At 29.7% G+C, this 243,793-nt stretch overlaps 13 protein-coding genes and 1 long non-coding RNA gene across 45 annotated transcripts; 7 read left to right on the forward strand and 7 right to left on the reverse strand.

Annotated features, from left to right (window-relative positions):
- The first annotated feature begins 11,813 nt into the window (after nt 1–11,813).
- On the forward strand, nt 11,814–62,501 carry sNPF (short neuropeptide F precursor). The gene is made up of 6 exons (XM_088205609.1): nt 11,814–11,977; nt 33,530–33,663; nt 61,308–61,450; nt 61,706–61,831; nt 61,981–62,076; nt 62,141–62,501. The coding sequence occupies exons 2-6, from the start codon at nt 33,537–33,539 to the stop codon at nt 62,198–62,200; spliced, it is 552 nt and encodes a 183-aa protein (XP_088061735.1). The 5' UTR covers nt 11,814–11,977; nt 33,530–33,536; the 3' UTR covers nt 62,201–62,501.
- A 7,754-nt stretch (nt 62,502–70,255) lies between these two features.
- LOC148237912 (uncharacterized) lies at nt 70,256–100,551 on the forward strand. Of its 17 annotated transcripts, none has more exons than XM_088181487.1 (9): nt 70,256–70,308; nt 76,801–76,947; nt 89,774–89,883; nt 90,281–90,433; nt 93,814–93,887; nt 96,992–97,447; nt 99,037–99,142; nt 99,879–100,009; nt 100,172–100,551. In XM_088181487.1, exons 2-9 carry the CDS (start codon nt 76,826–76,828, stop codon nt 100,286–100,288), a joined length of 1,269 nt encoding a protein of 422 aa, XP_088037613.1. In that variant the 5' UTR covers nt 70,256–70,308; nt 76,801–76,825; the 3' UTR covers nt 100,289–100,551. The 17 variants fall into 17 exon arrangements, with proteins under 17 accessions (XP_088037613.1, XP_088037614.1, XP_088037624.1 ...); XM_088181488.1 differs by having other exon boundaries at nt 99,879–99,997; XM_088181497.1 differs by lacking the exons at nt 70,256–70,308; nt 76,801–76,947; nt 90,281–90,433 and adding exons at nt 84,033–84,291; nt 84,357–84,500; nt 84,564–84,671 and having other exon boundaries at nt 99,879–99,997.
- Nucleotides 100,552–102,725: 2,174 nt separating this feature from the next.
- Herc4 (HECT and RLD domain containing E3 ubiquitin ligase 4) lies at nt 102,726–109,495 on the reverse strand. Of its 2 annotated transcripts, none has more exons than XM_088181484.1 (17): nt 109,389–109,495; nt 109,116–109,278; nt 108,816–109,052; nt 108,554–108,719; nt 106,565–106,673; nt 106,363–106,494; nt 106,125–106,301; nt 105,866–106,057; nt 105,472–105,645; nt 105,124–105,408; nt 104,885–105,061; nt 104,274–104,531; nt 103,859–104,036; nt 103,621–103,799; nt 103,369–103,560; nt 103,051–103,302; nt 102,726–102,977 (listed from the first exon to the last, which is right to left on the reverse strand). In XM_088181484.1, the coding sequence occupies exons 1-17, from the start codon at nt 109,449–109,451 to the stop codon at nt 102,825–102,827; spliced, it is 3,087 nt and encodes a 1,028-aa protein (XP_088037610.1). In that variant the 5' UTR covers nt 109,452–109,495; the 3' UTR covers nt 102,726–102,824. The 2 variants fall into 2 exon arrangements, 1 of the variants encoding a protein (XP_088037610.1); XR_015808896.1 differs by lacking the exon at nt 102,726–102,977 and adding an exon at nt 104,763–104,801 and having other exon boundaries at nt 103,118–103,302.
- Nucleotides 109,496–114,604: 5,109 nt separating this feature from the next.
- On the reverse strand, nt 114,605–125,122 carry Sam-S (S-adenosylmethionine Synthetase). Of its 2 annotated transcripts, none has more exons than XM_088181411.1 (10): nt 124,962–125,122; nt 119,902–119,979; nt 119,656–119,778; nt 117,720–117,832; nt 117,111–117,254; nt 116,961–117,047; nt 116,757–116,888; nt 116,507–116,689; nt 116,297–116,430; nt 114,605–115,604 (listed from the first exon to the last, which is right to left on the reverse strand). In XM_088181411.1, the coding sequence occupies exons 1-10, from the start codon at nt 125,071–125,073 to the stop codon at nt 115,502–115,504; spliced, it is 1,209 nt and encodes a 402-aa protein (XP_088037537.1). In that variant the 5' UTR covers nt 125,074–125,122; the 3' UTR covers nt 114,605–115,501. The 2 variants fall into 2 exon arrangements, with proteins under 2 accessions (XP_088037537.1, XP_088037538.1); XM_088181412.1 differs by lacking the exon at nt 117,720–117,832 and adding an exon at nt 119,364–119,476.
- A 4,334-nt stretch (nt 125,123–129,456) lies between these two features.
- LOC148237915 (calcitonin gene-related peptide type 1 receptor-like) lies at nt 129,457–164,982 on the forward strand. Of its 6 annotated transcripts, XM_088181406.1 has the most exons (12): nt 129,457–129,916; nt 130,173–132,501; nt 133,375–133,494; nt 138,341–138,553; nt 141,390–141,561; nt 142,000–142,122; nt 142,669–142,928; nt 148,176–148,380; nt 149,105–149,312; nt 149,383–149,563; nt 151,601–152,130; nt 164,851–164,982. In XM_088181406.1, exons 2-11 carry the CDS (start codon nt 132,451–132,453, stop codon nt 151,934–151,936), a joined length of 1,869 nt encoding a protein of 622 aa, XP_088037532.1. In that variant the 5' UTR covers nt 129,457–129,916; nt 130,173–132,450; the 3' UTR covers nt 151,937–152,130; nt 164,851–164,982. The 6 variants fall into 6 exon arrangements, with proteins under 6 accessions (XP_088037532.1, XP_088037530.1, XP_088037534.1 ...); XM_088181404.1 differs by having other exon boundaries at nt 129,457–132,501; XM_088181408.1 differs by lacking the exon at nt 130,173–132,501.
- On the forward strand, nt 164,881–167,626 carry LOC148237916 (phospholipase B1, membrane-associated-like). 2 transcript variants are annotated; one of them, XR_015808881.1, is made up of 7 exons: nt 164,881–165,015; nt 165,076–165,346; nt 165,411–165,637; nt 165,713–165,875; nt 166,595–166,746; nt 167,071–167,226; nt 167,300–167,436. XR_015808881.1 is itself a non-coding variant. In XM_088181413.1 (7 exons), exons 2-7 carry the CDS (start codon nt 165,091–165,093, stop codon nt 167,506–167,508), a joined length of 1,167 nt encoding a protein of 388 aa, XP_088037539.1. In that variant the 5' UTR covers nt 164,881–165,015; nt 165,076–165,090; the 3' UTR covers nt 167,509–167,626. The 2 variants fall into 2 exon arrangements, 1 of the variants encoding a protein (XP_088037539.1); XM_088181413.1 differs by having other exon boundaries at nt 167,067–167,226; nt 167,300–167,626.
- A 2,895-nt stretch (nt 167,627–170,521) lies between these two features.
- Nucleotides 170,522–173,454, forward strand: CycK (cyclin K). Its single transcript, XM_088205553.1, has 3 exons — nt 170,522–171,141; nt 171,204–171,390; nt 172,257–173,454. Exons 1-3 carry the CDS (start codon nt 170,588–170,590, stop codon nt 172,746–172,748), a joined length of 1,233 nt encoding a protein of 410 aa, XP_088061679.1. The 5' UTR covers nt 170,522–170,587; the 3' UTR covers nt 172,749–173,454.
- Nucleotides 173,218–183,417, reverse strand: Pez (protein tyrosine phosphatase non-receptor pez). Its single transcript, XM_088205552.1, has 10 exons — nt 182,701–183,417; nt 181,470–181,636; nt 181,058–181,289; nt 180,694–180,944; nt 178,924–180,625; nt 178,632–178,856; nt 178,368–178,565; nt 174,912–175,098; nt 174,689–174,852; nt 173,218–174,620 (listed from the first exon to the last, which is right to left on the reverse strand). The coding sequence occupies exons 1-10, from the start codon at nt 183,328–183,330 to the stop codon at nt 174,492–174,494; spliced, it is 3,885 nt and encodes a 1,294-aa protein (XP_088061678.1). The 5' UTR covers nt 183,331–183,417; the 3' UTR covers nt 173,218–174,491.
- A 480-nt stretch (nt 183,418–183,897) lies between these two features.
- LOC148237919 (uncharacterized) lies at nt 183,898–186,287 on the forward strand. The gene is made up of 4 exons (XR_015812647.1): nt 183,898–184,143; nt 184,224–184,368; nt 184,643–184,948; nt 185,019–186,287. It is a non-coding gene; the product is annotated as an uncharacterized LOC148237919 (long non-coding RNA).
- Nucleotides 186,288–188,844: 2,557 nt separating this feature from the next.
- On the reverse strand, nt 188,845–192,571 carry BckdhA (Branched chain keto acid dehydrogenase E1 subunit alpha). Its single transcript, XM_088181389.1, has 6 exons — nt 192,414–192,571; nt 190,728–191,259; nt 190,501–190,666; nt 190,230–190,433; nt 189,828–190,094; nt 188,845–189,066 (listed from the first exon to the last, which is right to left on the reverse strand). The coding sequence occupies exons 1-6, from the start codon at nt 192,474–192,476 to the stop codon at nt 188,982–188,984; spliced, it is 1,317 nt and encodes a 438-aa protein (XP_088037515.1). The 5' UTR covers nt 192,477–192,571; the 3' UTR covers nt 188,845–188,981.
- Nucleotides 192,572–193,230: 659 nt separating this feature from the next.
- Nucleotides 193,231–200,753, forward strand: LOC148237921 (regucalcin-like). Of its 2 annotated transcripts, none has more exons than XM_088205581.1 (4): nt 193,231–193,336; nt 199,342–199,498; nt 199,564–199,989; nt 200,234–200,753. In XM_088205581.1, exons 2-4 carry the CDS (start codon nt 199,342–199,344, stop codon nt 200,566–200,568), a joined length of 918 nt encoding a protein of 305 aa, XP_088061707.1. In that variant the 5' UTR covers nt 193,231–193,336; the 3' UTR covers nt 200,569–200,753. The 2 variants fall into 2 exon arrangements, with proteins under 2 accessions (XP_088061707.1, XP_088061706.1); XM_088205580.1 differs by lacking the exon at nt 193,231–193,336 and adding an exon at nt 198,256–198,396.
- A 622-nt stretch (nt 200,754–201,375) lies between these two features.
- Nucleotides 201,376–206,258, reverse strand: LOC148237922 (deubiquitinase otu-like). 2 transcript variants are annotated; one of them, XM_088205579.1, is made up of 12 exons: nt 206,119–206,258; nt 205,473–205,697; nt 205,314–205,411; nt 205,098–205,252; nt 203,755–204,054; nt 203,443–203,679; nt 203,141–203,382; nt 202,966–203,070; nt 202,763–202,844; nt 202,424–202,618; nt 202,206–202,360; nt 201,376–202,140 (listed from the first exon to the last, which is right to left on the reverse strand). In XM_088205579.1, the coding sequence occupies exons 2-12, from the start codon at nt 205,686–205,688 to the stop codon at nt 201,517–201,519; spliced, it is 2,409 nt and encodes an 802-aa protein (XP_088061705.1). In that variant the 5' UTR covers nt 205,689–205,697; nt 206,119–206,258; the 3' UTR covers nt 201,376–201,516. The 2 variants fall into 2 exon arrangements, with proteins under 2 accessions (XP_088061705.1, XP_088061704.1); XM_088205578.1 differs by having other exon boundaries at nt 202,912–203,070.
- A 3,447-nt stretch (nt 206,259–209,705) lies between these two features.
- cib (thymosin beta cib) lies at nt 209,706–222,793 on the reverse strand. Of its 6 annotated transcripts, none has more exons than XM_088205583.1 (6): nt 222,719–222,793; nt 212,227–212,370; nt 211,300–211,413; nt 210,639–210,752; nt 210,363–210,476; nt 209,706–210,221 (listed from the first exon to the last, which is right to left on the reverse strand). In XM_088205583.1, the coding sequence occupies exons 2-6, from the start codon at nt 212,363–212,365 to the stop codon at nt 210,082–210,084; spliced, it is 621 nt and encodes a 206-aa protein (XP_088061709.1). In that variant the 5' UTR covers nt 212,366–212,370; nt 222,719–222,793; the 3' UTR covers nt 209,706–210,081. The 6 variants fall into 6 exon arrangements, with proteins under 6 accessions (XP_088061709.1, XP_088061711.1, XP_088061713.1 ...); XM_088205585.1 differs by lacking the exon at nt 222,719–222,793 and adding an exon at nt 222,500–222,615; XM_088205587.1 differs by lacking the exon at nt 211,300–211,413.
- Nucleotides 222,794–237,954: 15,161 nt separating this feature from the next.
- LOC148237924 (uncharacterized) lies at nt 237,955–243,536 on the reverse strand. Its single transcript, XM_088205582.1, has 5 exons — nt 243,321–243,536; nt 241,658–241,798; nt 240,736–240,887; nt 240,470–240,658; nt 237,955–240,007 (listed from the first exon to the last, which is right to left on the reverse strand). The coding sequence occupies exons 1-5, from the start codon at nt 243,445–243,447 to the stop codon at nt 239,246–239,248; spliced, it is 1,371 nt and encodes a 456-aa protein (XP_088061708.1). The 5' UTR covers nt 243,448–243,536; the 3' UTR covers nt 237,955–239,245.
- Nucleotides 243,537–243,793: the final 257 nt, after the last annotated feature.

The following is a 243,793-nucleotide window of genomic DNA, read 5'->3' on the forward strand; positions in this document are numbered from 1 at the left end:
GTTATTATATTTTTTTCATATAAAATGAAATAAATAAAAAATAATTAGTTGTACTTGATTTTGTTAAAAAAATCTTTTCCAATATCCTTATGTATTTTCTTAGTTCGGTTTATATAAATGTCACATCATAACAATTCTTATTTAAAATCGATGGCGACAAATGTGGTGTCCGTATTCTGAAGTATCATTTTTATGCCTTATGGCATTTTGCAAAAGCCGACAAAGATTTTGCGTAAATTGAATATCTACGACCGAAAAGTTTTCATTGATATTGTATTGGTGAGTGCCCACACAAACTTTTTTAATTATCAATAGCGTAATTTTAATAATATGACAAATTAAAAATTGCGATTATTTGGCACTTTCTTCGATCGCACGCAAATATGCCGGCTGTACGTGACAGCAGCCGCCGTCCGAACGTCATTCACGCCGCGAAGCGCGCGGGCATATGAGATCCGCCACAGTGTGGGCACTTACTCGGTCGTAGATCTCGGCCGACTTCAGTGTAATTTCGGTTCGGACAACTTCCAGAGTGTGTAGTGGAGGCATAAAAAATATTACGTGAGGCCATATTGACCTACCAATCTTCAGAATCGGCGAATACGACAAGACCAAACTTAAATTTAAATACTCATCTTGTACCAGAAGCATATATATATTTTTAATAGCTCTAGATCCTCGTTTAAGTAAATAGTTACAAATAGTCTTAATTGAATGTATGTATTTTCCTGCATTTTGACAAAACATATCTTGGAAATTTTGGCAGACCGATTTCTTACACAAAACATATTTTAAAAGCTTTGGAAAACCAATTAATTAACTATGTTTATTGCTTATATATCACAACTATATATATAATAAAGAAAAGTATATAAATAATATTAAAAAAATGTGCTACATGCTAACAATATATTATTAAAATAAATTATATCAAGGTTATAAAATATTTATTAATATAACAAAGTACATTATAAATATTTATTTAAAAATAGCATAGGAATAAAGCACTTATAAATATTTTTTTTATAATTGAAGATTTTCAAGTGGGCACTAAATTAATTTACCAAATCGTATCAATTAAATTGAGAAATATTTATTTAGAAGTCTCTTACACTTTATTTATATATGATAATACTATTTTGTGATAAAATACATATTCTCGAAAGCAAATTGAGTAAAAATATTAGTTTTAGGTTGTAATTTAATAGGAACATTATATATTACATTATATTATAATAAAATATTCATGTCGCTTTATACTTTCTAAGATATGAAAAATATCTATTGTAGATTTTTGTTGCATATTGTACATCCAACTTATTGAGAATCATGAATAAATAAAATTAAAATAACAAGTAATGGTCGATCATCTGACTAAACTTCTCTGATATGTATTTTCTTAAAAATAAGCTGCATTTTTGGCATTTTTTTAAGATAATCTATTTTTATTTCATTTTTAAAGACTTAAGTATTAGAGTTTACATGTCAGATATATTTTTTTTTATATTTTATGTCAGTATAAAATACAAAATATTAACTTATTTTTCTGTATATTTATCCTAATACGAATTTTAAAGTAGACAAACCATGGCACCGAGAAATGACGGAAATAAATATTTTCTTAAATAAACATGCCGGAAGTTGATGAGAAGGAGCGCAGATGATGAAAAGTTGCTTTTTTCCACGAAAAATATCCTTTGAGGTGGAAAAAAATAATACCACTTTTACAAATCCTTATGCAACGCACCGCGAAAATCGTCGATTGAAATGCCCAGAGGTATTCTGAAAATCCACGTAAAAGATCAACGCTTGTATAATAAGGAAACAAAAAAAAAGCAAAGGTAAAACAGAGATAAAATTAACATTTTAAACGAGAAATCGTTATGATTTCCGTTGCCTTGTTATACCTTTTTGATCCCTATAACGCAATAAACTTATGACACTCAAGTTACCTCTCGGAGCAATACCCATTTCTATAAAGTAACAACTTTACAACTAATCCCGATACTATAAACGTAACGTACCGATACGAAACGACGTACACAACTAAAGCAAACCTTTGTTTTCATTAAACGACGCTGCACACTTTATTTTATTATTCCATAAAAAGCTTCTCAAATTGACGTCGTTACTGTACCTTAAATCGCAAGATACACTCTTAAAGTAGGGTTCGGTTTAGAAATTTGGTTATTGCGACAGATTCGTATACTTTTAATGTTTGCACAGAGATTGTGGTGCACAATAAATATTTCTCATAGAGCAATATTCAATGAGAAATCCTACGGAGCACTATTATGAAAGCTTTTCGCAAAGAATCGCAACAATGGCCGTATATATAATGCAAAATTATTTGTTTTTATTTATATAATATTTTTATATTTTATTACGTATATTTCACTATGAAAGGAACGAGACATATTCATGCAATAAGTTCGACCATTGTTAAAAATAATTACGTTCTACCCAGAGCATTTGACTGTAGACAATCTTTTCTAATGCTTCTTCATTAAAGTTTAGGTTTAATTAAATATATGTAGATGGGAATTAAGAAGCAATCGCTTCTTTAAAAAAATAATCTAAATAGCTACAACATATTAAATCTAACTAATAATACTAAAATTGAGTTATTGACGTATTTTAGGCTGAGTGGTGACCATAAATAGAAAACATATATTTATATGTAAAATTATTCACAAATTTTTTTAATAAGCTCACATATTCCAAATTTCAGAGTTTTGTGTTTGAGATTATATTTATGAATTTTTGAAAAAGTTTAACTGAAAAGTGAAAATTTATTAATATAATCAATGTTTTATTATATCTTTAAATATACATATATAGAGCTTGTTTTATAAATATAAAAAATATTCTAATAGCTTTACTTTCTAAATACTGTAAGATAAATTATGTAAAAATAGGTTATTAGGTATATATTTTTATACTAGGTTACATATGTATATATTTTTAATATATGTATGTATATTTAAATAACAAATATTATAATTCGGTATACTGTATTTTTATTAGGACTTCTATATATTAAGTAACATTGAGGGAAACCCTTCTAGTCAATCAAAGCGAGCTTGTTTTCACAAGCTATTATTATAACGACTTTAGTGAGCTTTGCAACAAAAAACAAAAACGTACTATTGCTTTCCTGCTTAAAATATCTAATCATTTAAAACGTTGAGAATGTTTTGAAAATGTGAATATAAATAATAAGCCTAGTGTTTCGGGTCAAAAAATTATCGAAAAAATTGCTAAAATGAGAATTTTCATTTCTCGAAAAAATTACTAAAAAAATTTTAAGTGCGTAATACAGGCAAACATGCGTTGGATTATGTATACATATATTTAAAAGCATATGTTGTACTTTATATGTTTTAATATATAAGTATAAATAAATTTCTAATAAATAACAAAATTAATTAAACATTTTTTTTGTATATTCCTCTTAAGGAATAATTGCGTTATGTAGCTCAAAACTTTTGTTAAAAAAAATGTATGAGTATTCACATTGTTTGACAAAGTATTTCCACCGTGAACCACTTTAACGCGAATGAATGGTTACAGCGTAAGGAGAATATTGCGATTTTCCCGACGGCGTCTATCCATCCGTGCGCATCGGAAAATTATGTGTGTATCTTAGCTTCCGGCGCTTGCTTCGACCACAAATGACTTTATTATCCATCAGGTAGGTAGTAGTTGCCAGGTCTTCTCACCTGCGGTCTTATATACCCACGCTTCTCGAGTGTGAAGTCTCTTCGGGCTGATCGCATTATACGTACAAACTACTGAAAGTTTCCACCCGGCCGGAAAAACTACGTCAGTGAAAAGTTCGTTTCACATGCACCGCGTTATACGGGTATGCAATATAGTCAACGCAATATTGTAAAAGTTTTGAGGATTCTCTTTACATTTATACTCATCCATTAGTGTCTATGTTATAATTTATTACTGTATAATGTTAAACGATACACTCTTAACATTACACAGTAATAAATTATAGAGTTTAGAACCATTCACAAGTAGTTTAAACATATATGAAATTGGACTAGCTCAAACTAGAATTTTTATTAAATTTTATTGTGCAGTACAAAAGATTACGTTTTTCGAAGTGTTTGTTTTTACTTCAACAGTTTATGTTTTTTGCTTTTAAGCTTAGCTATCAAAAATACAGTAGCTAGCTGCGTTAAAAAACAGTTTTATTAAGAATGACAGTTTAAAGTTAAACAATTTAAAATTTTGCATTATTTGATTTAATATTCTTTAATAATTTATTGTATATTAAAATTTAACAACATTTTTAGTCCAAGCCCCTATGTATAAATGGATTTATTTCCACGAAAATGCATGAGTGTAATTAGTCTGCATTTGCATGACATTTTTTTGCTCCAAGGATCTGAAAATTTGCTCTGCTGTCTACTTTTAAATTTCAGTTTATATAAATGTAAGTTATTAAAAATTAGTTGGTTTATCCGCGATAATGTTGAGAACAAATTATAAGTGACTTTCTCACTGTATTGTGTGCTATATTGCTACAGTTTATTTCTGTGCGACATTAGAATGACATTTTAGTTAGCCGCAGGTGAAGCTGAGTGTTACAGCTCATATTATATATAATATATATAAATAAAATGTCTTATATTTTAATTAACAATTAAACAATTTTTTTTGTTAGTTGTAAAAAAAGATTGCACATGAATTGTAATATTTTTTTCTAAATATACATTATGTTTTTTTTTTTTTTATATATATATTTTAAAATTTAAATTTATTTTTTCGCGATTTTTTTTTAATAGCATTCTGTTTTTCTATATCTGTATTAAATTAACTTATATTTTTTTTTATATAAATTTAATAATATTTTTATATTTTGTAATGTGACAACCCTAAAAAATAATGTTTTTTTTTTGTAAATGCCACATTGTATATTTATTTTGTACATCATTATCGACACATTTTCGAAAAAAATATTTCAATAGATTTTGTTTTTACTAAAAAATTTCCGGTCTTTAGTGCACGGCCGTACTAATAGTTTGCGGCGTTTAAAAGGTTAAGTGCTCTTGAATGACCGAAATGCTAGTCATAGCGACGATTACTATTTATGTAACTCGAGGAGAAGCTAGCAAGTTGCTTAATTTCTTAAGAAGAAGTTCATTAACCTGTATTTTAGAATCAAGGGACTTCACTGCCTTCGAAAGGCATTCAAGCTCAGTGATCATGGAACAGCGTGGACGAAAACTATGGAATTGGTCCACTAGCGCCTACCGACAGTGATTATCAATTTTTGTAAATAATTATATTAAACAAATTGCAGATGCAGATGCCATCCTTATATCACGCAACATAGAAGGTGCCATTATCATTTAAAAGTTTTAATGCAATTGCTTTTTTTAATAAAATTAATTTATTTACACAATTAAATTATAATAATGATATATATAGAGATTTTAATTTGTACAATATATCATTTTTAGAATATATGTAATGTTTTGTGATAAAACGCTTCAATCAATTGCATATGCATTTTTATACTTTAGCACACAATCGACTATACTATGCTATACACATATATATTGTAGTGTTTTATACTTAAAAAATTACTAAAATATTATAAGAAAATCTATTATGTGTGTCAATTACACAGTTATTAATAATACAAAATTACGCGCTATAGTTTACCACGCAAAATTGAAAGCGCTGTTAAATACGCATCAATGGTTATAAACATTAAACTACAGATCAATAGAGTTTATTATATCATTCACTATTTATACAAATTATCATATATGCTTATGACAATAACACGTATCAAAATTAAATTTCATAATTCATATTCATGAAATGATTATGTATAATGGATAGATTTTACTCATTTTCTTCAGATCAATTTTTTTTTTATTTAGTGTGATATTTTATTATGTTTAATTAAATATGGTTACACGCATAGTAGCTTTCTCGAACTCTCTAAAGCCATAAGAATGTACAAGTATAGTACAAAATACGGAATTCAGAAATCATACTGAATTGTGTTTAATCAATAATACAAGTATTTATGGAATAATTTAAGACCTAACCTCGTGGGATTTATCCGCAACTATCTATAAAATCTTTATGACTCCACCCGCTTTAGCGTGATGTATTACATACAGGAGAACAGCGTTTCAGACAAGCCATGTATCTATATTCATTCGTAATATTATTTTATATTAATGAATATGAATATAGTAATTATTATAATTTTAAGTACATATTTGTATCGACTAATTCTGTTTTACATCCATCTATCAACACATCTCTCACAAATTCGCATAAATAATTGACTTTAATTTATTCTCTTTCAGTCAATAACCGACTATATCTAATTTATATTCCTTTCACTACTTGTATACTGTCACCTACATAATAAATTAGTATATTCTGTAAATAAATGGATTAAACAATATTGATATTTACAATGTTTTTTTTATATATACATATTTTTATATTTTTATACATACATATATATATATACAATGTTTTTTTTATATATACGAATTTTTTACTATATAAGCATCCTAATGACGTACTGTAAAAAATAAATGACCAAAAGCCGCATTAAAATCGGTTAAGCCGATCTCAATGTTAAACGTTGAAGATCGACATAAAATATTTTAATTAGTCTTTAATATAAGTAAAGATGATCACCTTTAAAATTAATATAAAATTAAGGTGTAAAAAACTTAAATAAAATATTATGTGTCAAGAAATAAAACATTTTGTTTAAGATAATAGGAATTTGTACGTTTTTTTTACTTTTGCTTTTTTAATAACGAATAATAATTCCTATTTAATGAAGCATTTTACAGTTTTCTTATTATCTTAAAATATCAAAGAAATCCAATTTACTTCATTTATAGCAAATAATGAAAGTGTTTTGTAGTGCAATTAAATTAAACTTTTATTATTTTGTATATAAAAATATTATTTTCAGTACTACATTTAAATAGTTTTATTCGTATTCTACATAAAAAAAATAACATAAAAATATAAGTTAACGTTATAATTTATTTTTAAATAAAAATATTACAGTGAAGCACAAGCATTGTATAATTTAATTACATTTTCTAAAACTGCTCTACAACAAAGAAAACTCTTGTTTTGTTAAAAAATTGTTTACGTTAATTAATATACACATAATACGCTACTGTTTATTAATAACCTAAAGCTTAATTTCTGGAAACAATTTGCGTTACACTAAACACATTTCGCTCTGTTATTCGAGTTGCAAATTCAATTACTCTCTCGTGATTTTTCTCCCTTTTTATTTAACGTTAACCATCGACACTTATTCTCAGCCGGGGAAATCTAATAACGCAAACATGACTGCAAACTGTACTTGACTTGTAATCGAAATGTATAATACAATATATCAACAACAACAGTGCGGCGATATGTTTCGTATAAAACGTCGAAGATTAAATGAAAGCGTGTTTTGAACATGAAGTATGAAAGCGAAGATGAATATTTAATCCGCCGTGGGTTTGTTCATACTTTGACCTGAAGAGGCGTTGACCACTGATTGAAAACATAGTTTAATTCATATGTGATTAGCTTCGTTATTAACTATGATCGACACATGAAAGTTTGATATTTATAACCTATCGACAAAGCAAAACAAAGAACAACTTATATTTAATAACATTGTTCTCGTTAAATATTTTTTTAATAATTAACATCTAGATGATTTTCCGTTTGTTACAAATTAATTTCAATATTTTATATTAAAAAATAATTGAAATTAATAGGCTTTCTAAGATTCACCAATCTCACGGTTAAACAATAAAAATAAATTTGAGCTTAGCTATGTTTAATTAAAAAATATGTCACTGATTCATAGATTTTTAGTCTAATCTATTACTACTTATAAAAATAATGTGGATTGCATCCCGTTATAATGCATTAGGTTAACGCCTGCTATGTTACAAGGGAATATTACAATGGATGTAGAATAATTATATTCGGTGTTTTAAGAAGGCGTGTGAAAATTTTTTTTAAATTGTAATACTCTACTTATATATAGCTCATATAACTTGCTTTTTTAATTTTTTTTTTTATAATTAATTAGGTTTTAGCGCTTTGGTTCGATGTACATATATATTTATATTAAATATATCTAATATGCATATCAGAAAGTTTATAATAATAATATACCTAATCTCTATATCAGCATGTACAGATTAATAAACATAATAAACGTAAAAGGGAAGGATATGCTATTAATTCTCTAATCTAAGCAATTACCTTAATCAAAACAGCTTCTTTTATAATTACTTTGTTAAAATTCGTGTGTTTTAAAAGAGAAAAAATATCATAAATTATTTATTAAAACATATACACAAAAATTCTTGAAAAACTTGTAATGAAATTTTTCTTTGAAAAAATATTGAAAGTTTATTGTTTTAATTTCCTTTTTATTTAATATGTATTTTTTTACAAAATAAAATATTTTATTATTTATGGATCAATATATATAGAAATAAATTTAAATAGGCAATAATATTATTCGGTTAAATCGACATTGATCGATAAATCTTATAGTTTAAATAAAATACAGAGCTCAATTTTTATTTTATTATCGTGCGTAACTGGAGATTATCTTATCTGTTAATATACTACCCAAAATCAGACTTTCAGGAAAGGAGTCGGTAATTTCGACAAATTACTAGTAATTACGTGAGTAGGTAATTTCAAAAGAAAATGTGTCAATGACATAAAACTAAATAAAGTACTCAAGTTAGAATAAAACTAAATATATCTAACATATTTATTTTAAACGTATAAAAATTACTTGAAAATATTTATTTTTATCTAAAAAATATTATAATCAATCCCTTGTAGATATTAAAATAAAATATATAAGAAAATATAGCTGTGGGGATTCCAAACACCTGCACAATTAATTAAAAGGGCATTCTAACGATTATTTCGAAAATGAAGACAAATACTATCTCGAAAATAAGGCAAGAAGTCAAGAAGAGAGATCTTGGGACTAAACAATTGTTTATATTTCATGTACCACATATTAGCACATCCGTCTCGAGGCGTAAGCACACGGAAAAATACCCTTTGTTTGGAAAAGATGTGCGATAGACAATGCGTTGCACTCTGTGTAAAAACACTATTGTTATCTTTTCTGGCGATTTTGATTTTAAGGCAAAAACACTTTTTATGTGTGTCTATGAAGCGATACAATTGCCCCGCCAAGATTCCATCTGCGATATAAAGCAATATAAAATATGTGCCCATTGCTTACAGAGAGATAAACGAGTAGGTAGCAAGAGTAACGCAGACGGAGGAAGTCGTTCCAACGGCATCACAGCCGACAATAATTCAACTTGACACTCCAGCTAAGTCTCTCCGACTTTCCAGACCAACTATTTAAACTTTACCACATGATAACGGCAGCTATGTGTAGTATTTTATAAATACTTAATAAAATAAACTGCTACCAGCTTTTTCGACGTTTATTTTGTTTGCAAAAGGAAACACAAACTAATTTTCGAACAGTAGAAAAAAAGGTTAAGCAGTGATGAAAAAATAAATTATTTTTAAAACAGGTTCACATTTGATTTTCATACATGTCCTGTGTTATTCTCACGTAATATTTAGTAAATAATATTTATAATGACTTAATATAAATTTTATTTATAATTATTAAATAGCTATTTTATTAAACATATAATGATTAAATTTGTTGCGTAGCGCGATCCTATTCTTTTATTAAGCTACTTAATTGTCTTCAAAAGGTTCGTAGAATTTTAGACATCATTCCTTTTTGGCATAATAAATAAAACATCCTTAAATACAGTCTACTAAATGCTAAAAAATAATATTAAGTAATATAACAAACTCTTAGTACATGTGAGTGGTATATCCACCCCCGATATATATTGAGGTATTTATATTTTAATAAAAAATATGTATTTTATTTAAATATAATACTTATTTAGCTAATAAACAAATATAGAAAGTTATTATCCTTTTATAGAAAAATTAATACGGGAATCATTATTAAAAATAGCTCATGTTTATATTTATTATTGTCATTTGCTTTTAGTTATTCATTGAATGCATCAAAAATAAAAATAATACAGCAAATTTGATTTGAGTTTTTCATATCGTTTCTCTTGACTGTGTAAATATTATGACACAAGTATTGATAATATCGACATTTCATTAATTATATGTACTATTATTTCAGATTAAAAGAACTGCAGTTAGAGCCGGTTTTAATAATAAAAAGTCTAGTTTTACAGATTACGCTATTTTCCTGAATGTATAGCAATTTAAAATAAATATTTAGAGAGGTGATGAATAATAATACAACTTAATTATATTTACGAAGCTTTACAACTACCATTAAAAAATGAACTGGGCAAAAGTAGAGAATGAAAATCGAGCTATAAATATGTTGATGTACATCTGGACTCTGAGCTCATAGTTTGTAAGCATATTTCATTCTAACGGGCTTGGCGTCATTGCGCACCTCAGACCAATACTGAATAGAAATAGAGAAAGAAGTAACACAATTAACGCTTTTTTTAAACAAAAAATAATTATAATATACCTTTTACAACAATTTAAAAAAAACTAAATAATCATAATTAGCAACATATAACAATAAATAAAAAAACAAATTCGTATTCACACGTTACAATACTATTATACTATTTTAGGTAATGGCAATAATCTATAATACTAATCTCAAGTATCGGAGATAAAAACAACCAGCAATTTAAATATAAGCTCATAATACCAAACCATATATTGCTTTTGAGGCAGAAACACATTTCAATAGTTCCAGATTTAAGGCTAAATATTTTTTTAATAATTTATAGTCCTTGATTTATTTATCTATTATTCAAATATGTTTTTTTTACTCTTTATTATATTGTATATTATAAAAACATTACAATTGTAAATGTGAAAGTAGTTAGAAACATGTGAATATATTTTATTTAAATATATATTAAAAAAAATATTATATAGTTCAAAACTAGTTTTATAAAAACAAAATATGTTATATAATAACAACACTTCTTTGTTTATTATTTTATTGTAAATGTAAACCTTCCGTTGCAACACGACGAACATAACAAATCTTGCAATGCAATACAAGATAAACACAATCAACCACTACTAAGTAAGTAGCCAGACACCAGATTTAGATCAGTCTATAGTTGGTATTACAACTTACAATCAATAGATGTAGTATAGTTAAAAACATACATGATTCTAATCCATGTTTTTCAGGCATTGCTCACCACTGGTCTACTGTGCTGAATAGTTAGTTAAATATATATAGAACTACAAACGATTTTTAAAGAAGATGACTACCTGCAACGTTATTTTCAGTACATTTTTATCACTGACTACATCCTTAAAACAATAGTATTTTTATAAAAATGACTCAAGAGATTGTGTATATAAATATTAATGTATAGTTTGAAATTTACCACGCGTTTGGCGAGAATCGCTAAAATTATATTAGACATTTGTCGTATTTCATACATATTGCGGAATAATGTTTTTGTTGTCAAATCAAATTGAAAATAGTCATTCTTGTTTTTAAAAGCAATTTTGTGAGAGCATTTCCAATCCATTACCTCGCAAACGTGTAAGTTTCGCACTGTAATATTCCCGACGGTTCTTTCATAATAAATTTTCACAGTATTATTAGGCGAGAAGAAAACGAAAAGCGCATCGGTGCATCAGACCCTCGCGAAAGTTGACAAGACAACTTTCCTTCACCCCTCCGCTTTTTGGCCAATCGCCACCCACGATTTCACCCCCACCGCCCGACGCGCCGCCTCCGCCCCCTGCACGACTATATAAACGACAACCTGGCTCTGCAGCGCCCTGTTGATTCTGCCCTTCGCCGGTGACCAGCATCCACTGACAGCAAGAGAACCATCAGGACCAACGCCGTAAGGTTAGCCCGATTTATTTACTTAATTATTTTATCGTATTTAATGAGTAATGAATTCATTAGGGGGAAAAGGTTACTATACACGGTTTTTACGCGTTTTTTCATACCCATGTGAACTACGCTTGTATAATATTAATAAGAAAAGTTGAGCTCGTCTTATTTATTTATTTATTACGTAGCTTTAAAAGTTGCGAATAAGTTAAAATATGTGGCAGATAAAATAAGTAATTTAATAATTATTAATAAAGCACTATAAATTACAAAGAAAATTATGCGATACATTTTTATTTATTATTATTTAAAATATATTGTTGATCATATCATTATAAATTTTGCTTAAATTAAAAGTAACACGTATTATGGTTCTAATAACTTATTTATCGATTAAATATTTAGATTTAAAAATATAATATAATAACTGTGGATTACTTGTAAAAAGTTGTTGATGGTAATTTTGGTATTATTTATTGAAAGTATGTTTGAAATTAACAATGGCGCACTTTAATTATTATTATCTAGACCTTTACAAACTTTTACTAAAATCGTGTTTTACTATTTTTAATTAAATACGTCATTCATAAGTACATATTTTTCGATTTGAGGTAAAAATATTACTATTTCACATTTATTTATTTAATATTAAAATAATTTATATTTTACTAATTATACTCTTAAGTAGTTTAAATATCGGCTTATATTAATTTAAAAAAACAGTTTAAACCAAAAAATATAATTTAGTTTTTATTATATATAAAATATGAATAATATAATGTTATAATATTCTTAACTGAAAATTGCACATTTTATTACTAGTTTTTTTTTTAATATTTTTATATCATAGCTAGTTTTTATTTTATATAAATTATTTATGAAATATTAGTTATTTAATTAAATAACTTTATTTGTAATAAATTTTATTATAAATAAAATACTTTTTAAAATATTTTAAAAACTATAAATTGCAAATTTAATTATGACATTTTTCTATAATATATACATTTTGTATTCAGACTATATATTGTACATAAAATATTATTTTTTAACGTTATTACTTAAAAACAATATTTAACAGTTTTTTTCATAAAGAAAACATTCTTTATAATTGCACGTTTTTCAACAAATTTACAAAAATTTATTTAAAATGTATTTAAATTAGATAAAAATATTTTAATATTGAGTTACACTAATTGAAAACCAATATTTAAGAAAATATTTTTTATGATTTAAACTAAATTTTTAGTTCACATAATTTTTTTTTAACTATATTAATCAGAAAACAATATTTTATAATAAATATTAAAATAAATTTATTGTTTATAATAGTTTAAAAATATTAGTCAAAAAATGCACATTTTATTGGCACCTTTTTAATTTTTTTATTTAAGCTAATTATTATTGTATTTAAATTATGTATATTATAATATTTGCAAATATTTAGTAAAATAAAAAAAATATGTTCAGTTTAAAATCATATATTAATACCACTGATACTATGAAAATCGCACATTCTAAAAATTATTTCTCGGGAAAATTTGACAACTCCATTATCACTGGAAACAACGCTTCAAAACATTTTTTCACCATGTTTTTATTTGCGCAACTGTCACAAATGTGCTTGTCTTGGATTAACTTAAAAAATGAAAATGTGTGAAAATAAATTGAGATAAAATATAAGCAAATTAATGTAGAGGATCTTACTAAAATAAATAAAATTATTTAACTATGTTTCTTATTCTTCTTTCAAAGAACAAAATTTCATTGATTTAAGGTCGTTGATAGATTAATTTTATAATGGTGATTTGAATAACTTATTTATTCCTGATAATTAAATATCAAATACAATATTTATAGAAGTAAATTAAAGTAAATATTTCACTATGTTTTTTTTCATTTAATGTTGAGAGGTCAAGTTAAGTAAAATTGAACTTCGATTGTATAAAAAATACAACTCTTTGCCTATCTTTCTAGGGTGAAATAAACCGTATGGGATAATGATATGATAACAAAGCGGACAAATATTCACATTGTGAAAAAAATCTATAAATCACACATTTTTCTACAAAATATATTATACTTATTTAATGGTTAAGTTTTACAAAAAAGCCATTATTAAAAACTTACTTTAAGACAATCATAAATATACTCAAGATGTTCTTTATCTATATGCCCCGAATATTTATTACTTAATTATAAGTATAAAGTTCATAAATTATTTAATTGTTGACAATTGAAAAAGCGAAATAGAATTTCATACAAAAACATAAATAATAAGTAGTATTCAAGTTCAATTTATAACTTTGTCATATAAATAAATTAATAACATACAGTGCAATAATTTATAATTTATAGTATTAGTTCGTTTTACTTTTTAAAAAATTAAATAAAACAATTCTATGACCCATAAAATTTATTGTTATGTAATACTTGGTAGCCATAGTTTTAAATTATAAATAGGAATATACAATGTGACACATGTACATGTTCAATGACTTTACAACTAACCGCTTTATAGTGCACAGTATTAGTGGATCAAAAATTTTTAGTAGTATAATAGGACTACAAAAAATAATATTTATACTTATTTATAAAAAAATCAATTATAAATCATTAATATATTTACCAAAAAAATATTATTACACATTTGATTTATTAGACGTTTAACATGCATTTAAATATTCGTGCTAAACCCTTATCAGATTGATTCAATATCATTATTAATTTACATTATAATCAATGTTGGAAATAGTATATATTGGTGAAATTAATACTCAATTATAGTACCTGTACGTTTTCTATAGGATGAGATAAGCTAAATCTATTCATTCAGAGAATTAGGTACCATAGAAAAGTATCTTTTCAAAAGAAGTCCATGACTTTTTCATAGTTGATAATTACTAATTTAATATATCAAATATATATTTTACATCTACATGTAAAAAATAAATAGTACTTGATTAAACATAATACAATACACATTTGTATATATTATTTATATACAATTATGCTTTATGAGTGACATTAAATTACTGTTCTATTACCATAGTATGACATACTAAATCTATTATTAATCAATTATCGATTTTTTTCATATGAAAATGCGTTTGCAATCCCGAATTTTCAAAATATCCATAAAAAATAATAATTATATGTTGGATTATGAAAAATATATATTAAAAGCTATTTAGGAATTAATTAATATATGTTTACGTAAGCTTGCACATTCAAGTTATATTTAATAATATGTTATACTATATTCTAAATACTATAACGAAACTAATATTATATCATAAATAATGAGATATCCGATACTAGGGTTTCGAACATTTAGGTTCTTATAATTAAGGGATTCTTTTCCTATAGAATTTATATAGGTGCGATGCTTAACAAGAACATGTGTATAAGCAGAATTAATTTGATTAAAAACGTAGAATTCTTACGTAGGTAATATGCGAAGCATTGATGCTTTTTATATTGAAGTGATCGGATTAATCTCGAATTTTACATTGAAATCTGACGAATGTTTTACTATAAAAAACGTATTGCGTGATTATTTTCTCTCTTGACTCTATCTGAATATATATTTTTGATATTGTGAGATTTCCGAGAAAACGATATGTCAAGTCAAAACAACAGATAAGATGTAGTGATTTCTTGTTGCCCTTTATACCGATTTGGTAGATAAATTAAAGACGTTAGTGAATCCATCAGTAAGATTAAAACAAAGTTACGCATCTTACTTTCAGTGTTTGTGCTGATTTATTGACATTTATAAATCTGATTTACATCAATCTATGTATATACATATATATATATAAAATATTTTATATTATAATTATTTTATATTTCAATCTCAATTTGCTTCCATTTTAAATTATTTTAAAGCCTTTTTATATATATAATTTAAAATGTTCCATGTAGAATTTTACATGCTTACGTTGTAATATTTCATTACAATATTTTAACACAAATAGCAACCCAATGAACAATATGTAAGATTAAATTGTGTGAAAACACATGTTTCCTGCCAGGACTTATGCATAAGCTGTTCCTTTATAAAAGCATAAGGATCAGAATATTATCAAGGCAAAACCGGCATATTTTCTCTGTACATGAGTATACATACACAAACATCGATTTGCATTCATTCGTCGACCGAACGAGAGTGTGAGGATTTTATGATTTATGTTGCTATTTGCATTCTATGTTAACATTAGATTATGTTAATTATGATTAGAAATCAAAGGAGTTCTATCTTAAAGGAGTATGTATATAATTTATTACGAGTAATTCGTGATCATGGCCAGAAAATCACGGCCGAAATATAGAATCGCGATGATTTCCAAGAAAACTAATCTTAGTTTGCTATAGTATAATACACTAAGGAACATATATCACTAGTTTATGTTTCACTAATTTGGTTTAATGTTACTGCTTTGTTTTGCTCCAAAAATTTAAGCCTGAGCCATTATCACACGAATGTTAAGCTAAGGCATTTCCGGTTACATTATAGACGGAAATTTGCGACTATTTGATATATTGACTAAAGCCATAGGTAAATGGTGAAGACGATACGAAATTTATATAACAAAGATGTTGATGTGTTTCATTGTAATATTTGTAGAGATATACATATATACTATATATATATTGATTTATATATACTAAATACTACGTACGCACATAAATTCATATTATCTCAGAAAACTGAAACCATATTTTATTTCGCGTATAACTGTATTTTAAATTCAATTAATTTTATATAAAAAATTGTAATATAACAAACTTTATTTCAATTAAAAATGTTATGTAACCGAATATCAAACGAAAGCCAAACATATTTCACAATATACACAAAACATTTATTGTTTCATTGTTTGAAAATCATTTTTGACAATTTTAGTTTCAATTAATTGTGATTAAGAAATGTAAACTCTTTGTCGGTTCTTTCTCGTAATGACAATTTTAGATTAAATTATTTTATTTAGTAGAATTGGTTCACCATAAGGTAATAAGAGTATATTTTTATATCTAACTACGGGATTTTCATGTTTATATTATAAATACATCATTATAAAAAATCTAGTATACAGGCATATATGACAAGCACCTGATTTTTCTTAATTTCTGTCGTTTAGTCGATTTTAAATTTATGAACCTCCTATATTTTTATTAATTATAAATATTTAACGTTCAAGTGTCAAGTCCTTTTTGCTTCATATTATTAAAGTTTCAAACCTTTAAATGAATAGTTAAACTATAATTAAATTACTATGTAAAAGGAATATATCTAAAAATATACTAATCTTTTTCTAGACAATGTTCTTTGTTAAATAAGATAACATAATTCAATTTGTAGTTTATATTTTAGATATATGTATAACCTATAGAACTACTGTATTTCCGTGTAATTATTACTGAAAGTGGCGATGAATGTCGTGCAATGATTTTATTTTAATCAAGGGTGATGTCACTATTAAAAATAAGTGTTCACGGGTAATATACACTACACATCTATTTAATTTATATATTTATCTATACTTTTATATTTATTATGCTACGTAAAATTAAACATTAAAATTGCTTATTAAATCTCATATATTTATTATTAAAGACAAAATTGGTCAAAAATTTGCCTTATAATATAAGCCATAAAGTTTTCTAATTTTTAAATGGTGTTTCACATTAAAAATCTATCAAGCTGTTTGGAGTATTATTTATGAGAATATACTCTAACTAAAATTTCTTGGGAGGAATATATTTAATTTTTTTTTATTTTACTTTTGAAGATTTTTATCATCTAATTATATACTTTTAATATAAATATTAAAAGAAAAGTATTTTAAAGTCAGAATTTCAAGCACGTAGAATTCTTAAGAATGATTTTAATTTGTCAATACTGTTTTTATTATTTGTAAATTATTTTCAATATCAGTATAAATTATTAAGATTTTTTCTATATATTCACATTAAAAATATATTGTATCACATTAAAATTTAAAAAAAACTGTCTCGAATCCAGCCCGAAAATATTTTTTAAAATATGTCATTTCAGTAAAATCATATCGGAATATATTTTCACCAGTAGATATATATTTTTACCAGTGATAATATGTATTACCTGTCAGGTGTTAGTAAAATTATATGATTTTAACTTTTCTATATATATATATATAATATATATATATATATATATATATATATAGTAATATTTTATACATATGTATATACTTACATACTTATCAGTATTTATATACATTTGATGTATAAATGTTACAGTGAATGTGATTTATTTGGTAAAGTTACATGTTCACTAGTAAAGTCCATTTTTATCAGTAGATATATATTTCAATTAACGAAAAAATAATTTAACTGACCATTTGACAGCTACGAAATTATCAGTAACAATTATCACTTCTCAAAAGGCAAACATCCGCGTCAAAAGCAATTAAATAGTGCCGTCGCCGTCGCAGTGCGAACGCTCGGTAACATGGGCTACCTCAGGGGAGAGGGTAGCCCTCTGAGCTTAACTCAGCTTACTGCACGATCTCCGAGGATGCCTCAAAAAAATAAATAAGCAGCTTCAGAAAAGTATATTCCCACCAATTAACCTATATGGCAAAACTCCGTGTCTCTAATGTACGTACTAAGAAATACCCTAATGAAGCGTGAGTAATTTTCGGAGTATAATACGTTGGCTATTGGTGACCAATAAAAATTATTATTTACGATCCCAATAAAAATATTTTCACATACATATCTATATGTATATAAAAAAATTAAAGAAAGAATTAATAAATCGAACTTAATTCAAATCCATTATTAATATTTCACCTGCGGCTAACTTTACTGTGCTACCCATCAATCTGGGTGCTTTATTTATTAGTAATTTCAAAAACATATTATTTCTACAACCGATAACTATACTGATATCGTAATAATAAATGGGCTTAAAGGCCGGTTATCAGCTAATATGTTATTACACAGGCACTATTATATTTACCATTATTCTGAAAAGGTATTGTAACGTATTGTTAATGTTTTCAAAACCCTTAAAATTAAACGTGTATCGAAATATACAACGAATATCAAACATGAATAAGTAATTCATTCGTAAGTCTAATATTTAGTCATTTAACCCTTCGAAGTATGTTCGACGTTAACTAAGCAAGCAGATCGTTTTTAATCTTTGCCATAATGACTACGTCACGGATTCGCTAATCTGGCCCATTAACAACGCGTTTTCAAACATAACGTTACGCAGCGAGCGTAACCGGAGTTATTTATTGCCGCACAGAGTAACGGTTCTCATTTCGTGATGCGAAAAATCCGAAGAGATCCTCATGCATTAGTGATATAGTAGGAAACAGATTTTAAGCCCAGTTTGCTACTAAGGTTTTGGATTATTTTATCTGGCTGTCAATATATATCAGTTTTCATGCACTGTTCGTGACATTGCGACATAAAATTTAACACGAAAAAAGCATACATATCTCATGTTATTTTTCGTGATTTATTTATTTGCATGGCGAAGCAAGACAGATTAAAAATTAAAGCCACTTAAATCGTTAGAAATATTTTTTTAATTGCTTCAATCATATATGAATAATTTACGATATTGATAAAATAATATTAAAATCAATCTAATATATTATACATACATTTACTCAAGATGTTCTTAATCTCTATCCTCTGAATATTTATTACTTAATTATTAGTATAAAGTTTATAAATTATTTAATTGTTGACAACTGAAAATGCGAAGCAAACATTGAATTTTATACAAAAACATAAATAATAAGTTGTATTAAAGTAAAATTTCAATCTAAACCATACAAATAAATTAATAACATGCAGTTCAATAATTCGGAATTCATAGTATTAGTTTACGTTTTACTAGTTTAAAATTACATAAAAAAATACTATGATCCAGAAAATTGATTATTATGTAATAGTAAGAAGTCATAGTTTTGAATTGTAAATAGGAATATTCAGTGTGACATATGTACATGTCCAATTACTGCGTTATATTGCACAGTATTGGTGGATCAATGGTTCTCAATAGCATAATGGGACTACCATCTTTGTAGGATGGTTTGTGTTATAAATTAATTAATTCAAGTAAATTTAAAACTCAAATTTTTCATCGACTTGTATATTAATCGATGCAAGAATTTTTCGTTTTTTGAGCCATTCGTTGTATGTAGATACTTCATTTAAATCTATATAAAAAGGTGTTTAACTACATAGTTAACATGTTCTTATGATACATGAATTATGATACCAAAATTTTTAGGATGAGAAGTAATCTTATTTGACTAATAAATCTGTGCAAGAATTTGTTTAAGTATTTTATCAATTTTATTCGCATAAAGCATTTTTAGTAAAGAAATTTATCATATGCTCTCCGGGTCATTATCACAGAGTGAAAGTTCTCATAATATGCTTGAACAACAAGGCTTAATGTTTACCAGTCTTTTGATGAGTACTGAAACGTTGAATCATAACCTATTGTTTTAACTCTAGATATATGTGTTCATTTTGTATTTGTATGTTAAAATTTGAATGTCAAACATACAAAATGTATCAAGGATAAATCTGCTTAAAACATAACTATCTTTGTGTTATTTACCGAACTGTAAATATTTTTAAGGGCTTTCATTTAAATATCTTACGTTTCATTTAATTTTTCTTGCTCCTTTTTTCGCCAAACTTGACATTTTTCACTGGGGTTTGTATCTAATTAAAACTAATTGACCGAGGCTTCTGGTCGACCGGCGATAGCCGCCCAATCGGTTTCCGAGGTTGAAAATCGGCTATTACACACTCACACCCCTGTGCCCCAAAAGGGATGCTGGATACATATTTACGCCTTCCCGTTATGACACTGCTTAAAATCGACACCAAAGTCAGCACTTGCAAGTTATTTTTATAACCAAGGTTCAGAAAAGGTGTTGTTGATTTAGTCAATGACGCGTGAGCTTCTCTTCTTTATTGTGGAGTGATTTTTTTATTATGTATTATAAAAAAAATACTTACAAATTTATGGTTATTGGTGCAAATAAACGATAAACGTTCTTCTTCACCTAAATATATTATCAACATATATTCAATATGTTTTTTTATTAAATTGTCTGTTTAGAATGACTCTGTCAATTTATATTCACAGCATAAATTGCTTCTAAGATTATTGCTTTTTTTTTACATGTATGTAAAAATATTAGTTATCATGTATTTGATACAATCAGTTTTACTTTGTTTCAAATGCAGACATGTGCTAAGAAGTTATATCATATAAATACAGAAGAATCATAACTTTCAATATAAGAACCACTTTCGTACAGCAATTACTTGATGGTGTTAGCTTGTTAACTTAACTTATTATCATTTTCAGACACACATAGATTATTATCGAATTAAGATTGAACTAAAATTAGAATAATTACATAGCACTATTTAATGATTTTTAATTAAATTTATTATCAAGTTAATAATATTTATTATTACTGTCAATTGCAACATCTCTTATATTGTATGATATCGTAGTTCTCTCTATTGTTGTTCAGTAAACAGATTTACAATTACTTAAATATAACTTATAATGAAGTTTTCCTCCCTAGATAGCGCATAATAAAGTACGAATTGAACCACAGTAAGATACCCCTACTATTTGGTGTAACAGTGAAACATATACAATAAAATATATGTATTCATTAAAACAATTTTTTTTAACAATTTTATTAATATGTATTTAAAACACTACTTGTTAATTTATTTATAGGATATTAAATTTTTCTTTTAAACATAAATCATGTTGTTATGCAATTGAAAAAGGAATAGGGTATGTTAATAAATAAAAATAATTAATTCAATACAATTTTATAATACATTTCAATGAAAATCCTACTAATTAAGCGAGAAAGAAAACTTTATTCATCAATGCAAAGATTTCGTGGAATTTTTTTACCCGGTAACTTTATAAATATTCTAGTATATACAGTCAGTTCTCGAGTTACGACGGGATACCGTTCCACCACCTTGGTCGTAACTCGAAAAGGTCGTAAGTCGAAAATCATACAAAAAATAATTAAAAACAATGCATACATGCGAAATACAAAAAAACACTTTTATTGCTGACTTCAAGTTGTTAACTAAATACTTTTTAGCAAATATCTACATAAATAATTTATTTATAAGAATTGATCTAGAGTATTTTTATCATCTGTGCTACTGATATCCATTGTTAATTCTTGAGATTTTTCAGCGAGTGCAGTGATAGTGCTTGTTTTTCTTAAAAAAACGTCCACGTTTGTTTGTACAGTTTGTTGTTTCTTTTCTCTATAAATTTCATAATAACACGCAAGTGCTTGCTGAGTAAGGCCGTGTACCCTCGAAGATCTATCAATGTCTTTGTCCATATTTTCAAATTTTTTAATAGCAGCATTGATTTGGCTAAAAGCTGCAGCCATGTCTTTTAACACAAATTTTTTTGGTGGTTCTTCGAGTTCATCTAATTCTTTTAGCTCCATTACATTTTTTTCTGCAACTCGTTGTTCCTCAATCTCAATCAAATCTTGGTTTGTGAGTTCCTCAACATCATTTTCCAAAAGATGAATTACATCTTCATTATCAACTTCCAGATTAAGTTGTTGAGCACATTTTACAATAATATTTGCTATCTCATCTATTTCCCCTTCTTTATTAAAATACATATTGTCATTATATCTTTTTAAGAGTTTGTTCCATATGCCATTCATACAATTCGTCGTTACTTTGGACCATCCTTTTGCGATATTGTTTATTGCATGAAAGATGTTGTAATTTTTCCAAAATTCTCTCAATGTCTGATGTTTGTCTGTTCCTGCAATTGCTTGGGCAAAAGTGATTCTTAAATAATGGGCTTTGAAGTTAGCAATACCTCCTTGATCCATCGGCTGTAGAATGCTGTTGGTGTTTAGAGGTAAATAAACCACTTTTATATTTGGATGTGATTCCCCTAAGTGTGGAGGATGGCCTGGAGCATTGTCAAGAATCAATACAATTTTAAAGGCTATGTCGTTTTCATCACAGTTCTTCTTTACTTCTGGAATGAAACAGTTATCAAACCAGTCTTGAAATTATGTATATGACATAAAAAAAAATTTTTTTTTACAACTTTTTTTTTCGTCGTTACTCCGAATGGTCGTAAGTCGAGGTGGTCGTAACTCGAGAACTGCCTGTATAGTGCAAATCATTTTTTTTAAATAATCTCTCTGAATTATTTAGATTTTTATCATCAATTGTGGAATATACATATTTATATAATAGTATAAAGATAAAATATATTTTTGTCTTAATTGTATTCGGTAAGAGAAATACATTTCATCTATCAATCAATTGGTAAAACATGTTTTAATAATAGCTTATCGGTTACTTTACTCAGCTGAATAATTTATTTGCACGCTTAGGCATATTTTAGAAAAGGTTTCGTATAGATTGATTCTCAAAGGATCTCTTAAATTGCTTAATTAATAAGGAATGCTACTGTGTATCACAAACTTAATGATATTTTCGAGAATATAATTACAACAAATTGATACTATTGCATATATCATCAAATTACTGATATTTTTTCATTATTATATTATATGAATCTTTATAATACCAACATATGCTACACGTTTCCTTCTAATGGTATATTAATGTCATTAGGATATGTTTTATGAGGGTCTCATCATAAATACGTATAATGTCTGGGCTCTTAAAAGGCGTTTAGGAAAAAATATATGTGCATTGTCGTTCGAGTTTAATTATGTCTAGAAAAATACAATAATTATTTAGGTTATTTTACAGATTAATTCGTAAAATAAGCTTATTTGAATATTGCTTTTACATTGGCTATTCGGTGGACTTGTGGGCGTTAAGAATTCGTGGATAAAGCATACCAAAATAATCCGCTGTGAATATTCACGGAGTATTCTTTTTTGCAAAATTAACAGTAAACATCGCGTTTGTCAGTTATGAATGTATTTGTATTTATACTTATAGTGATACGTGTAAATATTAATTTGAGTCGTAATGAATTTTTTTAATTACATCCTAGAAATGTCGTTTTCATATTTGCCTTAAATACAAATATTGTAGATAGTACTGAGATAGCAGATTAAAAATTGTGTAATTAATTTTTCCTTTGCCAGGATCACCGACAAAAGTAAATATTGTATCTTTACAATATTTTTGTGTTAATTAATATTTTATATTAATATGTTTAAAGCACAAAAGTAGTATTGTTATAATATATATATTTTTTAAACTGACATGTATTTTATAATATTATAAATTATAATGAACGTTAACTGACGCATTAAACCCAAAAAATCTCAGTTACGCCGCGCAGTGACGGGTTAATCTTAATCCGGCCTTTGTTTCGTCGAAAAATATCCTTTTAAAATTCACATCAAGGATGGTGTTCGTTCAAAGCCAATGACCAACTCAGCATAAAGTCAACGAAACTAAACTAATTAATAAAATGTTTGAATACGCAATTAATTTGATATTATAAAAATATAAATAAGTTCATCGAAAGTCTCGGCACTCTAAATAATTTCGCCTTGTTTATTATGCTCGTCGGAAGGTGAAACCTTTTGATTTGCGATCTTTAAGATGCCGAGCTTTGCTTTCACTGGACGGCCTTTACAAAAGTTTTTCCTTTCAAAATCGCGCGCTCGTGACCGGAAAACTTCAACATTTCACGAGTAACCTATAGCGTGTTTGCGTGGTTAAAATTTCAGTTATCGATGACCGGCCGGCGCTGAATGAAAAGCGAAACTTTTCACACTTTTCCTACTTCTTATTCTACCCCCTAACCTTCGGCACTAAGGAGATAAAAGTGCTGCGAAATGAGACAGCTAACAAACATCCTACGCCACTTGAAAATATCTCATTTCTTGAAGCACCGTCCAGGAGTGCAGCTAGATGATGTTTGTAAAAATAAAGATGTGTACTTCTTGTTACAAAAGTTATTTCGCACGAGGCAATAACGTTCTGGACTACATGATATATATTTGTTATAAAAAGTAGCATTATAAATTAAATACTAACTGAAACTGCCTAGCATACGCACTTCAATATATAATACATAAGTAACAACTTATAGTTATTTCTTTCTCACAAGCAGCTCCCTTAATATCATAAGGTGTCATAGTTTGAGTGAAATACTCTTAACCAACATTTATACCAACTTTACAGTAATAACAATTATGATCGTTCCAAATAATATTAATTTACGTAGATTGATTTTAAAACCAAAATAATGTTAAAGCGTTAACAGTACTAATTTAATAAATATTTATCAATATCTATAAAAAAATATTTAATCACCCTTTTACGTACAGTAAATTTTATATATTTTGCTATGAAATGACTTTTTGTTGGAAGAAAATATCAAGGCAAGATTAGCTGTAATTTACACCTATTTTTTTAGATTAAGTTTTAATGAAAAAATATTATATATTTTTTTTTATATCGATTTTTCAGTTTTAGGTTCGGAACGTCTTTGAAAACTACGATCGCGTCATTTTTATAAGAGTTCCGTTATATGTTTATACTTTGCTATACTTATTTTAAACTACTAGTGAATCATGGAAATTTTCATCTTATTTAAAATATGGTTCAATTGGTTAAGCTATTAATCTTTTTCGTTAATTAAAAGTTCTATTTATAATATAATTAAAAAACAATACAATTAAACACGCTATAAAACGACTAATCCCCTTTGATGTTTACAAAAGGCACATACATATATATATACACTATATATTTGGTATTGAAGTTCCCTAAATAAATAATGTAGATCTTTTCTATATAATAAATAAAGAAAAAGTAAAAAACATAACTTCAACTTCAAACATGTTGCATAATGAAGTACTAAATTAATTAATTTAGTCGTATATCATATACATTTAACTTTTTAAAAATTATACGTTAAACTAAACTATTATTAAAGTATTGCAACTTGAAATAACTTTTATTTTAAAACTGATATAGATTATAATTTACTAATCTTATTAATGTGGTCATAGTATTATCTTTTATAATATATATTATAAGAAAAAGTACGTAAAACTGATCTTTAAGATACATTACATTTTCAGAAATAACAAACGGTATTTTCAGCAATATTAATTTACCTATTGTAATTTAATTACTCGAAACCTGTCGAGTATTAGTATCTGCATAACGTACAGTATATATTAATAAAATCTAAATTAAGTTGGTGTAAATTTATCCATAGAGCTATTGAATTTTATAAATTTAGCATGATTAATATAGCAATTATTTGGCTAAATTTTTATATTTTATGGAATAGATATTTTGAAGTTTATTAATATGTTTTACTCGTTAACGTACGTGAAGCTTTTTTAACAAATTATAAAACATGCATATTATTTTTTAATCAAACTGTCTAGCATTTAATTTGTTCGAGCTAAAAAAAGCGCCTCTCAAAATGCAGAGTCAGCATATGTACATATATAGTGTTAGCATTTTTTTAATTAGTCTCCGGTTGAATATTTTTAACAAACATTGCAGAGTATGTTCGTAGTTGTAATAGTAATATGGAAAAAACACCTGAAATGAATGTTAAACTTGCAATACTCGGTTCGTTCGTGGTAAAAACACTTTCTAAATCTACGTGAAGGTAACACCAAATGCAACAAATTAATAACATATATTTCCAGTGAAAATAAATTATTATTCAATTACCTAAAAATCTATAAAATGATACATTTATTTTATTTAAACTTTTTTAATGCCTAATTAAATATTTATTTTGTATTTTGTTTTAATTTTTCATTGTAACCCAATGCGTTACATTGGGGTAAATCTGTGTGAACTGGGTAAGGCATCAGACATAATTAATATAATAAGTATTTTACCATAAGACTGAAACTATTTTATTAATTATAAATTATTATATTTGATAAAATTTATAATTAATAGATGTCACTTTTTGCAACCGGGGTTGTTTTTTTTTCATATCAGCGCATTTTTTTATAAATAAAAATTTGATTGGCATTGCTGGAGCTCGAACCGGCAACCTTAGAGTTACTAGTCTGAGGCGTTATGGACTGCGCTATTCCATTAGTCAATTGCCATTATTATGCATTGGGAAAATCTGTTAAGTAATGATGGTCAGATAAAAAAATAAAATGTTTTATTCTGTATTCCTAATGCTAATTATAAAATAAGAAAAACAAATATATGCCTTTTAATTAACGCACAGAATTATTTCATATACAATGACTTACCCATATTCAAACTTTTATAATTTAATACCATGTTACGAAATATACATACATACCTCTGATATAACAATTTACTTTTTTAATAAGTAAAAATCTTTGTATATTGACACATACGTGCATATATTTTCTAATTCTTTTGACGAAGAAATGCGCACGAAAACCGTGAGATTTAATGTATCAAAGAAACTCGACTCGAGATCTTACCGTTTCCGACCGAATCCCTTTGGATCATTAAGGGTTTACGACGAAAATAAAATTTAAGGGGTATTTTAAATTTTTTAGATGCAAAGTCTATGGCTTCTGGAAAATACAAGATTTATACATAAATATACACATAAAATACCATTGTGGTGCCTAATAGCGTTCATCAAAGTTATAAATATAGATACATATACTATGTGTTATTTAAAGATTTTGCTTATTAAAAAATGTTCACACAAAGCAACTTTTTATAAAATAACTATACGTTCTTTTTTGTCAACTTTTATCTTCAAGACACAAACTTTCATATTAAAAAAATTCAAGGATCTTCTTATATGAAATATTTTTAATATTAAATGAGTGAAACATATCGTACCTAGCATTTTATAATAGTAACACAAAATGCATTTCCTAATGGGGCATAATAAAAAATATATCGTTTTAGTCCAAATTAAAATTTCGCTTAATTATATGAAAAAGTTTTTATATAATTTTTTACTATTTCTAAATAATCTATCAATCCGAAAACTCTGGATCCATTTATGTACGAGTACATAATATTGATTGTATATAATGTATACTCGCTTAGCTTGCAATCGTAAAACACAAGTGAGCTGTGAAGGGTATCTAAGTTTAGGTTCAGGTTTTAATTAGTCGCTCCGTAGATCAAAGGTTTCCCTGATGCAGAGCTCCGACGACAACGAAACAGTGCCCCCATGTTTCGATTCTTTTAATTATATTTATTTTATTACTTTATTGTGAATTAGCTCACTGCAAATTAATTTAGCACTGAAAGTTTAATAGTTTACTTCAAAATCATATCTGTAATTTTATATCATATCAAATAATAAAAGTCTGTAACATATGTAATATTTTTTGCATTTGATATTTATATTTTCTTTAAAAATTTTTTTATTAAAAATATTTAATACACTGTATTTAGTATTGTCTGTAACATATTTTTGATAATAAAAGCATTAAAATAAATTATGTCAATAAATGACAAAAATGTGTAACTCTTTCTTATATTTATTACATTATAATATATAAATTACATAAATATTTAATGATCAAATAGTTTAGTAATCAACTTCCTCCAATATATAATTATATATATTTAAGCAAAATTATTGATTAAGGGTCAACTATTTGGCAATTAATTAAAAATATGCGGTTCGTCGCATACGCAAAATTCGAATATGATACCGTTCATTTTTCGTTATCGATCCTATCTATATTTTAACACTCACGAGCGTGTATTCTAACCAATATCTGAGACACACTTTGATCTAGCTCAGCCTGGGGATATACTCGTTCGTCTGATCATTCCCGATCAAAATATATTAGTAGCTAAAAGGTCAGAACACGACTGACCTTTGTGCGAAAATTTTATGCCACGTTATGAATCCATAAAATTATCATATTTGGAACGATTGCGTATAAACCGCTTATGGCTTAAACGAGTAAAGCTATTTATCATTTTGTTTGAATTTGTTATGTTGACACCTGGCAACGTTCGACTGTATCTCTTCGTTCCGCGCGATTTGCCTTTCCCAAAACGGTGGTCATCAGTTATGGTAATAATTTATAAGGTATTTAAAAAAGGGATTTTAATCCCGCATTTAATGGATATACGCAGAAAAAGAAATTTGTACAGGAGTAATATATTAATTTGATAAAACTTATTTTATTAAAAATTTACGTTCGCAAATTTGTTAACAAAAGCTATATCGACGTTAGAAGGGTCCTTTACTCTATTCGTACGCAAGAGAACCCTTTTCATCATGTTTGATAATATATATTAAATTAAATTTTTGGTTGTGGTGTTGACTTTTAATTATTTTATATTTGTGAATTTTAAATTTCGCCTTATCCAGTTTTTTATTTACTTGAACCAAATTTGGTTAGTAATATTATATATTTATTACATTGTAAAGGAAATTCAATCGTAATATAAAAGGATTGATTTATGTTAAAGGGCATGGACTAAATTTAATAATTACCAAATTTAATCAAAATATAAATGTACTGTGTATATTTTCATTACAATAATATTATTGTACTAATACATACAGCTTATGTAATTAATTGTTATATATTCATATATTTTTATTATTTATCTAATGAATTAATATAGGAACTTATAGTTAAATTACATTATGTCGGACCTTTTACATATTAATTTGTTTACCTCGTGTTATCGCCCCAACACAGTAAATTCGGCGATAAAGTAGTGACGTAATAATTTGTTTGTATAGCGGAAAATCCCCTTTAAATTACTATGGAATGTCAATAAGTGTTAGAATTATGGAATATTTCTTTTGAGTAAAATATCTATTGTTATATTATAACTTTTGGTTTCCGATTTAATTTTGAAGAGTTGTGAAGTCATTTTCGCTGCTCCTCTAAAACGAATATGATTTTCAAAACGTCATCATTTATTGACCTTTGAAAATGTAGTTCAAATGTAATCACTCCTACGCTTAAAAAAGGGAGACAAATTGTGCATAAAGAACTATATTGTATAAAGGTAAATTGGACATAAAGAACATTGTAATTAATCTATTATTTTACAAAAATGGTGACAAAATCTTTTGATGCGTGAATTCAAATAGATGCCGTAAGGCGTTTGTAAAGGTTTGTCATGAGTTATTATTAAAAAAATTGTCGAGCCTCGATTGTCAGGATGATTTAACTCGGTTATTCTCGTTATTTGAGCCATCGTAGAATTTTTTCGAAAGAGTATTTCAACCCTTCAGGGATTTCTCAAGCGTCCAACTTAAGCCTCTCCGCATTATTTATTAGTGACATAAATACGGCTTTTACAAATTTAAGTTTTCTTCTGTATGCAGATGATTTAAAATTGTTTAAATGCGTTCGATCTATTATGGATTCTATAAATCTTTCAAGATGCTCGGCATTGTTATGAATAACGCATTTTACTTTAACGATCTGTCAGTTATTCGCGTCCTCTATAACACTTCAGTTGGAAGCATTATTGAATCTAGATCTATAATTTGAAATCTCCGATTAACCAAAAACTCTTAATTTAAAAAGTTCAGAAACGGTTCTTGAGATACATTTATATGAAAATATTTGGTTATTATCCGTTTTTATATCTCAGCGCCTTTCTTTTAAGAACGTTTCACTGAGCTCTCGCAGAAAGTTGTAGGTTGCTAATATTTCTTTGAGCTGCTAAGGGTGCTTGTGAAAAGCAAGCTGTTCTCGAAGAATTCTAATTTTGGGTTCCTTAACGTATTCGATGACCCGTTAGAGCCATGCTCCTCCGTAATACGCTGGCATTGCATTAACCTGTTTAATGTCAGCTACAAGGAGCTGCTGCTGAAAGATGCCGGAAACTGGTATTAATTTATTTTCGTATTACATATATATTGCAACGAACTATTGTGGGCGAGTATTGTTTATCTCCGGAAGCGCTGGTGAAGAAGCTGGCGAAGGGATGATGTCCAGTGGATGGTTTTCTGAGGTTTCGTAGTCAGGCGATGTGATACGTCCCTCTTGCTGTCTGCCGATGTCCCTCGATCATCTGTCGTCTCTGGCCGTTTGTCCTTCGTCCCTTTGAGTCTAGCCTAAATTATCATAGATATGAATAACTCTCTAGCTAATCATAACCATGTAGCGATCATTCAGCCAATTGTTGCACTCTTTTATTCGACCAATGAAATATGTCCACGCCTCTAGAAAGTGACATTTGCTTGATGGATTTTAGTCTCCAAGTCATTTCCAAAGATCGGGTTAAACTCTTGGGATTCCAGTGACTTCTTAGTTCGACAGTGTGCGAAAAGTAGTTGCTTGTTGGTATTTAAACGGTCATCTCGGTTGATTCGGTGTAGCTCCACTTAATGCAAATTCATTTAAACTCTCGTTTATTTAAACGCGCATTTTATTTTTTATTCTGTGAAAAATTTATTAAATAAAGTAATTAGTTTTATTGGACTTTAGCAAGTCCTTGCGACAGATATTGTCGCGCGATCAAGAGTTTTCCCGACAGGAAATATAACAAAAATGTATTTATTTAAAAAAAAAAACAGCTAATAAGAATGGCTGTCACTTGAAAGACTTATTTATTATATTATTTAAAAAATATTATTATTTTTATTACTGTCCTACTATCTCTATATTCTCTTATTCAGTAAAATAATATTTTCTACAACCATCATAGAAAACATTCGTGTAATTTAAAACATATACTTTTAATCTGGAGCACAATGAATGTTAAACATGTTCGAAAATTTCACATCTATTTTTTTCCAATTTCGCATTTTTCATTTAAGAATTTCGTCTTTTGTAGCAAATAACATATTACATTTTAGCGTTTATTTCGTATTTATATATATTGTACAAAATTCTTAAACGTATGTAACGTTTACTTTTATTGACATTTACTTATTATAAATTCAATTTAAAAAAATAAACCATAATATAAAATATAGCATTATTACCGTTGTAGAGTTAGCAAACAGCAAAACGAAATAAAAGTACATTAATATTAGTAAATTGAGAAGTAATAAAAATTTAATTAATTGCTTAAAGTAAATAAATATATTACTACATAAACTATTTATACAAATAAAAATAAAATGGCAATTAAAATGTATTTAATAAAAAATAATGCTTTACATTCAGATCACAATACATATTTACTCACTAAAAATAAATTATAAGTAGAAAATTAAAATAATATACATTGTATTTGCACTGCAAGTAAATTTTTAATAAGCAACTATATTAAATTATTCAATGTCTTGAAAATATATTATAGCATTTCAATTTATAATACATTTTTTGAATACTAATACAAAAATTATTTTTTTTTATTACATTTTTAATGCAGATTCAGAGTAGCAATTAGGAAAAAACCGTTCATATAAATTTCAATATTCACTCCATCACATAATCGATGGGTAAAAAATAAGAGGATCCTTCTAATAAATTAGTCACAAATTTTTCAATAAGATTCCAAATCATATTATTATATATACTTTTCCTCGTTCTATTTTTATCAAATGTTTATTTTATGGTACACAAATTAATGTGTATCCTAAGAATATTTACAGATCAAATTCATATATTATATATACATAAATAATACAGATAGAAATATTTGAGAAATATAAACCACAATTTTCATAGAATAATAATTGGACTCTGAAATAGTATTACTGTTAGATGTAAAATACTATGAAAATATTCCTAATCTCTCGAAAACAAATTCTGGAATATAAGATTTATTTGATTATAAATATTTTTCATTTATAAAAACTTTTCTTATTTGGCACTGAAAGAACAACACATCACAAGTTTTTAGATTATTGTAACATGAAAGACCTGGGTATGAATCTCATATGTACGTATAAAATACTTCTGAGCTATTATGCACCCTAATTAAAAAATATATTGTGAAAAATAAAAGTTTTATACGTACAGAAACCTATTTCAGAGATGATATTGTAAAAAAAATATTCACCATAATACTATAATCATACATAATTTACTTTCAATACTGAAACAAATTTAGCAAGATTTTTATCGTCAAACATATATTTTGACATTTCCTTTAGACATTTTTCATTATATGTTACGTTGAAAATATTTACGAAATGATACATATTTTAGTGTAATATATTATTAATAATTAAAATATTCAATTCAATATTTAAAACATCGTTATCAAACTTATAACTTTTTTTAATTTTGTATGAAATTTAAAATATACGTTTCTATTTTTATAAAGTATAACAATCTTTTCGAGCAGTTCATATATATTTAGTATTAAATTAATAATTTTAGAACTGAATATGTATAATGAATAAATTATATTATCTACATATTTTCTTGAGCAGTTCATATATATTTCGTATTAAAATAATAATTCTAAAATTGAATAATGTTGAATAAGTAAATCAAAAACTTTCAATGATTTTTGAATTGTTTTAATTTGTATTTCCTTCAATTTATCGAAATTGATTTTTGTATAAATTATGCTAATTTCTATATATTCTTAGAGTTATTATGTGTTTATAAAATAATATAGTATATTTTTACCTTCTAGCATCAGCATGTCACACGGGCTGATTGTTCTGGGGGCACTCGTGGTGGTGGCGGCGCGCTTGGCAGCTTCTCCTGCTCCGGCCCCTGCTCCGGCCCTGGACCAACAGGCAAACCCTGCATCAGCATACTTGCATAGTAAGTACCCATGTATCATCTGAAGGGTCGTAAAACCCTGAAACGCGCAAATCGCACTCAAATCGCCCGAAATCATTCGAGTACCGAGCTACATATACGACCGCTATCGGCATTGTTTATGGATAATGGAGAACGTAAATCTTTTCATTATTGAAAATGCTCTCCTTTCAAATATTGACGCATCTATATATTAATTCTAATCAATATAATTATAATTAGCATTAAAGCTACAATGATTTTTTTACACTAAATAGTTCTTTCTATTTTTTAAAATATTTATCAACCTTCCGGTAGCAAGGGAAAATAATAAAATATGATTGCTTTAATGAAAGATAAATCAAATAATAATTAATTAGCATAAGTATTCGCATTCAAAGTATCACAGAATTATATTTTTGCCATGGAAAACCAAGTAGAAAATGTGTTATTTTGCTAGGGGACTGAGGGTCAGTTAAATATGACTGGTGTACTGATTTAAAGTAAATTGATATGTTGTCAACATAATTTTATTTCGTGGAAAAGTATTCTTGTTTAACATAAAAGTAAGCAGACATACAAAATTTATATATTATGATCATTAATAATAGTAAGTCCCTAGCATAATAACAGAGCTTAGATAATGCCTGCACTACACTCTCTGTAAGTTGGCCAAGGTTGGCCAAGGACGGAGAATATAGTGGGTTACTTTGGTCGAGTTCGGTTCTGCCTGCTCTAAAATCTCTCGGAAGTTATCCGAGGTTACCGAGAACGGGAGGTAAAGTGGAGATAATTGAGTTAACTTGGCCAGCTTCGAGCGCTTCCGAACGTTGTCGGCATATTTTCCGAGTCAAGGGGACCGAAGTCGGAGCTGCTCTTTCGAGCGCGAGCGGTAAGATACTTCCCCTTCCGCTCTCGCGTGCTAAGTGACGAGAGTGAGAGAGATAATAATATGGTGTTTCGCAAACTGAGATAGAATGAGTACCTCGGTTCAATTTCAGTATGCGCGTAGGCGTCCTATGGTTAACACGCATGTCGAGTGCTGCATCGTAGTCATTTGGTCAAGTTATAATACCACATACTTATCGGGGACTTCAACACACTCTTACTGACATCTTTGAATATTTTATGGCACCAAAAGGGATTAATTATATTTTTTATAGTATATTCTTCTAACAGATATCGTTATTATATTTTTTTTCATATAAAATTAAATAATTAAAAAATAATTAGTTGTACTTGATTTTGTTAAAAAAAAACTTTTTGATTATCCTTATGTATTTTCCTATATCGGTTTATATACATAAATGTCACACCATAACGAATTCTTATTTAGAAACGATAGCGACAAATTCTAGGATAGTCTCACATGCGGTGATCGTTTTCTTAAGTATCATTTTTATGCCTTATGGCATTTTGCAAAAGCCCACAATAATTTTGCGTAAGTTGAATATTTACGACCGAAAAGTTTTCATTGATATTGTATTGGTGAGTGCCCACGCAAACTTTTATAATTATCAGTAGCATAATTTTATTAATATGACAATTTAAAAATTGCGATTATTTGGCACTTTTTTCGATCGCGCGCAAATATGCCGGCTGTGCGTGACAGAAGCCGCCGTCCGGACGCCATTTACATATGAAATCCGCGACAGTGTGGACGCTTACTCGAAGTCGTAGATCTCGTCTGACTTCAGTTGTAGCTTCGGTTCGGACAACTTCCAGAGAGTGTAGTGGAGGTATAATAATCAGAGAAAACAAATGATAGATCATTCGTATACGCCCAATTAGAAATATCTATGCTAGGTTTTACAGTATCTAAAATAGGGCAACACTTGTATTTGGCGGAAATGGCTGTTGTTTACTTCCAAATCAAACTATTTATAGTTTACCACAGAAATTACCAAAGGATATATCCTTAGTTCATGGATTACTAAATATTTTTTTGAAGATAGGTTTTGAAATCATTTCATGCAGATGTTAGAAACATATTGCCAATATAATAACCTATCATTTAATTTTTGATTGCTGGCTTATAATGAACTAGGTCATGTGACTATATATAACATTAAAATAATTATTCTTCTTCTGATTAAAATCTCTAGTACACCACCAATAGATCAAAGGGTGTGAGATATAAATTTAAAAAGTATTACTTACGGACTATATTTAGGCAGGAAGTTAATGGTATTGATGGATAAAACAAAAAATGTTAACGCGATTCTGATGAGAGTGAACTTTTAAAAGGCTGTTCAAATATTAGTAATACCTTGAGTGAGATTTCAATATTTATAATGAGTAACATATAAAATAGCTCACTTCTTAGTTGATTAGGAGTAGTATTAAAAGTAAAGAAATTGAGGATGTCAATAGCGAACTAGTCATTATAACCAAATAGCTGGATCTAAATCTAGAATAAAAAAAAACTTGTTTTTAGAATTGGAAATATAAATTATTTTTAATTATAAAGATTGCTAAATATTTAAGTATTATTGAGATTGATTTGAAAAAGTGGCAAAAGTAATTAATTTGTTATACATAAATTATTTTATGAATAGTATAAAAGTTCGTCTAGGAAAATACTACATATAATACATTTATACTTACTGTTTTTATGAATAGTCATCTAGTAAATTTATCCACTTTATTTTTGTTATAAATAAATATTATATATATTATATTATATAAATTTAATTGGTTACCTTTAAAAGTAACTAATATTTGATATATGATTTTTTATATACAACCATTCAAAATTGTAATATTTATAATTAAACCATAAAATGCCCAATTAACTATAGGACGTTGTAATTTTATAGAAAACAATAAAATAACAATCGAAAAGTAGTGTATTTTTCAATGCAAGTAATTTTTAATAAATTACGTATTTCATAAAAAATATTTTTATAAATATAAAAAATGATTAGTTGATTTTGATTGAATTTTTTAACCCTTTCACCGTAATTGTGCGAGGCTTAAAATTTACGATTTCATGAATTCATAATTAAAAGTACCATATCCACAAATTTAATATTATTTGTGTCCATTTGTAGCTTCATTCAGTGGAATAAATCGTTGTAAAGGATCCGTCACACGCAAATAAATTATATTCACTGATCTGTCTAATTAATTTAGAACAAGGTGGCAAAACGTCCGCTCGGCGAGAAATAAAATTAAAAAAACAAGACGGATATTTCTAGGAAAATTAACGGAAATTCTGCAAAAGCCGACTTTGACACGACAACCGAACTGTTAAAAATGTGATAAGCAACTTAACAAGCCGAGTTTGTCTGCGTCATCCTTTGCATAACAAATTAACTGAGCTGCCTAATTGTTAATATTTTATAAAAGTTTTAGAAAATTAATTAATCAACGTTTTGAATAGTCTTTGAAAGGGATACACTCAAACGAGCCTAATAAAAATACATAGCATTAACGATAAAAAACATATTTATGAATAAAATAAGTTGTATAAATTATATACATATATCATGTATCAAAAATGTTTTCCAATCAACGGCCAGCCTACTTTGGGGCAAAGTTCATATAGGTTTCGTGTATCAAATATTAATTTTCATATCTCTTGACAATCAATGGTTATATGATACGGTAACATTTTAATATAAACTCAATTCTCAATTAATAAAATTGTATTTCTTCTTTGAATAATAAAAGTATGTAAATGGTATTTAAAACATGCAAATCAGTAGGTAAAACATCGAAATGGCCATTTACAATAATAATATTTACAGTATTTATATATTATATGCATATAGTAATATATTATTCAATTTATACATATATTCACCTTTATATATGTTGTCAAAGAGCCAGTTAATATTTGAAGATACTTTTGTCTGCGATGTAGCGGACATCTTCGCGTACTGGTCTACTGTTTTTGCAACATATTTTCTCCATCTTGTAAAAATGAAATATATGTACATACATACATGTGTTATTTAAATATCGGGATTCATCAATATCAAAACCAACAATTTGATATTGTGTTAGTGAAACGAATTTTCAGAAAAGTGAAACTTTTTTTTTCTGAAAATTCGGAACCATGTCTCACTGCCAAAAGTCTTAATCGCGATGAATCCTGGCACTTCAATACAATAATAAAAATATTCGCAAATATTTAAAGAAATATGTGTATGTATTTATATATATTTAATATGTAAGAGGTTAAAACGGATGCCGAATGATAATTCTACACTATTAAAACGAAAAATATGATAAGATGCTCTCTCGTGTGCTCATACAAGGCCTCAGTGATGATGCCAAAGGTTAATACCGTAATATCACCACCACCACAACACGTGCGACCGCACCATGAGCACACCGTTAATTTTCGTTTTAATAATATATGAAATTAAAGCAATATTTATCTTACTACTGTAAAGCTTTCAACTAAATAATCTCTTGCATTGTTATAGCTAAGTGTATGACGATAAATTACCGTAAGGAGCACACGACCACATATTCACAACGTTAATCTCGCAATCGAAATTTAATCTCAGATTATTCGTATACCAAATCATAAGGTGAAGTTCAAGTAAAGAGCTTTTTGTATATTTACGAGGAATGTATTATATAATCATTTCTAGTAGTTTTAGTAAGTTATAATAAATAAAATGGCAATTATTTATTATAAAAATTTATTAAGTACTACTTATTTTGTGATACAACAGTTTTTATTTCCATTAAATTTTATTAAGATATATCTTCATCGTATTTTATTAAATAAAATTTCGATTTGGCTACAATATAATAATTTATTTTTTTAAATATTATTATTGCTTAGCTGATTTTTCCAGATTATAAGGCAGAGTTTTGAATAAACCAATGTTGAAAAATTGCGATCTTCGATTTATTTTAACTTAAAATAAAACGTTGGAATAAGTGTTCCTCGAATGTACACTTAAGACATTTTCATCTATATGTGCGTTTTTGTCAGGCGCTCTTTTGTACTGCGCACTTTTGTCGGTTCGTTATTTTTACCGCGCGCTTTTGATAGCATGGTTTTGTCCTACGCGTTTTTACCAGGTCACCGTAAGGATTATAATAAAATTAGCATTTTATTTATTAACTTATTAAAAACGTATATTTTCACAATAATTAAATTCGTAATTTTACATAAATGTAACATTTTTTGATAACGTGTTACAGCTGCATTGTTTAAAAAAATATTTTTTTTTCAATTCTAAAAAATAAAACAAAGAGTAATGAATAAACCGATGTTAAACAATTGCAATTCTTGATTTATTTCAACTTAAAACCAAACATTGTAATAAGTTTTCCTCGAAAATACACTTACTCGGTGCATTTTTGTCAGACGCGCTTTTGTCTGTTCTTTATTTTGCCTTCGTGCTTTTGAGACTACGGTTTTGTCCTACGCGTTTTTGTCTGGTCACCATAAAGATATCTTTTAATAAAATTCATATTCTAATTATGAATTTATTAAATACACTAATTTTTACAATAATTGATTTTACATATATGTAACATTTTTTGATTACGTGTTACAGCTGTATTTTTTGAAAAAATTATAAATAATATTTTTTTTTTTAATTTTAAAAATAAAACAAAGAATTCTGAATAAACTAATGTTAAACAGTTGCAAACCTTGCTTAATTTAATATAAAATCAAACTTTGGAATAAGTTTTTCTCGAAAATATACTTAAAGCACTTTTAACTCTGTGCGTTGCTGTCAGGAGCTCTTTTGTCATGCACGCTTTTTTCGGCTCATTATTTTGACCGCGCGCTTTTGATAGCATGGTTTTGTCCTACGCATTTTTATCTGGTCACTATAAAGATATCTTATAATAAAATTACGATTTAATTTATGAATTTATTAAAAACTTTATTTCACAATAAATGATTTTTTGCTTTTACATAAATGTGACATTTTTTGATAGCGTTTTACAGATTTTTTTAAAAAAAAGATTTATATAAAAAGTACCTATTTTCTCATTTAAAAAATATATTTTTTCTTGACATTAATTTTTTTGTAAGGCACGCGTTATATACAAAATCAAAAAATCACATAAATAAAATTTATTGTTTAATTACTAACAATATAAATATGATTAAAATCAAATCAAGTCCTAATGAATGCAAAAGTGTTTTTATAAATTATTAAAATTTTAAAAACGTATTTTCTTAGCAAATAATATATGATTTACCAAAATATTGTAAACTATTCTCTTTAACCATTTTTTATGAGAAGATGGAGAATATATAATAAAAATATTGAGAATACAAATATAAAAGCAGTGATTGCTATTTTTATTATGTTGATAAAATGTTTTATTTATTGAAGAAAATACCATGACTCAATTTGAAAAGCACAACGCAATGTTTTACCTACTAAACTGATATTTCTTTAAAGAAAGTGAAAATAATCTTTTTTTCTTTAAATTTTATTTTTTTTATTACAAATCATGATTTGACTGGTTTCCCCAATGTGTCAAGATGGCATTTAAAAATCAATAAACCATTCCAGCTCCTCATTAAGGCTATCACTAAAAACATTATTGTGTCTGGCAAGCTCGTTGAAAAGCAAGAGGAGCGTTTTTAATCGCTGACTTTTTGGCTAGAATAATGGACGCGATCGCGACTCCCTAGGTCAGTGTTACTCAAATGCTCAAAAGACTCCAGGTCTTTCTTTGACGAATCTTAATCTGTGCCAATATTTTGAAACACTTTCAGATCATCAGCATATTATGTCGTTGATAAAGAGCAAAAAGAGTAAAGGACTCAGATTGGATCCCTGTCGTACTCCAGAATGAGCGAAATAATCATTGGATCGACGATTGCCATAGCTCACATACTGACAGCGGCAAGTTAAGTCTCTCGAAAAAGACTAACAAGACCATTCGAAAAAAATTGCTGAACTTTCGATAAAGTAGCGCATGACAAACCTTGTCAAATGCTTTCTGAAAGTCGGTATAGTCTACATCGACCTGGATTTTTTAAGCGCAATTTATTTTTTGCCATATTTTTCTTACTAGTTGTTACTTTATTAGTCGCGCGGTGAGATTTTTATTGTAGGTAATACATAATGAGTGGTAGGCAATCCTCTCTAATAAATTACTACAATACTTTTAATGCTTATTAAACCATAATATAATGCAAATGTTTAATGACATTTATATGAAAACAGTTATCATATACCAATCACAAAAATTAGGTTTACACGTTTTCTTCGTAATATAGCTTTGTTCAGGTTTTTGTCATATATTTATATATAATGATCTATAATACTCTATAGAGAGACTGTTAAATTAGATATTTAACACATTTTTTCAACTGAACTTCAGACTTTCTTCAAGTTCCCTCGAATATTACTCAAAACATTAAAATTTTAGCACACTTAAGAACCTCGCATCTCTTTATTTCTCTCGGTTTGGCCCTTAAAGCGCTTTAATACAATACTTCAAAACGTAAATATGCGAACCGCGTTATTTCACGTGCACGTTTCACCAAATAAAATAAAATTATAACATTACATTTCGCACGTCGTCGTGCGAACGCGTGCGCGTGTGCGCATTAGTTGCTTGGAAAATTCAAATTGCTGAAAATTTTTCAAGTGGGAGGCACTTTTTACGAGCTCGTGAACAAAACCGACGAAAGTTTTGATGGGCTCCGATACATTCATAGCGCGCTATGTGTTAAAACTTGCCCCGTATAAGCACAGAAGCTCGTTTCAGGTAAGGACGCCTTTGCTGGCAGTCGGATGCGTGAGGGTAGCTAGCTGTTTACCCCGTGTTTCATCAAAGCAGATTTAGAATTTCGGTGTGGCGGTTTATCATAATTGAATCTGACTTCTTTGTCGCGTGGGTTAACTTGCCTTCTCTCTTTCTCTCGGCCAAAGAAACTTCGATATTTTTAAGATATTTTCTAAGGAAACTTAATCCTGAAAAATAAAGGTAGGCAGAGAAGACGGTAATCTCGTTTTGACTTTTCTTTGTTCGACGCTTGTATGTGCTTGTAATCAAAATGTCGATCTCGAAGCAAATTGCTTAACTCGACGATTAAGTACGTTGATTTTTTTTATTTTAACGTTCCACAAAAACGTTGTTCGTAGCAGGAATGAGATTTGCGTCACAGTTTTTTTCGTGTGTATGTATGTTACAATGAATGTGTATTACCAATGAAGTAACATTTTCACTAGTATAAATATAATTTTATTAACGCAACCGGTTAATATATATTAAACAATTAATTTGAAATTTTAATTCTTAGTATCAGTAAAGGTGTATTTGTTCACAAATATTTCCACATGATTCACAGAATTGTGCCACAAATATTTCTACATGATTCACAGCCTGCGAAGTTAAAATCTTATATAGTATCTAATAATATGAATTTCATCCATGCATCACCTTTTTTTTTAAATTGGTATGTTAGTACATTAAACTATTAAATAATAAAACAATCAATCAACTGTTTAATTAACTAAGTTTGCTATTAATTTGTTGCTGTGAGATTTAGGTGTTTTCTTTTGTTCCAAATTAGATTTATCCAGGTCAATCTTCTGTCAAGATGAATTCCAAAATATTACTCCCGTCATAAGATACCAACGGACAAGTATCTTTGTTGAGCGTAAATGTAACATGGATTAATTTAGTTTCATTAGCTTTGATTTGCCATTTAGTAGAGAGCCAAGCTTGGACGTTTGAGAAATGCTCTTGCAGTCTGTTTGATGTTTTTTGTGTCAGTATCAAACGAGTAGTGTGATCGGCAAATGTTGCAATTCTTGTTAAGTTTGTCAGTAAAAGGTCTATTGTTTATAACAAATTCAGCATCGATCCAAGAACGCCGTCATGAGGCACACCCGATAATATTTAGTACTGTTTTCTGCTTACTTCTGAGAGTAAGCTGAGCAATATTTTTAATTTTTTGAATCTTCATTGATATATTTTTCCAACCTTGCTCAATTGTATATAGATGTAAATGTTTCAATAATTATTAAAACATGTTTATATTTCAGTAATATATATATTAAAAACTTATATATATTATATATTCTCATACACAATAAATACAATTGAAAAGACCATTAATTAAAATAAATTATATAAATACAATTAAACATAAGTAAATATATAAATTTATATTGTAATTTTCCTTGTTTTTGTTAAATATATTTGTTTTAAGTAACCTTTGATTTAAAATTAACATCTTCCTAATTGTACAACTAATTATCAAAAAGCCTTGGTAAATGTATTTTAAAATGTTGATTTGTATTGCTGTCTATTTAAATTTATATATACTATAATATATATAATATCAATAATAAAATAATGATCATTAAATTAAATAAGTAATATTAAAGGTTTAAAGCTTATCTTAAGCCAAGAATAATGAAAAATTTATATAGCATCAATACGAGACATCGTTGTGAGACATTGAAACCTTTGCATTGCTTTTCTCGGATGAAGCCATATCGGAACATTGCGAATAAAATTTTGCAAATGTCGACAGTGCTTTCCATAAATATATACAAAAGAGATATGTTTCGTTTTCAGTTTGAAACTTACACTGTGAGAAACGAAACCGTTCTTTGAAAACCTGTTCAGATTTAGTACGTTTCATAGAAACCATTTTATCGATGTTCTATGCATAAGCTAGACACGAATGTAGAAATTGTAAAGGAATGCAAGAATGTGTATAATAAATTTATATTAATTTAAGTTTTAATTGAGTAATATTTTACAATTTGTTCTATTTTAAAACTTTATTTTTTGTATGTAAATTATGACTAAAGAAACATAATTAGGTTTAGCGTAAATTTTAACTAACTGGTTTGCGAAATGAAATCGACTTGAAGAATACAAATTAGACTTTAATAGTCAAACAAACATAAAACACTATATTTGTTTTTAAATATTTGCGCTTTACTATAAAGAATAAAGATTTTTTTAAGTTGAGAAATTAAAAAATACGTAAATTTAATTGATGGCGAAAAGCGTTTTTCTTGGGTATATAAAAATATTGGTCTTATAAACAATATAGTAATGTCAGTACGAACGTTTGATGGTTGAGTATAAACAGTGCTTAAAAAATCATAAAAAGTTTACGATAGCAGAAGATGTAAAGTTTTTGCTTCTTATATATTATATGTATACTTTTCGCACATCTCTCCCTCTTGTTGAATATTATATTAACGTTTTGTTAAAATTTGTACATTAACTATATATAAAAATAGCACGTGATTGAATAATTAATTATATACATAGATAAAAAAAGTTAGGTTTAATACAAGTTCTTTACTATTGATTTCTTCCAATGTGCATGAGGGATCGTTTCTTCTCTGAGATCAAAAGACTTTTACTTTGTGATATCCTTTAACCAGAAAATCATTGAAAATTTCCTTTGATGCTACGACTACGTGCTCACATTTCATCATGTGAAATATACGTATGATATACGTGTGTGCGTATTTATTATAATAAACTATGAAGGTAGAATTTTCATTCATATAATTTAATACAAAACTAGTATATCAATATCATGCTTTATCGAATGACATTTCCTTTTCAAAATGATATACGCTATTGCGATAGATAGCCAATCTGAACGATCAATTTAATGGAAACAAATTGTGCTAATCTAATAAAAACTACACCTGCCAAAATCGATATAGTTCAACTCATAATAGAACTGTTACTCGTGTTTTATAATTTAATATAAATCACAACTTTTCTTTCACATTTTTATAAATATAATTTCTATGTTTAGACATAGTTCAAAATACTTCACATAAATAATTGAGGTTTTACTAAATATAGAGCAGAGCTTTCGGTTGTATTGTTTAACCTTACCTTTGAACTTAGTACAAACACTTTTTCAGTACACTTAAACACACAAAGCAAAGCTCTTTATATGTATATTCTAACTTTTGATTATTTGAATTCCTGAAATATATCTGTATCGAGGGATAACTAAGCACTTTTTTTACAAAAAGCTCAATGTGTATCTAAGATAAATAAAATCCATTATTAAGCAACTAAATAGGAATCAGTTAATATTTGGAGCAAGCGGTATACCTCATTAAACTTAAATCTTATACTCTATTATAAGTACTAGTTTAATTCCACGAAACTTCGGCATTCGTTAGGTTCTACATTACCTACTTTACGTGTCGACATGATTATTTCAGATGTATCAAATGCAAATATGACGATCGTATTGAATTATCCGGCGATGATAAGCTGTCAAATTTGGCGAACGATAGCGAAAATCGTTTCGGACGTCCGATCGACCACTGTGTCATCGCGGCATCGAATTTTCCCTGGAAAATTTTGGGTAAAATTTTCCCGAAGTTGACTGTGCGGAATGTCGCCGTCGTAATTGATTTCCGAATCTATTAGGGTTCGCTAGTGGGGTTGTACTTCAACAGCGAAAAATGAAAATTGGCGAAATAATGCGAGTGCGCTAACGACCTTAGCGTCAATTTTTTGCACCGGTAATTAGAAAATAGCTCTTAATTTCGACGCTTCCAATTTCACTGTCTCTTTTTTTACAAAGCTTTTCATCAACTTCAATTTGCTTCTAATTGAAAAATAATAGTTTATTACTGAACCATTTAAATGCTAATATGATGATCGACGCGTGTATTTAATACTGGACACATTATTGTATTTTAACGATATGATTCAGCAAACTGAATAACTCAAGTTTTTAACGATATAAAAAATATCTATCTATAAATAAAAACAGTCGATATTATCAGGAAATTTTTTATAGTATATCTTTGATCGATCTCTAAATTTTGTCACATTAAAATTTTGCAAATAAATAATATTTATTTTAACGTTTCAATATTTAGATTTGCTTTGAAAAGCTCGGTCGACTAAGAGAGGAATTATCTGCGTATTTACACTGAGACCGGAGTAAACGGAAGACAAAAATATGGTTCGTGGGTAAATTACCTTGGACGGGTTTACAGCACGTATATAAATAATTAAAACGTGTTTCATATTTTATATAAACGTACTGAGCAATGCATTTTTAACTGAGTTATAAAAAAAACCTTTTCATAAGTAAAAATAAGATCACAATATGAATTTAATCTTGAAAGCTAATATCAAAATAGTATTAACAGCCATTAAAAAAAACTTTTTTTTTAAAAAAAAAATTCGATATAAATACTTACTATATAATATTGTCACTTCTGAAATAATTTAATACAGTTTCTTAGACCATTAAATAAGGGCTGCAGACCCTAAGTCAAAATCTATAAATATATACGTATGTTTGTATTATATAATATATAATACATATATGAAATTTACAGGATTTTGAAACATATAGCATATCAACTTAAAAATATATTTTCTTAACCTTCTGATATTTTATGGATCCCTTTGCCAGTAAAATAAATACATATAAGTATTTTTCTCTACCTGTACCTGTGGAACATTTAATTACAAAAGTATAGCCGTTGTGTAGTGTTTTTAAACGATTCAATGTTGGACACTAAAAAGATTATGAACAGCTGTTTTGGATAGCCATTACAAATGCACGTGCTATCTTTTCTGATTCACGGTAGATACTTTGCCATAATATGCAAAATGATTTTCTCATGGTGTCCCATTTTAACAAAGAATTCGGCTTCATATGCCACATGCCGATACTGGCGTTTATACCGGACTTTTTAGGATAATATTTCTATTTTCACGCCTGTTAATTTGCTTAAAAGCTTTTCGACTGTTTTTATTGGGTGGTACAATTTATAAATGAAAGAGTTCAATTAATAAGCCCGATAATTTATAATGTTTCTGATTCTGATGTTGAAGAGACATCTACTACAGAGAACTCTACAGACAGGCGTAGTGTTTCTTCTCGAGAAAAATCGAGAATTCTCATTTCAGCTTTTTTTATTATTTAAAATTAAATTTGTACGAATATTTTTAAAATGTTTACGACCACTGCCTTTTTTATAACACTGCATAGATAAAGGCAGTTGCATGCTTAATATGCATTCTTCTTGTAAGGCTCAAACCAGCCGGCGGCTTTATCTTTGTTTTGGTAATCTAAGAACCCGTTCCGATAAAAATAGATTACGCATAAATACGCATAGATAAAATATTAACAATTTTCATCCAGCGAAAAACTAAGCCGGTAGAAACAATGGAATATCAAAGTATTCTAAATTGCCTCGAATACTAAGGCGCAGTCTCACAATATATTCTCTGTGTAAGGTATACCTTTGAGTATACACGAAGCTAAAAGGAATGTTGCTCGTCTTGATTGATAACCTTAAGACTATTCAAAGCAGAGGAATACATTTTCAATTTGATTTTATAAAATTCTTAAAATATTGTGAAGCGACTGTAAAAATTATAAATATAAAAATAGTTAAAATCTTTATCTCAATCTTAATTTTGAATAAGTATTTGATAAAAGATACAAATACCAACAAAATAATTTTTAAGCCTTTATCAAGTCAAATAAGCATCTGACTGTTTACAGTTCTATACAATAAGATCAGTTTTAGTTTAATATTTATATTAATTTTAATATAAATAATAAACTGAAACTGTTTCTCCTTATGTTTGTACTTAAAAAGTATTTTTTTTTCTCTCTATTGTAAAATTTATATTTAGTAACATTTGCGCTCTTAACAAATCAAAGATTTGTAGAATACTTTAAAATCGAAAAAATCATTACACAAATAATGCGCACATCAAGTTTGAATATTTAAAAGTCATACAAATGATATGATAGAATAACAAAATTACTCCAGCACTCAATCATACTATTGTAACGCAAACAATCAATCAAAAACGAATATTTATGCGACAAACACACTCCACTTAATATGCTTAAAATTCAATATGGCAACACCGTAAATAAAACAGTTGGTGCCATTGTAATACTCTATTTGGATATTTTGTTGTCGTAACCATGTAATATTAAAATAGCTTTCACATAATCGATACTGTAATGGTACGCTCAATTAAGTGTATGTGACTATTAAAAAAAAACAGTGTTCGATATAACCCCACTTTAATTAGCTTTTTTTTTAATTTAAAATAATGCAAATCGTATTTATTGTACATACTAAGTACATAAACAACACCCGCTTGCATCTATAAGTGAAATAGTAATTTCGAAACGTTGACATATCGTTTGTATTCCTTGTAATAATAACACTCACACATAGCAGGATATTAATTAGGCGCACAATACGCGTTCATAGTAAAACTTGCCAATTGAATTGTTTTCATCATTTGAATTTATCGAACGAGCGCGGGGCACGTACGTTTGTATTATTCAATAGATACTATACGCTTTAATCAACGCAATTGCGCTTAATTGTTTGGCAGTTTTATTCGATTACGGACTGGTTGGCAACACTGCGCGTCTGCTTTAAAATCATCTACGAATTCGCTATTCAGCCTACTGACGGCTTGCAGAATTGTCTAATAATTGTGGAAACGTGTGCTGCCATCGGTGGCCATTGTCGGCACGAATTAGGACCAACCGCGTTGTAATGTCTAATAAAATTACACTGCAGCTTTTGAATTTCAATGGTAAACGCGACCGCGTTTTCAAATTTCAACGCGATAAATTTTGGCCGAAACTGCGAGAACTATGATCATATATATTATATAGTTGATTTGTATACGAAAAAAAATATTATTTTTAAAAATCAATAAACATCAATGATTAATCTGAATGAAGCCATTTTAAGTGACTTGATTAAATTGCAAATATTTTATTTCATTTGTTTCTCAGAGATATAGATCAATTTATTACGGTAAAATGATTATTTTTACATTTATATACATAATTTCTTTAAATAAATTAAATTGCTATTTTTAATTCAACTTAATATTCAGACAATATATTTTGCGAGCATTAAATTCCGAGATGCTGACAAATCAATTGTCATATATTTATTAGTTTGCGCCCTATACGAATAATTAGGTCCTTCGGTTGTACAATAGATTTTTACGATATATTGTTCATGCTGAAGGATATCATATATAAAGAATGATTATTATTATAAAATAAATGCATTGCTACATTATATTTAACAATTGAGTTTTACAAATTGCATATCATGTACTGTTGAAGTATGCTTTAGTTATTAACTGAGAAATGTTTATTGATTGGATATGTATAATATATAACAATTATGCGATAAAGATTTTTATTTTAAACAGCAGTCCTCTCAGATTTCAATAAATAATAATAGCTAATCAACACAACAACTTATGAAATACAACAATGACAGCTGCCAATAAAATACTATTTTACACAGCTAATTTATGGGTAGCGTCTTACGTTGATGACACTTTAAGTTGTGTTTAACGTCTTCGACAGAAGGTCTATTAATCCAATATAATATTATCAATGTTTTTACTTTTATAGATGTTATCTTTGTCGATACTTTTTCAATGGCAGCACACGCCAGTGAAACAAATCATGTGTTCTAATTTATTAAAATCGATCGGGTCTGTGAGACTATAAAAATAGTTCCTGTACGCTTTGTCCCGTGCTGCTTTGAAGATCCTTTATGCTTTATAAATAATGTACCCGCAAAGGATAATAACGCAAAAGCAAATATTAGTCCAATTGCAAACGTTGACTCAGCTCAAATATTATATCGATGTCTTACAATAAATAATAATAATAAAACTGTTGAATATAAATTTTAAAATAAGGCAAATAAAATAGAAGCTTTATTATTTTCATTAATGACAATAATTATTTGTATAAAATACTTTATTTATTCTATAAATGTTTTCTTTGCATTTCACATCACGACAATTATATTGTATGTTTACTTAAATTTGACTTGAAATTATGTTTATTTATAGAAACGCAAGTTTAATTCGTGGAATTTCAATAAAAATACACGCAGTGGGAACGCTCGGTAACGAGCGTACCCACTGCGACGGCGACGGCTCGATTTTATTGCTTTTGACGTGGATATTTGACTTCTGATAAAGGATAATTGTTTTTTGCGCTCTCTTATTGGTCCAAATTCGGTTTAGATGTGCTACACTTGATTCTTAGTCTTAATATAAATGCTAGATAACTGCGTATTTCTACTGCGACGGCACGATTTTATTGCTTTTGACGTGGATTCTTGACGGGATAATTCTTTTTTGCACTGTTCTATTGATCAAAATTCGGTTTAGATGTACTTTATTCGGTTCTCACTCGTAACATTGTTATAAAAAGTCTTAATATAAACGCTTGATATTCAAGTGTTTTTGCCGTGATGGCACGATTTTATTTCTTTTGCCCTGAACTGGAAATTCACTATATGGCAACACTAAGCAGCAAAGAAAACACGATTAATTATCAAGTAAATATTTTTATATATTTTTTTAATGCCTAATTAAAATATTTCGCCTAAAATATGATTTCAGAAAATATGTCGCAACATATTTTACAACTTTACTCTTTTGTAAAGGTAATTTCCGAATATTTCTCATATATATTACATTTATACCGAAATTTTGTTCTTTACACATCAATCTGATTCAGAATGTACATATTTTTTTTTTGACACCCCCAATATAGTCTTTCCCTGACAATTTGCACGGAAATGGTCACATTCGAAATCGATCTCGAGCCTCGTACAACTAAAGTCGGCTGCTCGGGAATGATGTCGCATGTGGTCGAAAACACCTCTTTCGACCAATTCCATCTATTCGGCGAGTTTACATCGGAATTGGTAATATGGCGAGACCACACCCCAAGGCGACACAGCCCGCTGACGAGCCAAATTTTTCGGGAGAAAAATAAAAATCTCGTTATGTCGGCAGAAAAAATGTCAGAAATGCCATATTTTCGACCGCTCTTGTATGTATACGTCTTCGTATAAAAATCCAATTTATATTAAAACGTTGTAAGAAGTTGTATGATGCATAATTCATTCCAAAAATAGCGTAATACGTTATAATTTCAGGATGAAGATGTATTATTTGAAAAGCATTGGATATCAAATTGTTCTGATATAAAATTAAAGGTATTACATGAAAGGCTATGAATATTAAAGACTAAGGACTAACCATAAACATATAAAATGTTTAAAACCCTAACAAATAATCTTAGTATAGAAAGTCAATAGAAAACAATCTGACGCACTCCTTCGTGTTCAATGTATTATAGTAAATTTATCGGTCAGTTGCAAACTATAAATACATAGGCCACCATTTAGCATAAAAGCTTGTTTATATTAATAAATTAATAAATTCGCCTCACAATCTGAGACAATGCTGCTAATATAGCGCTACAGATATTGCTGATTTCATTGCTATGGGTTGTGTGGCACATACATTTTAACTGAAAATGGCGCTTTTTATGTTTAAAAAATATCGAGTAAAATAATTTAAAAAAATATTGCGCTTAATCTAATCATTTAGTAGTTTAAAATATTTTTAAAAAGTATCTGTTTCCTGCTAGAATATATTTTAGAACTTATACATGATTGAAATTTATTATATAATTCGCATAAAATCAAACTTTTTAATATTTCACTCTTTAAGATTTGAGAAATATTATTATAGAATAAAAATAAATTTTGCTAACTGCTTATTATTATTGAAATATTTTTTATAATAAATATTAAGAGCAATAAATCACTTCTTATATATTTTAATAAATTGATAATGTTATGTTTTGATTAATATAATATTCTATTGAAATAATAATAAAAAAAGTATATTGAAGTAGTATAAATTAACCCAAATTTATTACGCATGAAAAATTAAATTTATTCATATTACATATATATGTTAGTATTAATGTAATTCTGAATATTCATAAACTGTTCGAAAATATTGTTGTATTTTATAAAAACAAAATTATAAATGCGCATAATGAATTTTCACACATAATTAAAATAAGTTTTTCATTATGAAAATTTAGCAATAGTGCGAATATATTTATTATTATTATTAGTATTAAGACATACAGTGTTTTTTATTTCAGGATTTTTTCATTTCTCGAAAAATAAGTAATTGATATATTAAAAAACGTGAAAGATACAGTATGTATTTATATTATTACAGTATCTTTGTATATAGAAAAATATACATTTGTATATGATTAATCTATACACTAATTTCATTTGCAAAATTTGCATCAATATTTATGCATGTAAATTATATTATTGTTATTTAATAAAATATAAACGAACGCTAAGAATTGTATTAAAACATACTAGTACAGTATTATTATAATTTTGACTTAAGTATTTCTTGCATGTTTTATTAAATGCTCCTTTTTTAATAAATAATAACAATATTTTATCTTATAACATTTACATTAAAACATTGACTCCTGTTTTAATTTACCGCCGAATCCTTGCCAAATAATTATCATTCTTAAGCCATTCTTAATTTTTTTAATAATCGGTAAATGTTTTGAGGTAGTCGGAACAAAATATATACATCTTATAATTCGATCCACTGCGTCAATCGTAAAACTTATATTATCAAAAAAAAAAATTAGAGTGTAATCGGGAATCCATGTCCCTTGTTTTACTACCTACTATGAATGCAGCTGTAAATTTAGCGCATTTAAACTTGCAGCGGTTATGCATCACGTAAAATATTCGTGTTAATTATATTTATAACAAAGAAATATGATAATTTTCGAGAAACCTTTCTAGAAAAAAAATGATTAATAATGCTTATTATGAGTGCTTTTGAAGGCTATGTTCCACTTCTTTTATTTATCTTAATATGCATAAAAAATACAAAAGAAACTTATACCTTAAAAACATTAATCGCAAACAACTAGTTTAGTTCGGATTCGATATTTGATTTCAGTTTATAGTTTTTTTTAATAATATATTCTTGAACCCAGGAATTTGTCCCCCAGTAAACCATTGGCTAACCACTACATCTATCTGCTTTCTAAGAAAACTTAGATACTTAGTGTTTTAGTGAGCATTCTCTGTAAGTGAGTAAGATGATTTTAGAGATTTACATAGCATTATTACTTATTATAAGATTTTTATTAATGAAGATTATAATGTTAAATTTAATAGTACATAATCTGCGAAATAAGCACTTGAATCAATATATAAAACACATATTTATTATTGAATTTTCATCCAAACTCAATCCGCTCATGTACGATTTCTAAATTTGTATTAACTATAGGCTATGTATAATATATTATCATAATACGCCTGTTTATCGCGTATAATTATTGCAATACCATTGAATAGTGAAAGCTTCTCGTCAAATTTTCCCATTATTGGTATTAATAAAAGGACTAGGACTGTTCTTACATTATACGCATTGTAGTATTTATGACTGAGATAGGTTTGCCCGACTCACGTTCTTAGTATACAAAAGAAGTACTTTTACGGCAATTTGATTCGAATTGAAGAAAAATGTTGTATACGGTACATATAAGCTTTTACGGTTTACGCATCTCAATGGGTATGCTTAAAAATAATTTAAAGAGAGGCTATAAAATAACTTTGTTTCGATTGAATAAAAGTACTAAGAAGAATCGACTATTAGGCGATTTAAAAAAATACAATGAGATTAATAAATTGTTCTATCGTTTAAGAAATATTAGCTTTATTAAATATTTCTGATATTTAAAAAATTAGATGTGTATTGAAGTACGCATTTTTTATTAATTTAAAACCATCCCTAATAAATCTGCAAAATAAAAAAACATATAAAACATTTCCTAACTGTAAAGCATCAGGAAATGAATCAATGCTTAATAAAGCATTTAAATTTCAACTACCGATTGGTATCAGCTTTTTTTAATAATATCATAAATTCAATCGCCTCTACGTAAACCAGATACTGATCGAAACTCTTCATGCAATAAATCGGTCGATTTACCTTGTACCCGTTGCGAGTAAAATTTTCGAAAGACTAATTCAATTCAGACTATTACGTAAACACGTAATCGATAATAATATTTTACCTTAAGAGCTTTTTATTTAGAACAGCGAATACAGCTACGCAACAGCTTCATCGAGTTTCGGAATACATAATATACAAATTGGCTTCGATAAAAATGTAAACAGGAGCAGTATTTCTGGATATAGCTAAAGCGTTTGATAGATACATTTAAAAACAGAACAATCCGTAGTAAATGGAAAAAAAATTGATCTAATCCAATATCTATTTTGCCAGATATAGTGCCCTTTAAATAATATAATTTTAATGTTATTATGAATTCCGCTTGACATTATTGTTAAATAAATTAAATAAATTATTTACGTTAAAAATAAACATATTAACTAGCTATCGGATGGTTGTGTTATATTGCTTTAAACGAATCTAATTATCAATCAGATCATTGTAGACTATGTTTGTTTGTGCACGTGATTGAGAGACAAAACGATAATTTTCCATTTATATAAGTTCATTTGGAAAGGACAAACAACGAATTATGTAGTTATGTAAACTAAAAGGTTATTGTGAGCCTTGTCAAGAGCAGTCGTTCCCACCGATCGAGTGCAATTTAATATGCATCACTTGCAACCGATGCGGCGTCTTTTCCTCCAGACGTTACGTAGCTGTAGACGGCAATGTAGACTAACCACATTTTATGCTTTACAAGAGACGACTGTATTCTCAAATCTTTAAATATACAATTTTCTGAGAAGATTTTCTAAATAGAACTATCGATTTTTTTTAATACTTGCTTGTATCTTTATTTTTCCTTCTACATTAACAGTGAGTGTAAATAGCTTTTCCCAGCTCTTTGTTATGAATACAACGATTTTCATTTTTTTTTGTAACGCCAGTAATTTGCGTAATATTTACATCTAAAAATCTCAAACATAATTATAGTTATTATTTAAAATCATGTGCTTTTTATATATCGTTTTTTTAAACACTTCTGCTCTTACAAAAAACTTAAAAACGTTTACATGAAAATATTTACTCTCATTTTAATTAGCTGCCGAATATTTCACAGTCACTCTTAGGTCGTTGATTTTTATATTCTTATTTTTTTGATCGGAAAATGTTTGAGGAATTACCTGAAAGGTAGTTGTATAATGCTCTAGTCCGCAGCATACTATAAACTAGCTCTATTATTTAGATTCCAGACGTAATTTAATGAATTGAAGCTGAAAAAAGTACAGCGTAAATTTCTGCGATATTTATACTTAGGAATACGGTTATTATCCGTTCTTGTTTCTCAGTGCTTTTATTTAGGTAGTGCTGGGATACGTTTCGTTGTCAACTCGCAGAAATGTTTACATAATTAAACACTTCTGAAAATTGCTCAAAGGCATCATAAACAACCCTTCAGTGCTCGAGCAGCTCCAAACGTGGGCTCCGGAAGGTGGTTATAGTTCTCGATTGCGTCCACTGTTCCTTCCTATAAAGTCTAGAATTAGAGCATTGGCCAACTCTTCTTTGGCAAAGGCCGTTCGTCTGCTCAATACTGTACATCGAGATATTGACATTTTCTCGTGCACATATGGGGTTTTGTTCAATTCGTGTGGCACAATGCACACCTGTTGAGGTGATTTGAGGTTTTCGTGTTTTTACTTACATGTATTTGTATGTATGTATACGTATATATGTATATATTTTAAAATTGTAATATATTTTATACTTTTGGTCTCGTGACGATAGTCATAATTTTAATAAATAAATAAATAACAACGTGATTAAAAATATGTGTTGTAAGCTTATAATTAATATCTCATATTTTTATTTCAGGTTTAATTTTTGACTGTACATTCTAAACGCGAACATTTCAGATATAAAAAATATTTTATATATTACAGTATTTTTATTGGTTTTATTTTTATTAGTCTTATTGTCTTAATTGTTGTTAGCAATATTTATTCTTTTGTTGTGTTAGTTTTTATCATTTTTAAAGTAAATTATGATGATTGTGATAAAATTATGAAAGTCAACATTATAAAAGATCAGTCTTAAATAATGTTTTATATTAGGAAAAATATTTGAAATTTATAAAGCTATTAAAGTTTAAATTAACGTGACATTTCATATACATAACAGACAGAATAGCGTAGTCCGTAACGTATCAGACTAGTAACTCTGAGGTTGCGGGTTCGAGACCTGGCAGCGGCACTTATAAGAAAATGCGCTATTAATAAAAAAAATTGCCAGACTTTCAGTCTAGTGGTTTATACTTACTTGTCGGTATTTATTATGTCTGATTGACTTACTCAGTTGGTACAGATTTGCCCCTTGTAACCTGACAGTAGAGTCTCCAATTCGAGTAATCGAGTACTCGATACTCGAGTATACTTGTCTATTTTTCAAGTACTTGATAATCGAGTATTTTGAAAATTACTCGATTAATACTCGAAATTAAAAAAATTTGAAATATTTTAGAAACAAAATTAACTTTAATTCGGTCCGGTAAAGGTTAACGTCTTGCTTTTATTTGGCGTGTATGCCCGAAGTCCCGAGTTAGAGCGGTTACTATCAGGTATAATTTTTTCATAGTTCCATAGTTGCATAGTTCCGGTCGTCGGCTATGTTAGTGGGTACGACGGAGAAATTTATTTTGTGTTTTCTGTTCGACAGTCCCGACTTATCTAATTTATGGCAATGAACAATATGAAATATCAACAAAATTTTTTTTAGGTTTTATGACTATGCAGTTGTAGCGTAAAGTGTTGTAAATTGTTTATACTGATCCCTCAGCTTTAAATATAAATCAAAACAATTGTGTGTTTTAAAGGCATTTAAAGTAAAGTCAGTTCTTTGCGAACCGTTTAGCTCTAGAGTGAAAGGGATTCACCCAAATACATCTTCGAAGGATATAGATTTAAATTCTTCGCATTAATCAGAAGGAGTAGAATATTGTATATTGTTAAGAAAAAAAATCTATTCAAGAAGAATTACAAAATGCTATTTTGTCAATAGTCGAAGGAAATAAGAGAAAAGAAGAGAACATAAAAAGAGAGTTCAAAAAATTTTATATCTATAAAAAGCGAACAGATATAAATTAGAAGCCTTATCCAACGCGTTAATGACAATAAGACCAACATCAACAGCAACGGAAAGGGTTTTTTCCATAACGGGAATAATAAAACCAATGGTTAGCAGTAATATTAAATTCGAGACACTTTTTGCATTATTGTTTTTAAAAAGTATGTTCGTGAAGTTAAAATAATTGTAAAAATTAACATACTAAGTATTTTATTCATTTATTTATATGTGCACGAATTTGAATAATAGCTATTTTGGTACATTTGGTAAATACTCGAAAGTACTCGAGTACTCGAGTATTTTAAAATTTTAATATTCAATACTCGAGTAGTTGATGGTTTGAGTAATTGGAGACTCTACCTGACAGGTGTAAGCCCAATGCGTTACAACCGGCAAATAATAATAAAAATAAAAATAAATATAATTTAAGCTATTTTATCTTTGTGGCAATTTTTTTATACACTGAATTTTCATCTTGAAAACTAATAATGTTTTTTTTATCTGGTATGGTATTACATCTCATATATTATAGTAGTCCTCTTCATGCGTCATTTTAAGAGTTAATTCAATTTTACAATGTGCTTTAATTTTTCTAGAATAAGAGCTGCAACTCATTTTGTAGCACTTTTGATTAAATGGATTTTCATGATACTATTTTATTGATTAAAAAAAATATTTTCACCCCAAAGAAAATATGGAAAATTACCGTTTTTATCCAAAATAATGATTTTTTTTATAGAAATCGTCGAAAAAACGACAGATAGCTAAATTGAGTGAATATACAGGGAGTTCTTGACTGCAAAGTTGACTTATAATGCATTAAATATTATGTTAATTTTATTTTTAACTGTATAATTGATTAATTACGTGACTTTAGCACTTGATTTTTTTTTTGAGCGTGGGATAAATCCGAATTTTGCACTTAAGAGCCGTACATAGTGTCTAAGATTTATCCGCACCTAGCATATAAAGGGTTAAGATATTTTGAGTAGAATAAAAAATAACTCTCTTTTTCATAAGCTCAGAAAATATGATGAGTTAACATTTAAATATTTGCGAACAGCTTGAGAACAATTTGCGAAAGTGTCAAAAGCAATGAATTATGATCATTTGAAACTAACGAAATAATATCAAAAATTGCTCAAATTTACATCATATTTAGACTTACTCGATAACCTTTAGAACAAATTAATAAGTCGAGATCTTTATGTATGTATATGATAAGAAAATACAGATTGTGTTAATAAAAGACGGTTTCATATTTTTCACATTACCAAATGATCAGAAAATATTCCATTTTGGTCTTGGTAAATCATGTGTATCCTACTCCGATGCAATTTTCATAATATTTTGCACACCTGTCTGGTTGAACGCTACGCCCAGGATGTGCACGAGGTGTGCCTAAGTGTCACGCGCGTCTTAATTGATTTATCACCTGCGATACAGGATAATTCCGAAAGTTTTCCAATATGAAGGCAGACGGACGCTGTGTATAAACAAACTTTGGCTGCATATTGCAAATTGGTATACCGTGCTCTACTGACGCGCAATAAATATCTAAAATGTAATTATTATGCATCAAACAATATACAATAGCTACTCTATTACTACCGAGTATTGGACAGCAATAAATTTTCCATGACAACTTTAGGTACACATTAGTGTCTCTAGAGAGCTACCGTTCGTTTTCCCGATATACAACTTTCCATAACTATCTACCATTAACTTTAAACAATGCTGGTAAACATGGTTCGGCGAAAAAATTAATTTGGAACTGGTATACGATTTAATTATTAGATAATATAAGTGAACAATATTAGATTAAAAACTCACCCTAACATACTGCTAAGTAATCTGATAAAACACAATGTTATATTTACTAAACATTGATTTAAGCATATAAATATGTTAAGATTAACAAATAATATCATGACCATTGACAAAAGCACTACCGACTTACTTATAATAAGATAGATTAAGACGATAATTTAACTTAATTGAACACACTATAATTTTTATTATTTAAAGCTTCAATGGGAGATTTCTTACGTGTTATTTTTATTTTTATTTTCGTAAGTACGTAGTAGCTGGGAGGAATGAGAAGGTAGAAAATATACATATATATTATATAAATTGCTTATTGTCCAAATAGACAGCATTTTAATAAAAAAAATATGTACATTCATATATACAAGAGACAGTAAAAAAATCTTATAAAGAAATACACGTTTTCTGTGTTAATAAAAAAAATATGTTGAAATATTAGATAAAAATAATTATAATAATAAAATACTAATAATATGTAATAAAAATATTTATACCATAAAATTTATTGTCATTGTCTGCTTAATGGCCTTGTTAAATGAAATACTTAATCTACTTATGATAAGCATATGTCACAACTATCTACGCCATAATTCTTTAATACGAATATATTTTTCATTTTTCATTTTACAAAAATAAATTTACGAAATTAGACACCAGTGGCGCCACGTGTATGTAATATTAATATTCTGCTCCATTACTATTTACATGTGTTTAAATCGACAATGCGTGTAAATCGCAATGGAGTGTAACGAGACGATGCCGACATCTCTGTATAAACAGTTCATGTTTTATAGTATTTTTAATTTAATATTTAAATACACATACTATATGAACTATTTATATTCAATAGTGATATTAACTTTCAGTTATTCTCATAATATAACGTGATATTTGCATTACTTGGAGTATGTTAAAATTAACGTATACATTTCAATGAAATGTGAAAAATGTCTGGTTTTAAATAACATTTTCCTAGTACATACATATATCGTTACAGCAGAGGAAAAACAATTTGTATTTCATCGCAACGTTTAGTCTCGATAGAAGTTATTTATGTTATATTAAACAGTACAGCAAATTAGCACCATTCTAATATAAAACGTAACATGTAAAATTACATGTTGGCTTAGAAGCTTATGATATCTTTGTAGCAAAATTTACCCTGAGCTTAGTACATAAAACAATGTGTTATCCACCAGTAAAATAACACATATTACATTTAAGATCTTAAACTTGCCTATATGAATTTAATATGTACTATTTTTTTTAATTACTTATGAAAATATACATAAAAATAATATAAATAAAATATTTCTTTATTCTCCGTTATTGCACTACTATATATAGTAATCTAGCAAGCATATAGACATTGTAGCATGCAACTTAATACTGTTTAAACTCGCACCGAGCCATCTATATTATGGTCAATATACTGCAATCACCTGTGTAGCTCGTCCACCTGTCATCTTCGTTGCTGTGGTTAAATTGAATGTGTCGTACAAAGCATAGTAGATCAAATAATTTCATTAACTTAACGACAACCATGTTGGTTAATTATCACAACATCCGAGCGTAGCAAAAGTCATTAACTTTGGCGGTATTAGATTAAACTTTGTAAAACGTCTACAAAAATATTGCTGACATCTGCTCACACTAAACAATTTGGCATATTTACCTTTTAATCTCTCGCATCAAAGTATACATACATAAACGCATAGACTGTCAAATAAGCCTAAAAAGTTGGAAATAATATTTTAAAAAATATGCATAAAATGAATTTTTATATTTATAAATGAACACAAACAGTTAGTTACTAGTTTGTTAAAACATGGAAAATGCTTACTTGTCTACTTTAAAAAAGGTTATTTAATAAGCTTTCTTTTTGCAATAGTATTAAAAAAATGGCATACATAAAAATCATCTTATATAATAACCCCAAGCCGTCACGTTTTTATTCCACACAATACAGATGTGAAGGCTCATTATAAAGACTCGGATGTTTCACGCTGATGTCATAAGTCAAATTACGGATATGCGCTGACTCTCGGGGTCAATCAGCAAAGTGATTCTCGCCGACCGACCTGTTGTAAATTTTCGTATTTTGTCAATCTTAGACTGTATTTACCTCACAATTATGAAGGTCTTCAAAGCGCTTATGAAATGCCATCTGTTCTTACTGTTGCTGCGAATTTTTATTTGGATTATAAATGTTTTCGATATGATACATTAATAATGTGATTTTATTTCCTTGTGGCATGATAATAAGTTCAGTTATATTTATTTTTTCTATTCAGGAATACATTAATCTTTATTACCCCATACCCATGAACCTCTCTCAATTCAGCTCATTTATATCTTCCTTCAATCACGGATAAGCATGCAGCTGCGCACGTAGATGATGAATCGATTTGTTCCATTCCCTTATTTAAAGCTTATATACTTATATATTATTTCAGTGGTGGCTAATCGTTAGCACTTACGTGAAAAAATCAAATTTTAGTGATAATTAGTTTTCATGGCGGTACTTTAAAATTATTAGACTAGACTAATCTGCAAAAGCTTATAATGAATTGGATTTTTAAAATATTTTTTACAGTAAAAATAACGCTTGCAGGTGGTCCCGAACGTAGGTTGTTATGCTTTTGTCTGACGCTTATGACGCTTTTAACGCGGTCAAAATAGCCGCGAGTACTCAACACAGTGATGATTGTGTTATTGTCTGATTTATCTTCGCTACAGTGATACATCTTCTACTAAGTTATCCTTGCGATCTCGAATTAAGTAAAAAAATAAGCGAAACTATATGCTTATTCGTACTTTATTCTATATAACGCCATATTACATCTGTTACCATTGTCAAAATAAATAAAAAAATTAATTATGTTCATTATTTTTTGTTTTAGGTAATTTGCCTGAACTTTGGGAAGTGCTGGCGAGACACGACGCTTTGGAAGCTGCCCACCAGATGGCACGCAAGTCTGTTCGGTCACCTTCTCGCCGTTTGCGCTTTGGCCGTAGATCTGACCCACTCATGGCGCCATCTGCTGTAAATTGCACACATTATATTATAATTTAACATATGATTACGCCATAATGCCAAAACTTTGCCAAATTGTAAAAATAGCTACACAAATTTATGCCTCTGAAAAAAAGGTCTGCCTCACTTAAAAACCTCTATTAAATTTAAAATATTTTGTTACATTATATCTAACGTGTAGTTTTCATTTGTTTTCATTTCTCAATTTTGAATAAGAATTATTTTGAATAAGTGTCTCACATATTACTTTAAATTAATTAACAGCCTATCCAGGAATTCTTATCTATGGAAGAAGAAATTATGCCATCTCGTGCTGCAAGAGCTCCAGTGCGCATGCGTTTTGGACGCAGATCTCTAGAGACCGCTGTACCACACATTTTACCCCCAATGGTAAAAATATTTATTTGTATTCTAATTATAAACTAAAAAGAAGCATCTGGATTTTTCCGACCTTTTTCGATACTCGTTATTTACGTGTATCGGACCGGAAAACAGATACATGCTACGCTTTGTAACCTAACACAATTACACCATTGTAGAATCAAATGGAAGACAACGTGAGGAAAGAAATTAGAGCGCCATCAATGAGACTCCGTTTTGGAAGGCGATCTGACATTTTCATGTTACCTTACGAGGTAATTATATATAATAATATACATCTATTCTATTTAATAAATATGTTTTTATTTATTTTTATAGCAAGAAGAAAGGGAATACCGAACGAACCAAGAGCTTGCCGAAAATGAAGAGGAAGAATAAACGTGTGATTTTTAATTTAATCTGATATTGTGTAAAAAATATTTATTTAAAACCAAAATATCAGTCTAAAATCGACTTGGACTGTTTTCGCTTATCGCTGTATAAAAAAATATATCTATTATATCAAAGTATTATATATTATAAAGTATCGTATAAGTTGAAATATATTTTTGTTTATATTAGTGTGTATATATAAATATAAAAAATATACACATTAATATTGATAAATAAAAGTTTAACGTTTGTGATGAATTTCCCTTGTAAAGGATATTGTAAAACAGAAAAATGTAAAATATTATATTATTATTAAAACTTTTTTTATTATACATAATTTTAAATAAAACATTCCTTGATTTAATTATTAGACAGTGAAAGTTGTAGTTTTAATGTATTATTTATGAATTATATTGATTAAAATAGATAACATATCATCACTCAATTTCAATATCGTTTACTCATGTTATTCTATCTAAAAAAAACGCTTCAGTATAAATATTGTTAAATGAAATTGTTATTAAATAAAATTGTGTCCATTATTAATTCGCATTTAATCAATATTTTTTTATACACCTAGAGAATCTCCTTATATTTAATCCTTATTGATTGTAGTTATGATTATATTATAATAGTTGTATTGTAGAACTATATAAGTATAGAGTTATAACCATCAATTGGATTTTTATTTAACTAATAAAAATGTATAAATTCAAAGGCGTATTTGTGTTTAAATATATTATAGCTACAGAAACTAATCATTTAGCGCAAATAGATCATAACTTGATTTCCCATTAGGAGGAGCAAAATAAATGTCAGATTTGAGTGATTAGAATTCAGATACTATAATTATTATATTTTATATTACTTCGCACAAATATACACCGATAAATATTAACCAAAGAACGTAAAGGTTTTGCTTTAATCATTTTTCGGTGAAAGCTGAAGATACAGATTAAACATTCCATTTTTTTTTAAATTATATCGGCGATTTTCTGAACTAGTGCTCAATTATAATTTGATGAAATATTATTAAAATCGTGTAATTTAACATAGAAATTACAGAAATCTTGTTATTTATATATTTAAAAGTTTATATTATTTTAAATATCTGGGTACTTTGAAATGCTTGCAACCTATAACATTTCAGTACATATGTATGTCTTAGAAGATAAAATGGTAAGTATATCACAGCAATCTTTATTGCTGTAAAAAAATATTTAAAAAATTACATTTCCTAAAAATGATTTTATAATAATTACTATTTTAATGAGGTAAAGAACGGGAACTTGAAAAAATGAAATGCGTAGATTTATATAGACAAGATTTAATAATAATTGAAATTAACGCAAATAAATTTAGATTTCTCTGGACCTTTTGCAGCAGCCGATCATTCAATGACTTTTTCATACATTTTGGGCGGCATCTCGGCTATAACTTGGCGGATGCTGCTTTTTAAGTGCTCCAACGGCGCTAAATGGCATGATCTTGACAACCAGTCGCCTACCCTTGAATTTGCCCAAAAAATGCATGTCATTTAATGTAATACTATGAATCTTAATATAAAAAAACACTGACTTGCAAACTTTTGCCTCACCCCCCCCCCCCCTTTAAAAAGCTAAAATGATATCCCAAATTTTAAACCAGAAATTCTCAGGTAATCTCTCAAAAAATCTAAAATATCTACCCCGAAAATATTTTTTTAAATATGTAATTTTAGTGAAATTAAATCGGAATACATTTTCACCAGTAGATATATAATTTTATCAGTGCAAATATAATATATACAGTATAGTATATACATTTACGTACTAATAATTTATTCACATGCGATGTATAAATATTACAGTGAATATGTAATTTTCAGTATATTTTCTCGAGTGAAGTTCAAATACATTTTCACCAGTCGATATTTAGCGAAAATATAATTTAACTGATAAGCTTTAGTAAAATTATATGCTGCTCAAAAATGTATACAAAACTCTATTTGACAGTTATTAAACATTTATTTTCTGTTCAAACCCAAACCTAACATACATTTAATAAAAGTTCTAAAACTAATTATGGTTTTAGAGCTTTCATTAGGTCAAATCTAAAATATTTCTCACTCTTTCGGGATGAAATCTAAGCAATAGATTATTGCTGAATACAGTACGTTTAAGTTGAGCAGTAATATATTATGTATTAAAAATAATATATTCTTACAATATTAGTTCCTAAACTTTTCAAATGACCCGCGTACATATTTTATTATAGGTACGATACTAGTATGCAAATATTTGTAATGTTTATACATAACATCCGCATTTAACCGCGAGCTTTACGATAAGAAATAATCTGAAAAGTTATGGTTGGACGCAGATACAAAAGAATGTGGTGTTAGATCGAAAATAGCTGTGTTCGGTGCCGCCCACGATGATCAGCTCCACCTTGCTCTAAACTCACCTATCCTGGGCGCGACCCACTCAACTTGACGAAATTCCTGGAATAGAGTATGATATACTCGAAATTTCTTAATCAATTCTATGTTAAGCAAGGTGAACAATCGCTGAATCTAAGCTGGGGCGGGGCATATATCATAATGCTCTTAAAACCACTGGTGTATTGTAAATGAAAAGATGTGAGATTGTAAGAAGCAGCTTGCTGTATAGAGATTAAAATGCTTAATCGTTGATAATACCGAACCATATAATGTAAATCAATCAACGTATAATACAATAAAAATATATTTATTACCGAAAATATTTAAAAAGAAAAGATAGAAGACTTAAAAAAATGGAAGCATTTTTCTTACTTGGTTGGCAGCACTGCCATTTTTACTGGGATCATGTTCAATTGGCAGTAAATTTCGCGTAATGAACCTGTGAATTGTATGATTTAACACCTTTGAATTATTTTCTGTGGGGATATGTAAAATCGATAAATCAGAGACGATGCACGATATGGAAGCGAACATTCGCCGCGTGTTTTCAGATAATTACTCGCATAATATTGTTTACATAAGCTCATTATTGCCTTGATTTTATATGCATAGTATGCTAGTCTATAAATTTGTGTATATATATTGAAGCATGGAAGATAAAGCAGAGTAATCTAACAATCAATGAGCTTAATGATACGCGTTACAGTAATATCATTTGTATAATAGTTTAAATAGTTTATTTGTCCTATTAAAAACTCACGATTGAATAATATAGCTTTAGAGTTTACAAAACGTACTACTGCAAATTTCAATGCAAATTAAACATTGTCTTATACTTAAAATTACAACAATAATTTATAGATTCAGCTTTGGGTTTTAAATGAATGATGAGGAAATGAAAGGAAATGGATTTAAAAGCATTTATATATAGCTATAATCGCTTTATTACCCTGCTTCGCCCGGGATAGATTCAAACTCATTATTTATTCAATATAATTAATTTAGTTCTCTGTTATTACAAATTAATATCAATATTAAGCAATATACAATCTTTTTGGTCTCTCGTTTTCACTATTTCAGTAACACGTTGCTATTCAGCTAAACATTTAACTTTCAACTCTGAAAGTTTAAATAGCACAGTTTATCTAGAAATGGCAAGCAGAATGACATGTGCAAATGTCACGTCGCTACTGTTTACCAATTAGGAGGAGTTCTTGTGACAGACAGTCAGATACGATTTTTTATAGTATAAATTACAATCGTTATCTAGTAACACTTATTTTAATAGTTACCTAAAACAATTTTATTATGATCCGAAAATTATATATTAAATCTGAAATTAAGTTGTACCAAAATATTTAAATACCTAAATATCTACAACAAATGATTTCAACCCCATTTTGCCTGTTTGTATCAAGCGGTTTTGATTCATTTCGATTGCATTGCCTTCACCGTGACAATAAATAAGTCACAAGAACAATCACTCAATGTAACATGAATTGATTTGAGAGATTAAAATTCTATTGATAAATTTTATGCTCTGGCAGATCAACAAAAATATCAAATACGAAATAGCATTGATTATGTTGCAGGATAGATACATCAAAAACATGACAACGATTTGTATCGACACATTACCAAAAGAAATTTTAATTACATCCTTACGACACAAAAAAAATCCTTGACGTTCAGATTGACACAAAACCAACGCTCATCCAATTCTATCGATGTCCTCTTTATCACTTCTCAACTTCGTCTTGAATGCTTAGATTGAAGCGTAGATTGAACCGTCATTAAAGGGAAAGGTATTTAACGAACTTCTATAAAGTACCGCGGAGAATTCCGTTCATAATATCTGCCAAATGACTGACCTCAAGATAATAAACAGGAATTTTCAAAATTGTCAAAAGCGAAACTCACATAACTTATTATTAAAGATCTTTATAACTCGAAATATTTATTTATTGAGAAAATATTTGTGTCGAACCCTCCTCTCATCTTATCGTTATGACAAGTATATAGGCTAGTAAATTATATGTTTTTTGCCTACTCGCCACTATCATTTAAACTTATATTACCTACTCTTGTTATTAAATTATCCATTTATTGTCCATAAAATACTGGGGCGCCATTTTAAACGTATTACATTCAAATGTTTTTTCACATTATTTATTTAAAACATAAGTAGGATTTTTTATTACAATAATAATTAACGAGTAGCAGATTTATGGCGCAGCTTAACTTGTGATTTGAAGAACCTTATTATTCTTAAATATACCACATATACTATAGTGTATTTAAGTTTGAGGACTGAACAAGCTAATTAATTACCTTCGACTCCTTTGACGCAAAATTACGAAAATTAATGAAGAAGCGCCATCTCGCCATCAATGAATACGGATGGTCGCATATTATTTAGCAGTATTAGGGAGTCCGACCCCCTACTACTACTGCTAGCATTTTACTTCGGACCATTACTTTGGTTTTTCAGCGGTTTCTAAGGGACTTTAAGCAATGCAACTGCCTTCCATGGTAGTAGTCATTTGTTTTATTTACAACCTAGTACGAATTATATATGGCAAACCCAACATGCTCCCAGATTTTTTTTATGTATTTTAAAATATTAAGGGCCAACTAAACTCATAAATATATAAAGGAAAAATACGTAATTCGTGTTGAATATGTCACTTTTTTGCTTTTTGAGTTTTGGCAAAATTTCTGTAACCATCCGATGAAGTGTAGAATTATTTATATAAAAACCCTCAAATATTCTAGAATCGATTTTTGGACTATGTCACACCTCGAGATTTTAATATACTATGAATGCATTTTAGACAGCGTGGCGCGAAGAAATATGAATTTTACTGATGCTGTTCTGATTCATTCCTCATGAATCTTGAATAATAACTGAAATCGTTGTTTTTCAGTAGTTGTGAAATGTTTTTATTGCACTATTTGAAATAAATTATTATTATAAACATTAATTAATAGGAAATAAAAATACAATCGCAGCTAAACAGGACGATCGCTTCTCAAGACTAAATAGTAAGAATACGACTCATTTTAATTGAACATAAGTAAACAAGCGACAAATCCTTGAATTGTATTTAAATACTAATAATTAAAACTATCTACTAAAATAGATTGCTTAGATTACGCACTTATAAATAATTAGTAAACAAGCTACAAATCACGACAATTTAAAACTAAAAAAGAATTAATCTACGTAGATATTTTTGCTATCAATCTTAAACAATAAGCAGAAAGTTTAATACGAAGAAATATGATGTATACATCCGATTTGCATTATAAATAACAGTTGCAAAGCAGCACAAGCGATAAAAATAATATTTATATATTTATTTTAGTCGCTCTATATTTATTGTCTACGTAACTTGTCTGCGCAGTCAAACAGCTAAGAAAAACCGACAAATTTTTCGCTATCACCATTCGACCAGTTGAAATTTTTATTTTTTAACCATGATTTATTAGCATACCTTTCACCGTACCCCATTAACCTGGTTCTCACGATTGACCCAATTATAAAGTTAGCCAATGTAGTATAACTTCTGACGCATGACAAAATACATATCGGCCACCAGGACAGCTTAGCTTTTGGCGTTGCGACAAAAAGGAGATTTCGTTGTTTGCTAAATTAAACTTGTAAATAACCTTGCCTGTAAGGACTTGCCTTGAACCATTTTCTTCATTAAACACACCTCGTTTATTCAGATGATAATATTTATTATTATTAGTAAGTAAAAATCTTATCCGTTTGTTTTCGCTTGGTACTGGAGTCCATCCAAAATGACTTTCTTAAAAATCTAAGGATTATTTTAGGGTGCATAAATTTATTATCGTAATCCTTTAATTAAAAATAAATACGAATATTATTTATAAATATATATTTGAGTCATTTCAACGTAGGTACTTTATTTTTAAAGCTATTCATCTTCGCAAAAGTTTTGCCAAGCACGTAGGTGTTAATTAAATAGTATACAATAGTATCACAGAAACGATCTGTAGAAATGTTTTGAATAATACTAATTATGATTAGGTCGCAACATTTTTATGTATCTATATTTTTTTTAAGCACATAGATCTGTTCGCGTTTAATCTCAAAAGTCAAAATTATTTTTCAACAAGTGCTTTTTTCAATGCTCTTATTTTGTGTATTGCTATACAGTATACATGATATGATAATATAGAATACGTTCCATATTTATGGTCCATTTTGTGAATGTAAGCATACGTGATCATAAAAAATATAAGTAATCATAAAAAACCTTCTTAACGTAATTTGGTCAGTATAATTTTCAATCACTTTAGTTTTTTGCTCTTATTCTTTTAAACGTTATAGTTTAATTATATTTTTTAACTAAAAATAAATATTGAAAAATGTTAGCTAACTGTTTATATAACTTTTATTTATTTTGTTCCTTTTTAACTATCACGTTATTAAACAATTAGAGAAATAAGCTGTATTCAACATTTTACACGAGATGTAAATCAGTGCTTACAATAATACACTCTGAAGTAACTTAATTGTAAATGTGGACTTATCATAACATTTAAAGCAATAATTGTATATTATATTTAAAGTTCAGTGAGAATTATTTTAGGTAATGTAGCAGTGAAGTCCGAGAGGGTAAAGATTAAAGTTAACAAAATAAAGGGATGATGTGAAGTGATAAATTATGGCTAAAAGTTTATGATGCAAGTGAATTCAGTACGCTTTATTTTGCGCTTCTTAAGAGTCCTTTGCCTATCCTGTTCTAGATCGCCTGGCCAATGCGACGATTCGGGGCGGAAACAGACTTTTTGTTATTGTCTAAGAAATGTATATTTAGACTATATTTTGCATATTAGCGAATATTAAAAAAACAGTGGACTTGGCAATGTTATAATTTTATTTTATGTATGTCTGAGTACCGCATTCCCTTAACGTAAAAATAGTTGAAAATAATTAAAGAATACAAAAGTATTATTAAAATAAAAAATAGATTGAAAAGTATGAGAGCAGCGGCTATTTTCACTATGTATAGCTATCAAAAATCTACGCGATGTGTATCTTTATAAATCAAAAATGAAAAAATAAACTATTTTATGTTATATAATAATAAATATGTTCATCTGTCTAATTAATTTTTTAGTGTTTTATTATACATATAAATAAACCCTGTCGTAGACTAAATCCGCAACGATCCTTTCTGTTACAAATATCAGCTGATTTTAATATATAAAAATAAAAAACCTGCTTCAAACTTTCTGTTTGTAGTCTAAGTCTAGACAACGTCGGGAGATTGCTGTTTATTGTAGAAATTTGAATTTAATAATATTTATTATTAGAAATAAAATACAATATGATTCACCAGTGTTGCCAACAATATAAATAAAAGTTGACAACTCCTGCCGCTCGCATATTTTTATACCGTCGCGTACGCAATAAATAAAAATAATGCACGTCCTATCACATTGACTAATTAACTCATCGTACATCGTACAATTAGTCATATTTTGGAAGCGTCATCAGGGCTGGCACGAAGGGCGACTCGCGGTGACGTGATGGAGGTGAGCGGCCGTTCGACGTTGGTGGCGCTGGCGTCGCTGAGAAAACTTCTAAACGAGAAAAAGTGTTCACAGTTACCGCCCGCCCGCCCTGTGCCGCACGCGCGCCACTGTTCACACGCAGGTCAGCCAACGATGCATGAGAAAAATGTACAATAACAAAATCATTGCAGCTAACCTAAAAACGAAGGGCACTACTAATAATGTTTTATGTATTTATAATGGGCGAAAAATGGTGTTAAGATCAATAGAATGCGTAATTAGTTTTTATTACATCTAAAAATTACCATTTAAAAATAAATATCGAACTAAACTAAAAAAATATATAAAATCTTAAATAAAATTACGGAATTGGAATAAAGAACTGTACCATATTGAAATGGTCTTTTTCATAATTAGTATGCGGCTTAAAATATAAATTGACTAACTCCACTTTTAGATGATAATACATAATGTACTCAAGTAATCATAAAACCCCATTTTAGCTAAATTGTAACTAAAAACAACACTGAAAACTGTGATTTTACCTATGAAAAGGAAAAGGCAATCTTAGTTAGGGTTTTTACTCCAAATATTTATAATAGTTTTTTATATACACCTTGGATTTAAATTTTAAAAATGAACGTATAATTACATTTAATTAGTTGATTACGCTAGACTATGATACATAGTACATATTGAAATAACAATCTAAATCTCTGTATTTCTAAATTTTCTTTATGAAAATCGCTAAAAACGCTTCATATTTTTCTACAAATCTACTAATCAGTGACTTTTTCAGTAATTTGTTACATTTTGATGTTTTGATTAGAGTTCATTCTATCAATTTCGTTACTGCTATATCGAATTCATATAATTCTGATTTACATGTTTTTATTTTGTTGTGTTATTTTTTTAAATATTATTTAATGGTTGATTCGATAATAAAATCTAATAAAAAAAATTTAAAAGTGTAATCGATAAAGTCGATTATATAATTTAAAAAAAATGTAGCACATTCGCACTTATTTTATCAGGACTATAAATTTTATTTTTAGATGTTTAATCTAGTGCGATAGATCAATAATGTAAGTCGATAACTAACACATGAAACATATCAGGTTCTTTTCCCATTTTAAGCTATGTGTTTTTTAATTTATTATAATTTTTATCTATCATTAATAATCAAAAAAGCTAAGTATGAATTCCATATGAACTCTAGCGTTTTTAAATTTCTATCGGAATTAATAAATATTGTTAAAATAATTCTGATCGATTATCACAAATCTTGTTAGTTTGGTTCCAATCCCATGTTTTTTCAATATCTATAGTATATATGGGCAACCTCCGGCCCGAGGGACGGATCCGGCCCTCTACTTCTTTTGATCCGGCCCTGATTCATTTCCGCAAAGTGGGAGAAAACATGGTATGTTTACTAACTATTACATTAAGCTGAATTGCGCAAAACACGCCATGGTTTTTTCGTTTATTTTCATAATTCAATGAAATATTTTTTTTTTTTTTCATTTATTTACAATATGTTTAAACATAAAAATCTAGTATTTTTTTATTATGAAATTGGTATGTAAAAAAAACATCCCATTAGATGCCTTTGCATATTTATTTTATGTAATACTAATTTATTTGTTTATACTGATTTACTTTTTTTCATTGATTATTTGTCATGTCTGTCAAGTATGTTAAATGGTCTTAATAGTCTGGTTTTGTCATATCTACAGCTAAGTAGTTCAATGGAATATGGAATAGCAACTTGTTTTAACTTGATTATTAATAATTTATATTATTAATAAATTTGATCCGGTCCTTAACTTCCCCCACAATAGTAAAGGTTGTCTATGCCTGATCTATGGTATCCGGAAGATTAGAATTAGCGATTAGTATAGTTATAATTTCAATTGAACATCACAGCTGGGTTTAAATCCCATATGTTTTTCAATTTATATAGTGTCCATAAACATTAAATTTGTGATTAATATATAATTATAATTATAATCAAATTAAAAGTGCATTAAATTTTTAAAACTGAACATTTATTATAATTTGAAAAATATTTGAAAATAATAACGTATTTTTAAATGCTTCTTAACTTTGTCTTGATTGTTCCTGCTATTGAAAACACCCGCTCGGTAGTGGTTGATTTTAAATAATTGTTATGCGTATCTTAAGCAATACAGTTATATGTTTTTTTTTAGAAATCATCCAAATATTTTTTTAAAAAACAGATTATTTTGACAAATAGCATTTTTGGTATCCACAAGAGATTAAATCTTACTTTGCATTTCGAATTGCAATATGGAAGTTGATGGATCATTTGTAAAATGAAGATCACTAATTGGAACTGACGCCCTACGCAATAAATAGTATTTCTATTGAAATATACTCACAATAAGTAAACTAAAAATAGCAAAAAATATAAATATATATATTTTTCTCTTTAGAAATTCAAAATAAATCTTTAGAACTCAATGCATAGTTTTGAATAAGTTGGAAATGTAGAATGTGCACAGTCTTTTATAATCAGTTTTGGACATTTTTAAAACAGAGATAAACAAAATACACTATAAATTAACCTAATAATAAGTTACCATCAATATCTATAAAGAACTTAATACAAACAATCTGTCTTTTGCAAAACTTTTTCATCAGTTTTATGACACTTTTACGTTGAAGAAACTCTTTTAAAATTATTTTTAGACTTATTATGTGCGTCTAAAAAAATTAGAAATAAGGAAAATATTATGTAGCAATTAATACAATAATAATTTGGCTAGTTTATTTTTTTTAGAATGTGTTTTCTTGAATAATAATACATGTATGATACATACAATGTTATTCGTTGTGAGCATCGAGTTTTATTCCTAAAATAAATTTAGCATAATGGTTACCTGGCGCGATATATCAACAGGTGCGCGTTTCACATAAAGTCACATTCAGATGACATAAAAATCTTAGGAAACGTTCACAATTTCGTCTGCCTGTACTGTTTCGTAAAAGAAACTTTATTGTTAATTTAAAAAATCAGTTGTTCGTATGAACTATTAAATTTGATAATTAAAATATGATTTCATAATAAATTCATTCCTGAAGCGTTTCATTCGAATTCATATATGACCCGTGTAATGCTAGCCATCCGCGACACACACGGTAGACGAGAGAAAATATAATTTTAGAAAATTTCCGCGTGTAGGTGGACGACGGAATTATTTTTCGTGTGTCTCACCTTACCTTGCGCGTTTCTGTGAAATCGACGAAAAACAACGAAACGCGCCCAGAAAACAGGCAAAGTCATTGTTTTTCGACGTCGTTGGCATTCTAGATAATTGTTTGCCAAATCGACGTGATGGAGCTTTTTCTAGCTTAAAAAAACATTAATAAACTAAAAAGAAAAACTTATAATAACTAACGTAGATACATCGCGCTGACTTCGCCGCGGTTTGGTATTACAAAAATAGTAAAGATGGAATTAAAAAAATATGCTTAAGAAAATAACTAGACAAACAATAATAACATTATCAATTAATGTGATTCATCGTCAATTAAAAAAATATAAAATAACACAGATGCCTAAAATATATACACAATTAAAATTCACGCCTATTTCTTTTGACTGTTAGCTTCGCCAACAATTCATATTATCCATGTACATGACTAGTTTTTTATATAAATAGATTGCGTTAAAATATCATGGAAATATTAACTAAAAACGCGTGTACATATCTCATAGAATTATCTCAATTTCAGTTCACTGATTTAGTTGCTTATTCTATTTGCGATGTCTTAAAAAAAAACTAGTGATATAATGCATGTTTCATGATTATTGACCTCAAAGTTATTTAAATATTCGGAGCCAACTAAACTACCGAGAATATGAAAGATTTCGATCAAAATTAGTCGTTTTTTTGACTAATTGCGATCGATTCAAACATTCAAAATTGTTGTATATGTTTAAGCATCAACTGTAAAATAATTCAATGAGTACAACTTAAATAAAATAATTCCATAATATACATGTATAAGACATGTTTTTTTTTACTAAAATATGCCATATAATATACCATAAATATATAAGACAATAATGATGCAAATAAGAGTAATTCAAGCAATGTGTTTCATTTTTTTTAAAAACTAAAAAAATTATTTTACATTAATGAAACTGAAATTTATTTTTAAAATATATATTTTTGTGTATTGTATATTATTTTAATGTGTACTTCTAAATGGATCATCCTATACTTAACCTAGTTAACTAATATTTCACCTAAGCTTGTTTTTTAACATAAATATATATTCTAGTAGCCTATTATTAAATTTCATCACATGATTCTCAAAATATACAATTGCCATTGAGACTATAATATAATAAATCACAATATACCGACTATCTCCATGATACATTTATAAAATATTTCATATTTCACAAAAATACAATGACTCAAATATAGATATACGCAATCATCAACACGTAATATCGTTGGAACATAAAACATTTTTCTCCATTACAACATTAAAATAAAAGCGTAAGTGCCAAGAGTGCTAGAGATCGTATTCAGGTGATTAGCGTTTTACCCGGCTCTTCTTCATCAGCTCATCGGCTGTGAAAAAATATGAGTGGAATTCGGACGATCAGAAATAGACCACTCTACCAAAACACGCAAGCAACAGAAATGTTAGTCGACTGGAAGCAGTTTTCACTTTCTGCCGTTTCATTATGATTCCAATGCATTTCTGAGATTCAATCGTTTGATCGGAAATACATTTACTTTAGCGTTCAATGAATATTTTTTAATTTTAGTACAATAAAAAACCAAGAACGCCTTTGAAGCTATTTGTAAAAAAAAACTCGTTTTGTTTATAAAGATATTGATATAGGATAATCTAATGTAATGTAAAATTAGTATTCAAGTTCTCTGAATTACTATTTCACAAGAAGCCTATATTAAAGCTCTAGAATTTTTTTTTCTAGTTTCTTAATTTATATCAATAAACTTAAAAAAAACTCCAAAATTTCCTTCATATAAAAATAAATGATGATATTTTGTATTAGTATATGTTTTATCACTATCTTTATTAAATAAGGTTAAATATAAATATTTTATACAACTCGTCAGTAAAAACTAATTTGTGTACTATATTGATATCAGCATAAAAAAATATTTATAAAATTAATTTAATTAGTAAATTTTTTTTTTTTAAATCTTATTGAATTATTTAACGGCAAAAATATATTTTCACTGAAAACCTCAAAATATTGAAATATATCGCGTAGAAAAACAACAAAGGTATATCTAAATATATGGAAATATTTGACTCGTTTCTTTTTAGTAGAAATGGAGGATTAGAAACAATTTATAATTCAAAAAAAGTCGTAACAATTGAATATATCAAGAAAACCACATAATTAAGTTTAAATTTTCATTACAAAATAATGCGCTTTACTGGCCATTAAAAAATCTATAAATCGAGAGCTAACGACCTCGCCCAATGATCGGGAGTGGGGCGCTCGCATAAACGATCACAAAATTAATTATATTATACTTATTTTAGCCATAAAATTGAGCAATGCATATATTTTTTATTGAACAAATAAGTATGTCAGTTTTATAATGATGTGTGTGTAAACTAATAGTATATTTTGAGTCTCACTCTCTTCATAATATATAGCTGTTTTATTATTGTTTGTTTTAAATTTGTGGCGGTGCCTTAAGTCCAATTTAAACAAATATATTCACTAAATTTCCATTGTATTTTTTGTAATTAAATTAGAATAAACTTAACTCTAATTTATTTTTTTAAATCTTAAATTTCGTGGTTTTATTCCTATTTTTTATATATAATTTAATTATATTATAATACTAATATTCATGATACAACAAACACACTTCATTGACATAAAATAATAAGTTGATGACTTCACACACAACTCACTAATCAAAATAACGGTATTATTTTATTTGTATATATATTACTTTCCCAAAACACTAAAAATTAATCACAAATATGGCAATGCAAATTATATTCAACCTGTGTGATAGAGAGAGACCAATTGTTTATAGTAAAACAAATATAAATTAAAAGGTTCATGATTTTCCGTCAAGTGTTGTGTTGTCTATATTCATTATACCTGTACATAACCTAAAATTAACAGTACCTCTGATGAATTACCAATGTATATAGACGTTTGAGTAAATATTGAGGCTATGCTATGATATCCGCAGTTTTTACTAAGTCACAATGCTAATTGTTTATTCAGTGCGATGATCGTTATCACTCAACACTAAAAAATAAATAATATCTATCATAGTGTGTATCATTTTTGGCTAGAAGTGTAGTGTTAAGCGAATCAAAACAGATTGCGTCAGAGCCAGCGCGACCCATCGCTAACGAGTACTATACTTATTCATATAAATACGTTAAACTAAATGTCATAACGTTTTTAATAATATTTCGCACAAATGAGTAGGCGACTTTTATTTTTTCGGGGAATTAATTTAGCCAAAATGGACTTAATGCACAATAAGGACCTTTAATGGCTTCGGGGTTCCCAGAAGGGATACTTTTACTTCATTGATAATTTCCGGTATAAAAATCTAATAATATTATATCTTTCTTTTCAAAGGTTGCTGGCAAACGATACTACCGAGATGGCCACTTTGCCGAGAATGGTGAATAAGCAATTCAACTCGCCGATAGGACTTTATTCACGGCAAAACATCGACGAAACCCTCACGAAGCAGAGTCAAATTCTACAAAATGGTGCTGTCGGGTGAGTACCTTTATAATTTTAGTTTATTAAAACATAAGCATAACGCAGAACGATTCATCATGAGATTATTATATTTTAATTCTGTCGCACCAGTAGATGCGGGCTGTAATTAAAAAGATAAGGCTTGAAAAGGTTAATTAAATATATTTATATAAAGTAGTCCAAACGTCGCTTAACCATTTAAAAATATCGCATATTTCAACATATACCTATAGACAATATTATTTGTTAAATTACTTTCATATGTAAACACTCAACACATACATATATGTATGCAACTCTATAGATGTCTCGCTCGTTTTATTGTGATATAAAATTTAACACGAGAGAAGCAATAATCTCTATAGCATCGAGCGACTGTCCTGTATTGTGTTTACTGTCATGAGGAATTTGAAAAGCGAAAAGAGATAAATGGTATTTTTGGAATGAAAATATTATCGCCTTATACGTGACAGTCTGGATCGTTGCCTCAGTTACATAAACAAGGCAAGAACAAATTAACTGACATTTTGTCGTAAATGAGTTTCATTCAAGTATTTGTCTTTCTAAATTTTAATAAAATGGATAACTGTAACCTTCTTCTTTGTATATCATTTTAACTAAAATTTTAAGTTAAAAAAAAATGTTGTATCTGATATTATATATTAAATCAAGCATTCGATTTCATTGAATTGCATTAACTTGTCCTAGTATTACACTCCTTATTTGCCGAAGACAAAATAATATAATTTTTGTGTGCTAGTGAATCTATGCTATATTGCTATAATTTAAGCAATTAATATCTAAACATCTACCTAAATAATACATATATAATTCGCAGCAAAAAAATGTATTCAGCATTTATAAAAATAAACAAATTAACAGTCTGATATCAGATATTTTAAAAGCTTTATATGTAAAGAAACAAATTAAATGTCTTTAATTTGGCATTAATAAATCAGTAGCGATCAAAATGGACGTCCAAATTATAAGATCTCTGATATCAATTAGCTCAGATTTTTATGACCCAAAAACAATTACTCATCAGTGCAACGGGCGTGACTCAACGAATCGCATCTGCCCTGTCACTCATCCCCTGACTAAGACCACTCATAAAAATATTTATACACTCGCAATGCAGAGTATTGCCAAAATGCACGCCGGGTTGCGTTGTTTACGACCGCGAGAGCAAGAATGAAACGTTCGAGAAAAGCTCCTTTGTTCTATAAAAAGCTCCATTGTAAACAAGTTCAACGAGTGAGTTCCACCGCACCCTTGAGTCACGAACTAAATATATTGGTGATTTATAAAAATCAAGCAATAGTTCTTGTCTTTTGAGTCATGACGTCGAGCACAAATTAGTCATTCATTCCGTGAGCTTTCAGATCGTAAAGCTTAGAATTAATTTATGGTTTATTTCTGCCAAAATAAATCGACGGCGCTATTGTGTTAAGAGAGTGAAACAATGCTGTTTAATGTTTATAATAATAATAATAAACAGATTGAGGCAGGGCAGACTACAATAATATATCAAGCGATACATTTATAGCATATTCTGTCTGAAATTAAATTACACCAGCAGATGTGGATTAAGAATGTGACAATGAAGTAATAATTATTTATTCTTTTAAGTTGTTGGAACATCAAAGTGTGGTGTTAAAATGTTTCTTTAAATTGTTATTACCTTTATATACGATAATAATTTATGTTAGGTAAGGAAACCTTGCTTTAAATATTGCATAGAAGCTTTATTTTCAATTTTAATTAGGGCTTATTAACACAAACGTGTTTCCCGTGTTTCAGTTGAGTTCACTTGAGCCCTAGTTTTGTATTCTGTTAAATTTATAAGTTGATTGAGATTGATTTTGAAAGCACCCGTCAAGTGAATTTGTTTATGGTGATTTTTAAAATATACCTTTATGAACCAGGATAATTTTTTTAGGATATTCATTAAAAATATTAAAAATACTTTGCTATTATAAAAATATTTTAATATTTAAATATTTATAATAGAGCCACCTATTTTAAAGATAGATAATAATATAATTCAGTGTGATGCGATTTACTAAAAACAAAAAGCTGTATATTTTAAAGATACAACTTTTTATGAAAAGTGATTTTTTTATCGTAGAGTACACTTTTTTTTACATCGCGCAGGGAAGAATTTTTTATTAGCACTATTTTTATTGGTTTTAATGTTTAAAACACGTTAGTTTAAATATTATTACCCTCACTGCTCCGCGGATAAGAGCATACTCTATGTATGCTATAAGTATGCGAACAAAAAATCCTTCTCTGCGCGATGTAAAGCAGAGGATGCTGAGACAATCTCAGGCGAAATATAGAGACTCGCGGAAAAAAACACGTAAACAATTTTTTTTAATATATATATATATATATATATATATATATATATATATATATATATATATATATATATATATATATATATATATATATATATATATATATATATATATATATATATATATATATATATATATACATATTTATATATTTATATATATATATATTTATATTTATATATATATATATATATATATATATATATATATATATATATATGTGTGTGTGTGTGTGTGTGTGTGTGTGTGTGTGTGTGTGTGTGTGTGTGTGTGTGTGTGTGTGTGTGTGTGTGTGTGTGTGTGGTTGAATGCGTTTTCGCGGAGAAATATTTGGCTAATATTTCTAGGAGTCGGATTACTCCGCATTAGGGACCATGATTCCGCACGGAATCAAAAAAGTACGCGGAGTAATCCGACTCCTAGAAATATATATCCATATATATATATATATATATATATATATATATATATATATATATATATATATATATATATATATATATATATATATATATATATTTATCGCGATTTCCACTTACTTGTATTCTATATTTCGGCCGTGGTGTTCCGGCCACGATCACGAATTATCCGCAACTCGCGAAAATCTGAAATTCCATATGTATATATATATATATATATATATATATATATATATATATATATATATATTAATTTAATATTGATAACAGAGCTATATATTCCTCGTGGGCGTGAATGAGTTGATATGTTAAAAAAAATATTTTTTCGTGGCAGACATTTTATGTAGAATACTTTTATTTATTTTATGATTTTTTAATAAAAATTTTGTTTACGAATCTTTTAGATCTGCGCAAATATTTTTACTTTAAGTATTAATGGAGTTAGGAACATTTTTATTATTAGTACAGTAAAACCTCGCCTAACGAGAATAAGTTATGTGAAACAATTTTTCCCATATGTATTAACGTAAAATACGATAATACTCTAGCAGGAGGTATAGTTTGACAGCTAAATATTTTACACTCGCAAGCCTTATTACATAACGGTTTTGGCACAATCCGGGATTTTCCGGTATTTTCCTCGTCAAGTGACCCATTTTTTACAATTTGTTTTGCTCGTTAAGCGAGGTTTTGTTATTGTAGATTTTTTGTAAAAAATAAAATCACCTTTAAATTAACAATATCTGAGTTTTAAATTACATACCCTTTTATTTCGCCCCCAAGATGATAGCAAAAGAAAAAAAATGCCCAAAAGCTGAATACGTTAAAAAATAGAAGTTTTAAATTTATCGAAACAATTATTTATTTACAACATTAATATATAATTTTTATTAGCAAAAAATATTTAATTTCTATGCAAATCAAGTTGTTAACTTACTCACGCTCACCACGATTAAAACAACACACTCTCTTATTTTATAAAGTACAACAATAATATTATTACGATACATAATCGATTCAACGTTTATTAAAATAAATCAGTGACTAATGCCTGAAAGACATGTTTTCCAATTTTTAACGTGACTGGGAATTACTAATTATAATTTTGATCGATCATCACAGATTAGGTTTTCATATATTTTTCAAATTGCACGGTTAAATTTTGTAATGAATAATTAAAATAAAATTAAGCTTAATCGTGAATTGTGACATCTATTGATTGTAAGCTATTAGTTTATAATGAAAAAAACAGGCTGGTGTCCCACTTCTTACTTGGCAGTTGTTGATTGTGTTTACACTGTTGTAATTTGCCTGTCATGTTTCAACGAAAGATTTAAAATATAAACAATTTAAATACCATATTTGTGCAATTCATTATTTTATATTATCAATGATTTACTTTAATTTCAACAACTCAATAATATAATTGAAATTTAATTATAAATATGATAAATTTATAAATATAACGTAAATTTTATTTTAAATAGATGTGATAAATGACACCGATTGTAAATAGATGTCGGTAAACCTAATTAATTTATTAATATAATAATTTATTAAAACTGTATTTTAAATAAAAGCATTGGTAGATTGTATCAGAAGTTGATAAGATCAAAAATATTCATGGTCATTTAAATCAAGTTCATATGGTCACAGTGTAACTGGACATTGTGCCTTATTCAACCGGTTTAAAACGGTTCACTATTCTTAGTACTTTTAAACATTAAACTAACACAACAGTCGTTGTATCGTACATATGGCATAAAAAACATTTTATACAATTTAATATAGAATATATCGAGTTCAAGTCTCAATTTAAAAGAAGCATATTAACACAAAGTTTATTAATTATAATAAACAATAAGTATTAAATTGTATTATAAACTTGAAACTAAATCTAGATTTAAATATATTTGATTTTCTATATGGGACTTTCTGAGCTTGAGGAAACGCTCAAAGCTCCAATCTCGTTTATTTGTCAGTATTTTGGCAGCAAGTGAAATTTGAACCTCGTATCATGTGTGACCTCATTTCGTGACGCTCGTATGTGTGTGCATCAAGGTATGCGATTTTGCACGGGATGTAAGGTGCGCGATAATTAATCTTTCGAATAATTGAGGTGCGTGGAAGTCAGGTTATTCTGGTGCTGGATGCTGATCAGAATGGCGGACCAGCCGACGGACAGAAATAACCGCTATTCATATACCATTGGACAAATTTACATGGCGATATAGTCGTCCTGGAACGCAGGCGCCTTCCGCGAGAGATATTCTAAGAAAAAAATCTAAAACATTCCTACTATATGAAATCAAGCGTTGTATTACTCTTTAACGTATAATAGAAATACTTAAAATACACATACATACACCTAATAGCAGACTTATTTATGACAGTAACAGTTATGTACTGTTACGCACTAAAAAAAGACACCGAAGCAAGATCTTGTAAACCGACATTGTTTATCGAAAATGAATTATTATATCGACTACAAAAAAATAAGTAAATGATACAATAACTGTACTTTTCTTAATAATCCGAATATATTATTGTATATATCATACAGCACTAATACTGATCTCCCAGCTATGATAAAAATTGAAAAATTATAGGGTTCGTACGAGATTTAAACCCAGGTTTTTTAAGTATTAGTCACTGGCCACTGGGCTGTTGTTTATATTAAGTATAACAATTACCTTTAGAGGACTTCCTAGCTTCTTACTAATAAATTATTATGATTTGTATTTTGTAATTTTTTCTTCACACTAATCCTGTATCATAGCAACCTAAAAATATTTATTTATTCAAATTAAATTGCCTACTTAAAGAAAAGAATGTATAATAAAACAAAACGATCGATATTATTCTATAAGATGTTGAAGATTCTTGGCTCATTGCGTCTTTCCAGTAAGTATTCTTTAATATTATTATATATCATTGTTATATTGTGATAGCTAGCTCAAAATATGTACATAAATAATATGGCAATTGCCTATTTTTATTCTATAAAAATCCTTTTAAAATAATTTTAATAATTGCCCAGATCCGTATATAAAGCATGAGTTAAATAATCTTTTTAATTCGGTTTAATTTATTTGCTAATTATGTGTTAAGATAATAACTTATATTTTATTGCTAGTTAATCCATAATTTCACAAATTTGTGGGTTTCATCATTTCAACGTTATACTAAAGAACTGCGTATTTATTTAGCCCTCTAGGTGAAAATGTCACTTTTATCAAAGTAACTAAAATAGATAAATTAATGGATATTTCATGTCTCTGTGTAATAAACACTTTTAGAGTCCTTTGTTTATTACTCACATCTCATCACCGACTATCGGCCTCATGAATATATTAATCCCTCATTTAACTTAAAGGTCTTCTGAATTGCCGCTAATATTAACCGTTCTGAAATGAAGGTAGTTTCCAACTAAAAAAAAACATTTTTATTTTTTTGATACGTATACGAATACAAAAAAAAAACATTTTATTTTAAGACGTTGACTTTTAATTATTCTAAAAAATTCGCGGTGTTCAATATGTTAAATTTTCTTTATTTTGTAATCAATGAACTGTTTCTATTTTTATTGAATATATTTTTAGATTATATCAAAATAATAATTTATATTTTATTTTTTATAAATTGCAATTATTAAAATTATTTTTATTAGGTTCTCGGTGAAAACCATATATAAATAAATTTAGTTTAAATAATAGCTAATTAACCATTGATTATTGTAATGAAGAAGAGCGATTGAATCAATATAATTAATTTGCTGTTAGAGATAAAAAATTGAAACGCTGCCATTGTTGATTATTTCACTCGAATATGAAAAAGAATAACAAAGCGATCATTCAATGTTAATTCGCATTTTTCGATATTTGCATTTTGGTTCCCAGTCATTATAGATTGCGTGAGCAACTTATTACTATAAAATCAGTGGCGTTAATTTATTTATAATTTAAATAACGATTCAGAATCGTTGTTCTGATTGACTTTATCGAAACTGTAAATCGAGTTCTATATTATATTTACAGTAAATCCAATTGTATTTTATTGCAGATATTTAATTATAGGTATATATAGTAACTGTGTTTTTAATTGTATGAAAATTTTATTCAAATAAACCATTTGCAAAATTACACGTACATATATTTTATGAATATGTTTGTGAGTGTATTAAACATTAAATATGTATATATTAAAGCATCTAAACTATCTCAAGAGAAAACATAAATCAACCGTGCAAAAAAGTATTTTAACACTTTGACCCAAAAAACTTGACAAGGAAACATGTTAAACGTCAAACGTTTCTTTCGTCATATTTCAAGAGATAAACATCGTATTCCCTATATACTGAGAATTTAATTTTAAAACTGAACATTACCATTTTGCTCAGTACACGAACGTCAACACATTGTCTCCATCAGAACAATGGCGCAATTTATTTCTCTTCATATTTTATCTGAAACGTGACACTCTTATCAACGTGCATATTTGTTCTGCACTAGCTAGATTGCATGAAATTTATATGCACTATGAACGACGGGCGATTACTGAACAGACTGTGGCTCTTTATTGTATGTGAATATTAACCTTAACTAATTTTTCAAAAAATATAATAATTCAATAAATTTTATAATAGACGTTATTCATGCGCCGCCACTGTTACTCATCTCTTATTTCTGCGTACCTCGACATTTCAAGTTTTTGCTTTGCAAACTCGCAAAGGTCTTCTACTTCTCAATCTGTTCGTTGCAGTTAGCAAAATCGCACGTGTCGCGAAAAGGTCATATAGATATATATTTGAGTATAATATCATTAAAAACATACTACAATATATAAATTACAGGATAAATCTGTGTTGTGTATTAGTGATTGTTTTAACCTGAACCTTTTTTTTCGATAATCGTGTTTCGATAAAGTTTTTAAAAATGGCCAGCATATATATGAATCAATGGTAAGAATTATTAAAATATTTATTATTATTATTATTAAAAAATATATATTTTATAATAATGGTTTTATATAAATTGTATTGAATTAGCAATAGTACTTTTACTAATGCTGATTCAATACTATGGAAATATATACTCAAAAATATTGACTGTAATATAACTTTAAAGTTTATTAACCTTTTCCTTGCACTTCCCGATATATGACGGTGTCTAGCTCTAAAAATAAATAAATAACTTCGTACAGTTGGAAATAGTAAAAATAGAAATATATATTTTCATTAAATACAAATTTACAGTTAAAATATTGTAAATATGCATTTATTGCTAATTGTAAAATTGATTATAACGTTTATTATCAGCTCCTCAATAAATTAGGATTATTGGGACTATTTATTATTATTATTTTATACTTCTTAATTAAATACGACTTAAAATATTTATTTCTTAAAACAGCAATACTATTATAATAATGGTTCTTCTTTATTATTAGAAAATAATAATATTTTTTATAGCCATTTTTTATTTAGTTTGGAATTTTTTTTTTTTAAATACCTATTTATAAGAAAAATATTAAGTAACCTAGACCAAAAATATAAAAAAAAATTGCTTGTGATAACAAAAAAAAAGCAAAAGTATAATAATTAACTATTTAATATTTTTTTCGGTAATATATAACGGGTTTCTTTTTGCACACAATTTTAAACACAATCATACATTAATGAGAACTAAAGACTCAGATCCAAATATTCGTATATTCGAATTTGTCCAAATATTCGTAAAGTAATTGTTTATATTTTTAGTAGAATATTTCTCTTTTCTTTGATTAATATTTCTACTATAAAAATAAGTTGTGTATTAACAACGCAAGTAGTAATTTTTTCACTACAACCAATTGTTGTGTTATTTATAACCGTTATTAATTAAGAGCTTAAAGCTTACAATAAAACAAAGAAAAAATAAATAAAGAAGAAGTACCAGAAAATAAATAGTCTTTATAAAGTATTTTTTTTTTCAATATCACCAACATTTACAATAACTAAATGTGTATTTTTGTATGTATATGTAGTCATTGTTCAAACTGTATTTTTTGATTCCTCATAACTTTACGAATATTTTATCGTTTACTATTCGATATTCGACTAGTTAAAAACAACGAATATTTGAAAACACACATGAGAATTTGTCAAGTATCTTTTAATTGTGGTAAATATGTAAACTTGCAGTTAAGTTTATAAAAATCCAACATACATGTATCTAAAGACTTTTGACTTAGATTTTTTTAAGAAAATAATAGCTCAAGTTCATTTATGGCAAACCTTTCTAATAACATTTGCGTTTCTAAATCGTTTATATTGTTATCTCGTACTTTTCACTTGTACTGTTACAATGTATAATTGTACACCTATTTACATTATGGACTTACTTGATTTTCTCTTAATTTATTGACAAGTAACAAACACAAATTTCTCTCTTACTATTAAGTATTTTTATTTTTTATTTTATACATTAATGATGCTGTAGTAGCTTATTATTAGAGTTTTTTATACTGTATATGTACGACGATTTGAATTTATCATCATTATATTCATCCGTGAGATTAGGAAAATCTATGCATACCTAATAAATTATAATCAATCGGAATTATTATTATGTAAAATTCACCAATTATAATTTTCCATACGCGATAAAAATGAAAGTCATATTAGTTTATATGTGATTAAAACCCAGGACTTTTTACCGACTATACAACTGCTCTATTTTTTTGCATTCAACCAAATATACTAGACTTTAAAACTTAAAAAATATTAGATATCAAATAATACTAGTAGTTAATACATAAATTGAAACATACGACAAAATATAGGCTCATATTTATAATACTACTATTAAAATTTTCGTTAAATTTGTATAATTAAAAAAATATAATTAATATATTTAAGCAACATTTTTATTTTATATATTTTTTCGACGTATGTAATAAATATAATAAAAAATCATAAATTCATATATGAAAATATTTTTTATATTAATTTTAATTTTGTCTTATTTTGCTAAAAAAAATCTTATTAACAACCGGTGGCTTTATTAAAATAATATTAAAGTAATGTATGGTACTATTTAAATGTACAATTGTGACACGATTATTAAAATTTGTAATATTTTAACAGACTGACAGTCTTGATTTAACAGACTTAACAGTCTTGATTTATTTGTAATATTTTAACAGACTTAACAGTCTTGATTTATTTCTTACTTTACATATGTTACATTTTTAGTGTAGCAGCATGATATATCAGTGGTGGATTATACCTAAAAAAATCTGGGTTGAAATCTCATATAAACTTCAGTGTTTTACAATAATTTCGTTTTTTAATGTAGCAAAAATTGTATTTTAATGTTAAAATTTTTATTTTATTTTAAAGGTATAACCTTCTCCCACTTCTCAGCCATTTTTAAAATTATATTAGCATAAACTGTTGGAAGCCTTGATGTAAAATATTCCGATTGGCACCTTTTCCCATTGTTTGCATTTTGATTTGTTCTCATTTAGAGAGTGTTGCATCGATCGAAATAAATGGTCTGGAGAATAAGATGGTTGGGATAAAACCTTCCAGCCATGTTCCTTGATGTTATCGAGAGTCAATTTCGCCATATGGGACGAGTATCTTCGAGTTCTGTTGGCAAGTGAGGACCTTTATCACTTCCTTATACACAACAATCTAGCTGAACATAATAAAACATGCTGTTATTGTTTGGCTTACTTTAAGAGTTTAATAATACACAATCCCACCATATACACAATATTACTTTTTTACAGCGAGTCCGAGCTTCGAGGTAGGTTTTGCTACAACGACGATTGTTGTTGTACAGCACCAATTTCTCATCTCCGGTTTGCAAATGATCGAGAAAAGGCGACCAGTTTCAAGATCCAGAATCACTTGGAACATACTGATACACGCCGACTTGTTTTTTCGTTCAATTCGTGTGAAACCCATACGGCATACACCATGTCTCCAAGCCTTCCCAATCTTATTTATGCGCGGTTAAATCGGACTGGTTTTGTTTCTCAGTTTTAATAAAATTTGCTTTCATTTCTGCAGCCATGACATCATCGTCTATCTTTGCTAGTCTCTCACATCCAGGACTTACATTTTAGTAGTAATCGGTTCGTTTGAAAACACTTGTCTTGTAAAACTACTAAATACTAATTTTGGATATGCTTATTTTTCCAATATTTCTATATATAAAGCAAAAATCTGATGTTGATTTTATAAATCACATATTAATCCTATCCATTGGGCAATTAATTTTAATTATTTAGTTCTTAAAATATATCATTGTAATAGAAAAATATAATGGTAAAATTATAAAGATCACATCAAATTAGATATGATTTTTTCAGCTAAGAAATATATTCATTTAAGTGGTGTAAGTCACTGACTTTTGACCTAAAAGACCTGGGTTCAAATTCCATATAGACCTTAGTATGCTTCAATTTCAATTGTGTCTGGGAGATCAGAATTTGTGATTATTATATTATTATAATTCCAACCGACTACGGCAGATAAGTTTATCTAGAATTTTCTAATATTACGGATGATGGTAAATATTGATTAAAATATAACTAAGTTGTACATATTAGATATCGAAATTTCTCTAATAATGAGGTACTTAAACTTAAAAAAAAGTATCTAATTGAAAAAGAAAATAGTTTATTAATAAATTTATATCAATAATTATTGTTTAATGTAATGGTAACATTTTGTCTTATGGTTTTATTGTACACAAGTTATCGCTTCTTCCTGCACAGCTTTAAGAGCCTTTGCAGCTCTTGACGTCCAAAAATTATTCATGAATTCAATACATGATTAATTGTTACAACGAAGTACAGAAAAGCGTTTGTCTATCCTTCAGGCGCCTCTGGCACATCAACCAAAATAAAATATTGCAAAAAATAATACAAATATTTATACATTTTCTTTTTTGCCTTTCATTGCCCCAAATTTTGCGATTGATTATTTTTTATTAAAAAATATTATTTATTAATATGTATATGTATATACTTATTATATTATGTACGAGATCAACTGAATGCGACCTTGCAACTATACCGGTTTGCGAAAATAAGTTCAAGGCGTTAACTTTTGCCTTATAGGGGAGAAATGACACAGATTTCATTTCACTGCCGTTTATATCCACGATACTTTTTTTAATGTCATTAATAAAATGATAAACAACCATCTGCGATTGTTGCCAACTCGCAGCCAGTCAATCACCGATGTCCATGTAACATATTTTTAGATGATTCATCTCGACTTGTCCTTTCGGACAACAATCAAAACCGGAGCGCTGATGAGCGAAAAGATATTTTGTATAAACCACTCAATCTTTATGCGCATTTGGATTGTGGTAAATTTGGCAAGCACCTGTGTTAATATTTCATTTTCATCCCATAACTTTCATCGGTCATGAAGGAGAGTCGAAAATACTTGAACACTGGCACGGTTACAATATTGAGTCACGCAAAATTGCTTAAGTTAAACGTGGGGCAACGCCTTTGGACATTTAATGAAATCGTTTAAGAAACGCTGGGATTTTTTCAGCAAAGACTAGTCGCTGCGGCGCGAAAGTATCTTTGAAAAGTGACAACTTGGAAAAGTTTTGAGTTGTCACTTTTCAACTGGTTCACTTTCATATTGTGTATATGAAGTTACTAGTGATAAAATGAAAGCGTGTACTATCAAGATATTAAATTTCTATGTCTTTGATAGAAAACGCTTAATAAATGTCAGTGTCACTTAAATAAAATAAGCTGAACTAACTTTATTAATAAGGTACAAGAAAGTTGCAGTATATATTGTCGATTGTTTTAAGTAATAACAGTTATAGAGTATCCAATTGTCGGTTCTGTCAGCTGTTGTGTTATATTACTTCTGCAAACATGGTTTATTGCCGGTTTGCTTAACTAGCCGTTGATTATTCAACAGGTACGGTGCTAAATATTTAATATCACGAGTAATAGTGGAAAACTTGCATTGTGTTATAATATTCTATCGTTGTGTTTAGTTCGCGTAATTAATAAATCTGTTTATTTTATTTTTAGCATCGATTTCAACAACCCTCTCACTACAAAACCAGCAAACTTAGCTAACTCTGCTGTTTTGAGAATGCTAGAAGAAGAGGAACAAAGACAGAGAAGTGGTCAACAAGGAAGTAAGTCCAAATTATTATAATATTCATATTATACACAAAAAATACGTAAACTAATAGCATAAAAAATCAAAATGCTTATGGCTGAATTAGTTTTAAAAAAATGCTGCATTGGCTGACACACTTTTAACAAGTAAAAAGCACGCTATATACTAGGCTACTAGGCACAATGTCATAATATACTATTATATTTATATAAAAAGCATATTTTAAAAATACACAAATGTAATTTTAACATCATTTTATATTTTTAACTATGTTATTATATTAATGTGTAGTATATACTTTTTGTTAAATTGTAACTAAATGAACCCATTTTGAATCAAATTCTTTCGTAAGATATGTTTTAATCAATTATAAAATTAAATAATAATATATTTTGTTAATCAATTTTTTGAAGAGTATCTCGGTGGCAGGCGGGATAATGACCGGCACGGTAAACGAATCGACCGATTGATAGAATGGCCTCCGAAGACCTCAGCCAACAACGGCAATGGTCTATTAAATATGAATAATACATATTCTGCTAGATTCTTTGCACCTGTCACTTCAGGTATTCAACGAACAAAATCCTAATACAGGTGACGCGCATTTAAGAAATTTAACAAAATTCTTGTCCCTTAAAATGATTACCAGACCTTAGTTAATTTTTGTAACGAATATAATCAACTCTTGAAAGCTAAATAGTAAGGAAATGTTATTAACATATCAAATTATCAATAAGAAAATGTTTGGAGATTTTTTTTATAAAAAAATATCTTTTAGAGCAGTAGCCCTGGAATATAATTTTTATTCTTTACACAATTACTTTTTCTCTTCTATCAAAGCGCAAAATCGTATGAAATTAACAATTTATTTAACAGTGAACGAAGTTTGTCAATACATGACAATGTCGCGCAGGACAATCCCGCACCGACTAAGCCGCGCCGTCATAGCCGCGCAAAGTCAAAACAAAATTAATTTTATAAAATGGTTTTTATTTATTAATAATTACAAATATATATAGGAAAAGGGAGGTGTCTCGCTACCGCTCGCGCCGACTTTCACTGTAGAACCAAACAACCTAACCTTTTTTTAATGATATTGTATTGATTTATTTTCGGTATATTTTGTAACTGTCCAGCATCATCCAATCTATGACTAACTGTTCAAAAAGCGAATCACTAGTGATAGAGCTGTCCACAAAACAAAATAATTAGAAATAAAAAAATCATTTTCTTTCATTTTATTCAATTTTATAATTTTGATTTTCGTGGCAATGTCGGGGTTGTATTGCGCGGCTATGTCGGGGCGGCTTAGTCGGCGCGGGATTGTCCGGCGCGGCTTTGTCGGGTCCCCCAATGTATCACCACATACAAAGCTCTAAATCCATTTTTTTTCTCAGCGTGAAAGGTGCATCGTGGATATGAAACCTTATTTTGATCTTTTATGTTCATATTTTGAAAATAGTTCGCATATTAGTTAGAATACATTGGCAGCTTTCTAAATGATAAGTCATGCTTCACATAAAACTTTTATTACCCAATTTGCTTTGATTCACATATTACTTATTGGCTGCATTGATTTCATTTGTACTTTTCTTCAATTGCAATCTAAAAAAGACACCCTATTTAGTTTCTCCATAAGATATTATAGCATATATATGTACAGCAATTGTTTACGGAGTATTTTTAGTATTTTTACAATTGTATGGTGTAGGCCAAAAGTCGTTTTAACATTTAAAAATTAAATAAGTAATAATAAATAATTTTAAAAATTATTTAAGGGGGAGTCAATAACATAAATAGAACGCATCAACATATTAGGGTGTGAATAAATATTTTTGGCCTATTCAATAAAATCTTATTTACGTATTCTTGAGTATAAATAAAATTACTGTATATGTTTAAAAACCATATAAATAAATTTTGTATATGATTTTTATAATAAAATCAAAACATAATTCTGAACGAAAAGTATTGAGTTTATAAAACATTGATATAAAATTGAGAGAATAAACAATGTTTTTTTATATTTTTTAAATAATATAAAAATAGTAATAGTGCTTATTGTACAAAACTATTTTGCCACATCTTCTATGTTTCATTGCCATAAACAAGAACGATGAATTACAGCAGTTTCCTCTTTTGCACAGAATGAACGAATCAGTACCAAGTAAAAAATTACGCTTCCATTATTACTAGCCTTGTATCTTGACATTCAGAATGTGTGTCCTTTGTGTTGTAAAATGCACGCCAACTTATTAAATTAATACAATTATAACTGCATATGATTCTTGGCACTAATATAAATATGTATGCACTAATACATATTGCAATTTCCGATAGTTTAATTCAGTCTGTTTGAACTACATATTTGATACAGTAATGTGGCGGAGTTGGCAATGTATTCTACACGCAGGACATTTCTGAAACATCAAAGTGAAACATCAGTAATCCGATAATTTATGATCATAATCAATGCGTTATTTAAAAAGATGGAATAATTCTTTCCTCTACAATAATATTATATTTTTTTAAAACATTTCTTTTCAGTGTAATATAAATTATCTTTGACTAAAAAATAAATTTTGCTTGTGCAAAAGAGATTTTTATCAGAATTAATTAACTTTTTAATGAAAGATGTGTATTTGAGTATACGGGGTAAATGAATTACGTGGGAACGAATTGTGATAATTTAATCAGGGATTTTTTTTTATTTTTACAACAATGAAACTGGGAATCGGTTGGATTAATTTATTAATTGTAAACTAAAATGGATATTTTAAAAATAAAAATAAAAGCTTTTTTTTATGGGGATGTATATATATTTTCCAATTTAACGTGAGTGTGAATTTACATGACATCATGCTTGTAATATGTGTTTAAAATGGCTGTGTCAATTCTAAATTTCATAAAGCTCGAGTTTATGCTTATGAATATATATAAAGTAGTAAGTAGTGACTTTAATTATTGATTAAAAAATGGATCGTAATCACTGATGAACTCATTCACAACTTTAAAAAAAATCGTTCAGATAATGCCGATTAACAATCTATAAATTTATGTATAACATTCATAAACAATTGGATTAGATTGATATATAAAGTAGTATTTTTACTATTTATTATCATGATTTTTCATTCTGACCCTTGAAAATCTGGTAACATAAAAATTATTTTATATTAAAAATATTGGTTATCGAGCGTCACCTGTATAAATAGTTACATAGTACATACATGTTCAAATGTGAATAATCATACATTTATTATAAAATATTATATAAATCTTAAATTTATAATAAGATTATTTTTGTCATATCTATAACTAATCTGCATTTTTTTGTATAATAATAATAATATAACTAATGCTTTTATTCATATAATATTTTGCTATAAATTTATTTTTTTCTTGTAAATCCTAGTTGCATCTATTTCTAATGCACCTCTCGCCGCACGATATTATTCCGAACGTTGGCAGCCAACTATGAGAAATTTGTCTTGTTCCACCTCCGCCACTGTCTTCCAGTGGTGGTGGGGGCTCAGATATTCCCGAAATGCTCATGCAAAAGTTAATACGGATCTCATCGTCATGTTTATTTTGATTTCGCCTCACCTTCGGCCACCTGACCATTGTAACGGAACCCGGGACACACAGTCGCCTTACCGCCCCGCTATACACCTCAAACTTTAAAGCTCTGGTGTGTACTCTATAAAAAGTGCTATCCCGATCGAATCGATAATTTAAAATATGTGCATTATTAATAAACTGTGACGAAAATATTTTTTCATCTAAAAATAATTTCGCTGCGCATAATCCTACATTGCTTTGTTTCAACACTTTACGCTTTTGATACTAATATCATCATATAAATAGTGTTTTATTTTTTCGTTAAAAAAAATTAAGTGTTACAAATTCAGTGTATGTGTGTGTAATTTATAATGATTATTTTTAGGTTTAAAACGAGTGGCTTGGCCACCACCGCCAGAGGAAAACGGAGAGCCAATAGAAGAAGCTCCAGTTAGACAGGTATGATATTTTATTTTAATTATTTATTTTAATGTGATATATATTTTTATATTATTATATATTATGAAAATGCTTCTCTCTAATTATTATATTTTTTATATTTCGATGATGTGCAATAGGATATATTTTTAATATAATGCTATCTCAGAAAAATATAAATCAATTCTGTAAGTCATTAATTGATGACAAAAAATTATTGTTAGAGTTCATGTTCTAAATTAAAAAATAAAAATATTTATTTTTATAAATTTTATTTGTTATTTCATAAATAAAAACAAGTATTCCTATCTAGGAAATTATTTACATCAATTTTTACAACAATTTTTACAAATCAATTCTGTTCAATTCAATTACATATTTTTCTTTAAAATCGAATTTATTTGGTTTAGTTTTAATATTGATATTATTTTACAAGATACATTATTTAAAAACACATTTTATGCACATCATTTAAATCGCAGAATATTAGTTATAAATAGCGACTAATTTTATACAAATGTACATATATATTGAATTATTATATTATATATTATACTCGTTCACAATTTTTCATACTAATTAAAACCAGAGTCGTGTCTTAATGTATTGTCGGCTAAGTTCTAACTCCACGTAAGTCGTAAAATTTTTCATAAATATTACAATAAATTTAGTTTGGTAGAAAATCTATATTTTAATAACTTTAAGGAAGCGATTATTTTTAACTATATATGAATTTATGGACTAGTAAGATAGACCAGAAAATATATACATACATTCCTATTCTCAAAAACGAATATTGAGATTGAAGAACTAAAAATATGGTCGCTATGGTACACGATTAGTGCATAGCAAAAATATATAAATCGCTACAGTCATTTAATAATAAAAAGTTGGCAAGTCATTTCAAGATTTCTATCATTATTATATTTTAATTAACAATATATACCGGTGATATAAGTCGGTGACTAAAACTTGAAAGACCCGAGCTAGAATCCCATACGAACTAGTTTCTTAAAATTTGTATTGTGTCTGAAAGATCAGAATTACTGATTATTATATGAATATAATTTGATTGAAATCACAGATTTGATTTTCATAGATCTTCCTAATCCTACAGATGAATTTCGTGATTAAAAATAAATTACATTAAGTTATGTCTTCCATGGTGATTATAAGCTATAATAATAACTTATTGTAAGTAAAATATATACATATTAAAAAAATAATGATTAAGTGGAGTTAGAAAAAAATGTAAATATTGTAGATAAAAATGTTTTTTATTATTATATATTTTTATCGTTGGACTTGCAATATTTGATTTGCGCACGAAACTTATTTTTTGAGAGATTAAAAACATGAGTATTTCAGGCAAATTGAAATAAAAATATGCTATACTTTCAAAGTTAATATAAACTCTAAAATTATATAATTTTTACGATTATTTATGCCTTGAAGTAACGATAATGCGAATACTATCAGACCGATTTCAATTAAATTTTGTAATTAAATTTATAGATATCTTACTAAAACAAATAATAAAAAAATATTCAGTAATAGTGTACCTTTCTTAATAATAATGTTAAATTTAAAAATATAGTGATATAAGTAGCACGAAGACCAGTGGTAATGTCTGGGAAATGCCTGGGCTAGAATCCTATATGAGCCTTTGCGTTTTTCTTTTTCTCTCGTATTTGCGAGATCGGAATTCGTAATTATTGTATAAATATAATTCTGATTGATCATTACAGCTTTCCTATATTTACCTAATCTCACGGATTTATATCGTGATGGTCGTAAAATTCAAATCGAATTAGGTCATAAATATTAGGTACAAAAAATTATCTAAATTGTCTAATATTATATGTAAATACATTCAAGAGTTTTGGTTCCTTTCTGAAAGACGATCCTTAGTACCAAAAGTTCAACATTTCATTTGCTATTATTTTTTTGTAACATGATCATGACCAGTATAATAGTCGGTTAATAATACTTGAAACACCTGGGTTTGAATCCTATATGAGCTTTTTTGCTTGTCAATTTCTAACGTGTCTTAGTGATTTTTATATATTATGCATAATTCCGATCAATCATCACAGATTAGGTTTGCCTAGATTGTCCTAATTTCACGGAGTAATATCGTGAATAATAATTTTATACCTTATGGTATAAAAAAAATCTAATAATGAGCTACTTCAACTATTAGATCATATAATAGATGTTCAAAAAAATAAAAAGTAAACATAATGGATATATAACAATATATATTACATGCATCGATATATTTAAGTGTTAATTTTAATGTTTAGGTGGAAACTATTACTTTTTCTGTAACTTTCTGAAACATAATGATGACATGAAAATTTCTCACCTCAAAAATAGCAAGTAATCTTTTAAAAAAACGCCGCAAGAAAATGTGATAATTTCATTGTCACTGAAAAAATACTGTGAAATAAAAATAGCTTAGCTATTTATTCGCGGACCTGTCAGAAAAAAGTTTATGTAGACGAACTAATGAAAATTCTACCTGAGCAAATATATAATAATATAATATATTTCACTGTTTAATGGTATTAGAATAAACCACAATTATATACCCTTGTTGATGATTATGGAGTTAGGCAATTTATACTTAGGCCATCGATATAAGCGATTAAGTATATGACTGATTTAATATATTTCTGACTTAATAATCAGGCGCGTATGCGGAACGCAGGTAACGCACGCCCTTATCTCTCACTCACTCTCGTCACCTAACACGCGAGCGAGTGAAAGGGAAAGTATCTTACGATACGCGCGTGCTTAATATATCGTAATGTTAGCGTCAAAAGTGCATAGATCACAAATTGCTAATCAACGATGATATATTCAATATAAATAAAAAATATAACATAGACACGACTCTGGAGTTTATATTTTACATATATTTAATTAAAATTATCAATTAATAAACTATTTAAATAAAATATCCTTAAAAATAAAAAATACCAACTTATAAAAAAATGCGTTAAATAGAATACTATAATAAAAAATGTTTAAAAATATTTGTCGCAGCGAGACATTTTTTGGCATCCGTCGTCTCGCAAGTTCGCGACTTTTGTCTCTAATTAAAACGAGTGGAATTGCAGGCAACCCCTGTTAAAGTCCACCAGTCTCCTGCCCTGTCTCGTTTGATACCGATCGAGCAAGAGCACGCTCCACCTCAGACCAGGGTATACTCCCCTCTGCCCGTCCAATCTGAGCTAGGCTTTCAACCCGTACTACCAGCCGCCAAGCCTATATCTCCACAACCAGCTTACCACCAGAAGCCACTGTCTCCTCATCCGACTTTCCACCAGAAGTCTCCTTTATCTCCACAACCAGCTACAACTCCGACCCAAGTCTTCCCTCCGCCGTTTCCAGATTTCCATTTCAAACCTGTACTCGCTCCGACTTCCTTCTGTCCAATAAACCAGCCTAGTTTCCAAGCCGACTCTTTCCAAGATTTTGGCCCAGCTGCTGCTCCACCGCCAACAAGCGCCAGCCCTCGCGCTTGGGCGCCCGTTTCGTCCCCTTCTCCGCTACTCGCCACTACCCAAAACCAGGTAGGCAGTGTTTTTCAAAAAAGCCATTTGTTTTTGAAGCTTCTCTAAAAAATCGACGCTGCTATTTTTCTTTATATTTTCATACTACTCAACTCAAAAAAAAAGAAAAATACTGCTCACATACCAAATACACAATTTTAATTTCCTCTCCAAAATCACAATCACAAAATCCAAAATATCCTACAATAACAAAAATGAGTCAAAATTATTATTAACTCAACACTCAAGTATCTGCGGGAGAATCTTGATTTTACGTTTCGATTTTGATATCAAAATTTTTAAATAAAAAAGGTATATTTTTTGTCGTCTTGGCTATTAATTGTTATTTGTATATTTGTGTAAATACAATAAAATATTTTAGAATTAACACGCTTATATTAATATTTATTAAATGGCATGAAGAAGTACTACTAATTATTTTGTGATGTATTTATTACATAAAAAGATGATTGACAATGTTTTTTATAAAGATCTAATCAAATTTATATGCAAAATAGTATTTTCTTCACTACATAAAATTTCTGAAGAAAAATCTGTAATGAAATATAAAATTGTGTTTAAAAAAATAATTAAAATAAATAACTCAGAGACATATTTATTTTTTGTATTAAAAGTATATGGGGTTTTTAATGTATTTTTTTTCAATGAAAGAACAATATTTACAAAATTATTTTTAAAGACATACATAGCATATTTTATTATGAATCGTGCAAGTTTATTTTATAAAAATATAAAGTTGCAAAAATTTCAAGGTGATATATATATATATATATATATATATATATATATATATATATATATATATATATATATATATATATATATAAAATAGTTATTTAATAAACGAGATATGTACGAAAATACATTTTGTACGTAATCTCCACGGTGATCAATATAAATTGTCCCAACGTTTAGAAAGTGCATGTATACTTTTAAAAGTATCATTTAAATAAATTATCACCACTCTACGCCATCTGCTGCTCTTCTTTGAAACTGTCTAATCCCATCGTACACTTCCTGAAGTGACAGACAGTATTCGCCATCATTCGTTAATTCATTTAAATAGGTTTTACTCTTTTAATGCTCAAAAAACGAATGACTGGTGCATGTTGCAAGTGCGGCGAACATTTTAAGCTACTGTTATGACTTCGTTTTGCTTTCCTAATTCAAATTGCCACCTGCCATTTGACACTTGGGTCATGAAGGATCAAGCTTACGGAAAAAAAACATGATGTTTAAGCTTTTTTGTCTGATTCTCTAATCTGAGTATTTCTACCCCACTGTAACGCATTGGACAAATGCCTTCTTTCAACGGTAAATGTTTATTATAATATATAAAATGAGTAAACTAATCATAATGTTTCTCGTCGTCTTTTAGTACTGAATTTTATAAACTACAAATATACAATTAAAGTAAAAACATGTCCTTTTATTAATGTTAATCTCTCTTAAATTGTTCTTTCTTTGAAATAAATCCGTGATGTTAATTTTCTGTAAATGTTATATAATGTATAATTAGAAACATTGACATTTCTAAGCGTATTTTTAAAATAAAAATAAACTTTACTAATAAAAGTAATATTTTTCAGTTTATTGAGCCCCCATCAGGTGTGGTGACCTTGCGTCCGACAGCTCCTGTGCATCTTCCTCCATTTCCGGTTGTGACTAGTCAACCAGCCACCAATTCCTACAGAGGTACTAATATTTATCATTTATATATGTTGCAGTTCAAATGTTAAACTTCGATATAGCATACAATGACTAGGCAAAGTATGCACGAACAATGAGTTTTAGTTACACCTTGCAACGCTACATTTTGAGTTTACTTTCACTATATAATGTATTCTTTAATTAGCGAGTTTGTGAACTCATAGTTATATCATCAACAAACAAGATTTGACAGACGAGCATGTTTGAAAACCAAACTATTTATAGAGCTAATAGAAAAATAGCATTGAACAGGTTAGGTGCGAGCAAGTGTTGGTCAGAAGTGAGCATCCCATGAATAACTCTCTGCAACGAATCTACTTAAAAGGGCATAATATACATTTCCAATAAGATTTATTAAAGTTTGAATACATTGACAAACATTGAACAGTGAGAGCATACAATAATCAATTACAATGTTTATAAATTATTTTATGTGTATTTGACAATGCATACATTGACTGGGTAATGTATGCATTTTATAAATTCACACTTTGCCTGTAACATATACAACTATGTTTATATTCATAACAACGGGGAAGTGATGGCATTGGCCATAAGGCCATATCGTATAACCGATACAATAGCCATGAGAAAAAAATATTAAACTGACCTACAATAAAACTGTTTTGATTAAGCCTTAAGCGGCAGACAGGAAACCCGTTAAGGTTTCTCCTAAACATGGCCAGATTAATTAATTAATTTTATCTTTAACCTTTCACAGGCGGCATAAACATGCGCGGAGACCAAAAATGGCCACCACAGAACGTGAAAGAAGCAGTGGCGGCAGAAAACGAAGCTCGAATCGTATTAGCAAAAGGACCTGCGTGCAGGCCACGCAAGGTACGTCCAGAAGTATGTGCAAAGATTCAGTTTCCTAAAACTCTTCAGTCTTCACCCGAAAATGGAGACCACCGGGTGTTCTATGAAAGGACATCCGTTGGTCGCTCTTTTAGGTTTTATCTTATAACTCCACTCTAACTATAAATTCAATCTTTCTTTTATCCTTGATTTCAGGTGAGAAAGGATTACAATGAATTCTTCGCCAAGAATGCCCTACCACACAACTATCCTGGATACAGGGCACCCCCCGGCACGCAACACTTTGACGAACCTTCAAGAAGAAACTTTTAGATCTAACTCCCACCACATTTGATTTTATTTTGCAATAAATTATATTAAACATAAAAAAAATCGAACTCATGGCCTTTCTAAAAAATGCTTTTTGTATCGACTAACAATTATTTCTAATATGAATATCTATGTACATAAAAAAACGAAAGCTTGATCGCTTCAAATTAATTTTATGATTCAAAAACATGTTAAGTTGTACAAAAAATGTGATCGAACATTGTGTATCGTTATTTATTATTGAATAAATTTTTAAATAAATAAAATTGCGTTTTCATGTCTATGTATATTATATATATTCATAGAAATACATACATATGGTGAGTATCAGTAAAAAATGGAATAGTTGAAAATACTAATACTGACTGACTGTGATTTCTGAATAGTGACATTTTCCATACATCTGGATATCATTTGCCTTGTTTTGTTAATTTTTAAATATTCAGTGTCAGAAACTTATTCAAAGGATTTTTGTATTAAAATTTTCAGCAAGTACGATAATATTAAAAATAAAAGCTGTTTATCCTTTTTTCATTGTTTATTTAAAATCAAAACTTCCATATAAAATCAATCAGTTTAAAAACAATAATTATTGATTAAACATTAATTTATGCCTTGCATACATTAATATTATTAAATTTTGTATATTTATAATAATATTACAATACATATATTCAATATTAAATGTATACAAGAGTATTAGTGCATAATATACATACATACATTTATGTATGTATAAATATACGTTTCATCAATGAACAAGACAAATAAAAAATATAAGAATTCGAATACAATAATAAGAATGAGTGTAGTTACTACAATACAAGGCACAGTGTTTACATTCGATCATACATAAATGGAATTGAGCAAATATCCACAATGGTTTTACCAAATATTCGTTAAACAGATCATCAGTGTCCGTTCCTATTAAAGCTTGAAAGCGTTACTATTTAACCACTCATATTGTCTTTACAAAATATGAATTTCTCGTCCCAGACTGAGGTATTTGTATCAATATCTAAAATGAGGTATTTGTTATATATTTAATATGATAATTGCAAACTGATAATAGAACAATGCTAAGAATTCACAAATACAGTATTTCAGCAATAAAAAAACGTGAAATGGTAGAAGAGAAAAATCAAGTATAAATAAAGTAACCAAAAAAACATAACAATCATTTTAGATGTTAAGCGTAAAACATTTATATAATTTTCAAAAATTTACAATCAACGTGGTAACTAGTTAATATACATATACAACCAATTCATTATATGAATCTATGTAATAATTTAAAACATTATTTGTATATGAATTTAAGTATTCTCAACTCAATATAATCAAACGTTAAAAAAATTAAAACTTGGACTCTGATGACAAAGATTATTATCTAATCTCTGGACTTGCATATTTATGCCAATAATAAATCGTCAAAGCTTAAATTTATATTTATATATTATATACATATAAGTATGGAACATACATCTCTTAGTTTTAACACATATCAGTCAATTTTTATATCACATCAATCATTATAAAAATAATTTCAAACGAGGCAAAAAATAAATTTAAACTACAAATTCAATGATGTGATCACACGTTAAAACCTCGCATCCACTATGTCTGTTTTTCAGTATCATTTAAATTTACACAAAAAAAATAGAAATGCATCTCCGGTAATAAATATATATAGAGTGGAGTTAAAATGTGCAGTACTTAAATAATTAGTTTCATTAACCACTGTAATGCAATGAGTCTGAAAGATTTCGTGATTTAAATGTAATTACCATCAATTTGAACAAGTAGTGTTGAAACCATAAAATAAGATTATTTTTTTAAGTTCTTGTTTATATATATATAACACATGAATTTGAAAGATAGGTCGGAGTTGAGAATAAGGCCATCTACATGGCTTCATCAATATTATTTAGATGCATCATTTTAAGAATTCCTGCAAAAATCAGGCTACTTCATAAAAGGAAGGAACAAGAAAGAAGAAAAGGCAGGTACAATGGCACTTTTTAGCAATAATTTACAAGCAGAGCTGATGAAATAAACATGTATAAGAAAGCTATCTTTACAATAACTACAAGTCAAATTAAAGCACGAGCATTATATTGATGATGAAGACAATCAGACTGATAAAAAATAAGAGAACTGAAGTTAACATGCTATTGTTAGAAAGGAAGAATAAAATAACATTTGTATTTTATGCTTCCTGTAAAAATAATCAAATTTAATTTTATATGTTAGGAAGGAAGCATAAAATAATATTTGTATTTTATGCTTCCTGCAAAAATAATCAAATTTAAGAACAAAAAATAAGTGCATATTTTGCCCCACCCTACTCTATATGCCAATAATCTAGCAAACTGATAATTTTATACTACTATATGAATATGCATTTCCTAGTAATATGCTTTTAAAATTTGATATGAAAAATGATGCCATATAAAGTATATTTTGTTCATACAACTTACATTACAATTTAATTATATGTATTATAATGTGATTAATAATACCATCCCTTTTTTCAAAATTAAACTAACGAAAAACCTCGCGTCTGCTGTATGGCCTGAAGCAATTTATATTTCAGCTTCTCTTTGGTGCTGTATGTAGGCAAATCTAAGATATTAAAACATGTGTGAGCCACAGGCAAGAATTTATCATCATTCGTCGGCTCTATGGTGATCTATAAAAATATATATATATATACATATATAATTAAACGTAAATCATAAATAATATTAAAAATAATATATTACTTTTATAGCTTTCATCCCCTGTATAGGAACCCTGTCGCAACCAGTCAAAAACAATAAAAACTTCTTCTTTTCTTCTTCGGATAGTTCATAAAACACCTCCCAGAACATTTGAATGACCTGATGTTGAGGACTATATACGCCTCGGTAACTAGCCACTTCTTGTAGTTCCTTCCAATCGTAATTTTCATTTCCAACCACTAACATCATTAACTCTTGTGGTTGAAACAATCCAAATATTTTTCCGCCACATACCTAATGACAATATTTAAAACACATATTATTCTAATAGGAATTATTAATAAATAAATAAATAATAACCTTGCAAAATCCTGCTGAAAATGCATTGAACTTTAACTGTATAGATTCATTAAATACATAATCAACGTATAACTCCACGAATTCATCTTTATTTTTGGCAGTCACGGGTATTTCTCCTCCTCCTTCTTTAAGCGGACACAGTTTGACCGAGCCGTACACTTCCCTCGATATCTCAAAAGTCAATCCAAACACCTATCATAAAAATATGTTGTTAGTCAAACATTCTAATATATTATTAAAATAAATACTCACATCTTCTACATCATCTCCGTCATAGTCCAACAAACTTTGAAGTGAATTTGTGACAGTAGGATCTAATTCTTCCAAATCTTCCAGTGTCAAAGGAGCTTTTAATATTTTCTTATACAAAGCTAACGGGAAGCTGATATCGATTATTGTAAAATTATATATGGCAAGACCGCAAATTATGCCTATAAAGCATTAACAAGTTGAATCAAAGTTACCATATATAAAATGTATAAATACATACCGATAAGAAAATACATCTTTTCATCTTCAAATGATTCTTCAGCAAACCATATGTTGCGAGATTCAGGATAATAATGGAACATTCCGTATTTGGGATCCAATATTTCGCGCAAGAGGAGCAAGAAAAATTCCTTACGAACTCCACCGGCATCTTCAGCTTCTTCGCCATGAAACTTAACCTGAAAAAATATATCAAGTCATTCTAAAAGTTTCTATCGTTCATTTCACTAAAAACTTAATTTATATAATTTTCTTTCAAATGTATGTTGCGTTTCAAAGCTATATTGGATAATTATTTAAATTATAATATTATAATATAGATTTAGTAACAGGCTTTGGGATAATATACGAAGAAGAAACTATTAAATAATAATAAATTCAGATTAACCTTATATCAAGTTTCCATCTATACAAACCTTAAGGGGTTTCTTTAAATCAGCCCCTCCATAGCGCGAAAGTTCCGATAATGTATCAGCAACAATGTTTTCGCGTGAAATTTCAAGAAATAAAAATTGACAAGGCGGTAATCCTCCTTGTAACATCGTAGCAAGAGCAAATGTAGCAGCCTGGTTCATAGCGGCGTGCATTTGAATAGCCTGGTCCAATTCCAATAGAGTAGTCTTACACAGTGCGTCAAACAAGAATGGATAGTTGCAAAGGTAGAAGCGATGACCCTAAAATAACAAAATAAAGATATGAACATCTATATTAAATTAAAACACAAAGCCCATAAGTAACATTTGTTATAAACCAAAAAAACTCAGAAACTTGAATCATTCCCTTTACTGATTATCAAATTACATTGTAAGTATTGTATATCAAAGCCAATAACCTATATTTAATACAAAATATAGATCGTAAATATCAAAAGCAAAAACTCTCAAAAATATCCTAGAAACTCTTACTCTGTTCTTTCTCCGTCTTCATCTCATACGAAACTGATCCTAAGATTTCATATTATAAATATTATAAAAAAAAATATTTAACTATGTTACAAAATATTACATAAAGAAAACCATTAACTCACAGACGGTCCGTTTGATAGCCAGCTCACATAGTCCTGCCTAATGTCCACGTGTTCTGCCAAATTCAATATATAAAAAGCCTCCGGTGGTGCTCTTTTATGAAAAGCATTCGACTCATTAATGCGATGCAACTTTGTCAACGCTTCAAACACGCAATAAATTTCTTCCTTCATCCCCATCTGTAAAATCGATTGTAAATTAATACCAAATCAAATTACAATAATAAATCATCTAAAATTACCTCGTGAGAATTAGTCTTTAAATATCGATTAACAATGTACTTGTACAAGTTTATTATTTTGAGAAAATAATCTTTAGGAATGCTCAAATACCAAGATGATAACAATTTCAACGGAGCCGGTTTCAATTCGATGAACGCTTTCGCAAACGGTGACTGAAGATTACTATAAAAAATGGGATTCATCATTTCGTGATACATGGGCAAAGTGACGAAACACCTCAGCGCTTCAACATCTGGCGGGTTGGAATTTAGCGTTTTTATACAGCCCAAAATACTAGCGAAGATCTATAATATTAATTAGCATTAATTTGTAGTTCACTATTTATTTTACGAGACCACAATACTTACAACATCTCTAGCACTCGAATTCTGCGTCTCAAATATAAATGCAAAGGCCGATCTTACATTGTCGAAATCCACTCCACTATTTTTGCTATTACAATAATAATGTGTTTTGTTTAAAAAGGAACCGTTTAAACAAGCCAGTGATTTAAATACAGTTTCCAAATAACACAGCATATCCTTAAAAAATACAATATTAATAAAACAATTAAAATAAGCTATCATATACTAAATTCATCATAAATACTAAGAACAATATGAAACATGTACATATAATATTTACTTATTATTGAATCAAATTATATATAAAAATCATGATTATTTGTATTTCAGTTTTGGACATGTCTTTGTCTGATACCCACCTATATTTATATCTGAAAATGAAACTAACTCAACTCACTTGCTCAACCACGTCGTTCTTTAGAAGCTGTTGTATTAATCTCATTTTTTCAATGTTAATTGATAGTATTTCATGGTTCAAGTTGATAGCTTTACTGTCATACAATGTATTGCCTGCCTGGATCAATGTAACGAAACAACGGTCACCTCCGGCAAAAATACGATAAACTTTTTTATCAGTGTTATCCGAATACTGCAAATTTATCACAAAAATAAAGTTAATATGATCAATCACTTCATCAAAATAAATATAATCGTACTTCTTGAAGGTTTACAACTCGCGGAGAAGCCACGTAGGATATTACAGATGGCTTCATAGCTAATTGGCCGGATCCTGCCAGACCACAAGCATGCAAGCGACCCGAGGACGTAGCGACTAACATATGCCTGCGTCCACAAGCCACCTGAACCACTTCCGAACCCATCAATTCCACTATCTAAAATAAAAAAGCATTAAAAATGTACATAAATATTTGTGTTACACTTTATTATTTTCACTTTTTTTGGAAGCCATTCATCTCTATTGTCTCCGTGTCCAAGTTGACCATATCGATTTGCCCCACATGCAAATACACCACCATCGATGGACAAAAACACCGAAAAGTCTTCACCGCAAGCAACTCGACATATCTAAAAGAATATTTAATTGTTTAACATAACAAACTAATACTGTGTTTATTAATATTAAATGTTTACTTACAGGTATACTACGAAAATTCTTTAGAAGTGTCGGAAACAATCTATCTGTTTTATCATTGAGTCCTAGTTGACCGCATTCATTTTTCCCCCATCCGTAAACAGCTCCAGATCTATCATTGAAAATATAAAACTTGTATTAGTTTTAAATTAAATTATAAAAACATTAAGGTGGGTCAAAAAAATGTTCTAAATGGTCTCAAAATATCATGTGTAAAATATTAATTTTTGGTAAATCTAACTGCCCCTAAATTGATATTGATTTCTTATCAACATTTCATTCTGCAAATGTAAGAACATTTATGAGTGCATTGTCCCATACACAAAAATGTATCTGTCAGAGAAAAGATTCCTAATCAACCAACAAACCACTAGAAGAATGGTGATCGGAACCGTAGATATTGTTACAATGAATAAAATAACGAACACTTTGAAAAGGAAAATACTGAGGCAAAAATCAGTTTCAGCCTCAAAATGAAAGAACAGTGAAGCATAATGTGTCGACTTCATCTGAATCTAGTCAATCGGACAGTGACGATGTATTCCAGCCACAAGCCTCAATGTCGGCGGCTCTTGCCGATAAGCCTACTGCTACAAACAGTACAGTAGACTATGCTTTACTTTCAAAAACATGTGATAGATACGTATCAAACAGGGCCAGGGCAGTATTGCTTCAGTAGATTTTTACATTAAATTATTTAAAAAAATAAAATTCACCGGAAACGCAAGATAGCATGAAAATTGGGCGTGGAAAGAGACAAATACCTGCTTTATACTTAAATGGACGGAAAGATAAAACTTTAATTATATCTGAAAAGGGCGGAAAAACGTATAGACAGAGCATTCTTGAAGAGAATATTTCATTGATAATGAAACCAAGTTCTTGGATTATATTGCACCAGCTTCTGGCACATCTTAATGCATAGAACAAGCAATCACCGATTTTTTCGTGGAATCAGAAATATCTATGGAGTCTTTAGTGGCAGTTGGGTGTGATAGAACTAACATAAGCATTAGTAAATATGGAGGTGTCATACATCTGCCTAATAAAAGGTTAAATAAACCGTTACATTGGATTATCTGCCTGCTGCATATGAACAAATCACACTTTCAACATTTGTTTTTATATATTGATGGCAGCACATCGGGACCCAAAACATTTTTAAGGAGAATAGGCAAAGATCCAGAAATGTATGAAAAAGGCCCGTTATTGGTTTCAACGTATTTCAACAGAGTTGCCCGATTTTTCTGTTTAATGTACTGAACAAACATTGGTACAAAATAGTCTCGGTGATTTCAAAAAGATTTACTAAACAAATCGCAAGAAAACTTAGTAATTCTTGCAAGGTAAGTCGTCAAGGCTTGCGTTCCAACTTGGATTGCTATCAAAATTCACCCTTCCAGTAAAGATGGAGCACAGCACCTGTTCATCTCACCTCTGCAACTATATATTTGCCTACAGAACTGAAAAACAAAATAGATCCCGTAATTCAAAGAAACAGTTATTTCGCACACCCTGAAAATTTCTTTGACTCTGAACCACAGATCCGTAAACTGGCAGCCCACCACATTTTAAAAGCCCGCAGCATTCAGGAATATCAGTGTTTCAACTTCCTACTGCAAAATTTAATGCATCATCTTACACCGATTTTGTTAACTGGCAGGAGAATACATCTGATCCCCCAATATTCATACTTGACGAAACCATCTAATTGTTTGTACGCCTGCCATGTTACACACAAGCTGCTGAAACGACAGTCAAGAATGTGACAGAAGCTTTAGCCACATTGGGCAAAAGTGAAAGAGAAGGCTTCATAAAGAACCAAATAGTCTCAAAAAGCCATGCTGAAATTTTTTGAAAGATTTTGGTGCTATTAGAAATATTATTATGATAATAATATAAATGTCCCAGCGTCTATTATTTTGTTTAACGACTTCTCAAATTCATAGGATCGTTAGGCAAAATATGCTTAATAATAATAAATTTTCATACTTAGTTACGGCAAAACTATGGTATCCACCGCAAGCTATATGACAAAACGGTACGCCGGCTAAAGATTTCAACAGCACCGGTTTACTTTCAGAAGGGCACTGTTGCTTCAACAAGCCCAATCCGAGCTGTCCGTATTCATTCGATCCCCAAGAATACAATTCTCCATCTAGAATATAAAAAAATACACGCTTATTAACCCAAAAACAACATTTATAGTTTGTTTTTTATCATTAATATTATCAAAAGCAACTGAATCACTTACTTTTCATTAGCACTAGAGTGTGATAATATCCACACGCTATCTGACACGCTTGCATTGAAGCTAATTTACGAACAATCTTAGGAGTTGGCTGACTCGGCGTGTAAAATTCGAGTCCGAGTTGGCCGCAATCGCCAGCTCCCCAACTAAACACTTGACCCCATTCGTTTATGGCTAGCGAGTGAGCGGCCCCACAAGCCACTTGCTCCATCACGTACGATTCCAGGGTGCCCAATATTTCTAAAATTATTATCAGCGATATAAACATTGATTTTAATAACTGATTCGTGAATGATAACATACGTGGCCTCTTCCCGGGCAGACTGTGCCCCAATTGACCGAAATCATTGCTACCACAAGAGTATATCTTTCCTTCTTTAGTCAGAAACAATGTGTGGTTTTCGCCACAACCCACTAAGACCACTTTGTTCGCTTGACTCCATGACGACAGTTCCGGAGTGTAAATCTATACAAGTTTATACGAAAGAATATATAAAATGCGTATTTTTCACTTATATATTAAATTTGGGTTAAACATGACATTTTCAGATAAATATTACAAAATATTGTGAATACCTGATCAAATTCTACTCCACCGAGGCCAAGTTCGCCGTGCAATGTTCCTCCCCAACAAAACATATTTCTACAAACATCTGACAACTAAACGTCAGTTTAGTATTGCCATACGCACGGGAGATTTAATGGCAAAAAAGTCTAAATTGATTTCCTGTTTTAAAATTTACTTAATAGTATTTAAATTACTGATCCAATATTTTTATACCACAACAGTGAACTTGTATATACTTTTAAACCCTTATCCTTATTTTAATATATAAAATTATTGAAAAACTTATCCTCATATTCCATCTCTGATTTTCATTAAATTAGTTTTAAAATAATTGATTCTATTAAGTAAGCATTCACAAAAGCTCCTAATTAGATTTAATGATTACAGAAAATAAACGCTCTACTAAAATTTGGATTAGTAGTAGTAACAAAGGTTTCTAATAATTTAAAATGATTTTACATACAATAATGGTATTGCATTTCAATTCTATCAGTAAATGAAATTTAATTATAAAGAGGTTTGTAAACTAAAATATTGCAAGCACTTTATTAAAAAAGATAAGAAACGTTAAAAATGTAATATTTGAGAATCAAGCGAAAATAAAATGTAATATTTGAGAATCAAGCGAAAATAAAATAAATATTAACGTAATATATCGATTAAAAAACTCTAAATAAATTTATTTAAATTATAAATTATAATGTGGCGGCGTTCTGACAGTTCACAGGGCTGCTACACTACCTACCGCTCAACTTGAGAAGCGGGTGGTTTTTAACAACTGGCAACACATACGTTCTCTCTTTCTCGCCATGGCCAAGGGCTTTTCACTAATTTGAAATTTATGACATCATTTATGGAAGCCACCTTACAGAAGTGGCGTTTATCTTTATGCCCTTCTAGTGATATAGTATTAGAAGGGTATGAATATAAATGATTTAAGTTTATTAATAATATTGTGAATGAATAAAAATATGTTATTTTCGTATGAACAATACATTTTTATTTTTAATTTATACAAAAATACATAAATAATTAACACTAAAAAAATACTAATTCATAAATTTAGCAATCATAAATCACATAGTCTTCGTAAAAATAATAAGTCGGATTAAAAAAACATTCGTATTCCTCACTCTTACCCTCATTTTCAATAAACATTTCTTGCTCTGGCGCGTCATTTACCGGAGAAGATGCGGTGGTTTCAGGATATGACGTACCGATAACAGAATATGACGTGCTTTCTGGATATGGCGCATCACTTACTGGATAAGATGGGCCGGTTACTGGATATGGAGCATCGTTTACTGGATATAGCGTATCGTTCACAGCATACATTGTGTTGATTACTGGAAGTACTGGAGCCATTGTTACTGGAAATAGCCTTCTTCTTAAGATGTGATGATGCAGAGTAAGATCAGTTTGAGAGTATTGGTCGAACGGTTGGAAGACCCTGCTCGAAGGCTTCGGTCGTCTCGATCTCATAACTGGGTCTAATTCAAATGATTTTTTCTTCTTTGGAGTCTTCATCTCAAATTCTTTACTGTTTCTATGAAAAAAAAATATTATTACAAAATGTTCATACGAATATTAATTATTTTATTTACTTACTCTGTAGGCTTATATAATACATGGTTAAATGTCAAGGTAAAAGCTGTTATAACTAACACAACACATATCAGCACAGAATAAAAATATTTAAAATAGGGAGAACAATTAATAGTCAAATTATCCATTTTATTGTTGATTTTGAATAGTGGAATAGGTGTTCACTCTTCAAAAACCAGGAGCAGAATGAGGGTCGAAAGTGGCAGAGCAAACTAAATTTAATTTGTTATCAATATTACGGGGAAATCGCTTATCAGCTTATCACTTATTATGGAAGCTTTCTCCAATCTTAATGAAATTTGATAACAAAAAGCTTTTAACTATGAATCATATAAAAAAACATTTAACACTTGGCACTCGGAATTGGCACTTTCTCTTTTACTTAAAACTGTATAAATAATGATATATATATAATTATTAATTTATATATAATAAAATATTGAACTACCGGTTTTCAATCTTAAAACCTAAAAATTACTTCACAAACACATTATTTCATGTGTTTGTAAAGTAATTATTACATTTTATATCAAATTTACTATATAATATAAAATATAATAATTTATATAAAGTATGTATCTGTTGTAAATGTTTTTAATATTACTGTAACACAGAACAAGATTTAACCAGATCCTTTTTTATTAATAATTTACATAAACTTCAATAGACCTGTTTTTTAATTTATATTATTAATAAAAAAATACGTTTTTAATTTAAAATGTTATTCACAAGACATTTTTAAAACTTGAAAAAACTGAGTTATAAAACATAATTTTTTTAAGCATTGTGTACGGTTATGTTTTTAATTAAATATTAATAATGTTGAATAAAGTACTACAGGTTAAAGATTAATTTTGATTTATTAAAAAATGTGTCGTCAATAGTTGATTGGACATTGTATCCATAATATGTTAATTAATAAAATTCATGTATACATTTATTCATTTTTAGCTATTATTAAATTTATATTCCTTGTTACCATCCCAGCTCTGCCATCAATTTGATATTCTAGGATTAAAATCTAAGAAAATACACACATGCAAATAAAGAATATATTATATTATAAAAAAAACAATAATTAATTATATTACGTAAGGTTATACATAATTTATAAATATGATAATACTGTTTGAAAAGGGTCGTGGGTAAATGAGTTTGAGATAACTTAGCAGAATTACCTGACTGCAAATTATCTTACCCAACCATTAGAGATAGCTTAGCTAAACCTTATATTGGTCATACACCTGTTTCTCTCTCTCTATTAATCTTACGGTTATTCTTCGTCTTCAAGAAGAAAAACTATAGTAATTTTAGCATTTAGTACAACTGTCGGTTTCTCGGCACATATACATAGGCGATAATTTGGTAATACAATTACATTCAACTAGTGTAACTAATTAATAAATCATTATCACACTGTGCAATATGAGATAACAAATTTACTAAATTTGTTATCTCATATTGCACACTAATATATCTAAAATAGAATTTCGATTGTAAACTATTTACATTGATATGATAATATTAATTTATGTGTACTATTGAACACATCCGATATATTTATACAATAACAAATAGAATGTTAATAAATACGTTTACCTTTATAATACGTTCAATTTAAATAACAAGTTAGTTGACCTCATATGTATTAAATCTTATACTATACAGGCTCAAAAGATTATATAGGAAGAGTGGCACATAACATCTTCACGACAATTCAATAAAATTTCAATGCCAGTCCTATTCCTTCATTGCGTTTTAATTCTCTTCCCGCATAATCCATCTGCTTCTCATTTAGTCCAAACTGAGTTAATTCCGTTTCAAACTGTTCCATCCCACCGACGCCGTACAAATAACCGTTAAATCTAGCTGCTAGATGCGAGTCATGTAACATTTTCTTCCTTGAAATCCAATCTCTTCCCACAAATCCTTGTGACCTTACAATCTATATTTTTGATGATATAATATAATTTCCTGTATGTTTATCTCACTCTTTTGCAATCTGCAGGATAAAACGATCCAGCCGGTGCAATCTCTGTTCTTAACTTGATGTTTTTTCCAGGGCTGTGGAGTCGGAGTCGGAGTCGTGGAGTCGTGGTGTTTTGGCCGGAGCCGGAGTCGGAGTCGTGAAAAATGAGCAGCTCCGAGCATTTTTTAAATTATGAAATTTATGAATTTTTAATTGCGTAATAATGAATGTGTATAGCGAATGAATATTAAACGTGTAGAAAAACACCAAAAATACCTTATAAAATTAAACTTTTTTGAGTCGGAGTCGGAGTGGAGTCGTGTTGTTGGTAAATATCGGAATCGGAGTCGGAGTCGTGGTTTTTTTTAGCGACTCCACAGCCCTGGTTTTTTCCCTTTCCATTTGCACATATGCTTATATGATTTTTCAGCAATTTATTTTTGTTCTTTACTGCGGTACAATATTAAAGAAGTATACTTGAATAATAAAGTATTATTAAAAACTCTTATATACCTTTATATTACCATACTGAATAAATATATATGTATATATATACTGATAATGACTGCAAAAAAGTTTAATAATTTATATTTACTTTTTATTATTAATTCCTTGTAGACCTACGCATTTTAAAAAAAATAACTCAAATAATGTGTTGCGTTTGACTCCCCTGGCACTCGCAAAATCAAGGACATTCTTCGCGCGCATGTCGCAATAAGAACGTACGGCGCGTGTTCTTGTTTATAAACTAAATACAAGGTCATTTAATACATAAAAATGGGGAAAATGGTTTTAAAAGAACCTAACCTAGCCCCATTAATTAATATTGCTTAGCCCCCCCCCCCCCTATAACGTAGTATTCCTATAACAAAGTACCAATATCTAGGCTATAGGGGGGTCTATAATATAAAATTAGTTTTTTTTTTAAAATCACTACTTATAAATATGATATCAAAAGAACTTTTAGAAAGAAGTAATTATGACAAGGACAAAATAAATATAAACGACGAAAGCTGGTTAATATTTAAAGCACATATGGGCAACCCCCGGCCCTCTACTTCTTTTGATCCATTTCAGCGAAGTTGGTCGGATTCATGGTGGGAGAAAACATGTTTTACTAATTCATATTAAGCGACGTCATGACTTAAATGCAAAATTAGAGTACCAGACATCCAACACAAAAATGTTGTCCTCCTTTTGCCCTTCAAAAAAATGAAATATGGTCTTTTTATTTTTAGCGTCCGATATTTTCAAAATATGGTCACCTTTACAGAACATACCAGGTTTTCTTCCAAGATTTCTTTCTCGTTTTAACTAGTAGTGTGTGTGAACGTGATGTGTCAGTTCAGTACTTATATTGGTGTTGTGTTCTGTTCGCTGCTTGTGTTGATGTTTTTCTGTGGTATAGAAGTTCCTCGAATGGTTTGCCGATCTAAAGCTACTGATGGTCTCCTGACATCGCTATCTTTCGTTGGAGACAGTGCACCAAAGAGAGAAAGTCGGTGAAGACAATTATTTTATAATAATAATTAGTTACTTACCTGTTACGAAGAAACAAATTCAACGTTATTTATTTGAAAAATAATATATGTTATTTTATATACGTATATATCTTAACTTAGAGAATGGTATTAAATAAACAAAACCACATTTTTACTGGACTGTTACCAGGAACATTTATTTTAAATAGTCATAATTCAAACCCACCAATGTGGCAATTACAAATAAATTGATGCAAAGACTCCAATTTGCACTTAAATATAATGACTGAAAAAATTATATCTTGATATCTAAAATGAGATTAGCACATTCTTAGAAAATATAAGAACGCTCATTATGAACACTGTCATATGTCATTCAATACTAAGATTCTCAAATGAGATATTATGTATGTATGTACTTAAATCTAATACATGTATTAAAAAAGGATTCGGAGACTATCAAATGTACTATCAATAAATGGCAATGAATGGTAAAAATGCATCAGCCAACGACTTTAGTGAGAGGGCCGGTGTGTTTTCGCAATGGCTCTTTCCCCAGTTTCCTTTCCGTAAACACAACACAAAGCATGTATAACGAAAGCAAACATTGATCTCATTTAAAAAAATCATAATAAAAAATTCCACTTTCCTCCATCAAAACATAAACATAAATATATAAATGCTTTCTATTATACATGACCTTGCAGAAGGTAATCCGATACCAGCGTCTGCCGCGAGTATAGATATGCCCACTGTGACCGTATCCCAATAAAGTGGCTTTTGCGCTTTAGATTCACACATTTAGGTCTGCCGAATGCCATTTTTATTATTATACATACAAAACTAAAATTAAAATTTTAGACGCTCATATAGTTTTTGTTAAATGCCTTTAGCCTCCGATACCAATATGTTATTAAACAATGCGAGGCTACGGTAATACCTAAACAGAAACTGCTCACTTTTTTAGGCAGTATCTCGCTTTACACGATTCCTATACTAAATGGGACACAATGACAATAAATATATACATTAAGAAATTTGCATATGTTGATCTCTCATGCTTAAATTAATCGATGAGTGTCTTGGGTTTCTCCCACGGAAAGCATGATCGTCCAAAGTGTCCATATGTGCTTGTCTTCTGGTAAATTGGAGCCCGCAGATTCAACTCTCTGAAAATAAAATTCATGTGAAAATTAGGAACATGATTCATTTTCTGAAGATTATCAGCAAAAACCTCCAACTGCATGATCTCCAGATTGTATAAAAAATATAGCAACATCAACTCATTGAGTACATTTTACAATGCCATTTTATTATATTTACAGGTCTTTAAAAAACCCTTTGAACGCGGATGACACCTATATGTCATCTAGAAAATCGCCAGTATGCATTAGACACCTAAAGGTGTCATGAACCTTGAAATAATATTTAAATAACTTATGGCATAAATAGGTGCTCCCCTACATATTATCAAAGTGTGAAATAACATTAAAAAATACCAGCCCTTTATTCAAGTCATTAATCAATGTATCAAACAAAATTTTTCATAGTTTAGTATTTGAAATAATAGTGAATTTTTTTTTATTTTAAATAATCTTTATATATATATAGTAATATAGTATTATATTTATATATAGTAAATAAACCATTAAAACGAACATATCTAATATTGATTCTAGATAATTGTATCAGAATGCCCTGTTATGAATGGCCAGGAATGAATAAGGTGTGTGTAATATATATAACTGTGAGTGTTTGGATTGTCACAATTTAGATTCTAGATGTATTTTGAATGAAAGCTCTGAAATGTATGTGGTTGATTTTGTTTTGATTGGCAATATTATTTCAATGTAAAACTCACTTGACAATTTTTCCCGGCCGCAAATCGAAGTTCTTGTTAATTACATCTAATAGTTCCTTTTGGGACTTCCTTGAAGTTCCATAGTCAAACACGGCAATGGACAAGGGCTCAGCAACACCGATAGCGTATGAAACCTGCGCAAACATGATTTATTACATAAAAGTACAACATAAAAACAGATGTGTTTAAAAAGGGTGTATTGCCGCCCACCTGAACCATGCAGCGTTTGCATAATCCGGCCATCACAAGGGATTTAGCTACCCAGCGCGCAGCGTATGCGGCCGAACGGTCCACTTTGGTAAAGTCTTTGCCGCTAAAAGCGCCTCCACCATGCGCCCCCCAGCCTCCATATGTGTCTACGATGATCTTACGTCCAGTTAGGCCGGCATCGGACTGTGATAAGAATAAATTAATATTAGAACATTACAAACCTAATCAATATTTGATGTATCTATAATACCTGAGGTCCTCCGATGATGAACAATCCACAAGGATTTATATGAACGACTGTTTTATCGTCGAGATACTGTTCTGGTATCACATTTTTGACAACCTTCTCCAAGACTTCTTCGCGCAGCGTTTCCAATGTAACCTGATTGATCGGTTTGATATATTAGTTTAATGCATAAGAAATATTTATATAACTGTTTGATTCGTATGAAACCTTTTCTGAATGTTGAACAGACACGACGACTGTGTGAACGCGCTGAGGAATGGTCTCACCATTGTGGAATAAATACTCGCAGGTGACCTATTAAAATAATACTTATATATTCATCTCTATATAAATCTAAAGTTATATTTAAATACATACCTGAGTTTTGGAATCGGGACGTGCCCACCAAAACTCCCCGTTTCTACGTAATTCAGCAATGCGATAGTTGAGCTTATGGGCGAGTACAACTGTCAATGGCATGCATTCTTCAGTTTCATTTGTGGCATAACCGAACATCAATCCCTGTTCAAATAAAAAATATTATTAGCTTAAAATTATACTTGAAATATGAAAATGTGTATATTCTAATTTTTTAAGCACAATTACAATTTGTATTGCGTTAAATGTACGCATATAACCATCACAAATTTAGATAAGTGTGAACATAAAAAAATTAATAACCATTACAAGTTTAACTAATAAATATTAACATTCACAAGCTTATCGGAAACACAAAAATTAATCAAATATTTTATTTAAATTTTGAATAAGATTACCATAATTTGCAATTATTTTAATATCCCAACTATATACCGCAAGGTTGAAAAACACGCTTGTATAAATAATAATCGATAAAAACATGTTATGTAAATTATAATAAAATAATAGCATGCCAAAAAAGCAATCAATATTTTAAAAATAATTACGATGATCCTATCCAAACATGATAGCCCAAAAATCGCTTATGAAATGATTTGTAAGTCAAACCTGGTCTCCGGCTCCCACTTCCTCCTCGTTCCTGTTCTCGTGTACGCCTGCAGCGATATTCGGCGATTGTTGATCCAACGCGAGCAGAACATTGCAAATCTTGTAATCGAACCCTGCCGTCAACCAATTTGTTATTTAAAGCAGCATGCAATAACATGGAAGACCTTAACATTATAATCTTGCAAATCGAAACATACGATATAATTATTATGGTCGAAAATATAATATTTTTTCATATTTAAATTAAACATAATCATGTTTCACATACATACAATATGTTTCATCATGGAATCAAAATGTATTATTCTACATTTTTGGCTATATTATACTAAAATCCTTGGCACCACCTAATCAATATAATCAACGATACTTTTCCTGTTTGTTGAGGTTATTATACTAAATTTTATTTTTTTGTAATGTAGTCAACTTTTAAATTCTTTGTTCATTTCTTACTCGTTACAGATTTTAAATTTGTTATACTAATAATCATTAAGTTGCTACATTTGAAAGAAAATTTATGCAAATTGGGTTTAATCTCAATGGATGTCATCTATAGTAATAGTTTTCAGTCATCTATATAATGCGAAACTATTTTAATAAATTCGATTTTTTATATAATATATATATATAATTGTAACAGGAAATAAATGTGACATCTATAATTAGTTTCAGACATGTCATACTTACTTTCTTATGAATAAGATGCAAAAAAACCCATGTAAATTACTGTATACGATTTTTGTTACATTTTGTAAAATTACATGCTGATTTAGTTTGAAAGAATTATTCGTTTTTTTTCAATAGATAAATTTTAAATGTAGCAATAAATTTATTTTAAAAAATAATTAATTTTCTTATTGACTACTGCTGAAGGTAGCTTTATGTTACATGATTTTTTTATTATTATAGTATAGTTATCATTTTTTACAAGTACATCACAAGTAGTCGTAAAAATTATTAAACCAACTGTAACAAAAAAAACTATACATGCTAACAAAAACTAAATACAGCAGTAGATTATAACATACACTTCAATAAGAAAAATATATTTTCAACAAAATTTATAATACTAATACAGAAAACTTATTACGGATTAATAAGTTAAATATGTAATATGTATTAATTAGAGAAATGTTATTAAAAATGATTTTTCAATACATTGTCAAATCAAAAACAATGAATTTTACAGTAATATTACAAAAATAAAATCGGCGATAAAAGGAACTCAATGTTAGTTTACATATAAATTGATTTATATCCTTGTAGCAAATAATATCTTATATTGATTTGTTACATAATGAGATGAATGAAGATTGCAAAATGATTTTATATAATTCATTGACATGCTTTTTATGTAATGAAAAATAAAAACGGAGTTCATATCATATAACTCAAGAGCGTTGAACTTTAAAATTTATCGTTACGGTATGACATTGATGAAAACATTATCAATAACGTCTCATAAAATGACCTGACACGCTATGATGGAAATAAATATGCATATTTTTAATACAGTAGTCCCATCATGCACTGATTTTATCTCATACGCATCCAGCTGGACAAGTTTATATTTTCACAGATCCCGGAAGCGATGTTCGATTTAATGTTTTCCCATATATCTCCTTTGTATACGCATGCCAATACCTGATCTCCGGCACCGATTTCGTTATCGTCCCTATTTGTATGGACCCCGTCTGCAATATTCGGACTCTGCTGTTCGAGCGCGACCAGCAAATTTAAAGTATTCCAGTCAAATCCTACGCAAGTAGCAACACAAAACAATCAGAATCGTCTCCAATCTAACTTTTTAACGTTAAAAAATAGGTCAATTTTCATATTTGGCCGTCGCCATTCGCTGTTGCATCAAAACTTTTTTTTGGCAAACTCACAAGTGGTACGTTCAACTAAATAAGTACATTTGCAACACAACACTAACCTTTAGAGGAGTCGTCATAGCCGATATGCTTCACTGTTTCACGAACAACTTTCTGATAGTCGACCACTGCCTTTGAAGTGATCTCGCCGCACAGCAAAATCATACCAGTTTTTGCAACGGTCTCTAAAATAAGAATTAAAAATCTTAAATTATTTTTTGTCCTCTCATTAACTGTTTTACCTGCAAGCGGACAGTTTCGTATGGAAAAACTGTCAGCTAACATCACAATATTAATCGATTACTCACCACATGCTACTTTAGCATTAGGATCTTGAGTGAGATGAGCATCCAAAACAGCATCACTTATTTGATCACACATTTTATCTGCAATACGAAATGGAAACCAATTATGACAAATATTATTTAGTGTTTTGCAATGGCATATTTTTTACCATTTAATTTAGCGATTAGAGGTTAAACGTACATCGTAAACAAACATGATAATGATATTAACTTGAAATAACACAAAATCGTTAAGATTAATGAGCACAACGTTTGATAGAAATTTCAAGAGAAAAATGACACAAAAAGTCAAATGGTTTCATCGTATTTTAGTAATCAAATTTAGCATCACTACATTAAATAAGGAAAAATTTATTATATCTAGAAACCGTTAAAATTATAAACACTGACGCATTAACTAGATATATTTTAAAAGCGATTGATTTAAATTTGAAAGAATTTATAAAAAGAAGCATACAAACATATGCTCTATGAATTAAGTGACGTATTTTACTCATATTTCAGGAGGCAGGATCGCAATATGAATACAAATCTCAAACGCCAGATACACGATTTATAGATAGAGGTCGCTTCTATTCATACACAAGTTTTGTTCAAACAATATTTTCAAGGATACACATATGAACATAAAAGATCTTCTATATTGTTGATAATAGATTTTAACTACAGAAAGTTTTTATGATTTTAGAAATAATCCAGCATTCATAGTTATTACGAAACCATTTGCATGTTTTCCGTAAATATTCTTACCCTTTCAGTTTAATTATTTCATAAAATGTTTTTGTATTGATGATGTATCAAATCAGAATGATTTTTATTTTATTTGATTTAGATTTTGATTTTATTTTTTATTTTATTTAGATTTTTTTAAATAAAACTAGAAATTCAGTTGAAATTGCAAATAGGTTTCTTTGCTACCTTCCATGCAATATAATACAATTTTATTTTATTTAAGACAGGATAATTGGTAAGATTTTAATCTGATGTTCATTAGACAACTTAGTAATTTTTATAGAAATTTATAGAAATTATGAAAACCAAATTTTCTATAAATTTGTTACTAATTTAAATTTTGACAACAAAAGCATATTTTTAATTAATACCTTATAAAAAACAAAAGCCAGCGAACTAGTAAAAAATCATATGCTTCAAATCACAAATACGCAAACAATATCTAAAAAATATAGTTAATTTATATGAGGCAGTTGTTTAAAACAATTAAAAAAAGCCTACCAAAAGCCTCAAAAATAAAATGCAAATTAGCTTAACGCTTTGTTTATAGATAGCCAATATTTCTATTATTTATTATTTTTTACTATTGGGTAGATTCCAGAAGAAATAACCTATTGTAGATGATTTCAGTAAAATGTAAATGTGCTTTTTTTACTGTAACTAGAAGACCCCCAAGACTACTATTTGTAAATAAGTTTGTTTATATAACTTCCTTGTTCTTATCAGATTACGATCAAACGTGTTTTTTTTATCATTATAAATTGACCTTGTTTGTATCTCAGCTAAGCTTTTAAGCTCGTATTCAACAATTTGTTTCAAAACGGCAACATAAATTGGTCCTAAAGAATAAGTAAAATAATTTAAATTATGAATTTCTTCATAAAAACGAATTTTTTCTTCTCTATCTTAAACAAGCGACATCTATCTGTACCTTACAGCCTAGTGGGATAAAACTAATCCAGAATTATTATATATTAAATTAACTGTCTGGCTTTATATCTTGAAACCAAATCAAATAACGAGGAATAATTAAAAAAAAAACACGACGTCTCATTATAAAAATGAATACTCTTCCGTTTTACGTCAGCCACCATGATGCATAAGTAGACATACTTTGAAACAATTGGGAGCATGCGCGCAATGCGCAAGCATTCTTACGTTCGCGCGTTTTTAACATGTGATAGATATGCGAATTTTTTAGTGCTTTCCCCCCATGATAGCAACCAATCTCAAAACTTTATTTCTGACAATGCATAATGATGAAACGACAATAGAATTCTTGCAGAATTTCAACATAATACCAAGAGTGAAAATATGTGCGAAGGGACAAAAGATAAAAATTTAATTTCAGACCCATAGCGATGTGATAAATGATCCTGTAGAATATCCATACATGTGGAGAACGACACTAAGAATACGTTTGCACCCCTAAATTCTAGGTATTTCAACCATTTGTTAAATATTAATAATGCCCATATGATATTTATGGTAATCTATAATATCTCAATGAATGGAACGCGATTTTTTTTTTAAATATGTTAAGAAATAATAATGATATCGAAGTTTTGAGACATAAATAACTTTGAATTTACTTTTAACTTTTTACCTTGACGACGGTCAAGACTGCACCATTTTTCTACTGCTGCTTCCCCTGAGTGTGGTCACAGAAAACTATTTACAGATTGCGATAAAATGCATTTTAAACATGCTCAAAATGAAAATTTAAATAAATTTCACTATTATATTAACTTTTAGTTCATTAATACTCTATTTGAATTTGATCCCATTTTCGAGGTTTCGGTACATGAGGGTTAAACAATCGCGATTCTTTTCAAGTCATACTTGATATATATTCTCATTTTGGTCGACTCAAATGTAACGTAAGCATAGTTTGATTATTTATAATAGTTTTAATAATATGATTTAAATAAAACATTATTATTATATACTTTCTCGGACTTAATCTTGCCTTAGTGTAATTGTGCATGTTCTAGTGAATAGGCTCCTGTGCACCCAATTGTTTCAGTGTATGTGTACATGCGCACGACAGTGGCTGACATAAAACAGAAGAACATCAAAAGTTATTCAACTCCCGGGATAAAATCTAAAATATATCTAACTTTGCAAGAGATAGATTTTACCAATCCTGTGGATTACTATCAGCAAAGTTAGCGGATAGGGACTATCTGACCCGTCGGTTAACCACTTAAGTGAAGTGTTCTAAAAAAATAATATTTTTTTATTACAAATTATAATAGTAAAAAAAGGGTTGCAGCTGTAGTTAAAGCTAAGGGTGGCCCTAATAAATATTAAAAATTAACGTTAAATTAATATTTAAAACAACCTCGATCGGTTTTTTATTTATATTTTTAAGATATAAAACATTTATTGGCATGCCCCATTATTATGGCCAAGTCTGTATATTATTAGGTTGTACAATATCAACTTGCAATTGAGAAAGATTCCGCATATAATTTTGCAATTGATTAATTATTTTTGTAGTTTTTAACACACCTAAACAAGAAGATGCCAACAAAATAATTGTTAAACATAAACACAATGCATCAATTGAGATTATAAAGTTTGAAAAGTTTCACTTCAGCAACATTAATATTAATAATAAGCCCCAGGAAAGAATCAAGGGGTAGGACGGACAATAACTGAGAGGCAGTTTGAGCACTCGCTTGTGATCTGACTATTTCTCGCTTCTCTGCTGCGATATGAAAAATGTAAAAGCTGGATAAGTAGGTACGAATGATCAGAATCTGAGATCCTTGAAGGTGTGGTTTTTCGTTGACGATTTAAAACGATATAACACTTTTTTAAATTGAATCATTACCTACGGCGAAATGTGGATCCAGTATGACAATATGGTTTTTATGTAATGATGAATGCTGATGACCAGGACACGCTCTTAAGTCAACATTGCATAAAAATTAAATAATGGTTATCGTAGGTTAGAAAGACAGAGATTGATATGATTGAAAAATAGAAAGTAAAATCCTCCCTATTTATCAAATCCCTTGCCGATTATTTTTTACCAGTTTGAAGTACAATCATATCAAGTTTTACAAAACCAAACAGACGTCATTAGCTTTTTATGAATTAAGAAATGAGTTTTTTGTCCATAAATTTATCCTGTTACTTCATAAAATATAATGAACGTGTCAATTGATATCTGAAGTATTTTTTTCAATTCATAAAAGTTAGAATATGTGTCGAACATACGGTGTGAACCGAAAACGTTGGCACTCCATACAATTCCGTGATAAATTGATGGTGGCGAGAATTGGAAAAAATAATTAATTTGAATATATTCACAAATGTTTTTAAGCAAACCTCAAGAAATGTCATTAGATAAATATTCTGTTGAAGCAATTTTCAGCCTTAAAATATATGAAAGAACTGATATAAGGTTGAAAAGTTGATGACGGCGCCAGTTTTAAACTGTAGATTTGTATAATCCTTATACTATTCGTAGTAGATTTCTGTTATCGAGGGCCATTATTTTAATATTCTACTTGGTGTGTTGTTTTTTTTAATGTTAGAATAATCACGAGGCGTTTAAAATAAAAATATTTAATCAACCTAAACCAAAAAGTCTATGATCAACAAATTGTAATAATTATTTTACATAGAACTTGACACTATCAATTAAAATAGAGTATAAAAAATAAAAAATTAGATAGAAATTTGTTGATGAAATGATACACAGTAGCCGACAATAGGTCAAACTTATACAAAACAAAAATTTGGCCTATCGTTGAGTATATTTTTCAAGCAGTTTTGGCCACAACATGTTTATTGTTGACTATATGCGATTCAAATTATCGATCGGGCAAAAAGAACCATGTGACTTTTTTGTCGGTTTGAAATAAAAAGATTGGCCACAAAACGTCGATCATTGATCATAGATCACAATTTTTCAATTTTGTTGTTTATTTTTTTTGCAAGTGCGACGCGCACCGTTGATTTTTACAAAGGACCACGAGCGCGCAGCAATGGCGTCGCACATTTTCAACTACCGAAAGCCGACAAATATGCACCGATCCAATCGATCCGCCATCGACAAAGGCGCGTTTTCTGCGGCCTTCAACTGCGCATATCGTCCCGGATCGAATCCGCGAGAAAAAAGACCACGGCCGAGCACGTGTTGGAGGTTAGGTGCGGAGCGCCTTCGCGATGTAATAATAGCGTCCGCCCGATGATGTCCCGGAACAGACGGGAAAAGGTGAAAGGGCAATGGGGCTTAAAATGGTCGTGGTCCAGGTTCGAATGAATGCGATCGATTCCGGATGGGGTCTAGGACGAAGGGTCGACGAATTACTGACCTGGGTGACCCTCGCCGACGGACTCGGACGTGAACAGGAAGGTAGTCTCGTTCTGCGTCTCATAGTTGTGTCCGTTGGTCTTCGCGTATCCGTTGACGAGGTGTTCGGGCATGGCTGAGCTCGAGAGCAGCGACCGGCCGCAACTCTGGGGGAAAAGAGGCGGTGGGTGCGACGCGACCCTTTACTTATAACTTCGCCGCTCGGTAAAACTCGGTTGCGCTCGGCGTTCGTCGGCGGCTCTGCAACATACCGCCAAATACAAATTATACAAAAATCATAACAATGCTTATTAAACGCTCGTCTTGCCTTGCTTACATAAATTAATTCAATATTATTGAAAATAAATTACAATTAAAATCAAAAGTAGCTTTAAAGGGGTGAAAAAATAATGTAATAGATCAGTTTAGACATTTCACATAGTCGGTTATCTTTTCATATTCGTATATTGCAGAGACATGGTTTGTTTTGACACGTAGCACCAAATTTTGAGCATAAACCCAATTGACTATGCAAGAACATTTTAATAATAAACTACCATTTTTTATATATGTATTATACATTTTATATGCAACAACAAATTTTGAGATATTATGCAATAAAAAATATCGATATTGAACTTAGACAAACCATAAAATTATCAAGCCATGATTGACTTCAGTGTAATTCTACGAATTCATTAAATTTAGGTAAAAAAACATACTGTAAAACAGAGTGACAAAGACGTCGACCCCGTAGTCATTCATAATAGCCCCCCTAATGCTTTGAAACGAGAGAAAATATGTTCGGATGCATAATGAAACACTGTGTATTTTTTTTAAGGTTGTGCTATGGCTGATAACTTGTAATTTCACTGCGCGTTGCAATTGCGCTTCGAGGCCAAGTACACTTCTACGCTTAATAAAATAGTAATTTATGTAAAATATGAAAAAATAGCTTGTACTTTAACATAAATTGATATTTTAAGCATTTACGTTGCGTGAATAATTGTATCTTTACACATTCTTAACAGAAATGGTTTTGAGTTTTTTTTTAATAATATTATACACTCCTAAAAATAATTTAGTTATTTAGGGGCAAAGGGGCACGGAATAAACTTGGATTCTCTCTATTGGTAGAACGGCATCAGCAATTTCAGTAGAAAGTCGTCCGCGGGAACTAAAATTTTGGCTACACCTGCTATGTCGACTGAGGCAGTATTGGATGTTTGGGGGGGTGGGTGGTCAGAGGCGTAGTGTGGTTCTTAACCCTGAATGCACTAAGATATATATAAATCCACGAATAACAAGAGATTAATAATAAACAATTTATTATTTTAAGAAATGCTGATTTTATGACCCCGCAAGAAATGTATGGGGGGGCAATTTTAAGGATCGCCCTATGCGGCACATACCCTAGTTACGCCAGCTGGGTGCCCGCCCATATGGGTTGGACTCGTTGGGCCTAGTACTGGTAACGGCAGTGCCGCACCCAATGGATAACAGGTAGCTATACTTCTACCCCCACTATGTAATAATGCAGAAATGAGTGTGAATCGTAAAACGCAGAAAACAAGTGGAATTTAGCTCATACCAGTGTTTGCTCTTTCGCCTAAATGTATCCAATCTATTACGTTTTTAATTTATAAACTATTTTAGTCAAATAAATAAAGGCTTATAAGTTTTCAAGAGCAATAGGTTTTTTATAAAATTGATTTAAATAATTTAGATCTGGCTAGATGTTCTTAAATTAAAGTAAAATCTTCATTTTAGGAGGAGATATGTTATAACTTATGACCGTACTCCAAAATCAATGCGTGTTATATTTTAATACGCAAAAATACCATACCACTGCAGTGTTTTTATTATTAACTATGGATACTGATGTATACAATAATATAAATATTGAAAAATCAAAAGATTATCAAATGCGATGACATTTCGAGTGATGTGCCGAAAATAAGAAAGGTAATTTTTGAGATTGACACCTTTGGAACATCCCTTTATATATTTTTTGAAATATGTCACACATTTCGAGTTGGATTAATAGCATGAAATAGCAATTCGAGATTAAAAATTTAAAAAAAAATCACAACGTATATCCTGGCCTATATTTTATATTCAATTGTCTTTTAACGACGCGTTATACATATGATAAATAAATATATTTTTTATGTTTTAATTCATTATTCCTTAATTCGTTTTATATAGTACAACTCCATAAACGTATTAAACGCTTATCAAAACAAAAAGTTCATCAGTGAAAACAGGTGACTTTCTATTTCTTTTTGCTTTGTATTTACGACACCATTATTCCACAAACAGAAACAAGACGTCCAATATATTATATTTAACTTTTGACGGACTAGGAAATTGATAAAATCATTTTCTATTGACAATTGTTTTTTTCATTATCTAAAAGTACGTACCTCTTTTATTTTTTAGTGTTAGTATATTATTTATAGTAATTAGAATTGATAATTTTTTAATGGGTACGTGGAGCGCGACTGACCGCTATCACTCGCGACAGCCCTGGTAGGAGGCCGGACCTAACTTGTGAACTATCCACGCAATATACTGAACTAAAAGCCCTACTAAATAATGATAGTTGTTGTATTAGTGTCCTGAGCATTATTATACTATTAAGCAAAGGCTGGCTGACGAAGATATTTAAACAGACGTTTTAATTTGACGCATTGTGATGAGGAACCGATCGAAAATGATGCCTAGCTAAAAATTTCCATAACTTATATCAATACTTTCCAAATAATTGTAGTACTGCAATTTTAGCGATGGGACAAGACATAGGTATACATTATATTTTAGAGATTAAATAGCTAAACAGCAAAAATTAAGCCTTGTACTAAAGTAATTATGAATAAGGTTAAGCGTTTGATGGATGCAAAAAAAAAGGGTATGTTAATATTAGAATGAGCGATCGATAGTAACTCTATACTTACAGATGGCTACCTAAGTTACCCTTTATTAGTATAATTGAAACATATTTTAAAAGGTTGATAATTTTATGTTTTATGTTGAGTAATTTTACAATATATACACGTTTTTATTGTATAATCCTGACCAAGCTAACAATTATTCTAACTGAAATTATATCAAAGTTTGTAATGCTGATAAATTAATTGCGTTCAATAATTTCACAGAAATAAAATGGCGAACATTTTACTACTTTTATAAACGCGTCCATTTTAAAACATTTACAATGCTATCGTTTTTATAAACTATTTTTATTCCGTTTGTTAACAATACTGTTAGCGTTTCTTCTTATCTTTCCATTTATTCACTATCGCTTTACGGTTTTTAATATTTTTTCACTTTATAGTGTTTTTTTAAATCTATATTATGACAACCGTATCATTCACTATCGGCGAAGCCCATCAGGCATGTTTTACTTTTTATGCGGAGTTAACTACGGAATCTAAAACAAGTATATATAACAAAAAAAAATAAGAAAGAATGTTGATTAATTTGCTAATTTAGTTGAGAGCTAAAACTGACGAAAATTTTGACGAGAATCTTAGCATAAAAAACTAAAGGTCACCAGCGAAGTTTTTGAATTACCTTAATCTGATTTGTAAGTAAAGAGTCAATTATTTTTATAGCCAACTATCTAAGCTAAAAGTTTAAAATACAGTAATTAACCAATTTAATTTGTGACTTTTTAGTTAAAACATTAGTAAAATAATATATATATATAATATTTACATATGTATAATATATAGTATAATACATATACATTACATGATTTTTATCACTAAAATTTTTTTTTTATAATTAGATAATTTACACACATGTATTACATCAAATGATTGCGTAATTTAATATTTTTTTGCTAACTTATTGTAGATTAAACAAAATTATTAAAATATGCCATTTTTCGAAATTTACTATATTGCTCTAATTAATTGGCAAAAAATAACGCGTTGAAAATTCCTTAAAATTTACAGATTTTAAAAAATCAAATCAAAAACACATTAAACTATCCAAGTAGACGAAACGTAAAAAATATATATACTATTACAATCATAAATGCACAATATCATATTTAATCGAATGTTACTAGGTTAGGTATTTTTATAACAAAAAAATTGTGTACCAAGATTTTTTTACTTGTCTGAAAGGATTACTTTTAAGCAATCGAGGACATATAAATTTGGAACATAAAAGTGTATCAATTGAAACATGGTCATTATATGACATCTGAAAGGTTTACATCAAAATAGTTTATTAACGTGTAATTATGATATAATTTAGAAGCAAAAACTTCGCGTCTTTAATAACAAGAATAGATATTTTTACATGTATCATTTTAATTAATATAAAATGCAAGTCACGCTTTATCTTTATTTTTTTATTAAAAAGATTATTTTTATTTTTACTTTCTAAATCTATTGTGCTAAAATTACTAGAAAATCGATTTTAAGCATCGTTTTGTACCTTATGAAAAGGGGTGCTAGATGACACCAAAAAAAGTATCAATAATTGTATCAATAAAAAATTACCCAAAAAATAGTTTATCAATCAGTCCAGAAGGCGCAGAAAAAAATCACTTAAGGTTTTTTATTTACAAACACTAGATATCGAGTGTCCGCAACGGTTCAACGATATTTTTGTAGGTGTGTGAAAACGATAAAAATTATATCAAACACAAAGTGATTTCCAAACTCAATTTGCCAACCGATGCAAAATCACAACTGGCAATTCTGAGCGATCACTGTTAATATATACGCTTAACACCTTGACCCCTCGAGAGTGAGATAACAAAGCCATGCGAAAATATTATATGAACGAGAGCGTTAAGGAATGGGGTAAATCGTTGTTTATTTATCGCAAATATTTTTATCCACATTTTTGTTTTTCGCCAAAACGCCTCGAAACAACAACGTCATGGTGTGAATAATGAGAGAAGCTTATCTCTGTGGAATGTTTGTGAGATTTATTGATCGTCGATCCTTTGTTTGAGTATGTAGCTTTTGATTATTACTTTCATTTTCTTAAATAATATATTCCTTATTTATATTACATCATTTTATATTAAGCATATGCTCATTTTTTATGGTTTATATTTGGAGAAATGTAGAGCAAATGACCCAAATATTAGAATATACACAATATTTCATATATACCTTTCAATGTTTACAACGATTATCATCATTATCACTTGCTATTATTTGTTCTATTAAGAATTGTTTTTTAACTAAATCTTATTGGTTACCAGATAATCTCTAAACTTCGTCCACAAGAGATACGAAACAAAAAAGGTCATCAGCTAGGTAAAACTCACTATGATTAATAGAAAAACATGTTATAAATATACATGCAATAACACTGTAATTAATAGAAAAACATATTATAGAATAAAAAAATACTGCATAACATTGACTCCTGCTCTCAAAAAATATGGGCATCGTTTTCAGCAATATAGTTTTACGGATTTTGAAAAAAACATTTTCAGCACTACCGGTATTTCATTTTGTAAAACCGGTCGATTTTTGCCCCAATACCGTATCGGAACTACCGGTATTGAAATCCCTATATATCATATCATGTTGCTTCTTTAGATTTCTGAATCACAATTTTTTAATGGTTTGACTGTACATTGTTTTAAATAGATTAGAATTCGAACCATTTAAATTATTATTATATCCATATATTAAATGTACATTACCCTACTATTCAATTTCGAATACTTTTTATTATTAGGGTTATTTTTATCTGCGTTTTGTTGCATAAGTAAACTTCTAAGAAATACACAGTCGCAGTTTTCTACACAGTCAAGGGTCAAAAATGGATAATTAACTATCGACCTCAATTGTACATGACGTTTTGATAAATAAATATTTTGAGTTATTTTTATAAATATTGAGACCACCATGACCTAACAGATTACCCATATGCGTCACGATGGTAAAAAATAATACATAGTAAATAAGAATATAAAGAAATATTAAAATAGAAATGATACGTAGCTGATATTAAATAGATTGAACTGTAAGGAGCTGGAAGGTGACAGACATAGGCGAGTCGGTTAATACGTACGTCCTGGCTCTAGAAGAGGACGCAATCATTCAAAGTCGTTCTGGAACCAGAATTTCCAGATTTCAAATTAGGGCTCACGGGACAAAAATAAAAAAAAAAATACAGCGATTTTTTTATAATTAACGATTTTGACATATTTTTAATTTCTAAACCTAATTTTATTAATTTAAAAATCTATCTAATAAAAAAACAACAACAAAATTTAAATTTAATTTATATTAAAACTATCCTTAAAACTATATAATATTTATCACTTGATTTGACATTTTTTTTTAATTTATATTCCGAAATTTCGCTCTTTACTGGTTTTAAAGAACAAAAATTCTTTAAAATTACTGATTTTCTGATATTCCACATAAACACCAAAAACTTTACAATATTATTTCCAGATTTACTTAAGTTTCTAATAATTAGTAATACTTTTAATGCTACATTTATTTTTCATAAAATACTTCACGGCTTAATTGTAAATATATCGTTACACGCAGTTTTCGATTTTGAGTAGGTATTTAGTAAATCTTTAGCGCTTTAAGTTGTTCTATAGCTCCTCCCACCTTAATTATATGTATTAAATGCATTAATTTCCTTGTGAATTATGTTCAGCTGCAAAATGACATCTATTGATTATAAATTATAAATTATATTACACATAATAATTAATAATTAATTATATAGATGTCACCGATAATTACTACTTACTTGTCTAATTGACTTTCCAATTTAGAACAGATTAATCCCGTTATAACGCATTGAGATTACACCTGTCAGGTTACAAAAAAAGATTAAAAATTTGCTCACCTGCTTTGAGCATATTAAAAAAGTTATGGATACACCGATATTCTTTAAGACTAATGCACTTTTTATTCTTTTGCTATTTACCGTTGACGCTCTGACGCTATGTAAATTATTTATGTACTGTTTCTGAAGCATCGTCTTTTATTTTAACAAGAATGGTTATGTTGACATAAGAACATGTTAATTTGGGTTAAATCTTATTAACTTACCAATAAATACAACAGTACTGGAGTGCTAAAAAAACTATTTAAACTACTGAAAGAAATAACATTTCAATTGGCAAAACAACTTGTAAATAAATATATGTGAAAATGTAAATGTTAACATGCTTAAGATTTTATAATCATAGGATTAAGTTAAGTGTATATAGGATTTAGAGAAATCCACTCACACTCTTATCATTTATCAATAGACTTTTTTTCAGTTTCAATCATTGTGATTCTTTATCTATTTCTTGAGTATTATAAATTTATATCTAATCTAGTTTCATTTAACGATTATCATAGCGGATGTGTATGGTTCGCCAAATGAGCATCAGTTTGTTCGGAACCATTTTCGTGATTAGTCGAAGTTGCAATTTATTCGGAAAATTACGCATTTTCTTGCGATATGATGTTAAGTAATTTTCACTTTCCAACTCGAGTTTTATCTGGATTACAACGATGAATTGGATCTTGCATGTTTTCGTTCTGGCGGCTTTGTCTTTTCGCATGGTGAGATAACCTATTCAATTCGCCCTCAAAAAATATGGCAATTAGTCGATAAGTTTCAATGACGCCAGTTAGAACTGGTTGTGTTGACATTAATTTTATTATGATAACACTCGTTTGCAAAAACTATAAATCATTTAATAAATCAATCTTCTGTACATAGACAGCTTAAGCTAAACATGATATATTTAAGATGAGCTGTTAAATCATAATTGATTTGCTTTTTAATCGATGTAGATAATAACACCATAAAATTTAATCATTAGTATTGACCTGCAATTTAAATTTAAAAATAATTATACTTAATAATAAATAATTAAAACTGTATTTGCAAAACAACAAATTATTACAATATTGATTATTTTACATATGAACGCAATCTTTATTATTTTGCAGGTATATTGAAATATTTTACGGTAAAATTTGAAATTCAGCAACGTGATATTTTATACAGTAAACTAGATTTTTGTAATATATCTAGTGCAATATTATGATTATGAGTTTTTATTACATTTTTATTTTAGGTTATAACATTTTATATTTATATTATGTACAAAAAAAAGGTTAATAAAAATACTGTATAAAGTATAAAAATATAGATACCAGTAGAGATTGTGTGCGCGTAGCGCAAATGAAATTAAAACATTTTAATAGACGTACTATTTTTTTTATTTATATATTATGATGTCATCACATTGTTCAGAATAATATTTATAACAAACAATAATACTGATAAATTTCACCTTTTGCGAACAATAAAAATATTATTTATTAAGATAATACATTTTATCTGGAAAAAATAAATACTTTTATAAAATATCTAAGGGAAATTCCCCCCCTATATATATAAATATCAACGTTCTATTGTATTTTCAGATTCAAGTCTCCACGTGCGAGCAATTAAATTTCATATACGACATCGCCCACGATACGTCGAAATTTTCGAATATGTTTCCCTCAAGAAAAGAGACATACCAGGAAGATTTTATTTGCGAGGTAAGCATATTTAATAATCAATATTTTTCCACCACAATTAATATAAATGACAATCCACAATTTTCATTATCTGAGCAGTTGTTGTGTTTCAAAACACGTTATAAAACAACAATCTATGGTACTTGTGAATTATCATTTTTTTTAAATAATAAATAAACAGGGAATGTACATTTTTATGATTCATTTATAATGTGATGCAATTTAATAATGTGAAGTATATTTTCCTTATTATCAATTGTACACCCGTGCGAAGACTTTGCTTCGTTCGTATGGATGGCCGCTTTTGAACCTTAACGCCCGGGATGACGACTTGCTCTACATTTCTAATCGAATTAACGGATGTTTATTCGATGTCCATAAGTATTGAAATAATTATAACTTATTATTAAATAAAATAAATATGCAAATAATATATGCGTAATAATATTAGCGGTTAGACAATTTTTTTTTTTAATATATGAAGAACGTGGATATTTTTACATATTTTTTGTAGTGATAAATGAACCTTGACACAGTCTGGTCGTTTGATGAGCTTAAAGAAAGTATCATGATTTTGTATCTTTCATTTCGGCAAACTTATCAGATATGTATATATTTATATATTTCAAACAAATTTCATAAAATAATAAAAAAACACACGAAACTTTATAAATTATTCTTAAAAAAAACACATCTGGCGAGTATACGATCCGAGTTGTAGTGCTCCTAAAATAGGTTAATCTCTCATGCAGATGGTCGAGAGTCTGCTACATAATCCATACTGCTTTGCACTTTCTAGTGCATTCTAACAATTTCCAGAATGACAGACATTAAATAAAAAGACAGCCACTACTAAAAATTAGAACGAAATAGTGATGTTTAACTCGAATGTATGTTGCAAGTGCGGTGGCCATTTTAAGCAACTACTGTGCTTTCTTGCTGCATATTTGATACGTACTACCGGACGCTCTTAAAACCCTATGTATGCTTGAATTTTTATCGCACTTAATTGGTTTTCATTTGACTCAACTTAGTACATCATACTTGGCTCTCTAACAAATGTGCCATGAAAGAGGAAACCAATAATGAAATTGCAGAAATAATACAATATTTACAATAAAAACTTTGCTAATAAAATTAAATAAACAAATATAAACTGCTACATGAGATGAAAATAAAATTCTCTTTTTTATCATTATCCATTTGAGTGCCACTCAATTTTTTCCATATTTTTTTTAACATGAAATATAATTTGTAACATATATACAAATTTGAGGTCTTTTGAATTAATATTTATCGAAGTTTTCTGGAATGCTATTAAGGAAAAATGTTTCGAATTTTCGAAAATATTCTCGTATTTTTTTCTACATTTACTGTAACATATTTATACTTCAGTTATAAGAAAAAAATTGCAGTACTGATTTATAAATCCAAGTAAAAATCCTTGAATTATTATTATTTATTCGCACATCATATGTATTAATATTAAAAAGATACACAAAAAATCTGATTAAATAAAAAAATATTAACAAAAAAGTTTAATATAAAAATGATGAAATTTTCTGCTGTTGTTAATAATATTAACAAAAAAAAAACATACATGTATGTATCTCCATTATTACATTTTTAATTTAATTGTGTCATTTTTAAGTTGCTAACTGTTGTCTTATCTTAAGTTCAACAAACGCTATATATTTTAATGAAAAAAATTGAAATTTATTAACTAATATATGACTCTAAAAATTGACAAAAATCTAAAAAATGTCTATTATCTACGTAATTCTATGAATTTTATATACACGCTAAAATGACATGATATACTCATGAATACATATATATCATTTTATTTTTTATCCATATATTTATCGATAATTACGAAAATTAATCGTGTATATTATTATTATGAATTATGAACGAAGCAATAATAAACTATTTTAATAACAATTGCTTATTTAATAAATAATTAATTTTGATTAAAAAATATAATATTGCATAAGTTATAGGGATTACATAAAGTCTATATATATTTAATAATTAGTTTTCTTGAGAAACAAATTGTAAATAAAACATTTTTGAGAGTTTCGTTGATTGAATTCTCAAAATCACATGTTTATTAAATTTTATTATTTTTTGAGTAATGAAATTAGTAACCACAATTATAGTTTTTATAGACTCAGCTCCAAATCTTTATAATATTTTTAATATTTATATATTGTAATTTAAAAGATAATGTATATTCAATATTTTACTCTTTTTGTTATTAATAAATAAAATACAAATAATAAATTGCACAGTTCATATTTTCAGAATATATGTTTATATATTAAAAAAATATTATCGTATAAATACATTGTAAAATAATTAAATAAACATTTTATATTTCTTCAGTTTGTAAGAAGACCATCACAATTCGAACATTGTAATTATGTCAACTTATGGAAATACTCAATATTATTGTACTGAATAGAATTAGTAAGATTAGGAAAATCTGTTATAATCGATCGAATATATTAAAAGCTTGTTCTGACTTCCCAGACACGATAGAAATTGAAAAACACTAGGGTCTATATGGGATTCGAACCCACGACTTTCAGGTATTTGTCATCGAATTATACCACTGATCTATTGTGCTGATTCAATTTAGCAGTTTTAATAAATTTCATTTGCACTACAGGAAAAGAAACACAGTATTAAAGCTTCATTTATGATTTTTAACCATTATTTTCATATTCAACATAGATGTAAATAAAAATCTTGAGCTCTAAGGCTTTCTTTTATTTATAAAAATGAGTCACTAAAATGTGCAAAAATTACGGATTTAATAACTCAGAAATATTAGTAGTTACAATCACAAATAAAAAAGCTTTCATTCAAGATGGTGAATATTTTTTATAAAACAATTTTTCACTACAAATATTATAATTTTCAGGCCCCAGAAAAAATAGAAAGAAATAGAAATGCTTTCATTATTCGTCAAAAATTTATCTTATTTTATTCGTTTATTTAGCTACTATAGTATATTAATCTTAGCTTATTATTTTATAAAAAATATTAAATTAATGACTGTAACACATAGGGGGTAAAAATGCAGGTTGTAGTAGAAAGCTGTCAATCACATAAATACGTTTATTTCAATAATAAACATATTTATTATACACATATTACTAGTTTATAACCATTTTCACGTTTAGAATCTGTTATTTTAGCTAAAATTTGATAAAAAATATAAAAATAAAATAACACGTTGGCGATTATAATTTAAGGAAAATAACTAAAAAAACCTTTAAAAATTCAAGCAAAAAAAATTTAGTGATAATTTGATTACATTTCACTGATCGCTTGATTTTATTATTATTCAGGTCAAGGTGTGGATGTTGTATTATTACGCAAATTTTTAAATGCTTACACTGACAATCTATTTATGTTGTATTGTGATGGTCTATTTCAAAATCGAAGTTATGTATAATACATAGCACTTATTTTAAATACACTTACATTCAGTCACAATCTGAGAGAGCAGAACATGCGAATAACAACAATTCACACGTTCAATTCGCAATTAGAAAGTGTACGTTTTAATCACAAATTCAGAAAAATATTCAAAACTATAACGGGTTGTTTTTCTCAAAAAGTAATTGACTAACGTCATTGTAGACCTTGGGGCTCTACAATCGCGCAAAAAAGTGACAAAAAATATTATCGCGTATTTTAACCTCATATTTTCGTGCAAAACATCTTCATTCGAACGTAATATTCATGACCCTGATCACGATAAGTTCTAACCGTTTTATAAATAAGCCACTCGTGTTTAATTTACCTTAATTAACCAATAATCTGAGCTAATTCCTCAAATATCATTAATTATATTAATTACCTAAGAAAAGTAAGAAAGTCATGCAAATATGATAATATGAAGTGGATTAACTAAATCATCTAAATTTTACAATACTTGGTTTAAAGTGAGACTTAAATCAATATACAATGTATTATCAAAGTTATAAAAACGTAGTAGATTAGCATCTACTCTATTTATATATTTAATGTGACAATTTTCTATCACCGTATGACGCACGATTTTTTATTACTAACAAAGTTCAACAATAATAAATAATTTATGGCGTAGCTTCTTCGTAAAAAATATCTTTTTGTTTGACAACGTTCTTTTGTAATGAAATTTAGTTTTTATTTATTTAACTATTAATTCATAATAAATTAAATGTATTACGTAGTTAATAAAACTGAATATTTATTAAAAAATTATCACGTAAAATGTTATTTTGTCAATCATTGGCATCGAGGCCTGCGCATGTTTAAATTAATTTTATTTCATAATATTCAAGGGTATTTTCATTTCATTTATTGTATAATGCAGTAATTTGTAAAATATTTAACATTTTCTCTATAAACATATTTTTATTAATAAATAATACTGCGCGTAATTTTATTAAAAATATAATAACTTATATTAGAAAAATCGTCACATGCCTGATATGATTTTTCATTAGGTTTTTAATTATATTTACGTAATATTTTAATATAAACTATTACAAATATTGTGATAATAAACATTTTTATTTTATATTCATCATTCATTTCTAACCAGGCAATGGCAATCAATTAGTTCCGATCGATTTACTATCGATTTTAAAATAAATCTTTTCTCTAATTATATCTGGGTTCGAAGGGCAAACAGATAACTTTTGGCGTCAGCGTTCACTTCGACTATTTCCATGTCGAATAACAATACCATATTATTTTTTCAACACAAAAGTTTCAAAAGAATCCACTTCTGAAATATTGAAAAGGTTAAATCACGGTTCAATGGAAATTTACATGACTAAAATTCGCTTTTAAAATGATGTTTCAGATACCGGAAAGCAACAGTGAAAAAATTTCCAAGGGAATAAAATTATGTAATTATAGAGGACGGCTTTTTCCGGAAGATGTGTATAAATGGTACACGGGGCACGGGTGCTACGTTTTCTCCCAGCCGGCCCTGTTCAACTTGAACGTGCCGAATGCTGTTATACAAAGTTGTTACTATAGCGTATGGATGACGTGGGTGCCCTGTTTCGTATTGGTAAATATGTTTTTATATTATCTTTATTGATCAACGGGGACTGTATATACAATGACTGGCATATGCAGATGATCTCTCTTCCAGGACAGCAGATGTAAAGCATGCTGCGAGAAAAGTAAGACTGATAATCAATTATATGCCAGTAATGACAAATCTGCACATTCGATAAATTCCAAAAATAATGAATAATAACTAAAAAGCATCCGTTTATCCAGAATATCTTAATCACCTATATTTACGAAACTAGTAAATACGGTTATCTTACACGGTTACTGTGTAACTCTCTGCGTAAAAAGTCTTGAGTGATGTTTTTTAATCAACCTGTGAGTTTCAACAACGAGCTACATGAGTTATATCTCGAATCCAACGCCAAAAATTATGTCAAAACTCAATCCAACAAGTTGGCCGGACGACTCTGGTCCTGCAAAACGGTTATCTTTTGATATACGTGAGAGTACCAATCTTGCGCCGATTGGTTGTTATCTTATTGTTGTATTTAATAATCAATATATAGAGACACTGGTCGTAATCAAGTCCTAAATGAGGCCACTGGACTGACAGAACTAGTGATCCCATATTTCAGACATAAGATTTAAAAAGAAATAAAGGCACTTTAATTACGAGCCAATTGATGAGATTGCAATAAATCTGAAAATAGTCTAATAGGTTAATTGCTTTAATCAAGTCCTCGATTAAAAATATTTTACAAATTCTATTCAATAATGATTAACGAAATTTCGAATTTATTTATAAAATTTGAAAGATATATTTTGCGTCCTACCAGATGAGATTGAGATACTCATTTACAACTTACGAGTAGTAAATTTAGTTTTTGACGTAACCGATTGTAGTTAAGTGGTTAAAGTTCGATTAAAATTCAAAACACTGCTCCATTTTCCTGTAAATTAGCAGCATCGTTACAGATAGTTTGAAGAGTGGCTATCTATATCAATCATGCTTTCAATATAATAGCATATCAGTAGCCTAAATTGGCATCTGCACTTTAAAGTGAACCAGCGTTATGTCATTCGTGTTTTTTAGTACTAAAAAGATAATGCCAAAAATGAATCGATCAATAAAAGTTCACTGTTGTGATGCATGTCTGTCACTTCAGACTACAAAATTATGTTGAAGACTTTTCTGGACCAAGTCAGGAACACCAAATGCCATAAATATATCGCAGCAGGAGGTATTGCGAAAGAAAATCACCGAGAAACAGTGAATAGCTTCATATTATGCAATGAATGATAACTTCACACTACATCCTCCATGATTTTCAAGTTGTAAAATTAATGTCTATCTACTGAAGATAAAACCAAGGCTTACTACCATCAACAAGAAGACAAGAGAACGAGCAGAATGGCGTAATACCTCCTTACTAATCTGAAAAAATCGCACACAGTAATCTGTGAGGAAGATTAGTTTCAATTATTTACAAAAATAAATTAAGTCCAAATCTGCAAATTTAGCATCTTTTGCATACATATGTTGTATTCTTTTTATATCTTTGAACACTTAAAAAGATGACATATGTATAGCAGATAGACACGAGTGGCTGCCCACTCGAACTTAAGTTTTTTTCTTTTGTAAGCATTTTCTAAGCGTTAAATTCGTTACTATAATCTAAGATATTCTAGGAAAATACATAATAAATCCAAACAATCGTATCCGACAATTGTGAGACTAACAATTAAGTGCATATGACAAGAAAAAAATGCTAAGATGTTATTTAGGCAACGAATCATGACATGTGCACCTAAAACATGGAATTAATTTATTCGCGCATAGGGAACAAGTAATAAGTTGACTTGAATACAATTGCTCAATCTAGCATGAACAATTCTCATACAAATTAAAATTTGGCTTTCTAATCTATTTACATTAAGACAGCAAGAATTGTGGATGTGTTACCGATGATTAAAAACATCAGATTCCACAAAAAATATAAAATTTTGAGTCTGACACAATACGCACAATCTATGGTTTACGAACTGCGACCCTATGACTGGTCGGTCAGTGAGTGCTTAATTATTTGCCGGCTGACCTAGACAACACTGATATCCAGCCTTGGACCTGCGACTTAACTTTAAGCACGGATGTTACTATTTTGACAGCGGCCTACTGTCTCAATGTGAGACCCTTGTGCTGTGAACGTATTGATACGCCGACGCCAACTGTTCAGCATCGATAAAGGACATCACCAAATCGTCGACCTACTTTTACGACTTCTTCAATAAATAAATTATGTAAAATGTTAATTTGTAGGCAATACCATTATTTAAATACTATAAATTACCTATGCCTTTATTAAAATATCTCTAGTCAAGCTATTTACTATAAAGATGTGCATAAGTTCCAGTGCCTAATATATGAATTACGATTAAAATCATTCTCAAATACTATTTCAAGATTTTTCATTAAATTGAATACATAATTATGAAATGTTAGCGTTAAAAAATCTAAAATAATAGCTAATCAATTTATAAATTAATTAATTAATTTGATTCTAAGCTATACGAATTTTACTAAAATAACGTCTTTGTCTTAAAAATATTTATATTTAATTAGCTCATTATTTTGATAAAATAATCTTTATCTATTAATTATAATTACATACAACGACTTGCCAATTATAAAGTTACCAAGATATAAAAATAGAAGGTTACGGAAGGCAAATATTTATTAAATTTATGTTCTAAACATATTTTTTATATATTATATTTAAATATATATTCATGAGTATAGTAACAATATTTTAACGCGACATCTTGCTTTTCTATCTTAAAGCAAATATAATAGATGGCAGCACTTGTTTATTTTTTTGTCAATTTTTTAGCAAAAATACGATGGCTTCGCATGTTATCCTATCGATTATGAGTATCCGGAGATTATCGGTGAAATTGAAAGGACTATGATTCATAAAATGGCAGCAGAAAAATGGACCAGATGTTCGAAAGCAGCCATGGATTGCTGTGTGAATGTGATGAACGACGAAAACGTGAAACCCAGTAAATATTTAATAATATAATAATATTTAAATATTTAATGAAAATAAAAAAATCAAAGTTTGCAATTTTACCGCAGGATGGCAGCACACAATAATAAATAATAACAAAATGAAAAACGTGTTATTCTCATAACAATTATAAGCACAATTAAAAATAAGTACTAGAATATTTAATATTTTGTATATTTGTTTTATAATTATTTATTATTCACATTCATTTATTGTATATTTTTTTTAACCTTAAAAATATTTGTGTTACTGCCATAAGAATACATATAATATAACATGCGATTGTTAAGACACCTTTTCAATGTCTCTTTTTATTTGCGTATAATAACATCAACGCAAATTAAATGTCTTCCAGTTTATACAATAAATCTAGTGTTATTATAAATAAATAATAAATATTCTATAAATACCTAAGTAAGTATACTTTCAGATCAGGATAACTGCACAGCCGTTTGGGATGGATGGAGTTGCTGGGAACCAGCATGCTTGGGAAATGTATCAAGCAAAGTTTGTCCTGAATTTGCATACTCCAATCAAGGACCGTCGTGCAACCGTAAGTTTATGTTCTTAACGTGTAAAGGTTGATCTCGTGTTAAAAAAAGCAAACCGACAAAAAACAATTGAAATTATAAATACTATAATAAAATAAATGAATAATTGGATATTATTAATAAATTATATTTTTATTTAAAAACTTCGATTAATTTATACTCCTGTGATTATTTGACTATTATTTTTTACCAGGTATGATATTAAAATGATAATAATATATAAAAGAATAACGCAAATCAATAATTAAAAATATTCTCTAGAATACACAAATATTTTTTAACCACTCTGTATTGCATTCTTTATAAATAATACTTATAGAAAATTGTAAATTCGTTCAACGATCGCGTGACGCGTAAAACAATAAAATCACATTACCATCGAAGGTTACCCATAAGTGTATCTTTGTTTCCCTAATTCCCTCATTTGAAACACAGTCATGTTTTGGTTATAATCCTTTCCGCTTATGTGATGAGCGTCATACCAAAATTTTTCAAATTCTACATGCAGAATATATTTTTTTTACCTTCCGCATTTTTGCTTGTTTCAGACTACAGCAGCAAAACATGCTTCGAAAATGCCACATGGATAACGACGACTGACTATTCCACCTGCAGCGTCAATTCGAGACTTTTGCAGAGAACCGATGTTCACATAAGCTTGCTGATCGTCACGATCGTATTCGGAACACCTGCCGTGATAATAATGCTGGCTTATAAACGGTTAAGAATCCACAGATTAGCGCTGCACAGAAATATCTTGATCGCCATAATTATCAGGAGCTTGCTGGTCATCATTACTAAATCAGTTGTAAGTATTCTTTGGCATCTAGATTATTTCGCGGTTTTTCGATTATTTATGCGTTTTTTTTTATGCGTCCATTTTTTCTGGATCTATATTATAAATAAGGATAGCAATACCATTAATACCGGTATAACAAAATTGTTAGTACATTTTTTAATACCGGTAATAATGTATTTCCTAATACCGGTATAACAAAATGAAGCACTGATAGTACCAAAAATATATTTTTTTAGTCAGTACATCTTATTTGACAAAAACGATGATGCCCATTCTGATTGAAAGCAGAAGCGTAGAATAATATAATACTCATTGTAGGGGATTATCGGGGTAGGATATCAAAGCAGAATAATATTATCCCTTTTAAAGGGCCGAAATATCGGCTCACCCTACCTATGCAAAATTTCGGCGCAATTTTTTAAAATTTAATTTAATTATGTATATTTTTATACGATTTGCGCGACGTGTTAACATGAAATGAATACATTTGCTAACCAGCCCAATACTCAAACTAACGGTACCTAGAAGTTCCCAGTAACAGAGAAATGACCGCCCTGCTGGCCTTTTTTATGATAGGGATGGCTGGCGAAATGAAAACAAAACCAGATATTGCATAAACGAAATTCTTTTTACTTTTTTTACATTTTTATCTTCATTTAGAAATAGTTTCACGCTATAGTCTATGGAGTATGCCTCACTATGCGTAAATATTAAATATTAGCAAGAAGTAAGGCTCAATAATTATATTTAAAAAAACGTTTTAAAAATGTACACGAAATGTATGTTTTAAAAAAAAACTCTTTCATTGGAAAATAATGCAATCTTATTAATTTATTTTTCTGGTACCAACTAAAAATAGGATATAATTAAAATAAGTAGTAATCAAAATATGTTAACGGATGTTTTTTTTTCATCAAACTTGATATATTTTTAACTTTTTGAAGTATATAAATATGATAAATATAACATTTTATTTATTGTTGTAACAACGAAATATTATAGCTTTTTATTACCTTACATCATTTTTTTTTTTTTTTTTTTTAAATGCGATCAATGATTTTTTTTAATAAAATTGCATATTTTAGGGCAAAAAAATAGTTATGCAGAAATTAATGTTACTTCTAACAAGAATAGAAATAAATAAGTATACTAAATTAAATATTAAGTATGCATATATTAAAATAAAATAATATAAATAAATCACACCCCAATCACATAAATATCATAATCACCAATCAATATGTCGCATTTTAAATAATAAACAGGAAAAATTTACGAAAAACCCATGCCATAATTTTTGGAAGCCGCCTAAGATTCTTTCGAATAATAATAACTAACAAAAAATGATGAGTAATATATTTTATTGGAATAAATTGACGAGTGGCGCTCTTGCCCTTGGTATAAAAATTTTAGGAGGAATCCGGAAAGATCAAAGACGATATTTTGTCATAGACAATGTTGTCCTAGATGTTCTAAAAGAAGAATGATTTGGCGACCGTATTTTCGAAAATAGTGGTAATTAAAATATTTGACAATTCGCTTTATCGCAAAGCTGTTGACATTGTATAGTATCATGTCTAAAAGTTATTTTAGTTGTTTTGTTATCCTGTAGTTCTTAGAAACGTCAATGTTCGCAGCATTCAAAACTATGAATCAATTACCCAGAATGAAAAATATATTTCCAGCAGTTCATATAAATAAACTTTCATATTATTATGAAGTTGTTTTAATTATCCATTATCTTCCAATGTATCACTAACTGCTGTCAAGGAAAATAACTAGGAGAATTATTGATGTTGGAATATTGGTGGCATACAGTTTGACTTTACCATGAAAGTATGGTGAACTACACTAAGATTTATTTCCTAGCTTGGGTAAATACCAACAAATTTATAAAAAATATGTGCAATATATAAATAGGTACATATGTAATTAAAAGTGATACTACAGACTGAAATTGCTATATGCTTTAGGTTTTGCCGCCAGAAAATCTGTTGTGGTAATGCTAGACAATATTTGGGGTCTTGAGATCGTCTTCTTCCGTCTGCTTGTTTGACTCTTCCCGTCTACCTATCTGCCTCTGCCCGTCTGTTTGTCTTCCTCAGATGCCGTTTGCCTGTTTGCCTCAGTCCACCTGCCCTTCTTATGACCAACTGTCACATATTTTCTATTGCTAATTCGCAGATGAAGATGTTGGTGGGACAATTGCATCGCATCTTGTCAATTGTACTTCCAGCTGGCCACTTTAGGTGATCGTTAAAAAAATAGTATTTTTTGCACATTGTCTATCATTTTGACGTAAAAGGTTATATAAAGCTCAAACAAATACAACAATCAATCAAATGTTGTCACGTGATTACTTTGCTTACTATATGGAGTTTGATTGCTCTCAAGTTGCCACTTATTGCTATATCGATTGGTTCCTATTTTGCTTTTGGCAAAATAAAAAAAATACCAGCTTTTTTACCATGTCATATGTAAAAATTAAGTTAAACACACATAAGTCTCGACTTTAGATAGTTTATAATGAAAAACACAAAAAAATATTGAGATACGTAATATGATAAAAATATATCAAAGCAAACTAATATTATTTTTGCACATGCGTCATTGTTCTTTTAAAGGTGTGAATTGAAGACACGTTAAAAACTGAAATGCAAATATGAAATATTATTAATAGTATTTCATTTTTTTTTATTAAATTGCATACGTACATATAATATTAAGTGTACATTTAACTATTTACTTTTTACAAACGGATTTAGATACTATTGAAAATCTTCAGACGTAAACAGAATTTGTAAACATAAAAAAATATATTTTAGTTCCGGTTCGTTTCTTAAGTACGAGTTAATCTAAATCAAATATAGTGTGAAAAACTTATACATTTATAAATATTATTGTCCTACGTATTCAATTAATACATATTATTGCTCATATAACTAAAAAATAGTAGCACCCACTTCTTAAAAAAATATTTAGTCAACAGAAGACATAAAAAAATTCCCTCAGTAAGAGGTCCACCTATCTGCACAGTTAACGTTAAGATCATTCAAGCAACACATTTTTATTACAATAAGATAATATTCAATACCACAATCGCGTAACTTGTGAACCACCATAAAAATATCCTTTTTGAACATAAAAAATACAATAGACAATGCGTCTATCTAGCGTAAAAACCGCTATTCTACTATACTTCTTGCTTTACCTAATTAGAAAGTTCACCTTATAGTTTCACTTTAAAGCGTGAACATAATTCTTTGGGCAAATATGCAAGAGATGCAATTGGCCAACCGACATCTGCATTTGTGATCGACAGAGACGTTTCAAATCAAGAGTATCAAAGATCTGACACATTGGAGGACGATGAAATGCTTCGACACGAAAGGGCCAGAGACCATCACACGCATCGAGAGCAGATGATCACACAATTCTAGATGAACCAGACCGAGACCGAGAATAAACAACAACAACAAAAAACACTAGAGACCTCAGCGGATCATCAAAGGACATCACTTATCCATCAGCCGTTAATCTACGAAATACAAAACTATTTCACCGTGGTAAATTGTAATTAATAACAATAAACTGTTACCAGCTTTTTCTGACGTCTATTTTAGCTTCAAAGTCACACCCCTTCGGACTCAAAACCCAAAAGTATAAAGTTTATGTCCAATTTTTACGCAGCTTTCTCTATTGCATTATACATTTAACCGAAAAGCTTTACAATTTTATGTTATATACGAAACAGTCAACTGTGTTTCCTTAAGTCTTGATTTTTATTATTAAAAAACGTTTATTCAACAAAATATCGAGAGAAAAATTATATCTGTTTATTTATAAAAATCAAAGCAAATCTAATCGACAATAAAATTAGTATTAATTGCCCTAAAGAAACTATAGTAGTATTGATGCTAAGATTAAGCCCCTTTTAAAACTCAACGCAATTTATGAATGAGTAAACAAACAAATCTTATCTCAGTCAATACAATCTATAGAATAATGCAAAAAATATTATTATTATGCATCGCAATATTTATAGCGCAATAAATTGTATTGTCTCGGTAATTAAACCGTATAATGTTTTATAACATAATAAATAGCAACTATAATGATATTCCTTACTATATAAAAACTATATGTTCTATTCGACTGACGAATTGTGATTTATTTCTGTCATCCGTAAATATTTAGTACTGAAACAATTTTTTTTATGCATCTAATCATCTCTTTTTTCTTCCTTGAACATGTTCTTAAATTATATTTGATAGCTATAAACCGCTCATATATATTACATTCCTATGATCATATGCAATTCAGTCAATACTCAATAATTCATTATCACATTATCTTAAAATAATATATGATTAACATGTAATATATTGTATTATATACACAAATGTATAATGCGATTAATTTTGAAATAGTATGCATATTTAAAAGACCATCAGATAATAAAAAATATAAATTAAATCTAAAAACAATGAAACTGTTATGCTTCCTCCACACTCTTTGGAAGTAGGCCACGGTTGGGCAAGGACGGAAAATATAATGTGTTAATTCGGGGCTACTTCGGTCGAGCTCGGGTCTGCCCGCTCTAATGTCTCGGCGACCTCGACCATATTCGGTAGACCTTTGGTTCGGTAACTTCCAGAGAGTGTAGAAGAAGCATTATACTGTATTCTATAAAATATGTTCATCATCGATCTGTTAGTTTATCATGGATAAATGTCCATAAAAGTTAAAGAACATTTATAATCTAGCATTTATTTATGTACATATATGCGTTGACCTTAATTATCTTGACCCTAAACTAATATACTAATAATTTACAATTTATTACATCCAACTTCATATTATTTTAAACATCATTAAGCATATTTGCATATTCACAATTCATTTAATGACATTTATTGCCATGCATATTTATTATTCATGTGTAAATGAAACGAAGTTTTGCTTCTATTATATTATTTTTACATTTTATCGTCATTGGTTATATTTGTGGTTTACATTGAAAGTACTTGTTTATTATTAAATTATCCTCTTAGTAATGGAATCAGCAGGCAATGAATGACAAGTCATTTAATAAGTATATATTTAGGTATCGTTAAAAAATTGCAATGGCCCTTTATGTATATAATGTATAGCCTTGTTTGATATTTCTCTACCTTGAAAAAAACTAAGCCTATTTTTTTAAGGTTCTTTATACGTTACTCTAATTTGAATGATCATATTTTTAATTACTTTCAGATTATACACGATGAATTAACTAATTCCAATGAAACCATAATGGAAAGGAACCAGATCTCATGTAAGATCTTAGCTGTCTTAGAAAAAACAGCAGCGAGTTCAGTCTTTACGTGTATGTTCATCGATGGGTTATTCATGCACAAAAGAATTGTGAGCGTTTTCAAAAAGGAATACCATATAACCACAGTGTATAGCCTAGCTTCTGGTAATAAGACATACATGATTATTTTATAAATATGTATCTATAAATTCTGAATCACAGCGGTGTTATCGTAAAACATTAATACATATTTGTATTAATGTTTTACGATAGTTTTGAATGTAAGTTCATTAAAATTTGATATTAATAAGTTAACTATCGAAGTTATGGATTAAAAGTTTTTCTCTTAATGTTCTCATTTTTCTCGGATCGTTACACAAGTACAATTTACTTTTCGAAGTAGAAAATTATCTCGTTTTATCTTCCAATATTTTTTGTGTTTGTTATCTTCAATTGCTTCAATTAACCTGACTCTAAGCTGATTTAAGACACTATAATTACATATCATTTGTAATTTTTCTCAAATTTTTCCTCATCAGAAACCATATATTAATATAGGCTTCATTCTTATTCTCTCGAACGAGAACTGCTTATTAAAATTAGTTTCAGAGACAAAATACCATTATTTTTAAATTGTTTACTTATTGTGTCAGTATGCTTTGTTGATCTTAATTAGAAATTTACTAACTTTATTTTCGCATAAAACATTATAATGTGTTATAAAAAAAAATTACATATAATACCGTCTTAAGAAAAAAACAATTCCATTGTCAATAAAATCCTGCAAAATATAGGATCTTACTATCATATACTTCATTTCGAAATTCTTAATACTTTATTGAAACATACATTTTTGCTTTGATCATAATAATGTGATGACTATTTTCAGTTGCTACTATCATACCTGTAATCGTATGGACCGCTTTAATGATAGTCTACAACGACTCGAACTGTTGGATTGTGTACACAATGCCTGGTCTTCAGTGGATATTGGACGTGCCAAGGATCTTGACATTGTCTGTCAACTTACTCATGTTGATCAACATTCTGAGGGTGATCATAACGAGTTTGAACTCGGAGGATAACGCTCAGCAGCTGTAAATGTCCCCTTAAGTATGTTTCAATGCATACTACTGTCATTGTAATTTTTCGACTCTTTGGTTTCAGGAGTACCACTAAAACCATGATGTTTCTTGTACCTCTGTTTGGAGTACAATTTTTGCTGACGGCTTGGAGGCCAGCTGTCTCGTCCTGCGATTGGGAACAAGCTTACTATTATTTCACTTTTGTAGTGGAAAGTCTGCAGGGAATAACGGTGGCAGCGTTGTACTGCTACGCTAATAAAGAGGTAATAAATAATATTTTTTAATTATTATTATTAAGTAGGAATAAATATATTATTAAAAAAACATAAATATCATAACGTGCGTAGCAATCTCTATTGTATCGTGAGAAAAGTCAGTTTTAAAACCATTTCCGCTATAGTGATCTATATATTTGTGTAGTATAAACATATTTTATAAGAAAAAATCTGTTCAAATATCTGAGATTTCAATACATTATAGTTTATGTTGCCGGAAAAGCGTGCCTAATACGCAAGGTCTCCAATAAACACGCGAGAATGCTCAAGTTTACTTTCCATCAGTGGTACTGAATTTTACTGTATAAGATAGTATCATTGCAAAATCAACGGAAAATTGAATGAAAGTAGTAAACATGTACTGAAAGTGTAAGTGTCCTACATGAATAAAAACGTAAATAAATAATTTACTTGAATCATGGTATTTATATTTGGCTTATAACTAAATAGAACTAAAATAAAAGCAGCACCGTTTGTTTGAAGCATATTTAAAAATATAATTGTCTTATTTATTGCTATACTTATATTTACAGTAAGTAATTAAAAACAAACATTTCCTCTGTAATGGTTTAAAAGTTATTAGCGCCGAATGTTGTGTACGCTTTTCTCGACTATGCGAAAGTGAACTTGAGGTTTATCGCTCGGATTTTCATGGTTGCTATAATGGGACATGTTATTCCTTTAAATGTATTTTGGAAGATAATGCTTATATTTGTAAGGAAAGCGCTTACCTAGCTTCTCCAAAAGAAAGTGAGCTTTCTATTTTTTTAATCTTTTTAACACAAAAGTGATTTGTCAACGACAATAAAGTCGAATAATATCGCTTAGTGCAATATTCTACATTACTTGTAGTATAATAAATTATTTGTTTGATATAATCAGAAAGCTGGAAATCATTTTTTAATTTGTAATTCGATATTTTTGTAGCAAATTCTGCTTCCCAATTAATCCTGTTTGCTGTAAAACTTGACAACCGATAATAGTTATATAAAGTAATATATAGCATTCAAAAAGTTTAAGAAACGCTGGCCAGCGTGCTCTATAAGGCAATATGTCAAGCGTCGGTTAAAGCCTATGTATTCGAGCGTATTGGATTTATACTGACATAAATAACCTGCTGGTCATTTTAATTTGCTAGTCTAGCGGTCGTCCTTTTATTTTTATATAAAAGGCAAAGCTATTTGTATTAAAATGTATTATTAAATTCGCAACAGTTTTTAATTCAGTTATAGATACAGTGGACCCCCTAATAACACGTGGGTGCGTGTAGTTGGGGAACTAGAAAATAATTTTGCAAATCGTACGTGCGAATCAAACGCGTTTGGTGAGATATCCTTCCTTTACTCGCTCACAAATAAAGTAACGAGCACCAAAATAGCACGTTCCCAATTTACCGTGTTGCACTTGTAACCTTGTTTGCAGCTCGTATCCAATCCAGTCGAAGTGGGAAGTGGCTGCTAAAGTCCCGTAAAGTGCTCGACTTGGCCCCGCATAACTTTCGTGTGTCCCAAATGATAAATGTCATTGATGTATTCCAGATGCAAGTGTCTACGCTGGTTAATATAGAGAAGGTTTTTTTTCTCTGCCTGGGGGTGGAATTATATTTGTTATATTCTGCTCCTTCTTATATAAAAATAGCATGTATAATGGCACTGAATCAAGGACATTCTTCGCGCTCGTGTCGCAAAGAACATAGGGCACGTGCTCTAGTTTAAAAACTAAATAGTCATATAATAAATAAAAATGGTAAAAAAGTTTGATTTGCTGATTTCGTTAAATTCACAAAATACAGTTGAAAGACCCTAACCTCAATTTTTGTATGGGTGCCTAGTCTCTTATAACGTAGTATTCCTATAACGAAGTCCCAATCTCTACGCTATTTGAGGGTAATTTATTCGGATAGAATTTCTCTGAAATGCTAATGAAAAACTTTACTTATAATATATATTGTGTTTTAATCAGTAACCTATTTAAATACTGCTTTATTATTTAGTTTTAACAGCAACTAATATTTTTTACTTACAGGTGCACAGATTGATTAAGCAAACTTACAATAAAACTGAAACAGTGGTATCAACGCACTTCAGGAACAATAAAAATAGGAGAGCCACCAAAACAGAACCAAGAAGATGTACGATGTCAACCGTCGTACTCAACGATAACGCTCAAAGGCAAAGTCCAGACAATAACAACAATCTTAGTCCAGATTTGTTAGACTATTCTTCCGACAACGCCAATTGGGATAATATCAATCTTACTCCTGACAACAATGAAATAAGCAACCCAGTAGCTTATGAAAATGGATACGTCATGATGGATTTCGAATATGATAATCACGAGATATTATCATCTAAATTATAAGTTATAGATTTTTAGTAGTGATAATTTACTGTGATAACAGTGTACATATTAATTTAAATACATTTTATTAAATATTATTTATGATTATTTGTGATGAATAAGAGCTCCAGTATGCGCCCTTGGTGGAAACTGGAAAAACCTGAAAGAGAGTTTAGCGACCGATAGGATGGCATCCTGGGAATCTTAATCTCAAGGTCAGTGCCATATTGTTATGTTTACATGTATTTTTTATCTTTAGCTTAATGAACATAATAACAACTTTATAATATTTTAGCAATATAAAACGCAATTCGCATAACCCGTTTTCAAATAACAAACACAATTTCCTGATAATAAATATTAAATAATTTAATAAAAATCATATTGAACAGTTTAAATTAGTTAACATTAGAAAATACCATAGTTTTTCAATTAAAATATATTAATCATAGACGTTCATGACATATGTACATAGACTTTATATGTATGCATATTCATAGATATAGTGCAACCTAAAAAACATAGATTTTTATCTCAAATGATGCGATAAAAAAATAAAAACCTCAATCCAACTCATTTTTTAAAAGGTTAAAAAACATAATTTAATATCTGATATAAATAAAATACAAATAAAAATACCATAATAAAAGTTTGTCCTTTACATATATATTAAAAAAAAAAATTATATCTCACTAAAAATTGGTCGACTATCCGAAAAATATTATATTCTTCTATGGTGTATATGTTTCCAACGATGATTTTTGTTGGATTTATATAAATATTGGGTAATCTACATAGTATTCTTTTTTATTTAACTATTAATAAGTAAAATTTACAACAACCATGTAAATTGAAGGTTAATTAGAGTACCAAATTCAAATTATCCAATAGCAATTTAACACTATGGCGCAAGTTTGAAGGATTATAGTGATTGAATTATGAGTAAATATCAGAATATATACATAATTTAAGTACCAAAAGTTAAATTAGGGCAACATTGAGTTCTAAGTGGAGTTATCAATGAAAACTTTGACATATATATATATATATATATATATATATATATATATATATATATATATATATATATATATATATATATATATATATATATATATATATATATATATATATATATATATATATATATATATATATATATATATATATATATATATATATATATATATATATATATATATATATATATATATATATATATATATATATATATATATATATATATATATATATATATATATATATATATATATATATATATATATATATATATATATATATATATATATATATATATATATATATATATACGTACATACATACATGTGTAAATTCGTTGTCTCACTACGCTAAATATGATATATGCATATGTTTTTCTATCACATTTTTTTATAATAATATAATTTTTTATAATAATATAGGTAAGCTTAAAAAATGGTATATTTTTTATATTACGATGCTTTCAAATTACACGATTCTTATTCATATAAATATAATAAGTATGAATTATTATTCTTATAGCATAATGCAAATGAACATGTTTGGTACCGACAAGAATTTTAAGTGCCAAATTAAGTACTTACTGAGTGTTGTTTTATTGAATGACACTTTCAATGTACTTATTACTTACGTCAATATTCGGATAAAATAAATCGTTAAAGTTATCAGATCATTTAAATGCTATTAAATTATCATACATTAGATTTTCCCAATAATTGTGTAACATATTTTTTAATTAACGTAATTCCAATCATGTAAATTGAATAATAATAGTTCATTTTATCAGGCGACTTTGGTTCAGAGAACAATTCTAACAGCATCAATGGTAATTAATAATAATCTGAACTTGTCAACAAGATAATTGGCGTTAAATGCCGTCAAATAAGATTGAATGATTCCAGAATATTTACCAATTCGACATATATTTTAAACAAATATAAATTTAGCACCGTGCATCTTGTCTCACTAGGTCACTGCTCCTTACTTTTATTTATATATCATATATTAGCCCCGCAGTAATAATGATCTGAAAATATTCATAAAGATCTTTATTGATGCAATAACCTGTTTCACATTAACAACTACACTAAAATACGGGCGCGGTCAGGTACAAATGAAGAGGATATATAAAAGTTTATATTTGCACCTTAAAAATTTAACATTTTTTTACAATATTTTGTGCATCACGCCACCGCGTTTTAATTAATACATTGTCATACTAAAATAAACAATTCAATGTTAAGTTAAACATATATTTAAAATACATAAATGATATTCCCTTCTGCATAATATATACATAATGCTTACATTGTTTTAAGTAAAGAAAGAACTTTACATCACTATTGTATCATATTATTGATTCTAATCTTGATTGAAATGCTTGATATGGTAATTTAAGTGTCAAGATTTTATCGTTAAGTATAATAAATAAATCTTAAGTAAAATAATAATGTGCATTGTACAATATGTTGCACTTCATTATTAATAAAACTTATAATTGATTATTTTATTAAGAATACAAAATACCTTAAAAATATATACTTTAAAATACACCCAGATTCCTATAGTAAAATAATAAATTGTTTGCAAATTACTTTAAAGTTGACTGTATTTATTAATCAATTATCTTACATATTGTTCCATAAATATTTAATTTAAAATATGTAAAATTAGTCATATGAACGATTTATTAGATTTAGCAAATACAATGCTACTGAAAGCTCTATAGAAAATAAAGAAAATTCGCATAAAATTATCTTTCAAATACCTTGACATTTAAATACAATTAAATATTATATTAAATATAACATTACCAAGCATTTTTTTTAGTATAAAATTCGTTAAACAAATCATAAAAAACTAATAGATATTCTGTTTCTACGGATGTGCGTATTGTACATATAAACGGAATTTGAGCGTAGCGTGAGAAATATATTTTGAGGACATTGGACTTACGATATGGCGCTAAAATTTCCTTAACGAGTCAAATATCGCTTGTATATTTAAAACCGGATTATCACTTCGATTGTTAGATTTGGTGCAGCCAGTTTGTCGCCTAAAATCTCTAAGAGTTAGATCGAGCTTCGAAGCAAGTTGGATATTTCATAACTCTAGAACGATTCATTACATATTCTAATAATAATTATTTATAATAAAACATCTATTAATTATGTATTGCACAAATTTGTTCGATCGGAATATCAGTTGGCAGAAACACATAATTTTTCCTAGCTGTTAATAAATCGCACCATTACCGATCTTACGCAAACATTAGGACGTAATGCAAATTCTAACAATATTATAATTTTATAAAATAAGTTCTAGTACTGCCGGAATTATCCATGATTGGCCAAGAATAATTGTAATCTGATTATATATAACCTAGAACACTGCTATATAATAATCTCTATCCATTTGGCATTTTCTACTTCACTTTCAAATTAGAAATACAGTCCTGAACTCGCTACCAGTGAAGCTCACACAAAATTGACACACAACCCAGTGTGAACTAAGTAGCTTTCAGAAGTTCTTAGAAAAGCAGGTTTTATATTTATATTGTTAAATTTTATTCAGCTGGAACCGGAAAGAGTTCACTCGACTTAGAGATTTCATGACGCAGAGCCACAACACGAACTTCCATGACGGTTTTATATATTATATTCATATTGATTTAAACTGTTGGAACGTAAATATATTTGTTGTAATTTTGAGCTTTATTATAGGCATTGATATACATATAAGTATTACTATATTTTATTATTATATTATAATATATATGGATTTCAGTCAGCCGTACTATGTATAGACATGGTTTTTTAATTTTTATTATATAATACCTATGTATATGAATCGTATAACATGTTATATAATTTGTTTTTTTACATGTAAATATTGAATTTAATAATATATGTAAATAATTATTATCAAATTTACAGAATATGTAAATATATACATATAAAGAAAAAAATAATAATATCCAGAAAAAAAAGTATGTGTAGATATGTTTTTTATTTTATTTTACTAAAAAATTAGCAAATGCGACATGCCTGAGAATAATTCTAAATGATTTTATATATGTTATAGTTTATTTCTTGAGATTCTACGAGCTACTATGATCACTATACACTATCGGAGTGTATTTGTGTCAGTAAAATATAGGTATAAAATTTCAATAAATGTTTTAATTTATTTATTTTTATAACTCGTAGCTAAACGGATTAAATGAATCAAGATGAACATATTGCAATCGCATTCAATATGGTATAAAATCAATTCAAGCAAAAATATCACAAATTATTGAAATGTTCTGATTTACCAAAAGTATATGCACTAATTATCCATGACCGATTTTATCATCACTAATAAAATGCCTTTATAAATTATTCTCATCACATCTCACGATAATTTCTCATCAGTCATCACATCTGACCGTTTTCAGAAGACGACGAGGAGTCGATTTATTTTATATATATAACGCCATTGCTCGCCGAGCAAGGAATCAGTGTAGTGCTTGCTCAGGTCAAGAACAACACCTAGTCAGTCGACTAAGTTCTGGTTCAAGTGCAGCTACAACTTAACTATTATTTTTCAAGTCGATCGGAATAGAAGCAAAACGAATTGTTATTGTTAATTATAGTGGCAAGATGATATTATAAAAGTGTATTATAAAATATTTTTTAAAATGAAGGTAAGATATGCGTATATCAATAGTAATTATTTACCAGTTTGCTGTAAATTAAAGAGCAAACAAAAAGTGTTATTGTGTCAGTCATGCGAGTGTGTTATAGTTATTTTTTTTATAAAATAAATAGATCGTTTTAGTTATATACTTTGTGTTAATTAATAGGGCTCTATAGTGGTAGCAAATTAACACAAGTAGTTTAATCTATATAATATTATTAAAGATTTTTTTACCTAACCATAAAAACACGTGAAGTCTTTATAGCTTGATTACAATAAATCGTTTTAAATAAATTGATAGTCTATAGGTATCATAAATTAAATTAAATTACCAGAAATAGTCATATGATACTAATTATCATATATACCATTAGTTACTCTTAAATACCATACATAGATCTCGTGCTTTGTTAATTTATTACATTACTAAATTGGTTGTAATATTCCATTGCTTGATATTATAATTTTATTTAACACATTGTTTCACATTGTTGTATTTTATAAAAATAGAATGCTTAAAATCTCCCTATTAATATTATTGAGTAAGATTAAAAATGTATACATAATTAATAAATAAATTTAGCCAATGGTAATTATTGCGTATTGATTCACACGTGCTATTAATACCTTAGTCCCACGCCTGTTATGTTACAGTGTTAGGTTTACAAAAATAAATTACTATGTATTTATTATATATTATTATATATCAATGAATGTTTTGAAAAATGAAGGAATAGTAAGATATTCTAGATCTTCTACAATATTTCTAGTTATTTTCACAGTCAAAATTTTCATCAGATCATCTTAATTTACTTTATAGTCTGACAAGCTTGCGATTTTTCAATGACAATAAAGCCTTATCGCTTTTTATCATAACTTGTATTTTTAAGATGTGATATTGCATGTTTTAAATCACAGAAGTTATAATTAAAAACTATTTTAATTTATCTCCTACATGAAAATTATTGTTACGGAACCAAAGGGCCTTGATATTCTTTATAAAATAAATTTATATTTATTTAATTCTTCAATATAATGAAATCGAATTTATTCTGTGCAATAAATAAGGTATCATTTACATAACAACAGAAACTCCATATGCAATTTATTTACTAATAGGTTTAATACTTAATGATTAACGTCCCAGATCTCAACTCACAACCTTCATTCGTGCAAAATTATATGAAAACTGTAGAAAAACATGTCGTGATCATTGTCGTGTCTTATTAAAAAATTAGCAAGGTGACATTAGTAAGGTATTAATATTTTAGTATGTTACCAGTTATTTATTTATTCCATAAATTAAATGCAGTTTGCGAAATTTTATAGAATCCGGAAAGCACATCTAAGCGGCCTCTGAGAGTTATTATGTTAATCATATGTATTTTGAAACCAATGTTTGGTTGTTTGTTTAGTGATAATATTTTATTTTTTTAGAAGCATATAATTAATTTTAATGTTAAGGTCGCTTGAATGCAAAATAATTTTGAGTATTATGGTATTTCTAATTATGGATATTAATCAATGAGATAAAATAACTCGACTCGACTGATTGTATTGATTCTGTAATTTGTAGATTAATTATTGTAAATTTATTACTAGTGATAATGTAACAATTGTAATATTAAATAAAAATAGGTGTATAATCAAATCAGTGTAGTAAATAATATTCTAAGATTTATAAAGTAATAACTACATTTTTTCTAAATAATTTTATACTATATTTAATTAATACAAACTATATTAGGTAATCCCAAGATGAATGTATTTTTTTATTGAATCAAAAAATTCTTTTTAAATATTTATTTTATTTTTATGATTCAAAATATAAATATCAAAACAAAATATTTTAAAACATTTAACCTTCTTTAACCTCTCTTTGTTGCAAAGTGTTGCATTGATCAAAACAAATGGTAGTCGGGAGGAGCAAGGTCTCTAAAATAAGATGGATGGGATAAATCCTTTCAGACAAGTTCCTTGTTTTTATCGTGAGTCAATTTGAAGTGTTGTAGAACTATTTGACTTCTGGTGACAAGACGATCCAGCTGATCACAATAAAATCTTGCTATTATTGTTTGACCAGGTTAAAGAGTTTTTTTGCAATCACCATACACTTTAAATATATTTTTTTAAATAATCCCGGGCTTTAAGGTAAGTTTTGCAACTTGACCTTTGGATACCCACTGTCTTCTACAATGATTGTCATCGTACAACATATATTTATTATCTCCAGAAAAGGCGACCAGATCCAGAAGCTCTTAGAATATGTGGATACGCGCCAACTTGTTTTCTTAGCTCAATTTGTGTAAATGCCATACACCTTGTGTCAAAGCCTTTCCAATCGTATTAATGTGTTTGAATCTACCAGTTTAGCTTCTTAGTCAGCTGATAGATATTTTGAGTAGGATACGCTTCCATTTCTGCAGCCAGGACATCATCATTTATATAATATTTGCTGGTCTCCTAAATCCAAGATTATTCTTGATATCGTAACTTTTTGCTCAATTTTTTTAAACCGTCTTTGATATTTACAGATATCTAATGAATCATCTACTACTTAGTAGTTGCCACTTTTTTTTAATAAATTCATATAACATGCAATTTTGTATAGCTTGTTGAGTTTGTAAAAATTCTACCATCGTAAATTTTAGGTCCAAATTTTTTTTATTTAATTATATAAAAAAAAAGATAATTGGAGTACAAATATGCATCAACAGATTTCAACGACCAAAGCACAATTAACTGTTAAAACCTAAATTAAAAAATAACGAAATTATTTTTGGGATAACCTATTATTTAAAGAAAAAATATTTTTAGAAGTTAAATATTATATTATAAATAAAATATGTTTTATTAAATCTAAGATGAATGAAAAACTATATAACCATTTTTTATATGTTATATATTATTTTATACTTTATTATTAGTAGACCATAGAATTTTAGTATTTTCATCTTAATTTTTTGAAAGTAAATTAGTTTTTAATTACACTTTGTTAAAAAAATATTGCATTCCTTTTATTACATCTACATATATTTATAATAATTACTAAATATTTTAATTGAAACTGTTTTAATTATAATTATACTATACAACAATTCTACACTTTTTGCCATAATTTATATTTAAAATAACACGCTGATGTCAGCTGTATCATTATCATTTTTTTTCATATAATATTATATATTTATTTAATTATTTAATAATAAAATGTTTTTAACTTATGTTTAAACACACTAGTTTTAAAACATTTTAAAATGTACTAAATGTGTTACTAAAAATTTTTGCAAATCATAATTATACGAATAATTTTATTCTATTTTGAAAAAAAATGTCAGCAATATTCCAACGTCATAATAACTTCGCAGTGTATAAAATTAATTTAAATAAAAAAATACACACGCTGACAAAAAAATAATTGCAATATGACAAAACCGTACTTTTTTACATAACGTAACGATTTTTTCTAAAAAAAATTATTTATATTATACTTCAACAACTTAATTCTTAAATAAACACTAAAGCTAATAAATATTTTCTGAATAAATTAAACACGTACTGTACATAATTTAATATATTATATTCCCAACTAAAAATGCGATTAAAAATCATTTTTTTAGTTTTTTGACAACATACAAAATCCTGACAGGAAATTAAAAATTAGGATACGATAATGTTCTTTTGTATTACTTTTTTTAATATATTACACACGTCAAAACAACACTTTTTTATAAGAAAAACATAAATATAAAATGAATAGAATTCTTGACAGTTACGATTATGGTTGTCAGATTAAACACTTTATATCAGACAAATTTATTAATATGATAAATAAAAATCAATTTTCCAATTTCTATCAAAAACAATCGCAAAAAATCATCACGTTAGCTATAAACTATTAACTTGTATTTGCATATATCTTGTATGTATTTAAACTATCAAACTTACTACAATATATAATAACACGTATGACCTTCGACGTAAAACAAAATGTTTCAATTTGCTTCTCGATACTTTTCCGCCATAATAACGTATTCTTTTCGCAAAACAGTAATGTAAAAATTCCAAAATAACAATCTCTCGTCGCTGAGAATTATCTGTATGATAAGAAACACTAACAGATCCACAGTGACCCTGAAAAAGAGCAAAAGCCTCAACTGAAAACGTTTGCAATTTCTCGACCATATTATTACATCGCTAAGTATTATCTACGTGATCGGAAAACTTGATTCTTTATTTTGTCAATATATTGTGTTCATGACCTCTCATGACTACTATCGATTATCGTTACCGCTATGCAAATATTTAAAGAGCAATTAGATAATTAGTTCCTCATTTTATTTTAAAGACGCGATTTCTGTGAAAAAATGTATATTTAATGAATTAAAGGGACAGATTATTTTTTACGCAAATTTTTTTATGCGAAAATTTTGCTTACACGCAAGGTTAATTGGATAATATGTATATACTCATTGAGTAACAGCTGAGTTCAACATTCATCTCAAGATCACACAGAAACGGCAACGAACTCTCTCGTTATTCTTTCTCTTGACCATTGATCTTCGATCTTCGAAAATTCGACTCGAAAATGGGCTTAAGAATTTCAGGTTCAATTTCTAAACTCAATTATTTAAATTGAAAGAATATGTTTAGATAAACGTTTTAATATGATGTTATTTTTAAAAATCGTTAAAACGAACTAAATTCAAGTAAGTAATTAAAATAATTATAATAATCGCTTATTATTAAAAATTTAAAACATTTTTTCAAAATATTTTTTTTAATATATTTTATAGATATTAAATAGAGTTTATACAAACATAGACTTAAATAAAATATATATTTTAATCGATATTTTCAGTTACAAAAAAAAAACAATACAATTTTTTTTCGCATTTTAAAGTTTTTCAATCTATTAAACTACAAATACATGACAAAAAACTAATCTAACTAATACCAAAGCAGAATGTATATAAATAAATATACGAGGCACTAAACGATTTTTTAGTCTTGCTTTTTGATTATTATTTTTTTGTTGAATACACGCAGGATATTCTTTTTTCAATACCTAATATGTACGACCTAGCCCAATTTTAATTATTCCTCCTTTAAATTAAAAAAAATTAGGTAACCTAATTTGTACTACGCTGAGCTTAATCTGTAAGCTAGTGAACGTCACATCTTCCAATTTTTACACACATACAGAGCTGAGTCACAAGAATAAAGTCGTATACGTCGCACGAAAATACGATTGTGTGTTGTTTTTGTTTCTACATGTGCTGCAATAACAGTTATTATCGGGAAACAGATAGCAGAGATCGATAACAATGTTACACGTATTATATATTATTTAAAATATGCAATTAAAAACATTTCAAGTATTGATAAAATATTGTTCTTATATAGTGATACAAATTATACACATATAATAGATATAAATTTACATATATAGAAAATATATTTACAGAAAATTTAAATAGAAAATATACATATTTTAAAATACAATAAATTACATTTAAAAAATAAAATCACTGTTAAGTTGGAAGTAAAACTACTATTTTTTTACCTCAGTTTTCTTTGGTTTCTACCCAACAATACTATCACTTTCTAATGATAAGATTGGTTGTTCATTTTCAATTTTTGAAAAGCCACTATGAAAAATTATGAGTATACCGAATCCAAAGACAGTTTGCTCTTCACTGATACATAGAAAATTCATATTACGATAGTGCATTGGCATTCATTTGTGAATGCGAGGGAGAAGCGATACATTCTTGCTTCTTTTGTTGAAGCGGCAATGCTCATTTCAAGGTTTTTTCGTCTGTGTCACATCCGACTACAAAAATAAATATTTCGGCCCATTTTGCACAAAATAAATAAATAAATAATATATATGTAATATCACAGTAACTGGTTGTCAACTCCTACCGTATCGTTGTGTTAATTCCAGCGTCTGTGTGTTTTGGATCAAAAGTGGAAGATGTGATGCTCACTGCTGTAAACACTACCTTAAAAAACATATAAAAATACTTCTAGATACAAAACTAAGCTTGCCTTTAATATTTTCGTGGCAAAAATTATTAATAAATAAAGTTAAGGTTTTACTTCTTTCCTTTTTAGTCTAAAGTGAATTAAAATTATGTTGATTTTTAATCGAAACTGTAACCAAGTCTTTTTTCGGCGAAACATATTATAATATTTTGATAACAAATATGTTTACTTTTGCGTCCATACATTACGGAAGACAGCGGTATAAGAAAGAGCGGGAACTCTTGCCTGTCTTGGTCCATGCATCTTAACCATAACAATAGTTTTGGTATGCATGTCCCCAATAAATAAGAATATGTATTTGAATCTAAAAACAAATATAATACGTTTTATACAGTAACTCTTAAATTCAAGTCTGTTCACATAATGTCATATTATCAGTTTTTTAAATGGTTAAAAGAGCGGTTGTTTACGTTGATGCAAAATAATCAATATCATGTGAAAATATGAGGGTTTTTTTGTTGCATTGATTTTAATTTATAATAATAATTAATCGTGTGTCCAAAATATTTTTGTGATATAATCAACTTTTATTCTTTCACTAAATAATGTTTTTACAAGTAATTGTATTTTTATTTTTTTCTATTTGCTGCTGTCTGATTTTTTTAATATGAAATGATTCGAGAAATACTTTAATTATTTGCAGATCACAATGTGAATTGATATCTTCATAAAATCATATTAAATTTTCTACCATGTATAAAACGGAAAACGATCTAACATTAAGTGCGTAATATTCCAAAGCATCTTGGATTAGAAAATGCCTTAGTAAAGCTAAAGTACCATGGTGCTTGGATAAGCACATATGTCTTTGCTCATTGTCTTTAAAATGACGTTGCATAATCGTCTCAATTTATTATTGAACAAAGATATCATCAGGTATCGGCTACTGAATTGTATGTGCCACACAATACATAGCATTAAAGGTTAAGTAATCAGAATTTTACACAGTATGATTATAAAAAAATTATGACAAAATAAAATTTCGAAACCGAAAATAAAACTAAAATAAATATGGCCAGAGCAGTAGGTCTTTAATTTAAATATGTATGTGTAATAAGCACGATAACAACAAGTGTATGTATGGAAAATAAAAAAAAGTTTATTTTATTTGTCTGGATTGGATATAACTTTCTTTATTGTGACATATTTAAATCAACGTACAACTAAAAAATATATATTAAAATAAATATGCACTTCGTTAAATGTATAGGCTAGTCTTACAACATAAATACTTAATTTATGCATTTTAACAATTATATACCCAAAAATATATAAAAATACTTTATAAATGGACATGTATAATATTGACTTTAAACGTCACAATAAAATGTAAATTTAAAAAGTAAATATATAACATTAAAGAACGTGAGAACGTAAAGGTTGATAGCCTTACAAATTATTTCACGTGAAATCTTAACTCTAAAAAAGTAACTTGGATAACATGTATACATCATAATTGATAAATTATTGTTTTAGTTTAGATTTCAATAGATTTTTTGATTAAAATTTTATGTTAAAAATAAATATGCGTGTATTTTTAATTACTAACATGCCGACAGAAAAATTCACACGCAAGTGCTATATTTTATCATTGAGAATTAATGACCGTGACTTAATCAAAATGGGTTAAATGTTTATTTCATCTTTCCGTCAAACAATATTGGATCAAATCCAAAAAACACATAATGACATATTTTTATCAGTGAAAAAGTGTATATTATTGATCTAACTACTTGCTATTTTTCTTTTCACCAATTGCTTCATACATATTATATTATAATAAATAATACCAAAATACAATTTGTAAGAATCACTTTCACTATATTATATCAGATTAATTTGAAGTAGAGGAACAAATTTATATCTTATTTATTGTGGCGCTGAAACGTTAATTATGGCAATTCCTCGGGTACATAGTTCAATTTACTTGTAATTTTATATCCTACGTTTAGATTATATTATATAATAATTAATGTTAACTAGCACTAATTTAACTTGCTTATAATACACCATATTAAGTCATTAACGCTAATAATCACGAGAACTGTAAACATTAGACTCATTACTTTGCACGTAGGTCTATAATAACATACAATTAATATCATTATAGGATCACATAACTAATCAATTTACGTGAAACATAAAATGCCCTACCTAATCTTTATTAATTAATTACATGTAAGGTTCAATCGATTTTGATTTTATTCGCCATCTTCATAAATGCTTCATCAACGCAGAACAGTGATACTATTAGAAGCAGTTTTAGATTTTTACGAGATTTTGGCTTAAACTTTTTTGGGAGGAGCATCAACGAGCCTCAGTTGTTCAGTAGAGCTGTGAATCTTGACGTAAGCTTAAAACATTGATAAATTAAAAAGCAAACATTATTCAATTGTTGAAATTTTCAGCGAATTCAAAAACGAATGCCTGAAACGATGCTCTTTCCATGTGCAGATCCAAATGATGCAAAAATTCATAGAAAATCGACTTCAAAAAAAGCTCTGCCATCTTTGGCTAAATTTAGATCTAAAAAAAGACCGACATCAGTTCATGCTCTGAGACCAGGAGACATCGATGTCGTTGGGGCTATGGGTGATTCTTTGACAGCTGCAAATGGAGCAGGAGCTACTAATATATTTCAAGTATTGACTGAAAATCGAGGAGTATCTTGGTCAATAGGTATTTAAAAAATCGTATTTCAGCCTAATATTTAAATATATTAAAATATGTATTGTATTAACAGGAGGTCAAGATACGTGGAAAGAGTTTCTGACTGTTCCAAACATATTAAAGGAATTCAATCCCAAATTGGTCGGATTTTCTCTCGGCGATTCTCTCGGTTTCCATCGCGCCGCTCAATTTAATGCAGCTGAAGCTGGTGCCATGACCGAAGACTTGCCTCACATGGCCAAAGAACTGGTTAAGAGGATGTATAAAGATCCCAGGGTTAACATTAAAGAAGACTGGAAAGTATTAATCTCGTTTTAGACCGCATAAATCATACAATCAGAGAAGAGATCTTTATGCTTTTTTGCTTCGTTTTAGTTGATCACTCTCATGATAGGACCGAATAACTTCTGCCTCGACGTCTGTTACTTGGACAACTTGGAAGATGCTCTGGAAATCCACAAGAAGACCATCATAGCGGCCATGACCACGCTCAGAGATAACCTTCCGAGGACCCTCGTCAACATTGCCCCAGCACCAGGTAAATAACAATTTAATTGTCCTAAATAGTATGGTATTCAATATTATCAAGTTGCTTTATATGAAGTGGCTGATGTTGCTAGTATGCAATAAAAAGAGATTATCCAACGTTACAAAAGGATAAGAATAAATATGTCACATGTTTATAAACAAAGTAAATCTATATATTAAAATATTGATACTCTGTAAGGAAATACAGTAAATAAAAGGTAGAAACAGAGTAGAGTTTTCAATTTACATTCGTATAACTTTGTAATAGTAAGTTGAGAATGAGAATTGAGAACTTCCGACGGAGCAGTTTTACTTCCGTCAATTCGTATGTCGCGAAGTTTAGCAATAAAGGTCTTGTGAATGTACTCCTGCGCCATTTTTTTAGTCATTGAGTACTTAGAAGGTTTAAAATATATATGAAACTGCACGTTAATTATCGTTAGTAAAATCATCCATTTAGTGCGTAATTTTAAAACTTCTTTTGAGTTTCCTATATCTGTATTGCGTAATTCGGTCACTGAAACTAATAAATTAATACTAGGTATATCCATTATTATTATTTAATAAATATGTTTCGCAGTTTCTATTTCTAACTACGTTTAATCTAAATACTTATTTTTTCTGGTATAAGCTGGATATTAACATATTTGTATAAGATTTTCTTCACGCATTATAACTAAATGTTTTTTATTGTGAATAATTATTAACAAAAAAAAAAACTTTTTTCAGACGTTCATATATTAAAAACTTTCACCAACAGACCACCCCTTTGCATCTTTACCCATTTAGCTGAATGCCCTTGCCTATTTGGAGAATCACACAAATGGGCATGGAAAAAAATGGCCGACATAATAAATCGATGGAAGGACTTTGATTTTAATGTGAGTATATACTTGTAAGTATATACATACATAAACAACACATAATTATGATTATCAAATTATACATAATAAAAACTTAAAGTTCAGTGCAAAATAACTCGCAGAAACTTCAAGCATTATATAATTATAAGAAAATCATTATTGATGAACAGAAATATACTCAATTTATTGATTAATTATTGTTTTAAATATAATACTATATATACGTTTCAAGAACTACTCATTATTGTGTTATGAATTTCTTAATTATTTGCTTTATAATCTTTTAAGCTTCTAACGACGCCAATCAATAAGAACAATTATTTATTTTTTGTTTGTAGCTAGATACACATCCTGAATTTATTGGTAGAGAAGATTTCGCTATTGTTGTGCAGCCGTTCACAATGAATATAGTTTTTCCTGTCGATTCTGAAGGCATTACAGACTATACGCATCTATCGGAAGATTGCTTCCACTTTAGCCAAAAAGGATACGCAAGAGGTGTTTATTTTTTATTTGCTCATAGACCATTAAATATTTATATAATACAATATTATATTAAATTAAATTTCAGCTGCCAATGCTATCTGGAACAATATGATGGAGCCAGTAGGAAAAAAGACAACGAATTGGACTGATTTATTCTCTAGGTTTTTATGTCCGACTGATGAACATCCTTATATTTATACTAGAAATAATAGTAATTTAGAAAATTTTGAAGTTAGAGATGAAGGAAGCTTGATAGAAAATAACTTATTGAAAAGGAGTATTGGTAAAAAATAACTGTTTTAAGTTAAAAAATTATTTGTTTTTAAAATGTGATATTTTATTATAAAAAGTATTTCTTAATATCTTCTTTTTATTTATTTTTTATTAAAAATAAACTTGCATAAAACCTAGATAGAATATTGTTTTTATTTTGTATGTTGAAAATGTATTGTGGGAACCACCCGACCTGATGAGAAACATGACTCGCCGCATATACGCGTTAAAAGCGCAATAAACAAAATGATAATAATATTTACCACTCACTGAAAAGTGCAATTATTATTTTAACAAGTGCATTTATACGTGTCGATCAGAGATTCCAAAAGTTTAGCATTCCTCAAAGGGCACCAACAACGGCCATTCAGTTCCTTGACAAACACAAAAGATACCGACAGCTGGCCGTGGAATTATCTTGGACCTACGATAGAATCGAAATGACGTGCACTTCTGAGTGCATGTGTTTTATTTCAACGTGGTAATTGCATGCGGGTCAATTAACTGAATAATATTTATGCATATAATACATAAATAAAAATATGCTAATATGATCGTATGCACTGTCTGATTAAACCAATGCTTATGTCATTGTTTCGCAAATGTTTAGGTGAAGGCATTTTAAACTTTTAAATGAAAAAATTCTCCTTTCCTTCTTCCACACTACCTGAAAAGAAACTGTTACGCGTTATCATCCCCTGGCGTAACACTACTTATTCTGCCGATGAGATTAAGGAAGAGCTAATCTCAGTAACTTTTGTGGTGAAGAGCATAACCATGCTCATTAGTAATAAAATAAAAAAGTAATGCTTCTGTTCGTTGTCGCAATAATAAAGAGCGACTATAACATATCCATTTATAACTTAAAGCATATACAAAATCAAAGGGTCACAATTGAGACGCAAAATAAACCAAAAAAAATCTACAATGCCATAGATATCAATTATTTGGTCATTCTGCCATAAATGGAACGCATCTAACTGTAGATTGCCTAAATGGAACCAAAATGAAAAATCCGGTCTGTAATAACTGCGGAGGTAACCACCATTCCAGTTATGGAGGATGCTCAAAGAATCCGAAACGTGCTACTAAAAAAATAAACATCGTGGGCATCAAAGTGGGCAAATTTATAAAAATCGTTCTCCCAAGCAATAAACATAGGAATACCGAAAACTCAACCCTTATCGGCTGAGCCAAATGCAACCGCTCCGATTGCAAACTAAAACAATAAAAATATTATTCAAATTATGTTGGATATGCAACAACGATTACAAAAAATATTATAACAACTCACTTAATTAATAAACTCTAAAAAATATGAATATACAACGTAACGGTTCAAAAATCTTAGCTTGGAATGCAAACGAACTTCGAGAGAGACAGCGTGAACTTAATATTTTTTTAATAGATGAAGGCATAGATATAGCTTTAATATCTGAAACTTATTTAAATGCAAATTATAAATCATATAGAAATGATATGCTTATTGGAGCTGGAGGTTGAACCGCGATATTCGTAAAGTCAAATTATAAATCATAATGAAACCACTCAAAATTGTTACATTAACTTATAAGTAAGAAAAATAGTAGAGCGACTTAATATTAAGGACTTTATTATAATTCATTCTATATATACTCCCCCTAAGCCTATACTTCTCAGCTATAGATGTATATAAACTTTTTAATTATAACAAACCAACGTTCCCGGTGAGAGACTTTAACTCAAAACACCGTGATTGGAACTGTAGAGCGACCAACAAAAATAGTAGAACTTTACGCGAATGTATAATAAAAGAGAATATACACTTAGAAGCTTCTAATTTACCTATGCATTATTATTCACGCGGTGCATCAGATATATTAGCTATTGCTATGACATCGATGTTCATGCTACTCTCTCATCTGATCATAACCCAGTTATATTATCATTCGTTTAAAACCATTATAATCAAACTAAACAACATACCTCTAAAATACTATGGCACTACTTTTCTTATTACGTTGAGGAATCCCTTCCGGAACCAAACAAATTAAACAATGAAATAGATATCAACGGTCAAATTATTATAGTAATTACAAATATTATCAAATAATCAATTGAACGCTGCACAATTACAAATAAAATATTCAAAAAGAGTCCTTATCGACCGAAATAAAAGAATAAATAAATAATAAAAATCAAATAAATCACCTGTGGCAAAATTATCGCAATAAATTAGTGAAAAAACGACTTTATAAATTACAAAACGAAATTAAATTAGCTATTTCTAAATATAATAATCTTGGGAAAATGTACTTAACGATTTAAAACCAGTAGACAATTCTCTGTGGAACATGTCAAAAAATTTACATCTTGAACTCACAAAAATTTAAAAATTCATGACTTCATCACAAAATATTGTTTTCACCATTGAGAAAAAAGCTGAAGGTATTGCAGAGAGTCTACAAAACCAATGCACAGTTGATATTAATAAAGGTAAAAAGAACTGTAAAAATAAAAATTAAATTGAAAAACAAATCAAAGATTATCTCACAAAACTCGTAGAAAAAATAACTCTTGGATTTAATGGCACTTCATTTTTTTCTTTGTGGATACATGAAAGAGCGTGTCTACCTAAACAAACCGCAGACTTCCTGACAAAGCGGTGAAAGTAAATTATTATTTTTTAAATTATGGGGTAAACAAACCAATTCGCGACTTCGGGGCCACCTTATAGAAGATGGTTCTACTTATTTGTTACAGCCTTATGAACATTGCTTAAAAATAAATTATTTCAACTTTTTACAGGGGCGGGGGGAAGTTAGCCAGACTGTTGTCGATTTTTTAATATTTCAATTTCATTATAATTCATACCATTCCGTTAAAAGACATGCATATTTTGGGCCAAATTCAATGCTTATATTATTAAGTGAATTAAAGTTTATATTGCTATTCAATAATATTTTTCTGTATATTTAGTAAAATATTATTATTAAAATAAATAAAATGTTGAGATAAAGATAACGCGTTATGGCTAAAGTGTTATGGCCAAAGCCCAGCTGCTGTCACAATGAACGACTCCGAGTAGCGAGCGCACACAACCCCTAGTAACGAGCGCGCAATGTCGAGTATCCCTGTCAGCTGTCAAACGGCGTTCGGTATGCCGAGCTGGTATTACGACAAGAGAGAATTGGCCCGCAGTCCTTCATTCCTCGATGGCATCAGCCCGGAGACGGAGTCGCGCTACCGCAAGGAGGGCGCCAGGTTCATCATCGACACCGGCACCAACATGGACCTGGGCTACAGCACCACGGCCACCGGAGTAGTCTACTTCCACCGGTTCTACACCGTGCACTCCTTCAGAGCCTTCCCCCGCTATGTCACCGCTTGCTGCTGCCTCTTCCTGGCCGGCAAGGTGGAAGAGACGCCCAAAAAGTGCAAAGACATTATCAAACACGCCAAACTATTACTCTCCGACGCAAAGTTCGCGACCTTCGGAGACGATCCTAAAGAGGAAGTAATGGCTTTGGAGAGGATACTCCTCCAAACGATCAAATTCGACTTACAAGTCGAACACCCATATGGATATTTACTAAAATACGCGAAGTGCTTGAAAGGCGATAAATTAAAATTGCAGAAAATGGTTCAAATGGCGTGGACGTTCGTCAATGATAGGTATGATTTCTTTATACTTCAAATATACATGCTTAATTTGCTGATTTCTAATTTGTTTGTAGTTTAAGTACGACGTTGTCGCTGCAGTGGGAGCCGGAGATAATCGCAGTAGCGTTGATGTTCCTATCTGGTAAATTGAGTAAATTCGAAGTCATCGATTGGAACGGAAAACTACCAAAACACAAAGCGTGGTGGGATATGTTCGTCGAAGATATGTCTATGGAATTATTAGAAGATATTTGCCACCAGGTAAATTTCCTTTTATTACATAAAAAATACAATTCTCTGACTCGATAGAAAGACAGCTTATTGTTTAATAAATATAAATTCCTTACTTAAACTTAAGAAAACATCTATAGATTTTTAGTCAGATTTAAAAAAATTAGAATTAGCTGATTTAAAGCTTCAAATCAACTTAAATATTATACAATGTTGACACTCCAACAAGATTACGAAGAAATTGAAATTGATTTTTTTTATTACAAATGAAATGTAACAACAGTAATATCATAACTAAGAAGATAGTAATATACACATAGAAATATGTACGCTGAAATACTTTCTCCGAGCAAGCAGGTACAAATTCCACTGTTACTGAACTTACACAATTCAAATCAAAAGCACCGTTAGACACGGCTAAAATATATTTATCAGATAAAAACAAAGATTCCAATTCTGCACCAAATCATTCAGATAATAGGGACGTTGATCTCTTCTTTCCCTGATAGTATATAAACTAGAAAACTGTCATTGAGCTTCACTTCACTACCAACTTGGAATACGTGTGAAAACCCTGAACTCCAGTCAAGCTGAACCGACGCCAAATCGGCACAAGTTCAACTCGATCTTGGACACTAGAACGTATCTATATCATAATATCCACTTATCGCTAAAAATTGTTTAGTCTATCTCAATTTTAACTTCAAAATAATTAATAAACCTTTTAATTTGAACTAAAATAAACTTGTGTAAACATTCGATTCGTTTAATATAATTTAAGACAAATGTATCATACTATCTGATCGGTTTTAGTTTTATTGATTTGTTCCTGTTGTTGGAAAGTGAAGCTCATTACAATTTAATATTTTCTCACAATTACTGTTTTAAAATTTCAGGTTCTAGATCTATATTCATATCAGCCAACCCGTGGGGGTCCAGAAAGTCCACCTTTACCGCCTCCACCAGGTCTACAATTGCTTAAATCTGATAAGAAAAAATCGATCACACCTCCGCAAACTAATTCACCAGTGGGCACCGTAAATTCGAACAAAATAAACACACCAATCAAAAACGGCAATGATAAATTAGATACCAAACCTGATGTTATTCCACAATCCATTAAAGTGCTCGGTAACATGTCAGAAGTTCCTAGGTACCAATTCCCTCCGGCCTACGGGCCCCCTCCTCCTGCCTATCCCTCGGCTTTTCCAGGATCTCTACCCCCAAACGTTGTGACAGCACCTCCTCCTTTGATGGCTGTGCCGAGACCGCCGGCGGGTTTCTCAGAACCTCCTCCGGCTCACTTTCCGCCGACGACAGCAATACCTAACCATCCATATTTTCCTCCCCCGCCACAATCCCATCCATTTTTTCCACCAGCGACGTAATTTACTTAAGGATATCTTAAATTTATGTATTTTTTTATAAAATTAAAATATTTTCTTTATATATTAAATTTAAAATGTTAATATTGTTTAAAAAGTTCCCGAACTTTTAGTTTTATAATTTTTTGCGGGTTTACCACAACTTACTTTCCACTTCTCGAAGCAATCCCAATCCCTGTAATCATCGGAGTATTATTTTCATTCACTGCCTTTGAAACTGAACCATCGTATAGATCTCAGTAGACTCGTAAAAAAAACATCACAATGTTAAATCAAACAAATCACTAAAGCACATGTTGATGAACTATTTTAATAGTTCAGGAACCTGAATTGCCTGTTGTGTAATTTTTACAAAATAGTATGCCATAATTAGCACTTCGTATATATATATTAAAAAAATCATTTTTTTTTACTAAATTAGTTATCTATTATTAAAAGGAAATTGAAGATAACTATGCTTAAAATAAAAATGTTTCTTTTCTCATAAGAAATACCTTTATTGATATCACTTTTAACTATAAATATACGTTTTCATTTCTACAATATGAAAAATTTACATTTGTTATAATATTTTAAGGCACTCATTTTTAATACAATATTTAATGTATGTATATTTTTAATTTTTTCATTAACTACATTTCTGCTGTATATAATTCAGTCATGTTTGTTAATTATTATTTAATTAATAAATAATGCTAAGTGTCGTAAATATGACTTTTTATTTAATAATTTACATACGGGCTCGAAGAAATTCATATAAATAGAAATTTTGATCACTTCACATAACAATCACTGAGATTCTATAACAAAATACTGATAGAGCAACCGATATGGCATTGTTTCTTATTTACATATACATAATACAAATCATGATTAAATATACATATTATATATTTTTTAAATATACACGAGTATTATAAATGTTTTGTCATGGAACAAATAAGTAGCTCTTAAAACATAATACTCGTTATTATGAACGTAGCTGCCGATTAAACATTTTAAGGTCTAATGAAAAAATAATACTAGAAAAAAAGAATTTCAAACATACTTCATTTTAAATATTAAATACACATTTTACAAACTGTTACAAAACATGTATTTTACAGTAATTAAATAGAACTATACATCCACTACTCACATTTACATGCAAACAATGGTGTTGTTTATTTTTATATATTTCGATTTAAAATGATTTTTGATCAAAATCAAATAATCATGACTAGCTTGTGTGTAACTTAAAATAGACGAACATGCATCAACTAGAAAGAAATATTGTAACATATCATTTGATGAGGTTTTATAACAGATAATGATATTTGTACTTTGTGAACCTTTTATTTTAAAAACTAAAAATTATTTGATTAGTAATATTTATCTAAAATATTTTTTTAATAATGTTTAAAATTCAATCTAAAAATTGTATACTTTTGAATATAAGTCACTTTAAAAGGCATTATACTCCAACACCGGATTTATCAATTTGATATGTAAAAGCATCAAAACTGCTTAAAAAATTAGTGTTTGGGACGGAAATTGTGTATAAAATTCAATATTTTATTTTACTTTGTGCGTATGACTTAGTTGATGTAAATCTTAATTTAACATATACATTTGATATATGAATGTATAGAATAAAATATATTCAATGGTAATAATACAAATATATGTTTGATATATAAACATTTTAAATGACTGGCCCTTCAAAATTTTAATACGTCATTTTTCTTAATACATAATAATCTCTTATTATATCAATCTTGTCTGTTTTGAATAATGTATTATAAGACCGTGTATGAAACGATACTGGTGAACGTTTTGCATAAGATTGGCGCGTTGCTGGTGAAGAAGACCTACCACCCTTTGAATATCCAGCTCCTTCGGGTTAAAAATAAATGAAATAAAATTATACACTAAAATAACATAATAAAATTCACAAGAAATACCTGATTATGTTCCAAAGTGTACAGGAGTAAATCAGCAGCAATCGTGACGCCAGTTCGACCGGCTCCTTGCGAGCACGCCACAAATATTGGAGGATTTGGATTATGAAGCACTGTTATTTCCGATGTACAATGTTGCCTCACTGCCGACAACTCTTCCAAAAAGCCTAAAAATATTACCATAAGTATACACAAAGCATACAAAAGATTATTAAATCTTACTTACCCAAGAAATGACTCATTGATTTTGGAATGGTTATATTATCGGGCCACTCAATATACTGTAAATGCCACAATGTCCTCATCTGACCAAGAGTACCTGTATTTCCGTAACCAATTTTGCCGTTCATTAATCTCAAACGTGATGTTATCACATACTCCGTCGATTGGCTCGACTCTACAAAGACTTGATACTAAAAATAACAAAAAATATATTTAATGTCATGAGGATCATGTACACCTGATTCTCTTTTTGCATGGAGAATACGTTCCAGACTACCATGTAAAGAAAGATAAGGTACACATACAAAAAAGGGAGATAAGTTCAAATAAATCGAATTAATTTTTTATTTATATATAAAAATAGTTTCATAAATTATGTACATAATAAGTAGTAAATTGACATGGTGTGCGATTTAATATAATAAAAAACATTCATTCGGTGTCACTAATTGACAATAAACGCATCAATTTACTGCTGATTTTCGCTGTCAAAAAATCACTCTCGTTGCTGGAAATATTCAATGGAGACATTTTCGAGAGCATCTTAAATAATATTAACAACTTGTGTTTCACTGTTTTTGAAAATAAATTCGGTTATCATTTGCTGTGATTTTACTTTCGTTAGATCCTTGCGTATTTCCTGATAACAGCTTGTTCGGCATTGTTATCAAACGTTAAAAAATGATTGCCAAGTTTATTGGCTAGAGACCTTCTAGAATTAAATTTGCAGTTAGTGGAACCACTCCATCATTGGTACTATGAACTAACGTTGAATCATCAACATTCTCGGAAACAATCTCTAGAATTTTTTTCTTCATTAAGTACTTCGTCAGCTGTCAATTCTGCAATTGCTTCAATTATTAAATCTTTGCCAATCGTATGTGACAACGTGAGAATATCAGAAAGTTATTCAGTCAAATTTATAGATACAAGATCTTTGACTTTACACATTTTGACCAAAGTGGTCTCCAGCATGCATTTAAAGTGGATAGTTTTAATTCGTAAAAAGCTGTAGCAGTATATTATGGTAATTTTTTTATAACCGCATTAACCCAGATATGCCCACTGTCCCATGGGTAGGACACTAAACTTGTGTCACTGTTTTTTATAATTATGACGTTTTTATTACTTTTACACGAGTCAAAACGTGAATGAACTCATAAAAAGGGTCTAATAATAAATCCCAAACAATAAAATCCGGAATATTGTTAAGTATAGTGTTGTTTGTCGTCTGTTGAAGTTATGCTGTTTTTTTCGCGTCGAAATTATTGATAATGAGTGGTCCAAAGTGAGTTTCTTTTTATTATATTTTTATAAAATAAATGTTTTCAGTTTAATATTAGTCTAAGCAAATAGTTTCTGAAAGTATTTTGTTTATTGATACATCGGTTATTGTAGTAAATTGGTACCAAACATCGTTGTCCTACACATGGGACAGTGGGAAGCGGCTTTTTTATTTTTATTTTTTAGGAATATGAAATTACACAAGATCGTAGAATATTTGAGAAATGCAAACCAGGATAAAAGTATAATTAATATACTGCCTCCGATAAATAGTTGTGAAGATATAACTGACGAAAATGATGGAAATTTAACTGATGAAGATAATGGAAATAAAGATGAAAACTCAATAAACAGTCTTTCTACCGGCCAACTATTGTCTGAAGGTGAACAAGTGATGAGAAACAATTTTAGTGATGGTGATAGTGATTTTACCGTTCCTTTTTCCATTATTTCTAAAGAGAAAACCAAATTAGCAAGAAAGAAGAAAAAAATAGTAGAATAGAAATTAGCTGATATTAGAACCTACATATGAAAAATGGCCAAATATGCACTTTGTAAATAATAATCCAAGTCCGATGGATATTTTTGTCTTATTTATTGATGGTCTCATAATTAAATTATTTGTCAATGATTTTATACTAGGTATTCTCAAAAAGACCGTAAATTTATAAAGGTATCCTAGCCAAATGACTTCAATCGATACAATAAATTTATGGGTGGAATAGATCGTGTTGATCAGAACGTAAGTTTATATAAAACATCTATAAGAGGAAAAAATTATATTTTCCCATTATTACACATATTCTTGATACTGTAGAACAAAACGCATGGCAAATTTATAAAAAAACGGGCGAAAGATCAGATAATTTGAATTTCTGTAGGCGAATTGTGACCAACATATTAGAAGGATATGGACAAAATTCACAACATGTAAAAGGACGAGTATCTGCAAAAAAAAATATTGACATACGATACGATAGAATGGACCATCTAATTATAATTCATCAAAAACAAACCAAATGTGCACATTGCCACTGTAAATGTATGACAAGGTGTAGAAAATGTGATGTTGGATTGCACACCAAATGTTTTATCGATTACCATAAAGCAAATTTTTAATTTTTTTAAATATTTTTAAATGTTAAAATTTATTATTGATAATTTTGTGACAATTTTACATATTAACAACTATTAAATGTGTTGTAATATATGAAATATCTTAATTTTTTTATTATTTTTTAATACCCCATTGCCCACTGACCTACAGGTAGGATGGCACTTTTCCGGAAAACTAATGGCGATTAATTTATTTTTTTATTTTTTATATTGATTTTATATATATATAAAGCAAATTCATTGATCAAAATAAAATTTTAAGAGAACAAAATTTGCTGGGCATATCTGGGTTAATGGAAAAAATCAATGTAAAAAAAATAATCGGGTCCAAAAGGAACAGGGTTTTATTTAAGATAATAAGATAAAAAAACATATAGCATTGAGTTGCAATTTCCTATAATGCTCTGCTTCATTAACTAAAAAATCTTTTGATCATGTGAAATGAGGTCTTATTTCTCATCAACATAAAAAAATGCATCCTCTTACTAATATAATTTAACATCATCTAGGAAGCCCTCGAGGGTTAAATGGAAAGAAATTTACAATATTCAATATAACATCAACCAATATTTGTATAGTTCAATCTTTGATTTTCTCTAAGGTTCTTCAGTAGATTCGATTATATCATTAACATGTTGGGTGAATCTAACACTAATCGAATGTGGTTATGTTTGTATAAACATTATAACCACACATTGAACACAGGAGTCATATTCAGTTAGATTATATGTTATATGTAACTCAAAATTATTTAGCGTCGCTAATATTGCTTATATTTAATCCGAGTTTAAAATATGTAAGGTTTAATTTGTACCATCTGTGGTTCGGTCGTTCTGATCATCTCGGCAAATTAATTTTAAAAAAATTCAACCCCTCATGAGTCTCGATAATTTGTACGCAATGAAAGTATTAAACAACTCAAAATCAAGGATACTCTCGAAAATGCACTTGAAAGACCCAAGCACAAGAAGAAAGATGAACATTGAAAACAAGGTATTTAGATGATCATCCAAAAGACAGTATCAGGAAATATTTTAAAATCAAAAATAAATATCCTTACCTGTCCATATTCTTTGACACGCCCAGGCAGTAATTCTGGAAGATAATCCGTAGACGAATTACTCGATATGAATGCTATAACCCGAGCTCCAACTTCCCAAACAGCTTGCCAAAATATATTAGCGATTATCGGGGAACTGCTTCCTTGATTCGGAAGCGAACAAGCTATATAGAAACGTTGATTGCTCCCCACGGTGGCCTGAAATAATTTTAAAGTTATACCAAAGGAATAATAATATAGATGCAGAGTCAATTGATTAATTACAGTGATATGAGACGCGTTTATATAGCCTTGTTTATTGATCTTCAAAGGAGTGAGTCGCACTCGATTATCCTCGTAAGGCAGATAGTCTATGTTGCCAGCGTTCAAATGCGAGTTCTCCGGATTTAAAGCAGTCGTCATATCAGTGTTGTTATCGCGTCCTTTTGGAATACGCTCAAAAGCAAACGATAAATGCGTGTCTGCCATTTTCTTCTCCAGCAATAGGCACTAAAAATAATTGTGGAATTTTAACCAAGATCTATTGATGAAATCAATGTTGTTAGGAAAATCTTACCATTGCTTCTTTAGATATGCTCGGCGGAAGAGGCTGCAATTTCGGAAGCGCCGTCGACCACCTATGCTTTTCTGTCGACTCTTGTGCATTCTGATTCTTCTTCGCCTTATCTCTACCCAGAGTCGCACTCTTAATTTCCGTCTTGTGACTCCTACCACCGAACATCATCCAGCGCCGCTTCTTTTTATCTTTGCCTTGAGCACTACCACTCGTATTCGACGATACAGCACTTGAATCAAAATCGCAAATTGTGCTATTTGTCGTTTCGAAATAAGAAGACGTCGGATGCGAAAAATCTAATCCGGCATTCAAAATCTCAGATTGTTGAGAATTATTATGTATGATATCCGAAGTGTTCGACTTCTTCATGCTGCTCTGAGATTTACCAGCTCCGTATAACTGATTTTCTGAAGAGCTTATCGTGATTGTCGTTACATTATTATTATCCGATTTTTGTATCATATTAACGCCTGTCGTCGAACCTTTCAATGATACGACATTCTCATGATCGTTAGCTGCCAGTGCTAACGATTTTAAAGAGCTGGTTATATCTTGCAAATCCGTTTTTGAAGACACTTTATCCTTCAAAGTGACCGTTTCATTAAGTTGATTAACGCCAGAATTTGCTCTTAAAACTTGAGCGTTCACGTAATGATTATCGGGCACGTATTTAGCAGTATTCGGTTGCAAATTTTGATTATACATCGGAAAGCCACCGGAGAGAGCGACGTTCATTTGTGGAGCCGGGCTGCTCTGATTCAGCATGACCGAAATCGGTTGACTGATCTTCCGTTCCATAACTCGACTGACGTCCGGCGCAGACGTGAAACTATAAGCTCTATCACGAATCAACGATTGGGTTTGATCGTTCTGCCACGGCAAAGGCACGTTTTCGTAAATCGGTTCCTGAGAATCGCTAACAGTCTTCAACTTTTGATGATGCAGAACCATGTGGCTCCTATATGGCACCTGAGTTGCGGGCATGCAATAAATAATATTACCTCTATCGTCGTGCACTTTCTGTATTTGACTAGCCAAGTGATGGGGTGCTTCTAATATATAATGCGTACTAGGCACGTCTATGACTGAAGCTAAATTCTCATATGTTCCGTGAACGGACGGCAGCATATTCTGAACTCCAGGATATCCTACAATATTATGAATATTTCCGCCGTGCAACCTGCTCAGATACTGACGACTCAAAAACGTCCTCGAAGATACTAAATCGGGACTAGAACCCGACACGTGAGAGCTAATAAAATTCCTATTATATCCAGCCGGACTGATCTGACTGGCTATTGCTAAATCGGGCGTTGAATTTGAAACTAAACCGTTGGATGGATACGGAGGCGGCGGTTTATAAACGTTTAAATAGTGAACTGGTTGGTGCATTCCGGGCTGCATGAGCCCATTGTCTACCGGAAAATTTGAATAGCCATCGTGTCTCATGTATGATAGATTTTCCGGATGTCTGATCGGACCGTTGACGACTGCCGTATGCCTGGTAACATCCGGATAATGAATCGGTCTATGAATTTCGGGATGAGATCCGTATATGAACGGTTTTGAAGGATTTATAGGATTTAAATGAGCGGAGGAGCGAGCTTGAGTGCTAAAATGAGCCGGTTGAAGCTGATCGCTATACTTCTGTTGAATTGCTGTGTCGTAGTCCGGGGCCGCTCTATACGAAGGCAAGAATGCCCTGAAATAAAATTGAACATTAATTCGAGTTGTTTTAAATTTAATGAAAATCATTTATTAGGTCCTCACTTTAACTTATCTATTTCAGTTTGTGACTGCAGATTACTATTGGAAACCGTGAGATCTAAACACGACGTAGATAGAGCTCGCTGCGTGTTACTTAAAGCTTGGATCATTTCCGATTGTAATTCTTGTTGTGAGCCTCCATATGCTAAATTGCACAATTCGGGATTTTCCAATAATCCCGGAATGCTTTGACTATTCTCCTTATTTAAAGTGATGCAATCCAAATCGTCTCGACTATCAGTCATTCCATCGTTCTAAAACATATTTATCAAAGTATAGATACATGCTTTCAACGATGATTTTTATTTGGAAGTCTGGACGTTGCGATAGTTTGTTTTTCTACTGTAATTAATATGATTATAGTTACCTGAAATACAGGAAAAGAAGACAGGTGCTGGCTTTCGTTAAAATTTTGATTGTCCGACTCGATCAACGATTGTTGATGTTTAGTATAGAACGTATGCTGAAGCACGCAGAGTCGCCAAACATATTTTCCTTCTTCGGCAGAATTGAACATGAAAGACGCTGTGTCAGCAGGATTCTGGCATTCGATGCTAAAATTTCGCTTGTGATTTATCACGTTCCTAATATCGCTCCACCTGTTAAACAAGCGTGAATCATTCGTTAAGAAGTTTACATAGCCAAATATCAATACATATCGGTCGTATCTACAGTCATGACATTACTTGTTTAAAGATAAGACAAAAAAGTTGACATAAATGACAGTTTAAACAAAATAAGCTCTTTTATATTGTACTAATATCGATAGTAATAATTACTTGTAAAATTTAGTCGTGTCCGAATTTTTCTGAGTCAGCGTGATTCCAGTTAGCGAAACTGATATGTCAATCTCGTTCTGTCTTGAATTTTCATAGGCGATAAACGTTTCCTGGCCGTATCCGGTTAACATTTGACACGTGCTTATGTACCCCTCTTCAGCTGATGCCTAAAAAGAATTACATTATATTTTAACAAATTATAAAAACATATTCAGTTTGAAAGTAAACATGGTTCATTATAAATTTATAAATAGCTAGTCTTTGGTAAAGAACATAAAGTTTAAATTTTTAATTTGTTAGTACCAATTGTTTTAAAATTTATTTTTCTACATGCCTGATATTAGTGTGGGAGCGACATGAATCACCTGTCTCGATAATTCGACGAAAAATTACTGGAAATAGTCGTTAAGTAATAGCAAAAGTCTGGAAAACGCATCGTATTGAGCGCTGGCCAATTAACTAATTACCGCAAAACAGAATGGAATCGTTCAATCTCCTGTGTGCATTACATTTACATATATTGCTTATCTTATAAAGCAGAGACGTCATTTGAGATTTTTCGAGGAGGGGGGATTTCAGTATTTCATTAAATGACATGCATTTTTCTGGCCAAATTCAAATGGCAATTCATGAGGCAAATTCCCTCACCTACCCCCTCTCCCCCTCTTAAATGACGTCCCTATTTAGAATCCAATGCAATAAAATCGTGCCATCGCAGTGGGAACACTCGGTACTGAAGAGTCTCTCTGCAACCGCGCCAACACGATTTTATTGCTTTTGATCTGGATTTTTGACTTCTGAGAAGTGATAATTGCTTTTGCTCCCTCCTATTGACCAAAAATCGGTTTGAATATACATTGTCCAATATTTTCGCTTATTTTCCCTTGGGAGGCTTAGTTTATATTTTGAACTTGACTTAATGAAAATTCTGCAACTATAATCAGTTTTAGAAGATGATAGAATATGCCAGAGAACTATTAAAATATAGCACAAAAGAGAAATTAATCTTAGCATAACTGTAGAGAAGCACAATCATCACATGGACACCATGCATTAAAACAGGTACGGCCTGGTACTGTAAAATGAGCCAACAGATATCTAGTGTTTGTGTGCTATGTGTGTACATTTTTATAAAGAAATGCAAATATTATCCAATACTGTCCAAGACCTCACTCATTACATAGTAATTAGTAAATAAAATATAGAAAAATTAAGAGGTGTCGTGTATTACTTGTGATAAATTATAGAGCGTAGTGTGATGCTGTATGACGGCGGCTGTCAGATACTCCAACTGTCCGTCGATCAATCTGCTCCGCTCTACGATCTGCCCGCCTTCCCTGATTAGCTTAGGAAACGACAGCAAGTTCTTCAAGTAGTCGACGGTGTGCCTCTCGGCGTCGTGGTTCCCGTACTCGGCCTGCCTGCCGTACGAAGCGAGCACCACGGCCTGCCTGCAGTCGCACGCGATCTTGCCTTCGGACAGATCGTTCTTGAGCTGCAGGAAGTAGTGGTACCGGGTCATCTCGTCGGTGACGGTGGCCGTACCCGCCGTCACGTAGTACATGACCCGGAGCCACAGTTGGTTGGAGGCGGCGTGCTTGTCTAGCTGCCGCTTGAGCGGCCTGTCCAGGTCGAGCCAGCGGGGGCCGCGCTGGCGAGACGCGTAACGCAGGCCGAACAACTCCGGCTGGTTGATGACCAGGCGCTGGCACACGTTCTCGAGGCACTCCTGGCCCAGGGAGTCCGAGCCGAGGGTGCACTCGACGACGACGCCGTCGAGCAGCTCGATGCTGATGACGAACAGACTCTTGGAGACGACATTGTACTGCCTCGACTTCTTCAGCTTCAGCTTAAAGGGCATCCTGTCGATCAGCCGCCCGCCATCAGCGCCGGCCGATCTCACGGTTTGACAGCTGCGCCTCCCCCACAATTTTCTCTATTCCCCGACCACTGTCTATGGTACATATTTATTATTTTCCTATCAAAATACTAATGTTTAAAAATACTAAACCAATATTTATTTTCAGTTAAATAAGGAGACGCTAAATATCGATTTCTAATTAATAACCAACAAATTAGTTCCAAATTTGCACATTCCAGAGTTGTCTTTGTAAGACTTCGTTAGCCAACTTCTGACTGCGGCCAACCGTATAAAAACTGCAGATAATTTTAAAAAAATATTGTTAATTGTGCAATTTTTCATTTCTAATGTACCAATGTTAATTGAATTTAAGCAAATAATATTAATTTTTATTATTTTCAGGAATAATTGCAATATAATAATACGCTTATTTGATATACTTTTAAGAAAAGCAAAATGTAAGTATATATTTTTTTTTGATTATCCAAGCTTATGTCTCTAAAAGTAAATAAATTCAATTCATGATATATTGTTTGTAATGGTCTTAATTTGTTTCGTTTGGACCGGTCGCTCTAGCTGTCATTCTAACGCGGCTATTTTTTATGAATGTTGTGATTTATAATTAATAGAATACACAATGGAAGATCTTCCAACATCTTTTGAATACGTTAAAGTTAAAGAAAAATACTTTCGGACCAATATAAGGACACCCGGACAAGTTCATAGATGGTTGAAAGAATACAGCGAATTGTCGAAAACGCGATGGATTAATAAATATTATCCTAGAGAGTATTACTGTCAATATATATCTCGGTAAGTACGCATTTTATTATAATATTACGATAATAAATAAACGACTTTTGTATTTTAAATAATACTCCTATTGTCTTCAGTATTCACGTGATGTGTCATCGTGCTTCTAGAATGAACTCTTCATTGAGGCTCGAAAAATCCGAAAAATTCTCATGCGAAGCTCAAATTATTATAATTGTAAAAAAATCTACAGATACGTCCTTGTGTAAAGATACATATTTTAAGGTAAAGCATAATTCATCAAATGTTCAGTTGACTACCCAGTAGTAGATTATTACTTTTTATGAACCTTTTGGTTGTAGTGCCGATTTCATAGGTACGTGCGAAAAAAATAGTGTAAAAAATTTCACACTCATGTATAATATAATTTCACTAGTCAGCGCGATTAGTTATTCCTCCGTCTTTTTCTTATAAATCACTGTGTGTAACCAAAGGGTTAAAGGGCCTAAAATTAATTATTACAAATAGACAATTAATCCTAACATATCACTTGTTTCAGGACGGATTTTCAGCTATAATAGAATTTATCAATGAACATAATCATCCTACTAATGATGAAGGAATAACACCACAATTATCTTCAAAGGATGAAATCAAATCAATGTTTTTAAATTATTTTGAAAAGGGATTGAATTCCAGAAATGCTCTCATTGCCCACAAAGTATATCTTCAGGGAATATATAAACATGACAGCATTGCATTGATTGATGGTGCTATAGTACCGGATTACAGGATGGTGAATAAATGGTTTAATGATTTTCGAAGGTCTCGTTCGAATGTTCCTATCGGGACCAATTCCAATGAGGTAATTTAAATTGTTACGCTGATGTTACATATTTGCCTAGGACGAATTTAATATTTCTTTTTCGTTTCAGCGTTTGCGGAAAAGAGGATATACTTCTGATGCAACAAAGAAGAGGAAAAATGCAACTTCATGTGACAATGACGAATTTTGCGATTGTAACAGTGAAAACTTTTCTAATGTAGATTTTTGTGGTTGTAAAAATTCAAACTGTGATGAATATTGTAATTGTAAACATGAGGATAAAGAAGAAATTTGTGATTGTAAAAATGAGGACAATGAAGAAAGCTGTAATTGCAAAAATGGGAACAATATAGAATGTTGTAATTGCGACAACAATGATGATATTCAATTTTGCGGTTGTTGTAATGAAAGCGAATCAATTCCCAGTACCAGTTACGAAAAAAATAAGGATGACGTAAACAGTGACAAGAAAGAAGATGGATATGCTAATATGATACGTGCACTTAAAAAAATGTCGCATAAATTTAAAGCAAAAGAAACAGACAAATATTTAACAAATTTTGCAAAAAATTTAGAAGATTGTGAATCAGAAGAATCTTTCAATAAATTATTATTAAAAATGATGAGTAAAACTGACAAAAAATAGTTTTCTATAAAAATCAAGGATCAGGTACAAACAGCCCAATTTATCATATTAAGGCCTGTATTATATTTGTGGAGATAACCAATTGAGCCCCACTGAGTAAAAATCGCCAAGATTGTATTTTGTCCTCGAATTATAAAAATAGCTTCCTTCACAAACCAATCATACGCTTACAGCATAATGAGCGAATTGAAAAATAAATTTCACCATGGAATAAAGAACTTCAGAAGTCACGACATAAGCAAGACCATTACACAAAGTCGACCAGAAACGCTCCAAATTCATTCCAGGGTCAGCATTCAATATTTTACACACTATCGTTCTTCCTCAAACCTCCACAACTGGTCGGCCGGCGACGAAATTATTACCTACCGGGCGACCCAGAAGGACCACTGCATTCGGACTTCACTTGTCAACCGACCCGAGAATGAGCTGATCTGGTTTCGACCACAGATCACTCCTGCGACTGAACAAGAATAACCATCTTCTTTGAAACCTGCACTTAGTCTCATGTCATCTATACAGAACATCCAACAGACGCAATAAACTTACCCCAAGCCCAGGCCGACAATTTTGTCATCACAGCCTAGTCTTTGAACTTCGTCACAAAGTACGATTAAGGACTTGGGACAGCTGTTGGACCCATAAATGTATTACATATTTATAAACGTACATACTTTTGTAAATAAAATATAATACTTGTACCTAGTAAATAATAAAAACTTGGATTTTAAACTAAGTTTTTTATTGTTTTAAAAATAATTAAAAATAAATATCCATTAAAATATGTATATTCATTTTTTAATCATTTATTAAATATCTTACCTTTCATTATATGAGCTTTTCCGTAGTTTGCACCGCTTTGCCTTACCTCTAAACTTTAAATCTTTCAAAACAATATTGACTCATTTGTTCCTGTTTATTGGATGAGCTTTTCAAATCTTCATGTTTCCGAAGCTTTCAGTTCTCTTTCTTTAAAATACCCATCAAATGACTGATAATATTTCCAAATGATCCATAATTTCTTCACATAAGTAGAGTACGCTCGGGATAAGGATTCCGGTTTGTAGTTGTATGCGTGTACATTGTGGCTCAAAACAATTTCACTCAGAATATTATTTAATTTTTTTTAAAAAAATACATGTTTATTTAAAATACATTTATGATATTAGTCTTCTATAAATTAGTAGACATTATAATTTATTTGCTCGGATTGGGCGGAAAGTGGTTTTACTTTTCCGAGTTTAGACATTATTCTAAAAATATTAAATGCACCATAATTAATTAATCTAATCGAAACACAATAATACAATAAATTTAATTTTCATAATAATTGTAACTTGTCTTTTTAAAATAATATCAAGAATGTTCCGTGTCACACTGCACTTCAAAAATAAATATCAGTGATGACGAATCAACGAATATCCTTAAAAGAGAAAGCGAGACAACGAAGATTCTAAATCAATAGGCTTCTAAATTGTCGACACCAAAATTGTAAATTTTCTTTGAAACCATTAATCTTCTCGCAGCGTCAATATGTTTACATTTTTGCCTTGGATAGATACATTCAAAGCATTCCTAGGAGTGAAAATACCACTGAAATAGGCCAACACTTGGTTGAATTATTGTAATTCCACTTCTCCAACCAGATCATAATCTCTTTCGTTTAGAAATGCTTTGACTTCTTCTCGTAGCTCAAAAAAACGCATTAAAGCATTCCCACGTGACAGACAGCGAACTTCCGTATGGAAAACCAAAACCGATTGTTCACTTTCAAATTCTTCACAAAACAACTTAAAGAGTCAGTGGTTCAAAGCGTGAACTCTAATTCAGTTGATGGTTTTCACTGTGTCAAGTACTTTTTCACCTTTGGAGATAATGTTTTTGATGCTAAAGCACGTCGATGAAAAAAACAGTGGGTACCTTGTAAGTACAGAATCTCTTGTTTCATCAATACAAAAAATCCTGATTATTTCCTAACATAGCAGGGGCACCATCAGTACACACAGAAGCAATAATTTGGATATCCAAGTCATACTTCACATATTGGAAGACGTTTTTCCATTTGTGGTTGTTTACATGTCTTCGCAGAACAGGAAATCTTCCATTATGGCACCATCATGGACAAACCACACAAATGCAATGAGTTGACTGCAATTTGCAGCATCAGTTGTTTCATCTAACTGGAGAGACATTTTTAAAGGACTAGCTCTAATATCAGCAACAACTTGATCCATAATATCCAAACTCAAATCACTAATTCCGTTTTGAATAACATTATTTGATAACAGCACTAATTTAAGCTTATTTGAGACTTCTTTCCCCAGAACAATTGTTGCCATTTCTGATGCACTGTTTTATCAACTCTTCTACAATGGGGCTTCTTGCATTTGCCTACTTTATATGCCAATATATCAGCAGTGGTTTTTCAGTTAGTATAAAACTAATTTTGGAAGGGCTGCTCAAGAGTCAAATCACTCTTTTAGCTTTCAATGATTCAACATCAAGGTCTGCAAAATCTGAACCATTATCTCGGTTGTTGAAATGTTCCAGCAGTTAAAACGGCTTCAAATTTGTTTAAAAAAACAGCGCCACACAGTATGCGCTGGGTTTTTGCACATCATCAAATCATGGTAAATCTGTTATGAACACATGCGCAGGTAATCTTTTTTGCATGCGCATCAATGTCGTGCATGTAATTTTTAAAGAATTATTTGATTTATTTTAAAAAAATTGAAATTTAATCTCGCACTCCCTAAAATGCTACCTTGCACCCCCAAGGGGTGCAAATACCCATGTTTGGGAACCCCTGCTCTAAAGGAAGAAGTTGGACTCTAAACCCGCTCGTTAGCTAAGCAAGTTCATTGTCACTCAATTTAAGTTGAAACAAGGTTATGAGGTGTCGCCACAGAGTGGACGTTGAGGAATCCACCTTCTGCTCTGCACTTCCACTCTTCATCAGTATGAATGAATAAAGTGACTTTTGCCTAATTTATGTATTTGGTAAACTTGTACATACAACCTCGTTTAAATGCAGAAATTTTGTTATGTGTAATTTTCTTACACAGTCACTGCAGTATTCCATCGTGGTACAAACTATCCTAATTACAATAATAACAAAGATAAACTTCACTATGTATGAAACATTTTTAAATATCAATATTATACCAAGCGTTAATATTTTGTTTAGATACAATAAAAATCGGATATCTATAAATTTGCTTTGCTAAAAATAAGAAATGAAAAGGAAAAAATAATTTGAAAATACAACAAATTATTTGAAACTATAAGATTCAATAAAATATAATTTATTTTTTCAATTAAAGCATTTACATTACATAGAAAATAAAATATATTTCATATATATATGTAAAAAAATATTTTGATAATCATATTCTTCATAGGTAACATCATATCTGCTCACATATCCTATTTCTGTGTTGATTTGAAACTAGGCAATGGATAGTGTTCTCCATATTTTTTTAAATGGTCGTCCATCTCCTGCATTTGTTTTCTGAAAAAAATAGCTCGTCAACTAAAGATAATAAATATTTTTAGCTTACTTCTAACTCCACTTATACTTTTTTCACGATAGAATTCTGTACGTCTCATATTTCATATATCACTTAAAAGTTGATTTCACTAGAAATGTATACATAAGAGTCACCTTAACAAACTATGAATGTTTCTATAGTGTCTAGAAACGATATCAATCACTTAACATACTTTTGAGTAATATGCAAGAAACCTTTAGATGTAAAATATCGATACTTTTTCATTCTTTTTTTAAACACATTTCATCAAATTCATAGATAAATTAATTTTAAGTTTTATACACGTTTTATCTTATGGTAGCCTATGTATATGTTTGTTATTGCCTTTTTTTGATAAATATAACACAATCGAGATAAAAGCCAGTGACATAGTGAAAACGACAAAGTAATGGCCAAACCCTGACCTCTGTTGTTTTTATTTGTCATAGTTTGACACAACTCTTGGTCAAAATTTAACATAATGTACAAGTATAAAATGTGTTTTTTATAATAATATTTAAAACACGACTGATTTCAATTTTACATATATTTATGTATGTGTATGAAATGTTGAGAATATACACTACCGATCAAAAATTTAAGACCAAAATCTTGTTAGACGAACAGTAAGCGAAAAAATGAGTCCTAACTGTATTATGCAAACTATAAGGCAAAGTGAGGGTTGAGTTATGGTATGGGAAGATGAAAAAAATCAAATTCAAAATATAGTTATCAAACTTACTCTATATGCCAAGGCATATCGTAATACACATCGTGGAACATTTCTTTCCATTCAGGTTTTGGTTTCTTTTCGGCATCTTTCATCGTATTCATGACCAAATTTTTAGTTTCGGTCAACCAATTCGCTTCGTTTTCTTCAGTCCACCATCCTTTCGTTTCCAAATAGAGCCGCAACTTATGTAGAGGATTTTCAGAGCTATTCCACTTTTTAAGTTCTGTTAAATCTCTATATGCACTACTATCATCTGATGTAGAATGATGACCAACTCTGAAAAGACAATTTTATTATGCCATTACAGTATTGCAAGCAAGAGTCATCGCCGCAACTTTTATTCGAAACTGTTATCTTATTATCTTAATATAGTATTAATTTTATTAGTGAATTTAAAATAGTATACAATACCTATAGCACATAGCTTCTATTATAACTGGTCTATTGTTTGCTATAGAGTATTCTCTAGCCTTCTTTGTAGCATTATATACTGCAAAAACATCTGTACCATCAACACGGATCACGTCAATACCATATCCGATACCTCTTGCTGCAATTCCGTCTCCTTTATACTGTTCGCTAGATGGTGTTGATATAGCAAATCCGTTATTTCGACTAGAAAAATATTTATAATGTAACATTTTTGCATTGTGCCTGTATAAATTATGGATAATATATTAACCAGAAAAATATCACTGGACAGTTTAAAGTCGATGCAAAATTAAAAGCTGCATGGGCATCTCCTTCAGAAGCTGCACCCTCGCCAAAATAGCATACCACACATTTCTCATTATTCTTTTGAAGCTTAAATGCATATGCAGATCCTGCTGCTTGTGGTAATTGTGTTCCTAAAATATTTATCATATAAGACTCAATGAAAAATTATATAGAATAGAGATCACCCCTTACCTAAAGGACTGGATATAGTGACAATATTCAATCTTCTGTTTCCATAATGTACAGGCATTTGCTTTCCTTTCCCTTCGTCTTCATTATTTCCAAAACATTGATTTATCAATTGTGTAACAGTCATACCCCTCCACAGAAACACACCACATTCTCTATACTGTGCGTAAATCAGATCCTTAGACGAGAGAGCAGCTGCACTTCCTATGTGCATTCCTTCTTCGCCGTAATTCGTCATATAAAACGATATTCTACCCTGCCTCTGAGATTCATATAGGATTTTGTCGAATGTGTTTAGCAATACCATGTCTTTGTACATTTTAGTCACTGTCTGCTGAGACAAGTTTGGATCGTGGACTGTTTCCATGAGCGTGCCCGTCTGGCGCATAGTCTTGTAAATAGGTATAGATTCATAGTTTCTAGCTTCAGTGAAGTGTAGTTCGTTTGTGAAAGCCGCGTTGCAACCGGGGAAATGTGCATTGGAGTCTTTACCATTGAGACTTTCATGTTGTGGACTCAGTGAGGTTGATAAAAGCTAAAATTGTAATGTTTATAAGTTTGAGCTATGAAGGATTAGCTATTTGGAAGTAATATGTTTTATATTGAATGTGATTTCTTCTGAGATCTGAGACTCAAATTTAACTAACATAACAATGAGTACTACATACACAAAGTCATTGCTATTACTGGCATCTGCAGATAATATTTTATCATCAGTCAAGACTTTCCAGGAACTAGTGTATAGCATAGAGAAATAAAGGTACTACAAATAAATACTTAGATGTACCAGTAATAAATAGCGATATAAATAGTTCTTGACAGTCCCTATACTGACTTATTGTATCCTTGTATACATAGGGTCTCTGATGAATACCCAAAACAAGTTCAGTGACGAGATTAGTGAGAGATTGGTCTCTGATCAGGTAGTTTTACGAAACTACATAAAGCCTGCAAAGCAGTTAACCATTAAAAGCCTAACAATAAGAAGCGATCAGCAACTAGTGCTGTGTATATAGAGAACAATCTTGGACAAGTCTAAGACTCCCCCTGCTCCTCCAGGTACAAAAATGATATTAAATTTAATTAAAATGATCTATTCCAAACATTTACTTTAAAAAATTTATGACACATTATTTTATTGAAACTCTTGGTAAATGTTTTATTATCTTTAAATATATATCACTTTTAACGAATTTATTAGTTTTATATCATTTTGACCTTGCGAATTATTGATATATTAAATTATTTCGTTACAAAATAAAATGCAGCAAGGATCTTATTAGAACGAGTTATATAAAACTTATAAGAAATTAATGTTAGCTTATAATATTAGTGTAACATCTCAAAATTAAAATTATCTAACTTAAAAATATCACCTGTGTACACATTAACGCGTTTTAATTGGTCGAATATAATTATCCATTAAAATATGAATATTCCTAATGGATATTATATTAAAGTATTACAATCATTATGAATTATTGTCTCGAGAAAGTTTTCGTCCAACGTCATCGCGTGTACTCACGTATGCCTAAGGTCATATCTATGATCGAAACCAGTTTATTAATATGAACATGTCTCGAATTATAACCGCAAAAACAACTCAATTTACCAATATTTTAGCTTAATTATACCACAATATGTTCGTGTTAATGTGGATGTATTGAAATAATGAAATCAAATACGTACTCTTGATGGATATCGGTACAAAGTGTGTTTGAGTAGAAAATTCCAACGTCGACAGTGAGCCATTACGTGCGAACTAAACGCAAACACACAACTTATGCTGATAAGGATCTTGACCTCCGAACATAAATTTATTCGTTTGAATTATATTAAAATAGTAGGAACGCACATTTTAAATTGCTTTATTATTTGAAGCAAATATTTTTTAAACATTTAAATATTTTAAATGTGGAAAAAAATGTTTATATAAAAATAAATATGATTAGGCTTACCATAATTATGAATCTCTAAGCTGAGACATCTAAAAAAATCATCCTCAGACATTTTCGTTCGTTTCGAACAAAAATGTTTGGTTAGTGCTAAAAAAAGGGCATCCCGAAAATTTATATTTATTTAGGGATGCTGCAAGAACTACAAAATGTTGGTTATTTTAGTTTAAAAATGTCTGAGGTGACATTTTTAGGTTCCCATCAGCATTCCCCGCAACAACCGGGACCGATGGTTGAAACCGGAGCAAAATGTCACACGGCCGGGACGCTGGGCCAGTGCTGTGAAACTGAGACGTATGGTATGCCTAAATATGACATAATAATATTTTAAATTGATATTTATTAATAAAATAATGTCCTAATTAAATGTATACCATTCAGAATTAAATGAATTTAAACATATTGTAGTTCAATAAATAATAACTTTTACTTTAATAATATTTATAGGTTAAATTTCATGTTTTACTGTAGCGAAGAATCGTTATTTTTAATAAAACTAATTTATTATTACATAAAAAAAAATATTATGCGTATGGTAGTATTCTTCCAGTGGTGTTTTTCTTATATGGCAACATTCAACAAACGTCAAATTTGCTTTGAAAGTTTTCACCACGTTACAAATTAATAAGATCGGAATATATTTGCAGATCTATTTAAGTATAAATTTTATATTTGAAAGATGACTTTAATTTTTTATTATTTAATATTTAATTCTAAGTATTTTTTTATTATGTTTATGCTTCAAAAAGTTATAATAATAATTGTGGTTATACTCTATAATCATTAAGGTATAATCACAAAATTTGCTCTGATTTCAGGTTTTCAATACATTTATGAAATGAAAAATTAACCATATATGTATGTATACTATTACTTATGTAACAATATACTGTTCACGCTAAATGATGTATATTATATACATCATTTGGAAGGTGATGTTTGTAAATGAAATTTTAGAAAACCTAAATAATATAATTATTAAGTATTTTAATTATTTATATTATTTATTAGCTAATTTTAAATCATAACAAAAATTAAATCACATATAAATTATTATACAAAATATTTAATTAACAATTGAGTATTATAGCATAAATCTGATTATTTATTCCCCTTATAAAAACTTAAATTTTTACTTCTACAAAGGTTTTTATAATAATATTTCTATCCTAGAAATATTATTATATAAACCTTCATCTTCGTAAAATATTACCTTTTTACTTATTACTATATACTCTTAACTGCTAGTAAAAAATATATGTACATCTCGTATTCTTTTAAAATACTTCGGTCGTTTAAGCTTACTTTAACAGGCGCATGTGGTGAGATATCCTCCTTTTGGCTCGCTCATACATATAGTAAGGGGCATCCAAATAGCACATCCCCAATTTATCGTGTTATTGGGGGGTCTACTGTACATTAATTATTTCTATATTGTATTTTAACATAATTATTTAAAGGATTTATAATTAATTACCATACAGTTAGTTGCATTTTGTTTATATTAAATTATCATTTAACTATTTTTATATTAAAATTCATCTATCAACTAAATTAAACTGCCTCTCACCTCAAAACATTCCTTATATTATAAATAATGATAGTAACTTAAATTGTTGCGGTACATAATAAAATATCATGTAAAACTGATAAACATATATTAACAAGTAATTTTAATCCCCCACTCTCTTTCCCCTCCAACCATAATACAACATATTTTCTTTGGTTTGCCATCAGGTCAATGTTGGCAAACCTAGTTGAGATAATAAATTTAAGAAAATTTCAAAATAATTAAATATTGGCTTCAAAATAAATATTAATTTTTATATGTTTATTATAACATTCAGAAACATAAAAGATGAATAAAAAAGCAATTATTGATATAAAAGTTTTTTCCTGCTAATTGGTTAAATTTTTTCAATTGTATAATACAATATATTGTTTATATAGAAAACACTCGTAGTGATATGGACTATGGTAATATTGGTATGTCTTATATGTATTCTATCTGGAATGCTTTTGTATATATTATATTTATATATATTCAAAGAAGGGAGAGTGCATCTATTCGAAATTTTGCCTTCAAATATTGTTTGCCAGCACGCCTAACAATCAAAGCGTGAAAAGTTACAATAAAAATATTTAGCCTTAGGATTTTAAAGCCAATGATAAAAGTATATGTTTTGAATACAATGCGATTTGTAGACAAAAATAATATTTCATAAACATTTTGAGGGATCAATGCATAATAAAATATACTACAAATTAGCAATCTGGAAGCCATGTCAATGCGTCTTTTGGGTTTGAATTCTCAAAATGTATGCATAAAGAGATCTTTACGGTGCCTTAACCAATTTTCTTGCCTTATTAAGTATAATTAAATGGCATGAATTAATAATTTATTTTTTATAAATAATTTTAAAAATAAGTTTTCTTGTAAAAAGAGTTATATTGTTTCTTAAGGAAACGTGCAGCATGTGCTTAAATTTTGCACTTATATAATGGCATTAAAGTATTGTGCACCACTACCGAAAAAATTCACCATTAACCGGTACAAAAACTCACTAAAATGTTGAGATACTTCTTTGTGTTTTTCATACTAAGCTTCGCCAGGGATTTTAATATCATATTTTATTTATAGTTTGAATATTTCATCTTGGTTTTATTTATTTTTAATATTTTATATACGTATGTATATTTTATCTTTCAATATTTATTCACATTTATAACCTAATAAATTTAAATGATTTACATAATTAACCATATATTATATCATAACAAGTCGAACATATGTATTTATATATTTATTAATAAAATTTCAGTCGGTATTTTTCCGCAGCTCATGATGGTCTATCAGTTCTATAGTAACATATATCACGTTATCGCGTAATGTGTTTTGTGCAATACTTTCATTACAAATCAAGTCATATCTCATAAACATTTATTTATTTTGCTAAAGATTATCAGAAAATTCAATCAAATACTATTACTGATAATATCAGTTTGTATAAAACATACCAATCTATTCGATTAGAATTCTCTATAACAGATGGTTGCCTAGATCCCTTCACAAAAGTTTTGTATAATAGATTATTAATTAATATAACGGAAAAAGAGAATGATAATTTAATCGCAGTTGTTAGAGTAACAATACACTATTTCAATGTGGCAACTAAGATAATATTTAAAAAATAAAATATAAATGTGTACCTACTTCATATATATCGCTAGTTATTATTACCATCATTGTGTACTTTTTCATTCGGATTTTATATATCCTAATATACCCTCAAAGGTTACACAATAGTTAGTATCTTTTTCACACCGACAAAATATTTGTGTTTTATATATTTTCTTTAAAAAAACAAAATAATATTTATTATAAATATATTCTTAGTTTCGAATGATTTATTATTAATAAAAATACTTGCTAACACTATTATCGAGATTTTAAGAAATAAATTGATGTTTGATAAAAAAAAATATCAATCTGAGCAAATCTAAGATATATACATCAATATTTCTATAATAAACTGACTTATATTACATTAACAGCTGTTAAATTGATATATAAAAGTCTTACATTTACACTTCAACGCATCTTAAGATTAGTAAAATTTATCTTATAATTTATGTATGTGCATTTATAAAAATTTAAGTTTATACATACATATCTTGACATGTTTAATCTTAATTGACTACTATTGTATAATGTTTTATTGTTAGATAACCGCTATCTATATTTTTAAATTATCATCATTTTCCATTATCAAGCGATGATAAAAATAATTATTGTATTTTATATAGACAACAAACATTAAAGTTTTAAATCATCGATTTATTTATCAATATAATTTTTTTATCAGAATATTGAATCATTTTAAATTATACATAATAACTTCATGCATAAATGTATGTGGTATTCCATTGATAAAAATGCTTTGATAAGAATTTCCTTATTAATGTATATTTAAAAAAATCATATACATACAGGATGCTATTGTGTATATTATCAATTCATACTCCCACTCAGTCCAGATTTTATATTTTATCATATATTTTTTTAAATAAATGACATTAATTTGCCATTGAGATTGCTTTGTTTTATTTTTTTGCTTACTATCGTAATAATATACCTATCGTAATAATATGGTAAATTATTGAGATACATTTTTCTTACATAAAAATCCTCTAATCTTGAGACTTTTATGTAGAGAATCAAATGAGTTGGCTGAAATATACCAATATTTTCTAATGTGTATTGTATATTAAATAACTGTATTGAATTTAATATCTAGGATTGCAGCTTTTAAATTCTTGATTTTCTCAATATATGATTCCGAGATCTGGTTTATGGCAAAAGGAAAAATGCCAGAGCTCATAACAATTTGGAGTAATATTAAACGCGAACAATTTTTTTAAGTAGACTGTAAAAACAAGTCCAAGTTTTATTCTCAAACGTGTACATGGGCTAACAGCATATGAAAACATATCCAAAATTAAAAATATATAATGTACAATATTTTTTGCAGTTTATTATTGAAGTAGGCATATGTGACGTCTGATATTAACTCGCCACATTTATTTATTTATTATTTTTAATACATTAGCCCTAGCAACAACACGTTTAATGTACTCTCCTTACAATCCTACACCCATTACTTAATCTAAGTAAATTTATGCATAGTTACACTTTAGGACCCTGTTCAAAACATTGACACTTTCACCCTCCCCCCTCTTAATTCCCTTTAATTGTCCATCCGTTCCAAATTTCGCTCTCAGACTAAGAAAAACTTAGTCAGCTCACACCTTATGTCACCCTCCCCTTCACTGTACCAAACTTTGTATACTCTTTATGACCTGTGCAAAAAGAATTCAAACTAATAATTATTTTCTTTTTATTTCTCATTCTGACTTATATATGGATGTATGTACATATAATGACCAGACGCAGTGGCGTAGCTATGGGGGGGGGGGCCCGCCCCGGGCGGCACTTGCTTGGGGCGGCATATTCGCGATGGGATCGTCTAGTGTGGTTCTTAATCCTGAATGCACTAAAACATATATAAATCCACGAATAACAAGAGCTTAATAATAATAATCAATTTATTATTTTAAGAAATGCTGATTTTACGACCCTGCAAAAAATGTATGTGGGGGGGGCGGCAATTTTAAGGATCGCCCTGGGCGGCACATACCCTAGCTACGCCACTGACCAAACGTTCTCCTTTAAAGAGAATAAATTGTCTTCAAACAAAAATTTCCGAGATGACTTTTTTTAGCTCCCACAGCATCCTTTTAATATAAACAAAAAAATCCGAGATGACTTTTTTTTTAGTGTATCCTTTATTATTTTCAAAATCTGATCACCTTAGTACATATGTAAACAAAGGCTCTCTTAATAAGTAAAATAATGTTAATTTATTATAATTTATATATTATAGTTCAAGGTCTCGGAAATGGTTTTATTATTTATTCAATTGTTACATGGATACACATATCATTTACTAATTGAGAAAAAATCACAATAATTATCTTGTACGCTGTGTATCAACTACGTAGGCGGCTATCATTCAAGTATCCTGGTTTGAACACCACTTTACGTTTGCACATGAGTGTTATCAACGTTTGATATGAATAAACAAGTCCTTATATAACTGGACCGATTCTATTTTGAAACATTCGTAGCTTTGCCAAGCAACAGTCAGTCGTTAATCGTAAGTGTTGTTTTTCATTGTATTGTCTTTATTTTGATTTGGTATAGAATGATATTTGGTGACATTCAATTAAATACTTAATATGGTTCATGTAACATTTTCACGATATTTTTATTATGACTTGTCCAATTAAATAAATATTGTAACAATATTATTGTATGGATATCTTTGGTTAGATTAATTTTGCTTATTATTATTCATTTTAATACAACATTTAATCGCTTTTCTATTATTGTATTTAGTATAATCTAAAAATATTATTTACTGTTACACACACCGGATGGCAATCATATAATAATAGTTTTAATTACTGTTATATTAACGACACATTAATATTTTTTGTATATTATCATTACCGTTAAAAAATCATGGGATAGTATATAAAAAAATTATAAATTAATCGATTAAGTTTTTAAATTTATTTTGCCCATAGAAGAATATTAACCATAATGCATAGCTAAATCAAATTATAAATATTTATAAGCTGCTTGAATATTTTTGTATTTTATAAAAACTCATCGATTATGATATACTAGGATAATATTGTTGTATTTTATCAAGTAAGTCAAGTCATCGTTATACCATAATAAAATAATTTTAAAATGTTTTATTATTTTTACTTGTGTATGAAGACATTTATGAATATTTTTTAATATATTTAGCTAAGTTAAAAACTATCAATAAAATATTTATGATTTCACTCACAACTAAATTTATGAGTTTCGCGCGGTGTTTATTATGTTAATTAACATATTAACTTGATATTCAGAAGATGGAATAAACAAGAAAAGTTTTGTAAACCGTAAAGTGCAAGTCAATAGATTTACATGACAGTTTTTTTAAATAAATTGAAAATTAAAAATCCAGTAGAATAAATTTATCTACTAAGACAACTGTTTACTATTGATTTTTTTTCAATAAATTCATTAACATTGAAATTTGCAGATGAGCCCAAAAGTTGAGCAAGTCACCGAGCCCGTTCTCTTAGGTGAAGGTCCACATTGGGACGAAGAACGGCAATGCTTGTATTTCGTCAGCATATTCGATCACACTATTCACAAGTATGACCCAGCGACTAAAAAAGAAACGAAAGCCAAATTATGTAAGAAAATAATATTTATCCTATTATATGTAATACAATATATTAAACAATGTATAAATATGCAGCTGGAAATGTCGGCTTTATGGTACCATTGTCGGGCAAAAAGGACGAATTTGTGGTCGCCGTGGATCGTAAAGTATTGGTCGTCAAATGGGACGGAGAAAACAACAGCAAGGTAGAAGTGTTGACTGAACTAGCCGAAGTGGACTGCGAGCCCGGTTGCAACACTAATAGATTAAACGACGGAAAAGCTGATCCTAGAGGTAGGCTATACGGAGGCACCATGGGCAAAGAGGATCCGCCAGGAGAATTCCAGATGCAGAAAGGATCGCTCTTCTTGTTCAACAAGGGTGGCGCTCATAAACGTGTAGAAAAAGTATCCATTTCTAACGGACTTTGCTGGGATGTCGATAGAAATAAAATGTACTACATAGACAGCTTAGATTTTGGGGTCCGCTGCTACGATTACGATTTCAAAACTGGTGGCATGTGTAAGTACTTAAGGGTAGGTTCAAAAGTATCCGTCTTAAATCTTTTATTGTTTATAATAAAATCACTTTTTATACAACTCCTAGTATCAATATCTAGGAATACAATTTACTGAATATAGTACTAATAAAAACAGGGAAATGTACAATACTTATTGAAATATATTTGACTGGATACTTTTGGACCAACAAATATAATTATTTTCTTTTACAAGTATTATCAGATTGCACTTTTTTCTTATTATAGCTAATAAACGTATGGTCATAGATTTCAAAAAGCATAACTTGGAAGGAGTGCCGGATGGTATGACAATCGACACTGATGGAAATTTGTGGGTAGCATGCTTCGACGGTTCAAGGGTCATCAAAGTAGATCCCAATAATGGAAACGTTTTGCAAACTATTCCGATTCCAGCATTGCAAGTGACGTCTGTGGCGTTTGGTGGAAAGAATCTCGACGAACTGTACGTGACTTCTGCCAGTATGAACATAAAAAACGAACAAAAACCACCGTGCGGCGCAGTATTCGTAGTTACAGGTCTTGGTGTAAAAGGATATCCGGGAGATGCATGTTTATTGTAATTTTAAATAGCAATGCATTGTATTTTATATATTTTATTATTATAAACTAAAATTACAAATATGTAAAAGTTAAATTTTGAAAAATTAGAAAAAATATACATTTATATGTATAATATATCGAAATGTTTACAAATCACTTGATTTATTATTTACTATTAAATAATAAAATCTACAATTTGAATGTTCTTGAAATGAAGTTTTGTTTTATGATTAATTTACCAAAAATATCATTGCACTATAAATTATGTATATACATACATAACCTATTAATAAACTAGTACATATACTACTAATAGTAACATTATTAATTAATTACTTTTTTATATTTTTATATAATTATATTATAATGATACAAGAATAAAATTCTTAACGATTCTATAAATACGCATAAAGTACATCTTGATTTTATTCTCACGGATTTTATCAAGAATTCCATTAACAGCGGTGACGAATTCAAAGAACATAGAAACTCCCAATCTTATATACTATACGATGTTTATGTTGTAATTATGTATAGAAATATCAACCAGATTAAACAAGAACAATAAAAGCAGCGAAACTATTGTCATACCATTAAAATTTTAAAAGCAAGCTCTGGTCATTTTTGTCAGATTATTAATAAGTTACACACAACCTGTACGAAACGCTTACTATTTTGTTTTGATCGAGTCCAGCTCTAAAAGCTTATTGTATGTATTATTATGTCAGCATGTTCTTTATATTAAATCATATTACATTATGGTAAAAGATCTATATCAGTAGAAAAATATAACAATAATATGAAATAGATTGGAATTTCGTGTTCCAATAGTTTTTTTATCCAATACTACATCTACATAACTATGCATTTCTTACTCCTAAATCGTACAGTATTGGTTATATTATATTTAAATCTAGTGTCTTCATTATTTTTCAAATCTTATTAATCTATAGTATCAAATGATTAATTTACTTTGATACGCCGCTGTCTGGTGTCTGAGAAGGGTAATGGTTCGGAGATACGTAATTGGCATTTTGTGGCAAATTTTGAGAAATGTACATTGGTTGTTGGGGAGCGTAATACACAAACGGAGGCGGCGGGAGATTCACAGGGGGAATAAAATTCCCATCAATCGCAGGAGAAGCAGCTGCTTCTTCCATGGCAGGATTGTACGGCAGGAAATTTCCTGGATAATTTTGAGCAATCATAGCGTCCGGATAACGATAGAACGTAGGCGGTGGATACGGAATCGGTGGTAAGTTAGGCGTTACAGAAGGAGAGTTCGATAGCTGTTCTTGTTCTTGTTCTTTTTTATCCTGATTGCGTTCGCCGTCGCATCTAATATTGTTCATGATCCCTTTCTTCGGGTTGGAGTTGTTTCCCCTATTATTTCCATTGGTTTTGTTGTTTGGATGATAATTATTATCGTTTCTTCTATATCTTCCGCCAGGACCGCCGCCTCTGCCGTTTCTGAAGTCGTTATACTTATTATTCTTGTATTGTGTATTATTATTATTATTCTTCTGTTGCTCTCTCGGCGAACAAGCCTGGCTTTGGGGCGAATCTTCCAAAGTCAAATTGCTTTGCATTTCCTATTTTGATTATAAAAAATATATATTAATGTAAATTAATACAAGGTATGACTAGATATTCGTACCAGTGCTAATTGGTTGACTGATGGCTGAGGGTAAAAATTATGAGAAGCATGCATAGGAGCTATTGTCGGTGGAGGCGGATGGTGGATCCACGGTAGACCTCCGCTTAGTGCAAATTCTACCCCCATATTGTAAAAGTATCTCAATGTTGGCACGTCTAAAATTATCGTAAAACGTAACAATATTATTTGATGTGAGCAAAAATGGTTTGAATATATACCATGCGGAAGATCAGATCCATTGATATCCATAGAGCGTTGTGCGGACAAATTAACGGGACCGAACGCCGATCGATTAATAGGATACGGCAAATTTATAGGACCGACTGGTCGCAACGGCTGCATCGGTATTGGCGGCACACAAAACATTGGTTGAAAATGCGACGGATAAGGGCTACCGGCCCCAATAGGAGCATCTAAGAATAAATACAAAAGAATGTAAATTATTATTATTATTAATTAAACAATTAAAAACAAAAAGAGCACGTATCCTATATATATTGAACATGTGCTCTTTACGTTTCAGCTATTTAATTAAGATTAATAAGTTGAATTTATACTCTGATATATTAGAGACGGATTCGGATTCGAAGGTGACACATATGGTCCCGGTGTTGTATTCATTTCCGGGCTGTTGCTTAACTATAAAATCAAAAGGTTTTCAATTAATCATTGCCACTGAGAATATGTCAGTAAAATCTTATCATACAGGAGGCGGGGAATAGTGCATGTAAGTGTAAGTATTCGTATTTGTAGTGTTTACTCCATTGTTAGATCTGCTCGGTAGATTAGGAGCATCTTGAGTGGCTCCGTTGCTTACACCTGTCGGCGTATGCTCTACTGTAAACGGCACAGCAATAAAATCCACCTTCAAAACAAATTAATCAGATTATATTTAAAAACCATAAATACGTATTTAAAACAAATATTGAAAGTACCGTATAAGGTTTGAAGGTGGAATATTCCATTTTTGTGATCAGTTGATGTTTATCACTTTTCATTTTGTATACTTCCCAATCGTTAACTTCGTTGTTGTTGCTGTCTTTTTCTGACTCGGCAAAACTTTGATTTTTTTCAATGATGCGTGTCTTAAAAACGACCTTGTTTTTATTCTGCGCATATTTCGTTGCTTCTTGAACCGTACCCTTTTTGTTCTTAATACACTTCTTAAAATATTTATCTGCAATATGAACAAAATTAAAAATAGATAATATATACATATAAAACGGTAATTTGCTACTTCTTTTATTTGTCGTCATAAGGTGCCACGGTTTAGCTTCGTCAAAAGGTAACGGCTGCAACTGATTGACGGTCAAAATAACTTTTTCCCCGAGTTCTTCAATGTACACAATGCATTGATTGGAATCAGATCTCATCTCTTGTATATAGCAAACGTAAGGGGTCTTCTGATCTTTGTTCATTTTACAGAGACATTTAAGTCCAACTTTTAAGCATTGACTGCCGATCAATTCTTTTTCTAAAAAAATATTCTCATATACATATATATAATGGATTTGAAAGTTATCTCAAATAAAAAATATATAAAAAAAACCTTTTTTAAACTCAGACCATACGTCATATTCCAAGTTTTTATAAATGTGCGGAGACAAGCCCCGAGCCACTTTGTATGGATATGGGATCAGATTGTTGAATAGCATCTCTTTTGCACTGACACTCGCAAAATTAGTTTTCTGACTATATTTTTCGATTGATATAGTCACTTTTGTATCAGTTTTAATTAAGCCCATGTTTCCTGCACCATCAAAGTTAGAATCGCTCAACATCATATTAGTCGCGTAATCGACATCAACCATAGAAAATACACCTTGATAAATTGCTTTATAAGCCAACGCTAAAATTATAACGATAGAAAATATAATTTAATAATAAATGTGTTTATAGATACCAAACTCATCCAAATCACTATTGTTTTAATCATAGACTTAAGATTTGATTACACTCAGGATAGTGTCTAATATTTTATTTCCCAGTTCTTTGGCATGAGCCTTTAATCTAGATAACTATTTAATTTATTAAGTTATTTTTTATATTTTTGAGGGCAAAAAAATACACTCTGGATTTATCACTTGAGACGTGAGAAATATTTTGTTTTGTATATTACCCTACTTAACGATTATATCGTCACAGTAAATTGACCAATCACACGTCACGAATTATTAAGAACTCCGGATTTCCCACACTGAATTTCGTATGAGAACTTTTGTGGTTCAGCCCTCTCTATTTTCTTGATATTTATATTTCAATTATTTTTAATTAATTAATTAATTTATTTTTAATTTTTAAATGCCATTTAAAAATTAAAAATAAAATTTACATACTATAATTTTTTTAAATTAAAATATGATAAGCTTGGCAGAAGATTTTTTATTTTTTACAATCATATACTACATTAAATAAAAATTTCCCATAATATTATTTTACTTCTGTTACAAATATTTAAAGTAAAGTTTAAATATACATATGTATATTTTCTATTTTTATCATTAATTAAAAAAACATTCATGTTGTATTGATAAAATGCTTGAGCATTAAAATCTCCTACCGTGTGCAGCTAGTAATATATTCTTAGAACAACCAGAGAAAAACTCGAATTGACAGGGTTATATATTAACCCCCTTCCTGGTCATGCCTGAGTTAACTCGTAAATTTATATTTTGTAAATTATCATCTTAAAAATGAGCAATTTCTCGAAAAAATTATCATATCCTTTTTCTGTTAAAAATAAAATTTGTACGAATGTTCTAAATTATTTTACAATGGCTGCGTAAGAAAGAATTTTTGAGTTATTTTTAAAAAAGTACTGTGACCGGGAAGTGGTTTAGCTCTCTTGGTGACTAGGACGAGTTTGATATACAAGAAAAAAATTCAACTAACATTGACAGCATGCTGTTGTTCTCACACGTTCCATCGGTATCAGCAAATCAAAATGATTTATTGCAGATTGGTACAGCATGTAAATAGTATTATTATAGCCGTTAACACAAGATGTGTCCGGAACACATTGCATATCAAAAACAACAAAATCACGCCTAAAAAAAAAGAAGAATTGATTAACGTGATACATCAATCTTTAAATTTGTAAGTATTTACCTGAACAAAATGCTCATCGTCATTACGTCGTTCATGTCTCCGGGCGTATCTTCTCGGTAAAGAGCGCCTACATGATCATTTTTATCTCTATCGTGAGCCTTAAGAAGAAATAATTGTAAAAAACATGTTGAAGTTGACAATATTGTATGTTATGCGCACCCAATTTAAATATTTTATGCCATAATCCCTGATGAAATCGGCACACTGTTTTCTAATTTGATAGTGCGCTGTTTGAGAATAATAAACGACATTAGCTACCGCACGAAATAGAGAATTGGAATCTCTAACTATGTGCTTTCGGAATAAACCTATTCCGTTTAAGCGTGCATCTATATGCTGACCATTCCAAGATTGCACACCTTTTTCTGAACTCATTGTGAAATTCTAAAATAAGATTACATATTAATAATACTTTTTACACCACATTTTTTAAAAGAATACATAACATTTTTTTATTTTTCAGTAGTGTGTACTTCTTTTCATCACACCTTATTGAATAAGCAGATTTGTTTAATAAATACTTTACATACTTTAACAACTGTTTTAATTAATTCGTTTTACATGAGCCATTCTGTATATAAAAATAATATTGACGCAAGCAGCGAAAAAAATGAAAAAATTTGGATTACCTATCTATTGCAATACTTCATCATCGAATGATAAGATCGCAATATCCAAAGAATCCGCCATTAAAATTTGAAGTCACGAATATTAAAAAAAAAATGTGGAAAAAACTCGAAATATGCACCAGTCTTTCCTTTCTCAGTTTAAATGGTTTATTATAATGCGAAAAGTACAAGATTACCTCTTTTCTTCGCCACACAACCACGAAAAATCCAGAACGCTGTCGCCACTTCGACCTCCGGAGCGGCAATGTGCTTCACAAATCCCGCGGCCGCAGGGCAACAATAATGTTTTCAGATTTCGCCTGCAAATATGACACCGAGCTAGGATTGTGGTGCGGGGAGGAAGAAGTCCGAGACGAGGAACAAAAATATAGCAACGAAATTCCCGAGAGTGGCCTTGCAGAGACGCACGAATGAAAAATTCGAATCCTAAAAGACTAATGGGCGAGTTTCGCGACGTTTTGACCAAATAAGGGTGGCCAACACCAGGTTAAGCAGTTTAAAATTTACATATGCTCTTATTTAAAAAATGTAAAAATAATCATTAAGAGCTCTAAATACCTTTTTAATTATTTATATATATTTTTAATAAGTTTTAATTAATTAATAATAATTCTATGTTTCTTTTGTAAATTCTCTTTTAGATCAGGTTTCTTATTATACATATAAATAATCATGTATCATTTCGTAGATTTAATCTATCTAAATTTTCATTGTTGTTTATAATTAATTATGTTTTACTAAGATTCTGTTACTACTTTCGGCGACACTGTGCCGTTTAGAAATATTTTTACGTGTATCTCTCTCGTATTGTTTTCCTTGTATGACGTTATTCTTGAACTGTTTCAGCAAATTAAAAATTAACTTTACATAATTTGAACGAGAATATTATCACATTATCTGCATATAATACTAATTCCAATTTTAAACATGTTCAAAAAAGGGGGAATAATTGCCAACAAAAAAATAATGCAGTTTTTTAAATGATCCATAGTCCCCCAAATGTGTCTGCACTGTAACATATTTACACTCTTAGATGTTAACTCTATTTTAATGAGTAAATAAAAAGCTGAAGAATTGCGGATATTTAACAATTTAGTTGACTTACGATTATATCAACTTTTGAATGCATAAGCCTAAGATGACCAGACATCCTCATTTGAGGAGGATTGTCCTCCTCAAAAGTTTTGTCCTTATTTGTCCTCCTTGAACAAAAGTTTCCAAAAATATTTTTTTGTGCTCCCGCAGCAATCTGTCCACCTTGCTAAATACATATCAAGACAATTTTAATGTCTAATAAGAAAGTTACGATTCCCAATCAGAGATAATACAAAACCATAAAACTTAAAAACGAATATAAATATATTCTGCGGACTCCACGCTCCTGACATGACTTTATCTCTTTATCACTCGCTGGGGAATGGTCATGATCATTGATAATATGACAAGCTCCGAAAAGCTGCTGTCATGAGCCGAATTATATTTGTCACGATTAGAACAGCCGCGGTAAAGAATTTGGAAATCCTAACATTGTATTTACTTAACTAATGCCATTATAATGATTTTAAATTACTCCTTTCACAACCATCACGGGATACTTTAAAAGAGACAAGTACGGCCATACAAGTCAACATTGTCTAAACTCACCTCTTCATAAACTGTGTACTAAATACATTTCTGAACAAACGATGTTCCATAAGTATTTATATAGTTTTAAATGCTCCATTCTATATTATTCATGTATTCAACGTTACGACCGATAAGAATCTATTACTATAGATTTTCATAAAAAAATGATATTTTTAAAATTCTTTTTAAAAATGCAATACATATAATGTAAAACTTTATGTTTGAAATATCTAATAGCAATGACTTTTTTTTATATTTTGTTACTAGTTTATTCTCATATTCGTTGAAATCAACTTATTTTAAAACTTAAAAATTATTCAAAAACCTTTAGAACAGTGCTCTTCAACCTTTTTCATCCACGGCCCGGTGAAAATAGGAAAAATGTATCGCGGACCGGCGTCAGACTAAAAAAAAACAATGTTAGATAGAATATTATCTAATTAATGCTATAAAATTACAATTTTTTGTTAGTGCGAATTTTACTTCTGATTTTTTGCAAACAAATTTGATATACGTGGTTGCAGCGTGTTTTCTGAGAGACGAAGCGCTGAACTAACATCCAATCGATTCCTCTGATTTTTATTACTGACATATTTGAAAAAGTCTTTTCACACAAACATGAAGATGAAAAAAACTACCAAAACTGCGTCGCATCAGTAGGGGATTCCCGAATCGGGTAAAAGTTTGCACGGACCGGCAATAATTTCTTGCGGACCAGCGCCAGTCCGCGGACCACCGAGTTGAAGTCCACTGCTTTAGAACATCATTGTATATGACACTTCTTTCAGATATTTCGGATATGATTGCATCACAAATAACCATATAAACGTTTATTACAAAATTTTGTAAGAGCAGAAAAACATATTTCATTTAGAGCTGCTTCTCTAAATTGTAATTTACTTTACCACGCGCTTATAGGTTTGATATGATGTTCATACTCGTAAAATAAAATTAAAAAAAAAATCTTTTTGTTGGATAATTTATCTGTCGAAAAGATATTTTGACATTAAAATTTTTTTTTTATTTTTATATTTATTGTTCCATAATAATAAAATTAAATATTTCCAGATAAAAAAATAGAGCGCACAAATCGCGAGTGCACAATTTTTTATTGTTTGTTAAATTAAAGGTTTAAAAACTTTAAAGAAATCGAAAGAGCTAATTGTATCACATAGTGGCAAAGAAGCAAATTCTTCAGTGACGTTGCATTCATTATTAGTCGTCAATTGCTAAAGCATAATACTTAAATTGGTAATATTATTTGCAAAACATTTTCCAGTTGATTATTATACAATTAAAAGTAATATTTGTATGTTCCTTTAAATATAATATTTTTTATGTTTTGCAAGTTACAGCAAACGAGGTAACACTTTAAAAACTTATTTTTAGAATATTTTTTTATTGGTATTACCTTTTTGTTATAAGAAAAATTAAAATGTACAAACGTCGTTTTAAAATTATTACTTATTTAAGGGTGTTGTCATAATATTTTTTCTGTATACAAATTAATTTACAAAATGGTGATTGATATATATTTTTTTTTTTCGAAATCAAAATTTAAAAACATATTCCTAAAATTAGCAATGGTCTAAAAGACCGCAAATTGCACTGATTGACTAAATACTAAAATTATATTTTTTATATTTTAAATATTGGTAAAAGGGGGAATGAAGCAAAAATGCTTAGGAAGCCTTGTTTTAGTGTCACCGCTGGCACAATAAATCTTAGTATCGCATACAGAAATCCTTAAAAAAATATGAAATATTGGTAAACATATTTTAAGAAAATAAATTGTGGCAGTATGCAGCAGGGCAAACAGGCATCCCATCGCAAATTCGCTGCGTTTTTTTGTAGTATAAAAATGAAAATGGTCAACAACCTCTAAACTAGGGTATTAATTATACTTACTTATCTCTTACAAATACTGAAATTAATTGATGAATTTCGAAAAAAAAAACAAAATTTTTATACAAATTTATTGAAAAAGCACCAATCTACAATTGTCCATAAAATTGAAACATTGAATTTCAGAAATAAAATTATTGAAAAATATATCATTAATTTGACAATGAGCAATTAATTCCAGGAACACTTATTATTCATTATAATATATAAATATAAAAAAAATATCTCTCACTATATTTATCAAATATTGTATATTTGGATCACCGATGACTTAAACATGAACAATTAATAGTAGTGAACAAACGTATCGAATGCTCACGAGAGTCCATGTCTATTGGAAACTAGCGAGAATCTTATCAGCTTAACTAGAGTAATAGTTTATAAAAAATTACACATTATGGTATATCATGACGTTATTCTCATACCAACTTAAATCTAATTATATGCTTTATTATTCAATAAATGTACTCAGATATCAAAATCATATATAGTACAAAAATGCAATTGAAAAATTAATGATTTTGACACACTATAAGTATCGCTAGCGTAATTATGCAAATTAAAAGATATATGCAACATATTGAACACGTCTATTCAATAGACGCATTTTACGCGGTCTTCTCCTGATCGATGACATCTTTAGTTGGCAGTGGGTTCTTTTCGCACGTTTCGGTATGCTTCAATTTTTTAGTGTCGAAATTTTCAATTCCGTTAATGAAGTTCATCTTTCCTTTCTCTTGTTCGATAGCTGGAATATTTTAAAGAACAATTAAAAAAATAAAATTATTATCAAATATGAAAACAATTGTAAGATGGGTAGTAAATGCAATGGATTTTAATATTAATGCAATCATATCCATTTACAAATGGACACAAAGCGTTAACAAACCTTCGACAGGGGGTAACGGATTCTTTTCCTCTGTTTCCGTGTGCTTCATCGTAGCTTTATCAAAGTGCTCCACGCAGGTGAGTAATGTTTGGTGAATTTTTTCAGCGGCGACAACTTTGCAAAAGACATGCATTTTATATTTCAACATGCAGAAAGCTCATGCAAATTAAGTAATGACATAAAAAGCGATTGGGCATAAGACAAAGTTATGCTCTTGTGTATGATTTTTTATTGATAGCAAATGTGCAACGTGTTTTTTGAGGATAAGTTTAATACCATCTTTATCGGGAAGCGGGTTCTTCTCCAATGTCTCTGTATGTTTGAGGCGAGTGGCATCGAAAGCTTCAATGCCGGCAATTAAAGTTTGTTGAGTCTTTTCAGCAGCAACATCTATAAAACACAACAGAACGATTAGCATTCAGCACAATATTATGATGAAGAAAATTAGCCTGTGGTACATATTAATTTAACCATTTATATTGACAAAGCCTTAAAAATCATGAAGGCAAAGCATTATTTTTTTATATTACCAGCATTTGGCAATAAATCAAAAGGGATTAGTTCATTGTTCCCACTGTTTCCAAATATGTGTTCCGAAGGCAATGGGAAAGCACTAACAAATTATTCGATGGTATATATTATAAAACTTTTTATTATGGCTTTTAAAGTTATTTAAAAATCAATCTTAATATAATACATTATTATTTATTAATAAAATAAAAATAGCAAAGCATAATTATTATACTTACTGTTTTAATTTGTATTATATATATGTACATACAATTATCAGGTTAAGATCGTTATTAATCGCTTTATGTATAGTTAAACTAATTAAAATCGTAATATAAAAAACGGTTATCAACGCAACACCACAAACCACAGCTTTTATCGTGCGCAACCGTAAACTTTATATATCACGCCTAAATTTCAAAACTACCTTGGGCATTGGGCAGAACAATTTTTTCTTTGGTATCTGTTCTCTTTAGAATGGACGGTTTGAACGACTCAACGTCTTTACACAAACTGTTGTGCAGTCTCTCCTGTGCGACATCTAAAGTGTATGATAAAATAAAACATGCAGCATGCAAAATAAAATATGTAATTAATAAATGTATAAATTGTATGTTGGTGTATGTAAAAATATACTATACCGACAACTAGAAGTGGTAGAAATAAATCCGAATGCAAAGCAAAAAGAAAATATTTTACATAAATAAATTTAATTTAAAGAATTAATCCTCTACCACAAGTGCATTAAAATATTAAAAGTGTATTGTAACTTGCTACACTTCCATCTATTTCATTTATAATGTAGTACTGAATTAAAAAAATAATTATTATACTCATCAAGCTCTTTAGTATATGTGACGCCTAAAATATTTTTTATGGTTTCATTACTATAAATATATGCAGAAATGTAGAGCGAATATTTATTACAAAAATTATATTTTTAAGGAAATATAAAAGAAACATCTTGATTAAGCAATGAATTTATGAAGTTTGGTTGTTTCTTACTTTTTATTTTGGCTTTAGCAAAATAAAATAGTCCACTATAGTTAGTTTCAATTTCAAACATGTACATAATTGAACATCAAATGAAGACATGTCCAATATCAAAATTAATATCATTTTATGATTTCAGAATTTTTTTCCAAAATATATATAAAATGACTGATATTAATTGTATACATCACATATGAGAAAAAAGGGTTGGGAATTTATATTACTACAAAATATGATAGATGCATCATGTAACAATTTTGAAAATATAAACAATTGTGATAATATATAACGAACTTACAGTGTTTTTATAATAATTATAATTAACATGCAATTAAATGTGCTATTTCAAAATATTAGTAACCTTCAGCTGACGGCAAAACGTTCTTTTCTTGGGTATCGACATCTTTCAAGTTACCATGGCTAAATCCTTCCAATTGGCTCTTGAGATCCATGTCCACCTTTGGCAAATCTTTCAAGGAAGGGCTGATGGGGCAAGCCATTTTATCTGTAACGTCAAAAAATAAATATTTATTACACATATAATATTATTCTACAAATATTGAATTATCATCAGCAAAAATTGAGTTGAATATGTAATATCTTTCAATATATAAATACTTCTATCGCTTACTAATCATTTAATAAGAATAAAATCTTTACAATTTTGGTAATACGCTGCTAAAAGGCTTGTGAAATGCTTAATGAATTTAGTAACGATTAATCTTCTTATTATTAACTCGATAAAAAGAGTTGACGCATTGACACTATTGTATTTGCAATATGGTTTCGCACAATGTAAAGAAACCGTAACAATGCAAAAGCGCTGCATTAGTGTTATTTATATTTTTCCTTTAATTAAAACTGCCGATGTTGTGTCAGTGACGATGACATCATCACGACGGAATTTCAAGTAAATAAAAAATGCAGTATCAGAAACACATACATCATGGAAAAATGTCACGAATTCCAAAAACAAATCCTTGAACTCTGCCTTCTTGGGGTCATATTGAAATTCGAGAGGTTCTCGTTTACAAAATAAGATAAAAAACAATCGAGTCTAGCTTCGATGGCGTGACTGGGGAGACCTTAGGTTGAACACGAGAACGCCCGAGGGTCGCATGTGTATTTTCACTCATTGCCACATTACTAGATACGAAAGGATTAAAGACTGATGCGCACTATCGCCGACGCAACGCGATAATACGCTCGACACTGACAGCTCTTGAACTCTAGAACTTAAAACATCTGCAATATAGACTTGGATAAGTCTGTCATACAAATATTATACTTAATATTATATTATTATACCAGTAGTTTAAAATTATACAAATATATGTTATTAATTTACAGACTGATTTCTCATTCTTAAATTTTGGGCGAAGCTTATGTTTACACCGATAACGCCTGTCATGTTACAACGGAAGATTTACAATAAATATATAAAATGTAGTAACTAATATTTCAAAATATATCAATGTTCAATATTTGTTGATAGAATCAAGATTTGTTCATAGAAAATATGGGAAGTTTATTTCTAAAGATATGTTACGATTTGCTATTATTTAAAATAATGGTAAAATTTTATGGCATAATTATGGTTGCAAATGGCGACCGTACTTGTAAATATCAGTCAAGTATTTCGGAATAAGATTTCGCAACTGAACCAAGAATCTAACCTATAAATAAGACTATTCCTTAAACGAAAAATTACGATAAGAGTAATATATTATATTATAAAAAATGCAGCTTTTATTTTTATTATTTTATAATAATAAAACAGTTTCACAAAATTTTTAGATCGCGGACTGGCGATTTTTCACAATATTAAAAAGGCTCGTATCTTTCGCGTCAGAATTATTGTAATACGGTTGTGTTCAGAATTTATATTAAAAGAACAGAATACATCGGTCAGAATAATATTATATGGTCAGAATCATTTTTTTAGTCAGTATTTATTACAATTCATTTGTCAGAATTTATAAATAATAGCCAGTATTTATAGTACATGATCAGTATTTTAACATCAAGGTCAATTTATGTTGACAGATGGTCAGTACATTATCATGTTTTAGACCAAACTTGTTTGGTTAGACTCGCAACATAGCCAGATGTCAATAAGCCAAGCGTGCTCTCCGCCACCGCTCTGTCGTTATTCCCGCTTCGTTCGTCAATCTGAATACCTTCGCGTCCTACATATAATTAAATAGATTCGTTGAGTTATTTATGGGGTGTTCAGGTTTAGGTGCGAGAAAGATATTTTTAAAATAAATAATTTATATTTATAAATGTTATAATATTATATTTATATTCTGACCGTATGCTATTTTTATTCTAACCATTTGATTCCGACCGAAATTTGATTTTTATTCTGACCCAAAGTTGATTTAAAAATTTAAATTTTGACCATTTAATTTATTGCCTATTATTATTATATTGTACATAAATAATAATTTTAAGGATACATTTTTCAGAAGCCGATTTGAAATTTAAATATAATTTTGCGGTTAATGTAACAAACCTGCGGTTTTCGATTCTGAGTCGCACATTTAAAGACGATAATGTATTTATCATCCATGTCTGTAATTCGCAATTCGCCATAATAAAAAATAAGTCACAAATATACTCGCCTAATATTACAGGAATTGATAGAACGCTTTTCTCGTTGTAATTTTTTCGTCGCAACGTCTATGATGAAATATAACTAAAAATACTATCCACAGTTAAGGTATACATCCTTCTTAGTGGAAATATTAAGTATATGTCAATTTGTAGTGTTTATATTGATTAATTGTACTGTTCTCATATAGAGCAGTGAAAGAACAGTCTTTTTAGAAGTCTATTTCATGACGTCTACCCTGATGCTTATAGAATTTGAATACGTTCTAGTTTTAGATTCCCACGCCAACACCTTATCTATGTATGTATGAATGAATCTGAATGCCAGCGTCGCTTCTGTAGCTTGTTGCTTGTGAAACAAAAAGTCAAGAACCATCGATGCGGACGCGTTGGAGAGCATTGTGCCCGGCGGACTCCACCTCGCCGATTTAGCTCCTTGCCACGTTTCCTGCGATCAATATCGCGAGCTGATGAATTCATTAGACTGGCGTGCACGTACGAGGAGTTAATAACCGGAACTAACACGCTAAATTTAATAAATATCAAATCCTCAGAAATCGAAACCCTTGAGTTCTGAAGAAGATTCGACAGCACGAGTTCAATATCGGTACACAATATGGCAGAATGGTCGGTTCCCATACTCAAAAACTCCCACATTCCCATTGTTATCCATAATGGAAACGCGGCGAAAGAACGGTTGGTTTCGTTAGGAATAATTAGAACGAAATTCGCACATATGCCGTTTTAATAAATTCGCAACGTTGCAGCGCAACCGGCGCCGGGTGTCCGTTTTTGTCTCATTTGGGCAAATTGGCTTTCTGGCAGTCGTCGCCAGGTCGTACAACTCGCCAATATTAAACCATGAATCACGGTGAATGTACCGGTGTATGATAAATTCAGTTTATGTTTGAAAAATAAAGGGTTTCTCGTGTATGACTCACGGGAAACAGAGTGTGCGCTTTCAAGACAGAATTTAACTTTCATAAAATATATGCACTTCGCTCAAAATACATTTACACTCATGATCCTAAATCTTGCATTTTTATTACTCAATGCTCATACATAGTGTTGTTTGCTGTAGAATTGTAGATACTGTGTTAAGTTTACAATTCTGCCGTGTTACACAAATAAGAATAGTGTACATTAACGTTGTCGAATGAGATAACTGTAGGACGAATCAGGGTATAAAATATCTATATTCAATGATAGTAATCCATAATTTGTACTTTATTTAAATATATAGACATTTGCAAATTTACATTTTGATCAATATAGCTCCAATAGAAAAGCGCATTCAACATGTTTATCACTATGTAGTTGGTTTGAGCAATGCGGGCGTGTTCGTTTGAAAGAGCAGACAAAATTTCTTTGGGGTGGTCATATATGAACTTACACAAAAGATGCAACTCTTAATCTTAATAAACACGTATGTAAAACATATACAATGATTGACCAGCATTACTGGTATTTAGCATTTGTACTTGTGAAATGTCAATTACTGATATAGTCATTTGGAAAACCATCTGGGATCTTAAAAGCGATTTCATACGAAATCCTATATTTTTTTCCTAGGCAAAGATCAGACAATGAAAAATTGCTCCCCCTACCGCATATTATAAACACATTACATTTAAAACATAAGCTGATATATCAATTGTCTTTCTCAAATATTTTTTTTAGTAATTTAAATTAACTACAAGCATTTTAAAATTTATAGTAAAAAATAAACTATATAATAGTTGTTTATTGTATTATGATTATTTACGCATTTTAGACCTAAAAGATAAACCAACGCTAAAAAACAGCGGCTAAAACAACTGTATGGTAACCACAGAACAAAGAATATAATAGTAGCTAATCAAAATGTGCATAGAAGAGCGACGAGGTGCAGAGTAAAATATATGGTTACCATGAGACTATCTTCGAGTCGCTCTAATATAAGGGGAGCTAAATTTTTTTTAACCCTTTGCTAAACATTAAATATATAGCATTACATTTCAGTGCAATTCTTTTTTAATGTAAAATAATTATGTATATATATATATATAAAATTAATAGAAATTGCGCTTTAGAACCCCAGTGCAATTGAAATATTGGCAAAAATAATTTATTTATGTTATCTGATTGCGTGCACGCTGTTGTATATAGGCTCACTATTTTGAAAATTTTTGAAGAAAATGTTACGCCTTTATTTTGATTTTTGGCGTCCCAGGCAACTGTCAGGCAGCCTACCCTCGGGCCGGCCCTGGGATTTTCCGACGTTCAACTTTCGCGCCGCGAGACGAATTGCGCAAGATCAGATCTACTACACTCCTTGCCCGTGCCACCAGCCGACGCAGTCTTCGCCAAATATGGCCGAATACGGTCACCGTGTGCCATGTGCAGGCAAATCATGACTGCGGCAATCCATCCAGTATTTGGGGCACGGACAATATCCAAACACAATTATGGAGTTAGAAATCTCCGAACGCCATGTGGTCATCGATTAGCTGTTTTTTTTTTTAGAAAGTATGAACTGTGATCGAAAACATCTTGCTGATCCTTGCAATTGCATAAGTGGCACTATCTTCTGATTAAGACGAACAAGATTGGCGTCTCCCTCTGCCATGATCGTCCTTGACTATGACCGAATCTGCTTTAATTGCGCTTTAACAGCAAAATACGAGTATGATTTGCACATTTTATTCAAGTGTCACTCCTTCCTTCGACTGTAATTGTACAATCGCATATTACATTACAGGTTTTATACAGGAAGTCTGTTGCTTGGGACAGGTGTCTTTCCGAGAACCTTCCGTATAACTTTGATGCTCACTTGAATAATAAAACATGTTTAATATCAATTACTAGTAATCACATGCATTATTACCCATTCAAAATAGCAATAAATAAACAAATATTTATTCAAAATAAATTTTATCGATATAAATATATACAGCGTTCGGAAAATATATGCGAATTAAGAAAAAAATCTGCACTGAGGTGAATATTGCCCCCCCCCCCCCCTATTTATTAACACCATGCGCTAACGTTAAATTCAAACATATATTCCTCAGCTTTAATTGGAACAAATAATATTCAATATGAAGGGTCCTAAAGTGCAACTGAGCAAAATTTGAAACGGATGGCATACATCATACAATATGATATATGTACATTTATATCAAGAAGAATAAATGTGTGGTGTCTAAGAAAAGGTTGGAATGTTACTATGTTTTGAGCAGGGTCCTAAAAGTCAAGCAAATTAATTGCATATAGATCGATCAAAAACTAAAGTACATTAAATTGTTTATATGTATGTATGTATATACATGTATTGATCATGTTCTGAACGTAGTTAAATGGAAATTTTATTAAGTGGTGTACAACAATTTATTAAAAGGCTTTTCGCATACACAAGCAACTTTACGATTTTGAAACCCTATACGAGTCAGCTTTATTTTTATTCCCGGTTTATAAAACAACCGACGTGGCAACGAACAGAATTTTGACCTCACCAAAAATTTGATCCAATGATCAAGTCGGGCGTTCCAAGAATAAATTAGCGGTGGGACGAAATTGTTCCAGAATTATTGCGACTCGGTGATATTTCTGCAAGCTTTTATCGCAATTTTCTCCTTCTAATATTAGTACATACTTTACTTATAAATTTTACCATTTTCACGAGCAGTCGAGTTATCGCGTTTGCGGTCAATTATTATGGAATCGATCAATTGAGCGATTAACCGTGCACGGTATAATTTAATTACGATTTTCATTGTTTTGCCATACTGTTAGTTGCTGTGCCGTTACGCGTTTATTTAGAATGCGGGAGATAGCATCTCCGCGAATGCGAGAGTTAACTTTTTCATGCTTTTATACTCGATTTTTAACTGTACAAAATGGTACTGTACACAAAAACCGGGTCGTTGCGGTCGCAAACGCGATATCGCGAATTTCTTCGTCGGTGTGTATTGTTTCATGTGATGACTCGTTCACATTGTAATTATGATACCTATTTAAAACTTGACACCGTTTTGTTTCTAATCGTATTGCTTTAGAAGTCACACGAATCAAATACAGATATTTTGTTAAATTTCACTGTTCAAAAAATTCTCACCGCGCGATTTATTTAAAGTTAAATTTTGGTATTTGAGAAAATATCTAAAATATTGCACCAGACGTTTTATTTAAATAAAATAGCAGTAATTATTGAGAGAATATTTTAAAAAATCGCCTATTTATTCGATACATGAGTTTTTATATTAATTTTAAATTAAATTATACATTATAGGTCCCCTGTTGAAACAAATCTGAACAGTCATACAGTTTAAGAAAAAAGTTAAAAAACGAACGTTGTTAACGCATTTTTGTAATAGTTAAAACGTATTGTAAACCGGTTGTTTCAAAAGTTGCAATGACACCTCTGCTTATGTAATGTTAGGAGCTGTATAATCAATGATGATGATTTTTAAAAGAAATACCTCAACAGGTCAAGAACTTATACAATATTGTACTACCGTCGGCTTGTTAGTTTGACCACTGATCCACGCTGAAAGTGGCGTGTGGCGCCTGTTTTGTATATCATAAATATCAATGTGTGCAAATTATCATCAACAAATTGTTGACACAAGTCAAAGAACTCCTTGCAAGACTCATTGAATATTTGTAAGACATTATTCATGTACTAACGATGTCTACATACATATACTTTCTAAGCATTAATCATTTTTTGATGATTTGCCTTCATTGTTTACAAAAAGTTTCTATATACACTATTGAAAAATGATTCATCGCTAGTTAAGTGATATACGTTATTTTCATATTGCGAAAATATACAGAACTGTGTGACTAAATGCATTATCAATTAATAATAACACCTTAACAGCAAGTAAGCATTTTTAACAAAGAATCGATTACGAAAGGCAGGCGCAATAATTGAATTATTCGTTCATGAATATATAGGTGGGGGGCTGAATTTTAATTGACGATCTCTGTCTTATTGTATTTACCTCTCACAGAAAACAAAGGGAGAGGTCGTGATGCATACGAATGAGGAATGAAGCCCATTGTTGGAAAGGAGAGACGAACAATAGACGGACGGGTGGTGTAAAATTAACGTATATGTGATTATTATATATGTACATGTATGTTATTTTATATTTTTGTGTCTGTGAAGAGGAAATGCGAACGACAAACTAGTTACAAAAGTTACTTACCGCTCGGTGCGATAAGGCCTGATAATGTGTTATTTTTTATAAAGTTTGCATTTAGTCATACGAAATATTATCATCGATAATGTGTTTAAATAAGCACTTATACGCATGGTACTTATTTACAAATGACAAACCAACGATTAAGTTATTGTTGTATTTATAGATCGTGTAGGTTTTGAATCACGCTGCCTTAAATTTCAAATAAAATAGAATGTCACCTAATGTAGAAAGTTTTGATGAGCGTTCCTTTTATATCACGACTAGGGATTCCAATCCCGGGCCAAAATTTTGATCCCGGGATTTCGGTATTGCAATTAGTCGATCCCGGGATCCCGGGACCAGTCCCGGGATATTTTTCATGTTATTTTATCGATAAAAATAATTTAAAATGAATAATACAATATATTTTTACATCTGTTTTTTATAACGTACAATGTATAAAGTACGTATAATTTTAGTCTTGGACTTAAAATAGAAAATATTATAATAAAAATAAAAAAGGGAAGGTCTTATATATTTATTTGAGAAGAAAAAAATGAGCTTTTGACAATGTATGTACATATTATGTACATTCATACACAATTAATTGAAAACATTATTTTCAATAAAACTCACGAAGTAACATCAAAGCATCAAGTGTTTTATCATTTAGCCTTGATCTGATTTTGGTTCCTAAGCAGCCTGCTGCTGAAAAAGCACGTTCAGACTCACAGCCTCAAAGATTCGCAGATGACACGTGCAACTCGCGCAAGTTTGTACACGAAATATAACGATGTTGTCAATAATAATTCGATTGTACTTGATAAATCAACCAATCCGAAAAATTCGGGATTATGTTTTATAATCCCGGGACTCATCGGGTATTGAAAATCGTCCGGGATCCCGGGATTGGAATCCCTAATCACGACCCTTTACAATTTTGTTTCATTGGCCTTTCAAAGAAGCAGCAATTGCAAAACTTGTTTTTAAATAGACCGTTGGATTTAAGTTTCTAAGTCATACGCACGACGTATGTGGCATTTAAATACCGATCCACCATATGGCGACTTCAGTTACCAAAAACGGAAAATTGTATGAAACCACATATCGTATAAATATTCTATCAATCAAAGGAAAATACGTTTGCGACGCAAGACCCATCAGTATCGCAAATACTCAACATTCTAGCAATCAAAAATCAAATATCACGCCCTATCGAAAACTCGAGTGTTTCTAAAGAAAAATCGCGTATCGAATATCATCACGCGATGGATATATCTATGAAATTTGACAGCGTCGGTTTTTCGTTGTGCAAATAAACATACGAGGGATATTCGGAAAGTAAAATTATAAGCTGCTATTTAACTCGGTTGGTAACTCTTCATATGACGTGGCAGAGTACCCAGTCACAGCAACTTGTGTGTTTAAAATTACCTTGCCAATTCCTAATCGCGTCAAGTGCGAGGTTCGTTTAGTAATCCGTATATTCTGTGTAATGAGTTATGAACTTCCAGAATGTAAAACAGGAAAAGATTATAATATAATAAATGGAATATCCATTCGTTGTCATTGATTAACTCGTTTTGATATTTGGTTAATGAACTTTATGAACAATAGCAAGAAATGTCCAGAGTTGCTATAAAACGATTATCGAAAGATCAGAAAATCTGCGCGGGTTGGGTGCCAAAAGAGAGAAAACCGTTCTTTGGTTGCGTAATAAGCATTGTACATAAATCCGCGTAAAGAAAAGCTAATTTCTGTGGATAAAAATCATTGGTATTCCTCTGGCCAAGACACGTGTTTTTAAAAATCAAGATATAAAATTGGAGGACGGCCATCCGCGTATTTAAAACATTTCGTTCAAAAAACGACACAGACGAGCTGTGTAATGTAATAACAATGCCAAACAGAAAATTGTTAATTAAGAAAATATTTATTTGTTTTTAAATTACGAATATTATTTTATAAATAGCAATTGTTATTTTATAAGTACCAAATATTTCGTATAAACAGCAAGTATTAATTATATATAGTAGCATTTTTAATTTTATTTCATTACAAATGTTTGGCCATCTCTGATCTAGACCAGGGATTTTCAAACTATGGTACATCAAGTTATTTTTGGTGGTACACAAAATATTATTTAAATAAATATTCTTTATTAAGTGTGTTCAAAGGGGTAATTTCGAACCATTTTTTAAAATGTAAAGATTTAGATTGAATTGACGAATATAATTGAAAATGTTTAATTCTTTAATTATCAACGCTCCATTTTAGATGTAATGATCTCGAATCGTTTGATGTTTTTTTATGTGGCACAAGCATTCAAGTTTGAGAAACCCTGATTAAGAGAATTGAAAAAAATTCAATCGGCATTGTAAAATGCATTTAAAAGATAAGTCAGACGTTGAAATTGCGTGGGCCGCAGTCCGCTTCCGGCCCACGTGCATTAACGGTCCCTCATACCGCAGGTGTTCATCGCTGAAAAAATGGTCGAAATTGTCGCGATCGATGACCAAATAATAATTATGAAAAAAAGACACGTCCGTTCGAGACGACCGTGCTGAAAGTGGAAGGGGAAAGTCGCTTCGAATATCGATCGCGACTACCCTCCCGTCTGGTTTCCTGCGAGAGCAACAGCTTGAGGGGCGCATATGTTTTTTACGAGTTCCGCATCGACAAAAAAATGAGCGTCTTCGAACCCCTTCACATTACATACGTCGATGTAAAACCGAGCGTTGTGGCCAAAAGACGCCATTAATAAAAATAAAGGGGTGGGTAGAATACACACGGGGGTGCGGTCCAACCGTGCGGCGTCTGGCGGGCGCGGTACGTACGTACACGTACCTCGCGCGTAGGTACAAGCCAAGGCTAGGGCAATGTCACGGGCGCTATCCCGCACCCCGGACCCCCACCCCCCTCTGACCTCGCCGGCCGGCGTCTGGGTACTTAATTTGAGAAATCCAAACTTTATTTACAGCGCGTACGTCATTTCAAATTTCAAAATGGACGCTGGGGATGATCGCGTACTAGTACTGGATGCGATTTAAAAATGTCGCCACTTACCGGTTTTCAGGCGAGCTGCTACGAACGAAATCGAAGTGAACAAGCTAGGCGACCGGCACTCGCACCGCGACTGACAGTTGTTGGAGGCAGAGGCTCCACTACGAGCGCCCGACGCCCAAAAGAGGGGAGTGGCGGTTGCTCGCGGACGCGTTCCGCAGCGGCTCAATATAATATTTTTTTACTGATATTCTAAGCTTTTGGCCAAAATATTTATATTCGGTGTTCTTATAACAATATTTTTAAATAAAATTCAATCTTGATATACATAAAAGGCACATGGTGTATGTATATGTACATACAAAATTTGCTACTTGTTAGCACTGCGTTTCACGTGCTGTTCAAACCCAAAATTAACTTTAACAAATTAGCCATTATATTCGTTTAGGTTAGGTTGGGGTTTAAACAGCAAATATATGTTTTACAACTGACAAACTTGGGAGTGTTAACTAACAAGTACCCAAATTTTTAATACGATCATTGTTTTTGTTAAATTTACGGAAGATGGTGAATGTTTTGTCATTTTTGATTCTGATATTTCAATTTCGTGTACGTATACGAGATACTACTTTGTGTAACTACTCGTTGACACTATTATGTATAATATAGCAAACAAACAGTACAATTACACATAATTTCGTATTAAAAGTTATTTCGTAAAGTGAAACCACCTGTAGTGGCTGTGCGGCAACATATTTTTACCGAAAATTTGAAATACGTACCGACGTGAAATTTAACTTAAACAAAAAATTTAACTTTCACAATGACATTTTGCGTAAATTGTCAATTATCTTGCTTTTTCGTCTATATGTAACTTACTACAGAGCACTTCCATTGGAGTACTCAATTATAACTCAGACAATAAAACAAAAAAAATGTGTATAATAACGCATCACAATATAAATTTATGGGATATAATTAATATACAACAAAAATAATATTTCAAGTTATTCACATCAAAGCAGTCTTTTTTATATCCCATTTTTAAATTACAAAGAATCCGAAAAATGCCAGCTTATTTTCTAGCTTATTAAAAAAAGGTATTATTGATAACAAATAGATTATCATAAATCCAGAAGTAAACTTCGGCAGCAATTTAAAGAAGCAAAATCATATAAAAATTAAAAAAATCCAGACATTTGTACACATGCCATAATCACAAATTGGGGTAATATGTAAAATCATGATTACTATACGTTTAAATAATCAATAAAACAAATATTTCACAACCCGACTGAATACAAACTCAAGCCGTCAAAAGGGTATAAATAAAATATTATTTCAGGATAAGTTCTGACATTAGATTTAAAGATTTCATTTAGGGGGAGGGGTACTAGGTGGGGGCATTTTCCCTACATTGAATTTGGCCAAAAATATGCATGTAATTTGATGAAATATTTTTAATTTCAACGAAATCAAAATATTAAAAAAACGGACACTAACTTGCCAACTTTTGCCCCTCCCTCCTCTGGAACAACCTAAAATGACGTCCCTGATTAGATTATAGGAATTTGATAAATAGTATAGCTATTTGTATATATGTAACATTTTGTAGAAAAGCCGTATATTGTGCAATATAGGTGTACCTACCTATATTTACATAGGTACATGTACCAAGTGAGGCATTGAGAATATTAAGGATAAACTTAACAAATGTATTATTCTAGATAATTAATAAACTACAAAGTTATATTTTATAATATTCAACAGTGAATGTCGAGTTTTTGAGTGGTTTGAGTATGTGAAATTAAATGAATTTATACTATGTTACTCAACGAGATTTAGGAAATAGTATTATGAAATAACAAAAAAAAAGGACACCGTATTGAGTTCCACGTAATATAATGGATAGTAAAACATTAAGAAATTCTCTGAATCACACAGCGAGCCCGCATTCAGCAGAAATGAGTCATTGAGCAAGTACACTCATACAAAATTTTGTCGACGACGCGAGAACAAGTTTGTATAGTTTTAAACGCGCAGCGCATCGTTTTTAAAATGATGCTAAACAATAATAATAATCCATGACAATAAAATTACGAGGAAAATATGTTTATTTTAACAATAGGAAAGTCTACAGCACACAATACATTATATTTACTATTGCTGACTATGAATTCAAAGAGAATTATAGGGGAACAGACAATTTATGCGTAATTTAAAAATGACTAATTATAGACATTAAACGCCCACTTTTTAAATTATACTGCAACGTCTTAAATACAAGAGATGCGACCATAAAGAGCAATTAAAATTTGACATTTAAATGTGAGTGTGACATTTAGAACACATTGATCCCTTATTAAAAGAGATATGTTTCCACTTTATCCAATATTTTTACACTTACATTAGATGAAGTAATATTTATGTACGCGTCAATGAGTACATATACAAAACTCAGTATGCATAAAATTAATAATTATTATATACTACTAGTTTGTGCGTAATAAATTAGTAAAAATAATGTTATTTATTTAAAAATAGTATGAAAAAAAGTTATATTATTACATTTAACTAAACCCCCCTGTTAAATCATAAAATGTCATTATTAATATTTATTAATTTAAAATTAAAAAAAAACGACAAGTTGATTATAAAAATAATCTCATATTTTTTTTATGTAAATATAAAGTATACAGACGGACAAAGTCAAACGATAAGTATAATGTCAAATAAATTGAGAGATAAAATTAGGATATCGACCAAAACATTATATGATTTACTCAATTTCATATAAAAATAAATTCCTTTCAAATAAACTTTACAAGGTATATAATTTATATAATAGTATATAATACCACAATCCTTATCGCACTATATTGTATATACATTTATACATTCGCTTGTAGGTGTACCCATTGTGGTTAGTAGATAGCCAGAGTTACAGGTATGACTCTAAAAAGCGACTTATCCCATTTAAAAGTGTTTCTTAAAAACTCCACTTTCATATACATAGGTATATACATATATATTGATCACCTATCTCATGAATCAATATTTTATATATACAATGGATAGCAAAACGACATCCGCGTAGCCATTTTATGATACGGTTTCGGTAGCGAAAATGGTAGCCAAACTAATCATCAATGTAATCAAGGAATCCGTAATTTATTATCGAATTTCCATATTACTGGAATATCCGCTTTGTTATTGTTTTTGAGATATCTAGGATACTCAGATCAATAAATAGATCAGAATTGGTTTAATTTAGCAATTACTGAACTGATGTGCGAAACATGCATGGACATCGATTGTCGAAGGATAATATTGTCACTACTGCATGAATATTTGTGTAATAAAATTAATATGCTTTCACGCCCATGTGATTTTTTTTACGCTCAGAATTCATGCTGATGTTGCATAAAACTATATAGTGTGTGTATAATTCCTTTAGATGAAAATTGAAATTAATTTTAATTTCGATGCTCATGTTTTTTGAATAATATTATTTTTCGTGTAATACGCGCAAAGCGTGTCCATCACGCCATTGTTAATCGTAGCATTAAGTCCGATGAAAAGGGGGTAAATTTATAATGGATTAATATCACATTTAATGGGGTGGCTGATGGGCATAGACAATGCTAATAAAAATAAAATAACTGTCTATAGAGATTATAAGTACGATACAAGCGGGTGCTATGGCCAAAAATCATATTTTAAATGGCTGCTCCTTGAATTGTCAAAGTATCGCATAAACGTACTGAATCAAATGATAGGTTTGTGCTAAAATTGTTGTAATTATCTTATTCGAATACGAGTTGGTGTTAACCGTAAAAAGTAATTGCAACGTACGAGTACGTCTTCATTTTTTAAAGCGCGCCACGTTAATTATTTAGAATCAACCGAATCTAATTCGTAATCAGGTTTAACGATTTAATTTCAGGAGTTATTAACTTTTATTATTTATGGATTTTTTTAGTAAAAACATGTGCGTTGATTTTATATCGTAATTACTATATTTGCATTTTCGATCAAATGCATCATTAATTAAATGGAACAAGTCAGTGTGCGCATGCGCAGAAAAATAACACTAATATTGAATTATGACACAATTATATGTTTAAATACGATTTAATCGCATACAAGCTATCTAGTAAAGTGTAATTTTCATGGAGTCATTTTTTAATTTAGAATAATGTACCTGTATGTATATTGTATACACACATACTTTTTCGGTTTACAGATGTTTTTCCTTGAACTTGAATATCTCACGGTTGCCATATGTTTGAATTTAACACAGCATAAACGTTTTCAGGTTTTTAACCCGCTTTATGTTTAGAGTGTGAATATTTTTAACATTTATAATTGCCGTAAGATTAATCAGTATTTATGACGTATTTATTCTATACTTACAAAGATTTAGTATATAATAATTACTGTGTAACTGTTAATATATTAATTAGCAGCAATTACGCGAATAACTTCATGACGTATTTTAATACCTATATACGAAAATTGTTTGTTAAATACAGTTATCTATATACTAATGGGAACACATTTTAAAATCCAATCATTTAATGAAAAACGTATTTTACCGCAAACTGAATAATTAAAAACATTCTGCGATTACTGCGAAAATACTGGATCATTTTGTATTTGTTATAAATCGCTTATTTGATGTAGTGTTTAAATGTAGCTCCAGTTTATTTCAATGTTCAGCACAGAACTATTATATTGTCAGTTAGTAATTGGTCGTTATAAAAAAACTGAGCCGCAAGAACTCATCCGACGATGGATATTATAAAAGTAATAATGCAAATGAAATTCTGAACGCAAAGTTGAAAGACTCCTCAACCTTGAAGTGCGGGTAGAAAAACAGCGATTCACTCCCGAAACGAAAATTTCGCATGATTCGAGTTTGTTACAAAAAATGGCGTGTGCATGCATTTAGATTGCTCATAATTTAGCAAATTGCAGAAATAACCACTTGGCGAAGCGAATACTTTCGATTCCCTAAATAATATCAAATCAAATCAATAAAACGTTAGATTAAATAACTAACATTTCAATGAATGCCTGTGCCGTAATGATAGCTAGTAATAACAGTAATCTTCAAAACCACCTCTAATTAGTTATACTACACCAAAAGTATTTTCCACATCACTTAAAAAATACTCAAAAGATAAAAGTCTATTATTATTAGTTGAATATGGCGCCACTATGAAATCGTGTAAATTTCTTATTACTTAGTATAGCAGCATATTTTTTAGATGAAGATTAAACTACTGTAGATTCATGATATAATAACTGATCGACTGGTTGTAATAAACAGTTTTTGTATCGGTTAAGATTCAGGTTTTGTTAATTGCCTATTGAAATTGCAATAGCTAGTAATAAAATTTGTACAACTATTCGATCATCAAACCAAATAGTTTTAAATTGTACATAAAAAAAAGAGTTATTGTGCATCTTATAAAGAATTCCGTTTTATTACTAAATTTGTAGAATGTTAATGGGGTTTGCATATCAATTTAAATTGTACCATAAAATATAAGCTAATAATTAAAGTAGCCTAATAACCAAATATTAAAAAATCTTTGAAAAACTTGCATAATTAACTACATTTTTTGTATGTTTTTTAATAAAAGTATAACATTCATCGCTGCGCCTCCAAATATTGCATATAAATTCATACGGTTCCCAAAGAAAAATAAAGATTTTTATAAATGCTTCTACCTTATGAATGGGGATACGGATATTTAGCGATAAATGCAAAATAAGAGCGTAAAATTTGTAAAAAAGGATGTACTATATTCAAAAAAATATATAATATATTTATTATAAGCTCGATTTTATTATAATAATTCATCCGAAAGATTAGGAAAACCTAATATAATCACTAATTCCGATCTTCCACACGTCATAGAAATTTTAAAACACTAGAATTTATTTGGGATTTGATCCCAGGTCTTTCAAGTATTAGTCTATTGTGCTAATAATATGAATCTTTATGAAAAGAATCTTTAAGAAACGACCACTGAATGGCCAACTATTGCCCCTCCCTACAAAAGCTGAAAAGCCCTATGTTTAACTCTACAAAAGCTGAAATTACGTACCTACAGCCCTAGTTTATACCCTACGTTTAATTTGCTTACTAGCTATAACATATGAGAAAGACTATCTTGTATCAGGATTGACCATATCGTGTTGCAGAATTTCACATCTACAGTTTTATGAAAGTAGTAATTTATTAGTATAATATGCTGTATCTCCAAATAAATCTCGGTATTTTTATATTAACGCTCGATAACTCGTTATCGAGCGTTCCTACTGCGACGGCGACGGCACGATTTTATTGCTTTTGACGTGGATTTTTGACTTCTGAGAAGTGATTGTTTTTGCGCCCTCCTATTGACCAAAATTTGATTCGAATATAGTTTGACCAATACTCTCATATTAGAACTCTATAGTAATATCTATAAAAATAAAAATAATAAATCATATGTTTTAAACAGTGTCATATTAAAGTGCAGACAAAATATAGAGCAATATACTAAATGCGACGTCTGTCTGTAATTCATCTGCTCTATATCCCGAGTTCTGAGAGATAAATTGGCTTAATTTGTATTTTAGACTTGACCTAATGAAAGTTAATAAAATAATTAGTTTTAGAACTTTCATTAGGTTAGGTTTGGGTTTGAACAGCAAATTGAGTTGTATATAAATTTTAGGGCTCCATATAATTTCACTAGCGCCTATCAGTAAATTATGTTTTTGCTAGTAGAAATATATATCTACTGCTGAAAATGTATTTGGACCAGTGAAAATATAACCTCACTGAAAAATACACATTCACTGTAACATTTATACATCGCATCTAAATAAATAATGATAAACATTACATTACAACTATATATGTATATTTTTACTAGCACCTGCCAGATAAATTATATTTTCACTTGTAAAAATATATGTATCTACCGGTGAAAATGTATTCCGATATGATTTCACTGAAATGACATATTTAAAAAAATATTTTCTGAATAGATTCGAGACTGTTTTCTTAGATTTTCTAAGAGGGATAACTCGAGTATTTCTGGTTTAGAATCAGGAACGTCATTTCAGCTTTTTTAATATTTTAATTTTATTAATATTCATAGTGTTAAATTAATTAACATGCATTTTCTGGCCAAATTCAAGGGGGGAAACTGCCCCCACCAGCCCTTCCCAAATGACGTACCTGGATTTCCCATCAAACAATAATATATTTATATTTAAGAAAATTGTCGCCAGAATTAGTGGAAAAGTTCAGAAAGATGATTTCACAGTGGATATCCTAAGACAGGGGTCGGCAAAGTGCGGCTCCGGAGCCGCATGCGGCTCTTTGGCTCCTTGAGTGCGGCTCTGGCACAAATATCCACGGGCTTGGGCACTAATTCTGGTCAAGTGTCTTTTCCATGCAACGTTGAATGTGTGCGTGAGCGTTGACGTAGTACCTGTTTCGTCCGGTAGGGGCGCAGCGCAGCGTAGTAGTATGACAGCTGTCAATCTGCGTATTTGGCGGCTACAGAAAAGCCGGCCAAAAGTATGACCAGTGTCAGAAAAGGGTTTGTTGTCATTTTGAAAGAAAAAAAATAATCACGAGATATTGGTTTATCATTGCATTATTCACCAAGAAGCACTTTGTGCGCAGACATTTCCGAAAGAAATTAGTAAAGTTATGGGATTAGTGATCACGATCATCAACTCCATTGTAGCTAAAGCTCTTAATCATCGTCAATTCAAAGAATTTTTAGTTAAAATGGAGAGTGAGTACGCTGATCTTTTGCTTCATAACAAGGTTCGATGTGTATCAAGAGGGAACGTTTTAAAACGTTTCGCGTCCCTATTGCCAGTAATTAAAGCATTTCTCCTTGAGAAGGGTGTTCACTATCCAGAACTTACAGACAATCAGTGGATCCAAAACTTTCATTTCATGGTAGACGTTACGTCTCATCTAAATCAGCATAACCGTAAACTACAAGGGAAAGGAAATACAATTTTTTCGATGTTAGAAGAAGTCACTTTATTCGAAAACAAATTATCCTTTTTTGCTCAAGATTTTGAAAGGGAAACATTGTTTCACTTTCCGAGCCTGCTGAAGTATCGCCAAGAAAATAATTCCTCTTTTGATAAACACCATTTCAAAACAACAATTTTAAATATGAAGGAAGCATTTCTCAGTAGTTTTCAGGAGCTTAAAAACAGCAAAGCGACCTTAGCATTCGTCAAAAATCCTCTTAATGCTATAATAACTTTTTTTTTAATTTTCTCCTTTTGGCATTGACATTGTAACTTTGAAATACAATTGCAGGATTTAAAAAACATGTAAATATGGAGCTCCAAATTTCAACGTCTTTGTATTGATTTGGAAATATTGGAGAAGAACGAATGTGATCTTAGTTCACAACACAAGTGGTCTGCTTTGAAAGACCTGGAGAATGAAGACATGATCATTTTCAACGTCTGGAATAGTATTCCCGACTCTTACGATCAGCTGAAAAAACTTGCGTTTGCTGTTCTTTCCCTTTTTGGTTTTACATATTCATGCGAACAATCCTTTTTAAGCATGAACTTTATCAAGAGTAAACTGAGAAGTTGTCTTATTGATGAGAACCTGGAATCATTCCTAAAATTAAAAACGACAACATATATACCTGACTTACTGAAACTTTCCAAGGAGATGCAAGGATATTGTTCGCATTAAGTGTTTGTCAGTCATTGTCATGATTTACATTTATGGATACCTTACTTTCATATTTTTGTTTATCAACGAATAAATCTTTATTAAGTGTGAAATCAAGTTTTATTCAGTATATCCGTAATTTAATGAAGGTCTAAAATTATAATAAAGGTTTACTAAATTAAAAAACAGATTTGGCTCTTAGAACTATTTTGAATCGTTGTAATGTACATATTTGGCTCTTCGGCCAATAAGTTTGCCGACCACTGTCCTAAGACAACATTTATAAATTTCCCCCTAATTTAAAAAAAGGTTACATAAGTTAAGTTGTTTTTTTTAATTATCTCAAAAAACAAATTTACATCAATAGTCTACAAACGTTACAAACTAATGGAAATATTTGGGTTAAAATTTATAAAATAAAACATTATTTTCCACAATTTTGCAAAACAACCTAGCAAACTTATGGACCGTTCTATATTTATATGTATTCATATATGCAACATGTTTTTCTTCTTCAAAGTATATCGGGAGTCTTGACTCATATTTCCGTTTTTTCTAAAACTCATTTCCTATTCGTATTTTAATGAGATAACTCAGCTTAATGGAATTATATCAGCGTTACTATAATCTAGAAATTCAGCATATTAATATTTCACTGTTTTACCCATAGACTATTCGTTCAGCTAATTTCGGATTAAGACAACGCGGGAAATTCAAACTCGGCGATCGGCGACATCTCGTTCTTCTTTTTTGGCAATACCAGATCGTTCTCTGCGCTTTCACAGAAGAGCAGCCAGGGTTAAAGAACTGTCGGAATCGATACCGTAATCTGACCCGACTGTTGTATACAGCCGCGTTCAATTTTAATTGGCTTTAGTTCCGCGCCATGTCCCAGCACTCAAACATATATCTCAACGGTCTGTAGGACACGGATTCTTAGTACGTTCAAAAATTCAGCCCATTGACATAGTCGGTTGCATAACACGAATTTAGGAGCTACGAAGAAAAATTGCAAAGCGTAACAGCGATCGGGTGGATCGCCGTTCACCTCTAATTAAAATAAAAAAAACTAATTAAGATGTTTCAATTGAAAGAGGGTGCAATTACAAGTCTGGCGCTTAAGTTGGTCAATAACCGATCCGCAGATAGAAAGGTATAACATTTTGGAATTCCAACTTCCATAGATTTTTGCTTCAGTAAAGAATCAAATTAAATTTCAATTACTTCTATTTGTAAATTGTCATCAATGGACAGAGGCGAAGTAAAAAGATAAAACTGCAATTCGCAGTTTTTGAAATCGGAAAATCTTCTGTCGAGCTCCAACTTCAACAAATTAATTTGACGATTATATTCCTCAAATTTCAAAGAAGGCAATTTCAGCAGCAGAGATTGGCAACTGTCAAAATGACTAGCATTCATTTTCACCAGAGTGAATTTTTTTGTTATAAAATGTTAATATTATCAAACAGTTTGGTAACAATTTGATTTTTGCCTTGCATAATAAGATTAGGTTGTCAACAGAGAAAGCCGCACTGCTATCTTTTAACTTGGCATATTTATATTTTTTCGTTTCCAAGCAATTCGAAAATTGTTTTAAGAACTTATAACTCGAATGGCATCGAACTTCCGTATAATAGGGTAAATCTGTGTTTTCACGCTCTATGTCTACTAGAAATGAAGCAAATTGGTGTTGACAAAGCCTACGTGCTAGATTAAAATTTACTATTTTAGTGACTATTTTTAACACATGTCCGATATTTAAAACTTTTAAACATAATTCTTGCTGGTGAATAATGCAATGAAAATGATCAAAATAATTGTTACAACGTTCTTTGCAAATACCACTACCTGACCCCCTCCATGAGGTCCCTGTTTAGAATTCACGTCAAAAGCAATAAAATCGTGCCGTCGCAGTGGAAACACTCCGAGCGTTCCCACTGTAACGGCGCAGACACGGTTTTATTGATTTCTGTAATGGGATAATTGTTTTTGCGCCTTATTGCTCAAAATTCGGTTTGAATACAGGTTGACCAATACTATCAGAAGTCCTTAATAATATAGTTAAGGATAACTATCATATTTTCAAAACATAATGAAATATCGAATTGCAGATACACTATGGAGCAATATGTGAGATACGACATCTGTCTATACTTCTTCCGTTTATTTTTCTATGGAAGTAGAGTTGGCTTAGTTTGTATTTTGGACTTTACCTAATGAAAGTTCTAAGATTGTAATTAGTTTTAGAACTTTCCTTAGGCCAGGGGTTCCCAACCCCGTGTCCGCGGGCGTCATGACGCCCGCGGACCGATTTGTGTGCGCCCGCCACTATTCAACCGCAATAGAATTTTTTTTACAAACACTAAATAAAAATTTATATTATTTTTATTTATGTTATGCCTCCACTACACTCTCTCGAAGTTGTCCGAACGAAACTACAACTGAAGTCGGCCGAGATCGCCGACTTCGAGTAGCGCTCCACACTCTCGGGAATTTCGTACACGCGCGCGCTTTCCGGCATGGATGACGTATAGACGGCAGCTGTCACTGTATTATAACTACATGCGTGTTTTGAACACCAAAAAAATCAAAACGGCAAATGGCAAAAAGGGAATCTTTCTTTTTCTTTAATTCCTCCACCGGAATTTTATTTGTTAATTGGTTTAGCACCCAGACATCGTGGACTATTTTTGTCTTTGTGCCCTCTATTATTTGGGTCCCAAATACATGGCTTCGACTGAAGTAGTTCTAAAAAACAGATCGTTTGCTCCTGTGATCACATTGTACCTCCCATCATAATAATGAATGAAATAAAAATTAAATAGAACCGAGCTACTCGTTCAGTATGCGAACCACCATGCCATTATCTCTCTTACTCTCGTCACTTAACACGCGAGAGAGCGAAAGGGGAAGTATCTCGCCACTCGCTTTTGATACGAATTATCCACTCAAATCTGAAGTAAGAAAGAAAAAAATAAATCAACTAAAATTAATTCTAATCGCCCAACAGACTGTTTTCATTAGACGTGTAAAAAATTCTAAAAAAGCCACTATTGCTTCTTTCAAAATTTCTCACATGCTCGCAAAGAAGAAAAATCTTTTCCAGGATGGTGAGATGTTATAAGAAGCATTTCTGACTGGTGCCAATTGTTTGTTTGAGGGATTTTCTAACAAACGTGAGTTTATGTCAGCAATTCAAGACTTACAGTTGTAAAATAACACCGTCACAAAAAGAATACATGCAATTTCAACAGATATGCAAACTCAGGTAAAGACTGACTTGGAAATATGTGACTGGTTCTCACTACAATTCGACGAGTCAACAGATATATCAGACACCGCACAGTCAGCAGTTATGGTGAGAATGGTATTTAGTAACTTCAAAGTAAAAGAGGATCTGTTGCAAATATTACCAATGAAAGGACAGACAAAGGGTGAGAATATTTATAATACATTCAGAACATACGCCAAGTCGATAAACATGCCCTTGCACAAGCTGTCTGCGATAACCACGGATGGGGCACCAGCAATGATTATTCCCCTCTGCAAGAAAGATATATCATTTTTAAGGTTTATGTCCTACCACAGTATTACCCATCAGGAAGCTCTGTGTTGTAAAATGCTGCCCTTTGAACACGTTATGAAAATAGTAACAAAAATAATCAACTCTATTCGAGCAGCTCCATTGCAACACCGACTTTTCAAGGCCCTGTTAGAAGATACTGAAGAAAAAGAACATGATCTTATTCTGTATACTGAAGTACATTGGCTCAGTAAAAGTAAAGTTCTTACAAGATTTGTGAGCTTAATTGAAGAAATAAAAACATTTATAAACGATAAAAATATAATGAACTAACTGACTCTTGCTGATTGGTGGATTTGGGTTTTTTCACAGACACCGTGGAAATATTGAATTCTTTAAATTTGGCGTTACAGAGAAAAGACAAAAATATAGCCGAAATGATAAGCTCCGTAAACTTTTTCAAAGCAAAATTTGTTTTGTTGATATAAAATCTGTAGATCAAGTCTCTCGTGCACTTCCCACATATGAAGAAAATGTGGTGCCCGCCGACCTACTGATATTTTAGAATGCGCTCTAGGATACAAAAATGTTGGGAACCCCTGCCTTAAGCCATGTTGGGCTTGATTAATTCGTTTTTGATCAGCAAATGTACGTTTCGCAACTGCCAAATTGAGTTTTATAGACATTTTAAAGTAGCATATAATTTCGTTAATCAGTTTAATTATATTTCATTAAATGACATGCACTTTTTGGCCATATTCAGGGGGGAGGCAAATGCTTCCATATGTACCATAACGTCCATGTCTAGGAATTGCAATACCAGTAGTACCGATACCGATATTGGGGCAAAAATTAACCTTTGATACTACATGTATTACGAAATATCGGTAGTACCGAATTTTTTCTTAAATTCGTACAGCTTATTTGTTGAAAGCAATATCTCAAAGTCTAAGTCCTACGAAAACAACCTAACCTAAGTAGCGTTATCGGCGTAGGATATTAAAGTTGAATATTATTATGCAGTATTTCCTTTTTTTGTATAATATTTACATTAACAGTTATTTTTCAGTGAAGGAATATATTCACAAATGTCCAAATACATTTTCACCAGTATATATACTACTACTAGCGAAAATATAATTTAACTGCTAGGCGCTGGGGAAATTATATGCGGCTTTAAAATGTCTATAAAATCAATTTGACGGATGCGAAACGTAGATTTGCTGTTCAAACACAAACCTAACCTAGTCATAAATGTCGGCAACTTGAGTCGAAATTTGACCTGCTTGTTAATTATATTTCCTTAAAAAAAAACCACGAAGACGACAATCTATCTTCAAAGAAAATATCCTGACTCTTGAATCCTAAATTTTTTTCGTAAAACTCGCTTAAACTTTGCAATAAAGCGTTCAGTTCGACTTTGAATGAATGGACATCTATCAGATTTGCCGACTAAACAACATTTAAAGATACTAAACATAATTTGACAATTAGGTATAGTTGTAATATAATAAAATAATTTACAAAACATTATCACCCAAGCTGGATCGTAGTAAACATTGAAAGGAATAATGATATATGTAATTGGAATATTTAATATACAGAAACAATAATTACCAGGGTATTCGAATGTTTGGGTATTGCTAATTACTAAACATAGTGAAACATTCGAGCGCAATCCGATTATTTTTTCGTTACCAATTAATAATAATGTCAATACCGGTATAGACTCTCGGTAATACTGGTATTATTGCAATCCATAAATATAGCACATCTATTTTTACAAGTGTTCAAAATTCCGAATCGCATATTCACGAGGTTAAGCTATTCTTAAGGAACAGAGTTCAAAATTTAGAGTTAAAACTCCAATTGTAGTAAGTTGATTGTACTAATATCAATGAGTTTATCCAAGGTTAGGTCAGCATCTTAGATTATATCAGAAAGAAAAGGACAGTGGATCTATGTTTTAGAATTTATCTCATCAATACAGAAATCTCTTTTCAAAAAAATGACAGTTTTGCATATTAACTCCATTTTGGTCAAGCACTTACATTGGAAGTTTGCAATAATATTGGCCTCTATTTTATTTCAGATTGGTAACTTAGCCAAGACAGATTGTAATATTTCAGTTGCATTCATAATGATGACTTTGTGATCTTGCGTGGAAAGACCTATCTCATGCATATAGTGAAAAATTTCTACCAACTAAGATAGCACATAGAAAAAATTCTTTATGTTAAAATGTTAATTAGTAAAACTTCTTTCCATAGTTTTAACAAGCACTTCAAGACTTTTCCTCTTGAAAGCCAATGTACTTGTTTATGATGGAAAAGCATTTAATATTCTGCTCTAATTATTTTCTGATAAACTTGATAACTTTTATGGCTTGAATACTCCGGATTAAGATCCCTGGGAAGATGCTCATTTGATCTATATTTCTGCATCAGTAATAAAGAAACCATAATAACGTACTTTGCTCATAACTATTAGCAGACAAATTAGAAACCATAACACAATTATGAATACAATATTTATCTCCATCCTACAAATAAAACTGTTTCTTAATTTTCCAAGTTAGTGATAATTATCATCCTTAAAAACAGTTCCAATTTATTAAATGAGACAAAAAATTATAATTATATTGGCGAGTATAAAATCTATACCATACCAAAATTATAAGCTATGGATTCCTTCTATAGCTTGTTTCTTTTCTATTTAAAAGTATTGAGTGGATTAAATCCTAATTCCTAACAATAGTTATGAACTCAACAACATATAATTATTGTAAAACTAACTTCATTAAAACAAGAACGACTTATAATTTAAAAAAATATAATTAGCAATCCACACTAATTTTATAAAATTATTGTTTAAGAATATTTTAGGCACGTCAACATACTAGATATCAAGAAAATTCTAATTACACAGTCTGACCACAAATGGATCAAAGTATCGTTGGACCTATCGTATTTCTCGAAATTTGATACCAATGATTTCATTTATCTTTATGTATACAGTATACTCATTGGGAATGTAAAAAAAGACAAGTTTTGACCTGAAAAAAATATTTTATTAGTTTATTTAATTTTTTCAGCACCCCAGATGTTGGTGGGGATGACCATTACAAAAGTTCTGATGTTACAATTGAAAGAAAAAAATCACAAACATAAGATTTTATATCTTTCCAGTGTCGAAAACTGAGGGGGGGAAATCGCACAAATAGAAAACGTACATATAACCATTTAATCTTTCTCTCAAAGCACTCACACTAATAAGAGATGCAATATTAAATGGAAATTAATCTTTGCTAAAAATGCTTGCTTCTTTATGTTTCATAAATAAGCATGCCACAATCGGCGGTTGTCATCAATAGAACAATTTTATCGTTGTAAAATCAACCTAAACTGACTTAAGTGTCAAAAAATAAATATCTCCTACAAACTAAATGTCAAGTTTAACAATTTTTGGCAATAATACACTTATCAACTATTACTTTTAGTCGCCGTTCTTCGATTTAAATTAATAATTTCAACATATTTTTGCAACAATTTATTTACAACAAATTTATAAACATCTGTTTTGAATAACAATATTGCATCTCTGTTTCACACATTCAAACAATTACAATGATTCATTGAATATTTATTTGTATTCAAACACCATATAGAAAATAATTAAAAAAGCAAGAAATAAAAATAAAGCTAAAGATTTTTTTTAAATATTTGTTTTTATATTATAAATATAACAACTAAACCTAGTTATGTAACATGTAATATACACTTATTTAGAAATTATATAAATAAGATACAACTTATATCTCTTTTTCAACTTCAACAAATTCGGTGGAAACTAACAAGCAAGTACGTCTTTATAAGTCAGTCGTAATAAAGCGATTACTTATTTTTTTGTATTTTCATATAAATTAAATAATTGGACCCAACTAGTTACTAAAGAAAGCTTATTAATTAAAACCAAGTAATTTACAATTTTTTCAGAATATTAAGAATAAAATTAAGCGTAATAAATCGTAAATTATGCATTGACTTAGTATGACGTTATTGGAACTGATAAAATTTAACTTTATCCAAATATCTTCAGAAAAATATTAACTTTTATTATAAAAAATATTTTGGCAAATTATTATGTAAAAAATATGACGATAAAAGATGACACAAAAGTGCAGCAGATACCGAATACGTTCGCAGCATCGATTCTAAAGCCTCTGGGAGTATCACAGTGCTGTGGGTAACAACCTGAATAGGATTCAGAGGCTCCTTCGGCGAAAACTGCTAATCGCATTCGTGCATCTGCAACAATCTGCATCTCGATCATCGGCGAATTAGACTACGAAAGCTTTCAGAACGTTGCTGACCTTGCATTTGCAAATGGGACAACGCTTAGTCTTAACCCAAACTTTCAGGGAGCACTTGTAACAACAGCAAATGTGACCGATGCGTCCATGGGCGAAGATGCCAGACTTGCGCTCGACCATGCAGATCATGCACAGATCCGAATCAGAATTTAAAGCGGTCTTAGTAGACACTAGAGTCTCGGAAGTGTTCGCAGCCATGATCTTCTTCAAAGCAATATTGGCTTCGTTGTCGGAGTAATTACCGTGATTATCGCGTATCATGTCAATTTCATTTATGCTAAGGGCTATGCCCGGTTCGCTCATGGACTTGGACGGCATTGCGGGAAACGAAATATTAGGCTGACTAAATGACAACTGGTCTTTGGGAACTAAATCGAAGCATTCGTCGCCTTTCATTCTTTTAGCGCTGATTTCATCCAAGTCTTCGATTGTTCTTTTCCTGTTGGGAATAGAGATGTCGTTCTCGTCTTTCTCGCTCGTCTCTTTTGAAGTTTTGTCTTCAGCGTTGACGGTCTTTAAAGGGGTATTTTTAATTTTGTTTAAATCTAAACGGATGGAATTATTAACAATATTCTCGCTTTTTTTTAAAGACACTGGAATATTTTTAAAATCTATATCTAAAGCCTTAACCTTATCCTCAGATCGTTTGATTACATCGAGATACTTTTTAAATCTTTCAGCTTTGGGACGTTTGCGTTTCGGCCTCGGCGGGAAGAAGTCTTTACGCTCCTATTAATAAAAAAATATATTAATTTACATACTTCTTCACTTTTTTTTAGACGAAAACTTGTCGTTGAATAATATTGATAGTGCTTGTTACTACATACATATTCCATTTTCTTTATATACCGATATGATACTAGCGACTTAGTTAATAAGTTTTAGTCGTTTCCACTCGCCTTCTCTGTGGATTTTGTTTTAAATATACAAACATTTTTATTTAAAATTTCTAATACAGTACCAATTTTTTTTTAGTAATTGCTAATATTAAATATTAAGCAATTATTGTCGAACGAAGTAAGAATTATAATTATTTTTAAATTTAAATTTAGGACCCCTTGTATGATAATTGAGACGCATTTATTCAATGCGCAATTTCCCTTCTTAACTTGATAAACATCAGTGGGAAAAATGATTTTGTATTTGATCTAAGTTTTCCTTTTGGTACTACGGATATTATAGATAATTTACCTTATAGCATTCCACACAATAACGAAACGGAGTGTTATGCTCTATTTTGCATTCGGCGCAAAGTGAATAGCCGCACTTCTTAGGCATTAGTTCTATATCGGAAGTCGACAAAGACTCTTCCGAATCTGCAGAAAGCAACTCTCCATCATCGAGCACAGCAAAGCTGATGACAGTCGTTGCGATGATGTTCTGTAATATAAAATGAGCATTCATCAACCGCATCTATAATCATCACTACGTCGTATGCAAATAATAAATATACTAACATCATCGGTGTCGGAAGAGCCGTTCCCGTCGATTATCTGCATGGGAACAGCTTTATTTTTTTCTTCGCTAGAAGAAACCACATCATATTCGATGACCGATCCAGCATCATTGTCCGTGGACCATTCGGAATCACTGGTGTCCTTAACCAAATCTATAATGGGTTATAATTTTAATAGTAGTCGTTCAAACTTAATGAAATTGAATACAAAAGCAATTCATGAATTATATCAGGGGTTTCTAAAATAAGAAAATCCCATTACATGATTTTTAAATTATAATTATATCTTCTATGCGTTTAGGGTGAATCTGTAGAAATCACACATTAGCCGGAAGAATTTTAAAAGGGGATGGTAATTGATGTTTTTTTTAAATAGAAACCTCCGATTTACAATACTAAATTAATAATAATGTTATAACACAATGCATATTGTAGTTTTTTTTTCTTTTTTTTTAATTTTCAATTGTTTTTATTGTATGTTTTTTACATTCTTTTTGTAATTTTTCTTTTCATTTTGTTTTATTTCAGATATTTTTTGTTTTATTAGATCTTTTCATCTTTGCATTCTTTTTATTATGTTTTTTTTTTCTTCTTTCAAATGCATATTTTTTTGTGTAAATTTAATGCTATGATTAACTATATTGGACATATAACTAATTATAAACCAAGAAAGGAAGTTGCGAAAGATAACAATGTCAAACCACAACTGATTAAGAAGCAGTGCTTTGTTATGTTGAGTTAAATTTTCATAAAAATATACATCGGTTATTTACATCTATGACGCAAATTCAAGCTGATTCAATAAAATATTAGTGATAGTGACTATGCATAAATCAAGCACTGTTATTAATCGTGCGTCTCTGATGAAATGTTAAATCATGATAATGCCAACAATAACGCATATTTCATCCGTTGTCTCCTACCAGTTTCCTTTCCCTGAATACTAAGAGAGCTTTCCGACCCGTCGTTATCAGAATCTTGCGACGATTCACTTTCCAATATATAAAAATATTTTGGCTGTGATACCAATTTCTCTTGCTCCCGAGGGCGACTTTGATAGTATCCTGTAAGAGAAATAAAACACAAATTAAAACTATATTTTCCTCATAAATAAACAATCAACAATTTATCACAAGCAAGCATCGACATGTTCGCGTCAACGAGTCATAATGATATCGATATCAATTAATTTCAAATTAAGGGGGGTAATCTGGAGTATGCTTTTCATTAATAGATAATTAATATATTAAAATTGCTCATCGTGACTTGACAGGTTATTTCTATAATAATAAAAGCGTCTTTTCAAAGTGTTCTTTGATGACCTTTTAGTAGAATTAAGTTATGAATTTACAATTAGTCAGAATTACAACCGAGCTGTGTTAACCACTTCATCCTCGGGATTATTTTTTAAAAATGATTATAAAAATAGATTTTTTTTAAACTAGAATCCAAGCTTGGGAGGATAAAAAGAATGGTATATTACGATATTCTGAAATTTAGCCGAAAGTCCATTACAAATAATTTTTAACTACATTGCTGCTCATTTTTTTTAGTGGCAAGTTTATACCTGTACTTGTTGAAAATGGATATTTCAAAAATACCATATAAGACGATGCTCACATATGCCTGTGAAATTTGGTTCAATTAACTATTACAATTCCAACAGCACTACATAAATGGCATGATTGGTTTTCCTGTTACGGTATAATGGTATAGGGTAAATGACAAGTAAAAAGTGCATTTATTAAATAATATATCGTCGGAATGAAATTTTAAAGTATTCAGTGGGTCTGACTAAAATATACTATTTCCTCTATTATCTTCGAGTTATGTGCAAATATATTTTTTCTATATATTCAATATTTTTATATTATTACAATTCAAATCGTCTATACAAAGAGCTATACTTTTATATTGGAATGTATTTGTTGCAAATAAGCAACTGACAATCTAGAACCTACTTTGTCACATTAGTATTGTATGATTATGTTTAATTTCGGTTGAAATGCGACTTTTAGGTGTTACTGTAGTTGACTTTATCAGTGTGACACATAGTTCGTAATGCTAGGATGTGACGATATAATCAAATATTCCATCATCATTGTGTGGTTGTATTTTTTTATCGTTGTATGTGGTAGATTATAATTAATATTTTCCTTAACTTTCAATAATTCTTTTCCTCGTGTACATACGATGGAAATTCATTGCCTGAGCATATTTAAATATGAACTATACTTCAGAACCTTTATTCTGAAATATAGTTCAGCAACTAAACTAAAATCAAAGTAAATTAAAAGTAACTAAGTGTCATTGAATACTGGCGCCGTTATAATCAACAATGCACAATGTACAGTCACTACAAACAACACTTATTTTCACACGAAAACAATTGAACCTTTCACAAGCGTCCGAAAGTTTTGAAAGAAAAACGCTTAGCGTAACTGTCACAAGATGGCGCCACGGTCGCTTCTGTGTTCAACGATGATTGTGATGCGGAGAAGCGCAATCATGCGCATTGAACGGGTGAAAACTGATCAGAACGACGATGAAGGTCAGAAGCGAAGAATATCCTGAAGTGGAACTCACCGAAAGTAGACGTACGCTGCGTCGGAGGAGTGGCTATGTGTGTGGGACCGCTCATCGCAGGCTGCGAATGACCGAGGCTTCTGAAACACCATGACGGATCGTACACCTCCATCTGGACGGGAGCCATGGTGGCAAATGAGAGTCAAACTCACCGACACCCGATGATACGCGCGAGCGTGCAAACGCCAGCGGAAGAGACGCACGAAGGGGGATCACAAGGCGGTGTTGCCACACGACAATAGTTGACTCCACGTTTTCCTCCTTTCGATTTATTTATTTTGCATTCCTTCTGATTGGTTTTAGTGAATGCGTACCATGCACACTAATTTAAAGCGTGGCATCATATTTGTTTAAATAATTATTTATTGCTATTATGATTATTTTTAATTTGTAACAGAAATCCACCTAAATTATCCAATGAAACTAGATTGTGTGTCAAAAAATTGATACCCAATGTGAATACAATTCTGAAT

This window comes from Plectrocnemia conspersa, unplaced genomic scaffold (assembly GCF_051122295.1).
Source record: "Plectrocnemia conspersa isolate PC_06_02 unplaced genomic scaffold, ASM5112229v1 ptg000002l, whole genome shotgun sequence".
Taxonomy (NCBI): domain Eukaryota; kingdom Metazoa; phylum Arthropoda; class Insecta; order Trichoptera; family Polycentropodidae; genus Plectrocnemia; species Plectrocnemia conspersa.

Excerpts from the sequence above, each read along its gene's own strand:
- LOC148237924 (XM_088205582.1), bottom strand. The coding sequence starts at position 243,447 with ATGGCTCCCGTCCAGATGGAGGTGTACGATCCGTCATGGTGTTTCAGA. Across the intron at positions 241,799-243,320 it reads GCAGCGTACGTCTACTTTCG|GATACTATCAAAGTCGCCCT; the intron begins GTGAGTTCCACT and ends TTTCTCTTACAG. Across the intron at positions 240,888-241,657 it reads TATTCAGGGAAAGGAAACTG|ATTTGGTTAAGGACACCAGT; the intron begins GTAGGAGACAAC and ends AACCCATTATAG.
- CycK (XM_088205553.1), top strand. The coding sequence starts at position 170,588 with ATGTCGAGTATCCCTGTCAGCTGTCAAACGGCGTTCGGTATGCCGAGC. Across the intron at positions 171,142-171,203 it reads TGGACGTTCGTCAATGATAG|TTTAAGTACGACGTTGTCGC; the intron begins GTATGATTTCTT and ends ATTTGTTTGTAG. Across the intron at positions 171,391-172,256 it reads TAGAAGATATTTGCCACCAG|GTTCTAGATCTATATTCATA; the intron begins GTAAATTTCCTT and ends TTAAAATTTCAG.
- BckdhA (XM_088181389.1), bottom strand. The coding sequence starts at position 192,476 with ATGGCTCACTGTCGACGTTGGAATTTTCTACTCAAACACACTTTGTAC. Across the intron at positions 190,667-190,727 it reads CACTATATCCAGTCCTTTAG|GAACACAATTACCACAAGCA; the intron begins GTAAGGGGTGAT and ends TAAATATTTTAG. Across the intron at positions 190,434-190,500 it reads TGTCCAGTGATATTTTTCTG|TCGAAATAACGGATTTGCTA; the intron begins GTTAATATATTA and ends ATATTTTTCTAG.
- LOC148237922 (XM_088205578.1), bottom strand. The coding sequence starts at position 205,688 with ATGAGTTCAGAAAAAGGTGTGCAATCTTGGAATGGTCAGCATATAGAT. Across the intron at positions 203,680-203,754 it reads ATGGTCTGAGTTTAAAAAAG|AAAAAGAATTGATCGGCAGT; the intron begins GTTTTTTTTATA and ends ATATTTTTTTAG. Across the intron at positions 202,141-202,205 it reads CAGTCAACCAATTAGCACTG|GAAATGCAAAGCAATTTGAC; the intron begins GTACGAATATCT and ends TAATCAAAATAG.
- LOC148237916 (XM_088181413.1), top strand. The coding sequence starts at position 165,091 with ATGCCTGAAACGATGCTCTTTCCATGTGCAGATCCAAATGATGCAAAA. Across the intron at positions 165,347-165,410 it reads AGGAGTATCTTGGTCAATAG|GAGGTCAAGATACGTGGAAA; the intron begins GTATTTAAAAAA and ends TTGTATTAACAG. Across the intron at positions 167,227-167,299 it reads CCAAAAAGGATACGCAAGAG|CTGCCAATGCTATCTGGAAC; the intron begins GTGTTTATTTTT and ends ATTAAATTTCAG.
- LOC148237921 (XM_088205581.1), top strand. The coding sequence starts at position 199,342 with ATGAGCCCAAAAGTTGAGCAAGTCACCGAGCCCGTTCTCTTAGGTGAA. Across the intron at positions 199,499-199,563 it reads AGAAACGAAAGCCAAATTAT|CTGGAAATGTCGGCTTTATG; the intron begins GTAAGAAAATAA and ends ATAAATATGCAG. Across the intron at positions 199,990-200,233 it reads TTTCAAAACTGGTGGCATGT|CTAATAAACGTATGGTCATA; the intron begins GTAAGTACTTAA and ends TTCTTATTATAG.
- Herc4 (XM_088181484.1), bottom strand. The coding sequence starts at position 109,451 with ATGTTTTGTTGGGGAGGAACATTGCACGGCGAACTTGGCCTCGGTGGA. Across the intron at positions 109,279-109,388 it reads GTGGAGTAGAATTTGATCAG|ATTTACACTCCGGAACTGTC; the intron begins GTATTCACAATA and ends AAACTTGTATAG. Across the intron at positions 109,053-109,115 it reads TCTGCCCGGGAAGAGGCCAC|AAATATTGGGCACCCTGGAA; the intron begins GTATGTTATCAT and ends TAATAATTTTAG.
- LOC148237915 (XM_088181404.1), top strand. The coding sequence starts at position 132,451 with ATGAATTGGATCTTGCATGTTTTCGTTCTGGCGGCTTTGTCTTTTCGC. Across the intron at positions 132,502-133,374 it reads CGGCTTTGTCTTTTCGCATG|ATTCAAGTCTCCACGTGCGA; the intron begins GTGAGATAACCT and ends TTGTATTTTCAG. Across the intron at positions 142,123-142,668 it reads TCAAGGACCGTCGTGCAACC|ACTACAGCAGCAAAACATGC; the intron begins GTAAGTTTATGT and ends TGCTTGTTTCAG.
- Sam-S (XM_088181411.1), bottom strand. The coding sequence starts at position 125,073 with ATGCCCGAACACCTCGTCAACGGATACGCGAAGACCAACGGACACAAC. Across the intron at positions 117,833-119,655 it reads CTATGACGACTCCTCTAAAG|GGTTCGATTACAAGATTTGC; the intron begins GTTAGTGTTGTG and ends GGTTGACGGCAG. Across the intron at positions 116,889-116,960 it reads CTGTTCAACATTCAGAAAAG|GTTACATTGGAAACGCTGCG; the intron begins GTTTCATACGAA and ends CCGATCAATCAG.
- LOC148237912 (XM_088181487.1), top strand. The coding sequence starts at position 76,826 with ATGGCCACTTTGCCGAGAATGGTGAATAAGCAATTCAACTCGCCGATA. Across the intron at positions 90,434-93,813 it reads CTTTGCACCTGTCACTTCAG|GTTTAAAACGAGTGGCTTGG; the intron begins GTATTCAACGAA and ends GATTATTTTTAG. Across the intron at positions 97,448-99,036 it reads TCGCCACTACCCAAAACCAG|TTTATTGAGCCCCCATCAGG; the intron begins GTAGGCAGTGTT and ends AATATTTTTCAG.
- Pez (XM_088205552.1), bottom strand. The coding sequence starts at position 183,330 with ATGCCCTTTAAGCTGAAGCTGAAGAAGTCGAGGCAGTACAATGTCGTC. Across the intron at positions 180,626-180,693 it reads ACTGAAATAGATAAGTTAAA|GGCATTCTTGCCTTCGTATA; the intron begins GTGAGGACCTAA and ends ATTTTATTTCAG. Across the intron at positions 174,853-174,911 it reads ATCAATGAGTCATTTCTTGG|GCTTTTTGGAAGAGTTGTCG; the intron begins GTAAGTAAGATT and ends TAATATTTTTAG.
- sNPF (XM_088205609.1), top strand. The coding sequence starts at position 33,537 with ATGTCACACGGGCTGATTGTTCTGGGGGCACTCGTGGTGGTGGCGGCG. Across the intron at positions 61,451-61,705 it reads CACTCATGGCGCCATCTGCT|CCTATCCAGGAATTCTTATC; the intron begins GTAAATTGCACA and ends ATTAATTAACAG. Across the intron at positions 61,832-61,980 it reads CACACATTTTACCCCCAATG|AATCAAATGGAAGACAACGT; the intron begins GTAAAAATATTT and ends ACACCATTGTAG.
- cib (XM_088205583.1), bottom strand. The coding sequence starts at position 212,365 with ATGGCTTGCCCCATCAGCCCTTCCTTGAAAGATTTGCCAAAGGTGGAC. Across the intron at positions 211,414-212,226 it reads CGTTTTGCCGTCAGCTGAAG|ATGTCGCACAGGAGAGACTG; the intron begins GTTACTAATATT and ends CATACACTTTAG. Across the intron at positions 210,753-211,299 it reads TGTTCTGCCCAATGCCCAAG|ATGTTGCTGCTGAAAAGACT; the intron begins GTAGTTTTGAAA and ends TGTGTTTTATAG.